We start from the raw sequence: 286152 nt of genomic DNA, 5'->3' as shown, positions 1-286152 counted from the left end.
TGGGGGGTTGTATATCTAATCAAGAGAACAGGTAAAAAGAGGGTTCTGTAGGCTGAAAATAACAGGCTCATTAGTTGACACCTTGAAAATTATGGCTCAATAACTTTATCTTGGTGGCATTTTTGCAGAACTGCACATCCAAGAGCATGAAATAAAATAACTGCAGTTGAGCAACTGGCTGTCATTCTGTCTCCACACCATTGCCAAGAGCCTCCTGAAGATTTTCCATCTTTCCTGTCTGTGGAGCTGAAACACCGGTGCTGGTTATTATGGTTCATTTTAGCAGTAATAATGATGTTTGCAGTACTAACAATCCTTTAAATGTATTGAATTATTTCAGCTTTCAAAGAGTCTCCCTCCTTGTCTTTTCACTTAATTCTACAATGACCCTGGGACTAGTCAGCCCAGGTAGGACTATACTTATTGTATTTTAGAGGAAACAGGCTCAGAGAGGGAGTCCGTGGGCACACCACTCCTTCTCTGTTTCCCAACTCTTTCTGACTGTGCTCTTTTGACATTTGAGAGGGGCCAATAAATAATTCCTCTTTCCATGCCTGAATTCACAGCCAGTTGAGAGACAGAGGCACAGAGTGGAGATAGAAATATCAGTTTAATTGCTGGAATGGACCAGAATCATGACTACAGGCAGCTCAGAGAACACCATCAAGTGTTCACTGACATTGGAAGGAGAGATGGAGATGCTGATCCTGGATTTCTTTTCTGAGCCAAACTCTCAATTGAGTTAGAGACTGTTTTGTTCCAGAGAGCAGAGTACTAGAGGCAAACCCTCTCTGGAAGAAAACTTTCTCACATTAGGCTCAAAGGACCCTAACAGATTATTATTATGAGCTCTTGAATAAAGATGACCAAATCCATTAGAAGCCAAGTTACCATTCCTGAGAGTCACAGAAACAATGGACAGCAATGAGCAGTAGATTTCAAGGACAGCAGATAATGGAAAGTCTAATACTCAATACAGACTAATTATATAGGAAATGCATTTAAAGAATTAAATGCATAAAAATGCAGTGCTTCAAAGAATATAATTACAAAGAGAAGCACACAATAAGAAATTATCAGGGACAAGCAGATTTGAAATAAAAAAAACAAATCCAGTCATTTTATTTAATACAACATTGTAAATGTCCTAAATGCCACTGAATTGTTCCTTTTAAAATGATTAATTTTATGTTCTATGAATGTAAACTCAAAAGGGACCACCTCAAAGTAAAAAACGTAGTTGTTGAAATGAGAACTCAATGGATGGGTTAAAAAAACACAGTTCAACAGAGTTGAAGAAAAAAGTAGTGAATAGAAAGATGTTTGAAGAAGGTATCCAGACGTCTGAAAGAGGAAAAGGAGATGGAGAATCTGAGAAGTTAAGAGAGACAAGCTAGTATGAGATGGTCTAATAAACATCTAATTAAAGTCAGAAGGAGAGAAGAGAAAGAAATAAGGACAGGCGACATCCAAAGAGATTCAAGTCATGTCTATCATTCATAGTACAATAAGGAACATGAACAAATCTTTCATTATAGTGGAAGATTCAATTAAACCTTTTGATCCTCTCAATAGACACAGAATTTTTTTTTTTTTTTGTAAAATTAAACACCTTTCGCTAAGAATCTAGTAAATAGACCAGAATTCCTAAACTAGGCAAAAGGACTTGACAAAAAACCTCCAATAAGCTCCATTCAAAGTGAGTAAATGTTACACACAGTTATTACAATGGCAAAACCCAGAATAAAACCCCAAGTACTGACAAGAATGCCGAGCAAGTGAAACTCTCATGTATTGCTGATGGGCATGCAAAAATGGTACAGCTACTTTTGAAAAGAAATTTGGCAATTTAATAAAGTTCAATATATACTTACTATATGACTTAGTAATTCACTCCTAGGTATTTAGGTATATGAAATTAAAAAGTTACATTTGGAACTTCCCTGGTGGTCCAGTGGCTAAGACTCTGTGTTCCCAAAGCTGGGGACCTGGATCCCATCCATGCTTAGGGAGCTAGATCCCACATGCTGCAATTAAGAGTTTGCATGCTGAAAGTCTCACATGCTAGTAAAGTAATGCTTAAAATTCTCCAAGCCAGGTTTCAGCAATACGTGAACTGTGAATTTCCAGATGTTCAAGCTGTTTTTAGAAGAGGCAGAGGAACCAGAGATCAAATTGCCAACATCTGATGGATCATTGAAAAAGCAAGAGAGTTCCAGAAAAACATCTATTTCTGCTTTATCGACTATGCCAAAGACTTTGACTGTGTGGGTCACAATAAACCGTAGAAAATTCTGAAAGAGATGGGCATACCAGACCACCTGACCTTCCTTTTGAGAAATCTGTATGCAGGTCAGGAAGCAACAATTAGAACTGGACATGGAACAACATTCTGGTTCCAAATAGGAAAAGGAATACGTCAAGGGTGTATATTGTCACCCTGCTTATCTAACTTATATGCAGAGTACATCATGAGAAACGCTGGGCTGGAGGAAGCACAAGCTGGAATCAAGATTGGCAGAGAAATATCAATAACCTCAGATATGCAGATGACACCACCCTTATGGCAGAACGTGAAGAACTAAAGAGCCTCTTGATGAAAGTGAAAGCAGAGAGTGAAAAAGTTGGCATAAAACTCAACATTCAGAAAACTAAGATCATGGCAGCTAGTCCCATCACTTCATGGCAGATAGATGGGGAAACAGTGGAAACAGTGTCAGACTTTATTTTTCTGGGCTCCAAAATCACTGCAGATGGTGATTGCAGCAATGAAATTAAAAAAAGACACTTACTCCTTGGAAGGAAAGTTATGACCAACCTAGATAGCATATTAAAAAGCAGAGACATTACTTTGCCAACAAAGGTCTGTCTAGTCAAGGCTATGGTTTTTCCAGTGGTCATGTATGGATGTGAGAGTTGGACTATAAAGAAGGCTGAGCCCCGAAGAATTGATGCTTTTGGGCTGTGGTGTTGGAGAAGACTTGAGAGTCCCTTGGACTGCAAGGAGATCCAACCGTCCATCCTAAAGGAGATCAGTCCTGGGTGTTCATTGGAAGGACTGATGTTGAAACTGAAACTCCAATGCTTTGGCTACCTGTTGTGAAGAGCTGACTCATTGGAAAAGACCCTGATGCTGGGAAAGATTGAGGGCAGGAGGAGAAGGGGACGATGGAGGATGAGATGGCTGGATGGCATCATCGACTCGATGGATGTGGGTTTGGGTGAACTCTGAGAGTTGGTGATGGACAGGGAGGCCTGGCGTGTTACAGTTCATGGGGTCATGAAGAGTTGGACACGACTGATCTATTGAACTGAACTGAACTGATGCTGAAAGTAAAACATCCCACGTGCTGCAACTAAAACCCTGAGCAGCCAAATAAATATTTTTTAAAAAAGAAAAAAAACCTTTATGTTTACCTAATGTAGACTATGGGCTTTGGGCGATTATGGTGTCAGTGTAGGTTCACCACTTGTAACAAAGGCACCGTGCTGATGGGTGGTGTTGATAATGGAGGAGACTGTGTATGTGTGTGGGCAGAAGGTATATGGGAAATCTCTGCATTTTCTGTTCAGTTTTGCTGTGAACCTAAAACTGCTCTTTAAAAAAGTTCTTAAAAAATATATTCATGTATGTGAATATTGATAGTGGCTTTATTTGTAATTGCCAAAAACTGGGAACAATCCAAATGTTCCTCAATTGAGAAAACAGTGTTGACAATGAATGTCATTGTGTGACAACTGTGGGCACATCCATACAATGGAATACTCCTTGGTAATAAAAAGGAAAGAATTGCTAATGTAGGCAAAACCGTGGGTTAATCTGAAATGAATCTGAAATGCTTTATGCTAAATGAAACCGCTCTCCTCAGATAGCCATGATTCCATTTATATGACTTTTGGAAAAGGCAAAACTCTTGACAGAGGACAGATGCGGATTGCAAGGGGTTTTCCAGGGAGGAAGTTTTTGGAGTGATAAAAATGCTCTGTCTTGGGACTTCCCTGGTGGTCCAGCGGCTAAGACTTGGATCTCCCAATGCAGGGGACTGGGGATCAATCCTTGGTCAGGGAACTGACCCCACATGCTGCAACTAAGACCTGATGCAACCAAATAAATAAAAATAAATATTAAAAGATGCTCTTTCTTGATTGTGGTATGACTGCATGTGTTTTCAGAATTTATAGACTGTTGTACCTAAAAAGAGTCAATGTAAATTATACCTCAATATATCTGACTTTAAAAATTGGAATATTTCTTCACCAAACACAAGGCAGGGGCTTCCGCGGTGGCTCAGTGGTAAAGAATCCACCTGTCAATGCAGGAGACACAGGTTTGATCCCTGGTTTGGGAAGACCCCACATGCCGTGAAACAACTAAGCCCATGTGCCGCGACTATGGAACCTGTGCTCCAAGGCCGAGAGCCGCACTACGGAGCACGTGTGATGTAACCGCTGCAACCCACACGTCCCAGAGCCCGTGCTCTACAGAGAAGCCACTGCAATGAGAAGCCTGTGCACCACAACTAGGGAGTAGCCCCAGCTCGCCACAACTAGAGAAAAGCCTTTACAGTCAAAAAATAAAAATAAAAAAGACAAGGCAATATACCCATGTTCATAGCAGCTGATTATTCACACCAGACAAAGAGTGGAAATAGAGTCCATCAACAGATGAATAGATAAATAAAATGTGGTCTCTCCATACAATGGAGTATTATCCAGTTTTAAAGGGGAAGGGAATTCTAACATATGCTACAACATGGATGAATCTTGAAGACATTATGCTAAGCAAAATGAGCCAGTCACAAAAGGACAAATATCATGCGATTCTAATTTATATGAGATGAGCTTTCCTGGTGGCTCAGTGGTAAAGAATCTGCCTGCAATGCAGGAGACGTGGCAGGAGCTACGGGTTTGATCCCTGGGTCGGGAAGGTCCCCGGAGAAGGAAATGGCAACCTACTCCAGTATTCTTGCCTGAAGAATCCCATGGACAGAGGAGCCTGGCAGGCTACAGTCCACGGGGTCACAAAGAGTCGGACATGACTGAGCATGCAGGCACAAGAAATGTCGATTTTGGGACCCGATGGACTGTGCGCACCAGGCCTCCCTGTCCTTCACTATCTCCCTGAGTTTGCTCAGACTCATGTCCATTGAGTCAGTAGTGCCATCCAACCACCTTGTCTTCTGTCATCCCCTTCTCCTCCTTCCCTCAATCTTTCCCAGCATCAGGGTCTTTTCCAATGAGTTGGCTCTTTGTATTAGATGGCCAAAGTATTGGAGCTTAAGCTTTACCATCAGTCCTTCCAACAAATATTCAGGGTTGGTTTCCTTTAGGATCAACTGGTTTGATCTGCTTGCAGTCCAAGGGACTCTAAACAGTCTTCTCCAGCACCACAATTTGAAAGCATCAATTTTTCAGTGCTCAGCCTTCTTTATGGTCCAACTCTCACATCCGTACATGACTATCTTCTCAGATATATCTGTTGCAAATATCTTCTCCCTTTCAATAAACTGCCTTTTTGTTTGGATGATAATTTCCTTCATTGTGCAAAATCTTTTTGGTTTGATTAGTCGCATTTATTTTTGCTTTGATTTCCCTTGTCTGAGGTGACATATCCAAAATATATTACTAAGATTGGTATCAAGGTGTGTACTACCTTAGTTTTCTTCTAGGAGTTTTATGGTTTCAGGTCTTACATTTAAGTCATTAATCCATTTTGAGAATGGTGTAGGAAAGTAATGTAGTTTGATTATTTTGCGTTTAGCTGTTCAGTTTTCTCAACACTGGAGGCTTTCTTTTCCTCATTGTATTAATATATTCTTACCTCCTTTGTCATAAATTAATTGACCATATAAGTGTGGGCTTATTTCTGGGCTTTCTATTCTGTTCCATTGATCTGTGTGTCTGTTTTTGTAACACGTATTTCGGCATATCTTTGTAACACATGTAATTTTAAATAAGGGCATGTGATACTTCCAACTTCATGCTTTCTCAAAGTGGTTTTGGGGCCTTTTGTGTTTCCATACAAATTTTATGATTATTTTTTCTAGTTCTGTAAAAAATATCATTGGTTTTTGATAGGGATTCCATTGAATCTGTAGATTGTCTTTCTCTGTCTGATTTATTTCATTTAGCATAATACCCTCCAGGTCCATCCATGTTGTTGCGTATGGCAAGATTTCATTCTTTTCTGTGGCTGAGTCTTTGTTTTAAAGTCAATTTTCTCTGATGTAAGTATTGCTGCCCCAGATTTCTTTTTGTTTTCATTTACATGGAACAACTTTTCCCGTCTCTTTACTTTCGGTCTGTGTGTGCTGTTAGGTTTGAAGTGAGTCTCTTCCAGCAGCATGTATTTGGGTCTTGCTTTCTGCTTTTGCTCTCTTTCTGTTTCATTCCTTTGTTTTTTGTGTGTATGTATCAATGATAGATTTATGGTTTGTGGTTTCCAAGAGGATATAGCTATTTTAAATTGATGATCTCTTAAATTTGAACACATTATAACAAGCCTGCATTTTATCCACCCCCCCCCCACATTCAGTATTTTAACATTATATTTCACATCTTTTTGCTTTGTGTATCTTTTTACTACTTATGAATATAGATCATTTTACTCCTTTTTTCTGTTTTCCTAGTAGGAAAACAGCTTTATAAATGGTTGATCTACTACCTTTACTGTATATTTGCCTTTACCAATGAGATATTTCCTCTTGTAACTCATATCGTCAGTTGCGATCTTTTCTTTTCCACTTTGAAAAGCCTCTTTTACATTTTCTGTGAAGCCTGTTTAGTTGTGCTGAACTGTTTGAGCTTTTGCTTGTCTGTAAAGCTTCTTTATCTCTCCTTGAGATCTGAATCATAGCCTTGCTGGGGAGAGTATTCTTGGTGTTTTCCTTTCATCACTTTAAATTTATCATGCTGCTTCCTTCTGGCCCGCATAGTTTCTGCTGAAAAGTCAACTGATAGTCTTACAGGAGCTCCCCTCTTCATAACTAGTTGCTTTTCCCTTTGCGGCTTTTAAGATTCTTTCTTTATCTTTAACTCTTGCCATTTTAATTATGATGTGTCCTGGTGTTTATCTCTTTGGGTTCTCTTATTTGGAACTCTCTGTACTTCCTGGACCTGGATATCCATTTTCATTCCAGGTTAGGAAAATTTTCAGCTGTTATTTTTTTTTAAGTAAAAAAGAAAGTTTCAAGAAAGTGTCAAGAAAGATTCCAGTAAGTTTTCTCTCTCTTCTTCTTCTTCTGGGACCCCTATAATGCAAATGTTAGTACTCTTGATGTTGTCTCAGAGGTCTCTTAAACTATCCTTTAAAAAAAAGAACAACTCTTTGGACTAACCTGGCAATTCAGTGGTTAAGACTCCATGTTTCTCCTGCAGGGGGTGCGTGTTCAATCCCAGGTTGGGGAACTAGGATCCTGCATGCCAGTTGGTGCAGCCAAAGGAAAAAAAAAAAAGCCCTCTCTTTTCTGTTCAACTTGGGTGATTGGAAGACACTTCTCTGTCTTTCAGTTCACTGATCTGTTCCTCTGTATCATCTAATCTGCTGTTGATTCCTTCTGGTGTATTTTTTTCTTTTAGTTATTGTATCCTTTGCTCTGTTTGGCTCTTCCTTATATTTTCTAACTCTTTTAGAAGCTTCTACCTTCTCACTGTCTTTTGCCAGTCTTTGCCCAAGTTCTCTGAGAATCTTTGTGATCATTGCCTTGAACTCTTTATTGAGTAGATCACTTATCTCCACCTTGCTTAGTTCTTCTTTTGGAGTTTTATCTTACTCCTTTATTTGGAACACATTTCTCTGTCACTTTATTTTGCCTGATTCTCTGTTTTTATTTCTGTGTATTAGGTGGGATGGTTATGTTTCCTGATCTGGAAGTGGCCTTATGTAGGAGGTGTCCTATGGGGGCTGGCAGCACACTGCCCCTCTGGTCAGTTGTATGCTCTAGGAGTGGTCTGTACATGGGTTACATGGGCCTTTCTGTCATTTGGGAGGTGACTGCTGTGGGTTCACTGCTGGGTAGGGCTGGCCCTGGCCCAGTTGGCTGCCAGGCTCTGCCTTCTGTGGAGGCTGCTTGCTGGCAGGCAGGTCTGGCCCTGGTGTGGCTGGCAGGGGAGCCTAGGGCTTTCCAGAGCTGGTGCAGGCTCGCTGGTGGGTGGGACTGGGTCACTGCAGATCTGGCTTCTTGGCCTGGGGCAGGGGGTCCTGAGACTGGTGCTAACCAGTTAGTGGGAAGGTAAGCCCCTGGTGTTAATAGGCTGGAGGGAGGAGTCCAACATGGAGCTTGCCAGCACCAGTGTCCTCTTGCTAGAATGAGCTTCCCAAATGATGCTGCCAGCATCTGTGTCCCCAGGGTGAGCTCCAGTTACCTCCTGCCTCTCTGGAAGGCTCCCTGAGATCAGCTAGTGGGTATGACCCAGGCCTCTGCACTGGGTCTCAGAGCATGTGAGATTTTGTGCGCTTCCTCTCTGATGGCTCAGTGGTAAAGAATCCACCTGCAGTGCAGGAGACGCAAGAGACACAGGTTTGATCCCTGGGTTGGGAAGATTTCCTGGAGGAGGAAATGGCAACCCACTCCAGTATTCTTGCCTGGGAAATCCCATGGATAGAGGAGTCTGGCAGGCTACAGTCTATGGGGTCGCAAAAGACTCAGACATGACTGAATGACTGAGCATGCACGCGTGCACCTTTAAGAACAGAGTCTCTTTCCCACAGTCCTCCAACTTTGCTGTGTACAAGCTCTTCTGACCTTCAAAGCCAGATATTCTGGGATTTCATCTACTTAGTGCAGGACTTCCAGGGCTGGGGAGCCCAAAATGGATCTCAGATCCCTTGCTCTTTGGGGAGAAGCTCTGCAATTATGATTGTCCTCCTGTCTGTGGGTTAGATACTTGTCAATTTTTTAAAAAAATTAATTATTACAAAATTTTTGTTGTTGTTGTGCTGGGTCTTTGTTACTGTGCGCAGGCTTTCTCTAGTTGTGGTGAGCAGGGGTTTCTCTTGTTGTGGAGCACAGGCTCTAGGCATGCAGGCTTTAGTAGCTGAGGCTCGTGGGGTCTAGAGTGTGGACTCAGTAGCTGTGGCACACAGGCTTAGTTGTTCTAAGGCATGTGGAATCTTTCCAGGCCAGGGATCGAACCCATGTCCCTTGCATTGGCAGGTGGATTCTTATCCACTGTGCTACCAGGAAAGTCCCCTGCTGAGTCTTATCTGCTTTTCCAGGAGGAGATATCCCCCTGTTACTGGGCTATGATTGCTAATATGTCTTAGTCATCTTTGCAACCTCAGTTCCTAGTACAGAGCAGAGAGACCTCTGCATGTTGGCTGAGAGCATGCTCAGTCATGTGACACTTGCATACATTGCTTGCAATCCAGAGAGTTGAGACTGGCACACCCTCTGTTCCTTAGAGGAGAATATTTGGGAAAGTGCCTTGCCCCCCCAGGAGTTCTCTTTATGCTGCAAAGGACAGGAAACCTGTCCCAACTTGGCTTAGGCAAGAGAGAGAATGAGTTGTTAACTGAATAGTCCAGGGATTATGTCAACTTCAAGTGAGGCTATACCCAGGGTTCTATTTAGTAGGGACCTGGTTTCTCTTTCTCTAACTCTGCCTCTTCTTTGTTGGTTCCATTCTCAGATAAAGATTCTCATAATGACCCCCAAATGGTGGTTAGCAACTTCCAGGGAATTTCTTTTCTAGAGGACCAGTGACTGCCTGCTCCAGAGTCTTTGACTTTGAATGCAGAAGAACCAGACCTGAGGGAATTCCGTGGCTTGGTTTAAGCCAACCAGCCTCTTCCCTCGCCTCTCACCTCTGGGAACAGAATGACCATCAACTCCAGGGAAAAGCCCACAGATGGACAATGGGGAAAAGGAACATTGAGAGATGATTACCAAAGCAGGGGAGAAAGGTGCTGGGCAACCAAAAAGTAGAAAATCCCTTACATGTGGACTTGACAGTAGAAAATAGGACTGTTGGAACTGCAAGTACAGTTACCTCGTCTCAGTGGGACCAGGGTACAGAGATTGGCAGGCAAGTTCTGGTCCAGGGAGAGCAGCCCAGGATAATGCTTTGAGTGGGGATGGAGGGTAGAGCTAATATGGCACTATAGCACAGTGGGACCAAATTCAAGGTAGTTGGGAAAATGAAAGCTTAATTAATTCACATATTCATGCATTCAATAAAATTTAAAAGACCCACCAAGCTACATACTAACCAAAAAACCAGTAGTACTGGGGTTCCTGTCCTGGCTCTGCTGATAACTTGTTGTGTGAACTTAGGTCATTTCTACTCTGGGCCTTAGCTTCCTCATCAGTAGAGTAAGGGTACTGGATTTGTGCAAATGGTTCACATACACTGGGGACCAAACAGACAGAAACTGTTAAATGAGTGAGGCAGGCAGAATGTACAGTAGAGCAGGATGGGGACTGCGGCAAAGTGGACAGTATACTTATGACTGACATTCACCACCATCCATCCATCCACCCACCCATCCACACACCATCCATCCATTGTGTAACCATTAATCTACAAATTTATTGAATGTTAATTTATGTTTCATACTCTGCTAGGTACCAGGGGCCCTTTATTCAGTTGATGGCCCTGGTTAAACCCTGGGGAGAAACATAATTTTTTTCTTGATGGCCTTGTTGTATGGCACGCGAGATCTTAGTTCCTTGACCAGGGATCAAACCTGCATTGGGAGTGTGGAAGCTTAGCCACTGGGCTTCCAGGTAAATCCCAAAGATAATTTTTTTCTATGGTACATTATCAGAGCTCTTTTTTTCTTTTTTTAAAAAAATTAATTTATTTTTAGCTGCCCGTAGTCTTTATTACTGTGTGTGGGCTTCTCATTGCGGTGGCTTCTTTTGTTGCATGAGCCCTAGGGCACGTGGGCTTCGTTAGTTGCAGCATGCGGGCTCAGTAGTTGTGGCATACAGGATTCGCTGCCCCGCAGCATGTGAAATCTTCCTGGACCAGGGATCGAGCCTGTGTCCCCTGCATTGGCAGGCAGAGTCTTAACCCTGGACCACCAGGAAGTCCCATCAGAGCTCTTCTGTTGATGCCCTGGATGCATCTTTCAATCAGGACTTAAGCACTCACAGAAGCATACAGGGCATCAACTCCTTATCTAAAGACTCAGTGACTTAAGGACCCTTCTGCTTGCGTCTCCTCAATACACTATAAAGGCAAATTCTCTACACTTCTTTGCCCTTCCACAAAGGTTCACAGATGAGTGTGGGGCCCACAGAGAATATGCTCTACTGGCAAATAGGGTGTTTAGAAGGCTGATTTCAGAGCTGCAGACACCCAGTTGATATGGCAACTCCTCCTTCCATTTATCCTATTAAATAATTCACTGACTAAGGAGATCCTGAAAGTACATGGTCACAGACTGCTTTTTCTCTGTTTCTTGATTTGTGGTTTTCTTTCCCCTGACAGTCTCTGGAGACTGAGCCAGGGTCTCCACGTTACAAGTACATCTTGTATATTTAATCTGGAGCCCTTAATAAGCTGGGGGGTGGGGTAGAGGCATAAAGAGAAGAATGGAATTAAAACCACATCCTGGGGTAATGAGAACTAAGCCTTGCTTACTTCTTTTCCCACTCCCAGAACTGCTCCTTTGCCCTCCTTTTTTGGAAAGAGACACATCTCTGTTTGCCTAGTGGGGGTCTAGGGAAAATCCAGCTCACAAACACAGTGACCTTGTTGATAGGCACCGTCCTGCCGTGGGAGAGCTGCCTGGAGGGAATGGGTTCACTCACCATCATGTTAGGGGGTCTGCAGGCTTGCTCTTCAGGCAGAGTGGAGTTGGGCTGAAGGAAAGATGGGATGATTTTACTACTAATGGAGAACATGGAGGGGGCAGGGCGTCTACCTGTACCTCCAGAAGTGTGGAGTGTAAGAAGGCTCTGCATGAAGTGACCCCTGGGGAGATCTCCTGGTGGGGGTAAGCCAGGGAGCAGATCTGAATGCCAGTAGATTTTCTGTATAGGGTGTGGCTGACTCAGAACAAATTCAAGTCCCAGTTCTCCAGGGTTAGCCATGTAGAGCGAAACTTCCACTTCCAGATCAAGAATGGCTTCTGAAGTCTCAATGTCCCCCTGGGATTCTGTTCCCTTTGGCTCTGTCACTAAACAGCCAAAGGCCACTCCCCTTTGGCTCTGGGTGGCTGATCCAGATCATTGCCTCAATTTCCCCAAACACAGCTGAGTCAAGATTGGGGCAGTTAACAAAACAAAACACAGAAAGTAACATGAAACCAATCCCTGTGCCAGCTTGAGGACCCCGTCCTGCCCAGAGCTCTATCCTGGCCCTTCACACCTGACAGGGGTCACCTATTTCCACCTTCTCTGTCCTCAGACATCACCTTACCTTGGGGGACGCGAGGGATAACTTCGTCAGACAAGAGCAAATAAACTCCTATAAGACATAAACACAGATGGTAGCAGGAAGCTCGATTTGTGATCCTCCTGCAGTTCTTTTCCTTTGGAGTGTTCTCTCTGGCAGCAGCCTAAGGTCATGAGGTCCTCCATGAGGACAAGGTCTCCACTGTTGCATTCTGCTAGGTTCTTTTATTATTATTGTTATTCTAATTTATTTCTCAAATTATTCAGAAACCAGACTATCCCTTCCTCTCACCACCAGAGACACCTATTTATTGAAGCTTCCCTCAAAGACACACCATTGGAATCAAGATACAAATGTGATGGAGAAAACCCTGAAACCATCATCCAAACAGAGTTTAATGCATTAAATGATTGTGTTTCTTGACTGGTCCTTGATTGAAGCTTCCTTCCTGGGTTTGTCTTCTCCATAAATCACGGTAAGGATGGTGTGGGGCTGAGGAAGCCTGGCCCATCCCCAGTACTCCTGGTGAGGATAGAGCAGGGCTTCCAGCAGTTCAGCTGTGGAGCCAGCTCCCCCAGGGAGTAAGAGAGGTCATGGTCTTTCTCTTTGGGCTTCCTGAAATCCTGTGATCGCAGGAGACGGCTGGCGTCGACCATGATTACTTCATTTCACATACCCACCACCCACCTCTCCCATCCACCTCCCAACTGGCACTCTTACCTACTTCTCTCCAAGCTTTTGCATCTTCAGTAAAACCTTTTAACTCCGCAGCCTCCTGCAGCTGCAGTCTTCCACAGAAATAATTTCACTGCTACCTTTAAAAGCTTACATCATCTCTCCTTTGGACGAATGCAGTCATAATAAGAGGAAATGACTTATAAAGCATTTGTTATGTGCTAGGCAAGGTCTGTGACAACCTAGAGGGGTAGGATGGGGTGGAGGGTGGGAGGGAGCCCAACTTGAGAAAATGAATAAGACCTTCACAGAAGCAGAGACTCCCAAAGCTCTCTTGACCCAATTCCCCTTTCAGCTACCTTCCCATCTCTCTTACATTTTCCAAACAGAGTTCACAAAAGAATGATCTCTTCTCTACTCCCTGGGGGGGGGGGGGGGGGGGGGGAAGAAAAGGAGGGCTTAGATAGTCACTGTCCTAAAAGAAGTTCTGTATAAAATAATTTTTAAAATGTAGTGCTGTGCCGTGCTCAGCCGTGTCTAACTCTCTGCGACCCCGTGGACTGTAGCCCCCCAGGCTCCTCTGTCCATGGGGCTCTCCAGGCAAGAATACTGGAGTGGGTTGCCATGCCCTCCTTCAGGGATCTTCCCTACCCAGGGGCTGAACCCACATCTCTTTTGTCTCCTGCATTTCAGGCAATTCTTTACTGCTAAGCCACCGGGAAACCCTAAAATGTAGTACCTATGCTTATAAAAATTTCTGAGCAGTTGCACTGCTCTCAGCTGGGTAGCCCAATCCAGAGGTTTAATAGGCGTCCTGTATGAAATAATTAAGAAAGACATATTAAAAGACTTTCAAAGTAAATGAATACAAAGTAAATTTTGTAGTTTGGAGACGTCATTTTTGTTTTGCAAGTGGAAATAGAGCAAACATTGAATTTTAAAAGTGGATGGGCTCCCCTGGTGGTCCAGGGAAGTGGTTAAGAATCTGCCTGCCAATGCAGGGGACTCGGGTTTGATCCCTAATTTGGGAAGATCCTACCTGCCACGGAATAACTAAGCCCAGCACCACAACTACTGAAGCCCGCACACCTAGAGCCTGTATTCCTCAACAAGAGAAGCCACAAAAATAAGCTTGAGCACCACAACAAAAAGTAACCCCCACTTGCCACAACTAGAGAAAGCCCAAGAGCAGCAGCCAAGACCCAGTGCAGCCAAAAATAGATAAATAAATAATTGAGGGAAAAAAGAAAAAAGCAACTTCATGATCTGGCCTGATTCAAGTCGACATGGGGTGCTTAACCCAGTGCTCTGTGACAACCTAGAGGGGTGGGCTGGGGTGGGAGATGGGAGGGAGGTTTAGGAGGGAGGGGACACATGTGCACCTGTAGCTGATTCATTCTGATCTATGGCAGAAACCAACACAATATTGTAAAGCAATTTTCTTCCAGTAAAAAGTTTTTTCAAAAATGGATGATTTTCCTCTCTCAAAAAGTAAAATAGTACGACTTACCGTATGCATAACTGGACTGGCACTGAAGTGAGAAAGTCCCGAATGGTCACAGACTGCTTCCTGGACGTGTTGTTCCCAAGGACGTAAGCTTGAGTATTCCCTTGTTTGCCAGGAGTGGTTGTTAGTGGGTAGCCAGGAGGCAAGAGGAAACCCCCGACTGCGCTATGTCTGAATGAACATTATGGCAGGATTTTCCTGTGATTAAAGCTTTATGAGAAATGCTCCAAGGATCTGAGACAGAATTTTCAGAGGGGCCCAGGTGAGGAGGACCTTTAGCGTAGCCACTCCCAGGAGGTGATGTTTGTGCAGAAGCGTGAAGGATGTATGGCAGGAGATCGAGGTCAGAAGGAGTTCGAGGTAGGAAGGAGGGGTAGGTGGGCTGCAGGGCTGAGGCTGGAGGAATCCTGGAGCAGGATGGAGGCAGCTGTCCTGAGACAGCGGCTGGGGCAGCCCAGCTCCCGGGCCAGGCGCGCTCTCCTCCAGCGAAACCCAAACCCAGCATCTGCAACTGGCTGCTTCTCTTCGGGTTCATTGTCTGTCTGCTGCCTTCTCCTGACCGGCGTCTTCTGACCTCTTCTAACTCCCCCTCAACCCTAGGAAGTGGATTCTGCCCTCATCCCCGTTTTACTGTGAGAAGACCGAGGCACAGCTTAGGGTGGCTGCCTGAGGTCACACAGAGGGTCGAATCCATCCGTTCTAGCTCAGAGCTGTGCTCTCAACCAACGCCACCATAAACTGTCCCTCACTGGGGCGCTGGCTCACAGCTCCCGATCCCACCTCCAGCCTTACCTGGGCTGGCCTTGTGGGCGGGTCTCTACCTCCCCCACTGCTGAGGCACCTCCATGTGCCCAGGCTTGGCTGGGGTGGTGCTGGGAGGAGCAGGATGGGGAGGCTGAGTGAATGCAGCCTTCCACCACCCTGGTCCTGCACCCCAGGGGAGCCCAAGGCATGGGGTGCACAGGCAGGGGCCTGTCTGAGACTTCTTACACCCGTTCTGGGTTCTGATCACCACCATCATCACCACCACGGAGCACCGACTCTGTGCTGGGCCCTGGGCTAACGCTTTCATTTCCAGATAACCCTGTGAGCAGGATACAATTTCCAGGATACAATTTCTGATCTTAGGGTGACAAAGGGTATTTGTTGCTTGGGTGCCCACAGGTTGGGTTTTGGGCTACGCAGAGATATCAAGCCAGCTCTAGCAATGGCCTTTTTGCTTTCTCTACTTCTCTCTGCATCCATTCCCCTCTCCTCCAGCCAGCCTGCTGGGCCCACATAGATTTCCGTTTCCCCTAAGTCATGTGGAATGAAGCCTGCCCTGGAAGCTTCAGCCCTCACACTGTGTGGCCTTTTACTCTCAGCCCTCATGAGCAGTAGGCTTCACTGGTGTCTCAGACAGTAACAAATCTGCCTGCAGTGGGGAACCCAGGTTCTATCCCTGGGTCAGGATGATCCCCTGGAGAAGGGAATGGCTACCCGCTCTGGTATTCTTGCCTGGAGAATCCCATGGACAGATGTATAAATTCCATGGGGTCACAAAGAGTTGGACACAACTGTATGCCTAACACACACACACTCTCATGAGCAGCTGCCATTTCCTGCCGTATCTGCTGGTTCAAAGCTCAGTGGAAAAGGGAGACCCCATCTAGGACACATGGTCACTTGAAGTGACTGTGGGACTGCCTTTGAACCTGGTGGGAGTTGGGGGCTGGACCCGCAGTGATAGTTATCCCTACTACCACATCACAATATCCATTTTATAGAAGGGGAAGCTAGGATCCAGAGAGGTTAAGTAACCTGCCTAAGGTCACACAGCAGGTTGGGGCCAGAAGTGCAATTAGGGAGAATTCAGAGCCACCAGATTCCATAGCCTCTTCCACCAGGCGTGGAGGTCCCCGGACCTAAATTCTAACTTGAGATGCTGCTTCTCATTTTTATTCACCTATGTACTGTTCCCCCAGGCTTCTTCACGCGCTGTGCTCCTTCTCTTGTTTCTGGAAGGGCAACTCCTCAACACCCTGCCTTCCAACCAGCTGGGCAGAAGAGGAAGACCTTGGGTCTTCCTTCAAGACTGAGAAGCACCCAGGTGAGGAGGGTGGTGGTCCTGGAGGGGAGAAGATGCTTCCTGGAAGAGACTTTCCTATCCCGGCCAGGTTGCTGCTCCTCCTCAGCCCCCAGGTCCCTCAGGGACTGTGCTGGTCTTTGATGAGCTGTTCCTGGCACTTCAGGTGGTTCTCCCTGACTTCCCGCCACACCTCCCTCCCACAGCTCTCATCCTGACCGTCTCCAGCCAGCTAGACCCTCAGTTTGCAGCACCAGGAGGCTGAACCAGAAAAAGTAGAGAAGTGGCCAGAAGTAGAGGGTTCAGTGGTATCAGTTAAGGGATTAAAGTTGTCTTTTACTCGACAGTCTTATATTGAGCACTTAGCTTCTGGCAGGATCTTTGCTAAGACACATGTGATAAACCAGAGTGATGGTGCCAACCCTCCAGGGCTGTTGCTTAATGCAATCAGTTCTACAGAAGTAAAATAATCATAATAGCCACTAGATACTTATTTGAATTTGTTTCCCAGGCACTGTGCTAAGTTGCTTTATGGGGAATTTCTTACTTGATTTTCATAATAATCTTATGAAATAGGTGCTATTAAAACCTTCCTGAGGGTGTAAGTACAGCATGGTGACTCTAGGTAATAACACCTCTTTGTATATTTCAAAATTGCTAAGAGAGTGCAAGTTAAAAGTTCCCATTCAAAGAAAAAACAACTTAGAACTTTGTGTGGTAATGGATGTTAACTAGACCTGTGGTGGTGACCACTTCACAATATATACAAATATGGAATCTTTACATTGTACACCTGAAACTAATATAAAGTTAGGGGTCAATTATAGCTCAAAAATTACAAAATAGGATAAACAAATTTGGGGGATCTAGTGTAGAGCATTGCATTAGATGGTCTTCCCAGTGGTCACATATAGATGTGACAGCTGGACCATAAAGAAGGCAGATGGCCAAAGAGTTGATGCCTTCGAACTGTGGTGTTAGAGAAGACTCCTGAGAGTCCCTTGGACAGCAAGGAGATCTTAAGGGAAATCAACCCAACTGCTCATTGGAAGGACTGATGCTGAAGCTGCAGCGCTAGTATTTTGGTCACCTGCCATGAACAGCCGACTCACTGGAAAAGCCCCTGATGCTGGGAAAGATTGAGGGCAGAGGAGAAGAGGGCATCAGAGGATGAGATGGCTGGATGGCATCACTGATACAATGGACGTGAACTTGGGCAAAGTTCGGGGGAACTTTGGAGAGATGGTGAGAGACAGGGAGGCCTGGCATGCTGCAGCCCATGGGGTCACTGAATCAGAACCGACAGGGCAACTAAACAACTGCAACAATGTACAGCATGGGGATTATAGCTAATACTGTATTAGATACTTAAATGCGCTGAGAAATAGATCTGAAATGTTCAGACCACAAAAAAGAAATGGAAATTATTTGACAGGAAAGCATGTTAGCTAAGCCACACTAGTCAATCTGGTGATATATAAGCATATAATCCACATGTTGTACACCTTAAACTTAAGCACTGTTCTATGTCAATTATATCTCAAGAAAGCTGCCTGGTGGTCCAGGGGTTAAGATTTTGCTGTCCATTGCAGGGGGTGCGGGTTCAAGCCCTGGTCTGGGAGTTAAGATCTCACATGCTTTGCAGCCAAAAAGCCAAGACATAAAATATTGTAACAAATTCAATAAAGACTAAATATGGTCCACATCAGAAAAATCTTAATTGGAAAAAAAAAAAAGAATAAAAACCAAAACAAATCCCCCCTCTCCATCTTACAGATGGGGAAACCGATACTTAGAGAAGTCAAGAAAGTTACTCAGGGTCCTCAACTAGTCAGTGAGGATTCCAGGATTCGAAGGCCACCTCTGGGCTCTGACTCCGGAGGTCACACCGTCAAACCACAACTGCACCACATCTTTACAAATTCAGCTAAGGCAGGGAAGTGGCACTCATAACTGGGCATTCCAAGAAGTCTTCCCAGATGGAAGGACATCAAAGCTGATGTTACTTGCAGAGGAGGTGATTAAGCAGGTGAGATGTGTGGGAGGGATGTGAGGGGGTGGGGAGGGGAGGGGAGGGTATTCTGAGCAAGGGGAATCGCTTGTGCAAAGACTGGGAGCACCCATGCTGTCTCCCACCTGGTTGGTGCCAGGTGAGAAGATGGAAGGCCTACCCTCCAGAACCGTGAGTATCTCAAGGACAAGGGCTGTTGTTTACTTGCTTGTGTACTCCCAGCACGGCGCCTGGTGTCAGGCACATGGCTGTTGTTCTGTCGCTAAGTCATGTCTGACTCTGCGATCCCATGGACTGCAGCATGCCAGGCTTCCCTGCCCTTCACTATCTCCCAGAGTTTGCTCAAACTCATGTCCACTGAGTCAGTGATGCTGCAAACAGTAGAGCTCACAAGTAATTCTGGACCAGGAGACTTTAAGGGGAGATGCTCAGTGACAGGGAAGAGGAATCAAGCTGGGAAACTTTGCCACACCCATTCCTGGCAGCACCTTCCCTTGGGCCTTGGCAGATGCAGCTGGAAGACAACCAAAGCCTCCCCACAGGCTCTAGATTGGACACAGTATCCAAATATTCAGTCAGTGGCTCCCAACATCTCTGAGGCTGCATATGCCTTTGCATGACTTGAGACAGCATTCCTGCAGAAACGGGCACCTGCTACCCACCTGGTTCATCCTGGAGGGTCCCTCCCCTGACACCCACCTGGGAGTCCCCATGTGGAGTTAGATCCCCACCTCCCATCCATGCCTGGCCCTTCGCTCTCCCGACTGTGTTAAGTGACCCAGCCCCTCCCTGGAAGAACTGACTAGTCTCTACCTCTGTCTCTCTCTTACCCACAGCTGGGTCTGCAACAGCCTGCTCCCGGACCAGACAGCCCAGCCCACTCCACTTCCTAACTCAGGCTCCTACGCCTGAACCTGAGGGGCTGTCATGATGCCAGAGGTCTCCAGTCCCCTGGGCCCCTCCCATCAGCCAGTTTTGCTCCATCCCGGCCCCTCCCTGTCTCTTCTGACTGGGGCAGCGGCCTGGGGAAGCCCAGAGCATCCAGGATCTCCAGTGAGAATGGGAACGGCCCCCATTCCTGCCCAGGCTCAACCAGCCCCGCCCTGCTCCCTCCCTCCCCCTCCACCCCTTTCTGTAGTAAGACTATGTGACCTTGCAGCTATCCCGTCCAGCCTGCTATCAACTCCTGCCACAAGAGGGTTTTTTTTTTTTTTTTTTTTTTTTTTAATGTCATTAGAACTTCTGTCTCCTCAATCCTCCCTTGGCTTCATTTTCCTTTCTCGTCTGCTTGGATGACATTATTTCCATCATCCTCTTGCTCACTGGGCGGGAGGAGAAGGGGACAACAGGATGAGATGGTTGGATGGCATCATTGACTCAATCAACATGAGTGTGAGCAAACTCCAGGAGATAGTGAAGAAAGGGGATCCTGGCATGCTGCAGACCATGGGGTTGCAGAGAATCGGACATGATTGAGCGGCTGAACAATAACTTGCTCACTGCAAATTCTCGTGCCACTTTGCCCTTTTTGGCTGCTCCTGCTGAGCCAAACCCCAGCCCTGGATGGCTGTGGGGAAGAATCGCTCCAACAAAGGGTCCAGTGTTTCCGTGTGCGTGCATTTCCTCCCCCTTCTCCTGCTTGTGCTTGAAATCCCCTTCCATCCCTCACTCGCAGGGCTGTTTTTCATTTCCCCAAAGATGAAGGGAAGAGAGACCATGGCGACCGAAGGAGGACCATGGGGTGGGAGGGGTGGAAGGAGGAGGAAAGAGACCGCAGTGCTCAGTGGTGCTCAGCATGCTCCAGCGGGAACCCCCCCACCCCCACAAGGCCTTGGCTGACCTGCAGACACCCTCTGCTGGCCCACTGAGGCGGGGGGACTTGGCTGCCCTGCAGGGCTGGACTCAGGAGGACAGACCACGAGGATCAGGAGTCAGCGTTGGGCACATAGAAGGTTAGGTCCCTGAAGACATCCAGGAGGAGATGAGGAAAAGGCCAGCAGATAGATTGATCTGAAATCTGGGAGAATGATCTTGGAACACAGTTTAACTTGAGAATAAAGTCTAGGTCATGGGATCAAATGTGACCACTCAGGAAATACGTATGTAGGAGAAGAGAGACCTGAAACAGAGCTTCGAGAAATACCACGCCTACAGGATAGTGGTGTAGTGGTAAAGAATCTGTCTGCTAGTGAAGGAGATGCACGAGTTGAGGGTTTGATCCCTGGGTTGGGAAGATCCCCTGGAGTAGGAAACGGCAACCACTCCAGTATTGCTGCCTGGAAAACTCCATGGACAGAGGAGCTTGGCGGGCTACAGTCCGTGGGGTTGCAAAGAGTCACACACGACTGAACACACACACACAGACACACACACACACACAGACACACAGACACACAGACACACACACACCAGTCATTGGAAGAAGAGCTTTTCTGAGTTTTCCTATCTGTAAAGTGGATACGATGATACTAGTTGCTGTAAAGATACAATAAACACTTAATATATCACTGCAAGGGGATCCAACCAGTCCATCCTAAAGGAGATCAGTCCTGGGTGTTCATTGGAAGGACTGATGTCGAAGCTGAAACTCCAATACTTTGGCCACCTGATGCAAAGAGCTGATTCACTGGAAAAGACCCTGATGCTGGGAAAGATTGAGGGCAGGAGGAGAAGGGGATGACGGAGGATGAGATGGTTGGATGGCATCACTGACTCAATGGACATGGGTTTGGGTGGACTCTGGGAGTTGGTGATGGACAGGGAGGCCTGGTGTGCTGCGGTTCATGGGGTCGCAAAGAGTCGGACACGACTGAGTGACTGAACAGAACTGAACTGAATATATCACTTAATATATAACACTTAATATATCAAGTGTTTGATATGGTGTTGGTGCTCCCTGATAGATCTTGAATGTGTAGCATGTTTCCACAGTGATCTTCCTCCTGGGTCACGCTGGTTTACTGACGTCCCTTCAAGAGAAGTGACCAGAGGCCTGGACTTCATCGCTGCTGACTGCTGTCCTCCACTGGACATTATGTTCTATTAATGTGGCCCAAGGTTGCAGCTGTGTTTTCAGCACTCCAGTCTGCTGGAAAGTGTGGGCTCAGCCAAGACCTCTGTGTTTTTGTGAGGGATGCTCTGAATCCAAGAGCCTTCAAGGGAAGATGTAAAGGAAGGGACCGGGTCCTGTGGCAGGATCCAAGGGCAGTCCTCAGACCTAGCGGCTGTCATGTCCTTTACAGAAAGGGTGGAGAAGTTGTCCAGCGTCTCCTGGCTCTGCCCTTCTATGCTCTGGGGCTGCAAGGCAGGAGACAGGAAAGGTAGAATGAGGCTGGTGATGCGGAATGTGCAGGGAAGGGGCAGGTCTGAGGAGATGCTGGGATGAGGCGGGGTCCCCAGGTCAGGTGTGGATGCTCTGGGTTCCCTCATCCGTATCTCTTACCCCTTCAGTGAGCCTGGGCCTCTCTGCTGCTTCTGATGGAAGCAGTCTGCCTTTGTCTTTGGGGAGGCCAGACTCCTGGCTGAGGGGCAGTGGCTGGAGCAACACCGCCCCCTCATGGTCTATTCTGCAAGTGCAGGCAGCGGACCCATCCCGGAGTTGGGAGCTGCCTTCCGACACCCCACCCAGCCTGTTCTGAGGTCCATAGGTTGCCTCCAGGTCAGCTGATCAGCTGACTTTGTAGTCCTTGGCTGTCTTTGGCAGCTTGTCCTGTGTACCTAAGAGTGTCCCTTTGTTTCTGGCTTATGTGAGCCGCCGCTGCCTGCTGTATCTCTCTCCTGTTACTGTCTCTCTTCCCGTCACTCTCTGTGCCCCAGTCTGCGTTTCTGCATCTTTTCCTGTCTCTAACTTGCTCCCTGCCCTCCTCCACTGTCTGTGTGTCCTGGAGCTGGGGTCACGGCTGCCCTCCCCCCAGAGCCAGACTGATTCTTGAGAAGACTGGGCTTTTTAGCTTTTTCCACGATGAGTCAGGAACTCCTGGAGGGATGAGGCCTGAGGCCCCACCCAGCAGTGGCCTCAGAGAGGGATGCCGGAGGTCAGAGGAGTCTCGGACTGGGCTGAAGACTGTGACAAGAGATTTTCCAAAATATGCTCGTGGGACCAGTGGGGAGGCTGGGTGCATTCCTGCGGATGTCTAAGAAGCAGAACAAACAAGCCGCCGGCTGCCAGTGTGGAGCGGGGCTGCTAAGGCAGCTAAAGTTGCCAGCTGTGTGCAGAGCCTTCCTGCTCTCCTCAATCCTCACCACAATGTCTACGGCCTCAGGGCCTTTGCACAAACTCTCTCCTTGGAGCAGTCTTTCCCACGAGGCGTTAGAAAGCACTTCCTTTAGGAAGTCCTCCTGGATTCACAGTGTCTTGGATGAGGCCCTCCTCTGTGCCAAGGTACCACCCTCTACTTGGTTGAGTGTAACCTGGATGCAGTTCTGCCTCCTTCACTTGTGTGTCTGTTCTGGGAAGGGGAGGGTAGGAGCTTTCATGTGCCTGGGCAGGGAAGCAGCAAGTGGCAGTGATAGGGCTGGGGGGGTCAGGGATGACCCACACGATACCACCCTCCTCCCCACAGCCCCCACTTGTTCTGCCTATTTCTATTCTGATCTTTCTTCCCCCAGGTTTCTCCGTATGTTGGTGCCGGAGGCCCCAGAAGTTCCAGGAAACCCTGTCTGGCTTCTGGCCCAGGAGCAGGCTCCAGGCAGGTGGTGGGGAAGGGCTGCTCGCCGTCAGGCGTCTGTTGAGTCCTCTGAGTTGGCACTGTGTGGTGGGGGCCACCTGTGGGCAGCCCAGGACTAGGGTGGACGGGTGGAGGCAGGGGCGCCAGGGGCACTTGTAGACCGAGTGGCCATGTTTCGGCGTGGTTGTGTGGCATGAGCGGGCCGGAGGGAGAGCTGACCTGGGGTTCTCAGCTTGGTTATGGGTCCGCCTGTAGCCTGGAGTTGTCCCTGGGCCCACAGACCTCCCTGGTACCTTGCGAGAGTGTCAGAAACCAGGTCTCCCCTGGAGAGCTCAAAAAGCTATCCCAGGGAAGGGAAAAGGAAACACTCAGAGAGTTACCTCTTGTGCATGGAGGAAGCAGAGCAACCCTCCTTCCCCAGTTTATTACATTAAAGAAAAAAGTTTATATATTTATTTTTGGCTGCCCTGGGTCTCCTTTGCTGCCTGGGCTTTCTCTAGTTGTGGAACAGGCTCTGGAGCACAGGCTCAGTAGTTGTGATGCACGGCCTTAGTCGCTCCGCAGCATGTGGCATCTCCCCGGACCAGGGATTGAACCTATGTCCCCTGCTTTGGCAGGTAGGTTCTTAACTACTGGACCACCAGGGAAGTCCCCTGTTTGTTTCTGATGGGCGACCTGGACCTCTTGTGAGGGCTGAGGCCTGTCGTTGTCTGGCTCTTTGACCCTGAGTGATGGGGCTGGGAGGCTCTGTTAAGAAGTACGGAGCAGTTACGAATGATGAGGGGCACTGGGGGTGGTTGGGGGATGTACTGGCTGGGGGCTCAGGTGCTGACAGTGAATCCACTGGTGGGATCTAGCCCAGGACCCATTGGATCACAGACCTGAGGACACTCAGTTTGAGGGTCGGTTCCAGGCTGAGGAAGGAAGCCCAGGGCTGGGTGGACAGGGCCGGTGGCTGCGTCTGAGACCCAGCTCAGGATCCTGGCTCACCCAGGAGTGACGGAAGGAGGAGGGGCATGGGGTGGGACCCGGGGGTTGACTTCAGTCCCAGCCAGTGATCCAGGCCCTGCCTCTGGCCTCTCTAGGGCTCAGGCTATGAGGCGGCCAGTTCCTGCGGGGCCCTGTGAGCAATGTGCCAACGTGCCTACACACAGCAGTGCCGGGCCCCCTCCCTCCTCCCTCCACGGGCTCTCTGTCCCCCAGGCTGTCGTCGTCCTGGCGCTTGCCGGCTGGATGCACAAGGACTGTAGGAGGGCGGCCCTGGGCTTCCACAGCCCCAGGAGACAGGAGAGTGACTCCAGACCGGCTCACCTGGCCAGAGGAGCCGCGTGCAGCCAGCACGTGCCGCGTGCTCTCCTCCACCTACAGCGGGCCGCCTGGGTGCCAGGATTTTCACTCGGGGACAGCAGCTCCTCACCTTCCATGAAGCTGGGCAGGGCGTCCCCTGCAGAGCCCATGGAGCAGGGTGTGGGCTGCCATTCTCTGGAGCCGTGTCAACTGGGCAACATCGGGTGAGGTGTCTGTGCCTGTGGGTGGGTGAGACCACATTCCCAGCTCCTGAAGGCCCAGGAGGGCAGGCGTCCAGGAAGCTCTCCTCCTTCCCACCCTGGCCCCCACGTCCCATCACTGACAGTCACCCCGCTGGGATGAGCACTGGCTTTACCTTAATTCCAGTCCTGAAGTGGTGGTCGGACGCTATTGAGTCCATCCCTTCACTTTACAGATGAGGAAACCAATGGTAAATATATCTGCCTGCAATGCAGGAGACTGGGTTTGATCCCTGTCTTGGGAAGATCCCCTGGAGGAGGGCATGGCAAGTCACTCCAGTATTCTTGCCTAGGAGATCCCATGGACAGAGGAGCCTGGTGGACTATAGTCTATGGGTTCACAGTCATATCCAACTGAGCAACTAACACATAGACACACACACACGGCCCAGAAGGAGAGGCCCAGCCCATGGGGCCAAGGTGGAGTGGGGGATGGGAGGACAGAGCAATTAATTTAAGAAACACTACGCGCCCTTCCTGTGTGCCAGATGTGTACAGGGCGGGGTTCTGGGAAGAGGAAACCCTAGCCTCACCCTGGAAGGTACACCGCCTGCTCAGAACATCATGGGACCTGCAGCTGTGGGGGAGGGAAGCCAGAGGAGGAGACTGGCCTGGACCATGGGTTCCTGCCAGGGAGCCTCTCTCTCTGGTCAGTGGGCCGTAGCACCTGGGGCAAGGGACTTGGTCTTTCGTGATTCTTCTGGTTTGTGTTTAAAAATCTGCTATGAAGTGAAAATAGTAATATCAGTGTATGGAAGCCGTGGGGTTGCTGGGAATTCATTTATGAAGTGTTTAGAACAGAGCCTGTGTACACAGTTGAGTGCTATGTAAGTGTCTGGTATTATCATTGTGGCGGCTTCTCCCATGGCCTTTTGTACCTAACCCCGGGAAGCAGCTGGAGGGGAACAGTTCTGTGAGGTGGGGAAGCAAGGGGAGTCTGGGAGCTGGAGGTGGGGGTGGCCGGGCAGAGGGAAGGCTGGCCCAGACCCGCTCTGCTCTGGCCAGGCCCGGGGTCTGCCTCCAGGGGCGAAAGGAGCATAGCTGACTAGACTGGGGGGACGCTGGTCTCACTCTCTGGCCCAGAGCGGGAATGGAGTCAGGGATAGTGGGGAGGGCACAGCTGTTCTTTCCTTTCTATTTTGACTTATTTTTAATATTTTAATTTATTTGTTTGGCTGTTCTGGGTCTTAGTTTCAGCACATGGGATCTTCAGTCTTTGTTGCGGCCTGAAGGATCCTTAGTTGTGGCCCGTGGGATCTAGTTCCCTGACCAGGAACTGAACCTGGGGCCCCCTGCATTGGGAGCCTGGAGTCTTGGCCATTGGACCACAGGGTAGTCCCAGATCTTTCCCTTTTAAATTACAAAAGCATCTATGCCCCCTCTAAAACCCTTTGATCCCTGAAACCTTCCTTAACACTTTTCCCAAAACCTACCCCTCAAGATTACTCACCATTAACAATGTAAATTGCATCCTTTCTAGATCTTTTATATCTTTTAATAACCTATGTATACACTTATAAATACCGCTTTTGTTTTTTTAAAAAGGGAGAAAATTACATAATATTACACTCATTGTTCTGTAACTGCTTCCCACCTAGTGATGCTGCCTCTTTGCATCCTTCCCTGTCAAATACACAGGCTCCGCCAGCGTCTACTGCTGCAGAGCTTTCATAGCACAGATGGACCAGAATGTATTTGACCATTTCCCCAGTAATGGACATTCGGGCTGTTTCCAATCTTTTACTATTACTAACAAAGCTGCTGCAGACATCCTGTACATATATCTTGTGTCCACGTGCGGGTGTCTGAGGCTAGATTTCCAAAGAGGGATGAGAGACGCGAGCGTGAGAGACGCGGATTGAAAATCATGAAGCCTGAAGGGTGGGCATCTTTAGGGTTTGATGGTGCAGACCTCCATGTGTGTACCGGTGTGTTCAGGGACCTGGAGAGCCGTGTTATGTGGGGAGCACGGGGCCCCGGACTCAGGTCCCCACACTCTCAAGGCTGCCGGGGCTCTCCCGTCTCCCCAGCGCTCCTCTGCCTCCCTCACCTGGACCTCAGCACCGCTGCAATGCCCTGGATGCAATGGATCCATCCATTTTCCCTCTCTCTTCATTTAACACTTTTGCTCTTCCTGGAACCCGCCTCCTCACTCTCAGCTGATGACCTCACCTCCTGTCTCACCGAGACACTAGAAGCCACCACAGGAGAATGTCCACTGTCACCCATCGCCACACCCATCTACCCGCCCGCACGAGTGCCTGAGTCCTCTGCCTCTTCACTGTGGCCACGGCAGCCCTTCTACTCTGCACAGCAAGACCTGTTTTTTAAAAAGCTACTATTGAAAAAAAAAATCACAAAGCATAACCTTCACCCTTTTAAAGTGTGAATTCAATGCTTATATATTTTTTTAGCATACCCACAGAGTGGATATGCAACCATCTGCTGCTGCTGCTGCTAAGTCACTTCAGTCGTGTCCAACTCTGTGTGACCCCATAGACGGCAGCCCACCATGCTCCCCATCCCTGGGATTCTCCAGGCAAGAACACTGGAGTGGGTTGCCATGTCCTTCTCCAATGGGTGAAAGTGAAAAGTGAAAGTGAAGTCACTCAGTCGTGTCTGACTCTTAGCGACCCCATGGACCACAGCCTACCAGGCTCCTCCATCCATGGGATTTTCCAGGCAAGAGCACTGGAGTGGGGTGCCATTGACTTCTCTGTATGCAGCCATCACCACTACCTAATTCCAGAATGTTTTCATCACCCCCAAATAAATCCCATGCCCATTAGCAGTCACTGCCCACTCTACCCTGCCCCACTCCACTCCCCTGGCAACCACTAATCTATTTTATGAAGTCTAGTGTCCATAAATTCACCTGTTATAGAGCCAGAATGATTATAGAGCCAGAAATAGACTGTTATAGAGCCAGAAATCATACAATCTATGGCTTTGACATCTGGCTTTTTTCACTGAGCATAAGGTTGTCAAGGTTCATCCGTGTTAGACATGTATCAGTACTTCATTCCTTTTTATGACTGAATAATATTCCACCAATGGATATACCATATTTTGTTTATTCACTCACTAGTTGATGGACATTTGGGTTTCCACTTTTTGGCTATTATGAACAATGCTGCTGTGAGCATTGGTGTATTCATTTTTGTGTGGCCATATGTCTATTTCTCTTGGTACACCTAGGGGAGATTGTTGGGTCATACGGTAGCTTTGTGTTTAACTTAAAATTTTTTAAAAATTGAGATATAATTGATATATACCATTATGTTAGTTTCAGGTGTATGACATAGTGATTCAATACTTGTACATATTGGGAAATATCACCACAAGTCTAGTTAACATCCATCACCAAGCACTGTTATGAAATTTCTTTTCTTATGATGAGAACTTTTATGATCAACTCTCTAAGCAGCTTCTGAATATACAATACAGTTTTATTAACTAGGATCACCCACGTGTAACTTTTTCAGGAATTGCCAAACTGTTTTCAAAGCAGCTGCACCACTTTATATTCCCACCAACCATGTACAAGAATTTTAATTTCTCCACATTATCAAGTTGGATCTGTTCTGTTGCTCACTGCTTACAAAATCAATACTCACAGATGAGAAAAAATTGCCTTTAATCAGAATGCCAGCGATCTGGGAAGATGGTGGACTGAACAACCCCCCAAAACCACCTTCAAGGATTCTGCTTGGCTGTGAAAGCTTTTAAAGGGAGATAGGGAAGTAATCTAGATAATCATCGATTTGGGGGGCAGAGTTGTCACCATTCCCCACTGTGTGGAGGCTTGTCAGCTCCTCGGGATCTTTCTCTAGATGTTATCGTGTTCACACAATTTTGTCCCACAGTTTGTTTGGGAGATCACTGAAGGGGAAGCTAGGAAACAGATCTTGTCATCTGTTAATTACTTATTCTTCATTTCTTCTTTGATCTACAGAAAGAACCAATAAGTTAGACAAGGCATAGAGTGACTAAGAGATCTGAAAGGTCTTCTTGGGTTGCAAATGAGTAGAGCGTAGGGGTGCTTGGTTTAAAAGTTAGTTATAGGGGCTTCCCAGTGGTCCAGTGGTTAAGACACAGCACTTCCAATGCAGAGGGCATGGGTTTGATCCCTCATTGGGGAACTAGGATTCCACATGCTGTGTAGTGCAGCCAAAAAAATTTTTTTAAAGTTAGTTACAATATAGTTTTGCTAAAATGACAAGACAAAGGACTTCCTGCTGAGGGAAGTTTCCCACAAAGAGCTGCTTACACACATCCTCACCGATACTCATTACTGTCTTTTGGGTCTTAGCCACCCTAGCTGGTGTGAAGTGGTACCTCACTGGGGTGAACAACCAGATATCATCCCTTCTCACCTGTTGGAAAGCAGTGCTCCCATATTTCTTCTCTATGTCTCCTGCAGCAGGCTTCTCTCTCTGTCTCCAGTTACCCCTGCTAGCTTCCAAGCGGTTCTTATTCTTTCCCACCTTAAAAAACCCCCAGACGTCTCTTGACCCAACCCTCCTCCAGCTACCTTCCCATCTCTCTTCTCCTTTTACAACAAAAGGCTACAAGAGAATGTTCTCCACTTGTCCCCAGTTTCTCTCCTATCACTTTTTCTTGCATTTACTCCTTTGCCTCCATCCGATTTCAGAGCCATTCTTCTCAAGGTCATGCCCTCTGCCTTTCTGAATCCAGTAGACCCTTCTCAGCCCTTTTGGGGATTAGCCCACTCCTTCCTCTCTCTTAGCCTTGGTTCCAGGATTCTAGAATTCAGGTTTCCTCTCTCTGTTGCCTTCTCCTCTTCATTTCCCTGCATCTTCCTGACCTCATTAGCCCAGGGCTTCGGGGCTCAAACCCTGGCCCCTCATTTTTCTCTCTGTTCTCTTGGATCTCATCCAGTCTTGTGACTTTAATGTCATGCAGGAGCTGATGACTCTGTTGTAGCTCCGGCAGGAACTCTTCCATGAGCTCAAGACATTTATCCAACTGCCCTCTGGATGTCTAACGGGCAGTTCTGACTGGGCAAGCTCCAAACAAAGCTCACAATCAAGCTGGCCAATCCCACATCTCAGTAAGGACAATACCACTCTTTCTGTAGTTTAGGCCAGAACGTTGGGATCAAGGATGGTGCTTCTCTCTCTCCCACCAGCAAATCCTGCCACTCCTCACACTGCCTCAGCTACCCCTGGGCCTCTTGCTATTGGAGGTTGCAGTGGCTTCCTCATCAGTGTCTCTGTTTCCACCCTTGACTCCACACAGGGCCAAGAGAGGTCCTTTTAAAATCGAAACTGGGTCGTGCCATTCCTAAGCTCAACACTTGCAATGAAGCCTACCTCGTGAGGTCAGCACCCTTTCAATGGCCTCCAAGCTCCTACAGGATCTGATCTCACCTCCTACCATTCTCCGCATACTCTATTTAATCCTCACTGGTCTTTTCTGTTCCCCAGACCCTACAAGCTCAGTGTGGCCTCTGCACTTGTCTGGAATGTTCATGCCCAGAAATCTACATGGCTCTTTCCTCATCTCCTTCCGGACTTTGATCAAAATGTTACTGCCTCAGAGGGGTCATGTCTGACCACCCTATCTAAAATTGTAATCTCCAGGGCACTCCCTACCTGCTTCTTAATTTGTTTTTCTCCTGGTGCTCACCCTTCTTGCATGCTGTATATTTTTACTGACTCAGTGAATGTAAGTTTGAGCAGACTCTGGGAGATAGTGATGGAGAGGGAAGCCTGGCATGCTGCAGTCCATGGGGTCGCAAAGAGTCGGACACGAGTGAGCGACTGAAGAACAATAAATATTTATGTGTTGGCCTTGTTTACTGTTTCCCCCACTAGAATGTAAGCACTGTAAGGCCAGGGAATTTAGTCTGCTTTATTCACTACTATTCACTCAGCCCCTGAAACAATGCCTGTCGCATGGTAGGTACTGAATAAATATCTGTGAATGAATGAAAAAATGCCAGTGATCTGGAAGTTATTCCTGAAGCACAGGAACAGCCCCTGCAAGCCAGGCCAGATGCTGCCAGCAGGTGGCACTGTGACCACAGAAATGGCAAGCTCCTGGCTTCCCAGCCACTTTTTTTCCCTCCAGAAAGAGATTCACTCCTTTAGATGCCCCTGTTTCCTTGGTAAAATGTGTGTGACAATGAATGTGCCTTCCAGGTCAGTCTTCTGCCAGTTTTTCGTCTCCTGTCAAGATTCCTGTGAACGTGTGATTATTTCTGGTGTGGTGAGGATCACCAGCCCTGGCCCGACCTCAGCTCCAGGCCCAGGTGGTGGTGAGGGGGGGGTCAGGATCTGGCAGCCAGGCTCTGGCAGCTGGGTGGATGTGGTTAGACCCTGGGGAATCTTTCACGGGGTCCTGGGAGAGGGGTGGGGTTTCTCCACCTGTCTCCTCTCTGCTTTCAGCCATGGGACCTGTCCAGCAGTTCCAGAGCCTTAACATTTGGGCTCCATCCAGCTCCCACCCTATTCGGCAGCTGCGGGGGCAGGAGGAGGGAAAGGGTGGGGGGCCCGCGGTGAAGCTAAGTCCCCTCTGCTCTGCGTTCCTGCTGCATCTCACCATCAGCATGTGGAGGCACTAGCAAGGACCCTAGGCTCAGATCAAGGCCCATTCCTGGCTCTGCCACTTGCCAGTGGGATGACTTTCCCAAGAACTGAGCCTCAGTTTCACCATCTGTCCAATGGGAGAGATGTGCCCTGCCTCGTGGTGGGGGAGGTTTGTTGCTTGGAAAACATCTGCCTGGTTCTGGGTTGACGTAGACAGGTGCCCTCAGTAAGGACTAGTTCCTGTCTTAAAGGGAGGTGTGTGAGGTCCAGGCATGGAAATCAGCCAGGTCGAGGGCAGATGGTTGGACCGTTATTGTTCATTCACTTACTCTGACATCGTGTGATGTGCCTGTGAGCCTGTGTAGAGCTTCGAGGCACTATGGGGATCAGAAGGATACAGGACTAAACCTAGGTGAAAAAAATTTAAATAACAAATATGAGACAGGGCACAGGAGGTGTCAGTGGGCAGCTCACGATGAATTGCCCAGGGAACAGTTCCAGGGACAGTCTTGTTGTCTGCAGACACAGAGGAGACCAGGGTGACGACCCCAGCAAGAGGCACCCCCTGGTTCCACTGAGGCTGGTGCGGGGGGAGGAAGAGCCACCGTCAGGTTGGGGAGCTCCTCCTGGGGGTGTCGTTAGGACAATTCAGATCCTGGAGGGAACGTTCTCCTGCAGGACCCTGGGGTGAGGACTGTAACGAAGGACATTTCCACCCTTCCCACAAAGTCCTGGTGTAACCTTTAGATAAACTTATCGAAAGCCACAAACAGGAAGACAAACACAAGTGGAGGTCGTGAGTGCCATCTCCTGGTCAAACCACCGCTGCCACCTCAGAGAAGGTGTAAGCCCCTCTCTCCATGAACACATTTTCCATGTTATGTTGAAGGCAAGAAGCCATGGGGATCTTGGGTTTAGCATTTCTGAGGGTGGTGACAGCTATAGCACCGTCCAACCCTTCCCCGGGCCTTAGACCTCATGGTCCTCCATCCCTGCCCAACTCTCTCGGAGCGATGCCAGCCTGGGCCCAACTTTCTCTGCCAAACCTTAGACCTCCTGCCTCTGACTTTTTCCCTCCCTTCCCCCCTCTTTTATCCAGGTTCTCACAGTTTCCCTGAGGGAGAAACTGAGGCAGCAGGAAAGGACCAAGGAGTCCCAGGTTATCCCCCACGACCAACCTCAGAGACCCCACACCTGCCCTGGAAGCTGCCTTCTCTCATGGTCCCCCGCGGGAGTGCGGCAGAGAGACCAGGTCAGTCCTGGATGGTCCAGCTGCCTCTGTCCCTCTCCCTGTCCATCTGGGCCTGGCGCTGATGCTCTGCTCTTGTCCTTGCTGTAACCAGCTGCCTGCCTGGCACAGAGGACTTCTGCTGGCCCCCCCGGGCCTGCAGTGCTGTTTACTCCGCCGCCCCCTCCCCCATGGCACAAGGCAGAGCACTCACTTAGATTAATTAATCTGCTGCCCGGCCCGCTCCTCCGGCCCATCTTTTATTCATGGACAAGCGGCGTTCTCTGCTTTATCAGGACACGAGCATCAATATTTCATCCTTGCTTTGCCTGCCAGCATCCCTCTCCCTCCTCCCTGCCTCTCACCCGTTCTAGGACCCGGAGAGCTGGGCCACACTGGCCTGGCCCAGGGCGTCATCACAGATGTCCACGCTGCCTTCAGCTTGCCCGCTGTGCCATCGTGGACTCCAGAGTCTGCGCAAGAAGCCCTTCTGAGTAAGTGAGCTGGAGAGGCGGCGCCGGCAGAGGGGCCAGGCCTGGTGGGAGCGTCTGGCTCAGGGCCCCATGGGGTTGAAGGAGACGTGTCCTGGGGTGTGAGTGTAGGGGGGTGCTGCAGCTGGCATGACAGTCTTGTCCCTGTGTGGCTGGGTGGTTGTCAGGATGGGGGGATGAGGGCCGTGCCTGGCACAGATCCTGGCACGTGGCAAGTGCTTCTATTTCTACCTTCATCTTTTCTTTCTTCATTTTCCTCCTAGACCAGGTGTCATTGTATTTTTTCCACCCCCCAAGCCTAGGCAGGTGGGTGAAGGAAGCAGCATGGGTGTTCAGGAGCACACATCTCTCCGGCCAGCACCCAGCCCGTCTCACCTCATCTCCTTGAGGTCACAGAGGAATGCGCTGCGCTCTGGAGGTCCTGGCAGAGTGTGGAGCCGGAATGGAAGCAGTACTCTCAGGAGGACTTTGGGCAGGCTGTGGTCCTTTCCCAGGCCGGTGGCCAGCTCTTCATTTCTGTGCTGGGACTGGGGTTGAGGGCGCCTGCTGAGGTGAGCGCCTGGGGGAATTGCTCTGTCTGGCACCAAACTCCCCCTCCCTCCGTGAGGGCCAGGTGGGGCGTCCCACTCCCCTCCTTTCCTCACTCCACATACCTGATCCTTCAGGAGAGCCTGCCCCCTAAGCCCCCAGTACTGCTGGAATCCAGCCTCTTTGACCGTCAACTGCCACCCTGCCCATGCCTCTCTGCCTGGTCTCCGCTCCCTCCCGTGTCCCCTGTGTTCTGTGAGCCTGCTCCGCTGTGCCAGCCGCCTGACCACACTCTGCCTTTTCTTTCCCACGGGTCCTCCGGCCTCACTCTGTCACCTTCAGGTCTCTGCCAAAGTGGCACTCAGCCCCACCCCTTAACAATGGACTTGAATTTCCCCAGTGTCTAACGTGCTGGTTACTCAGTTATCCACATTCACTGTATACCTTTGTCTCCTGCTCACACAGTGAAAACTCCCTGAGGGCAGGAAACACTAATATTTCGTTCACAGATTCATCCCAGAGCAGTGCTCACGAGGAAGGAGCTGTGGAGTCTCAATGAATGAATGTGTGAGTGGATGAATGATTTAAATGATTGGATGAATGAACAAATAAGTGGGTAAAAGAATGAGTGAGTGAGTGAATGAATGAATGAGTGAAGGAATGAATGAATTCCCCCCAAGAGTATTCCATGGCCCATTTAGGATGGCCCACAGATGATAATTTTTCCCTTAGACCTATGCACTGGGAAAACGTTAGCCTGCGTTGAGAAACTGATGCTCATTCATTCATTTATTCAGTGTATTTATGGAGAACCTACTGTGTGCCAGGCCTACGCGAGGTGTTGTGGGAACGGTAATGGACAAATTGGGTGGACATGTTTGTTTTCTAGTGCTGAGTATTTATCTTCTGGGTCTCCGGGGGCATTGTCACTGTTTTTCTTTCTGCTTTGGCTGCCCCCAAACCCAGAGCTAAGTTGGTGAATTTTCTGAGTACTAAAACTGCCCCTTTGATCTCTCTTTGTTATTCTACTTTTCTTCTCCCTGAATCTTGTTTCAGATTCAGAAAAGGGACATTCGTCACAGGTCTGTGTGCTGTCTGGCGGACTGGCTCAGGACACCAGGCAGGGCTGGCTGGGGGCCAGTGCCTCCTTTTGATCCCTCTTCTGCGCCTCTCTGGCTCTCTGTCTCTGGCATCTTCACCTCTAGCTCTGTGACTCTGCCGCCTGCTTCCTTCAGTCCCTTCTGGACCTGCCTTCTCACTGGCATGGCTGAAGATGGGGCCCCACTACTCTCTCGCTTTGATGAAATAATTCATTTATACGTTAAATCTTATTATACGCATTCTTGTAAACTACTTCAGAATCTTTTGGCAGCAAGATGTACATAGATTATTGCTTAGGGATGGGTGCACATATGTGTGTGTGTGTGTGGGGTGGGGTGGGGTGGGGCTGGCTCTCCCTGGAGAGAGGGGGCCAAGAGGAGACAGAGGATTCCCCACAGGGAGGAAGCTGAAGTGACAAACCTCTTGTGCTGGGGGAGGGTCCTGCCTGCCAGTCCTCCTGACAGGCCCTCTTTAAGAGTCAATCTGATCTGCTTAGCCACAGCCCAGCAGTCACTTGGCCCCGATGTATTTTGTCACCAGCCTACCGCCTGCTGATAAACTCTCCCCTCCCCAGCTCCACTGGCCAGTCTTGGGCTTCACAGTCTCATTCCGGGATCAAATCATGGACCATTTTGTCCTTGGCCCCCTCTTACCATCACCGGGGCTGGAGTGACCTCTGCACCTGAAGTTTGGGGACAGGAAAAGGGATAGATGGGTTTGAGCAATTGACACAGAGAGCCAGACATGGGGGACATTCAGGGGAAAATTAGGAGGCTTCGGCAGAGGGGATGGGGTGCTGGCCAATGGGTCACAGATGTGCCCGTGTCTCTCAATCTTGAACCACATCTTCCTTCCATCATCACTGCAGCTTTGAACAACTACACTTTTGGGGGTTGGGCAGGGATGTGACCAAGAGAGAAGGGGACTTTGGCCTGAAACCCAGAGGCAAAGGCACCCTCACTCTGGGTTCTTGTTTGAAAGGTCTCACCCTGACCCTTAGCCTCCTCCCCCTAACATACCCTGTGGTCTCAGAAGAGGAGCCTTAGTAGGGGTAGCAACTTCCTTGGTGCCATTGCTGAGGCTGTAAGAGGTCGCTGTTAATAGTCATGTACTTTTGAACAAGTTAAGTAACTTCTCTGTGCCTCAGTGTTAGCATCTGCACATGGGGGAAGGAATTTTAGGATATGCATCTAAGAAAGAGATATAGGGGTGGGAAGAACCTACTAGACTATCTCAAATGATAATAATAGTGGCTACCACTTATTGAGTACTTACTGTATTCGTCTTTCTTAGATGCATAGCCTAAAATTCCTTCTCTGCTTACTTTGAATGATAGTTCTTCCAAAGTCCCGATGAAGAAACACAAAATGGCACCAGACAACACCGTGTGAAGGTTAAGAACAGACACTTGAGATCTAATGCCTCACCTTGTCTGCTGTGTGGCCTTGGGCAGCTCCCGAGCCTCTCTGAGCCTTGATTCTTTTTGTTTTGATGAGATAACGGATCCAGGTGTGGGCTTTTTTTTTTTTTCCTTCCAATATTTATTTTTATTTATTTGGCTGCACTGGGTCTTAGTTGCTACATGCAGATTCTTTAGTTGTGGCTTGTGAACTCTTGGAGAAGGAAATGGCAACACACTCCAGTATTCTTGCCTAGAGAATCCCATGGAGGGAGGAGCCTGGTAGGCTACAGTCCATGGGGTCGCAAAGAGTCAGACGCGACTAAGCTACTTCACTTCACTTGACTTCTGTGAACTCTTAGTTGCAGATGTGGGATCTATTAATAGTTCCTGACCAGGAATTGAACCCGGGCCCCCTGCATTGGGAGTATGGAGTCTTAGCCTCTGGACCACCAGGGTAATCTCTCTAGGGTTCTTTTGAACACAAATCAAGACCAAGTGTTTAAGACACTCAGCGTGGTGTGCGGCGTGGCCTGTGTGGTCAGGAAACAGGAGGCTGTCACTTCACAAGGTGCTGGGGACACATCACTGCATCGATGCCGCCCTCAATTCTGAGCCGGCAGCGCAGGGTTCACCACGCCCCTTCTGCAGGAGAAGACTGAGGTCACGAGAGGGGAAGTGACTTTCCGAGCTGGGCTGGACCTTGGCCTCCTGGTTTGGAGACTGGCCTTCAGATTGGCCATCACTCTTGAAGTGATGTGAGGAATCAGATGCTTTTCTCCTGACCTGAGGCCTGGAGGGAGGGAAGGGGGCCGGCAGGGGTGGTGGTAGGTCGGAGTGTGAGGTTATGGATGGGGCTGGGGAGTGGGCTTCAGGAGTCACAGCGAACCTCCCCCTTCACAGCTTTGCCCCAACTCAGCCCACTCTCTGCTGGTGTGTGAACGCCCCCATGCACCCTCCTCCTGCAGCTCCCAGGGCTTGGCTCTGGGCTCAAGGGCAGTGGGTGGCTAGAATAGAGCCCATCCGCAGGACTGGAAGTGGTGTGCCTGCCCCCTGCCCCCTGGGACATGGCCTTCTCTGGTGCCTCCCAGGCTCAAGAGGTTTAGAGACTGGCCCCGACCCAGGGAAAAGCTTTAGACATAATTTCATTTTTTATTGAGATTGTAAGTGGTGGGGGGGAAAGACAAGTTAAAAAATAGCCCATCTGGGCTGAGCAGGGGAGAAAGCAATTTCCTTCTGAAATCTCCTTTTCTCTGATTCTCAAAATATGCAATTTAGAAATGTCTCGGTGCCTCTGGCTGGGGTGTGTGCCAGGCCACCTAAGAGTCAGCAGGGTGGGGCCCAGAGAGGTGGCCGGGGAGCGGTGGGAAGGGACAAAGGCCTTTTGAATTCCAGGCCAAGCCTCAGCACCAGGCTGGGGGGTGGGGTGGTGTGGTGTGCGTGGGGATCGTGGGGCAGAGGGAGCGCTGAGGATGGAGGGTGATAGGGACTGGCCGGGGTCGGAGGTTCTGGTGGGCAGAAGGGTGGAGGAAGAAACAGCAGAGACTCCCAGGCTGCTGGGGTTGGGAGTCATTCAGCTCCTAAAGAAGCCTGTGTTTGGGGTCAGTGTCTAGGGGATCTCAAGGGGCAGAAGCACAGATCCATTCTGAAGGACAGGGAGTTCTAATCCCTTTCCTGGAAGGGCCCATGGATGCTGGGTAGTCAGGTGGTCCCTCGGAGGCCTTGTCAGGGACTGCAGGGGCATGCGTGGTAAAGGCCCAGCCTGAGCTTGTCCTCTCGGGCCATTCTCCACGTTCCCCGGATGCCCCCTCCCAGCCTCCGCTTCTGTGTGCATACGTGGCCCAGTAGGCATGGCACAGCCGTGAGGATTCCAGCTTGGGGGGCAGGATGGGCCCTTGCAGGTGGGCAGAAATAGAGGCTGAGGTTCACTGTGGGGGCTTCCTCTGGTCTTGTCCTGTCCTATGACATGGTGCTAACCCCATGTCCTAAAGCACCAACCCTCCAGCTAACCCATCAGCCACCAGAGTCTGCCAACCTGCCAATCAAGCCATCACCTCACTAACCAATCCAGGAACCACCAACCAACACATTACCTACCACACGTGGTGCCATCATACCACCCCGGCAACCCTCTAAGCAGCTACCAACCAACCAACTAACCAGAAAGCCCACCAACCCGTCTGCCAACTAACCTGCTCTTCCACCAGTCTACCACCCCACTAACTAGCCTATCAACCAACTCACCAGTCAACCCATTACCTTACCGTCCAATCTGAAGACAGAAGCTACACAGTAATGTGAACAGGAAAAGTTTGATATAGAGAATTATTAACTGGAACAGGGGCTGACTTACTAAGGATTACCTACTGTCTTAATAGGAGACTGATTTGCTTACTCTAAGGAAACAAAAGAATAGCAGATGTGGGGAGTGGCCACTGCCTCTAGGGCTGAGGCAGAGGTTAAAGGAAGGAACAAACCTGGAAGAGCCTCCCCCACTTACACAAAACCAGGGCTGATGATGTCACCACTGGGCTAAGGGGAGTCACGGTGAGGCCCCTGGATGGCAGAAGACTTGGTGCGGTGCCATGCTGGCAGGACGCCCTGGGAAGCTGCCTTTGGGGTTGCTCAGGGAAGGTATGCTGTCGATGCCTCACTGCAGGGGCCTGGAAGGGAAGCCCCTTCTTCCTTCTGTGTCTTAGCCCTTGCTACTAACAAAGCTTAACAGAGGACATCCCTGGTGGTCCAGGGGTTGAGAATCCGCCTGCCAATGCAGGGTACATGGGATCAATCCCCGATCTGGGAAGATCCCACATGCTGTGGAGCAACCAAACCCATGAACCACAACTACGGAGCCCGCGCTCTAGAGTCTGTACTCCATAAGAGAAGCTGCTGCAGTGAGGAGGCTGTGCACCACGACTGGAGACTGGATCCCGCTCGCCACAGCTAGGAATGAAGACCCAGTGCTGTCAAAAATAAGTAAATAAAATTTTAAAATATTAAAAAAAATGTAATGGAAAGTCAGCTGGTAAAGGAGAAACATTCACAGAGTCCAACCATGATCACCATATAGGTGTTGAAGAGTCATCTGAAGCTAGGAGGCAGTTAGGTAATAACTGACATGCCCATTCTCCCACCTTCCCCTAACGCAGCAAATCAGTTCATTGGCCAATCAGCCATCAACGAACAAGACTGCTTTTCCAGCAACCCATTCCACACCCCACTAATTGGCAATCCTCTAACTTATGTACCAACCTACCGAACTACCTACCAGCCAGCCCCAGCAACCAGGTTTTCTCTCTTTTTTTTCCATTGGTGTGTATCTGTTAATTTCATACTCCTAATTTATCTTTCCCTGCCTTTCTCCTTTGGTAACTGTAAGACTGTTCATGGGGTTCTCCAGGCAAGACTATTGAAGTGGCTTGCCATTCCCTTCTCCAGTGGACCACGTTTTGTTATAACTCTCCACCATGACCCATCCGTCTTGGGTGGCCCTACATGGCATAGCTCATAGTTTCATTGAGTTAGACAAGGCTGTGGTCCATGTGATCAGTTCGATTAGTTTTCTATGATTGTGGTTTTCATTCACGAATAAGGATAAGAAGCTTACGGAAGCTTTCCAGTAGTCATGTATGGATGTGAGAGTTGTACTATAAAGAAAGCTGAGTGCCAAAGAATTGATGCTTTTGAATAGTGGTGTTGGAGAAGACTCTTGACCCTTGGCCTGCAAGGAAATCAAAGCAGTCAATCCTAAAGGAAATCAGTCCTGAATATTCATCGGAAGGACTGAGGCTGAAGATGAAACTCCAATACTTTGGCCACCTGATGCACAGAATTGACTCATTGGAAAAGACCCTGATGCTGGGAAAGATTGAGGGCTGGAGGAGGAGAAGGGGACGACAGAGGATGGTTGGATGGCATCACAGACTCGATGGACATGAGTTTGAGGAAGCTCTGGAAGTTGGTGATGGACAGAGAAGCTTGGTGTGCTGCAGTCCATGGGGTGCAGAGTCGGACATGACTGAGCAACTGAACTGAACTGAACTGAACCATAAGACTGGTATTTAGGTCTTTGAGTCTGTTTTATTGATGTTACTCTGTTCCAGGCACTATGCTCAGATCTGTGTAGACAATTTCCACCCTAAAGGAGAAGTACTTTGGAGTAATTTATCTAGATTGGGGAAACATATGACCAACTAAGGGTCAACAGGGACCCATCACATAGGTGACATCATTAAATGAACAAACTCTGAAGTCAGTGGTGAGAGAAATGGTATGGGACAGCTTTGTGGAGGAGGGGAAGTGATTTCTGTTTTGAAGACTGAGCAGAATGGAGGTTTAGATTGGAAAGGGGATTCAGAGGAGGGCAGGTAGGGACAAGCATCTCCCATATCCCTGGATGAAGGCCTTAGGCACATGAAGACTTCAGCGTGAAAGGTTCTCTATGCTCAGGGCGCCCCTCACCCGCAGCTGCGCTGACTCTGCCTGTGACGGGGAAGTGCCATCATGACCCTGGGCGGGGTGCTGATCATACCATCAGCTTATTCCTCAGGCAGTGGACAGGCTTTCTATCTAACAGGGCTCTTCCATTTTCATCATGGACAAAAATGAAAAGGAAAAAAGGTTCAGGCAGAATTCAGGAAGAACTTCTAGTTCAGACCAGCAGGAGTCTCAGGAATCACTTCTCTGTAGACCTTAAAGAAGAGAGACTCCTGTCTAGCTCGGCTGGCTGAGATATTAACCTGCTCAGAGGCAGGGGAATAACGGAGATGACCCTTCCTAACCTCGTTGTTAAAGAGTTCCCTCTGCCCCAGGTCCACCTGTTCCCAGGCTCCCAACAGCCCAAGTGCCATTAAGTCTCTCAGAATAAAAATCTGACTTCAGAATCAATTGATGGAGAAAGGTTCTCCAAACATTCGCCAGCGAAGGTAATTAAATTCCGATAGGAGAAGATGGAGCGGTGTGACGGGGCGGTGGGGGCAGCATGCTGGCGCCGGGCTGCTGAGCAGTGAAATCGCAGGCGTGCGCAGCCCAAAGCTGGCAGCAGCACAAAGGAAATTGGAGCAGTCAAATATTTCCCTCCTCGTTGAGTTCCATTTACATGTTTATAATAGAGGTTCTTAAGGCCCTAATGAGAAGGCTGCTCATTGCAGGGAAGAGGATGATTAAGGCTCTGCCAGACGCGATCAGGGACAGGAACAAAGGCCTGTTAATTACTACAGAAGGACAGGAGGGGAGCCAGGCTCGGCTCGCGGCTCCCCAGGGCCTCCCCAGGCTGGTACCTTCCTGTTCTCCAGGCACACCTTTGCCCCTAGTGCTTCCCCCGCATCCCCTCCTCCTCCTGCCTATGACCTCCAAGGGGTGGGGTGGATGGATCCCCAAGGCTCATAGGGGCTTGAAGATGCAGATGTTCCCATTTCCCCTCCTTAGGGATTATTTTCAGGCTCTACCCGTAGCCCTGAAGATGCCCTGCGGTGGGGGGAGGGTGGGGTGGGGAGTGGAGGGAAGGGAAGAGAAGAAACAACGCAGAACTGGTTGGCCATCCCACAGACCCACGGCCCTCCAGGAGGCAGCTGGCAGGAACTTCTGGGCCCTCGAGGGGGATAAGGACCCTCTTCCCAGCCTTTAGGACCCTGGGGGCACATGGCTATGTCTGTGGCGATCCAGGCCACAGTGACGTGGTGATGTCATCTGATATGAAGGCTGAGAGAGCCTCCCAAGTTGATTTCAAGGCCACTTTAATAACCAGAGTTCATGAGGTGGTGGAGAAAAGTATACACTTGGGCCCACAGACTCAGGGCAAGACAGACCTAGGCTCAAATCCCAGGTCTGCTATTTGCCAGTGAGCTTCAGTCTCTTCAGATGCTCCCTGGCTGCTCAGATGGTAAAGAATCTGTCTGCAATGCAGGAGACCTGGGTTCAATCCCTGGGTCAGGAAGATCCCCTGGAGAAGGAGATAGCAACCCACTCCAGTGTGCTTGCCTGGAGAATTCCATGGACAGAGGAGCCTGGCGGGCTACAGTCCATGGGGTCACAAAGAGCTGGACATGAGAGCTGGACAAAGAGCTAACACTTTCATTTTTCACTTTCCGTCTCTTGATGAGTAGAAAGGGGATGGTCACACCTACAAACCTACACTGGGTTCGTTTGATGACTGGGTGAGGTAATGTAGGCATAGTCTGGCATACAGTAGGTGCTCGGTGCATGTTGGTGACCTTCCACCTGTGCTGTGGGCTGAGTTGGTAGCCTGAGGGCAGACCTTGGAAGCCTTCTCTCAGACCTCCCAGGGCCTGGGGCTGAGCCTGTTCAGCACCAGTGTCCTTCAGCAGGCCCTGCTCTATCTATTCGGCTTGTGCTGGGTGTCTGGGGACAATCAGGGAAGAGCAGCTCTCAGTCCCCCAGGGAAGGGTTGGGTACTGTGTGTTTTCACCTGAGTACCATCCTGAAGGCCTCATCTGTGCCCCCCCCCCCCCCCCCCCGAGATCCTCCCCTGTGCTCCATCCTACTCCTCAGGGCTCAAGAGATGAGGGAAAGATGAGAGGAGAATGATGAGAGGAACAGGCCTGGGTGTCTCCCTGATTTCCCCCTGGGGAAGGAGAATCAGAGGAACAAGAGTTACGTCATACAAAGTAGAGTGAATCTGGCAGTCAAGAGTGGAATTTGAAAAACTTTGATTTTTAGGAAAATGATCATCTTGTAAAGGCCTCAACCAGAAATTTCTCAGTTAGAATCTGTAGGCCCAGGGGATATAGATGAGATGAGAATGATTCTGAAGGCAAGGCAAAGACCTTAAGATGAGAGGCCCAAACTCCCTGGAGGACATGGTGCTATCTTGGCCTTCTCAGGGGTCACTCGTGGGCCAACATCTCAGAGGCTGTGAGGTCACGGGAGGGATGGTGGGGGAAGGCAGCTAGGCTGTCTCAGGCGTCTTTGTGTCCCAAGATGCTTTCCTTGGAGCTGTCTATGGTGCTGGCCTCACATCTCATCTAGCACACGTGGCCTGGCTGGCCTCATCTCTCCAGCTGGTTGCTTGCCAGGTCTGTCATCTCCAGACCTCCTGGTCATAGATCTGACCCCTACTGCAAGTCCCAGAACTTTCAGGCATACCTAACTTTAAGATGAATTTTAGTTCATGTCTTACTGTTTACAATAGCCTAACCCGACAACAATAACCTGATCATAATGTACGGTTTAGAGTTCACCTTAACTAGGACTCTAACTGGAATGCAGACTGGAATCCAATACAAATCTGAAGTTCAGTTCCACTCTCATCCCTTCCTTGAGATGAATCTTAAACACTATCCTCACGTCTAACCTCAGCCTTAGTATTGGTCTGCACTTGACCTCTCACCCTCCTCTCACCTGAGCCCTAAAGTCTTGGGGTTGAGTGAAGACTGGCTCCTCCCTCCCTACTTTGCTACTCTCTCTCCTTGTCAACATGGCTGAGCACCTGCATTGGGGTAGAGAGTTGTGTCCTCCTATCCCTGTTCTCAGGGAACTTGGCCTTCAGTGCCCTCACTGGCAGAAAAGCCCAGGGGCTGATTAACTCATGCCAACCTCAGCACTGATGATGTTCTCCCAGAAGGAAAGTCTGTGGAGAAGATATTGTTATCATTTTCCAAAGGCAAATGACAGAGGTAGACCATGGAATGCTTTGGATTCTGCCCACCACCACCTGCTGTGTTTCTCTGCCTCTGGTCCATCAGGCCTTTAGTGTGAGTGGGGAGGGGATCGTGGGTACCTTTCATGGAGGAAAAACAAAGAACTGGTTTGTATGTAAATAGAGAGGGATGCTGAGTGGCACAGTAGAATCAGACATGATATCACCATCTATTAAGTCCCTCCTGTGCTCATCCCACTGAAACTTCGCAGTACTCTCTGAATGGGGATGTGGGGTCCCATTTTGAAGCCCAGAAAGTTGAGGTTCTGAGAGGTGAAATGACTTGTCTAGGCGAAGAAGCTGGGAGTTGTATACAAGTCTTCAGGCTATAAGGCCTTGAAGCTGGGGAAGGGATCCTAGAGGAGGAGGGGGGAGGGCTTCAGGGGTGGGGGGAAGGGGTTTTCCAGCCACAGGGATGCGATGTTGGGAGGGGCGAGTTGTGGGTTGAGGTGGGAGTTGAAGAAAAGAGGCTGATCAAAGCTGAGATGGGTGGATGGGCTGGGAAGGCCCCTGGAGGCTGGTCTGGACTTTGCCTTGACTCAAGGCTGGGCACTGGGGGAAGCTCAGAGGGTGAAGGGAACCCCGTAGCTGATTCTTCCTGTGAGGTCTTCCTGTGTGCCACGTGGAGAAGCCAAGGAGAGAGATGGAAAAGGGGAGTAGGGGAGAAGCCAGGAGAAGGCATGTGATGTTCCTGGGGTCCACGGCCTACTGACCCTCCCCTCCTCAGCAGCCTCCCCCTTCCATCCTTGGGGTCTTCTGCTCATAGCCTGAGGGACCTTCTGTGATGAGGACTCTGCTCTCCAAGAAGCTGGGCTGCTTCCTTTTTTCTGCTAAATTCCATCCAACTCTGTTTCTTGGCTTTCTGATCACTCGTAGTTGAGGTGAATATATAACACGTCTTCCAGACTGAGGCATTGTTGAGACTGAAAGGATCACTGATATCATGACTGTGTGGAGGCTGCAGGTGTGATAACGGGGTGTATGCCGTGGTCTCACCCCTCCAGCTCAGCCCCTGGGCGCCCCAACACTACCCCCAACTCCTAAGATCCTGCCAAGGTGTGGGCCTGCATCTTCCCGGGCCTGGAGGGCTCTTTACCGTGAGAGGAAAGGTCTGGCATGGGGGTCAGAAGCTGAGCCCTGCACCCAGCTCTCCATTCGTGGTGTTCAGATGGGGGTGGGGCACCCCTCCTCCTGGGCTTGTCTCCCTGTGTGCTGTGCTAAGTCACTCAGTCGTGTCCAGCTCTGTGTGACCCCATGGACTGCAGCCCGCCAGGCTCCTCTGTCCACGGGGATTCTCCAGGCAAGAATACTGGAGTGGGTTGCCATGCCCTCCTCCAGGGGATCTTCCTGACCCAGGGATTGAACCCAGGTCTCCTGGATTGTGGGTGGATTCTTTACTGTCTGAGCCACCTAGGAAGCCCAGATATTCACTCCTGCTCAACTTCTCTTCCAAGGAGATGGGGACTGTGACAGCACTCAGAAAATGGATGCTTGCTGGAGTTATTGTTCCTTTTCTTGCCCAGATTTTGGTCCCAATTATTATTTTTTATTTTTAATTATGGTAAAATACGCATAGCATAAAATTGCCACCTTAAGCATTTTTAAGTGTATGTTTCAGTAGTGTTCATTGTAATCGTATTATTGTGCAACACCTCTCCAGAATTTTTCATTTTGTGAGTCTGAAGCTCTGGACTCATGAAGCAACAATTCCCCATTCCCCACTCCCTCCAGTCCCTGGCAACAAGCATTCTATTTTGTGTTCCCATGGATTTTACTACTCTAGGAAACTTGTATAAGTGGAATGAGGAGTATTTGTCTTTTTGTAACTGGTTTATTTCACTTAGCATAATGTCCTCAGGGTTTAGTATCATATGATAGTTCTGTTTGTAACTTTTAGAGGAACTCCCACACTGTTTTTTAAAAAATTTATTTATTTGTATATTTTTGGCTGTTGCTAGGTCTTGGTTGCTGTGCCCGGGCATTCTCTAGTTGTGGTGTGTGGGCTTCTCATTGCAGTGGCTTTTCTTGTTGCAGAGCACAAGCTCTAGGCCCACAGGCTCAGTAGTTGTGGCACATGAGTTTAGTTACTCCTTGCATGTGGGATCTTCCCTAACCGGGGATTGAACCCATATCCCCTGCATTGTCAGGCAGATTCTTAACCACCGGATCACCAGGTAAGTCCGTCACACTGTTTTCTGTAGTGGCTACACCATTTTATATTCCCAGTAGCAGAATATAAGGGTTTCAATTTCACCATGTCCTTATCAATGTTTGCTTTTTTTGATAGTTGGCCTGCTAATGGGCATGAGGTGTGATATTTCATTGTGGTTTTGATTTTCATTTAGTTTCAATTTATTTATTTAGGCCCCTATTTAGTTTAATTTCCTTCCACCATGAAGCTTTCATTTCCTGCGGCATTCAGCTGCCCTGCTCTGCTTCTTCCAGGATTCTCAGGCTGGTCTTGCAGTGGGTACCTGATTATCACCCCACCCATCGATCACAGACTGCCAGCCCTGAGTGGGGGAGGTGGTATCTTTCCTCTCTGTCAGCTTTAGCACAGCTTTGGGTGCCCAGGGAGGTTCCATCATGTTGCCTGGATGTTGATTGAACCTGTCTTTAGTTCAATGTTTTTCAAACTTAAATCAGAACCAATGAATCAGAGTTGTCTGGTGGACTGGACAAACCTTAAATTGCTAAGCCCCATCCCCAATATGGGCTTCCCAGGCAGCACTGGTGATAAAGAATCTGCCTACCAATGCAGGAGATGCAAAAGACTCTGGTTTGATTCCTGGGTGGGGAAGATCTCCTGGAGTAGGAAATGGCAACCCATTCCGGTATTCCTGCCTGAGAAGTCCCATGGACAGAGGAGCCTGGTGGGCGACAGTCCATAGGGTTGCAAAGAGTCAGACAGGACAGAGCTACTGAGCAGAAACAACACATTCCCAATTTCTGATTCAATGGATCTGGGGTTGTTGTTCAGTGTCCGACTCTTTGTGACCCATGGACTACAACATGCCCGGCCTCTCTGTCCCTCACTATCTCCTGAAGTTTGCCCAAGTTCACGTCCATTGCATTGGTGATGCCATCCAGCCATGTCATCCTCTGACGCCCTCTTCTCCTTCTGCCTTCAATCTTTCTCAGCATGAGGGACTTTTCTAATGAGTCAGCTATTCCAATCAGGTGACCAAAATACTGGAGCTTCGGCTTCAGCATCAGTCCTTCCAACTGATGCAATTCAGGGTTGATTTCCCTTAATATTGATTGGTTGGATCTCCTTGCTGTCCAAGGGACTCTCAGGAGTCTCCTCCAGTACCACAGTTTGAGGCCTCAATTCTTTGGTAGGGACTGAGAATCTGCCTCAGGCGATGCTGATGCTGCTGGTCCAGGGACCACACTTTTGAGAACCACTGATGTTCTCAGCAAAAACCTTGCCTGTCTTCCAGGGAGCCTTCAGTCTAAGGGGGAACGGGCTGAGAGGAGATGTTCTCAGGGGGATTGTGTGTGTGTGGTGGGGAGGAGTAGCACCTTAGCCACCCAGGAGGCGAGCTCCTCTTGCCTAGAGGCAGCAGCAGCCTCCACTGTTTTTGGAGAATGTTCATTCATGTTGGATGTCCTCAGCCAGAGCTGCGCCATCCAAGTTTAATCTGCGCAGAGCAATTAGAGGGAGGGAGCTGAGCGGGGAGTGGGGGCTGGGGGAAGGCAGCTGCATATTTCATGCTGTTGCAGGCTTTGAAGGTCCCGGGAAGGCAGGCTCATGGCAGCCAGTGACAGCTTCATCGCGATGAGGGATGGGAGATACACCCTGCCGGGGGTGGGGTGCAGAGCCTGGGGCTCATCACGGGAGTGGAGGGACTGTGGAGCAGGCAGGGGAGGTAAGGGATTAGATGGAAGCAGGGGAGGAGACTCTCACCAACGCCCTCCTGTAGCCCAAGCCCTTCTCCTCCAGGATGTAGGGGTGGTCCTGGGTTTCCAGGAAGATTTTCAGCTGCAGCCTCTAAGGACTTGCCTCTGTCTCCAGAGACATATCTGGACCATTCTTCTACCTCCAAAGAGATATCTCAACAGTCGCGGAAACTTCTGGCAGAGTGAAACCCCAGGGTGCCTGAAATTGCCCCCAGCTGGTGGTATCAGGAGTCTCTGAATAGAAGAGAATGGGGCTTCCCTGGTGCCTCAAATGGTAAAGAATCTGCCTGCAATGCCGGAGACCCGGGTTTGATCCCTAGGTTGGGAATATCCCCTGGAGAAGGGAATGGCTACCCACTCCAGTATTCTTACCTGGAGAATCCCATGGACAGAGGAGCCTGGTGGGTTCGGACACAACTGAGCAGCTGTACTTTCACTTTATTTTTCACAGGGCTCATTACTGTTTGGTCTCAGATCCGCATCCTGTTTGCCCCTTCCTCCTCCATCCCTTGTCCCCAACCTCCCACCAGTAGAGGTCAATTTTTGAAAAGTTTGTAATTGAGGGCTTGGTAAGAATCTCTGAACATTCTAAAAATGCCCCCTTCTTTCTCTTAGTTAGGGCCATACTGCCCCGCACCCTTAGCACAGGCCTGATGTAGGAATTTAGATCTGCAATTCAGGGTGATACAAACTCAAAGGGCTGTTGGCACCCCAGAGTTGGCTGCATGGAAAAACATGCCCTCTCTGGGCTCAGCAGGACACCATGTGAGCCCCATAGAGTCTGTGACTGTGGTTTCTTTACTCACAGATATCCAGATGGTCATCAGAGATGGGATGGGATGGATACCTGGACAGGAGCCAGGAAGCCTCTGCTGCACTTCTGGACTGTCCCAGCCACGCCTCACTTCTAGGGCTCCTTGTCCTTCCAAAGGATTTTAGAGCCATGGGGTAGGACCGGTCTCTGGGAGGTGGGAAGGGATGAGGTCAATGTGGTACGTCTTTCAGTCAGATGGACCAGGGTTCAAATTCTGCCTTTGCTTCCTAATTTCTTGAGAGGTGAACTTGGGCAAGTCATGTGACTTTTCAGAGTCTCAATTTGCTCGTCTTAAAAGTGGGGATGTAATTTCAATTTTGCAGGGATGTTGTGAGGATATGATACGTGGAAAAACAGCACAGTGCCTGGCACCTGCGAGCTCCTGATGATGGGCACATGCAAGACCTTGGAAGGGGTGCACTGAGGCTGTTCAGGGCCTTACCTGGCCCTGGATAAGGTCCCTCCAGCCCAGACCAGGTGGAACCAGGAACCTGGCCTCCAACCCCCTCCCTCAGAGTGAGTTGGAGTGAGCATTCAATCCTGATTAGCTCCACCAGGCTCCCTCGTAACCTTTTCATTAGGAAATTATGTTTAATAGAAATTGTTCTGACATCTCTCAGCAGCGTTTCCCTGCAATTCATTACCACCTCGGGGGAGGGGGGCAGGTGGCTGAGCGGCTCTTGGGCCCGGATCCACGGGGAGGCCCCCCACCCCCTCCCCTTGTCCAGTTGTTGCCTGTGTGGACGCGGGATAGAGTCTTGGCTGTCCCACCGAGAGGCAGGCCAGCTGGTGGAGCAGAGACGGGAACGCTGCTCTCGGCACCCTCCCCGGGGTCCCATTTGGGACTACCCAGCTGCTGCCTGTGATGCTTGTGTGTCCACGGCGTCCCTTCTTTTCTGTTGTCGCACTGCCCCCAGAAGGGAGAGAACGCACTGGTCTCCGGCTGCAGTGGAGCGGGAAGCATGGGCGGTGTGTTCTGGCCTCTGCTGCCTCTCTGTCTGCAGACTCTCTCCCCTCTCCCCTGCTCCCTTCCTGCTGAAGCCTCCCGGGATGAGTCACCTCTGGGTGGGCTCTGCTGTCACTTTCCTCCTTCAGCACCTGGTCTGGGGAGGAGGCATCTACACCCCTTTCTCATTTCACTTGGGGAGTCTGGTCTGCATGCCCTGGACTGGCTGGGAATGGGGAATCAGAGACTTGATCAATCCTTGGTCTCATCCATCAGGGCCTCCCAGGCCTTCTAGAATCCTCCTGTTTCCGTCCTAGCTCCGACAGTTCTGCTTCTCACACGCAACCCTGGGGCGTGGAATTGATGCGGGAGGCTGAGGGAAGTTCTTCCATGTCCCTCCTCTTCCGGTCCAAGGCCCCAAGATACCTTGCCCCGCCTTGCTACCTTGGATTTCCCGCTCTGCGAAATGAAACAGGTTGCTCATCCTATTCTTCCCTGAATAAAAGAGAGAGCAAGGAAGCTTGGTGCTGAAATGGTCCTTGCTTCTCAGGGCTTGGAGATGCGAAGAGCCAGCTTGGATGCCCCCACATACTTTTCTGACCCAACGGCTGGTGAGACCCCCTTATTTCCCCACGAAGAATCTGAAATTAACCACAGCCTAATCTCTCTCTGCCATATCACTCAATGGTGTAATTGTGCAGAAAAAAATGTATTAAAATGCAAAACACTCAGTTGTACTTCTTTATGTTAAATCCCTTCTTTGCTCTATCTCCCTTTTAATTTTACAAGGTTTTTTTTTTCTCTTTCCCCCTTCTATAAAAGGGAAAGCTGGGCATGCAGGGAATCATTTCAACTTCCCAATAAATCTCCAAAATGAATACTTAAATTCGAGGAAAAAATACATTCTTACACCTTTAATTTCCCTGCTATGAAGTGTAATGAAAAAGCCTGATTATTTTTAATTCTTCCCTTTAATAATTCAGCGGCAGAGTGATTTAAGACTAGGATTCATAATTACCTTTCTGCTTTCTTGGCAAATGAAGTTTTAATAGAAATGAGAGCCCTGGCGACTGAAATGGATTTCAACAGGTGGCTGAGGGGTCAGGCCTGACCAACTAGTGTAGGAGCATCTCTAGGGCCCCTCGAGGGTGTGGGATCTGGACAGGACATGTGGGCCTAGGTGGATGGAGGGAGAAGTGAATTGCTTGTGTCCACTGGGGACCGTCTCTCATAACAGTAATGAATGGGCAGCATGCATGTGAATGATGGACCTGTTTATCCTGGAAGGGAGAAATGGGTGAAAAGTGGCCATCAAGAAAGTCTTCCTAATCAGCCATCATAAGCGAATAACCAAGAGGTTAATGACAGTAGCTACTATTATTGGAGGAAATACATGCGACAGGCACAGTGCTAAGTGCTTCAGGGACATCCTCTGTTTTACTCCTTATGGTAATTTTTTCTACACATGTGGAAACAGAGGCTCAGAGGGGAACTGATAAGCCAAAGTCGAGGTACATGGCAGAGCTTGGGTCGAGCCTCATTTCTGTCTGACTCTTAAGCCACCGCTCCCCTCTACTGGCTAATTGCCCAAGCACTGCCCAGAGTCCATCACCCAGACATGGAACCTGCCCCAAGGAGTTTGTAGATCGAACAAGACTCGGTGGTGGGCTGTGGTTCTGGAGACAGGAAAGGCTACTTGGATAGGGAGGAGTCAGAAACCCTGGGCACTTCTGCCAGTCCCACTGCCTCTGAGCTTGGAGACTCCAGGAAAATCGTTCAGCTTCTCTGAGCCTCTGTTTTCTCATCTATTAAATGGGGATAATAAAACCTGACTTGTCTAGTTCAGGGGACTGTAGTGAGAGGCAAATTAGAAAATACATGTGAAAAAGCCTTGTAAATCCTCAATTGCTTTGCCAGGATAAAATATGATTACCATTATTTGACAACAGAATACTTAAAACATTCATTTCTATTCTCCTCCCAAAGCCATTTTCCTGCTGCTTGCATGTCCAGCCTTGCTACCAAAATTCAGCTCAGACTTTACCTACTCTTCCAGGAAGCCTTCTGGATTGATGACTCTCAGGGCCCATTATTCTATGACTCTCCACCCACCTTTTCCTCTACTTTTTGCATTTGGTTATTTGAGTCCTTAAGTTCCTTGAGAGCACGTGTGTGTGTGTGTGTGTGTGTGTGTGTGTGTGTGTGTGTGTACTCTCGACTATCAAACTCCACTTCAAGGTTTTTTCGGTTCCTTTCTTTTATAACTTCAAAACTCTGCCTCTGCATTCAGGCTGTAGCACATCAATACAGTTGATTCACTGCCTGAATAGAGACATAGACGGTGAAAGCCCACAGACAATCCCAAACCATGAAATCCTGGTACCGAGTGCTGAGGCACGCAGTGAGACGCCAGTGCAGACACACACGCACACACTCACTCGTCTGCCATCACGCCTGCACCTGACTCATCTGAGCTTGCCCACGTTGTGATGATGATCCACTGGGGACAGCTGTATTCAGTCCTCGTTTTACTTTATCAAGTGCTTTCTTAAAGAATAAGATTCTCCCAATAGTCTTGTGCAAAGAGGCAGGGCAGGAATCATTGCCTTCTTTTTGGAGTAGGAGAAATTAGGTGGTTTGGCCAAGATCCCTCTGCAGACCTAGGAGAGCCTTAAAAGGCCTTCATGCACTCTCTGAGTAGGGCCGTCTGGCTGCAGAGAGAGGGTTCCGGTCTGTGTGCAAGGGGAGGAGCCTGGCTTTGGTCCTGGAGCACCAACTGAGGGAGGAGGGGGCTGCCCGGGGTGGGAACTCAGGACCCCCAGAGCCATGAGCCTTGGAGACAAAGCCCTTCTTGGGCCTGGCTGGAATTTCAGCTCGGAGCCAGACTCCTGCATACATCTCTTTGAACACCTCTGTGTCTTGTCTTTCCAAGGACTGAGGAGTCAATCTCCCCACCCTGGAGTCCTCCACTCTCCACACTCTGGCATGAGCTAGCTTGCCCCAAGGGGCCTTGGGAGGCAGGAAGGGAGCTGGAGTCAGAGGGGTGGGTCTGAGGGCCTCTGCCCAGACCTGCACCTCTCCGCCCCTTCGTTAATGCTCCCTGGAATGAGAAGGCAGCAGAGGGGCCCTCAGAGACACTTGAGCCCTGATTGGGAATAAGTGTCTGATAATGATTCCCATCAAATGTCAAGCGGCCTGCTCAGCTCCTCCGGGGCTGATTGCTTCCCCTGGGTGGTGGGTGGGGGGATGTCTGGTCCCAGAAGCTTCTCCACCATGGAGACCCCACCTCAGGGCTTTGTCTTTGGGGAGAGCTCCCTCTAGGTTGTGGACAGCCTTCACTCCCATCACAGCCCTCCCTGCACAGACTGTTTCTGGAGACTGCCAAGGGTGGGTATTATGGGTGCCAAGGTGGGTGGGAAGTGTAGGGCTGGAGCTAGACCTGACCTCACTGGTCCTGGATGGGCCAGGCCCAGCAGTTGGACATACTAGATAGAAGCTCAACCAGGCTCTTTGCAGAAAACGGTCCTGTTCCTTCAAGGCCCTACAGGAACACAGACCTCAACTTCTCTAGCACTACAACTTGGGATCTTTTCTTCAAGCCCAAAGTATCTGTTAGTTGGTGCTTTGTAAAAAACCACTCCAAAACTCAGTGACTTAATTATGTTTGTGATTTTTCGTGAGTCTACGGGTTATTCTGATCTTGGCTGGAATCACTTATGTATCTGTCGTTGGCTGTGGGCAGAGTAGGCACCTCTGTTGATCTAGGATGGTTTCTCATGTTTGGGGGTCAGCTGGCCACAGGCAGGTGAGGCGAGGCCTCAGATGGGACAAGCAGGCTCTTTTTAACTTGTCTCTCATCCTCCAACAGGTTTGCCCAGAGTTGCTCACATGGCGCCAGCTGGGTTCTAAGAGAGAGTGGAAGCTCACACGGTCTTTTGATGTCTCACCTTGAAGATGGGACACCATCACTTCTGTTGAATTTCTACTGGTCAAAGAGAGTTAAAAGGCAGCCCAGATTGAGTAAGAAGGAAAACAGACTCTACTTCTTGTTGGGAGAAGCTGCAAATCCACATTGCATGGATCCCAGTAGCGGAGGATCTGGGGACACTTTGTAATTAATCTACTATATCCAGCCTCAAAAACCTCTTGTCTCCCCTCCTCCAAGCTCTGAGTGGGAGAACTTGGCTTTGATTACCAGGACAGGATGGGCAGGGCCTTGACCACATGACCTTCTAGGATTCTTCTAGTTCTGACATTTTGGGATGAGCTTGTGCTCTTCTATTAGTGGATCCATTGCATCACCTTCCAGCTTTGTGACCGAGGGTTTCTCTCTACATCTCTTTCTGCCTCAGGTTCCCCATGGGTGAAATTTGGATTTTCCCATGGGTGAAATATGGATTTCCCCATGGGTGAAGTAGTTGGATTATATTTGACCATTAGATGATTGATTATTGGGAAAGTACTCTATGCTAGGCATTATGCCAGGTATTGAGCTAGAACACCAGTAGAGGTCTTCCAATGGCATAGGAGTACATGTGGGGGGAGGGCAGAGAGCCTGAGGGAGTGGAGGAGACTGGCTGTGGGTTCACATCCTTCTTTATCACTTTGGGGAAGTTGACTCCCCATTCAGAGCTAGTGTCCCCTTGGGCAAAACTGGTCTGTGAAAGTATTTGGTAAGATGCTACCCGAGAACAGTTTTGTTCACGGCTAAGTGTGGGGCACACGTCAGTTGCTACTCACCCGCCCTCTCCTGGACATTGGCTTTTCTATGCAAGACTGCAAGGATTTTACTTACTTCTGGTAAATTCTGGCATTGGCTTCTCACTTTTAAATAAGTGTTCCTTGGGACTTCCCTGGTGGTCCAGTGGTTAAGAATCTGCCTTACTATGCAGGGGACATGGATTGGCTCCCTCGTCGGGGAAACTAAGTTCCCACATGCAGTGGGGCAAGTAAATTTGAGTGCTGCAACTAGAGCACTCATGGGCTGCAAGGAAATATCCTGCATGATGTAAGAAGATCCTGCATGCTGCAACTAAGACCCAACACAACAACAACAACAAAATGTGATCCTCAGGCTGAAGAAACATGGAAGGATCTGCTGTGCTGGACATGAGGTGGGGAAGGTTGTAGAAACAGGGTCATTATATGTCTCAGATAGATGATCTGAGACATCTAGGTAGTCTCTCTTCGAGTGTATGTGCAGGCTCAGGTTCAACTAACATCCCTTGTCACCCACCATCTCTTAGATATTACTGCATCTGACCTCACCCTCATTGTGACTTTTGGAGGCCGTGTTCTTTTTCTACTGTACAAACAAGGATGCCATAACCTGTGGCCCCAAGAGCAGAATGACATCTGTCCACCCACACAGCTAGTAATTGTATATTTAGAATCTGTCTTACATTCATTGGCTATAAAGAGAACCACGGCTAACAGACATGAAGTGGATTTGAACTTAGCTCTTCATCTTCCAGCACCATTGTTTTTCCTACCTCATCACACTGGAGATGGCTGAGTTTCATGCCCATCAGGAAGAGAACGAGCTGCAATGACCTTAAAAGGCAGTGGGTAGGATTCAGGTTAGATGGATCAGGAACTTCCTAGTTACAGGGAGTCATAATAATAATAATAATAGTAATAATAACAATAGCTAAGATTATTGAGGATATACTATGTGCTCTTTGCAAAAAGCATCTCAATCTTCAGAAGTACCTGTAAGGTTGGTACAATTTAGGTAGCCTACCCAAGGTCACTCAGAGAGTGAGAAGTGGAACTAGGGTTTGGACCCAGGTGGCCAGGCTCTATCTGATCTGTGGCACTGCTAGCTAAGGTAACAGTTCAGGTGCTTTCTGCCTCCCAGGCCCCCAGCTGATGAAAGGCTGTATGCTGCCTGGGGAAGGGGGAAGTGCTTGTCTCGTCCACACCTGGGAAAGTGCAGTTGGGCCTGGTGTGAGTCTGCTCCAGGTGGAGTGATGCATGGAGGAAAGTTCTTGCTTTCTTTTTCAGGGGGTGGTTTATCACTCAGAGACCAAGGCCATTAGCTCTCTTGATGGGTGCTGCTATCTGCTTGGTTGTTTATCACGCTAAGGCATGAAATTGATTCCAGAAAGCCTGTCCATTTCCTCTGGCTCTTCCTGCAGAGGGGATAGAGAGAGAGAGAGAGAGAGAGAGAGAGAGTGTGTGTGTGTGTGTGTGTGTGTGTGTGTGGGCAAGTTTGCAGGGCTTGCCAGGATAAAGGACACCCTTGGATTTGGCAATGTAACCCATCTGGGTATATCTCTCCAGGGTCTTTTGGGAGGCCACCTCCATGCCAAGGATGGAGATCTTCCAAGGCTGTCCAGGGCAGTGCAGGAAGTAGGGGCAAGGCTGAGATGGAACCAGCGTGCTGGGAAGAGTAAATGCAAGGCTGCCAGGAGGGATTAGGGAATTGGGTAGGGGTCAGAGGGCAGCCCTTTGGTACTTTAAAGGGCTTCCCAGTGGGCACTGAAGTGCCTGGATGTGTACCTGATTGCTGACTGTGGAGAAGAGGAGGTCAAGATACGGGCCATTCTCTGTGTGTGTGGCTCAATCCAGAGCCTGCTCTTGGTGGGCTTTTTGATGTCACTAATGAAGACAGTGGCAATGATCACATCACAACAAATGCTTAGCGAGCACCCATTCTAACCCCGGTTCTAAACTAGACCGAGGGACATAGTGGTGCAAAAGGTGTGGTCCCAGGTCCCAGGGAGCTCAAAGTTTAGCGTGTGTTAGCGAGGGCGAACTGGAGACATGCAGAGGGGCTCGTGCCTCTGTTAAGGTTGCTGTCAGAGGCAGCAGCACAGTGCCTAGGCTCAGGGGGATTCTGGGAAGGGCCACCTGGGTGGGATCTTCACAATGAAGAACTCTCACCAAGGATGGGGCATGCTAGGGTTCATGGTCTTAGGCAATAGACACGACTCTGACTGATCGAAGAATATTAGAAGAATACAGGGTGTCTTGTCTAGTCACAGGCGGGGGGGCGGGGGGGGGGAGGCTAGAGCCAGACTGGAGGCTCAGATTCCAGGCCTGATGCCCTGCTGCGCCACCAGGCACCACGGAACCTTTGCTGTCATTCCCCACTGATCACACTTCTTGGACCAGGAGCTTAAACTTGTTGTCACTTCTACTCAAAGCTGGACACCTCCACTTCCACCCTTGCCAGCACTGTGGACTATGGGCATTGCCTCCTTACTCCAGTACCTCCCTTCTAGAGTGAATGAATGAATCTAATTGGGGGGATCTAGGTCACATGTCTGTGCTGGGGCTGCAAAGGAGGCTGGGTAACCAAGGTTCTGGTTTCTGAGAAGGTGTGACTTATGAGTCTAGAAACTCCCAAATTTGGCAAAACTTCACAGGCAGCCAAACCAACTGGCAACAAAAATGATAACATCCACTGTAGGGATGGTAAGTTTGCAAGAACAGGAAGCAGACTGTTTTGCCAGTGAATCTTCTATCCCTAGCTTGTGCCTGGCATAACGTAGGCAGTCCAGACATACTTGTAGAATGAGTGAGTAAATTGCCGTGAGGGGGTGATGCTGACTGTGGGGCTTGCACAAGCCATTCCTTCATTTAGGGGTAACTTGAGAAAGAGTTAAGGCATCTAGATGGCAATCCGTGCTTGATCTGGTCCAGTCTTGCCAACTGGTCTGCAATCTAGGTCATTGATCTGACTTTCTGCTCTTTGGAGGAGGGGCAACAGTCTGGTTCTTAGGATTAGGCAGAAAAGAATTGATTCAGTTAAAGTATGGGGGGTTGAAACAAACATGGTTATTGATTAAAACATGTATTGATTTCAATTATTCAAGTGTTACTTCAATGGGTACTGTCTACTAGCACCAATGCCCACTTCCTCCTCCCTCATAGGAGCTCATGTTTGTGTAGAGAAAAGGTCGCCCCATTCCCAGCTCCTGGTCACTCTGAGTGGTCTAAAGTAATCTCCGTCTCCTCACAGACATTAGGTTAGGATGGACCAATGAGATGCAAGGGGAGTTTTCTGAGAGGTGGGTGGGAGGAAGTCTTCTTCACACTTCTGGGAGAGTCTCTGAGAGTTGCCCTCTTCTGGTTTTCTCTGAGCATCATCATGGGTGGGTCTAAGGCTCTTAACTGCCCCCAGCCACCATGTCATCTAGTCTGAGGATGATGGATACACAAAAAGGAATCACAGGAAAACAGGACAAGGCTTCCAGATGACACCAGATCTACCCCTGCAGTTTGCACTGCCTCCAGGTTTCCAGGGCTAATAAATTTCCAGTCTCAGCTACTTTGATGTTCTGTCCTTTGCCCCTGAAAACCCTCTAATAGCTACTTGATCACTTGCTTGCATGTAAGGTGATCCAATCCCAGGAGATGGCAACACTGGCAACTGAGTGGTACTAAGTAGTGGGGGAGGGGGGGACTAAAGAACAGTCCCTCTCCTCACCCCCAGATGCCTTCCCACTGGCACACGGGACAGTGCCTGAGATGTACCAAGAAAGGGTTTCCTTTCGAGGCAGGCCTGTGTCTAGTAAACCCTGTTTAGGACAGAAATGCTCTAAGGAAAGGTGGCCCACAGCCAGCATCTCGGAACATGAAGGGCTTTTTCAGGGAGGTGTGAAGCCCACATCATTTGTGAGTCAGAGGAAAAGAAACCTCGGGTAGAAGCGGGGAGGGGCACAGAGTCCCTGTCCTGCTATCACTGCCCAGCAAGCAAAGTTGGATTGCTCTCTGCCCACATCCATGCCCCGGCCGGGTCACAGCAACCCCGGGTGGAGTGGGGTGATGCAGCCTTTGGTGAGCACCTGGTCAGTCCTGTGACCCCCGCTGGGACAGCAGCTGTCAGGACCATGTGTCTCCCAGTCTCCACTCCCAGGGGCCTGGGGGCGGCTCCCACATTATTTGAACAGCGGTGGAGGCCCTGGGCTGTAGAGCGATCCAAACCACTCCGTGTTTCCCTGGGAGGGGTTTGGGTGGAACATAAATAAGACAATTTATTCAGAGAAACCATCTCCCCTATTTACATTTAAATTGAATAATTTAAAACACCTTTACCCATTTCCATAAATTATCCCCTGTTGGACAGGCAGTTCAGCTGCGTGGAGGGGGTGCCGTCCTGGGGAAAAGCCTAATTACATTCACTGCTACAGGGCTGGGGTGGGAGGGGGAGCGTGGGAGGTGGGGAGGGGCCGCAGGCCCGAGGTGGGGGTGGGGGCGCTCCAGAGGAGGCAGACATTTGTCTTAGAATTGGCAGGAAGAAAGAGGGAGCTACTAAGAAGCTGTGGTCCCTTTAAGGGCTTTACAACTGTAAAATCCTGCTCTTATCACAGGGGCAAGGCATTGGAACCAATCCCTGGCCTCCTAGCCAAGAGCATCACCCAAGTTTGACCCGGTCAACAGCCCTATGTTTACATCTTCCAGAGACCTGATCTCTTGGTGCCAGGGAAGAAGGGGAAGAGAAAGAAAGAATAAGGCTTCTGTGATTCGTTACTTCTGGGTATTTCCCAGGCACCTGCTCTTTCCAGGCTCTGTGCGGAGGACACGGGGATGACCAGGCCAGCCCTGCCCTCCAGGGCTCCCGGAGTGGGTGAGAAGAACTCCTTTCACACAGGCTGTGTGTGCTCAGAGCAGATGAGAAGGTGTGGCGAGACCCACTGGAGGGGGAAGGGTGAGGAGTGGTCCCAGGCAGTCCCTGGGTTCACAGGAGAGGTGGCTCTTGATGACCCTCAAAGGCTGGGTTGACTCAGGGAGGTGCTGAGGATGAGAGAAGGCCTCACTAAGAAGGGACCAGTGTGAGAAAAGGCTCAGAGGTGACAAGGTCTCTCCAGCTTCTCTCCTCTCCCCCAGGGAGGGGGTACTCTGGACAGAGGGGAGCCCCAGAGCACTCAACCTGCTCCACAATTGGAGGCAAAATGACCAGTAAAGTGTTCGGAGCAGGGAATAGAGAGGGGTGGGCTTGGGGGAGGCTGGGGACAAGTACTTTGATGCTTATGACATCCCTAGGAGGCGGGCACAATTAGCTCTGTTTAAGAGGTGAGGAAACAGGAACTCTAAGCTCCAAGCTGGGGAAATCAGGATTTGAACTTTGTTCTGTCTGCCTTGAAAGCCCGAGTTTGCAGCCTATAGGTGGAGCTTCAGGGCTCACAGGGATGCGGACCAGTAGTCTCCAGTGAGCAGTCCTGTGCCAGGGGTTGTGTAAGCAGATGGGGCATAAACCTCTTTGGGAAAACAGATGAAAATGACTGTGGTCGTGTTTAAAAGCTGTGCAGTAACCTAGCATGTTAATGGAATCTTATCGATGTGTTCCTTTGCCATCTTCATGGACTCTCCTGGGGAGGAAGACAGATGCAGCAGTGAAAAAGGCCCTTGGGTCAGGGCACACCTGGCCCCTTCTCCTGCCTTTTCAGAGCCAAGGCTCTTAAAATAAGCTCCTCTCTTCTAGTGGTGGTCTCTGAGTGATTTCTTAGCCTCCCCACAAGCCCCCACTGTCCCCTTGGGTTAAGTTTCCTTGCATTTGGTCCTCTTCTACTGGAACCAGACAGATCTAGGTTCAGATCCTGAATTGATCATTTGCTCACTGTGTGACCTTGGGAAAATGACTTGCCCTCTCTGAACCTGACTTTAGGATCGTAAACCTGATGTCAGAAGGTTGTTGTGAGCCTCAGATGAGACTGGATAGTAAGCTGCATGGCATAGAGCAGCTGCTCAATAAATGTCACCTCTTTTTCCTGACAGTTCTGCCGCCGTTAATGAGATCCTTCCAGCTACTGCTCATGTTTCTCAAAAGTCCAGGGAACTTTGCCTGAGAGACCTTCCACAATTCACTCCCTGAAATGACCGTCATCCTCTCAGAATCCCCCTGGGGAATTAAGGGGTTCGTTTGCAGGTGCTGTTGTGTGGTTGGAGATGGAGTTGGGTTCCATCAATTTCTTGCTGTATGACTTCGGGCAATTGATTTAAGCCATTTGTGTCTCATGGTCCTCTCCTGTTAAAGAAGCAAGCTAATATCTACCTTACAATGATGCTGTGAGAAGTAAAGGAGAAATAACCTGTGTAAGCACCTTGCATGATGTGGAGCAGCCAGCAGTCACTTAGCAATGTACTGTAGTCTTTTCATGGGGGAGGGGTGTGTGTGGTATGGACTGCTCCTTATCAGGTTGAGTCCTTCTTGGCAAGGATTGCCTCCTCTGTCCTCTCTGTCCTCACTCCCTGAGCCCCAAGCAGAGTCAGTCCCCATCCTAGAGGGCTCTGCTATTGGAGAAGTGCCCCCTTCATTCTCCTCATAGGTTCTTAGGCCATTTCATCTCACAGACTTGGTAACTGTTGGTGCATGGGTGGCAGGTGTGGCCAGATTATCAGTGGAGCTACCTGGGGATGAATTTCATCCCTCTGTTGGGATTTCCCATTTGAGTTTAGGGTGTCAAAGATCTATTAATATAAAATACGGATCTCCTAGTTTTTTCCACGATGAGCTTTTTAAAAAAGATTTATTTTATTTATTACTTTATTTTTTGCCTCTGGTGGGTCTTTGTTGCTGCGCATGTGCTTTCTCTAGTTGGTGAGCGGGAGCTGCTCTTCATTTGTGGTGCTTGGGCTTCTCATTGTGGTGGCTTCTCTCGTGAAGCACAAGCCGTATGTATATGGGCTTCAGTAGTTGTGGTGCATGGGCTTAGTCGCCCCATGGCGTATGGGATCCTCTCAGACCAGAGATTGAACCGGTGTCCCTTGCATTGCAAGATGGATTCTTAACCACTGGACTACCCAAAGAACTTTTGAGACTCTAAATGATTGAGTACAACCATCCCTGAGTTGTATCCTGGTTAGCATTTGGTCACTGGAGACAACTCAAAATCTTAGCCACAAGTGCCCCTGAGGTACCGCCTTGTACATGCCAGTTCAGCCCCAAGGATGGTCAGTCAGCTGGGTTATAGAGCCCTGAGAGGGGGAGGCCAGCAGGGGCAGAGGCTGGTGTCAAGGGGGAGCATTTCCAGGAATGTCCTGGATTATGGCTTAGATGCAACTGGCGTTCGATTGTTTGAGTTTGTAATTTCTCTGGGCCTCAGATGTTCACAAAACAAGGAATTAGACTAGATGAACTCCAAGGTCATCCACAAGTTTTAAAATTTGATTTTCTAGGTCTAACCTGAGTCCCTCTTGCTATATTTGAAGTCAACAGAGATTATACACTTGGAAATAAGTGAGCAGTGGTGGGTAAACCCTAGAGGGCTGCGTTTTTCAACCTCTTATGGTGGGAGAGCTTTGGTGGGATTGTATTCTAATTAAATATTTAATGGGATGTGTCTGCCTTTAAAATCACTGCCAGCACCTTGGGGATGGTTCTCTTTTGTGTTCTTATTTGCAGCTTGCCTGTAAATTGCAGGGCTGAGCGCAGCTGGAAATCTGCCCCCTGAGACTGTGTGGGGTCTTGGGGTCTAAACAGAATGGCCAAAGTGCAGAGGAACATCTCAGAACTCTGAGGTTGACCTTCCTATCCCCCTTCCCAGAGCCTATGATGGTCTCCTAAGCAGGGTCCAGGAAACAGGATCAGCCCCCCTGTTTGGAGCTGCTCTTTATTCCGTCTGCTCTCTGAGAGCGGGGGAGAGTGTGTGCTTTTTCTCTACGTTAATAAAACCAGAAATGAGTCTTCATTAAGGGCTCCATTAAGAAGCCACTGTTATTCTTGGCACTCATTAGTGTTCTGCTCACCACTCAATTGCCACACCAGTATTTTCCCCGGGCTTTGCAGAGTTCCCTCCCAATGCTGAGAGCTGCTCATAAGACGGTCCTCAACATGCAGAACCTCAGAGATGGAAGAGTTAGAGCCTCACTAGTTCATCTCATCCATTCCCTTGTCTCTGAACAATTGCTTGTCCTGCTCCTAAGCCTCTCTCAGCAGCCTAAGGATCTAACCCACTAGATCCTTAGTTAGACAAGGTCTCCATCTCGTCTAACTGCCCTCTTTGGCTGCAATGTAAGTTGATTTGTCCATTTGAATCCTTCACTAGGATAATAAAGAAATCTTTCCAAGAACTCTTTGTTGTCTTTCATTTACTGAGTTTAGGTCCTAGATTCAATCTGAGGAGTGCTGAAACCCTGCTCCCTTCCTGTATCCCTGCGGTAGGACCTATCCTTAGACAAAATTATCATGTAGGTAAGTTTCTCTCTCAATTTCCTGCCCATCTCCCCCCATTCACACCTCTCTCCTCTCTCTCCTCAATGCCCATCTCCACCCTTCTTCTCTTCAGGCTTCAGGACAACTCTCAGGCACTTATCCAGGGCCTGTGGCTGCTTCCAAAGAATCAACTAACATAATAAATGCATATTACATGCCATGCTAAGCACTGTGCTGGATCCTCTATCTCACTTGGCCAGAATTACAATCCCTTTGAGGGGGCATTACTGGTACCATTTTGTAAAAGAAAAAATCCAGAGCTTCAAGCGGGTTCAGGTCTTTGGTCACACAGGGTATCAAAGATAAAGCCAGAATTGAGCCCAGACCTTCTTACTCCTAGTCACCAAACCATCCTTGTCTTCTCACCCCTTCAGGGCTCAAGGTAGTAATTAACTAACATGAGGAAGGATCAGAGGGACTTTCCTTGTGGTCCAGTGGGTAAGACTCTGTGCTTCCACTGCAGGGGGCATGGGTTCAATCCCTGTTTGGGGAACTAAAACTGCACATGCCACGCCACATGGCTGGAGAGAAAAAAAGGACTCAGATCCATTGCTAGTGGCTGCTGTGACAAGAAAAGTTAGATTCAGTTTGTCTTTCTCCCAAAGTCAGAACTTTTACATGGGGATTGTTCCCTTCAATGTAATCCACTTGGAAAGTTTGATATGTATTCCAATCATGTCCTACTGTCAACGCATCTTCACAACTCTCATTGGGAAGTCTGTGGCATATGGGTTTGAATGTTGGTGAGTATTTATTTTGGGGTGAACTAGATGTTTGGAAATACCCCAAAGTCATTTGAATTTAAGTCTGGAGAATAAGGTGAAGCACTAAAATAGGTGATGGTGCTTTAGGTCAAAAACCTCTGAAAACATTTCTCAGTGAACTGTAGTAGAAACACTGTTCCACAGACCCCAGCTTTTGGATGGTACAGAGCTTTCTCAAATGTTTCAGAATCTTGACATGTGAAATAAAACTTGATTGGCACTTTGATGGGAGAGGTGTGGGGGGAGGGAGGGCACTGATGTGGGAAACCAAATAATCCATGATCTTTTCACATCAGGCAGAGATTTTGGAGGCACTTTTTAGCCAGGGGAGCTGGAGTTTCCTTGGTTGATATTAATACATGGACTCTCTGGTCCCAGGTCAGCTGGTCCCAAGGCACTGGTGGTTCATTGAATATCATCTTGCTGTAAAAAGGGTTGCCAGTCCAACTTTATCTGGAAGTTACAATCATGGGAAAGCTCTCTTTTCTGTCCAGCATGAGTGTGGACAAAACTTTTACAAAGCTTTTTTTTTCTGAAAAAATTTCATTTTTGACTGTGCTGGGTCTTCATTGCTGCTCATGGACTTTCTCTAGCTGGGCAGGCGGGGGCTACTCTATAGTCGCAGTGCATGGGCTTAGTTGCTCCACAGCAGGTAGGATCTTCCTGGACCAAGAATCGAACCGGTGTCCCCTGCCTTGGCAGGCAGATTCTTCACCCCTTTGTTTTCTTGTGGGACTCTGGTTTGTTTGCTTGTTCGCTTTTTGCTTTAGCTGAAGTCTTTAGCCATGAGTTATTCCCATGTTAATCTTCTCTTGTAGTCAGCTGAATCTTCTACCATTTTCAACATTTTCAGTAGACACGGGGAGGGAGTGGAGTGGGTTGGACTCTTGTTTCTGGCAATGTCCTGCACATCCTCCTTTCTTTAAGCCTGATGAATCTGTCTAACATCCCACTGCCTTTGACCTTATCTCACTTCCACACACTTCTTTGAGCCTCTCAATTGTTGCCTTTGCAAGATTTTCATGGTTTTGGCTCTGTATGGTCTTGATTTTCAGGCTTCAAGAATCCCCACCCACTCTATGAGGAACCGACTCAGTACACTCCTCCTGTCTCCATCAGGATGGTACTGCAGTGGAGACAGGACATGTGTGCTGGTTGATGTGGGGAGTTTCTGCTGTGGGTTGATACATGTCCATCACTCCTCCTCTGCTTTCAAGGAAAACCCATCTGGTGAAGTTATTGTCATATAAAGTATGTACAGTTTAATAGGGACCCCTGGAGTTAGATGGCCTTTCCTCTTTTATTTTAGACAAGCTCAATGAAAACTATGGGAAATTACCCCACCTCTATGAGTTTCAGACTCTTGAGAGTCCCTTGGCTGCAAGGAAATCAAACCAGTCAGTCTTAAAGGAAACCAACCCTGAATATTCATTGGAAGGACTGATGCTGATGATGAAGCTCCAATACTCTGGCCACCTGATGTGAAGAGCTGACTCATTGGAAAAGACCCTGATAATGGGAAAGATTGAAGGCAGGAGGAGAAGGGACAGCAGAGGATGAGATGGTTGGATGGTGTCACAAACTCAGTGGGCATGAGTTTAAGCAAATTCTGGGAGATGGTGAAGGACAGAGAAGCCTGGCGGGATGCAGTTCATGGCGTCGCAAAGAGTCGGACATGACTTAGCAACTGACTGACAATATGAGCTTCAGTTTGGTCATCTGTAGAGTAGGAATAAACAATACATTCTGGAAGGTGGTGAGGACCAAGTGAGAGGATTCATACTAAGATCTTGTCTCATGAAAATACGAGCTCAAAAATGAAAGCCATTTTTATGATTACCAAAATGGTCATGGTCATTATTACTTCTGCAGGGGGCTCTGAGCTGGACCTGTTTTTGGTCAGGTGAACTAAATGATCACAGTGGGAGGGGAGAAGAGGACTGTGGGATCTGTCCATGGTCCTGATTCATTTGGCCAAGAAGCCATTTTGATAGATCTGAGTTCCCCAACCAGGGACTGAATCCTTGCCCTTAGCAGTGAAAGCATGGCGTTCTTCCTCTCTATCTCTTCAATGCCCATCTTCACCTTTGTCCTTTCCAGGTTTCAGGACAACTCTCAGGCTCTTATCCAGGACCTGCTGCTTGACCAGGGAAATCCTAGTGATCACCTTTTGTTGTGTCAGGTACTTCCCTAGGCACCAGATTGTTCAGACAAAGGGAATGTCTTATCTAGATTTTTCACACAGTTTCATGTGTGCATCAGTGAGAGTGTGTGTGACATGGCCCTGTCTCATGTGCATGTACTTAATGTAGATTTTTAAAAACACTTGAATGTGGAATGTGAGTGAATCTGTGTGTGCATGCATGTGTGTGTGTGTGTGTGTGTGTGTGTCTTGGGGGAAGGAAGAGCGGCTTGGAGCTGAAGCACAGGAGAGGTATTGCTGTCATGCTGCTCACCTGGGCAGATAGACAGAAAGAAGGCCCTAGCATGGCCACAAGGGGATGATGGTTTCCTAGAGCTTCCTGAAGAGATTGAAAGGCACAATGCCCCCTGCCCCACCCCACCCCTGCCTCCTGGCCACCAGAGCAGAGTAAATCTGAGACCAGAGTTGGGCTGCTCTCCTGCTGGGCACTCTAAACTAATTTTCTGGTGCATTATACACTTTGCCTTTTGAACAATCAATGGCCTTAAATGCTGTTTGGTTCCTGCGCCAAATCCAAGAGAAATAAGACATAATCCATTTGGTTGATGTGGCCAGAGCAGGGAGGAAAGGAGAGAGAAAGAGGAAGATTTGAGCTGCCTTGGGGATCTCTGCTTGGCTCAGGGAGGGCGGGGGAACTGGAGGGATCTGCCAGCTTTCGAGGGAATGGGCCTTTAAGAGATATTGATGGCTGGCTAATCACAGCCCCGTTTGTCTCAATATGTCCTTCCCATAGAGCTGTCACTCCTGCGTGAGCTGAGCTCTGTCGGGAAAGGCTGGGATATGGCTCAGGGTTCAAGGTACAGACTGAAGGCCCTGGCCTGGGTGGGAATGTCCCCTAATCCTAGATGAAAGGGTCTGGTGTGGGTTTCAGTCTGGAGTTTGATTTTGGACATAATCCCCTAGAAGTCCGGAGGTAGACCAAGGGAAGTCAACTTGGTCTTCCCCTTCAGGCCATTCCCTGCAGGAAGAGGGAAATCGAATCACCCGCTTTCAGAGCATCTGCTCCCACAGGTGAAACTGCTAGAAGGATAGACGTGAGCATCTCAGGCGTCCCTGCTGCTCTGACAGCCTGGCTGGGAGGACTGCCTCCCAGGGACCCCCCACATCTCATACTTCTCACCTACCCTCTGTCCTGTTCACTCAAAGGAATGACTTGCCCAGCCCAGGGCTCAGTTTCCCCATCTCTATCTAGAAATGTCAGCATCTAGAGACAGATAAGTGGAAGATAGACCTCTGCTGGACCCAGGGGATTGGGTCATCCCCTTTTCCCAAAAGGAAGGAAGAATGATATTCACAGTGTGAAATTGATCAGGCAGCCTCCTGATGAGATATGGGGGAGGAAGGAACACTTCTTCCCAAAGGACTGTTTGGGGTGTTTCCCTGGGGAAGGCATGCAGGGGGAGGGGGAAGGGAGGGAGGTGGCAGCTCTCCCAGCCTCCCTGCACCTGGCTCTGGGGAAGGGAGCCACCACAAGTGCCTGTCTGCATCTCCAAGCACTGCCTCATGCCTAGGTTGCTGCTGATGCCACACCTGAGACACAGCTGACCCCTCAGGATGGGGGAGGGCAGCAGGGCCAGTAAGGGGCCCACCCAGGTGCTGGCAGAGGTGCCACAGGCAGGGAACAGGGAGCCTGGGGTGAGCAAAGCCCCCATACACAGGGGGAGCCTCAAGATGGGCTGTTCGGGGCTCACTCAGAGGGTGATGGAGGGGAGCAGAGAAGCTGGGCTCTGAGTTTGCTTGGGCCACTGGAAATCCCCCAACTCTTCACAGCCAGAACCCGGGGCTCCCCGCTGAGGCCTGGCCATATCCGGCCCTGCTTAGCTAGAGAACCGCTCCTGCTTCTTCAGTCCAGGACAGCTCATTTCAGCTGCTGTAGCAGCGACGAACCAGCGGCGGCAGAGGCTCTCTGTCAGGGCGGGGCCCCTGAGCGTCTCCGCTGGGTAATTATGCTGAGAACGTGTTTTACGGAGATGCAGGGCTTGTCTGACAAGGCTCACGCTTGTTCCCGCTGCCGAGGCAGCTGGGAGCTGAGCGGAGAGGCCAGGGGCTGAAGGTGACGTTGCCGCTTGGGGAATCTGTCTTGGAGAATGAGATGCTAGATCCCAAGGGACACACATCCAGATGGGTCTCCTGTCCCTCTCCTGGCCAGGGAAGGAAAGAGGGGGCTAGACCAGAGAACCCCTCAAAACAGAGGGAGCTGGGGGAATGTCACACACTATGATAGCAGTTATTATAACAGTTTATTGCTAATTATTCCAATAGTAGACATATCTAACATTTATATACTGTTCTGTATATATCTATTTTTCACTGCACCACATGGCATGTGGAACCTCCCTGACCAGGGATCAAGTCCGTGTCCCCTGCAGTGAAAGCTCAGAGTCTTAACCACTGGACCACCAGGGAAGTCCACAGTGTTCTGTATTTTTCACATTTGATTCCCACCATGATCCTTTGATGTAGGGATAGACCTGTATGCCCATTTGGTTAATGAAAAAGGGAGACCCGAGAACATTAGGTGGCTCAGTCCAGATCACAGGGCAGAGCCAGGTCCAGAACCTGGCTTCCTGACTCACTCTTGGGGGTACCTTCTCTATCCCAAGCTGGGCAATCCCTCTGTTACACTGAGACCCCAGTCTTGTGTTGCTCCAGAGGCCCTGTGTGTGTGAAGCCCCTGAGAGGATAGAGAGGAGGGAGAAGGGGACTGGGCCCCTGCTTTGGGACGCTCTGGCAGTAGGACAGGCATTCACGGGAGATGCAGTGAGGTTGACCTAAAGGAACAGGTGATGAGAGAGTGAGGCAGCCCAGTGAGTGTATCCACAGGCGGCTGCAACACTGACTGCAGGCGGGTCCGCTTTAAAAGACACTGCAGCCCTTTCTGTGGACCACATCCGTGAAGATGGAGCCAATGAACTCCCTGTGGATTCAGCACTGAAAAATCTGAGAGCCCAGGAGAGGTGATAGGATTTTTCTGTGGGGCTGGGGTCAACCCAGGAAGGCTTCCTGATGGAGGCAGTTCTGAACAAAGCCTGGCAAGGAGAGGACAGGCATCACTAGAGGGGGAAATGGAGGACCTGGGACAAAGAGGTGAAAGCATGTTTGGGATGGTGAGCAAGTTAGCTTGGAAGACTGGGGTGAGGGGACTGAGGGTAGGTGAGGGGGCCTGGGGTTGCTGGTGATGGAGATGGCAGGCCAGATGTGAATTGGATACGCCAGAAACTAAGGGGCCCCTGAGGATGGTGAGAAGGGAAGAAATATGATCAAAACAACATGAAATGCTTTGCCAGGCTTTGTGTAGAACGAGGAGTGGATGGAGAGACTGAGGACAGGGTGGGAGGATAAACAGGCGGGAATTGGGAGTGGTCTGCTATGGCTTGAAGTCCAGGGGCTGGCTGTGGAACCTGGGCTTTTCAGGACGGCTGTGGGGCTCTAAGGACCCCCAGCGTTTCTGACCCAGCCCTGCTGCCAAGTTGGCAAGATGGAGGTCTCCCACAGCCCGTTGCCCCGCCCCACGACGCCTTCCTTCACCAAGCCAGGACCCAGTTTCTCTCTACAGGACGCCGGCTCAGTGCTGGATTCTGCCTCGGGCCCCAAGACAAATCTTGCTGCTCTGGGACGATGCCCTGCTGCTCCTTCTGCTCCGCTCCGGGGTGATGGATGGCTGCGGTAGGTGGGTGAGGAGTCTGCCTCCCCCAGCCCACTTCAGATGATAAGGGTGGCTGGGAAGCAGGGTTCCAGAGTTACCGAAGAAGTGTGGCAGAGAGGACAGGCTAGGGAGGTGACCAGGGATGCTCCAAAGAGCAGTTCTAGAAGGAGTGGCTGATGCCACGGGCCAGGAGATGGTTGCACAGTAGCATACAGTTAGCCTGATACCAGATTCTTCTGAGTAGAAAGCAAGTAACATTTTGCAGCCTCATTTCTTGGTTTCTCAAGGCCACCCTGCACTAAGGCCCTGAAAGACCCATAGTGGCTGGAGAGTGAGGGCCTGCTATTGTCTTCAAGGGCGAGCTGTGCTCAGGGAAGAAGGAGGTAGTTTGTCCTCTACAGGCTGGACCCGGTGCGTCCCACGGCAAAGTGGGAGCCCCAGCCTCTCAACCTTTGCCCTTCCCTCGGGGCTCCCACAGTGTGTTTCAGAGGAAGTTTCGTCTCTGTCTCTCTCTCTGCCAGGCCTTCCTGGGGAATTTTAAGGGGGTAAATCCTCTTCTTAAGATCGGGGTTTAGGGGAACCCAGGATCTATAGGCACCTGTAAAACCAATTTAAAAATCAGTCTAGCCAACCAGCCCCCAAAGGAACCAAGGGAGCTGTAGAGTAACTCAAAAGCAGACACTAATGGAGGAGAAAAGAAATGTAGTTACATATTCATCAGCTTTTAAATATTCATGAGGATTGTAAAGCAGATTAATTTTCATGCCTCATTTCTCCCGTGGTTCCCGCTGTCCATATTTCACCGCAGCAACAGAAGAGAAAGGAGCTGTGGATCACTTGGCCACTGCCCTCGCCATCACTTAAGGAGCAGGGTGCGTGTGCCTGTGTGTGATGGGCGGGGGACGGGAGGGGCGATCACTGCGGAGGTGAAGGTGTTCATCTCCTGGGGGGCAGGTGTCTTTGGCCAAGTCAGGATGATGTGAGGAGAGCAGGAACATAGCAAGGCAGCAGTCTAGGGAGGGCCAGGAAGTGGAAGGCCAGGAAGCGTCTGGGGGAGAGGGAGCCGTCTGGAGTGCTGGGGCTCTGGGGGCATTGAGATAATTGCCAGCATCCCCAGGGTGACGAGAGGAAAGGACCTTCACTGGACTCAGCAAGAGATTCTTCTCCACTCCCTTAAACTAACTGTCTGAGACGAATGATTGAGTGGGGTGAGAGAGCAGGGAAGAGGGCATGCAGACGGGGAGTGAGGAAGGTGCGGGCAAGCCTGAAGGACAAAGAGGAGAAGGGCGCCTGGGAGAGGAAGAAATGAGGGCAGGGAGAAGGAAGCCAGAGCACGACTGAGGGCCCCATCTGTTCTAGGGGAGAGCGTTAGAATAAAAGGACATCAGGCAAGAACAGTATGGATGGAGGTTAGATGTCTGGAAGGACTTTCAGATCCCAGGGCTCTCGGAGCTTCTTTCTATAGGGAGTGGGAGGAATGCTCCCCTGAGTCACACACCAGCTGTGAGGCAGAGGGAAGGCAGCCTGGGACCAGAGATGCGTTGATGATTGCTTGGGAAGCAAAGTCAACGAGAGCAAGGAGACTCAGTGTCAGATGCGGGTATCAGGGGGAGCCATCCTGGAGCCGAGGGGAGCAAACGTCATCGTGCAGAGTCATGAATGTGAGCCAGGGAGCCTACAAAATAGCGGGTGACAGGCCCTGGGGGACAGAGTGGCTATGCAGCTTCTTCTTGGAGGTCTTGGATCCTGGGCAGTGATCCGATCTGACAGCCCTTAGTGATTTGGGTCAATTTGGAATAAGAGGAGGGATGAGCTGGCCTCTGAAGGGGCATCCTGGTTCCCCGGCTCCTGCCCCTTCTGTGGGGGCAGAGGGCTGTCCTTGGAGGAGGCTCCTCGAGGGGCTCTTGGGTGACCCTGGAGGTCACCAGGCAAGACTTCACAGTGGGTTTCTTTCCCAGCTTCTTCCCCTCCATTCTGTCTTGGATCTTTCCACTGAACTCCTGACTAGTGTCCAGCTGCCCACTGGATCCCTCCACGTGGGTGTGTAGAAGACATCCCGTACCTGACAGGTCCACCATCAAACTGATCTCTCCTGCCACCCCACCTACAGACCCAGTTGGCCTGCAACCTTCCCTGTATTGGTAAATGGCATCTCCCCGCTTCTACCTGCTCAGACCAAAAACCTTAGGGGTCATCCTTGATGGTTCTCTCTTTCACTCTTTTGACATAACATTCGGAATCTTCTGAATTCACTTCTTATCATGTCTGTGGCCACCACCCAGGTCCAAACTTTTCTTGTCTCAATTGTTATAGTAACAGCTTTCCTTCTGTGGCCCCTAGGGCTCATCACAGTCCAGCGCCTCCCCTTGGTTTCTGATCATGTCTCTTATTCAAACCCTGCTGGCTACACTGGTCTCCCTGTTGTTCCCTGAGCAAGCCAGGCTTGCTCCCACTTCAGGGCCCTTGTACCTGTGGCTCATTCATTCCCTTCCTTCAGGGCTTGGCTCAGTTTTCTTTCACTGGAAGAAACTTTTGAGAGTCCCTTGGACAGCAAGGAGATCAAGCCAGTCAATCCTAAAGGAAATCAACCCTGAATATTCATTGGAAGGACTGATGCTGAAGCTGAAGCTTCAATACTTTGGCCACCTGATGTGAAGAGCTGACTCATAATAAAAGACCCTGATACTGGGAAGGATTGAGGGCAGGAGGAGAAGGAGGCGAAAGAGGATGAGATGGTTGGATGGCATCATCGACTTAATGGACATGAATTTGAGAAAACTCCGGGAGATGGTGAAGGAGAGAGAAGCCTGGTGTGCTGTAGTCCATGGGGTTGCAAAGAGTCTGAACAACAAGACTTTCACGGTGAGGTTTTCCATGAGTCCCTTGTTTAAAATGCTGCTCTGTTCCCCAGCTTCTCTCTCTCTCCCTGCTCTATTTGCCCCCCTACAGCACTGTTCACCTTCTAACATGCCGCGCAATTATTATGTTTATTACTGTTTATTGTATGCCTAACCCACTGGAATATCAGCTTCATGAGGTCACAAATTCTGTCCATTTAGTTCAATGCTTTATTCGCAGCACAGAAAGCAGGGCCTGGCATACTGAAATCTATCAGAGAATTCCCCGATAAATGTTTCTTGCGTAGGAATCCTCTCGTTCGGCCCATAGATTAACTGCTATGGTAACTGCCCACCTGCTGAAAACGACTGGAAACTGGACAGAAGGTATGAAACAGCCATGTTCAGAGAATGGGCAACAGTTAGCAGAGGATGGTTGAGAGAAAGGTAACAGCCCGACTACAGCATCAGTTTCCACGCTGCAGAAAGGCCCAGGAGGAGGAGGAGGAGAGGGGAATGTCCTGAAAAGAGGCTGAAGGTTGGATTGATAAGACATGGGTTGAGGCTGAGGAGGCTAGGATTTGTGCGGGAAGAATTCTGGAGAGAAGGGTGCTGCTCATGAAGATTTCTGGAAACCTGTAGAAGGGGCCTCGAAACTTTGGCCATTGATTTGCACACAACTGGGGGTGAAACACCACAAAGTGAGGGAAAGAACCGCCAGTAAGAAGACTGACCAATTTCTAGAGATCACACAGGGCTGGAGTGGTTCAGATTCCCACCAGTGATAGTGGAGGGAGCTTGTAGGAAGTGTTACATTGGATAGAGTCCTCAAGAGGATGTCTACCTTAGCCTGAGACCAAAAGCTGTCCTGGATCCATTCTCATAGCCCTTAAAGACAACACTTAAAAAGGTCACAGTGACTTCAAATAACGGTGAGGTGGATCCAAGTCCAGCACTCTTTAGAGGAATACAACAACAAATACAATTTTCCTAATGGAAAATTCACAATATTGGTCATCAAATAGAAAACTAACAGCCATGCAAAGAAGCAGAAAAATAGGACCTATAACCAGAAGAAAAATCAGTTCACAGAAAGAGACCCCCAAATGGGAAAGTTGACGGAATTAGCAGACAAGGATGCTAAAGCAGTGGTTATAAATATGCTCCATATGCTCAGAAGTGTAGAGGAAAACATGAACACGATGAGGAGAAAAATGGAAGGCTTTTAGAAAATGAACTTATAAAGATGAAAATAGATCATATGAAATGAAAAATACTGTTGGACAAATAAATGATTTTGTTTCTGCCGCCACCACTACCAGAAGCATGTGGAGAGTGGCGGCGTTTTTTTTCCCTTAATGCTTATTCCCCCGTAGCTAGCACTTACCCCTTCTGTGAGAGCACTGCGTTTGGTTTCTCAGTTGCCCAGGATTCTGTAGAAGTGGGCTTCCTTTGTATTCGGTCCTCAAATGCAACCTGGCTCATGTCCTAAGCAGCAGCTCTCCTGGGTCTTGTTTCAGCTAGTGTTTCCTGAACCCGCTACCCTCTGATGTGAGCACTCCGCCTCCTGCCCTGCTCCTTAGAGAACCCCTCCTCTCCAGCACCCTGGCCCCCGTTATCCAGCAGGGCAGTGTGGAGCTCTTGAGATGGGATGACGACTCTGCACTATGGAGCCCCACGTCTAGCCAGGGAGGTGCATTGCAAGGAGGAATGTGACAAGGCTCACAGATAAGTGTGGATAAAGTATTTAGAGAGGGAGAAAACCTCATTCGGAGGGGAGGGAAGGCTTCATGGAAGAGGTGGCCTTTCTGCTGGGCTTTGAAGGATGGCCAAGATTTAGGCTGCTGGGAATGAAGGGACAAGCCTTCTGAGGTGAAGCCGGGAGTTGCCTTGAACTCCCTCACTTTTGTGTTCCCTGTCTGAACTCACAAGCACTCCCCTTTAAGGGCTCTAGTCAGCTCTTGGATGGGGCTTTGCTGTTGGGAGTGAGCTCTGTGGGCTCCAGGTCCCCAGGATCTTCCCAGCAGACCAGCGACACCAGTGCGGGCAGCCTCAGGGCTCAATCACCCTTCACCTCCTTGGGCTGTAACCAGAGGGAACAGGGCCCCGGATATGCCTTTTGTGGTCAGAGTGTTTCCAGGACAGGTTCAAAGCCCAGCCTGGGGGAGCAGGTGTGAACCCAGACTGGATGACTCAGTCTCTTTGGCCCTCCGTCCCTTCCAGCTGCTCCCCAGTGTCCAGATCAGCCCTGATGCCGTGAGGTGCCCGGCCAGCGGCCAGCATGGCTTCTAGGCGCGCCTGCCTCTTTTGGGGCCTCTGAGCACCTCGTTTCTCATCTTCCTCTCATCTCAACTTTGCTCTCCCCTCCCCGACCTTCTCCCCACCCTCTGTGTTGGGTGCAATATGACCAGCTCCTAAAAAGGGCACAGTTTTTCACGGGCTGCTTCCCACATACAACCTGACCCCCAAGGTCGCTCCAGGGCATGGTGGGTGTGTGCAAACAAGCAGGGCTGGGGGGTTGTGCAGGCCCCCCCCCAGGCGTGTTCAGTATAGATTAGGGAGAGCTTGTTAGTCATGATGACGTTACCACAGAGAGCCCAAGGTGGGAGAACCAGGAGTGGGGGTTCCCCAAGGTGGGAGGATTGAGCAAGGTGGATGGGGAGCTTAGACACAGGCTTTGAGGTGACGCACGTGCCCCTCCTCACCTCCTACCTTCCCGTGTCTGCCACCTCCCCTGGAATGGCCTCCACTTGTCACCCAAGCCAGCTGTTCCTCCTCTTCCTCCCCCACACCAGGGAGGAGAGGTGTGTCCCCATGTGGCTGCCAGGGAGTCTGGGCGAGCTCTTCCCAACCTGAAGCCGCAAACCCCAGGCTGGGGCAGTGCTGCCTGTGGCCCTGGGCGGTGAGGCCCGTCTGGGGAACTCTCAGAAGAGGGCACTGCAGAGGGGTAGAGGGGGGCTCTGAGTCCTTACTTTGATGCCAGATGAAGCTGAGCCTGAATTCCATCCCCACTATCTGTGAGCCGCAGACAAGTTGCATAACCTCTGCTCCTCTGCTGTTTCCCTATCTTATCTGTAGAATGGAGATAATTGCACTCCCGCCTTCCAGTAGGGGGCCTGCTGGGCACTGAGTAAATGCAGGTGTTAATTACCTTTCTGTTGCTGACGGACTTGCTGCGAGGATGGAGGCTGCGCCCCCGCAGCCCGGTCCTGGCTCCCACTGCCCCTGCTTTCCGAAAGCTCCCAGCCTCCTGACTCTTGTTCTGGATCCTTGTCTGACAGCCCCCGGAGGGACCCACTGCATCCTTAATTGCAATTCTCTTGCTTGGCAAAGCCATCAGCACCTAATGTCCCATGTCATTGCTGGTTCTCTGCCTGCGGACACCTCGCTCCTGGGGGCTGCTCAGCCACCCAGGATAACGCCATCTGGCCATGGATAACGCCACGGATAACTCCATGGAATGGCCATGGCGGCGGGGATGGGGGCGGGGCCAGGACCTCCCAGTGATGCCTTGGTGACGGTTTGCCTACAAATAATTTAAGAGGATGATGACCTTTGTGACTCTGTCTCTGGTCCTTTCTACCACTTAGGACTTTCATCTCTTCCCCTTTTTAGAAACCACAGAGGTACCTCTGATCTCCTACACCAGAGCCTTATCCATCTCCTCACCTAAGGGCAGGCCCTTAGACCAGGAGAAACTGAGGTTCCCTCCACCCACAACTCCACCCCAACTTGGCTCTGATGCCCGTGTGGAGTTTTAAGAGAGAGTCCAGTCAGGGCTGGGGAGAATGAGATTGAAGGAAGATTCAGAACCCAGTGGAGACTCATATCAAGGGAGGGTTTATCCTAGGTGCCTAAGTTCTCATTCCAGGGTCTCAGGGGACCCAGGTCCCCTGGGCTAGCACCTATGGTGCGCCCCTGCCTGCCTCAGCACCCAAGGAGCACCCAGGGGCACAGGGAGCAGCCTCCTCAGGAGTTTACATGCAAGCCTGGCCTGAGGGCGGCTTCGGCCCCGTCCCCCTGGATGGGGCGACAGGGAAGGGGCAGCTCTGCAGACTTACTCAAAGGAAGCCGGGGGCCTCCCCACATTTGAGAAAGAGCTCGGAGAGAGACCAGGGTGTGGGTGGGGTGGGTGGGGAGGAGCCTCCCAGCTGCCATCCTTGCCCCCCCACCCGTCTTCCTGGCCACATTCCTGCCACCACCCCTCCCAGGCTCCGGGGGATGTGTCTCTTTTACCCTGAGCCCAGGAAGAGACACAAACACCTTGGCTGTTTCCTCTCCGCATTGCTGGGATCCGCTGGCAATTTCACAAAGGGCTTCCATAAATACTAAGGGAGAACAAAAGGGAAGTAATTACAGAAAATACAAACAGCATGAAAACAGTCAAGTTTCTAAAGTACAGGTTTTCCCCGCCTCAGATAACTACCCTGGAGCTCAAGACACTGGCCTGCCTTCCCCCAGGCCGGGGCAGACTCCAGCCCCTGCAGACTTGCCTCTTGGCTTCTGGGTGGTCAGGGCCCAGGCCACGCCCCTCCCCACCACTGCCCCTCAGTTTCCTGCTTGAGGATTTGCCTTGGCCATAGCTGTAGTGACTGACACTCTGGGTAACTCACCACCTGGCTTCAGGTGGAGGCTTCAACCCCCTCCAGGGCACCTGCTGAGACAGGTCAGGCCCTATCCACACCCCTGGGCCCATCTGTCGCACACCCACTACCCCAGCACATCTTTGCTGTGGAATTACTGTCCAACTCCCCATGACCCCTGAACTGACCTATTCACACATAGTAGAGGGCACACACAGCCTTTGTTCAGTGCAGCCGTATGCCCTGGCCTGAGGTTGAATGGACTAAAACTGGCACCTAAGCCAAGATGGGATGGTCAGCATTATGACTTTGAGGTTTTGGAATTGGGGCCCCCAGGCCATCTCTTCATGCTGTTCTTTATTGATCCCATGTGGGTTTGGGAGCCCCAAATCACCATCTTGAATCTGGGGGTCTTCCTGGGTATGCAAGGAGAAGCCGAGGATAAGATGGGGATGCAGATGCCAGGTGGGGAGCAGGAGGTGGGAGCTCCCGGGTCTGTCTGGCGTGCCTGTCCTCGATGTCCTTGACTGAGGCATGACTGCACTCCTGCGCTGGGGCTGTACACGACACTCCGGTGTCCCTTCTGTAAAGTCCTCTTATTTAAATGCTACTTTGGGTTGGTTCTGTAACTCGCAATATCCGAGTCTCAGCCAATACCACCAGACCTATAATGGGGACACACAGGGTAGCTGGGGCCGCGGAGGACTCAAGCTGGGCCCATTCAGAGACTCGCCTGAGAGTCCTGAGAAGTCCCCTTCTCAGGAAAGTGTGACAGCATCGTAGAGCATCCATCTTTTCCAAGTTGGGGTGGGGGGCCTCGGGAGCCCCTGAATGGTGCTGGGCTAGCAAAGGGGAGATGTGTTAGTGTATTGTCTGCCCTTATGATCAACATTGACAGGTCAGGGAGTGGCTTCCTCTTTCCTTCTAGTATTCCGCTTCTGGCCAGCCCCCTCCCAATCCCTCCTACCCCATGGGGATGCAATGCATGGGCTAGGAGTCTGAGGTCCAGCTCTGGAATGATGAGCCTTAGATGAGGGACTTCAACCCCCTGAGCCACGCTTCCCTCTCCCCAAGTGGTAACCATAACCCCTTTATACATTGCACGATTCCTTCAGATGTTCCCCTCCCTTCTTCCATCTTCCTCCTCCCCGTTTGTCTTCTCCTGCTCAGAGGTGTCTCCCCAGCAAACCTTCCCCTTCTGACTCCATCCGGTCCAGCACATTTCGACCCCCTTCCCAGAGTCCAGGCCATCACGGGCTGGGCACTGGTGTGTAGGGCTTCTCCGAGTCTTACTTTGGGTTTGCCCCATCAGACTGAGACTCCCCAAGGGTGGAATCTTCCTGTCTCCCCTTCCACCCCTTGTAGACCTTCCACCTGCTTGGCACAGGGCAGAGCAAGAGAGAGAGCCTGGAGGAAGCATGCTCTGCAGCCCCCCGCCCTCCATCCCTGCAGCTTGTTCCCCGCCTGACCTGTCTGTCTGCTCTTTCCTTCCCTCTCCCAGCAGAGAGGATGTTCCAGAATCTACTTTCTAATCTAAGCTGGAGTTAGAGACTCCCCTAGCCTCTCCAGAAGGAGGATGCATTCTGGTTAGTTCCTCCCTACATGCCCACCCTTTTGGCTCCTGCATCCTTCTCTCTGCAGGGGAGTGGGGGGCGGGCGGCGTGCACCACCTGAGCCAGCCACCGTGACCCCCTTGCAGCTGGCTTCCCCCCTTCCTCTCCCACTCCCTGGCACAGACGGGGAGAGTGCTCTCCCTCCCATTGCTGCCATCCATGGTACCCCCTCCTCCCTCTCTCAGCTCTTCTGTTCCCATCTTGGCTTGTCTCCCCTAGGCAGCTGAGAGCAGGGCGCCTTCGATTTCTCTATTCAGTCTGAGGCGTAGCAATTTTCTGCTCTCCCGTAATTAGGGGAATTTTAAGCAAACTCCCCGACGGATGATTACAGCAGGTTCAATCCCAGCTCCTTTGATCAGGGAAGAATGAAGACGTTGCTGGAATACTCCTCGACCTGCAGACCAGACAGATTGCGAGGCAGAAAAGCCTGGCTCTCTGGCGCTCCCTGGAGGGCTCTGGGCTTTCATCCTGGGGTCTTTGAGTGTCCTGGGCACTGGAGTGTCTTGACTGGGTTCGAATCCTGCTTCATTAAGGATTGTCCAAAACGTGACTTCTCTGGCTTAGGTCCAACATCTGGACTCAAAGCCAGGGTGGGAGCCGGAGACTTAAGTGCAAAAAGAAATTAGAGTTACCTAGGTAGATCTCCCAGAACTGCTGTGAATGGTTTTGCCGGGCTTGCGCTGTGTTCTAGAGGTGACGTCATTACCTTTGTAGCCTGTGTGAATGGAGATTCTGAGTATCCCACCTGCACGATACACTTGATAACGTGGACCTGCCTTCAGGAAACTTGAATCACTCTCTTTTTCTAAATGTCGGAGGGAATGGGACCTCCTTAGAGTTGAAGGGGCTTCTTTTCTTTATTTCATCCATTTCCTCAAGTTTTCTCTGACTACCAGAGGCAGTAAAAAAAATAACCGCAGAGTCTAGCCTTTGGAGCAGACTAACTAAAGAATGAATTCCAGTTTGGCTGTGTGACCTTGGGTTCATCAATGAACCTCTCTGAACTTTAATACCTATTGTAAAGGATTATTTTGAAGATTAAATAAGGAAGGGGTTTGAACACTGCTTGGCTCATAATAGGTGCTCAGTAAATATTATTCCCTTTTTCCTTTCCCTGTTCAGTTCGTATATTTTAAAATTATCACCCTGCAGGGCAAACTGTATTCTCCTCTGTCTGCTCCCCCAGGCCTGTGTACCCCCAAAGCTGTGCCAGAGAGTGGACCAGGTATATTAATAGACTATTATGTCTCCAACATTCCCTACCAGTGGCCCGACTTTTCCATAGGTTAATTAGGCCACATTTCAGGATAATTATGGTGGTATATTCCTACACTAATTAAGCGGCTTTAAACCATCTCCGCAACGCAGCTTCGTGAATCATAATTAAGCCTTACCGCCAGTGCTTCTGCCAGCCGCGGAGCCCCGCACGCGGCAGGCTCAGCCTGCGCTCAGGCACGGGAGAGGATGCGCTGGAAGCGTGGCTTTGAAAAGAACTTATTTTCCTGGGATCATGTCAGGATGATTCCCAGTGAATACTGGATGAGGCTTTGCACTATTCCTCTTCTTTTTTTCACAAAGAGAGAGACGAAGAGAAACACGGCGTTGATACGGGCTTATCGTCTTCTCCTGGCTGCTCTGTTGAGTAGATTTGAATAGATTCCCAGGGGAGGCAGGCGGGGGTGTGAAGGGGAACGCCGACGAGCTCGGCGCCTGGTTGCGCGTGCCAGTCTGTTGGGAGTGAGCGTGCGGATGCGTGTCACAGCTGTTGTTCAGTAGAGATCTGTGTCAAACATCAGCCTACTCAGCTCACGACTGCCTGCTGATTGCAGACAGCTACCCCAGGAGATGCCCGTTTGAGAAGGCTGGACAGACAGACCTCCTCCTTCCTGGCTTGTGTTTTTGACATGCCCTGTAAGGTGAGCGTCTCACACATCAACAGGGGCCATCATTTCAGCCACTATCAGGACTGGCTTGTGTCATGGGGGGAGGGCTGTTGCCATTGCCATAAGATTTAGCTTTGCGTCCTGGTTCCACCACTTGCTGACTGTTACCTTCAGAAAGTCATCTGGCTTCCTGAAGCTCAACTGTCTTATCTGGAAAATGAAAAGAATACCAGCTGTCTCATAGGACTGCTGAGAAAATTGAGGAAGACAAGAGGAAAGTGCCAATGATCTGGTGTGAGAAGACAGCAAATGCTCAGCTGTCCCTCCAGCCCTGGAGCAGAGTGGCCTGGACGGAGCTACTGCCTTCTGGGGCTCTGAGCACTTATTTGTCACATGGCTCTTGGGTCTTCAGACTATGTGTTCACGGAGGTCACAGAGTCCCCGGGCCGCTAGATCCATGGCCTCAGATCCAGTGGCTCTGTGTGTTCACCACTGGGGCCGCCAAGGCTCGAGTTTCCTCCTGCCCGAGGGAAAACGCCAAGTGTCTTATCAGCTCCTACCCTGGGAGCTTGGAGAAGCTTTCGTGGGACACAGAGGCAAGTGGAGGATGGACACGAGATGCCTGGAAAGGATCCTGGATCCGAGTTCTGGGAGCCTCCACTGTAGGCTCCCTGTCCTCCACAAGCTTGGCCTTTCTGATTCTCCTCTGCCGGCCTCCCTGACCTCGCATGGTGCCACCTCTCCATTCCGCTTCCTACGGTCCTGCCTCACCCACCCCAGCTGCCTTCCCAGGACCAGCTGCTCAGGCAGCAAAAGGCAAAAGGGAGGCTTGTCCTTGCTCTCTCTTCCTCTCTGTGGAGTGATGGCCCCAGGCATTTTGAGTAAGACACAAATCAAATAAAGACAGGTGACAATACACTAGCATCTTCTCTGGAAGCCAGGGAGACACTCAGCTGTCCTCAGCAAGAAGACAGGGAACTAGGGGGACGGGGAGGATGCAGCATTTATTTAACCTGGTTGTCACACACGCAGCCCCCGGCTCCTCTGACAAGAGAACACCATATGAAGACGCAGATAAGCTGAGCTGGAAAATTGACAGTCACATGGAGGCTCCGGCTCCCCGCTCACGGCTCTGTTAAGCAGAGGGAGGTGAGAGGCAAGTCAGGCTTCCCCCCAACACATCCTGCATATAGAGGGGGTCAGCCTTGCTCCCCTGATGACAGAAAGGCCCTCCTGGCCTTGCAGGACATGAGAGCCCTGGGCAGGCACCCATCAAATTGAAAGGAGAAGAAGGGCGGTTTTCTTGTAGACAGGCAGGTCAGATCCAAGGTGAATGTCCTACTATTTGCAACGAGAGGAGGAGGAGAGGGTGAGGCAGTGGGCAGGGGCCCAGCACAGCACAGTGGGAGTGAACTGGCGGCCACACAGTGCCCACACAGCTCTGCTGGCAGCAGGAACAAAGCCCTCTGGGGACCTCTGCCGAGGAGGAGGACCTCTGTGGGAGGGGGAGGCAGGGTAGGAGGTGGGGATGAGCAGTAAGCAGTCTGGAAGGAGAGAGGTAGTGGGGAGGGGAGGGGGTTGAGGGGGGAGGATGGTACTTTCTGGGAATAGAGTCTGGAGCCCTGGGGCCCAGCCTAAGGAGACAACCCCCAGCACATGACCCTCACACTGTTCTCATCAGGAAGACTTGCACAGACATTTAAACACTTCATGCATGTTCATGTGTGAACACACATCTGTGGACACACACCCAGGTGAGCATGTATACACATTAACACGAGGTAGCAGTGGACAGTCCTGGCTAGACCACCAATCCAAGGTCACAGTGTGACCTTTGGTATATAACTGTTCTTCCGTTAACCTCAGTCTCCTCATCGACACAACGGGAATGAACCATCCCTTCCCTGCTGATCTTCAAGAGCTGTCTTGGTGATGAGACAGAAGAAAGGGAGGAAAAGAGAGGGAGTGAAATCAAACAGGATAAAGCAGGGTGACCAGAGGCCTGACTACTTTAGAGAGTGGGCAGGGATGGTCTCTTTGAGGACGTAATGGTTGAATTGAGACTGGAATGATGAGAAAAGGTCATCAGCGTAAACATCAGTAAGGACAGAGAAGGTGGAGGAGGAGAAGGACACTTCAGGTGCGGAGGGGAAGAGGACGGCCTGTGAGGGGAGCACACCTGGCCTCCTTAAGGTGCTGGGAGGGGTCCAGAGTGGCTGGAGCAGCATTTTAAGCAAAGAGGACAGCAATGAGTATGTTAAAGGAGTCATCAGCGACCAAGAGCGTCCAGGACCCAGGAGAGGGCCTGGCACAGAGCAGATAGGAATAAATGCTCCTGAATGAGTGAATGAATGAATGGTCCCAAGAAATGAGATCCTAGAAATGGACTTTCATCATCTTCCTGACTTCCTCAGCCTCAGGAGCAGAGGGACCAGCTGGGATAGAGATTTGACTTTGGGAAACATTCTTTTCAACTAAACCCAACTCTGTGGAGCAAAAGAGGATAAATAGAGGTCAAAGACCTTTTCTAGGGACAGTGTGAGATAATAGAAAATGTATATATATTGGTCCCTGCCCCTGGTTCCTGGCGCAGCACTCCTAAAACCCTTATAATTCCCTAAATGGTGAGGGTGCCAGGAACACCCTTTCCCCTAATATTTGATCTTTGATCCAGTTTATGATTCCAGGCTGCCGAATCTCTTAAAATTTCCTGGGTGACAGGAGTGTCCTTTGTTCTAATGAGGTGATTGGGTGGGCTCCTGGATGACTCTTGGATGGGAGTGGTCCCCACAGTGACCAAGACATGATTAGAATCTTGGAAGTTTCAGTCCCATCCCCACTTCTCAAGAGAGGGGAGAGGAGCTAGAAATGGAGTTAATCGATCATGCTTATGTGGGGATGCGTCCATAAAAATCTCCATAGTGTGGGGCTTGAAGTGTTTCCAGATTGATGAACATATCCACATACCAGGAGGAAGATGCACTCCAACTCTACTGGGACAGAAACTCTTGCATTCAGGACCACCCCAGACCTTGCAGATGTATCTCTCCATCTGGCTGTTCATCTGTACCCTTTATCATATCCTTAAATAAACTAATAAATATGAGTAAGCATTTCCCTGAGTTCTATGACCTAGTCGAGCAAATTAATTGAACTTGGGGAGGGGGTGTGGGAACCTCTGATTTGTAGACAAGCTGGACAGAAGTTGTGGTAGGGACCTATGACTTCTGATTGACAGTAGGGTGCAGTCTTGTGGGACTGAGCCCTTAACCTGTGGGATGGGGCATTATCTCCATGTATGTTGTGTAAGAATTGGGTTAAACTTAAGACATCTAGCTGGTGTTGCAGAATTGCTAGGTGTGGGGAAAACCCACATCTGATGTCAGAAGTGTTGTGAGTGACGTAATAGTGTGAGAGTAAAGGAGAAACATTGGAAGAAAAACTGAGTTCCCCCCCTCCCCCACCAATTCAGATAGGGGGAAAGACTATGAGAAATTTGAGAAACAGGCTAGGAATACAATCACCAACAGGTGTCTGTCATGAGCCTCTGGAGAATATAAAGGAGCAAACAGAGGGAAGAAAATATTGAAAGAAACAATGACTTAACTTTTTGCAGAATTACAGGAATAAATTAACCTTCAGACAGAAAGAGTTAAGAGAGTGCTGAACAAGATGGAGAAGAAAAAAAGTCTCATACACAGATGCATTAAGGAGAAATCTAAAAGCATCAGAAACAGAAAACTTCCAAAGAGAAACAGAAAACTTCCAAAGAGAAAAAGCAGGTCATCTACAAATAAGGAGAATCAGAGTGACAATGGATGACAATCAAATTATATCTAGAAATTGTTGAATTTTATATACAGCAAAATATTTATTTAACTGTGAAGGCAAAATAAAGATATCCTTAGGCATAAAGATGTACACAGAATATATTTCAGCAATAAAAAAGAAAGTGAATCTTCCTTATGTAAGAAAAATAAAGTTGAAAAAGAATTTATTGCTTTATTGTTGCTTGAATAAATGATGAATATATATTAAATATGGAACTAAGATCCAGATAATGTCAACATGATGGCAGTCAGGAGAGACAAGAAGTGGGAAGAGACCAAAAGAGTAACCAAGATATCTTACATGTCTGAAAAATAAAAACATTACCAAATAACCTGTAGACTAAAGAGAAAATATTAAGGAAAATTATGAATTACTTAGAACTGAATACCAAGGAAAGCTCTGCATGTCAAAATTTATGTACTAAAAGTAGTGCCAAGAGGAAAATTTATAGCTTTAAACACATCCATCAGAAAGCAAGATTGAAAACAAATGAACTACGTATTCAGATCTGGAGGGGAAAAAAACAGTAGAGAAAATCCAAGTAAACAAGAGGGAAATGATAAAGATTAGAGGAGAAATCAATGAAATTAAGAACAATAGCAAGAGTAGTAAATGCAATGCATATGACTTAAAAAAAGCCCCCAAAATTTCTTTGAAAAGACTCATAAACACTATTTTTTATTTATTTTTTATTGAAGGATAATTGCTTTACAGAATTTTGTTGTTTTCTGTCAAACCTCAACATCAATCAGCCATAGATATACATATATCCCCTCCCTTTTGAACTTCCCTCCCATCTCCTGCCCCATCCCACTTCTCTAGGTGGATACAGAGCCCCTGTTTGAGTTTCCTGAGCCTTGCAGCAAATTCCCATTGGCTATCTATTTTACATATGGTAATGTAAGTTTCCATGTTACTCTTTCTACACATCTCACCCTCTCCTCCCCTCTCCCCATGTCCATAAGTCTATTCTCTATGTCTGTTTCTCCATTGTTGCCCTGTAAATAAATTCCTCAGTACCATTTTTCTAGATTCCGTATATATGCGTTAGAATATGATGTTTATCTTTCTCTTTGTGACTCACTTCACTCTGTATAATAGGTTCTAGGTTTATCCACCTCATCAGAACTGACTCAAATGCGTTCCTTTTAATGGCTGAGTAATAATCCACTATGTATATGTACCACAAGTTCTTTATCCTTTCATCTGTTGATCATCTAGGTTGCTTCCATATTCTAGCTATTGTAAATATTGCTGCAATGAACAATGGGATACATGTGCCTTTTTCAACCCTGGTTTCCTCAGGGTATATGCTTAGGAGTGGGATTGCTGGATCATATGGTGCTTTTATTCCTAGTTTTTTTTAAGAAATCTCCATACTGTCTTCCATAGTGGCTATATCAATTTACATTCTCACCAACAGTGCAAGAGTGTTCTCTTTTCTCCACACCCTCTCCACCATTTATTGTTTGTAGACTTTTTGATGATGGTCATTCTGACCATTGTGAGGTGATATCTCATTGCAGTTTTGATTTGCATTTCTCTAATAATGAGCACTGTTGAACATCTTTTCATGTGTTTGTTAGCCATGTCTAACATGTTGTTATCCATGTCTTCTTTGGAGAAATCTCTAAGTCTTTTTTCCCACTTTTTTATTGGGTTGTTTTTCTGGCATTGAGTTGTACGATCTGCTTATATATTTTGGAAATTAATCCTTTGTCAGTTGTTTCACCTGCTATTATTTTCTCCCATTCTGAGGGTTGTCTTTTCACCTTGCTTATAGTTTCCATTGCTGTGCAAAAGCTTTTAAGTTTAATCAGGTCCCACTTGTTTACTTTTGTTTTTATTTCCATTACTCTAGGAGGTGAGATAGAGGATCTTGCTTTGATTTATGTCATTGAGTGTTCTATGTTTTCCTCTAAGGATTTTATAGTATTTGGTCTTACATTTAGCTCTTTAATCCATTTTGAGTTTATCTTTGTGTATGATGTTAGAAAGTGTTCTAATTTCATTCTTTAACATGTAGCTGTCCAGTTTTCCCAACACCATTTATTGAAGAGACTGTCTTTGCCCCAGTGTATATTCTTGCCTCCTTTGTAAAAAATAAGGTACCCAAAGGTGCATGGGTTTATTTCTGGGCTTTCTATCTTGTTCCACTGGTCTATATTTCTGTTTCTGTGCCAGTACCATACTGTCATGATGACTGTAGCTTTGTACTATAATCTGAAGTCAGGAAGCTTGATTCCTCCAGCTCCATTCTTCTTTCTCAAGACTGCTTTTGTTATTTGGGGTCTTCTGTGTTTCCATGTGAATTGTGAAATTTTTTATTCTAGTTCTGTGAAAAATGTCATTGGTAGTTTGATAGGGATCACACTGAATCTGTAGATTGCATTTGGTAGTATAGTCATTTTCACAATATTGATTCTTTCTACTCTGGAACATGGACTATCTCTCCATCTGTTTATATCATCTTTGATTTCTTTCATCAGCATCTTATAATTTTCTATGTATAGTTCTTTTGTCTCCCTAGGTAAGTTTATTCCTAGATATTTAATTCTTTTTGTTGTCATGGTGAATGGGATTGATTCCTTAATTTCTCTTTCTGATTTTTCATTGTTAATATATAGAAATGCAAGTGGTTTCTGTGTATTGACTTTGTATCCTACAACTTTGCTAACTTCACTGATTAGCTCTAGTAATTTTCTGATACTATCTTTAGGGTTTTCTATGTATAGTATCATGTCATCTGCAAACAGTGAGAGCTTTACTTCTTTTCTGATCTGGATTCCTTTTATTTCTTTTTTCTCTCTGATTGCTGTAGCTAGAACTTCCAGAACTATGTGGAATAAGAGTGGTGAAAGTGGACACCCTTGTCTTATTCCTGATCTTAGGGGGAATGCTTTCAGTTTTTCACCATTGAGAATAAAGTTTGCTGTAGGCTTATCATGTATGGCCTTTACTATGTTGAGGTAGTTTCCTTCTATGCCCATTTTTTGAAGAGTTTTAATCATAAATGGGTGCTGAGTTTTGTCAAAGGCTTTTTCTGCCTCTATTGAGATTATCATATGGTTTTTATCTTTCACTTTGTTAATATGGTCTATCACATTGATTGATTTTCATATATTGAAGAATCTGCATTCCTGGAGGAAATCCAACTTGATCATGTTGTATGAGCTTTTTAATGTGTTGCTGAATTCTGTTTGCTAAAATTTTGTTGAGGATTTTTGCATGTATGTTCATCAGTAATATTGGTCTGTAGTTTTCTTTTCTGTGTGTTGTCTTTGTCTGATTTTGGTATCAGGATGATGGTGGCCTCATAGAAGGAGTTTGGAATTGTTCCTTCTGCAATTTTTTTTGAAAGAGCTTTAGAGGGATAGGCATTAGTTCTTCTCTAAATGTTTGATAGAATTCTCCTGTGAAGGCTTCTGGTCCCGGGCTTTTGTTTTTTGGGAGATTTTTGATCACAGCTTCAATTTCAGTGCTTGTAATTGGGTTGTTCATAATTTCTACTTCTTTCTGGTTCAGTCTTGGAGGATTGAACTTTTCTAAGAATCTGTCCATTTCTTCCAGGTTATCCAGTTTCTTGCCATATAGTTGTTCATAATAGTTTCTTATAATCCTTTGTATTTCTGCATTGTCTGTTGTAATCTCTCCTTTTTCATTTCTGATTTTGTTGATTTGATTCTTCTCTCTCTTTTTTTTCTTGATGAGTCTGGCTAAAGGCTTGTCAATTTTGTTTGTCTTCTCAAAGAACTGGCTTTAGTTTTATTAATCTTTACTATTGTTTCTTTCATTTCTTTTTCATTTATTTCTCCTCAGATCTTTATGATTTCTTTCCTTCTACTAATTTTTGGATTTTTTTGTTTTTCTTTTTACAGTTGTTTTAGGTATAAAGTTAGGTTGTCTATTCAATGTTTTTCTTGTTTCTTGAGGTAGGATTGTATTGCTATAAACTTCCCTCTGAGAGCTGCTTTTGCTGCATCCCATAGGTTTTGAGTTGTCATATTTTCATTGTCATTTGTTTCTAGAAAATTTTTTTCCCTTTTGATTTCTTCAGTAACCTATTGGTTATTTAGAAATGTGTTGTTTAATCTCCATGTGTTTGTGTTTCTTACAGTTTTTTTTTGTTGTAATTGATACCTAGTCTCATAGTGTTGTGGTTGGAGAAGAAGCTTGATATTATTTCAGCTTTCTTAAATTTATGGAGGTTTGATTTGTGACCCAAGACGTGGTCTATACTGGAGAATGTTCCATGTGCACTTGAGAAGAAGGTGTATTCTTCTGCATTTGGATGGAATGTCCTGAAGATATCAAAGAGCTGCATCTCATCTAATGCATCATTTAAGACTTGTGTTTCCTTATTAATTTTCTGTTTTGATGATCTGTCCATTGGTGTGAGTGGGGTGTTAAAGTCTCCTACTATTTTTGTGTTACTGTTAATTTCTCCTTTTATGTCTGTTAGTGTTTGTCTTATGTATTGAGGTGCTCCTATGTTTGGTGCATAGATATTTACAATTGTTATGTCTTCTTCTTGGGTTGATCCCTTGATCATTATGTAGTGTCCTTCCTTAACTCTTGTAATATTCTTTATTTTAAGGTCTATTTTGTCTGAAATGAGGATTGCTGCTCCAGCTTTCTTTTGCTTGCCATTTGCATGGAATATATTTTTCCATTCTCTCACTTTCAGTCTATATGTGTCTTGAAGTCTGAAGTGGGTTTCTTGTAGACAGCATATATATGGGTCTTGTTTTTGTATCCATTCAGCCAGTCTGTGTCATTTGGTTGGAGCATTTACATTTAAAGTAATTTTTTTTTCATTTATTTTTATTAGTTGGAGGCTAATTACTTTACAATATTGTAGTGGTTTCTGTCATACACTGACATGAATCAGCCATGGATTTACATGTATTCCCCATCCCGATCCCCCCTCCCACCTCCCTCTCCACCTCTGGGTCTTCCCAGTGCACCAGGCCCGAGCACTTGCCTCATGCATCCAGCCTGGGCTGGTGATCTGTTTCACCCTAGATAATATACATGTTTCGATGCTGTTCTCTTGAAACATCTCACCCTCGCCTTCTCCCATAGAGTCCAAAAGTCTGTTCTGCACATCTGTGTCTCTTTTTCTGTTTTGCATATGGGGTTATCGTTACCATCTTTCTAAATTCCATATATATGCGTTAGTATACTGTATTGGTCTTTATCTTTCTGGCTTACTTTACTCTGTATAATGGGCTCCAGTTTCATCCATCTCATTAGAACTGATTCAAATGAATTCTTTTTAACGGCTGAGTAATATTCCATGGTGTATATGTACCACAGCTTCCTTATCCATTCGTCTGCTGATGGGCATCTAGGTTGCTTCCATGTCCTGGCTATTATAAATAGTGCTGTGATGAACATTGGGGTGCACGTGTCTCTTTCAGATCTGGTTTCCTCAGTGTGTATGCCCAGGAGTGGGATTGCTGGGTCATATGGCAGTTCTGTTTCCAGTTTTTTAAGAAATCTCCACACTGTTCTCCATGGTGGCTGTACTAGTTTGCATTCCCACCAACAGTGTAAGGGGGTTCCCTTTTCTCCACACCCTCTCCAGCATTTATTGCTTGTAGACTTTTGGAAAGCAGCCATCCTGACTGGCGTGTAATGGTACCTCATTGTGGTTTTGATTTGCATTTCTCTGATAATGAGTGATGTTGAGCATCTTTTCATGTGTTTGTTAGCCATGTGTATGTCTTCTTTAGAGAAATGTCTGTTTAGTTCTTTGGCTAAAGTAATTATTTATATTTATGTTCCTATTGCCATTTTCTTAATTGTTTGGGGTTGATTTTGTAGATCTTTATTCTTCTCTTGTATTTCTTGACTATATAAGTCCCTTTAACATTTGCTGTAAAGTTGGTTTAGTGGTACTGAATTCTCTTAACTTTTGCTTGTCTGAAAATCTTTTTATTTCTCCATCAATTTTGAATGAGATCCTTGCTGGGTACTATAATCTTGCTTGTAAAATTTTCCCTTTGAATACTGTAAATATATCCTGCCATTCCCTTCTGGTCTGCAGAGTTTCTGCTGAAAGATCAGCTGTTAAGCATATGGGGTGTCCCTTGTATGTTACTTATTGCTTCTCCCTTTCTGCTTTTAATATTCTTTCTTTGTGTTTAGTCTTTGTTAGTTTGATTAGTATGTGTCTTGGCATGTTTTTCCTTGCATTTATCCTGTATGGAACTCTTTGTGCCTCTTGGACTTGATTGACTATTGCCTTTTCCATGTTGGGGAAATTTTCAACTATAGTCTCTTAAAAACTTTTCTCATACTCTTTCTTTTCCTCTTCTTCTGGGACTCCTATAATTCGAATGTTGGTGTGTTTGATATTGTCCCAGAGGTCTCTGAGACTATCCTCAGTTCTTTTCATTCTTTTTACTTTATTCTGCTCTTCAGAAGTTATTGCCACCATTTTATCTTCCAGCTCACTGATTTGTTCTTCTGGGTTAGATATTCTGCTGTTGGTTCCTTCTAGAGTATTTTTAATTTCAGTAATTGCATTGTTTGTCTCTGCATGTTTATTCTTTCATTCTTCTAGGTCATAGTTAATTGATTCTTGCATTTTCTCCATTTTATTTTCAAGGTTTTTGATCATTTTTACTATCATTATTCTGAATTCTTTTCCAGGTAGTTTGCCTATTTCTTCTTCATTTATTTGAACTTCTGTGTTTCTAGTTTGTTCCTTCATTTGTGTAGTACTTCTCTGCCTTTTCTTTCTTCCTTTTTAAAAAAATTTACTATGTTTGAGGTCTCCTTTCCCCAGGTTTCAAGGTTGAATTCTTTCTTCATTTTGGTTTCTAAGGTTGGTCCTCTTAAGGTTGGTCCAGTGGTTTGTGTAAGCTTCATATGGGGTGAGATTTGTGCTGAGTTTTTGTTTGTTTTCCCTCTGATGGGCAAGGCTGAGTGAGGTGGTAATCCTGTCCGCTGACGACTGGGTTTGTATTTTTTTTTTGTTTTTTGTTTAGATGAGGCATCCTGCACAGAGTGCTATTGGTGGTTGGGTAATGCTGGGTCTTGTATTCAAGTGGTTTCCTTTGTATTTCCTTGTATTCAAGTGTGAGTTCTCACTATCTGATACTCCCTAGGGTTAGTTCTCTGGTAGGCTAGGGTCTTGAAGTCAGTACTCCCATTCCAAAGGCTCAGGGCTTGACCTCTGGTCAGGAATGAAGATTCCACAAGTGGTTTGTTATTGCATTAAGTGAGATTAAAACAAATATCCAGAAATGGGAAACCAAAGATGAACCCCAGACAAATGGCAGTTACAAAATCAGGCAAATAATAATTAAAATCATGGTATATACACATATACATATACATCCATGAGCAAGGTGAAAACAGTCTAACAAAAATAAAGTACAGTAGATTGACTCAGCGAACAAAGTAAATAAAAAATTATATTTACCAGTTAAGAACAAAACTAACTAAAGCACAAACTGGAAAACAAAACTAAAGCAAGGTGCCAAGTGGGGAATAAAGCAATGAAAACAAAACTAACAAATATGTTGAGAAAGAAAAGAAAGAAAGAATAAATATGCAAAGTTAAATAGAGGAAGATGAAGATTTATCTACATTAAAGATTGACTGCAAGGGGAAAAGAACAGTAGGAAAGGGAAAGAAAGGGATAAATGTAGAAAAAATATGATAGGTTTAAAAAATTAAAAATTAAAATTATAAAAAAGAAAAAAAAAGAAGAAAGGAAAAAGGGATAAAAAAGAGGAAAACTGCAGAACAGCAAAAGCCCAATACAGAGGCAGAGGTTTATAGCAACAATAAAAAGTGTAAATGAATATACACATATACACATACACCCATAATAAGCAAAACCAAAACAGTCCAACAAAAATAAAGTACAGTAGATTGACCTGGTCAACAAAGGAAACCAAAAATTATATCTACCAGAACAAAAATAGCTAAAGTACAAACTGGAAAACAAAACTAAATGAAGGTGCCAATTGGGGAATAAAGCAATGAAAATAAGATTAACGAATATGTTGAGCGGAAAGGAAAGAAAAGAAAGAAAGAATAGATATGCAAAGTTAAATAGAGGTAGATGAAGAAGATTTATATACATTAAAGATTAACTGCATGTGGAAAAGAACAGTGGAAAAGCAAACAAAGGAATAAATGTAGAAAAAATAATAATAGGTTTTAAAAATTAATAATTGAAATTTAAAAAAGAGAGAGAAAAAAAAAAGGAAAACTCCACAGAACTGCAAAAGCCCAACATAGATGCAGAGGTTTATAGCAACAATAAAAAAAATGACTGAGAAAAAAAAAAGCTCAAAAACTTAATTAGCTTTCATAGTGCCAATAAAATTGACAACTACAACGGGGGGGGAGAGGAGAAAAAAGAAAAAAATCCATAAGAATCTACAGAACAAGTCAAAACATAAGAATAATAAATGCTTTTCTTGAGTCACTGCTGTCAGAGTCCTTTCTCTCGCTGGGAGCCAGCCCACCTCACTTCCCTAGGATGTCCTCCTGTGCTGATCTCTAGACCTGCAGTCGGGGCAGCTCAGATTCTAATCTGGTCCTGCTCCTGTGTGTTCTTGTCTCCAATGTCCACAGCTATCAGAATTAGTATGTTTTCTTTAGTGGGAGCGCTCAATGTCCTTTTATATATTCCAGAGACACAGAGTCTGCCTAGCTGATCGTGTGGATTTAATCTGCAGCTTGTACACCTGGTGGGAAGGTTTTGGGTCTTTTTCCTTAGCCACACTGCCCCTGGGTTTCAGTTGAGGTTTTATTTCCACCTCTGCATGTGGGTCGCCCACTGGGGTTGCCCCGAGGCTGCCCTGGAGGACTTGGGTTTGCCCCTGTGAGGGCCAGGGGTGGAGGCGGTGCAGCTGCTTGGGTTGCAGGGGTTCTGGCAGCACCAGGTACTCAGGGGAGTTGGCGGTTAGGGCAGCAGGAAATATAGTTCTCTGGAAGGGGATGGCAACCAGTATTGGCCAATACGCTCCAGTATTCTTGCCTGGAGAACCCTCCTCCCTGACAGAGAAGCCTGGCAGGCCACAGTCTACAGGGTCGCAAAGAGTTGGACACTACAGAAGTGACTCTGTGCGCATAGATGCAAGACTTTCATTGCCTGTGGCAGCTCTGCCCCAGTAAGAGCTGACTGTGGAGGTGGTGCAGCTGCATGGCTTGTGGGGACCCTGGCGGCGCCAAGTGTGCAGGGACACGGACTGCCTCCACCGCAGGAGTTGTGGCCCTATCAGCCTCTTGTAGCTGGCGATCAGAAGGCCTCTTTGGCCAGTCTTTCTCCATAGCTCCGCCCATGCAGGCACTTAGAAGGCTCCCTTGTCTGGGGTCCTTTTCTGTGGCTCCGTGCGTCAGGCACATAGAGGGGCACCCCTGGCTGGGGTCCTACTCTGTAGATCAGCGTGTCAGGTACTTAAAGGGGCACCCCTGGCTGGGGTCCTTCTCTGTAGATCGGTGCAACAGGCACTTAAAGGGGCGCCCTGGCTGGGGTCCTGCCCTGTAGTTCAGTGGGTCAGACGTTTGATGGGCCAGCCTCTCTATTGTTCAGCTGCTGATGCTGGCGTGGGGGGGCGGGGGGGGGGGGAGGCTATGGTAAGGACTCCACCCCCTATGCATGACTCAGCAGTATTGCCTTGCTCCCATGGCTGCCGGCTTCCACAGGCATTTCCCACCACAGTTTCCGTCCTCACCTCCTCTCCGTCCGTCTCTCCGCAGTCAACTGCAGCCCTCGCCCTGGGATCGCTCCACAATCCCTAAACTCCAGCTCCCAGCCACTGCACCTTCCAGAGGACCCGCGTACCTCTGCAGGGTATGTATGGCTTCAGCAAGGACTGTCTGAGTCTCATTCCATTTAGGCTGCCACAGATCAGCTGTTTCCCTCTCAGCCTTAAACGCTTCTCTTCTGACTCAGACAGTTGCCCCGATGTGAAGATCAGACCCCGGCTTCAGTTCCCCGACCTGTGGAGGGCAGGTTCAGTCCTACTAGCTCTCCTGTTTTCCCCTAGTTCCTTCATCCTACCGAGTTCTGAATGGTTCTATATATTCTTTTCCTCTGGTCAGGTACTCCTCTCAGCTCTCAGCTGGTGTTCCACACGCACTTCTGTGTCTGAAGGTGTATTCCTGACGTATCCGGGGAGAGAGATGTACTCCATGTTCACCTACTCCTCCACCATCTTGTTTTCCCTCAACTAAACATTTTTAAAGAGACTAATCAAATAAACATCAAGAAATAAAAGTTTTTCAAATAACCACACTACAGAAGTAAGCAGGAGATAGAACCAAGATTTTAAAATATAAACCGTTAGAACAGCTATATACATACATACAATAATATACATTTGAAATCCTTGATGAAATATACATATTTTTGGAAAATATATCATGTTGAAATTGACAAAGATAAATATAGTACTTGAAGACTAACAGCAAAATGACAAATTAAAATGGTAATTAGAAAAATCTCCTTGCTACCCCAAAAGCCCCGGGGTATTTTATAAGTATTTCTAGGTAAATTCTACTAAAATTTCAAGCAATAAGTAATTAGTAGCCAACACAAATTGTTGCAAAAATAAAAAAGAGGGAAAACTGTCCAGATCATTTCATGAACTTGATATAACAGTATAGACTTGACACCAAAAAGAAAAAGAAAAAAAAAAAAAAAGAACAACATAAGAAGAGGAAATTTAGGGAGTTCCCTAAGTGTTCTAGTGGTTAGGACTTTGCACTCTCACTGCCATGGCCCAGGTTCAACCCCTGGTTGGGGAACTGAAATCTTTGCAAGCCATATAGCACTGCCAAAATTAAAAATTTAAGAAAAAAAGAAAGTTTTTGGTCACTTTTCTTTAAGAATATATATATGTGTATATAAAAGAAACTTCAATAAAACAGTGAAATCTAATACTGTGTTAAAAATCAATGCATCTTATTCAGATAATAGAATATTAAATATTTTGTGGGCTTCCCTGGTAGCTCAGAAGGTAAAGAATCTGCCTGCAATGCAGGAGACGTGGGTTTGATCCCTGGGTCAGGAAGATCCCCTGGAGGAGGAAATGGCAACCCACTCCAATATTTTTGCCTGGAGAATTCCATGGACAGAGGAGCCTAGCAGGGGTTGTGAAGAGTTGGCACAACTATGAAACTAATACACAAATAATACTTAAAAAATCTATCTACTTCTATACACAGCAATCCACATTGTTGAGTGAAAAGCCAGACATATAAGACTATCTACTATATGATTCCATTTCTGAGAATTTCAAGACAGGCAAAATGAATCTATGGACAGAGAGTTCAGAAGAGCTCACCTTAGGGGTGAGAGGCTGGCAACATAGACCAGTTTAGGGAATTCAAGTGTCAACAGTGTGGAAATATTTAATATCTTGCTCTGAATGGTATTTAAGTGGATGTATAAGTATGTAAAAATTTATTAAGTGATACGTCTAAGATTACCATGCTTTATTGAAAGTAAGTTATACTGTGAAGAATTAAAGTACTTTGAATGGGAAAAATTTATCCTAGTAATGTAAAAACATAGTTCTTTAGAAAGTCTCTCAATATAATTTATCATTTTAAAGCAGATGTTGGCAAACTTTCTTACAAAGGATGAGATAATACATATTTTACATATTTTAGGCTTTCTGAGCTAGACAGTGTCTCTCTCAATTACTTAACTCTGTGACTGTAATGTAAAAGCAACCATAGACAGTATATAAATGAATGGACATGGCTGTGTTCCAATCAAATTTTATTTCACTAATAACTAATTTTTATAAAACTCTTAGGAAAACAGGAGCTTTTCTAACTTGATAAAGACTAGATAACCAAAGCCTTTGGCAAACATCATACTGAAAGAAGAAACTTTTGATATGTTTCTAGTAGTGTCCACTATTGCCATCAAACGCTTCAGCAGAATACTGAAGCTCTTGCCCAATGTAATAAGATAAGAAAAATAAATTTAAAAATGTTAAGTACTGGAAAGAAAGATACAAGTTACTATTAGCAGATAGAATGATAATTTAATGAGAAAATTCAAAGGAGTCAGCAGACAAATTTTCAGAACTAATAGAAGAGTTTACAAAGTTGTTGGATTCTAGATCAACACAGACATTTGAACATAGTAAACATCAATACCATTGTCAATACCTAGAGGACAAATCCAGTTTTGAGAGCAGAAGTTAATGCAATTTGAGGAGCCCTCTTTAAGAAAAATAAAACCAAATTACAGATAGAAAATTAGGTATAAAATAAATGTTTATTTAGAATAAGAAATCACAACTAATTATAACTAAAAAAGATTGAACAGCACAATGGATGTCGCAAAAGCAGCATGTTATTTTAAAAATTAATTATCCACTTGGCTTCCAAACATCTCGTCACCTTTATATCCAGATGTCTGATTAGTTAGGACGGTGATAGAAGGAATTCCATGAATTCTTGGAAGCCATTCTGATACTAGGACCCCTAGCAATGACTTAGCCATACATGGAAGTGATTGTGACCATGTGAACAAATCCCAAATTAGATGTAGCTTCAGCTCAAATTCCCTTTAGCTGGACCCTCCCCCTCAAATACCTGTGATCACTCCAGTACTGCTCAACAGTAAGGGAGATGTTGTGGAGGGGAGGTTGGAAGGGAAAAAGACAACAGACTTTACCACTTGTGACTGAAATACTCTGTGTCTCCAATTTTATAATCACATGGTCACATTTCTAGCCCTTCCGAGGATCCTGGAGATGACAGTAGATCAGCCTCTGATAATAGCAATGAAAAGCACAAAGGCCTTGGGGATTAACAACAAAGGCACAAGACCTCAAGGGGAAAAACACTGAACTTTTAAAACCAGTAAATGAAAGTCCTAAATAAAAAGAAGCACTATATCTGTGTTTGGAATGACTTAATCTTGGGAAGATGTCTATTAACCCCAAATCAATTTCTACATTCAATTAAATTCCAGCAGGAATTTTGGAGAATTAAACAAATTGATTGTAGAATTCTATAGAATAATTGATCTCCACAGATAATTAATCCAATTAAAAAAGAAGCAACAAAGAGCAACATTTGTTCTGCTGACAATCAAACTGATTACAATAAAAACAAAATAATACAAACACTGTGTTATTGGCATAGGAACAGACAAATAAACCAAAGGAATAGAGTAAGGAACAAGGAACAAACCTAGACATAAATAAACAAATTAAATAAGCAAAAACAAATCTAAATAAACAAAACCACAAGGCAACCCAGCATGTGATAGAGGTAGCATCACACATTAGTGAGGATGATGAATTATTTAGCAAAGAACATTGGTGAAAAGTGGCTCAGTGTTTGGGAATAAAGTTAGATACCTACTGAACACTATATTTTAAAAATCCAAATGAAGAAAGACCTAAATGTAAAAAAGTGAAAGTATAACCACAAACAGATGAAAATTTGTTAAAAATAAATATGAACTTCAAAGTCAGCATTTTTTGGAAAAGATTAAAAAAAACCCAAGGTACAAAAAAAAAAAAAAAATGGATTTCATCCCATCGATGTTAGAGATTTCTGTTTTTTAAAAAACAGTATAAACAAAGTTAACAGAGAGGTAACAGAGTGGGAGTAGATATTTTTAGAAGTTGAAAACTGTCAAAGGCTTAGTATGCAGCTTATGCTATAGACCCATAAGAAAAACACAAGGATCTAATAGAAAAAAAAGGAAAGAAGCTATAAATAGGCCTCTCAGAAGTGGCCCTTTGAAGAGCTAACAACTATATGAAAAATAGCTTAATCTCTTTAACACAAACTAAGGAACCCTTTTACCTACCCTCTTCTACTGGCAATAATGAGAAAACTGGAATCATATCAAATACTAGTGAGGGAGTAGGAAAGAGAGGCCCCCAGTCCCTGTTAGTGGGAAGAGGGAGTCGTGTGTGCTGCAGAGAAACCTTGCTGACCTAGTCCTGAGGGTCTGCACTCTCCCTGCACTCAGGGTTGTGTGTACAACTTCAGTCTTGGCCCAGGGAGACCTGTGAGAGGAAGTGCCAGTCACGATGATCAGATCTGAGCCTGCATGGTGTCCCTCACGGGGGATGGGTACTTAACACGGGGTGATGTGTAAGATGCGTTGCCAGTGAGCAGCCAGAAGTAATGGCCTGCGTCTGAGTTTAGCAACTTGGGAAGATCTCACAGCAACTCAAAGGGAAGAAATGGAGCAAGCAGAAGAAGAGATGGCCTGAAACACTTTATGTAGCTTCCAAAACACAGACAACACTATGTTTTTAAAGGGTGCCCATATGTCTAAATAAGCAAAACCCAGAAAGTTAGAATGGAAGGACATTTTAGCTCCTCAGGTTTGAACAGGTAGACATGCAGCTACATCAAAATGTAGCAGGTCTGTTACTTATTACCCATGAAAGCTTGTTGTAGGGTTCCTTGCCTCTTACCTCATTCCTGGGGTGGTGTTTGAGGAAGGGGTGAACAGTCTGCTTTGCATGTAACTTGGCAGTAGGAGCAAGCTAAGTTTGATGGCTGCTTTAAAGGCCACATCAAGTGTGTCTTCATGTCAGAACGGATCCATCAAAGTGTCACTTATGGGTTTCCCAGGTGGTCCAGTGGTTAAGAATCTACTTGCCAGTACAGGGGACATTGGTTCAATCCCTAGTCTTGGAAGATCCCGTGTGACACAGAGTAACTAAGCCCGTGGACCACAACTACTGAAGCCTGTGTGCTCTAGAGCCTGTGCTCTGCAACAAGAGAAACCACTGTGTGAGCAGTCCACTCACCACCACTGGAGAAAGCCCTCATGAAGCAACAAAAGCCCAGCACAGCCAAAAATAAAAACATAAATTAAAAAAAAAATTATTAAAAAAAAAAAGATGTCACTTATCCTCCCAGAAATAAGTTAAAATACCCTGTTGCCATGAGGGGTGGTTATCTCATCTTCTGCAAGGATAATTTACCCTGTGAATCTCCATGCTGCTCAACTGGGCCATTTTAAAATCAGTCTTTGCTGGGGATTTCTTTGGGGGCAAGGCTCATGGTTTGGGGCCCCAGGTCTCATTAGCTTCCTCTTGGCCTCACCTTGATGCTGCTGCTGCCTGTCTATTTGTATTTAAAAGCAAAAGAGAGAAAAAAAAAAAGTAAAATAAATAAGACCAGGAAAAAAACACTAAAGGATTATTTAATAAAACAGTAGAGATCAAAACAGTAAAAACAGACAGGTCTGGTAAAAAGACAAAAAACTCAACTGCCTGGAACCATAAAAGGCCAAGTGAAGTCTTTTGTCTAAATTAAAAATTATACCGTAAAGCAGTGTGTCTGAGGTTCGGGGAGTGAGGCTTCTGGAGGCTGCAGCCCAGAGTCAGGCACAGGAAGCCCTTGCTCCTGCTCTCGGAGCCTCTGGTCCCTGAGCCAGTGCTGAGATGCCTCCCACCCAATGGGGCAGAACTGATGGAGACTCTCTCCTGCTTGCAGTTCTGGCCTTCAAGTCACCCTCCCTGGCCTCTGCTTATTCTGTCCTCCTGGCCTTTGCCCTCCCCCGCAGCCTCTACTTTCCTCCTCACTGTGCCTGCCTGCCCAGCAGGGCGGGGAGGAATACCTGCGGTCCTGGTTCTGTCTGCTACTATACCCATAAATGAAAATGTTAGTCACTCGGTCATGTCTGTCTCTTTGGCATCCCATGGACTGTGCCTCTGTCCATGGAATTCTCTAGGCAAGAATACTGGCGTGGGTTGCCATTCCCTTTTCCATGGGATCTTCCCGACCCAGGGATCAAACCTGGGTCTCCTGCCTTGAAGGCAGATTCTTTACTGTCTGAGCTACCAGGGAAGCCCAACTACCCATAGGGCCTGGGCAAATAGTTGAGTCTCAAATTCCTTATCCCTCAAAAGAGGAGAATCATTACACTGGCACTACCTCCCAGGCATCCCTTGGGAACTTGCAACACCAAGAAAAGCTGAGGGGTTTTTCTGATGGAGGCTCAGCTCAGGACTCCCTCCCCCTTGTAGCCTTGTATATTTCCACTCTAACTTAGAAAATGCACCCAGTTATCCTTTAACCAAGATCTGTTAACACCCAAGATATTCCCTCCATGCCTGAAAAAGGGTGGAGTTATTAGCTGGTGCTTAATGGATTTTTGACAGATTGATTGATTAAAAGGTCTTGCATTCTTGAATTGCTGCCTCTCCAACCAGACTGTGAACTTTCTGAAAGACAAACCTCTTCTTTCTTTCTGCCCCACTTCCATTTATTCTCTCAATCAAATACTTGAGCATCTACTCTGTTCCAAGTCTGGTTCTAGATACCAGTGAGATGCAGTTGTGCCTTCAGGAAGCCTGTATTCTGGGTAGTGGAGGAGGGAGAAGGCTGTTAAAACACAAGGAAACAAACAAACAGCAAAAGCAACTGCAGACTCTTTTTTTTGTTGTTCGTTTGTTTGTCTTAAATTTTGGCTGCACTGAGTCCTCATTGCGGCAGGTGACTCTCTAGTTGTGGTGCCCGAGCTTAGTTGCCCTGATTATTGGGATCTTATTCCCTGATCAGGGATTGAACCTGCATCCCCTGCACTGGCAAGCAGATTCTTAACCACTAGAAAACCTGGGAAGTCCCTGACTACAGATTCTGAGAAGTGTAGTGGACACAAAACCAGAGGGGCCACAAGTAAGGAAGATTAGCCTGTGTAGAAGGGGCAGGGAGAAGGGAAGTGAAGTCTGAGAGGGAATCAGGAGTCATTCATAGGCAGGTCCCTGTGGGTCCAGAAGCGGGTGTGGATTTTCTTTTAGGGTGATGGGAAACCACAGAGGAGTTTGAAGTAGGAGAGTGATGTGATCTACGTTACAGTTTTGAAATGCTCTCAGGGATTGAAACAGATGTTAAACACACTATGAGGATGGGCTCAGCCAGTTAGAACGTGGGCTCTTCTGTAGAACAGAAAACCTGCCCAAAGATGATGGTGGAGGATGTTAACGACAGAGAGACCTCAACCAAGTGCCACAGGCAAGCCTTGTTTGCATCAAGATTTGAACAAATCAGCTTTAGAAAATAATTGTTGAGGCAACTGGGGAAATTTGCACATAGGATGCTTGATAATATTAAAGAGCCATGGCTAATTTTGTTAAGTGTGTTAATGGTATTGCAATTAGTTTAAAGGAAGCAAAGTCCTTATCTGTTAGAGATACATATGGAAGTATTTACAGGTGAAATGAGACGATGTCTGAGATTTGCTTTAAAATACTTCAGAAAGCAAAATGTGTGTGGGGAAAAAGAAATAAGATGAATAAAATGTTCATAAATTTTGAAGCTGGGTAATGGTACATGGGTTTTGTTTTAATACCAGCTTCTGAAATGTTCCGTAATAAAAGCATTAAAAACACTTTAAAGTTCCCTGACTGGTGTGGTGCATGGCCCAGCATGTGCAGCATCAGGGCACTGGCGCCCAGCAGCTGGGACTCTCTCCAAGAGCAGAGGACAGGGACCTGAAGATGACATACTTGGGGGCATTTCATGGGGTGATGGCGGAGGACTTCCCAGAGAACCATCTCTGGATGCTCTGCTCACTGATGCCGGTGTGGGCCAGCCTGCCCCCAAGCAGAGGGGTTTGACCCAGCGCTGTGGACTCCGAGCTGGGGCACGCCCTGTGGGCCAACTGCTTTCTGTCCCCTCGGGCAGAGCTACTCAGTTTTTCTTATCTGTAAAATGGGAATAGTGACAGTGCCTTTCCTATTGGGGTTGTTACAAGAATTAAATAAAATAGTTCACGTAAAGCCACAAACTCAGGGCCAGGCCACGGTCACTGTTCACTTCCTGGTAGCCCTTGTGGACATGTCACAGGCTGGGGTGAGCGTGGCTGGATTCTGGAACCTTCTTCTGGGGATTAGTCTCCAGCATGTAGAAAGTTGAGGCCAAATAAGAGTATCGAAGTATATAAGCCATCATGCACTTAGGCGCACCTCACCTCTGGCTTGCATTCACACACCTGCACACATACAGGCACTCCTCTATGGGGTCTCCTCCGGGTGTGGACTGAGCAGGCCCAGGCCTGACCTCCAGGAAGGCTGGGGATGGTCCTCCCTGGAGGACCCAGAGTGGAGGTGAAGGGGGTGTTGCTCAGAGGAGCCTTAGCTGTGTGGCCCACAGGGAAGCTGGGTACCTGCAAGTCCAGGTGGGAGAATGCAGCTGGGATGAAGGTACCATGGGGTGGGCAAGGGGTGGAGGGGGCAGGGTGGGAAGAAGCGGGCATGGGCTGTGGCCTGGGGCCCTGCAGGAGGGGCTAGAGAAAGGGCCTGGCTGAAAAGTCCATAAACACCAAGGAGATCGGCAAGGAAAGGTTTGCTACACCTACAAGCAGCAGGAAAACAGGGCCTATTATGGTCCTGGAGCTGCTATCCTCGACCACCAAGGGCTGGTCGGACCACATTCATGGACCCCTTGCTGTCCCCCAGCTCCTCCTTGGCTCCACGTGGCACCCAGTTCTCTCTTTGTGGTTGGGCCAGAGAAGTGCAAGCCAGAAGGCCTCCTGAGAACCTTCTTCTCCATCCTGGTTTTGATCTGAGAGCCATTTGGCCTCTGGGATCAAGGATGGAACTTGGATCAGGAGAGACAGGCTTGTATGGTGCCTGGGGGGCTTAGTCCCCACCTGCCCCAGGGTCAGTTCTCAGCCCCAAACCGTCAGAGAGACAGGGAAGCAGGGAGGGTCTGTGCTCACAGGATAGAGGAGTGAAAGGTGGAGGGGGACCTGGGGGCAGAAGAAGCTCCCAGAGTTCAGGTCTTGGGGAGGAGCAGGCCTGCAGAGCAAAGTTTAGTGTGCTTCCAGGAAGAAAGGCAAGGAGGCAGGTCAGAGAGGACTGAAGTCTCCTCCCTTCGCCCTCCTTTCCCACCATGGCAGACATAGAGACAGCAGGCCGCTTCTTCAATTCTGTCTTTATCACCGGGAAGGCACTTTTAATCAAATCCTAAGTTGAGTGGCAGGAGGGAGAGGGGCCTCCCCATTCTTCCTTCACTCAGTCTATTCCAGAGAGCAACTGGGGAGTCTTGAATCCTGCTTGCATCACATTAACACCAATAAAACACCCCCACGGCTCCCACTCTCCAAATGTCAACATTTATTAGCTCCAGAGCCCAGTGCCAACTTCCCAGCGGCCTCCCTCCGAGCCCAGGCCTGGCAGGAGGAGAAGAGGGAGGGGGCGCCGTCTGGTGGCCAGCACTGCCGCCCGCCCTTGGTTCCGTCCTGGGGGATCAGTCCTGGGGGACCCCTGGGGGATCAGTGCTGAGAGTGGGGCTCAGAGCCAGCAGAGTGTCAGGAACAGCACCCCAGCAGAGACTTGGGATACCTGTGTTGGAGAAGGGCCTTCTCTTGCTTCTCCTAACCTAGAGGGTCTTGTGCCCTCTGCCCACCCTGGGGAAAAACACTTTCCCTCATAACCCAGTCCCCCCGCCTCCCCCATTACTCTCCCCCACCGCCCCCCACAACCTCCCGGAAAGGAGCCTCCCTGCTGAGGTCTGATGGCACCTCAGGCTTCCTCAGACTACCCTTAGGGTTTGAGGCCCCTATGACACAGACCAGATGACCAGATACAGAAGGTTAAGGAGTGAGCTGGGGAGCTTGGTATCAGGACAGGAAGTCAGATGAACGCTCGCTTGTTCCGTCCTCGCCTCAGGGCACTCCTGAGAGCCTTTTCGTTCCAAGATGAGGAGCTGAGTCTCCTCGTGTGGTGTCTGAGGAATCACCTCCCGTCCCTGTGGATTTTCCTTCCGAGAAACCCCTCTCCCCTTGAGATGAGTCAGGATACCCCAAGGCAGGAGTGATCACAGGGGAGTCTAGGACACAACCCGCAAATAACCACCAGTTTTGCTCGAAGCTCCTTTCTCATCTGAAAAAAAAATTCAGGCACATTGGGCATTCTGCTCCACAAAGCACGTCTCTTTGCTTTAAATTACTTATCAGTTAAATCACTTGATTTTCTCCTCCGGTTCTTTGAGTGCATTCACATTTCAGGAAGCTGACTGTGTTTGACCAAGCTCTCCATGTGCTCACAGGACTTTGAGGGATTTTTGAATCCTGGTTTGGGACCAAGGCTTTGACTCCTCTGCATGCCTGTCTCACCCTCTTGTGGTTCTCACAGGCAGGAACACTTTTTATATGGGGTGTTCTTTTTTAAGGGGCTGTAACAATTTCCTAGAATGGCTGTAACAAAGGCCACACACTGCCTGGCTTAAAACAATGGAAACAAATTATCTCACGGTCAGAGGCTAGAGGTCTGAAATCAGAGTTGGCAGAGCCATGCTCCCTCCGAAGGTTCCAGGGGAGGATCCTTCCTGCCTCTTCCAGCTTCCAGGGCCCCAGGTGTTCCTTGGCTTGCGGCTGCATCTCTCTAGCCTCTGCCCCATCTTTACATCACCTTCTCCATTAGTCCAGAAGAGGAATGAACCTGACTTCTCGTTGGAGGACTTAGAGGAAAGCGGGCCCCACCCCTCAGAGATGCTGAACATCAGCTAGGCAGGGAGAAGGAGGCTCCAGGTTTTGGTGGTAAGGGGAACCCAGTCCTCCTTGGGACAGCTTGCCCCCGAGAAGTGGTTGGTGGGTGAACAGAGTGAGCTGAGGATGGCAGCATTAGTTCTTGGGACTCAGGCCTGGGAAGTCCACAGGGTTTTGCTTATCTGAGCACCACTCTGAGGAACTGCTTTTTCCTGAAGGGGCTCCTCCCTGGGGTGATGGCCTGGTCAGGCCCCTTCTGTCTTGGGTCTTTGGCCTTGGTTAATAAAGACCTTGCTTCTTGGTTCACGGTGCTCTTTCCTTCCACAAGCATGGTGTTGGTGGGGAGCAGCCACTCCGATATTGTCAGCTTCAGGGCACACTGCTGTGGGCACCTGTGGCTGCAACACAAAGAACAGACCTGGACACTTTTCCAGCTCTTACCCCCAACCTGGTCACCCCAGCAAGGCAGGTGGAGCCAGCTTCCAGGCTTCCTTTGAGACACTAGAAAGTACCACGAGACCCGGCATGTACCACGAAGGGGCTGGCTTCAGGGAGGCTTGAGTATCAGCTCTCTGGGGAGAGACCTGGGCATTTTACTTTCCCCTCACCCTGGGCACGGGACCTTCCCAAGTGGCCCAGTGGTAAAGAATCTGCTTGCCAATGCACGAGATGGGGGTTCAATCCCTAGGTTGGGAAGATCCCCTGGAAAAGGAAACGGCAACCCACTCCAGTATTCTTGGATGGGAAATCCCATGGATAAAGGAGCCTGGTGGGCTACAGTCCATGGGGTTGCAAAAGAGTCGAATACAACTTAGCAACTAAACAACAATAGTACCCTGGGCTGGGGCCCCCCTGCCCACAACATCCTCCTTGTTTGAATGAGTGTTGTGCCGAGAACAACGCCTACTTCTGAGGCAGCAACACCCTGAGGACTCAGGGCATCTCTTAAACCCTCTCTGGGTGCTGCCGTCACTCAGTTTACATCAGCCAGATGTCTTGCTTTCCAATCACTCCTCATCATTGACCTAAACAGCAACCCACAGCCTGATGATTCCCCGTGCGCCAGACTCAGCTCAGAATGCCTCCTATTTAAAAAGAACCAACAAACAAACGCATCTGGTACAGTCAATGGCCTAGAGCACACACTTCTGAGAATCCACAAAGGCGGCAGGTATCTGTTATCTGAGGATGAGTTTGGCTCGTGGAAATGGTGTGGCGGTACTCTGAGTCGAGGCTGGAGAATCGGGTAGCAGGGGATAGCTCTTTGAGTCAAAAATAAGGAGGCTCCAGAGGGGCTGGCAGGCTGCCCACTCTCATCTTCAGCTCTCAGCCCACTATTCTGTTACTCCCATACTCTTGGTTGTCGCGGCAGGAGTGGTCAGTCAGCGTCTGGCGTGTATTGCTCTCTGTTCAGTGTTTCTTTGCTATTGGAACCATTCCCCCCGCTCCCCTCTCCCACCACTCCGCCTCCACTGTGCGGGTGTGTTTTTCTTGGTTTGCAGGGTCTCCAGCAGGACTGAGCCTCAATTGTCCCCAGTGGTAACCGACTCAATTGAGATGGCTTGGGCTGGCCCTTCTCATCCCTACTCCACTCTTCCTGGGCCCCAGCCCTACATCGTTTTTCCCAGGATCGCTTCCCAAAGAAGCCACCTGCATGAAAGCTTCTGCGTTTGGGGGAACCCGGGCTGACAGCTGCCCTGTTGGATTTCTTGTGAGGCGTATGAATGAAATATTTCAGTGGACCCGGACATGTGAATCCTGGGGCAGGTGGTGGGCGGGCGGGAGGATAGTGAGATGTGTCCTCAGACATTGTCTTCTGGGTCATTTTTTACCTCTCCTTTCTTCTTCAAAAAATGAAAACCTGACTTTTGTGAAATATAACTCATAGAACACACAACTCACCCATTTAATGTGTGCAATTCAATGTCTTTAGGTATATCCACAGAGTTGTGCAACATTATCACGATCAATTTTAGAATATTTTCATCATTCTAAAAAGAAAGCTGGTGCCCACTAGCAGTTAATTATACCTATTTCTCCCTCAAACCTGACCCCAACCCAGGCAAATAAGAATCTACTTTCTGTTTCTATAGATTTGCCTAATTCTAAATATTTGCATTTAAGTGGAATCATACAATATGTGTTTTTTGTGTCTGGCTTCTTTTACTGAGCATAATGTTTTCAAGTTTCATCCATGTTGTAGCATGTATCAGTAATTAACTTCTTTTTCTGGCTGAATATTAATCCATTGTACGCATATACTACTATATTTTATTTATCCATTCATCAACTGATAGACATTTGGGTAGTTCCCATCTTTTGGCTATTATGAATATTTGTGTACAAGGTTTTGTATGAATGTCTGTTTATATTTTGAGGGTATATACCTAGGATTAAAACAGCTAGGTTAGCTGTCTTTTTAAAAAAATTTTATTATTATATTAAAGATATATTCCTATATTATTTCACAACTTAAAAGGTACAGAAGGAGAATTTCAATTCTCTCCTCAGAGGCAATGAATATTTCCCACTTTAAGTGTATTTTGGGAGGATACTTCTAGCATATATAAACAACTATGAATATGTATTTTTCCCTTTCTTACACAAACAGTGGCATACAATACACACTGTTCAGTAGCTTCCTTTATTCATTTAACATTAAATCTTAGAGACTGTTCCATATTGTTACCAGACAAAAAAATCCCTTCTCATTCTTTTTATATATGTATAGTATTCCCTTGGATAGTGGGAAATTATTTATGCAATTTAAATTATTTAATCAGTTCTGTATCAAAAGGCAGTAAGTTCTTCCCTAATCATTTGCTATTATAGACAATGCAATGAACAAGTTTGAACAAATATCATTTCCTTTATGAGTGAGCACATCCACAGGAGGCATGTCTCGTTTTTTCTTCTTCTTTTTAAAAATGTCTATTTATTCAACTGCACCAGGTGAGATCTTTAATTGTGGCATGTGAACACTTAGTTGGAACATATGGGATCTAGTTCCCTGACCAGGGATCAAACCTGGACTCCCTATATTGGGAACGTGGAGTCTTAGTCACTGGACCACCAAGGAACCACTTCTACAAGTGGAAGAACACATGCCAAATTGCCGTCCATAGAGGTTTTCCCAGTTTACAGCCCATCAGCAGTGTCTGAGCCTGACTGTTTGCCCACGCTCACCAATTTGATGGCTGAAAAATGATATCTCAATGTAATTTTCATTTGCAGTTTTCTTACTATGTGAGTTAAAGCATCTTTAATTCCTTCTTTCTGTAAAGTTTCTACATCTTTTGCCTGTTTTTCTACTGGGTGTTCTCATTTTCTTGATGATTTGTGGGTGCTTTTTACTTATCAGATATATTAGCTCTTTGTTTATAATAGGAAAGCCTAAAGCTGTTTCCAGTGATTAAGCCTGCTGCTTTTGTGTATTTCTGAACATGAATATCCAGTTTCTCTCCCTGAGAAGGTATTATATCTCCTACCTCCTTGACCAGGGGCAGTTGTGTGACGTGCTTTGGCCAATTAAATGTGAACAGAAGCGTATTTGTCACTTCTGGGCTGAAGCTCGAATTGCCGGCGCTTTGTGTTTTTTCTTTCCTCCTGCCATGGCAATGGGCATCAGCAGATGATGGCTATGCCTTCAGCTGGGGAGCCCAAAGTAAAGGTGACAAGAGTGACAACACGGAGGAGAGACCCAGCCAATCTGCAAGAGGACATGCAGTGTAGGCAAGAAGTAAACCTTTGCTGTTTTGTGCCACTAAGATTTTGACTTTTTTTCTTGCTGCAGCATAACCAGCCTATCTTGACAGATACAGGTGATTTTTTCCACAAAGCATATTTTTTATTTTGATGAGGCTAAAGTGATCAATTCTTTATTTTGTGACTTCTAACTGTATCAGAAATCTTCCCGACCTCTGGATTATTATTTTAAAAATTCTCCCATGGCATGGTTAGTTGAAAATCCATTATTTTTCTCTCAATTTGAAATGCCATCAGGTGCTATTACTCTGATTGTTGCTCCAAAGTTAAAGAAGCAGAGCCTGGGGCACTGGCTGCTGCAGTCACCATTAACCATTGTTAATGTGTTAGCACTTTGTGTTAGTCAGGGGAGGCAAGATTTATGCCTCGGTAACAAAAGACCCTTATCGAAGTGACTTAGTACATACATATTTGTTTCTTGTTCACAAAAATCCTCATAGCTGTCTAGGACAGCTGTCCCCACCGATCCAAGCAGCTTAGATTCTGGTGATGGCACCATCTCAACATAAGCTGCACTTGCCACCAACAGTGGCCAAACTGGCGGAATTCGAACCTGCTCTTTCCTGTTTCCGCTGGAAGTGACACTTGGACCTACAGTCCATTGGCCAGCACGAGGCAGATGGCACTGCCTGGCTGCAGGTAACACAGATCTGTGGTCAGGTCTCTGGGGCTAGCAGTGACATGTGCAAGAACTGCCTCTACCATAGCCTACAGGAACCTGCCACTAGTTTATGTCCAAGTGCCTGCCTGACCCTCAACAACTCCTGTGGTTTAGCCCCACCAGAATCCTCCCAGCACATCACCCACCTCTCCCTGGTTTTACTCCCTGCTCCAGAGTCATCACACCAAGTCCTCCCTCTGAGCCTTTTCTCATGACCTCCCTTTGTTTATCAATCTTTCACCTCTTCTTTCCTAAGTTCCTCAGAGCCTCAATCAAGGTCAGTCTCTTTCATGAAGCCTTTTTCTGGCTCAGCTCTTAATGTTCTCCCTTCTCAGAGCTCCTCCAGGGTTTACTTTTAAGCTCTCACTCAGCCCTGAGCACATGTTCCTTCTATGGCCTACCTAGATTGTAACCCTTGGAGGTCCGAGGGCTGGATCTTAACCCTCTTTGTGCTCTCAATGCCTTTCTCAGTAGGGTTCTCAATGATTTTAACTCATAAATGTTTGTTAAACATCTACTAAATGCCAGACACCAAGCGAGGCGTGGAGGATGCAAAGAGCAATGAAACACGGTTGTAGAAGGAAATTAACTAGCATTTATATGTTGCCTGATCTGTAGCATCTAATGATGAAAAGAGGCAACTCTGGAGTCTGCTTGGGGTTAAGCCCTGCCTCTGGTTAAATAAGCTGTAGGACCTCAGGCAAGTTACTTAACTTCTTTAGCCTGAGTTTTCTCATCTTCAACAATAATGATGATCATTATCTGCAGTATTAGCTTCCCGGGGCTGCTATAACAAATTACCACAAACTGGGTGGCTGAAGACAACAGAAATGCATTCTCTGACAGCTCTGGAAGCTAGAAATTTGAAATCAAGGGGTTGGCAAGGCTGTTCTCCCTCTAAAGGCTCTGGGATGAATTTTTTTCGTGCCTCTTCTAATTCTGATGGCTCCCAGCACTCCTCGGTGTTCCTTGGCTGGTTGCTGCATCCTTCCAATCTCTGCCTCCATCCTTACATGATATTCTTCTCTTTCTCTCCTCTCCCCCCATGTCTTTTCCTCTTCTCATAAAGACATCAGATATAGGATTTAGGACTCACCTAAATCCAGTATGACCACATCATAACTAATTTTGCAAAAAACACATCTGCAAAAACCTACTTTCATATAAGGTCACCTTGTGAGGTTCCAGGTTGACATAAATTTTTTGGAGGGATCATTTAGTCAACCTACCTTATAAGAGTGTTGCGAGGATTAAATAAGATGGTGACTGTAAATCATTTGGCACATTGCCTGGTGTATAGTAAAAACTCACTGAATGTTAGTCATTCTTAGAACAGTGTATTAGTGAGGATTATTTTATTTCAAAGTGTCAGAAACTCAACTCAGTCCTGGTATGGCTGGATCTGGGTGTTTAAATGAGGCCATTCAGAATCTTTCTCTTTTCCTCTCTTAGCTCTTTGTCACCTTTATTCTTACATACTCTCTCCCCGTGAAGTGGCAAAGACATCCTTCAACAGATCTAGGGCTCCATTTGACCAGCTAATCATCCTCAGTGGAAAAGAAGCACCTCTTTCCTCAATAGTTCCAGGAAAGTCCCAGGACTGATTCTCATGGAGCCGATCTGGACCATGAGTCCATTGAAGAAGCGTTCTCTGTGGGCAGAATGATGGAGTAACCTGAGCTGGGGGATGGAGTGGGAGTTGGCCATAGCTGAACTACTTCCATAGCAAGTGAGTGAGGGGTGGTTCCCAGAAGGGAAATCGGGATTTGCACTACTGGATGCTAAGCAGGCAAAAGGACAGCTGGTTCACCATAGATCACGGCACCGCTGTGTGCCAGCTTGTGGCCCAGTGCCTGGGACAGTGCAGGAGTTTCAGTCAATGTTCATTGAATGATCACAGGAATGATGTAAGAAAGAACGTGTTTAGTTTGAAGCAGGTTGCTCATGTTTTTTCATTATTTCCCACAATAGCACTATTTCCATTTTGTAGATGTAGAAATTGAGGTTTAGTTAGTTTAAATGATCTGTCCAAGATGACAGATTGAAAAATTGGTAGAGTTAGGATTCAAAGCCAGGTAGGTTTCATTGCGGAATCTATGTTATTTCTATTACACCACTTTACATTTTATCTACCAAAATCATAGTGAGAGAAGAGAGAATGAATACATACCACTTTTAGGTGCAAATGTAAAATTAATACATTTCTTGGTCACCTTCCCACAATTTACCACCCTACAAGTTCAAATCCCCCTTTTCTTTTTTTCTAGTCACATCTCCCAATTTATTCAGTTTCTTAAAATAGTACACAAGCCCCTTGATTTAACTACCTCTTTGGGTTTTCATTTCTTTTCTGTGATGCCCCATGCACATGTAACTATTAACACCAATGTAATTTTACGCCTTTTCTTCTGTTAATCTGTAGCTTGTTAGTTTAATTTGCAGGGCCCAGGTACATAACTAAAAGTATAGAGGAAAAATTTTCCCTCTCTCACAATATTTAAGTTGTTTCCAGTTTTGAGCTATTAGGGAGCAAGTCACTTTGAATGTTCTTATTCACGTCCTTTGACAGGCATACACCAAAAGCACTTGTTTTTGTTAGGTACACAGCTAGAAGTGAAACTGTCGGGTCATAGCTCCTACCAGCATTTGCTGCTCCCTGTCTCCCACCTTTTGAAGTTCCTCATATTGTGCAGAACCCCTGCCTGCTCAGACCTCTCTAAGCCTAGGGGCAGAGGATTGAACAAGATGACCCCTGAGGCCTCTCTCCTGTTTCCCAGAAGGACTTAACCATAGGTTTCTTCGGTCTTAAGCTCTTGCCAGCACCACTATTTGCTCATGAAAACGTTTCATGTGATTAGCCAAGTAATGACATCTTAAAACTGTAGAGCTAATATATTACGTAATAAAACACAGGAGCAAATCTCTTTGACACACAGTGGTGATTTACTCCACCAGCCATAAAGATAATTACATTTCAGGTTGATATATAAAAGGCGGCAGGCAGAGCTTATGAAGAATTAGCAAAGCTTTGTGTCGGACCTCTCCATCCATGTGGACCTATTTGTCATTCCTCTCGCTACCAGCCGGCAAACATTGACTCAGCTGGGCCTGCTCAGTGACCGGTCACTGCTGCCACTGGGAGGAACTGTTGGGCCCAATGAAGGAGCAGCTGGGAAGGCTCAGCCTTGGGATACAGGCATTCAGTCCCACAGGAAGCTCTGTAACATTGCTGGGGAGAGCTCTGGCCCACACACTGAGCGCTTGGTCTCTGGGCCTGCTATGCCCCTCCAGCCTTAAGCAAGTCACTGCCTCTCTTGGAATCAAGATATGCCCTGGGGCAAGATGATACCCAATTCCTTGTCCTATCACCCAGGAGAATATTGTGAATGCTCTGAACTTCGAGGACCAATTTTTCAAAATCAAAGTTGGGTGGCTCAGTATGACAACTTAGTGAACTTCTAAGGGCAAAGTGGCAGGGCGTATGTTCCCAGGGATGCCCTGGTGTCACTGATTTCCAGGACTCTGTTCCCCCATAGTCCTTGCTTTCCCAGACCAGAAGGCAAGGGCCCAGAGGGAGATCAGAAGAAAAGAATCTGGAAAGATCTTGAGGCATCCACATCTAAACTTTCAGTTTAGAAACAGGAAATTGAGGAAGGGAGAGGACGTGTAACGGTCCAGCTTCACAGAGAAGATCAGTGTCCGAGCAGAGAACAGAAACCAGGAGGAAAGACAAAGAGTCAGGAGATGTGAAGATTTTGCTGCAGTTTGGGTAAGGGAGCCCAGAATCCAATGCTATATCAGCTCCTTCTTTTACTTTGGCACAAAGCAAGATTTCAAAGGAAACCCAGCACCACACTGCTTCCCACTTCTCTCTTGCTTCTCCATTCCTTCTCTGTTGTTCCAGCTGGTGATGGCTTGTCTTGGGGAGTGTAGCTCTGGGTGCAGGGAGATGGCCAAGATGAACTCCGGAGAGCCTGGTTGGCTAATCCTTAGACTTGGGGCAAGATGGGACTTGGGAGGTGAGCTGTGGATGATTAAGGTTGAAGTAGCCATCAATCAATCCCAGTGAATCCTTGGGAAATGACAGTCAGCACTCCTGGAGTCTCCTTCTCCACCTCCTCTCCTTCTGATTTTCTAAAGTCAGCTTTGGTTTTCCACTAGGAAATGTCGTTTGGCCATGCCTGGGCAGAGTGCCTCCTGCTGGCCCAATGGGGATATTCTCCAGTGAGCCCTAGGATCTGAGTTTGGGAAGAAGCAAATCAGCCTGCAATGCAGGAGACCGGGGTTCGATCCCTGGGTTGGGAAGCTCCTCTGGAGAAGAGAATGGCAACTTACTCCAGTATTCTTGCCTGGAGAATTCCATGGACAGAGAATTCCATGGACAGGTTGCTGCTGCTGCTGCCGCCGCTAAGTCACTTCAGTTGTGTCCAACTCTGTGTGATCCCATAAACGGCAGCCCACCAGGATCCCCCGTCCCTGGGATTCTCCAGACAAAAACACTGGAGTGGGTTGCCATTTCCTTCTCCAATGTGTGAAAGTGAAAAGTGAAAGTGAAGTTGCTCTCAGTCTGTCCCACTCTTAGCCACCGCATGGACCGCAGCCTACCAGGGTCCTCCATCCATAGGATTTTCCAGGCAAGAGAACTGGAGTGGGGTGCCATTGACAGGCTGGGGGTGTCACTTGACCTGATTCAACAAAATGCCATTTGCAAGGGTTTGGGTATGCACCCCCAAGTCCCCCATCCTTGACCTGAATGTAGACATCGCAGGTGTGTGGCATAATTTGGTGGTGAGGCGGCAGGGCGGGGGTGGGGAGGGGGACGGCGGTTGGAGGAAACGTCCCAGCAAGCCCAGGAGAAACCCAGAGTCCCTTCCAGGTTCTGGAACGTGCACACTCAAGACCCACCGGCTCCCCTCAGCTGCGGGCCCCAGTTCCCTGTCACTGGGGCAGACAATGGGAGCTGGCAGGGGTCTTTCTGAGTCGGGTTGGACCGCCCGGGTCTCTAGAAACCCCCGAGCCCCTCCCCCTGGCCGTTGTCTCCTGCCCCGCTGACCGTCGCGTCCTTCTCCCGCCAGCAGCCTGGGAGGCACTTCGGCTGGCTGCGGAGCCTGGCTCTTTGAGTGACAGTGGGGCGGGGGGACCGCGGGGCGTCCATTTGTTCTCCTTGGAGGTGGAGACAGATAAACGGCGCCGCTAACGATCGCGTCTCCACGTCCGCAGGCTTCTGGGAGCCGTCCCAGCGGGGAGCCCGGGAGAAGATGAATCGCTTTGAATGACACAGGACATGGCAGATTGGATGTTTAATTTGGGTATCTATCTAGAACACCCCCACCCCCACCTCCTCGGCTCCCACTTAGCATCCTGCCGGGGAGAGAAAGCCTTGCTCCTCACAAATTGCCTTGTCTGGCGCAGAGAAATATCCCAACGTGACTGATGTCTAGTTGGGTCCCTCCGAGTGCGGGGAAGGGAACCAGCACGACTGCATAACGTTCCTTCCTACGAAGGCAAGGCGTTGTGCCAGAGCCGGAGATTTGAGTCAGACTTCAGAAGGAACGGCCTGCGGGGGAGGGCTCCGGGCTGGGGGTGCGGGTTTGCTGAGGAGTCTGTCGGAGGCAGAGGGAGGACCAGCGGACCTCGGCAGGGGTCTGGGAGCTGTGGGGGGCCTGCAGGGTCGGAAGATGAGGCCTGCACGGTGTCCTGGAGGGCGGCTGTAGGATGCGGGCCGCGGAGGCAGTGCGCGGGCCCCACAGCCAGCCTGTCTTCGCTAGACTCTGCTCTGGAGCAGAGGCTGATCACAACCTGTCAGTCCTGCTTTCTCTCCAGCCTCACCTGCCTCCACATCTTTCCAAACAAGGAAAGGAGCTGCAAATATGGCAATCACCTTCTCTGGCAGCGCCTGAGAGCTGTCAGGGCCCAGCAGGGGCCAGAGCCTCGCCCAGCCCAGGATGGGGCGCCCCGGGTAGGGGAGGAGGGTCGCGGCTGTGGCAGCCCTCCATGCCTATCTTGAACTCACCGGGAAGGCCTCTCAGTGCAGGGATTGTGGGGGTGGGGGTGGGGGGTGTCCACGGGCACCCCTGAGCCAGACCAGGATCGAGTTCAGGGCCCAGCATCCAGGAGCACAGCTGCTGAGACAGCAGTTAGGGAAGGAGCGTGAGGGGTGGAGCAGAGCCAGACACTGGCATCTCTGCTAACAATTGTGTGACCCTGAGGTGGCACTCGGTCCCTGACTGAGATTTGGAAGGGCCGTTTTGCAGAAAGTTTTGCTTTCTTTTTTTTTCTTTTTTCCATTTTGGGGGGTGGCTCAGATGGTAAAAATCTGCCTGCAATGTGGGAGAACTGGGTTCAATCCCTGGGTTGGGAAGATCCCCTGGAGAAGGGAATGGCTACTCTAGTATTCTTGCTTGGAAAATTCCATGGGCACAGGAGCCTGGTGGGCTACAGTCCATGGGGTCCCAAAGAGTTGGACAGGACTAAGAGACTAACAGTTTCATTTTAGGTTCAAAGGATTCATTAGCAAAAGAAACCACTTGTTATACACAAATAAACAATGTCAGTATTTAATAGAAGATTGTTTAACTTAATTTCAACATTCAGGCATTAAAAGAAAAGAAATAGAAACAATAGCCAGAAGTAACAGTGGTACATATCACCAAAGTGGGTGGAAGTCTACATCCAGACTTGAACAGTGCTGGGAAGTCCCAAGGAACAGCAAGTTGGAGTCCCAACTGGGAAAGGGACTGGGCAGTGCTTCCACCCTGGGGTGAGACTTCAAACTGCAGTTTTGGAGGCTCCCGCTGAAATCTTTTGGTGTTGTTTTGTCGGGGCTCTGGTACCATAGTCCTGTATGTCTATGCCGAAAGAATTCGGTGAGAGGCAAGGTGATAGATAAGAGGTGATTTATCAGAATAGGATGCTTATGAAATTTACAGGCAGGCAGGTGGGGGAGTGCCATGTCCCAAGACCTTACTGGGCTATATTTTTAAAATTAAAGGAAAAGTGAGGAGGAGAGATCTCCTTTGTCTTTCTTACAGTAGACATCATGCTTCCATCATCAGCTCCTCCTCTGGCTTGAGCAGGGGAGTTTCCTTATTTGTACATGGTCAAGCTAGGTCCACAAATTACTGTTTTCTATGTGTACAGAGAGCATGTCCTAGGGATCATTAACTTACTGAGGTCACTGGGCAGAATGTGGATCTCATGCCACCATTTTTTTTTATTGTTTTGAGGCAGGTCTTGTGCTTCTGTCACATTGTTTTCTTGCTAAACAAGCCTGCTTGGTTTTGTGGTTAAGCAAACCTGCTTTCTTGAATAATCATTAACTTACAAGGGTCTGCCGTATTTTTTTACTTACATTCCCCTAGTGGGATTAATTACTTAATCACCTACTTTGTCCCTTTATTCTGTCCCTATCGCCGCTTGCAATCCCAGGCTGCAAACTGATTCCATCATCAGTTCGTGTGCAAAAATGCAGCTCTGGTTTTTCTTTAACTTTTACAATGCTGTTTGTTCCACCTTGTGAATTATGAGATTCCTTAGACCCCAGGGAAGCAGCCAGGTCCCCAGGGGCTTAAGAAATTCCAAGACCCACTCCCTTTCTTATTTAAAGTGTCACTTTGGGGGGTTTTCTAGTGGTTAAGCATCTACCTTGCTGTGCAGGGGACACTGATTTGATCAGTTGGTGCGCTTGCAGGCAGGCATGTAGTCCAGGCAGGGTCCAGGCAAGGCCAGACATGGGTCAGAGGCATGCTTCCCGACTTCTGAAGTCTGAACAGGACTACCTCTATTTTAATTTCCCTAACAAGGACCTAGGCAATCACACTTTTTTGGCCCCTGTCCTCTCTTCACACTCCCAGAGGAGTGTTGAGGTGACTAATACAGGTTCTTTGAAATGAAGAGGCATGTGGATCAGACTCCTCAAGACTTTTCAAGCCCCCAGAAGTCTGGAACTAAGCGGCTGATCAATGGAGGTACATCTGGAAGTGTCTCATTTCCTTCCTGTCAGCCTTGGAGTATTTCTGCACATAGCTTCCCGCACATAGCACATCATTCCTCAGCTCTGGCTGCCTCTCCTGTTCCACGAGCTGTCTTTTTGAGGTTGCGTGTCTCCCTCTGAGTTCTTGAAAGCCTGGGGACAAAGAGAACAGAGGATGTTCTCAACATGAGTATGGGTAATTTGCTTCCAATAAGCCACAGTGTGGATAATTTACCTGGGCAAGTCAAGAGATGGATGCCTTTTCTGTCTGGCCACACTCTGATTTCTTCTCAAGTCAGAAAATATCTACTCTGTAGCTCCCAGCCCAGCTGATGCTGACTGCTCCTCCATAAGTCCCCTTCCCAGCTTCTTCCAGGGCAGTGATGATGGATCTCTGCTCCATCTTGGTCACCTGGGATGAGAAAGCTGAGAGATGGAGGAGCCTGGAGGAAACTGGAGAGAGAAGAGCCACTTAAAAATGTCCCTTTGGCTTAAAACTTGATGTAGGTGGGGAAGATACCATGATCACAGGATAGTTGGGGTGGCAAAGCCCATCCTGACACATCACAGCAAAGAAGCTGGGACCAGATGCTGAGGCGACCTTCAACAAGCAATGCCAGAAGAACTTTTTCTTAATACTCTTAGCTCCCCTTTCTGTGCCACGTGCTTTCCCCACCCCCTCCAGGGGCTTAACATCCTCATGTTTTCTGCTTCCACATAGTATCTCTATGTGTCATTTACACCTGCATTAGAAGATAAGTTATTGGGTGCCATCATGTGTAAATCCTAGGCCATCTTTTCTGAAGGTTTTCTATCTAAGTAGTCTAAGACCTAAAAAATCTCTAACACTGGGCTTTGTTCCCCCATCAAATAAGACCAACATCGATGGCACTTGGGGGCTTCAGTGCCTCTGTAAGTAGCAGTCAGGAAGCATTTGCTTTACCATCAGATGAAGTGACACTGCCAAGGTTCTGACAATGGGACAAGCTCATAGGAGGGCAAGGAAGCCAAGTGGCCTTTTCCCCTCCTACCCTTTGGTCCAGGTTGGTGAGCTGGACCCAAGGGCTAAACTCAGGCTAAGCTCAGAGATTCCCGAGGATTCCCTCCTAGTCCTTTTCCGGAAGAGACTGAAAATGGCCTCTCTTGGTTGGGGTGATTTAGGAGAACAAACGACAGAAGCAGAGCCTGGGCTGGGGGGAAGGAGGGAGAGTGTGGCCACAGCCCATTGCCAGCAGCTCTTTCCTGCCAGTTCCCAAGTCCATCCCTTGGCGGGGCTGCCGGTTAACGGGTGCACATGCTTTTGAGCCTCTCAGATGGACTGTGCATGGCAGAGGCACATTAGTGGGGTTGTGGGTTGGAGTGGGCGAGGGAGGAACTACAGCTCAAGGGACAGAAGGGTGACTAGACGGACTGAAGGGTGCTGCCTCTCCTTGCTGGCCGCTCACTGCAGCCCCCTCTATCCTCAGATGAACACAGCACGACGGGAGAGAAGCTCAAGAGGTATGCAGCCAGCAAACCTAAATCCTCTGCATTTGGTGCGTGTGTTAGCCACTCAGTCATGTCCACCTCTTTGCAACCCCATGGACTGTAGCCTGCCAGGCTTCTCCATCCATGGGAATTTTCTGCCAAGAATACTTTGGTAACTGCAACCAAAATTTCATTTTGGGACTTCTGTAGTGGTCCAATGGTTAAGAATTCGCCTTCTAATACAGGGGAGGCAGGTTTGATCCCTGGTCAGGAAACCAAGATCCCACATGCCGAGGGGCAACTAAGCTTGTGACCCCAACTACTAAGCGCAAGTGCTGTGGAGCCTGTGAGCTGCAACTAGAGAGTCTGTGTGCCATAACAAAAGATCCTGCGTGATGCAACAAAGATCTTGGATGCCACAACTGAGACCTGAAGAAGTCAAATAAATATTTAAAAAAACCAGCAAACTTCATTTAGCCTCCATTTTCTCATCCGTAAATGGTGGTAATGTGAGACCAACTCCCAATTTGAAGATTAAGAGAGATTTGGTATGCGAGACTTGCTAGTTTGCACAGTGGTGTGCTGATGTGAGTTATTATAGTTTTCCTTATGCAGGAAGCATGTGAGAGCCTGGCCAGGTCACTTTCCCTCATAGTGGCTCAGCAAGCCACTACCTACCCCCCCACCCCACCCCCGCTGCTCCAGACAGGTGCATGGTCCACAGTAAAAGGCAAAACAACCACTACAAACCACAGATGGGGGCGTGATGCTTACCCACAAGGGTCCCTCCTCATCTTCAGGAGACTTTGACTTGGAGAAGGGGCTCTAGGATCTAAGCTAGGTGAGGACCCTTTGAGCACTCATGGGAACTTTCATGGGCGCCTGCAGAAGAGGGGAAGGTTGGAAGAGAGGAAGTTTTCCTGAATACAAACCAAGCCTACCGTTTTCAACTGACACCGTTGAGCATTCCCTGGTTGCCCATCCTGAGTTGGAAACTGTATAGGACCTAAGAAAACTCTGAAGGGGCTTACAGTCCAATTGAGATAACCAGGGGACCCCTCAAACATGGGAAATCATAGTCAACCTGGACCACCATACCCACAGGTGTAGAAGGAAGGAAGCTGTTGACCCCACCAAGACCTCTCATCAAAGAGTGGTCTTCCTTGGGGAAATGGGGTCATCTTTAGCTGGGCAGGGAGCATGTGAGGCTGAGAGGGAGGGACATGGGGGTGCTAGGCATCACTGCAAGGTCATTTTCCATCCTCCAATTCCAGTTCTCCAACACCAGCTGGATGCCTTATGTGTGGGTGTGTGCCAAGTCGCTTCAGTTGTATCTGACACTTTGCAACCTCATGGACTGTAAAACCCACCAGACTACTCTGTCCGTGGGATTCTCCAGGCAAGAATACTGGGGTGGGTTGCCATGCCCTCCTCTGGAGGATCTTCCTGACCCTGAGGATTGAACCCTCATCTCGTGTGTCTCCCGCATTGTAGGATTCTTTACCCATTGAGCCACCTGGAAGCCTGATGTCCTATACTTCAATTCAGTTCAGATACTAGCTACACAGAGTTAGCACAGACCCCACTGGTCAAGGGGCTCATACCACAATATTGCTTCCCCTTCTAGTGTCAGCTCCGCTTCAGGTGCCTGCCCCACCTCAGAGCCAACAATTTCCTGGAATGGCTCCCAGAGCTCATGGAAAGCACTATACTTAATTTTTTAAAAGGCAATTTTGATTTACTTATTTGTTTATTTATTTTGTGACTCCAAATAGCATGTGGGAATCCTAGTTCCCTGAGCAGGGTTGGAACCTGTGCCCCCGGCATGGTGGAAGCACAGAGTTTTAACCGCTGGACCAGTGTGGAAGTCCCCACTCTACTTAGGATTATTGTTTTATTAGAAACAGCACAATGATTAACTAGAATAACAGGACTACTGAGCAAGGTGTAGTGGAATGGACTGAAGCATAAGGGCTTCCATCCTGTGGAGTCAGGGTGAATCTCTTTCCCAGTATATCTACAATGATTGTTCACCAACCCAGGAGGACTCATTGTTCAGAGTTTTTATGGAGGTTTCATTACGTAGGTGTGATTGATTAAATCATCTGCTTCGTGCCTGAGCTCAATCTCTAGCTCCCCTCTCCTCCCTGGAGGCCAAGGGTGGGGGCTGAAAGTGCCAACCCTCTATTCACCTGGTTGGTTTTCCAGACAAACAGCCCAGCCCTCGTTCTGAAACTACCCAGGGACCTGCCTTGAGTCACCTCGTTAGCATAAACTCAAGGTGTGGTTGAAAGAGGCACCTGATGACAAAGGATGTCATTCGGGAAATTCGAAGAGTTTTTGAAGCTCGGTGCCAAGAGGCTAGGGCAAAGACCAACTACATATATTTTTGTTTGATCCTACTCTTGGGAGGAGCTAGACCACGGCTGTGATGGGGAGAGACTCGGGGAGGGTGCTGAGAGCTGGTGGCTTTAGTTAACTGGAGATTTGTCCTGCAGAAGGGGCTTGCCAGGAGCAGTTCGGCCCACTGAACCGGAGTAAGAGGGAAGCAGGTTTTAGGCGGAGTTTCCTGGCAGCATGTGGGCTGCCTTGGGAGGTAGTGAGCTCACCACACTGGAGACATTTCAACAGAGCTGAGTGCAAGTTCATGTCTGCTTAGACCCAGTCAAGTATGAGCTCTGTTGGATACCTGGGGCTTGGATGTTACCTGGCACGGTAAATAGTTGGTAAATATTTATTTGTTGAATACCCATTTGTCAAGGCTAGGGAAGTTAGATTAAACAGCACAAAGGCACAAGTCCAGTTATAAATCTTTAGGCGCTATTACTGTATCCAGCTGGGCTTCCCAGGTGGCGCTAGTGGTAAAGAATCTGCCTGCCAATGTAGCAGACATAAGAGACTCAGGTTTGATCCCTAGGTCAGTAAGATCCCCTGAAGGGGGGCATGGAAACCCATTCCAGTATTCTTGCCTAGAGACTCCTATGGACAGAGGAGCCTGGTGGGCTATAGACTATAGGGTTGCAAGGAGTCAGACATGACTGAAGCGACCTGGCTTGTCAAGTGTGCTGTTTGCTGGGTTTTTGGTTTTTTTTTTTAATGGGGGCGGTGGCGGGGGTGGGGTGGGGGGAGGAATCTCTTAAAAGGCTCACAGTTAGTGGGGAAACAGTCATTTATGTTTAGAAAGGTCAATAAAGAACAAACCAGTTCCAGTTAAAGATGGCCAGTTGAAACCATCCATTGGTTTATATTCTCCTCAAACCCCTTAAAAATGACAGTAAAGGGATTTTATTAAAACCTCCATTAGTTCAAAGGTGAAATGAAGATGGAGACTTCCAGGTAAAGATGGTGAACTGAACACACACGGTTAATTTTTCTCTTCTTGATAAACCTACTAAAGAGGCCATCAAAGAATTTTTGAAAAACCAGAAACCCACAAAAGTGGAGAGAATGGAGAGGAAGCAATTGTAGCTAAAATTTGGAGGCTGGAAAGTAATGAATGAGTGGACTTTACCCACCCAGAAAAGCTAAAGCCTAAACCCAAAGAGGCGAAAACTAGAAATCCATCTTCACCCCAAATCCATCCAGAGTCTCAGGCACTGGTGATAGGAGGTATTGAAAATTGAGAATTTGGATCCCTGAGACCTTCCTCAAATCTGTGCAGGTAAATACCTGTCCCCTTTCCCACACCAGCAGAAAACTGAACTTTGTTCCCAGATATGGTAAATAGAGAACTTCCCTGGTGGCTCAGTGGGTAAAAAATCAGCCTGCCAAGCCCGAGATGTGGGTTTGATTCCTGGGTCAGGAAGATCCCCTGGAGAAGGAAATGGCACCCATTCCAGTATTCTTGCTTGGGAAATCCCATGGACAGAGGAGCCTGGTGGGCTACAGTCCACGGGGTCACAAAACAGTCAGACACAACTTAGCCACTGAGCATGCAGGCATGGTAAATAGAGGATCTTGACTGGGGATGTCAAGATGGATGCCATACTGAAAAAGGAGGGGAAATGAAATGGACTCATGTATATAAGATGCTAAGACCTCCACGACTCCCTTTCCAGAGTGCTGAGAGCCAGGTCAGGGCAGGAGACTGGAAGGGTTTCCTCTGGGGAATCTGACCAGCTCAAGAGGAAAGACTTAAGGAAACAGACATCAGTTTCCCTAGCTCAACAGCTAATCACCCAAAGGAATCTCACCATCAACAAGTCCCATCACCTACAAAAATCTTTCAGTCAAGAGTAGCATTTTGTCCCCTACTCCTACATAGTAGCTGACCCCCCAAGGATTACCACTTATATGAGGAAAGTCACTAACATGTAAGACAGAGACTAAAATAAACAGAAAGAAGTAATTTAGCAGAAATAAGTACTATGCAAGAAGAAGAAAACTTCAGAGAAATTATCGCTAATATCCTTAGAGAGATAAGTGAAGATAATTGCTTGAAATAAGAAATGGATGCTATAAAAAAGAACGAAAAAAATGTTCTTGGAAATTAAAAATATGATAGCAGAAATGAAAAATTCAACAGCAGCAGTAGAGGATAAAAATCTAGGAGACCTCCCAGAAAGTAGAACAAAGAGAGAGAGAAAATAGAAAAGATAAGAAAATGTGGGAGCTGTCCAGGGGGTCCCCTATGTGAAGCAAAGTGTTTCCAGAATGAGAAAGCAGGAGGGAGGAAGTTGTAAACTAACTCAAGAGATGTTCTGGGCCTGACCAATACAAGTTTCCACACTGAAGAGGCCCCCAGGTGTCCAGTAATGGAAAAATAGCCCACACCAAGACACAACATGGTGAAATTTCAGAACCCTGGGAATAGAGAAGCTTCCTACAAGGGATTAGACATTAGAATGGCATCTTCATAGTCATAATCATGTAACTACTGATCTAACAAAAACTACAATACAAATAAATTGTCAGGATGGGAGGTGGGTAAGAAGCGTGCACACGCGCATGCGCGCGCGTGTTTGTATGTGTGTATGACATGTGACAGGAGGGGAAAGAGGGCCAAGTCCTCATTTTGCACAGTGGAAAGTTAACAGATAATGCCCAAAATGGAAAAACAAAGAAGCAGCAATATAAGCACATATTAAAAAGATGTGCAGGTAAATATATATTGAAAAAGTTAGCTAAAAGCATTGAAAGCAGCTGCCTTAGGAGAGTGATTGCCTCCTCCTGATAGGATAGAAAGCAGGAGATTGTTGTGTTTTGTTCTTAATACCAAATCTGGGGGGCTCCCCTAGTGGTCCGTGGCTAAGCCTCTGTGGTCCCACTGCAGAGTACCTGGGTTCAATCTCTGGTCAGTGAACTAGATCCTACATGCCACAGTGAAGAGTTCTCATGCTTCAACTAAAGATTCCACATGCTGCAACTAAGACCCAGCACAGCCAAATAAATAAATAAATATTAAAAATAATACCAAACCTGGTAGAATTCTATAGCTCTTCAAGCTATGTGCATATATATAACATTGATAAAACACGTAAAACTAAAAAAAACTAAAAAAATTTGGGTGCATGCATTTTGTTACATTAGTATACGTTTTTGTATGTCTGTAAGCTTTTATAAAATGTTTTAAAGGCAAAACCCCAGGCCAGGGATTTCTGAAGATGGGAGCTGCCAGAGAAGGTTCTGGGGGGAGGGTTCCTTTAACTGAATATTGAGTGCGGAGAGGAGTTGGGGCAGCGGGGGAAGGAGGAAGGGAGGGAGAGGGTGGCCAGAGCAAAGGCTTGGCAGGGGAGGGTTCTGACATAGGTGTGTTTACTACATTCTTTGCTCTAATTGGGTGAAATGTCCACCTGTACTTGGTTCATAGGAGGAACATATATGGGTCGTGGGGGTTGATTAAAAGCCAAGCAGTGGGACATTACCTGGGGGGCTGGAGCCACTGGGTGCTGCTTCTGGTGCCTAAAGAGAGGTTCACCCACCTCCCAGTGGCTGTGAACAGGGCAAGGCCATAGGAAAAGCTGGAGGCAGGAAGCCAGCCAGTGACTTTGCAGAAACCCAAGTGGTGGCAGAGCAGGTGGAAAGAGGGGAAGGAAGAAAGAAAGTGAAGGCTGAAAGAGGGAAACATGGTGGTGACCAGAGGAAAGGGGGTGGAGGGAGAAGCCCAGGGAATGAAGGCAGGCTGTGAGAGGATGGAGTCACGGGGAGAAACATGGGCACAGGAGGGGAGCAGCATGGGTATCTAGGATGGGTTTCGGAAGTGTGCGGTGGCAGAGGGATAGGCCCGCGAGTGGGAGGGACTTATTGAGGGCTGAGAGGGGAGGAACTGTGGTTCAAATGATGGGACAAAGCCCACTGTGACATCTGAGGTGTTCTTAGAGCTTGCCAGTCTCAAAGAACTTTCTCAGGCTCAGCCTTGTTCAGCCCTGTGAGATGGGGAAGGCAGGCCTCATGATATTTTATCCAGGGGGACATCAAGTCTCTCAAGAAGTTAAATGACTTACCCCATGAGCAAAACTCTCATCTGTTGCCTCCAAATTCCATAGTTTTCCCCAAACTACCTGGTAGGTGATGGAAGTGAACGTTGCCTCTGAAGAAGTTGTGTGTGGGGATAGGAGGAGAGGGTCCAAGAGACAGAGCATCCCTGGGGAAGGGGCAAGAGAGGCAGAGGAAGTGAAGTCGGGCAAGGGGACAAGAGAAGGAAACACAAAATCCAGATGAGAAGAGCTCGGGCTCCAGGCTGGTGTTAGTGTCAAAAACAACTGCAAATAAGATGCCCTGGGCTCAGCTTTGTGTCAGGTACCACGCTCAGCTTCTCCTGTCATCCTGGTGCAGCTCTTGAAGCAGGGCACGTGCCATTGAGGACAGTGACATTAAGCCCTTGCCAAGGTCATTTCAGGCTTCCCTGGTGGCTCAGACAGTGAAGAATCTGCCTGCAATGGAGGAGACTCAGGTTTGATCTCTGGGTTGGGAAGATGCCCTGGAGAAGGAAATGGCTACCCACTCCAGTATTCTTGCCTAGAGTATTCCATGGACAGAGAAGCCTAGCGGGCTGTGGTCCATGGGGTAGCAAAGAGGCGGACATGAGTGAGTGACTAACACTTTCAAGGTCAATTCATCAGTGAGTGGTAGACCCAGGATTTGAATCCAAGCATCTGATTCAGATACTGAAAAACTCAACTCGGCCATGTGGAAGATCCTGTGCCTTCAGGTTTAACGAGTAGGGGGTAGGAGCAGTACTTTTAAACAATTAAAATGCTTTAAAAATATTTGTTTATTTTATTTGACTGCACTGGGTCTTAGTTGCTGCATGTGGGATCTAGTTTCCAGGCCAAGGATAGAACCTCCAGCTCCCAGCATTGGGAGCCCAGAGTCTTAGCCACTGGACCACTAGGGAAGTCCCAAAACACCTTTTTAGTATTAAAAGGATAGATTTTAAAAAATCATTTACCAAAAGCAGTGACAATCATCATTTTTTTAAAAAGTAAATTGTTCCTGAAAGATGATGAATGGGACTTCCTCCTTCCTCTCCTTCATCCACAGCCATTTATGTATTCATCCCGATAAGGGTAAGAACAGAATGACCTGGGACCCTCAGTTCATGGGACCTAAGCTGGGGACCCTGGGTGGGTTTCAGAAAGGATACAGGTCCTAGCATTGGTGTGCAAATGTTTTTGCATCTGTCTCTTTCTCTCTCTGGGGAGCAGCCAACCTGGGGACCCCTCAAAAGTTGAAAAGCTGCCTTGTAGCCTGGCCTTCGGGAGATGGTGAAGGACAGGGAAGCCTGGCGTGCTGCAGTCCATGGGGTTGCAAAGAGTCAGACATGACCGAGTGACTGAACAACGACAAGCCTGGCCTTCAGGTTGGGAGGGTGGGTGGGTGCCCTGCCCACACAGCGAGAGGGACATGTGTGAGGGAATGAGGAATGTGTGTATCTACGTGTGTTCATGCACACTGGAGTTTCATGGTGTGAATCCCATGTCTGTGAGCAGATAGCTGTGTACATAATGCCCAAAAATCAAGGTATGTGTTTGGACGTGTGTGTTCTTGTCTGCTGGCATGCTGTGGGTGGAGGTGTAAGGATGTCTACGGTAATGAATTGTGTGCTTGGGAGCAGGTACGTTTGTGTGTGTGTGTGCCTGTGTGTGTGTGTGCATGTATGTGCACTTTTTTGTGGATGGAAGCATTTTGTGACCATAATGAGTCATGTGTAAGAGCAGATGTATGTAAATGTGAGAAAATTATTTGAATATGTGGATGTGGCTGGAAGTGTGAGTGTGTGTGGGGGGTATTATGAGTCACACGTCTGGGCCAGGTAGATGAGTGTGAGCATGTGTGTGTACGGTTCTCTGGGTATGAATGAGCGCAAGGTGCTAGTATGTGCTCTGTGTGTTGGGCCCTGGGAAGGAGGGCCATCAGAAGTCCTGGTTTTTTCCCATCCCAGCCCCCAGCCCTCAGGTCCTGCTCTCATCTGAGCTTGACATCAAGTTGGAGAGAGATGTGAGCATCCTTTTAACTGCTAGTCGTCCTGCCTGGGGAACAGTGACAAGAAAATGTGCTTGTTTATATCCAAATACCTTAATAACCATCATTTTCACATGTGTTGATGGGTGGGAGAGGACAGGGACAGACAGCACTCAACTTGAAGGACACACAACTGCTTAACTCCATGTGAAAGTTAATTTGTGAGCTAGGTGATCGAGTGGGTGCTGGAGATGGACTTCCCTGGTCCCTAAGAGATCAGGAGCACCATTTTCTTTTTCACTTCCTTCTCTCATGCACGCCTTTCAGCAGAGCCTTGGAATAACATTAATTTATCTAATGTGTGCATGCCATAAGTTACTTTTTTAATTATTATGATCAAAATATTGCTTAAAATTGACGCCAGCTGCATGTGTTTCTGTCGGAAATCATAATTGCAATTGTAAATTGGGGAGCAGCTCAGAGCTGGGAGCTTCCCTGAGTAACAGGCCTGATACCATTATGGAGAGGTGGATAAAAATAAACCCGCAGATCTCGCAGCAAAAATACGCCAGCGCGAGTTAAAAGGATAATTAGCAGAGCAGAAAGGAAGCCGGGATGCTCACCCGCTCAGCAGCATGCGGGGGCAGGGACTGGGAACCTAGGGTGGGTGGTGGGGGGTGGGCATACGGAGGGCCCTGCAGAGGAGGGATGGGAAGGGACAGGCCAACAGGTCAGGTCCTTTCTGTGGATCCCAGTTTCTCCTTCTGTAGACTGGAGATAGTAAAGACATCTATGGATAATAAAACCAGGTGATGTATGTAGAAGCTTTTTGGAAATGCACAAATCTCATATTTAAGTAAAGGAATTATTATTAATGGGACTAGGGGAACTGGGTGTTTTTCGGTTTCTTCTTTTTCTGTATTTTTGCTGTTTTTTTTACCTTCTGTATCAGGAATTGTTTAGACTGAGTTTAAAAGGAGGCTGCGGGTCTTGGATCAGAAGGCTGCCTTAGAGCATGGTCATCAGGAACACAAACCTTGGAATTCATTCACTCACTTGACAACATTTATTGGGCACTCTGTTTTGGATTCAGTTCTAAGCGGTGAACAAAACAGAGATCTCTGCCTTTGTGGAGCTCACATTCTAGTTGGGGAGCCAATAAACACTGCACATAACAAGTAAGCAGTGGGATTATATAGAAGTGAATTATATAGCATATTAAAAGTAGATACATTTTAGTTGTACTACTTGGGGCAAGTTACTTAATCCAGCACTGTCCAACCTTTTGGACAAAGTGGCATTGCCATTATCATCATATTAAGAGTACTAATAGAAATAGCTAGTGTTTATGTCGGAGAAGGCAATAACTTTATTTTTATGTCAGCAACCCACTCCAGTACTCTTGCCTGGAAAATCCCATGGACGGAGGAGCCTGGTAGGCTGCCGTCTATGGGGTCGCACAGAGTCGGACAGGACTGAAGCGACTTCACAGCAGCAGCGGCAGCGGCAGTGTTTATGTAGCACCTATGATATGCCAGACACTGTTTTAAGCATGGTGTATATTAGGCTATTTAATCTCAGAATTGAATCTTTGAGGCAAGGAGAAAATGATGCTATTTTAAGGTTCGTGGGGGGTACCTAGGAGGCTGTCCTCCTGCGACTGAATTGTTCTGTCCCCACTCCTGCATTCTGCTTGCTACATGTGTCTCTGAAGTGTATTTCCATATTAGAGAAGTGGAGGCAATAACAGTACCCAACTTACAAGAGTCGAGAAAATGCCTGTGAAGTACTTAGCACAGTGGTCGGTATATAATCAACATCCAAGATACTCTTGCTTTCTTTACTATTTAGTAAGCCTTTGCCAAAGACTCCCGAAACTAGTTGGGAGCAGAAAGGGGAGTTCCTACCCATCAACCTTAACCATTTACCAGGTGACCCGAAGAGCAGAGAAGGCTCCAAAGTCTCGTGGAGGTAACTGGAGAGGCTTGCCTGAGAGGAAGGGGTCTTCGTTCCTGAGTGGACGCATGCTCAGTTGCTTCAGTCATGTCCAGCTCTTTGCACCCACCAGGCTCCTCGCCCATGGGATTCTCCAGGCAGGAATACTGGAATGGGTGGCCATGCCCTCTTCCAGGGGATCTTCCCAACCCAGGGATTGAACCCACGTCTCCTGCATTGTAGGCGGTTCTTTACCACTGGCACCACCTGGGAAGCAGGTTTACTTTGGCCTTTTCCTCCCAGCCCTTTCCCTGGCTCTGGCCTATGGCAAGAGTGCCACGAATCACCCTGCTTCTCATTCTGGGTGCGGGGTGCAGTGAAGCTGAGCTGCTGGTGTCCAGAGGCTGATTGAGGGGCACCCCGTTCGTCTGGAGTCTCAGGCGCTGGGCCGGCTGCCTCTCACAGCTTGTGCTGTGCCAATGTGCGCTGGTTTCTAGGTGAGATAGGTGCCTCCCCACAAGGAGAGGGCAGGAGAGAAGCCTCACCCGCCACTCTAGCTCCAGGGGTCTCTGCTCCACCCCAAGCTGGTCCTACCTTCTGCCGCCACTGCCTCCCATCTTCTGGGCCACTGGTGTACCACCCACCCGTCTCCCCATCGCTCAGACTGACTGACTCCCCAGTGACTACAGTCAGAGTGTGCAATGAGAGCGGAGGGGGCAGCAAATGGAGAGTGCCCCCCACCGGCCACATTAGTAGGGAGCAGCCTGTCACAGCCAGGGAGGCAGAGGGGGCCCTGGGGCCAGGCCCAGAGGACTGGGGGAGCGGTGCTGGGCAGGGAGCCTCTGTCTTCTCCACCCCTTCTTCTCTCCTCCAATCCAGAACTCCTGCTCACAGGCTCTGCTCTAATTATAAATGGTTTGACAACTTTAGGGGCCCTGCAATTAAAAATAAAGAGGAAGACAGGCAGCATTGTCTTCTAAGGACGCCTTTAATTGGTGGAGTTAATTTTAACGGGCTGAGCTGGTGCCTCCGAGGAGGGAATTCCAGAAATGGGGCTCTCGCCGCCTCCCCCTGTGACGCTCACCCAACCCTCTTAGCCGTGTGCCTCCCGTCGGAAAGGAGCTCCTCAGGGCTGGGGCTGTGTCTTTATTTATTTGTTCCCGTCCTGGTGCCGGCGCGCAGTGAGCACTTAATAGATATTTGGGGAATGAACAAAGCTCTAAGTGGCCTGCTGTGCGGAAGGCAGGATCAGGAACTTCTGAGTGTTTTTTCTTGTTGTTTTTTTCTCTCAGCGCAGAAGAATCCTCACTCTTAGAATCATGCCTTTGAGCTAAGATGTTCTTCGAGTCAGGGACTGTGACTGGCAAGTAACAGAAACAAAGCCTCTCAGACTGGCTCAACTGGAGAGGAGCTCAAGTGCAAGGAGGGGGTGCCCAGGGACCCCCCCCCCAGGGAAGGAAGGGAACAATAGCTGAACCGCTCAGCTGGGGGTACGGGACTCCAGGGGAACCTGGAGCCCAGGCTCTCTCCATCTCCAGAGGCCTCTCCAGTAGCTGAGCTTTCCCCCTAGGTCCTCATGTTCCCCTGGGGACCAGTCCCCTCCTCTCCATGTCCAAGAGAGAAGGGACAACTTTTCCATTTTAACTTCAGCTCAGGCTGAAATGAAATCCTTTCTTTGGGTCTCTGAACATTGCCAAAGACAGGCGGGTATTTTCAAATATCACTGTATCTGAAAGATAGAAAATAGGAATAGAAAACACAAATAGCAGAATCAGGGTCCACAGGGCAGGTTTTGAATGCTAGGAATCCTGGGGGAAATATAGGCTCATTTCTCAAAATTCCCAACCACACAGTAACCTCACTCTAACCTTTCAAGAGCTGGGACAACTCTATTCCCCGTCCCCTCTCACCCGCCCCAAGGCCCCCATGAGCTGCCTCAGGTGGAAGTCACAGAAGCAGAACCATCCCAGTCCTTGGGAGGGGGGCTCCCCTTCGAACGCGGAGTCTGGCACAGAGTAGATGCCTCAGTAAATATATGCCCTCCTACCTCTCACCAACTGCCTGCGATGCAGGAGACACAGGAGGCTTGGGTTTGATCCCTGGTTCGGGAAGATCCCCTGGAGAAGGGAATGGCAACCCACGCCAGTATTCTTGCCTGGAGAACTCCATGGACAGAGGGGCTTGGTGGGTTACAGTTCATGGAGTCGAAAAGAATCGGACACAACTGAGTGACTAACACTTTCACCTCTCACCAAGTGGAATCGTTTAGCAGGCTGTCTTATTCTCTCCTGGAAGGAACAAAAAGAATCCCCCCAAAGACAAACCTTTCTATAAATTAAGTCCCTTGGGTCTAAGCTCTCTCATCCCTTATCCAACCAAGCCTCATCCTTAAATCTTACCAGTTTCCTAAGGGACTGAATAATGGTTTTGAAATATTAGACCAATATGTCTTATTGCCGGGGCAGGGAAAGATTTTTTCTTCTACCCTTCTAGGTTTCTGGCTGGTTTAAGAATTAAATTGATGTGAGACAGATTAACAGGAGAAAATCAAGCAAAATTTTCATAACATGTATTCATGGAAGAGACCCAGAAAAACAGAGTGATTCGCCAAAATGGCTGAAAACTTCACCTTAAACACCGTCTTCAGCCAAAGACAAAAGAGGTTGTTGGGGCCAGTGGTTTGGGACTTCAAAAAGGAAGAAGGGAATTCACATGGAGATGGAAAAGCAAATGTTTGGTAAACAAATGTACTCTGGGCCTTGCAGAGACAATAGGATGCAGAATGGTCTCTGGTCTCTAAGTGCCCCACACCCCAGCCCAGATTTTTCTGGTGTTAATTCTATTCTTATAATGGGTCTTCTATCTAAATCTTCCAGGCAGTTAGGGAGAAGGTCAAGATTTCTGTTTGAGTCTTTTGGGCCTGGATTGTTTCCGTTCAAAATAATCCACAGGCCAGAGAGACACTTTGAGATGGCAAGTTTGGTTCCCCGACACAGGGTAGCCTGTACCTTCTGAGTCAGTGGCATCATCGCCTCTGGGGAGGGTGGCTCCAGCCTAGAACAAACACAGCAATTGAACTGCTGAATGGATTTTTCAGACACAGATAACAATAGTCTATGAGCAAAGCAATTTTGATTGGCAAGATCTAGCGCTTAAGAGAGAAACAGTTTAGCTTTAAATTCCGAAAAGGCTTAACTTAAACTCAGGACTGATCATTGAATTTTAAGAAGTGAACCGTAGAGTCTCTAGGGATGTTGCAGATGCTTAACTGTTGATTGAATTAACCTTCTCCATGTTCGAAAATCTATCTGTGCAACTAAACGTTTATTTTCATGCAATGCTTCTAAAGTTAGACTGAAGACTGAATGGGTAGTAGGGTTAACATTGTGCTTACACAGTCGCTTACTGTGACAGAGAAGCTCCGGTCAATTGCCTAATACTACTCTAATGGTTCAAGAGGGCTTCCCCAGTGGCTCAGCAGTGAAGAATACTGCAATGTGGGAGCCTCAGGAGATAACGGGTTCGATCCCTGGGTTGGAAAGATCCTCTGGAGGAGGGCATGGCAACCCACTCCAGTGTTCTAGCCTGGAGAATCCCATGGACAGAGGAGACTCTCGGGCTACAATCCATAGGGTGGCAGAGAGTTGGATACAACTGAAGCGACTGAGCACGCATGCAAGCCCTCTAATGTGCCTCTCTCTGTTTATATCGATCCTATTACTTCTATTTCCACTGCTGCTACTCATTCAAGTTCTCTGTCAGCTTTGGGGATCAAACCTCCCTTGTCCTGAGGCTTGTGGAGAGAGGCAATCACTTTCTCTTCCCTGCTATAACTAAGCCTGGACACACTTTGATTTTTGCACTTTATATACGAGACTTTAATTATTATAAATGTTATAATGTTATTGTGTCTTATCATTTGACCCACCAGTACTAGAACTTTTCTCTGTATCTCTAGAATCTGGCAAATCTTGGCATATAGTAGAGACTGAGGATTGACTGTGAAGTAAATGGCTGAATGAATGAATGAATGAAAAAACTAACCACAGATCAGGGGCTTGAGGGTAGTTGCTGTACCAGACAAGCAGGCACTCCTCCCTGGGAAGTCGAGGAGCCCAAAGAAACAGAGAGCTGGGGTTCTGATGGGTGCTCTCTGTCCTCCCCACCCTCAGTTTCACTTAGGGACCAGAACCCCAGGGCACGATGGAGACCACCCAGGGGGTCCACCCAGTCCAAGGCAGCTTGTGCCCTGTTTCTCTCTGGAACTCCTAGAATGCCCTGCACTAGCAGGGGTTGAACACTGCGGAGCAGAAGGGAGAAGGCCTGAGATACTGTCTCTGGTGGCAGCCTTCCTCTGCTACCCTTTTGGTTCCTGGCCTGTGGCTGGAATCCAGGAAATACAGAGTGGCCTCCAATCTGAGAGATGAGGGCTGGTGGGACAAGCCAGGCAGGGCTAGCAGGAGGTAAGCAATTGGATAATCAAGATAAATAATACTTTACTGCAGTACTTAAAAAAAAATCAAATTGGCAAGTCATGGCCTGGGGGTTGGCTGCCTGGTTTTATAAAGTTTTATTGGAACAAGGGCTGGGATTACAGTGAGGTGATTGAGACAGGGTCATGCAAGAAATGGGTTGGATCTTTTCTCTATTAAACTTTTGATATTTTGTTTCAATTTTCAGCATTCATTTGATTTTAAAAATACAATGGTAAAATATTATTGATCTTGATTGCTGAGTTTTGGGGACATTGCCTTAAATTTGTGCTTGAGGTGTGAGTGCCTTAGTTTCCTTACTCTTTGCTGTCCTGGGAGGTGGGGTCTCTGTTAGAGGGATGGGGTGGGGGAAGGCTGATGTCTGGACCTATGCCTTTCTGGGAATTTGCAAATAGGTGCCCCTTCTGGGAGGATGAATTACCCAAAGCACACTCTCCTCTGGACTGTCTCAGCTTGGTGAGCAGGGTACCGCTGGATTTAAGTTCCCATTCATCCCCTTGGTAGAACCCTCTGTACAAACACAATGTGTACAACTAACTATGAAACTCCAATACTTTGGCTACCTGATGCCAAGAGCTGACTCATTTGAAAAGACCCTGATGCTGGGGAAGATTGAAGGCAGGAAGAGAAGGGGATGACAGAGGATGAGTTGGTTGGATGGCATGACCGACTCGATGGATGTGGGTTTGGGTGGATTTCGGGAGTTGGTGATGGACAGGGAGGCCTGGCAGGCTGTGGTTCATGGGGTCGCAAAGAGTCAGACATGACTGAGCGACTGAACTGAACTGAACTGAACTATATAGAGTGGCCTTATCTGGGGAACAAGCTTTCCTGGTGGCTCAGCAGAGAAGAATCCACCGGCCAAGCAGGAGATACAGGTTCAATCCCTGGGTTGGGAAGATACCCTGGAGAAGGAAATGGCAACCCACGCCAGTATTCTTGTCTGGAAAATCCCATGGACAGAGGAGCATGGCGAGCTACAGTCCATGGGGTCACAAAATAGTTGGACACGACTTAGCGACTAAACAACAACAACTGAACACCGGGGAAACAGAAAACAGGTCACCTGGCCCAGAGCCACTGCAGTGGCAGATGCTGCAGAGGCAGAAACCAATGCCCAGGGGCCACAGAGGACAAGCCAGCCCTCAAGGGAAGGCAGGGGAGCCCTTGCTCAGGGCCGTGATGTTACATAAAACTCCCATGAATAAGACACCCTAGGGAGAGGGCAAGAGTAGAGAAAACCAGGAGCCCCAAAAGGGAGTCTGAACTCTGAGTTCAAATCAGTTTGAAGCTGAGTGTTGACCCCAAAGAGACTTAAGTTTTCAAAGAGAAGTGACTCCATTACCTTTACTTGGCAAGGCTAATTGTTCTCTGCTCTCAGTAGACAGAGGGCTTCAGCCCTGTATTTGTTATTTATTGCTGCATAACAAATGATCTCAAAACTTAGTGACTTAGCTCAGCAATCTCTTTTATTCTCTCTCACAATTTCAGTGGGTCAGGGACTCAGTGGAGACTGTGGCCACAGCTGGGAAACCCAAAGGCTCAGGGCTGGGATTTTATCTGAGGACTTCCCTGGGCAAATGAGGATCTGCTTCTGAGATGATACCCTCGGGTGGCTGGCAAGTTGGTGCCGGCTGGTGGTGGGAGGGCTCATTCTTGTCCATGTGGGGCTCTTCACAAGACTGCTTTAGTGTCCTCATGGCACGGCGCTGCCTTTGCCCAGAGCGGGCAGTAAGAAAGAGAGAGAGAGCCTTTTATTATGTAGCTTTGGAATTAATGTAGCCTTGCTTCTGCCACATTCTATTAGTTAGAAGTGAGTCACTAAATTTGGTCACATTCAAGGAGAGGGGAACTAGACTCCACCTTCTGAAGGAATGACTGTCAAAATATTTTGAGGACATTTTAAAAACCACCGCAAGAACGAAGTTGAATTCAATTATAAAGAAACTCGTATTTCTGCACATCTCAGTTTTGACTGTATGTTTAAATCTGCTACATCCATCCTAAGTGCTTCTCGGATTTGACCTTTCCTCTCCATCTGCACTATACTTCCTTTGTCTGGGTCACCATTATCTCTCATCAAGACTCTGTAACAGCCTCATAACTGTCAGGATTTCTCTGCTTCCAGTTTGTTTTCTACCCTGTGGCCAGAGCACATTCTTTCTAAAATGCAGATGAAAAATGTCACTTTCCAGCTTAAAACTATTTAATGGCTTACTTTTCTCCCCAAATTGACACATAATTCACATACCATAAAATTCACTATTTTAAAGTATACAATTCAGTGGTTTTTAGTAATTTCACAGAATTGTGGAGCCATCACCGCAATCAAGTTTAGAACATTTTTTATCACCCTCAAAAGAAAGAAACCTGGTATCCATTGGCAGCCACTCTATATCCCCCCAACACCCCTACTCCTAGGCAATCACTCATCAACATCTCATTTCTGTATATTTGCCCATTCTGCTTATTTTATTTAAATGTAAGTTGTGGCTTTTGTGTGCCTTCTTTCACTAAGCACAGTGTTTTCAAGGTTCATCTGTGTTGTATTGATAACATGTATCAGTACTTCTGTCCTTTTTATGGCTGAGTAATATTTCATTGTATAAATAAACCGCATTTGATTTTTTTGGCACAGAGCAGGCATTCAACATTGTTAGTTCCTTTCTCCTCCTATTAGAAAATTCTTAGACTGACCCTTAATCTGTTTCTCTGTGAATTTCAAATATCCGTTCTTGCAGCCACAGGAAATACATCTCTCTTATCCATGATATCTGTCTCATCTTTGGAGTCTGTGTCTTTAAAAACCTCTCTTCTGCAAACCCTGCATGTCCACCTCCTTCAGCTGCTCTGCTCCAATCACCCTCACTGATGGGAGCATCACCTAGACATCAAGCCAGATGCACCCATGGTAATGGCTGAACTATCCATGGGTTTAGCTTATTTCTGTCAGAATGGGAGCCCTGTCTGGTTCACTACACCTTGTACAGCCCTTCGCACCTGGCAAGTGGGCTTCCCTGGTGGTTCAGATGGTGAAGAATTCTTCTGTAATGCAGGAGACCCGGGTTCAATCCCTGGGTCGGGAAGATCCTCTGGAGGAGGGCATGGAAATCCACTTCATATTCTTGCCTGGAGAATTCCATGGACACAAGAGCCTGGTGGGCTACAGTCCATGGGGTCCAAAGAGTTGGAGACATCTGAGCAACTAATACTAAGTACTCAATAAAGATGTGTTGACTAAGCCTGCCTTCCTTGGTCAGAGTGAAACCTCTAGCCCTGAATCCCTCTTCCCTTCCTTTGCAGCTCCTTGAGACCAGAGAGTGAGGCAGACAGTAGTATTTGTAGGATCATCAATTCATTCTTTCTTTCTTTCGACATTTACTGACCACATGCTGGTGAACCAAACATCAGGCTAGGGACCCTAATAAGAAATCTGTTATTTCTCTAGGGCTGCAGTAACAAAGTACCACCAACTAGGTGGTTTCAAATAATAGAGATGTGGGACTTCCCTGGTGGTCGAGTGGTTAAGAATCCACCTTTCAATGAAAGGGACACGGGTTCAATTCCTGGTGGGGTAACTAAACCCTCACATGCTGTGGGGCAACTAAGCCTGTGCACCACAACTACTGAGTTCAAAACTAGAGAAGACTGCTTGCTGCAACAGAGATCCAGCGCAGTCAAAATAATAATAATAGTAATAATAATAATAAAATAGAAATGTACTCTTGAAAGTTCAAGTGGCTAAGACTCCATGCTCCCAATGTAGGGGACCCAGGTTTGATCCCTTGTCAGAGAAGTAGATCCCACATGCTGCAACTAAGACCCAGTGCAACAAAATAAATTAAAAAATAAAATATTAAAAGAAAAAAATAGTAATATGCTCTTTCACAGTTCTGGAGGTTACAAATCCAAAATCAAGGTGACAGCAGGGTCATGCTTCTTCTGAGGTTCAAGAGAAAAACAGTTCCATGTTTCTCTCTTAGCTTCTTGTGGTTCCCAACAACACATGCTAATCTTGGGTTTGCAGAGTCATCACTCCAGTCTTTCTCTGTCTTCACATAGCTTTCTCTTGGGTGTCCGTTTCCAAGTTTCCCTCTTCTTAAAAGGACACCAGTCACATTGCATTTAGAGGCTATCCTACTTCTGTATGACCTCATCTTAACTAATTGCATCTTCCAAAGACCCTATTTCCAAATAAGGTCACGTTCACAGTTTCTGAGTAGGCATGAATTTTGGGGGGAGACTAGCTCAGCACAAGAAACAATCCCTCCTTGCAAGAAATTCACTGTCTAGTAGAAGGGGAAGCAGACTAGCAGGAATGATAGGCGTGTTGGAGCAGAGAGCTCATGCCAAGGGGAAGGAGAATGGAAGGGGAAGAAAGGAGAACATGTGAACCAAGCCTCCAGGGGGAAAGGAGTTGGCAAGGGAAAGAATGTGAGAAGGACATTCTAGGCAGAGGAAACATCATGAGTAAGGGCATGGAGGAATGGCCTGGGGTGAGCAGAGAACTACTAGGAGTTGGTGATGCTGGAGCATATGGAGGAGGTCAGGAAGTGAGCAGGACTGGTTGTGGAGTGCTTCGTATATCAGTGACTTTATCCTACAGGTGATTGGAAGCCATCAAAAAGTTTTAGGCATGAAACTGATAAGGCCAAATATGTCTAGAAAGGTGACTCTGGCATTGGTGTAGGATGAGCTGGAGAGGTGAGACGGGAGGTCACTGCAATAGACTGAATCTTTGTGTCCCTCCGTGAATTCATACTTGAAATTCTAACATCCAATGTGATGGTGTTAGAAGGCTAGGTCTTTGAGAGGTGATTAGGTCATGAGGGTGAAGTCTTCATGAATGGGATTAGTGCCTTTAGAAATAAGACCCCAGGAGCATTCTCTTTTCCACCATGTGAAGATACAACAAGAAGCCTGTAACCTGGAAGAGGATCTCACCAGAATTCCACCATGCTAGTACCCTGATCTCAGACTTTTAGCTTCTAGAAATGTGACAATTAAATTTCTGTTGTTTATAAGTCACCCAATCTAAGATACACCATTACAACAGCTGGAGCCAACTAAGACATCAGCAAGCTGGTTGCAGGCTGTTGCTAGTCTAGGACAGAGATGTGAGGCTGTCAGATGCCGATGTGGACCTTGTCCAGTTTGCATGAACTATTCTAGTATTAAACACCATGTACTTGCACCACAAACTCAATTTTTGCAGATAGAACTTGACCTTTGTAAAAGGAAGGAAGAGAAAGGCATCAGAAATCGTTTGCCCAGAGCAAAGTTTAGATTTCTGGAGAATCTGAAGTCAAGGCTGAATTTCTCAATGAGCTAGAAGTGGGGCTCCAGTTGGCATTTAGACATCCCAGGGCTTGCTTTCCATTGATTTTCCCATGGAAGACTCCTCCACATCCCTGGTCTTCCTCTTACATTCTCAGTCCTCTGTCAGGTGCAGTTTCTGGCAAAACCTGAAGCTTTTCAAAGTGCCCAGCTGGTAAAGTTACCCTTGGAGCCTGAGTGACCTGGGGATGTCCCTTTCCTGTAGGACTGTGGCACCTCTTTTCTGGTCTATGGAGGTCTTCCATGAGCCAATGTCAATGTAAGTGGCTAGGGAATTCAGTCATGGCCAGACCCTCCTCTCCCCAGCCCACCTGTGCCCTTGATGTTGGCTATTTTACATGAGAGGCCCTCTGCCTTTTACATTGTGATGTAAAAAACCTACTTTCTCCAGCCTCAACAAAGGAACTATTCCCGAGGCAGCTGTAGATGTGAGTCCGGGATGTTAGTATCACTGTGAGTGGGAGTTGATTGGCAACTGAAAGGCCTAGAGGCCAGGCTGTGAGACCACTCCTTGTCTGGTGGAAATAGGGTGATAAAAAACATGTGCAAAAATGCAATCTGAGAGAGACAGAATTAGGGGATGGCTGGGGAGTGGACACTTCTTGCAGCAGACCAGACCACTGCTTTTACTGAGTTATTGATTCATTCTATATGGAAACACTGTGAGAGACTGAAATAGATGAAAAAGATAATTGAGTGTCCTGACTAGCACGTTCTTGATTTTTTTTCAACTTTTCATTGTCTTTGAGCTATTTTACAGTTCTGGAAGTGACAGAAAACTGATAATAATGCAAATGCTTGTTGTCTTTAAAAACATAATTTAATTGTGGTCAGTCAATTTATTATCGCTTGTGGACAGACCCATTTTACGTCTATTTGTAAATTCATCTCAGCATTCCTTATCTGCATGTTGTTAACAAGTGAATGTTTGTGTCCACCTTCCGTCCTCGCAATTCATATTTTGAAGCCCTAACCTCCAGTGTGACTGTATTTGGTGATGTAGACTCTAAGAAAGTAATTTAGGCTAAATGAGGTCATAGGGTGGGGCTCTGATCTATAGCAGTAGTTCCCAACGTTTTTGGCACCAGGGACCAGTTTTGTGGAAGACAATTTTTTCACGGACCACGGGAGGGGAGGGATGGTTTCAGGATGATTCAAGTGCATTACACTGATCATGCACTTTATCTCTATTTTGTGGCATTCTCAGGATATTTCACCTTGACTTTAGGGTTAGGGTTTGTGCTCCTATGAGAACCTAATGCTGCTGCTGATCTGATAGGAGGTGGAACTCAGGTGGTAAGTGAGTGATGGAGAGCGGCTGTAAATACAGAGGAAGTTTCGCTCGCTTGCCTGCCACTCACCTCCTGCTGTATGGCCCAGTTCCTAACAGATCACAGACCAGTACTGGTGTGTGACCCAGAGGTTGGGGCCCCCTGATCTATAGGATTATTGTCCTTATGAGAAGAGGTACCAGAGGCCTCACTCTCTCTGCCCCTCCCCTGCACAGGCACAGACCAAACCACGTAAGGGCACAGTGAGAAGGCAGCCTCCTACAAGACAGAAATCAGCTCTCACCGGAAAGGACCATGCTGGCATCTTGATCTTGGACTTCCAGCCTCCAAACTATGAAAAACGAATGTCTGTTTAAGCCACCCAACCTGTGGTATTTTGTTATGACAGTCCAAGTAGGCAAAGACATAAATATCTAAGGTTCTTTGACTTTTCCTTTGAACTGCTTGTAACATCTCACTGGTGTCCTCATTAATTAATGAGTTAAGTAGATTTTTGACACAGATTTTATATTTGTATGTGAGAGTCATGATTTTATCTTTAGGACAGAAATTATTCTTTGACCATCAACTGGTCAGCTTCTGCGTCCCAGGCAAACTGTGCTGACGGTTAGGAATATGAAAATGAGTTTAATTAACATAGTCTGTGTCCTCTCAGGGTTGGTTGTCTGGAACAGGGCAGGCAGGGAGGCAAATCAGAGGTTATCATAGAGTGACACTGCTGAAGCTGCAGTGGAGGAGGTGGCTCCAGCAGGGATGTCTGGCAGGGTTGGGTTTTTCTCAGTGGAAGAAGCATACGTTTGGGAATCAGGCTTAGGTCCAAGTCCTAAATGCACCACTTCAAAGCTTTGTAATTTCAGATTAATTAATGTTCTTATCTGTAGAGTAAAACTAGTAGTATTTCAGTCTTAAGGAGCTGGGAGAGAAATAGAGACGGTGCTGTGGACAAAGTGTTTAGCCCAGTGCCTGGTACGTAATAAACGCTTGATATGTGTTTGTCTTTCTATTCCTCCTTGTCTGGGATCTCAGAGGTGCGAGGCAGGCTCCACTTCCTTTTGCTCCATGTTAGATGACACCTGAAATTCCTTCAGAAGGGAAAAACCCTTTCATTACACAGCTCGCGAAGCACTTGCAGTGTAAACAGCCTGAGACAGGAAATACAGTGACTGCGATGCACCTTAATGAGTAATTTGCTGATCCCAGGGCTTCCGCTCAGAGAGGGTTTTGGTGAGAATAACCCCTTGCCTGTGAGTGCCTGCGAAAGCACTTTCACATCTCTGACCCCATTTAATCCTCCCAGTGCCTTCTGGAGAGGAAAGGGCCCACAAGATCATGCTCATTTCAAGGAGGAGGGGATGTGGGCCCTGAGTGGAGAAATTAACAACTTGCTCCAGGTTTGCCAGTTAGATCTGGGACTCAAACAACTCACCTTTCCCTCCAAGGAGCACGAGAAGGGAGAGAAGAAGGGAGGAAACAGAAGGAGCGGAAGATGTCAATTTAAAGAAGTGAACTGGGAGACTCCAAACACAGAGAACTTGGGATCAGCTCTGCTTGGAGAAGGCAGGGCCTCTGAAGATGGCAGATCAGGGTTCTGTGACCTACTTACTGTTTAATTTTTAATCACATTGGACCTCAGTTTCTTTCTTTTTTTTTTTTTTGGCTACACTGTGCAGCATGTGGGATGTTAGTTCCCCAACCACAGATTGGAAGTGCTGAGTCTTAACCACTGGATCGCCAGGGAAATCCCTCAGTTTCTTTTTTTGTAAAATGGAGGTAGTAATGTCTATTTTGCAGGGCTGCTATGAGAATAAATAGGATAAAGGAAGCCAAGTGTCAGGCACAATGTTAGGGAAGAGAGTTGCAAGCTGCACAAGGGCAGGGATGAATCTGTCTTGTTTTCGGTTGGATCCCCAGTGATCAGTGAAGCGTGGAGTACACAGTGGTGCTCCATGAGCATTAAGTGCATGAATAAATGAACAGCATGTGCTCAATAAAGTTACATTTTTCTACCAAGGTAACTGTGGAGAAACAGGGCTGCCTGGGAACTAACCAAGCCTGGGGACATGGAGGGGAGGCTGGAGAAGCTGGGGTGTCAGGCGCCTCCCAGGTGGCTGTAGGAAGGCAGACTCAAGGAAGGACTTGAATCCTTTGGGCACCAAGGCTCTGGGACACCACTGCTCTGAATCGAGGGCCAGGCGCTAGGATACTCTGCACCCAGGCAGAAGTTGTAGGCACACACGTAAGCCCCAGAGGGCAGAGGGATACAGAAGCCCAAGTCCGTGCAGACCAGCAGGGGCAGCTCAGGCAGGTGGTCCAAGGGCTGTGTAAACAGCCCCTGGCTGGGGGAGGTGAGTGGACTGAGAGAGCTTGGTTGAGGCTCCTGTGTTCAGGCCTGGGGGAAGTCACAGAGGGACCTGAAGGACCCAAGCCACAGCCGCATTCCCTGAGTACTGTGTCCCCTCCTCCAGTCTGGCCTCACAAGGGGCCAGGATGTCCCATCAGGGGCATCTCTGCCCCTTCCATCACACTCCTGCGACTGTGGATTCATGCCCAGATCTCTTACAGATTTCTGTGGATTCAGGTGCTTTTGACGGGGCCTGTTTTCAGGAGAGGTTAGTGGGACCCTCTGTCCATGAGCCTCAGAAGTCTCTGGTCTGTCCCCAACTGCATCTTCCCTTCTGCCGTATACAACCCCCTCCATCCAATGGCCGGCTCCTTCCCTTCATCATTTACCCTTGCTCACCACTCTCTTAACGCAAAACCAAGCAAAACCCTCTCTCCCTCGCCCCTACCGGTCTCTTCTGGTAGCATCTATTCCCTCCATATCTTGCCACCTTAGGTTCTCATCTCTCCTTCACTTATCAGATGCTATTTCTCTGAGGGGAATCACCAGTGGTCTCCGAAGACCACCCTCCCAATTCTCTGTACACTGATTACAGATCCATCCAATGAATGATGCTTCTGGAGCAGCACTGGACAACATGGACCTCTGCCTTCAGGAACCACCGCCCACCTCTCCCTACCTTGGATACCCTGACTCGGAGCTCTCCCCGTCCCTCTGGCTGCCCAGCCTCCCCTCTCCCGGTTTCCTCCTCTTGTTCTCCCCGGGCCCCACCCTTCCGTGGGACGCTCCTGTCCAAGGTCCTCGCCTCCTCTCTCTCACGTTCTCCCAAGGTGAGCTCATCTTCCCGTGGCTTTAATTACCATCTAGAGGCCCATGACCGCCTCTCCAGTGCGGGCTTGTCTGGAGCCAGAGGCCCATACGTGGAGCCGCTTGTGAACGCCTCCGGGCGGAAGCCTCACGTGCGCTTCCGCCTCCACGTGCGCTTCCGCCTCCACGTGCGCACACTTGACTGAACGCATTGTGCACACCGGCCACTCCCGGCCTTCCCACCGTGGTCACCACCTCAGTGAGCATCCAGAAATCCGGACGCGACCCTTGGCGCCTCTCTCTCCTTCACCCTCCAGACTCCCTCTTTCTGTTTGATTTGACCCCCTGCCATTAGCTCTGTCCCTCCTAATTAGCTTCTCCGGCTACTCCCTCGTCTCCTTTCCCGTGGCCCCCACCCTGGCATGGAGGCTGCCCTCTGTTCCAGCCCCCTCCTGGGCTCCCTGCCTCCAGGGAGCTCTGCCTGCTCCTCCCCTCAGCTCAGCAGGTCTCAGCTCAGGTGTTTGCCCGCTGGCAGCTCCTTCCCTCAAGGTTCCCTCAAGCCTCACCTCTTTAAGATTACCTTCATAGTTAGAAGCGGTGGTCCGGAACCTGCACAGCTGGCTCAAACCAGACCTCACCACTCACCAACTCTGTGACTTTGGACACATTTTTAACCACACCAAGCTCAGTTTGGATGGCATCACCGACTCAATGGGCATGAGTTTGAGTAAGCTCCGGGAGCTGGTGATGGACAGGGAGGCCTGGCGTGCCGCAGTCCATGGGGTCGCAAAGAGTCGGACACGACTGAGAGACTGAACTGACTGAACTGAACTGAGCTCAGTGTCCCCCTGTGTTAATGGTGGTCAGTGGTAGAGATAGGTGTCCTTGTTCAAAACAAAGATCCCTGTCTCTCTGCCAGCAATCACTACCTATCTCTAGAACGCAAAGCAGCTCAAGACGCTTGATTCACAGCCCTCTGAAATACACTGACCACTGTTAACACAGGGAAAGTGAGCTCAGTTCAGTGCGGTGCGACCGGCAAAGCTCTCCAGCCAGCCTTCTCCACTCAGAGTGAAATTGGGGGAGAAGGGGCCAAAGCCGGGCAGCTGTGGGGAGGGTCTGGCAGTGGGATGGAGGGCCGAGGCTGAAGGGAGGAGTTGGGGGATCTGCCTGGTGGAGGGGGAGCTTACAGGAGTAGAAGGTCTGGTTTGTTAATTTCCAGCTGTTTGCTGGGCTTTGAAAAGTCCCATCTTTCCCCCAGCTACTCCCAACTTTCAGTAAACTTCTCTTTATAAGTTTTGCCTTATGTTAGTAATGTTTATAGGAAATTAAGGAAAAGGCAGAGCCACCCCACCTTCCTTCCTAGGTTCTTCTCATCCCCACCCCAGGTTCTGGTTAAGTACCCCACTTCTGTAGATTGACAAGAAGACAAAAAAGGCATGAACTCCAGAACTGAGTCAGAACAGGATTGAGAGAGAAGAGCACATAGGAATGAGAGAGAATCATGAAAATGCTAAGTCCTGGCGACTCTCAGGGATCTCAGAGAACAGGGGGAGGGGAACCATATTTATCTGAAGGTTAAAGGAAAGGGTGAATCTCAAAGCCTTAAAAGGACTTCAAGAGAGCATTTGGATCATTGAGAATTAAATTAGATAATTTACTGAAAGCTTCCAGCACTGAGCCCAATACCTAGGATACTTTTAGAAATCTGGGAGTTATTTTTCAAACCCATGATAATGTCCTATTTCGTATTTGTCAAGGATACAAAAATCTCATCAGAAGTGAGGTGGGTATACATCTACAGAAGCAGGTGTGGCATGTCTCCTGTATCTTCCCTTGGCACCCAATCTCCCTGGTGGGCATGCGCAGCTGCTGGTGACAGTCCTCAAGCAAGGACAGTCTCATTGTATTTGGAAATGTCCATTGTGGTTGCTATCGTCAGCTACTATTATTTTTAATAACACTGCTCTTCTTCCCCTGAGTTCCCTGAGCATTTATTGTCTTGTCGCTGTCCTCTGTTGCTGAGTGCTAATCTTAGATTACTATTTTTCACCTTACATATAAGAAACCTGACTGGTTTTCACATGTGGTTTATGAACACAGAATGACTATTTTTTGGTCCCATCATGTATTCTATCTCCTGCCTCCAATTATACTATAAGCTCTGTGAATCTGAAATTGAATGGACAGTTTTCCTTTCATTCCTTTTGTCTTACACACAATAGTGGCTCCACAGGTGTCTGTTGCTTCTGTGGGTGTTAATTCCCTCCCTAAACCCTCTTACGCTGTTGGTGGGAATGTCAACTAGTACAGCCACCATGGAGAACAGTGTGGATATTCCTTTAAAAAACTGGAAATAGAACTGCCATATGACCTAGCAATCCCACTGCTGGGCATACACACCGAGGAAACTTGATCTGAAAGAGACACGTGCACCCCAATGTTCATCGCAGCACTGTTTATAATAGCCAGGACATGGAAGCAACCTAGATGCCCATCAGCAGATGAATAGATAAGGAACTCAGCCGTTAAAAAGAATTCATTTGAATCAGTTCTAATGAGATGGATGAAACTGGAGCCCATTATACAGAGTGAAGTAAGCCAGAAAGATAAAGACCAATACAGTATACAAATGCATATGTATGGAATTTTAAAAGATGGTAACAATAATCCTATATGCAAAACAGAAAAAGTGACACAGATGTACAGAACAGACTTTGGGACTCTGTGGGAGAAGGCAAGGGTGGGTTGTTCTGAGAGTACAGCATTGAAACAAGTATACTATCAAGGGTGAAACGGATCACTAGCCCAGGTTGGGTGCATGAGACAAGTGCTCAGGGCTGGTGCACTGGGAAGACCCAGAGGGATGGGATGAGGAGGGAGGCAGGAGTTGGGATGGGGATGGGGAATACATGTAAATCCATGGCTGATTCATGTCAATGTATGGCAAAAGCCACTACAATATTGTAAAGTAATTAGCCTCCAACTAATAAAAATAAATGAAAAAAAAATTCCCTCCCTAGCTGCAACTCAAAAGCCCACACCTGGGCAGAAGGTTGAGATTGGTGCCTGCTCTGTTTTCGCCTGTTTTTTCACTTCAGCCTTGAGATAGCCTGGGGTGCCCAGATGTGGTGATGGAGAGGAGACAAAGAAGAGGAGCTTGAGAAGGGTGAGCAGTGCAAAGTGAAGGACACCCCTGGGAAGTGGAGATTGCCTTCGGTCTACTTCATAGATCTCAACCAGAGACATGGGCCTTGATTGGGGAAACGTGTATACTTGTGAGCCATGTGGAATTATTGAATTATACAGGATTGACATCTTCTAGACAGGAAAGGACCTCGAGGTCATCACATCCAACTCTGACCCACTACCAGAAACTCCTCTAATATCTCTGGCAGATTTTATTCAGTTTTGAACATCTCTAATGATAGAAAGCTCATTGACATCAGAGCAGGAACTTTTGGTTACATTATCATATCTCTTCTCTCTGTCACCTCCTTTCTTCCTTCTGAACTCAGAATTTGTTTTTGATCAAGTATCTACCCTCCTCCTTGTGTCAAAGGGAGAATCATAACTGGTTCAAGGAGTTGTGGTGAGCCCATTTTCCTTCCGGGTGAGTGATTTTGACAAGGGCATGAAAATGTGACATAATTTTAGCTCATGAAGTGGAGGAGAAATTTGCTAAGGGTTTCCAGGAAAGGTTTCTTCCCTTAAAAAAAAGACACAAGATGACCTGGTCTTTTCTATTAGAAACTTGAGCCTAGATGTAATGCCTGGAACTGTGGCAGCTATCTTGTGACCATGAGGGGAGCTAACTTGAAGGTAGAGTGGAAAGACTGAGGCTAACAGAGCAAAAACATTTAAAAATAAAAGAAATTAAGTAAACCAAGCAAACAAGTAAACAAACAAACAGCGGAGGAATTGATATAGTCATTGAACAGCTCCATTAAATGGCATTGGGTTGTATCTACCTATTTAAGCAAACCTCAAAAGCTGGTAACTCATGTTAGACATGAGAAATAGTTTACATAAACTGCAAATAAACCATAGATCTCTCAACCTAAATGTACATGACTGAATTTTGAACCTAAATGAAGGAGTTTACATTTGTCTCTGTTAAATTTTTTTTTATTTCTGTTAAATTTTATTTTTTTGGCTTTGATTTAATTGATCTAACCTTTTATCTTTTACAAACCTTTTTGATTACCAATTTAACAATACAGACTATTTCTAATTCCTTTCAACTCTTTTACTCATAAAGTTTCAATAAGCACATTTTCTTCATTCAAAGAAATGATGCGAGCTGAAATAAAACCAAAGAGAGAGTCTATAAAACTATACTTGAACCTCAGGGCACCAATGTGCAGACATTCTGAGCCCACCAGTCAGCCCATATTTCTCTGTCTTGTCCACACTTGGAAAAAATTGCCTTGGTGAAATCAGGATGTAGTAACTATGATATACCAATACACTGACATCCTGGCCCAGTGATCTGGGGACTGGGACTGCCAGGCCCTGCTGCCCCCTCCCAGCTCTCCAGGGCCTGCTAGCCTGTGGGCAGATGTCAGTCGGGAGGGCAAATGGCAGCTCTTTAGGGCCCAGCCCAGATGTCTTCAGGGCCCTCCCAGTCAACATACTTCACACTCTGGAGGTGCATTCCTGCTCCAAGCCTGAGGACTTGAGGTTGCTGGAAGGCGGGAACCTCTCAGTGGCTTCCTGGGTTGGCTCTTTCCCAACTGGAGAAGAGCCAGGTTGGAACAGAAACTGCGTAGCTCCTACAGGAGCAGGATCTCATAATTTGGGAGCGCCCAGATTTCCTGGATCTCTTTGCCTGGAGGTGGGGGAGGGGACTTGGCCAGACAGACATCCCAAACTCTGTGTGGCCAGCAGAACCTGTGGTCTGATCTGGGTGAAACTGGGAATTCTGGGAGAGATTGATCCTATCCAGGAGAGGGGGGCTTTCCTGAGCTGCCCTGGGGGTGATCCACTCCTGTTCTCTGGCTTGGCATTCTTAGGTGTTGCTGTTCAGTTGCTGCCATGTCCGACTCTTTGCGACCCCATGGATAGCAGTACGCTAGGCTTTCCTGCCCTTCACAGTCTCCTGGAGCTTGCTTAAACTCATGTCCGTTGAGTCAGTGATGCCATCCAACCATCTCATCCTCTGTTGTCTCCTTCTCTTCCTGCCCTCAATCTTTCCCAGCATCAGGGTTTTTCTAATGAGTCAGCTCTTCATATCAGGTGGCCAAAGTATTGGCGTTTCAGCGTCAGCATCAATCCTTCTAATGAATATTCGGACTGATTTCCTTTAGGATTGACTGGTTTGATCTTGCAGTCCAAGGGACTCTCAAGAGTCTTCTCCAACACCAAGTTCAAAAGCATCAATTCTTTGGCGCTCAGTCTTCTTTACGGTCCAACTCTCACATCCATACATGACTACTGGAAAAACCATAGCTTTGACTAGACAGACTTTTGTCAGCAAAGTAATGTCTCTGTTTTTTAATACTCCATCTAGGTTGGTCATAGCTTTTTCCAAGGAGCAAGCGTCTTTTAATTTCACTTCTAGGTGACTTGCCTACAATGCCTGAATTGGTGAGGAGTGGGAAGAAGGAACTTGGTATTTGAGTTTGGGGGTAATTTAGTGGGTGCTGGGGAGCTGGGGGGGCCACCTCATGGGGTCGGCTCTGCTGTCCTTTCCTTTGACCCTAATAGTCAGTTCCCCAGCAGCTGAGGAAGGGTGGCTGTCTTGGGCCTGGCTTCATGGATGCTGAAGTGGGAGTCAGGGTTCAGGCTCTGTCTGGAAGCATCAGAGAGAAGGTGCGGAGTGTGTAGTGGAGGGGGAGGTACACACTCAGGCACGCCCACTCACCCAGACACCACAGTGCTCACCCAACTGTGTGCTGGAGGGAAGAAGAATCTGAGGGCTCTGTAGGTCTGGGTGATAGGGCCTGGGATGCAGGATGAGGCTCCTCTTTTGGGCTGGCCTAGAGCAGCATCTGGGGGTTGGGGTGAGTATGGGGTGGGGGGCAGCAGTGTCCTCTACATGGATGGTCATTAGAGGTAACAGACTCTGGGGAGGTCAGTGCAAAGAGGATGGGGGAAGTGGCCTGGGGGTGACAGATTGGCAGCCAGCTCCAGGTAGTGGTCCTCCCAGAGGTAAGGGTAGCTCTGGAGGGCCAGGGGCCTGACACGTCTCATCCTGGAGCTCCAGGAAAAGGGAGGAGGGGAAGAGGGAGGGCTGGGAAAAGAAAAGTTGGTAATGGGGCCCGCGGCCCACCGGGCACCTCCCAGCCCACCCGCTCCCCCCCTGCAATGGGGGAGGGGGTTGTTACTCTCCCCACAGCAGCACTGGAGTGAGTAGAGTTAACCCACTCACCCATGGCCACTGGCAAGTATTGGGTTGGCGAAAAAGTTCATTTGGGATTTTCCATAATATTTTGTGGAAAAATCCGAACAAACTTTTCAGCACGTGGCAGAGCAGGGTTTGAACTCAGGTCTGTCCGTGGCTGACCTCCCCTTGCTGCTGAGAAGAGTCTAGAGGAATGGTGGAGAGGAAGGAGAAGTGGAGGGGTCTCTCTGGGTAGCTGTAAGTAGCAGTGGGGTGACTGGATCCTGAACTGACCTTCACTCGGCTCCCCATGACCCTGAGCCCTGACCTGGATGTCTGGGGGTCCCCAGTCACTCCATCCGGTTCCCAGGCGCACCGGAAGCTCTCCAGGGGCTTCCCTGGGAGGGGCTCACCTTGGGGCAGAGGGCTCCCTGGCTGCAGGGCCTGAAGGCACAGGGCACGTTTCCAGGACTTCCCAGCAGGGGGAGCTCCTCCCCACGTGCCCACGTTCCTGGGTTTTCCTGGATTGGAGGGGCCAAGGCAGCAGCTTCCACACTGCCCTCTGAAGACCACTGAGGCCAATGAATGCAGGAGCCCGACCGGCCCTGGGAAGGGCTCCCTGGCCCTCTCCTCCCTGGTCTGTCTGGCTTCCACGACTCCTGACCTCCCGCAAGGTTGGACACAAGACTTGGGCCATTTGGCCCCCAAGCCCCTTCCAGGGGTCCTCCCACCTCCTCCAGACCTAGAAGGGAGGAAGAACATGTGAGATGGTGAGGGGTCCCAGGAGCAAAAGCCGTCCTCAGGAAGGGAAGGAAAAACTAATTAGGGCCTGGGAGGGTGCTCAGGCTGCACACCCCCTGCAGGGATTTGTGGGGGTGGGGGGTGGTGGGCATCACCCCACCCTCCACCTCCCACCCTGCCCACTCTGGGCGATGGCCACTCGGAGCTCAGCTGAGGAGGTTGGCCTAGCATGGGGAGCCCAGGTGCAGGAACTTCTCTTGGCCAGCTCGCCACCCCAAACGTCCCATGATCCCACCTTCACAGTCCCCACTGCTGAATGTGCCTGCGGAGAAGAGGGGCAGAGGCCAGGCATTTGGGTGGCGCCTCTGCCTGCGCCCTCCAGGATGGAAGCCCCTAGCCATGTGTATCTGTTTAAATTAAAATGAAAAATAAGAACACACTGATATCCCAGCGTGTGGCTGGTGGCTGTGCTGGAGAGTGCAGAAGCAGAGCTCTCCCTTCCATGCAACAGTCCCTAAAGGGGTGGGGGGGGGGGTGCTGCGGTGTGTGTATGTGGGGGGGACTGAGCCAGGGAGCAGGTAGCAGCAGGTTGCTTTGCTCACAGTATATTGGGGGCAGAGGGTGGGTGGGATGCTGTTACCCAGAGCCCTGAGGCTAGGGCGCCATCCAGGGACTTCGGAGGAAGGGGGACAGACATCCGAGGGAGGGTTCAGCGGGCCCCCGGGGGAGGGAGGGGAAGGCAGGCCAGCAGTGCTGAGCCCGGCCTGTATACCTTGGCTCTGAGTTTGTCAATGTGCTTGCTGACAACCTGGGATGGATAAGCCCCATCAGATGGTGTAGAGAGAGGGGCCTGAGAGAGGCCGGGGCTGGCTGTGTGGCCTGGGGGCAGGTCCCGCCACTTCCGGAGCCTCAGTCACTCCCAGTAAAGCAGGAGCAGCCGAGGCCCCAGTGAGTGGGCGCTCGGGCTGCTGGCTGCTGGAAGCAGTGCAGACTGGAGATCTGGGCCTGGTCTCCCCGTCCGGAGGGGCCTCAGAGGGCCTTGAGTTCTGCCTCCTAGGTTCTTTAAAATTATAATGTATGTGGAGTCTGCTGCCAAAGGAGGATTGGAAGCAGCTAACCCCTTATTTTACAAATGAGAAAACAAGCTTTGGGAGGTTTAGGGACTTACTCAAGTCACGTCTTCCTGAAGTTCCCTGATGTTCGGAGCCAAGAAAAGTTTCATAAATGCAGCCTGGACCTTCCAGCTCCACCTCCCACCCCATCGAGACGCCATCGTCCCCCTGAGGGATGGGGCGCTGGGCTGATGCTGAGGGTGAGGACTTGGGGGTCAGAGACACGGTTAAGAAAAGCCCGCAGGGGCAGGGGAGCCCAGGCTGGAGAGAGAGCTGAGTGTCTGGTGGGGGCTTTACATCCTGGTGAGGATCAGGTGCAGAGGTCTGGGTTCAGGTGGAGCCTGTGTGCCGAGTGACCCCTTGGCGTGTTAAGACTTCTGCCCTACAGGCAGCAGTAGGGCAGTTACCATGCTCCCCGAACACCTCTGCCCTCGTCTCTACACACTTCCAGTCCTGGGAGTAATATTACAATAGCAGTAATATTAAGAGCAACTACTTATTGCTCGCCAACTATAAGGCAGGCATAGTACTAGATATTTCACCCCCATTTTCTCCTTTAATACACTCAACAATCCTATAAAGTAGATTATAGTCCCATTTAACACGCAATGTGGCTATGGGTCAGAGAGGTTCAGTGACTTGCCCAAGGTCACACAGCCAGTGAGAGGCTGGCTGTATCGGTTTTCCAGCTTGTTCTTTGAACCCCAAGTTCTGGGAGCTTTCCATCAAACCGCGTGGCCTTTCCAGCACCAGGCTCTGGCAGAGAATGTACTTCCTGGGGTGCTGGGATGCGGGAATTTGGCCTGTCAGGGAGAGTTACAGTCTACACGGTGGGGGTGGGAGGGGGTTGTGGGGGGACGCTCCTGGCAGAGTCTGGTCTTTGATGGGGGAGCACAGCTTTGATCTCCTTTTGAAGTTCTGGCCTCTGGAACCGGCAACTTCAGTGGGGGAGGGCTCAGGGAAGGGGGGAGATGAAAGGGTAGAGGCAGCCAGGGTGGGAGAGAGAAGGGAGGGCGTGGGGACCCGTGAAGACACAGGAGAGAGAAACAGATGTGAACCAAGAACAGGGGGTGAGGCAGCTGGTGAAAGGGAGAGTGAGAGGCGGCTGAGGAAGACAGACTGGGGGACAGGAAATGCTGCGGGCAGACAGAGGGGCTGGCCGGGGCAGAGAAAGGGGACAGGGCTGCGAGGGGCAGGGAGGGAAGCGTGGGAGAGGGCGGCCTGGGGGCCCGGCAGTTTCTGGGGCCCCAGCTTCCAGCCTCCTCTGCCCGGGAGTCTGGGTTGTGTGCTGTGGGGCCCACGGGTCCCCCCTTCTAGTCATCCTCTCCCGTCCTCCCAGGGGAGGCATCTCTCTGGTTAGTTCTGCCGACGGTTGGTGTCTAATGGTCTGGAGGTTCCAACAAGTTTCTGGCCAAGGCTTCACTGAAGGCATCAAATGGCCCAAGGGATGGGGTCAGGGGGAGGCGAGCAGCTCCCATCCTGAAGTTTCTTGGAGTTTATGGCTCAGGCTTGTGCCCAGGCAAGGGGGCGGGGGGCGGTGAGGGGAGGGTCTGCCCACACCGACCCCGTGCACCTGCTCCTGTCAGATATCCTCCCTCCTGTGAGGCTGCTGAGAGCCGGGAAGTGAGAGCACGTGGTGGGAAGGGGCCAGTGGCTGGAAGCCAGCTAATTCCCTGCTCGGCAGGCAGACTCCTTCCGCTCCACCGAACCACCAGCTCGGAGCCCCCAGCCCCCAGCCCACCCCCACCCCGACCCCTAGCTATGCTCCCATCCCCCACACTGCCCAGCTTCCCTAGAAGCTGTCAATTCCTTGCAGCCTCTCCTCTGTCTTGGGCACCCTAGTCCAGCACCTTTCAGACACTGGGCCCAAACAGAGGGCCTCCCTGGGGCCTGGGATGGCGCCCTTAGCTCTACTGATGGTGGGAGTGTTGGACCAGGTTGGGGAGGGTGGGAAGGCACACAGTGAAAGCCTGCGGGCGGAGGGGGCTGAACTCCTCCCTTTCCTGGGTTTCCGCCAGCAGCGCCCAGGATTATACCCACCCCAACTCCTTGCACTTCAGAGAGGCCGGGAGGGCTTCCAAATTAGGATTTATGGGATTAATGGCTTTTTTTCTGCCTTTCCCCAGCCTGTCTCCCTCACTGCAAGCCTCAGGCCCTCCTCCCAGGGGGCCCCTCCCCGGGGCCCAGACCTCACAAGAAGGCTCTGCAATATCTGAGTTGCTTCCCTTGGTTGGGAGGGTAGGGAGGCCAGAAACCCCACCTGGTGCCCAGCCCCTTCTTCAGGCCCACAGCACCGCTTCCTTGGTGAGGGAGGAGGGCCTGTCGGAGTAGGAAGACAGCTGATTCCAGTGGCAGGCTCCCCAAGGGTGGCTGTGCAGGGCCTGGGGTCCTTGCATCCCTTTGGGTCTCCACTCCTCCATATTTGCAGCAGGGGCGGGGGTTGAGGCTCAGCTAAATTCTATCTGCAGAGGCGGCAGGGGGATGGCAGGTTGCAGGAGCACAGGGGTGGAGACCAGTGGGATGTGGGGGAGCAGAGTCCTGGCCCTTCTTGGGTCCCAGGATCTGACTGGCTCCTGGTTTGGGGGGACAGTCTGCAAAAGCCACCCACTGAGTCCCTCCTGGGTCCTCCCGCCTCGCCAGCCCTCATGGGTCTTGTCGGACTTTTCTCATGCTCAGCACTGCCCCGTCTCTCCTGGCTCATTCTTCCCTTCTCCATCCTGCCCCTTTCTCTATTCTCTCCCACCCTGCTCACCTCCAAATCAGCTCAAGTACATGCCCCGAGGTCCAGTTTCCTCATCTGTACCTCGTAGGGGTTGGGGGGAGGGGTGGACCCTTAACCAGAGTCTACAGCCCTATGAGTGTACCTTCTCAGATTGAGGGTGCTTCTGCTTCCTCTAACCCCTCAAGGAGGCTCACACATTTGTCGAAACCCCTCCGACCTCACCATCTCCCGAGTCAATATCTGAGTTCTCAGCCCTGTGGCTTCCACATGACTCAGGACCCATCCTGCGGAGAGATCCCTGCTCCCCACTCCCTGCAGCGCCTAGCTGTCCATTTTCAGCTCAGGGGCCCTGGGCTGTAACTCTGCTGGGAAGCTCTCAAGGGGCAGGAACTTTGCCTTGTCCCTCTCTGAACCCCGAGTCTCAGCACAGTGCCTGGCACAGAGCAGCTGCTCAGCGAAGTTGGTTGAATCAAACTTTAGCTGAGCCAAGGGAGGTCAAGGTCAGGAGGAAATGTGGGTGTACAGCCTTGACCTGTGGTGGGAAAATAAAGTGTGGCACCCAGGTGCCTGTGAGGGCTCAGGGCATCAGTGTTGCAGGGAGTGAGGCCCCTCCTGGGAGACACATGTGCCCGTCGGAGCCGTAGAATGGTAAGTGGGGACGATAGAAGGAGGAAAGAGCCCTAGAGATGATTTCTGACCTCCTTGTTTCATAGGAGGAGAGACTGTGGTTCTGAGAGGTGAAATGAAGGTAACATAGCACGCTGGTGGCAGCAGCAACTACATTCCAGACCTCTGGGCTCCTGGTTCCTTCGGGGTGTACCTGTGGTCCACAGGCAGGCTGCGCCACTAGGGGTCATGCTCTAGGGTGGGCTCAGCTGGATGGTGGCATATTCCACAACCTCTTCAGACCCCAACATGGTGCTCCGTGTCCCGGACGTGAGTTCCAGGGCTGATGTGTCCAGCTCTGCATAATAGATATCGGTGTCCTTAGGACCAGAGCTCTAGGAATGAGGCAGAAGGGAGACATGGTAGGAGGTGGTGAGGGAGGGGGAGTAAGGACCAGAGGAAGAATCCCAGGGTCAGGAATTGGGATGAGACGGGGAGGTGTGGGAGTGAGGTGCGTGAGTGAAGGAGAAAAGGGAACCAGGAAGGATTGTGTGGTATGGAGGGAGGGAGAGAGAGAACCAGAAGAAAAAAGTCAATCAGTGACAAAAGAGAAGACATGGGTTCAGAAAGGTGTTTACCAAATCGTCCACACGCATTTGTGTGCTCTGCTAAGCTGTATCCCCTTGCACTGCTGTGGGGATGGGCAGAGGAGCGTGGACCCTGCTCTAGGCCCACTGCACTTGGCTCTCAGAGACCATTTGGGCCAACCCTCTCCTTTTGCAGAGAGAAGAGACTGAGGCCAAGGAAGGGAACGTGATGTGGCCTTCCCAGGTCACATGGAATAGCTGGCAGGACGTAAAGTCGAACTTGGAGTCAGAAGACCTGACTTTGAATTTCAGCCAGGCCATGTGCTGCAATTGGTCAGATTATTCAACCCACCCAAGCCTAGTTTTTCATCTATAAGATGGGGGAAAAAAACAATCTGTTACATGAATGATCACTGTTAGAATGCAGGCTCCAACTTCTGCCCTGAGCTCTTTGGTGGCTCTGTATGACTTGTCTTGACTTGGAAATTACTAGATAAGAGTGCTCTGAGGGCAGGGGCTGCCATGAAGCTGAGAAGGCAGAGACACTCCCTGGCACATATGGGCATTAGCTCTGCTGATGACCCCTTCTGTGGCTGTGCCCAGCTCCCTCCCCTCAAGGGGCCTCAGTTTCCCTTTCAGCAGAGTGGTCCCTGATCTCTGAGGTGCTGCCAGCTCTCATCCCTGGACCATTCCTCATACACTTCTCCTCCTCAGCTCGCTGCCCATGATGGACCTGTCTGCAGAGCGGGGGCTGCTCCTTGCCATGGGAGGCATTCCCCTGTCTGCCCCTTGGTGGGGCTGCCCATGCAGTGGGAAGGTCGAATGTTCTGATTTTAGCAGCGTCTATCTGGTGCCCATCAGTGACCCTGAAGTCAGTGTGAAAATCGAATCAGACTCTTTGCGACACCATGGACTGTAGCTGGCCAGGCTCCTCTGTCCATGGGATTCTCCAGGCAAGAATACTGGAGTGGGTCGCCATTCCCTTCACCAGGGTATCTTTTCAACCCAGGGAAGAAACCCAGGTCTCCTGCATTGCAGGGAGATTCTTTGCCACCTGAGCCACCAGGGACACGTGGTCCTGGTAAGCTCAGCGCAGTTAGCTCCCGATTTCTCAGACATGAAAGTCACACCCCGAGGCCTTTCCTTCATCAGCCCCCTGTGCTTTCTGAGCCTGCCAGGAGAGTTTGGAGGAAGCACTTCTTCTCCAGGTGGAAGGGGCCCAGGGGAGGAGGTTGGAGGTACAGGAGGCCAGTGACAGAAGGAAGGGGAAGGGGGCTGAACAGACAGGTGGGGAGTAGTTCCTGGCTCCCTGGCCATGAGCTGGAGGGCCAGTGAAGGTGGTCAAGGGTCAGGGAGGTAGGCACAAGGCCAACAGGGCAGTGTGCAAGCAGGAGCTGTTGAGGGCAGAGGCCCAGACTCTCTTCATCCCTGTGGGGCCCTGGAGACAGGCAGAGTGTGGATTCCACAAGTCAGGTCTCCCGTAAGGTGGGAGGGTGGCTGGCACTCTGGGATGGGGTAAAGACCATCCTGTGGAGGCCAGCAAAGGATGCACTGACCATGTCTCCATTCCACACACCCAAGGTGTGGCAGGATGAATGGATTCCACCTCTTGACCTTCCCATCATCACAAGGATGTCTAGAGATAGGTGCGTCAGGTGGATGTGAGGCTGGGGGTGTCCTGGAGCTGCCAGACTCAGGCAGGGACCCCAGTGGAATTCCCACTGAGGCTCTCTGCTAAGAGACCACCAGGGTCCAGTAATTTTTCTACATGGTATCTTCCCAACTGAGTGCCCTCTGGATGGAGCAGGCTGGGCTCTGACCCCCACGGAGGGCTGGGAGATTGTGGGCTGATGGCAAAGTTGGTTTGGGACCATCTCATACAGTTGGGTGGAGGGGAGTTCTCCAAAACAGGTGGGGCTGCCCTGGAAGCCCTGGCACTTTGCCTTCTGTCTTAACGGAATCCATCACAGAGACAAAGGAGCAATGCTCTGAAACTCCTCCTTGGACTGGGGGAATCCTTGGCTAGAGACCAGGGAGCCAGCACCCCATAGGCCAGATGTGTTCCTGGCTCTGGGTACCAGCCTTACCAGCTGGTCCCCATCTCATCCCAGGAGGCTCACACCTCTTGGCCCAAGTTTGGTGAACAGGAAGAAGTCTCATCCCGGGCAAGCCATTAGCTCCATCCCAAGCTCATTTTTGCCCTGGACTTCCCATACTCCTTGCTTTGTCTTTCGCTGGAGCAGCCTTGGAAACGCACCACTCAGACCTGCCGTGGGGAGCGTGGCTGAATGACAACTGAGCTCCCGCCTGGCTGGATCCTCCAGGGCATTTGCAGAAGCTGCATGTCCCCGGGCTGCTCCTGCCAGGGACTGAGCACCACCAGTGCTAGTGGAGCTCCCTTCCTGGGGACAGGACTTCTCTAAGGCTGGCCTGAGGACTCCCCGTTGGCCCAGCACAGACTTTCCCAGAGCCACACTGCCATCTGAGGCTCCCCCTTCCTTCTTTCCCCTCTCCTTCTCAGGCCAGACCTGTGTCTGCCCCTGCCTTCTCCTGTCCCCTCCCCTTTATATGTCAGCGCTGGTTTTCCCCAGTGAAGCTCTTGGACATCAAATCTTGTCCTGTTGTCTCTTCTCGGAGGCCTTGAATGCACACAAGTGGTGCCGGACAGGTCTGAGAAAACAGGTGTAAAAGGGAAAGTGGACATTTGGGTCTGGCTTACTTATTGCCTGGGGGTAAGGAGGCCCCACCCTGAGCGGAAAGCAGGGCCCAGAGGGTCTCTGGCACGACTTGGCAGCCTAGTGGTGAAGCTTCCAACATCAGGGGCCTGGGAGGGCGTGCTGGTGGAGGGGATGCTCTTTCAGGAACAGCGACTCAGGCTTTGAGATGCCCAGGAAGTGAGGCTGGAGGGACAGCAGAGTTGGCTAGTTTTTATTTTAGTGATGTTGTCACTTATGGAGGGTTCATGAGGAACTAAGGGCCCCCAACAGGTAAAAGTTCAATATAAGAGCCAGAGACCCCTCAGGGAGCTTACACGGGGCTCCATCTCCTCCTACTGTGGAGGAGTGGACACAAGATTTGAGTGAGAATCATAGGCTTTGGAGAGGCTCAGCCACGCCAGCTTGGTTCTCCTAAGTGCAGGCTCAAGCTGAAAAACTCTGCAACTCTGAAACTGAGTTGGAGATAAATGGATAGAGGTCTGTTAGGGAAATTACAAGGGAGGAAATCCTGTTCAGGCTTCAGAAGCAGGAGAGCAGGCCTCTGACTGACTTCTGACCCTACCTGGACCACCTGCCTGCCTGCAAACACACCAGTTGTTTCCAGCAAGTGAAGCAGCACCTTAGACAAGAGAGGGAGTGGGTCTTGGAATTTGCTGAGCCCCTGTAGGCCTGGCCAGCTCCCTGGGGTCTGGAAAATCCTGTGACTCACAAGGTGAAAACCAATAGTATTCTAAAAATTAATGGAAAACCAGAACTGTATTTCTGTGTGCAAACTGATGATGATGTCTGTTTGTGGTCTGAGATTATAAGTGGTAGCCCCCAAAGCTGCAATTTGAAGTCTCACCCATGGGGTGAGCATACTGCCTGGAACCTTTTGCCAATCGGGACTCCAGATTGCTGTTACACGGGACTTCCCAGCGCTGTTCAAGTCTGGATGTGGGTTTTCAGCCCAATTTGGTGATGTATGAGCTGTTCCTTCTCTCTGTTGTCGCTATGTCTTTGCTTTTAATGACTGTATATTGAAATGAAGCTTAAAAATCCCCTATTAAAAATTGAAGTTGTTTATTGTGTGTGTAATGAGAGGTGTCTGTTGTTAATGAATCCTTCGAACCTAAAATGAAAGTAAAACTTTTGGCAAAACAAGGTCTCTGGACTTCCCTGGTGGCTCAGCGGTAAAGAATCTGCCTGCCAAGGCCGGAGACACGTGTGCCAGCCCTGGTCTGGGAGGATCCCACGTGCTGCGGAGCAACTGAGGTTGTGTGCTGCCACCGGGAGCTTGGCAACGGCAACTACTGAGCCCACACCTGAAGAGCCTGTTGCCCCACAACAAGGGAAGCCCCCGAAAAGCCTCCACCTCGCCACAACTAGAGAAGGGCGCATGGGTGGCAATGGAGACCTAGCAGAGCCAAAAAGAAATATATCAATAAAGGTATTTTTAAAAACACCCCCAACACAAAGCAAACAAACAAGGCTCTGAGGACGTGTCCCTCGGGGCACATGGAGGTGCCCAGCCTAAACCAGTAAGAGCTACCATCATCCCAGGCTCACCCCACAAGGCGAGAGACACACTCTTCGAGAGCTGCCCCCACCCGCATTCCTGGCTACCAGGCTGATAACTAAGTTTAAAGCCCAGCATGACCCAGCTGGGGCCAGCTGGACCTGCTGAGGGAGGAGAGATGACGTCCAAGGAGCAAGGAGTGGCAGGAATTCTCTAGGAATTCTCGCAGAAGCTGGGCGGGCATTTGTGGGTGGGATTTGGGAGAATAAGCAAGACCGCACTGACCTGGGGGCACTTTCTCAGGATGTGAGATTCAACAGCCTGGCAAGGACCCCAGAGAACAGGGCGAATTCACTGCTGGGGAACATGGAATTTCCCAGTGCGGGACTGGGATGGACATGCTGACGCCACAGTGAGCCCCTGGTCTGCCGGACACAGCTGAGTGGAGCCCTCCAAGACTGCCCCCACCCGCTAAAACAGTAAATCAAAACTGATACCCCACCTGAGGTCAGAGTCATCACAAAGCCCTAAAGGTCCCGCGGTGCGGGTTCCCATCTTATCTGCATTTAATTCCTCAATCTGGCCCCACAGGATGCTAGAGGAGGACTTCCAACCACCGCAGGCTCCATCAAGCAGCAGCCGGACAGCAGCTCCCGATGCCCTCCGTGCCAGCTCCGTGGCAATACTCCTGAGAATACTCTGTGTGGCGCTGTGCCCCCAACAGGAAGACGACACGGGATGAAAAGAGGAGTGGCCCCAGCGACCCGTGGGGGGATTTTGTGCTTGCCGTCCTGCCACTCTGGGCTCTGCAGGGTGCACTTGGGCTCCTGGGCATCTTGGAGGGTGTGACTGGCCCTGGCCCGAGGGAGGAGATCAGGCTGCTGCCACCCCTGTGGCAGGGAGGATGCTCTGGAGGACACGGGTGACTACCTGGGTCTCCTCTGCTCTAGGTGTGAGTGAACACATGCGGCAGCCCTGGCTTGCCAAGGGTGTGATTATCAAGGGCTCAGAGGCCTCAGGAATGAAGGCGGGGGACAGCTGAGAGAGAGGACTTAGAAGGGTTTTGGGAAGGAGAGGATGAGCACAGCTGTGGGTCTAAAATTTACTGGAGCAACAAGGGCTACACCCTCAGGAAGAGACCCCCGAATCACAGAGGTGCAGCATCCTGTGGTGCCAGGGTCACCCGTGGTGGCTTGTGGACACACATGGCTTAGATCTCTGCCCTGGGCAGCCCCTCTGGATCTACTGCAGCTTTTGTGCTATGCCCACCCTTCCCCAGGCTGCTCCCACCCACGGCTGGACGGGATGGGGTCCTAGTGCAGCTGGTCCCTGCGGAATGGGAGGCTCCTCTCATGGCAGCTGTGGCTCGAGGTCTGTGGCCCGCTTAGAGCTTCTGCAGAGTGTGTGGTCATTCAAGGCTCTTCCCACGCAGCCTTCCTTCCTCCCCCATCTGCCCATCCACTCTTCCATTTTTGGTCCTTCACCAGTACCCCTCCTGCCATGACTGTGTCTGATCCCATCTTGGTGTCTCCTTCTGGGGGGACCTGAATCAACACAAAAGCTTTGGAACTGCATCCCTCCCCGGGTCGTTGCATCTAGTCTTCTGCTTTTAGTATAGGCTGTCCATCCTCCCAAGACTGAGGAGATGGGAGCCCCTCTCCCTAAAGGCGAGGCAGTGCCTCCTCCTCCCACTTCTTCTAGGCAGCTACCTTGGAGCCTCTGGAAGTCCTCCCCAAGATCTAGCCCCAAGTCAGCTAGCCTTTCAAATGGTACCCGAGTGGACTCTTAGCCCAGAAACCTTGACAGAAATTGAGAAAAGTGTCACACCTTTGCTTAATGCCCTTGAGTGTGTGGGCAGCATGGGACCTGGCCCACGCAGACTGGGGCCAGTAGGCTTGGAAGGGGGAATCTCTACTTGTTGGTCCCTGGGGCCCCCTGCAGCTTTCCCTCCAGAGCCCCGCCTCCGTGAACGGGGCATGCTCTCTTCTTGGCTCCCTCTCACTACTTGTTGGGAAAGAGAATTGATGACAACGTCAATAATGTGACTTGTATACAAGCTACACCGCCAACAAACCCGAGTGCTGGGAATAAATCCTCTCCTGGCCCCGTAATTGCTCTGTAAGCCGAAAGGAATTACACCGCTCTTGGCAACACCGGCGCCTCCCTGGGATGCTGGAGGTGACCTCCGTGTACCAGCCCACAGGCCGTTCTCACAAGCGTCCAGCCACCCAGGAGCCCTCATCTCACGGCCTCTGGGTTCAAGACTTAGAGTGCGCCCATCACCTAACTCCTCCTGCCCACGGCTGGGTGGGAGAAAAGCGGCTCCCTCTGCTCTCCTTCCCGAGTGGTCTTGAGTCTTGAAGGCTTCAACTCATTTGAGGTTTCTGCCAATCTACTGCGAGCAAAGCCTGGGGAGGGAAGGCTGTCGCGGAGGGTACAGCATCGGAGCCACGTGCTTAGTCTGGGGTTTGTATGAGAGGAGAGACGAGAGGAGGGGGCCAGGAGGAGGGGGCTGTCCTCAAGCTGGAGCTGCCAGGTCTGGCCCCCCGGGAGGGCTGCGCCTGCCAGGCTGAGGGGGCAGCAGTCAGAGAGCGGGGCCCAGACGTTAGCGGGGATTAGGGCCAGATGCAGCTGTCCCATTACATCACGGCCATTATTACGCCGAGCCTGGGCCCACTCTTCAGGACAGCCCACAGGAGTCTTCCATGACTTTACAAATCGCTCCCTTCCATCATCTTCCCTCGCCCCCAGGCCTCAGGCCCCACTGCCCGCTCCACCCCTGCTTTTTTCTCCTCTCCGCCCCCGCCCCCCGTTCTCCTTCCGCCCAGGGCTTAGACAAGGTTACTGACTCCTGACTCGGGTCCACGCTGAGGGAGGAGGAGGCCGATTTGGAGGATCCTGAGCTTTCTCTCTTCTGGAAACATTGGCGTCTCCAATCGCCCTCCTTCCTTACCCACTTTCGGGCCTGGAGATACTGCGCTTCCTCATTGTCCTGAGGCAGGGGCAGGCAAGATGATGTGCTCCAGGTCGGGGATACCACCCGGCCAGCTGCTGGTTACGTGACCCAAAGTGACATCTGACTCAAGCCAAGCTCTTGGGGCTGGCTGCCTTGCAGTTCTCAAGGCCTCTGGAGCCGACAGGCAGCCAGGCGGCAGAGCTAGGCATTCCGCTGCATGCAGGAAGCCCAAGGCTGCAGATGCTCTGTATGAGCTGGTGGCCACCCTTCAAACCTCTTCAGGTAAACCCCCCACAGGTCTGGTCGTCACCGTGACTGCTGCGTGGTAGGACCTGGATTTGGGAGCTAGAGGACCAGGGGCTTGAATAATGCTCTCCCCTATTACCTGTTGAATGATCTCGGGCAAGCCCTTTTATTTCACTGAGCCTCAGTTTCCTCATCTATACAATGGGGGCAAGAATAAGACTTACCACGCTGATTGCTGTGAGGGTGAAACAGAGCTGTGTTTGAAAAGTCTCAGCAAAGTGCCGGGCACACAGTCGTGTTCAGCACTGTCCCTAGGCCCCCTTGGAACCGGCAGGCCCAGGCAGTGCAGCCTGGACACAGGGGTGTGGGCATTCTCATATGGGAAGAGGTTGTCCAGCCACTGTCTAAGGAACGGACTTTGTGTCCACCGTGAGTATTAGCTCACTTCGAAGCCTCTAGGTTGACTGAGACATGACAGATGGCTGGTGGTCTTCTTACCCCTGTGTGGAATTGGAAGGTGGGGGCTGGGTTGGTCCTCTGGGCTGAGCACCTTGGATAGGAACGCTGCCTCCCAGGGGCAAGATTTGGCATCTTGAGGTGGATTCTCTTTGGCCCTTTCAGTCGAGTGGGAGGATGCCAAGGCTGTGGAGACAAAGGCCTGTCTCTCCCCGCAGTGCCAGGAGAGGGTGTGTTATCTTTGGGCCCAGGCGGTCTGGCCTGGGTCTCTGGTCTGGCACTGTGATGGGTACTGCCCCAGCCCCAAGTCTGCTGAAAGGAGTGGGCTCTGGGCAGAGGTGGCAGGCATTCAAGTGGACGCTGGCCCTCGGAGCGGCTGGGAGCGGGGCCAGGAGGAGGGGCTGTGGCTGGCTTTCTGGTGGTCACTGGCAGGTCCAGGGACTGGGGTGAGGGGCACAGAGCTGGGGGGTGGGGGTGGGCAGGGCTGCAGGAGGGAGGGCTGGGCACCAGACTTGGGCTCTGTCCTCACTGGAAGTGTCACCATCTCACCCTGGTCCAGCACCCGCTTTGCCCTGAGATGCCTGCAGGGGTGTAACTGTGAGGGACCCCCTCTGTTCCCCTTCTGTCTCAGGCAGCTGGGCTCATGGCCGGGCTGAGTGGAGCTGAGCTGGGATCAGGATCCTCAAGGCTCAGGGGTCCTTACCAAGGGGTGGTAGGAGGGGGAGGCCCCCAGATCGTAGTAGGGGGGCTGTGGGGGCAGCTTCTGCGGTTCATCCTCTTCCTGCTGTAGCTGCTGCTTCTCCAGCTCCAGGCAAAGAATCTGGAAGAGAAGGTGGCTGAGTGGCTGCATAGACTCTAGCACAGCCCTGCTCCAGACGGCCCTCTTGGCCCTTAGTGGGTTGTAGATTTGCCTCCTAGATTCCCATGCACCCCCTGTCCTGCATTCAGTGCTTTGGTAGCATCCAGGAGGCATGTGGGCAGCCTGAGTCTTTTGCTTTGTGGGCTCCCTGTGGCCAGCCATGGGCCAGGCATCAGTTTTTTAAAAAAAAACTTTAAATTTTATATTGGAGTATAGCCGATTAACAATGTTGTGATGGTTTCAGGTGGACAGCAAAGGGACTCAACCGTAGCATCAATGGATATTTTTTAATGAATGATCTGAGAGGTAAAGAAAGAGGTTCCCCTGGAAAGCAGGGGTGTTGGGTAGAAAAAGCCCTAGCTTGTTATTTCTCAGGGTGGGAGAGGGAAAGACCCCGACCATGGTCTCTAGCCTGAACCTGGCCTTGTGGGAACTGGCCAGGACTAGTGGCACTCTGGGGACCGTTTAGGGCTTCGGGGAGTTGGGAGAGCCCTGCCTTCAGGTTGGGCCCCCTCCCTGAGGTTCATCTCCCATTTTTTCTCCCCATCCCCTCACTCTAGGGACCCAGGCCCACCTGGATGTCCTCAAGGGCAAGGTGGCTCTGCCTGCTGGGAGAAGGCTCTGGCTCCTGGGAGAGAGGCAGGGCAGTCCTGGGGAGAACAGAATTAGGCTCACGTGAGGTCTCTGTCCCAGTCAGGCCACTTGACCACTACTGGTCCCTGAGCCCCACTCACAAGGGTGGCCTGGGCTCTGCTCCCCGGTAGCCTCCTGAGTAGCCAGCGCGTGGTGGAGTGGAGGCTGAGAGAGACCCTCCCATCTTCCCAGGTGTCTCTGCCTCCAGTCCAGCCCAGTCCAGCCCAGGCTAGCCCTCCCTCCAGCCTGGGCCTAGGAACCAAGTAAGTCTCAGGTGCCCTGGCTTGAAGGACAGTGGGAAATTCACACGGGCCCTCAACTGGGAGGGGTCTGAAAACTCTGGTGCAAAGCCTCTGGGGGTATCATAAGTCTTAGTCATCACAATAAAGAATATTTCAATGTAACATTTAAAAAAATCAAACAGAATGCAAAAATCCATAATGAACAAAATATCAACATTTTAAGTAAAGATAAGATCAGTAAGAGGGCTATGCCAAGCTATATCAGAGCCTGAGGCAAAAAGAAAAATCAGTAATACTGAGCTTGTCTTTAAAGTGTTGATATTTTGTTCATTGTGGATTTTGGGCATTCACTTTGATTTTTAAGAACATTGCATTAAAAATTACTTCTCAGGATGATGCAGGTTTTTGGCGCCTCATTGAACTTGATATCAGAGGCAAGGACCCCACTCTGGTCCAGGTCATGAGAAGGTGAATTTGTATGTGGTATTTCGCCTCTTTGCCTCAGTTCACTCACTGTAAATGGTGGATTATAATCATATACGAACTTCTCAGAGTTGCTGAGAGGATAAAATGCATCTTTGTAACCCAGCGTGAATGTTGGGTGGTGCCTGCCCACAGCCAGCCCTCTAAAGGCTTAGCTCCAGTGCAGGAGGGTTAGGGCCCCCTCCCACCTCACAGGTGACTGTGTGTGTTGACTCTTTGCGTGTCTGACTCTTTGCAACCCCACGGACTGTAGCCCGCCAAGTGCCTCTGTCCATGAGGATTCTCCAGGCAAGAATTCTGGAGTGGGTTGCCATGCCCTTCTCCAGGGGATCTTCCCAACCCAGGGATCAAACCCAGGTCTCCCACACTGCAGGCAGATTCTTTACTGTTTGAACCACCAGGGAAGTCAGGAGGAGAGAATGGGGTCTTGGCGGGGGGGGGGGGGCAGTGAGGTAGCCCTGAGCCCCTTACAAAGTGCAGGGGCTTCAGCAGCAGCCCGTGGGGGTGGGGAGCGGGAGGGGGCAGTGTTGGGTGGGCAGAGGATGGGCTTGTTCACACTCACCCGCCCCCATCCATCTCTAGCTGGTTCGTCTGCTGCCGGTGATACAGAAAGAAGACAGTGACAGCCACGCTGAGGATGAGGACCACGGCCACGGCACACCCCAGGAGCCTCGCCATAATTCCTGGGTCCCCCTGGGGGAGGGGCTTTTCTGGAACCAAGAGACCAAAGTGGAGAATGAGAGAGTGGGGCACAGAGAGACAGAGCGAGAAGAGAGGGGGAGACAGAAAACTTCTGGAGGCAGAGAGGTAGGCAAGAAGTAGCATCAGAGCCGGAGGCAGGGTCCTGCCCTGACCCCTCTCCCCCGCATCTCCCCTCCACCACCATGCTCGAGTTCCAGGAGGTGCTGTCCCAGTTAGGGTAGGACAGACCTCATGTCTGGCTCTCCAGGGCCCTAGAATCCCAGACTCTGCTCTGGTCTTGGGATCTGGGGCATGGAGGTGGGGATGGGGGTGGGGAACATAGGGAAGGCCAAGGGGGTGCTCAAAGGTGGGGGTCCTCACCGCTCCTTCCACCTCTGGCCCTGCCGGGAAGACCCCTGTTGAGGAGTTTAATTTCCTTCCCCTTCCTACCCAATTAAACAAGCAAATGAACTAATTGGTGCTCTGCCTTCCCAGCTCTGGAGAAAGCATGAGGATTCGGAGAGGGAAGATGGGAGCTTGACGTTGATGGGGATCCTTGGGGGAAATCTAGTCTGTCCAGTACTGAGAAGGTGAAAAACCCACAGGGCCGGGGTCCAAGGTGAGGGGGATTAAGCCGCCCACTGTCTGGACCCACCTGGCCATTGCCCAGGGAGCGCTGGTCCCAGGGATGGGAGGTAGGGTTGGGGTAGGTTGCAGTCCCTCTCAACTCACTCAGTGATGACCTGGGCAAGTGACCAGCCTCTCTGAGTCTCCGAAAGAAAAGGGCCAGGGAGGTGGTGACGGTCTGTTGAAGGATTTCTCAGCCTGGGCGGGGGCCACTGTGGTCCCTAAAGATGAGGACACCATGAAGCTGTTGGGGCTAAGCCCGGAGCCAGGGGCACGTGCTGCTTTCTGGCTGGCCCTGCTGGCCCAGGCTTGGCATGGGAAGCCAAGCACAGTGCCAGGCCTTTCTCTTCCCTCCCTCCGCGGGGCTCCATTTCTCACCTCTGACCCTCCCAATGCCCAGGGAGGAGGGGACTGAGGAGAAAATCACACACACTTCCTTCCTTCCTTCCTCCCCGCACCGTCCTATATGTAATTAAACAGGAGAGCACCTGAACAGAGATGCTAAATTGCAGTTTGCAATAAACATCATGGAGCCAATTTCCTGAAGCGGGATTGACAAGCACCTGCCTCTCTGTCTCTCTGCTCCATCCCAATGCCCTGAAGGAGGAGGTGTCTGGCAGAGCCCTCAGTACCAGATTGGCTCCCAGTGAATCTGCAGCCCCTCTGGCCGTACTCCTGAAAGTAATTGGAAGGCAGACACTTTGCAAAAGCTCTGGCGCAGCATCCGTCCATCCACAGCTGGTGTGCTGTGGTCCTGTTGGGAGGGCAGTGTCTGCTTCTGTGTGTGTATTACAGGGACTCGGGAGCCCCAGACTCCTCCACAGACCCTTACGCTCCCCCAGCACTGCCTTCCCTCTCCTTTCTCAGACTCTTGGGCTGGGGCATTGCAATCTATTAAACAAACCTTGTCTCTTTTTCTCTTAGCCTTAGCTTCTTAGCACTCACCATCATCTCCTCCCTGGCCCCTCTTCTTTATCCTCAAGCCTTCCTGCCTTCATACTTGCACTTTCTGACTGTGCTTCTCTTTTGGTTTAGCAAGCATTTATTGAGCATCTACTGTGTTCCAAAGCACTGTTCTGACCCTGGGAAACAGAGATGCCTAAGTGCAGATACCCTGCCTGGCTCACCAAGTTCAGGTTTTTTTCTCCTGCCTCAGTCAGTGCAGCTGGGTGGGCCAGGCCTGTGTGGGATCCAGGCTGGAGGGAGAGACAGCTTCATGTCAGCCCTGGCCTCGCTCGCTGCTTCCCAAGTGCCTTCTCCCAGGGCCTCTCATCCATCACCTTCTCAGTGACTCTGGGGCCGCTTCAGCAAAGGAGGCAGCTGTCCTTCTAAGGGGCCTTATAACATGCTGACAGAGCAAACAATAACATAGGCGAATGAGTTTGTAAAGGCACGAAAGCTGGTCATTGCAGAAATTAAGGGCCCAAAAGGGTGGGATGCTGCAGAGAGGGGCCTCAAGGGTAGCAGGGCCAGAGTGGAAAACTGACTTTGTCTCTTCAAATTGCCCTCTGTCCATGTCCCACTCTCTCAAAATATAAGTGCAAGTTCTCTTGGAGCCCCTGGGCCCTGCCTGCTCTACCTGGAGGGCATCACCCTGGAAGGAGAAGTAATAGTGGAGGGAAAATGAGAGATGGGGATGGGAAAAAGAGTAGGCCAAGAGGAGAATTGACCTGAAGTCTCCAGCATGCCAGGCGCTGCCCGGTGCCTTGGCTGACTTGGGGTTCATTTGATCCTCACATCAAGCCTGCAAAATTAGATCATGCTGTTCCCAGTGAGCAAAATGAGGCTCAGAGAGGTTAAGTGCTTCTCCAAATGTCACCCAGCCAGTCAGTGGCAGAGTGGGCATCGGAACCTGCATCTGTGTAACGTTCTCCGATCAGTCCACGGGGTCTTCTCAGCCATCCTAGTCCCTCACACACATGGGGCCGCCATCCCCTCTCCCTCACCAGACGCCCTGTACCCCCTTGCCCCTAGGAGCTTTGCCTCTGGGTCTCCTCCCCTTGACAGCTGGGAGGTGGGGGCTGGTGCTGGCCCCAGCTGGAGCCCTGGCACTGTGCCCCCAGACACTCTCTGGTTTCACCGGGACAAATCCGTCCTCCTAGCCCCAGCCCCCAGCTCCACAGGCTTTAGGGCAGGACTGTCACCTGCAAACAACCGGGCTGGCCAGGGCTGGAGCTTAGGGGTTGGGAGAGTTGGGAATCAAGGTGTGAGAGAGGGGGACGAGAGGCCTCCAGAGAGCATCTCCTGTGAGCCAGGCTGGGTGCTGGGCCAGGGCTGGTTGTATAGGCTTTATTCTACTGAGAAGGCTCAGAGAGGTTAAGTCAGTTGTCCAGAGTCCCACAGCTAGGAACTGAAGGGCTGAAATTGGACCCAAGTCGACTTCTGAAGTCTTTTTCCTCCTGTGTCAGCATCACCATTTGAGCCACCATTTTCTTGGGCTCCAAAATCACTGCAGATGGTGACTTCAGCCATGAAATTAAAAGATGCTTGCTCCTTGGAAGAAAAACTATGACTAACCCAGACAGCGTATTAAAAACCAGTGATATCACTTGGTAACTAAGGTCCGAATAATCAAAGCTATGTTTTTTCCAGTAGTCATTTATGGGTGTGAGAGTTGGACCATAAAGAAGGCTGAGTGCTGAAGAATTGATGCTTTTGAACTGTGGTACTGGAGAAGACTCTTGAGAGTCCCTTGGATAGCAAGGAGATCAAATCAGTCAATACTAAAGGAAATCAGTCCTGAATATCCATTGGAAGGACTGATATTGAAGTTGAAGCTCTAAAACTTGGGCCACCTGATGAGAAGAGCCTGTTCATTGGAAAAGACCCTGATGTTGGGAAAGACTGAGGGTAGGACAAGACGGAGGCAACAGAAGATGAGATGGTTGGACCACATCACCAACTCAATGGATATGGATTTGCAAACCCTGGAAGATAGTGGAAAACAGGGGAGCCTGGTATGCTGCAGTCCATGGCATCACAAAGTTGGAACAAATTAGCAACTAAACAACAACAACAACAACTGTTTCAGCAAGGCCTGGCCACTGTATCCCAGAATCATCCCTCTCTAGGCAAAGTCAGCATCTATCCTGGCTCATGCCCCAAGAATGACCCCCAACCAGCTCCTCCTTACCTGTCTCTGGGGTTACACCAGTGACATCCTCTAAGCCTTAATGTTCTCACCTGTTGTTCCTGGTTTCTGGGTCTCAGACTGGGAAACTGAAATCCCCAGCCAGGAGATAAACACAGACCTAGGTTTAGTCAAGGGGCCTGCATGCCAAAGACAGTCCGGGACTTGGTTCTTCTTGGAACCAGATCTGCCTGCCTCACTGAGGCCCCACTGTGGGGTGTGGGAGGAGCTTTGGATCCCACCCAAGTGTCCAACAATCTCAGTCTGCTTCTCCCTGCCAACCCCTTCTCAGTCAGGCCTCAGTGGTCCTGAGCCCCAGCCTTTGCTTGGTGGTGGAAAGTGGACCCAGACATCTGCTTCACAGGATGCATTTGTCTGCCTGTTGCCCTTTGCTCAGTTCCATAAACACATCCTGACACCTTCTCTGTGCCATGGACTGTGTCAGCTGCCAGGGGGCAGGCCCCCTGGCTAATGGGGGAATCAGAACTGTACATTAAAAACCACTCTATTTTATGATTCATTCCTCAAGAGAAGTCTGTCCAAGGTCCAGGACAGGTGTAGGGAAGAGAATGATTAGCTCTGGGAATTCATGGCTTCACAGTTGAGGGACCTTCTGAATAGGGTTTTGAAAGTGCAATAGGAACTCTCCAGGAGAATAAAGCTAGAAGAACAAGGTAGGCAGGATATGGAGTGTTGCAGGGACATGTGTATCAGATGTCGGTATATAAAGAAAATTCCAAGCATTAGCTATGGCTTGGAAATGGGGTGCAAGAGGGGATAGACAGGGCAGGAGTCTGGGGAGAGGTACATAGCAGGTGGACCTGGCTCAGACAGAGGTCCATTCTCTCTCCTGCTGCCCCTGCCTCTGGACAGAGACACTGCTTTCTCAGGAGCTGGACTGACCTGGGCCCTCCTGTGGGCTGCTCTTCCAGGACTCCTTGGATAGAACTTGGCCACCCTGCCCATGAAGCTGTCCTGGGTCCGGCTGCAGAACAGGTGTTTCTGGGGGACCAGGAGCTCAAAGGCAATGGGTGTCTGGAATTGGTGTAGACGCTAGCAGGTAGGAATGACTGGGGGCGGGGCTGATAACACCGCCGAGGGCCCACCCACAGGGTCGGAGCGCCGCTGGCCCTTTCTCCAGCCCAAGGCTGCTGGAGTGGCTCCCAGAACTCTGTGTTCAGCTTGCTCTAGCTCTGTCTCCCTGTCTCTCTCTCTCATTTCAATGCTTTTTTTCCCAGGACCCCAAGCTGAGGCTGCTCTACCACCCCCGGGGGGTTGTGGGAATATCCTCTCTTCTTGCAAGGAGGGGGTCACATCTACCCCCTCCCACTCAGTCCATTAAGAAGGGAACCCTTTCAGGTGCTTGCCTTTGACCCAGGTGGTGAGGAAGTCCACTCAGAGACCTGGAACTGAGGGAATTACAGAGCTGTCTACTCTTACAGAGCCCCACACAGCCAGCATGACCACCTGGTCAGCATGACTCGAACTCAGCCAGGCCTCTGCTTTCTCCTTGCCTTGGGCTACAGATCTAGGAGGCTGACCTTAGGAGCTGCAGCTGCTGGGAGACCTGCCTGCCTCTTCCCTGGGGTGGGCTCCTGATCTCTCCCTCTGCCCTGGGCTTGGTTGTACTTCATCTTTGCCTCTGCCCTGGTGTGTTGGTTTTAGAGAAAAAGTCTTCTATAATTACCCACAGAATTTGCTGTGGTTCTGCACTCATGTGAAGATCAGTTTGCAGTCACCTTCTTTAGCGCCTCTGGGTGGAGGCTGGGGGCTCTGAGTTCTGCAACCTCATCTTCTTTTATCCCTTGTGTCTGACTCCCATGCTCTTTGTCTGGAGCACACATGAATTATGAAAAGTGTTTAGCACAGTGTCTGGCACATAGTCAATATGTAATAAATGGCTGCTATTTTGTTATTAGCTACTCAATAAGTGCATATTGATCGTAATGATGTTGGTGACGTTGGTGATAATGAGGCTGGTGGTGACGATGTTGGTGATGATGACGATGGTGGTGATGATGTTGGTAATTATGATGATGTTGCTTCTCCCCTCCCTGGAGTCCTGGCTTCTTCCCTAAACTAGCATGCTGGGCCAGACTACACTTGTGGCCACTGCAGTATGTTATATGTAATATGGAAGTGAAAGTGTTAGTCACTCAGTTGTGTCCAACTCTTTATGATTACATGGACTGTAGCCGGCCAGGCTTCTCTGTCCATGGGATTCTCCAGGCAAGAATACTGGAGTGGGTTGCCATTTCCTACTCCAGGGGATCTTCCCGACCCAGGGGTTGAAGCTGGGTCTCCCACATTGAAGGCAGATTCTTTATCATCTGAGCCACCAGGGAAGCATATATACATATGCTTTTACTTAAATTACCTCACTTGATGCCTTTGCCTCTGTTGACAGATGGCTAACTGGAGGCTCGAGAAGTTTAATAAAATGCCCAAGTTCACACATCTCACTGACAATGGAAGTGAGATAGGCACCCAGGGGTCCAGGTCCTCAGTACAGAGCTCTGAGTGGCCTTGATGAGGGTCTTCTGCAGGGGAAGACAGGCCAGCTCTCTTTTGAGTTTGTCATTTACATAGCAGAATCTTGGGCAAGTCACTCAAATTCTCTGAGCCTCAGTGTTCTCATCTGTAAAATGGGAGTCACATTAGGGTTGTTAGGCAGAGATGAGCTAATTCATGTCAGAGTCCTCAGCAGAGGGCCTGTGCCCACTCAGTACTTAATAAGCATTGGTTTCAGGAAGGCAGGGGATGTGTCTACTCCTTGGGCAGCTCCCAGGCAGCTGGGCTGGGAACCCTGCTTTAATCCTGCCTGTGGCCTCTCTCTTCCTTACCTTTAACTTTCCTTAGTCCCTTATTGGTCACGATCTGCAAATCCAACTTGTCTAGGTCTGTGAGGACCTTAGGACATCATGTGTTTGTGTGTGTGTGTGTGTGTGTGTGTGTGTGTATGTGTGTGGGTATATGTTTGTAAATGTGCATGTGTGCATGTGTATAGTGTGCATATGTATGGGTATATGTGTGTATATATATCAACATATGTGTAAGTGTGTGAGAGAGAGACTGACGCTCCTTGGGGAAGGTTGAGGACAGTCACTTCCCACATTGCACACAGGCTTCCAGTCATCTGGAATGTTATCCTCAGTGTCTGCAAGCTCCCAACCCCTCCCACCCAGCCCTGCACACCTTGAGTTTTCATTAGGAGGAGAAAGGAGCGGGGTGCGGGGGGGTGCAACTAACTTTCCCAGGAGCCCACCCCTTGCCACAGGGTTTGCTCTTGAAGCCCCCTCCAAAGTCAGGCCCAGCTGGAGAGAGTTACTGGGATTTCACACACATTCTTGTGGTGAGAGGAACCATCTCCCTGTTGGGGACCCTGCCAGGCAGGGCGCTGACCCTCAGCCCTCGAAGGGGGAGGAAGATGAGCACGGCTATTGCCCAGCCAGGTGGGGAGGGCTGAGGGGCACAGGGAAGCAATTTGTCTGTCACACACGCTTTATGCGGACACTCCCTCCTGACTCCCTGGTGCCTTCTCCCCTCACCCACCAGCTCCTAACTCCTCCCTCCCCTCCTCACAAAGCGCTGCTTTGAAGGAGAAAGAAGGGCCACATCTGAGAAGGCGCACCACGCAGGGGGGAAAATAGTGACCTGGATGCTCCGGTATTTCTAATGCTGTTCTGAGCCTCAGTTTTGTCCTCTGTGAAATGGGAAAATGGTGGAAACATGTAGATAGCGCACATTGAACTCCTGGCGTGGAGCGACCCATGCGAATCATAGTGTTGTGGCATCAGTGGTATCCTCAGTCTTCCAGCTCTGAAGCACAGTGTTGGTTCTCTCCTTTGTCTGAATGGCCCTGGAGGAACCAGCTGCCTGAGGTGAGCTCCGGATTCTTCCAGCCCCAGTAGATCCTCGCCCATCATCCCCCAATTGCTGTCCTCTGGAGCCCCGATCCAGCACCCAGCAGCAGAAGAGCTTGGCAGAATAAGGCCACCCCCACCCCAGGCTTTGTTCCCAGGGAAACCAAACCTCACTGGCTTGGGGTTGGGGTCACCTGAGGTCTCAGCCAGGCTCCCCAGCCACCTTCCCACTCTCAGCTGCTGGGCACTGCGCAGAGACTTCCTGCACTGATGGAGCCTCTGCCTCAGGTGGGGGGCGCTCCAGTGGGTCAGGGTGGCCCCGAGGGAGCCTCCTCTCTCCTCTAGTCTGCTTGCAGCCCTTGCATCTATGGCCTGCCTCCCTGGGGTTGGCGTGAGCTGGCGCCAGTGACAGCATTAAAGCAGTCAAGTCTGACCCTGCCCCACTGTGGGGAGGTGATATCAGCTCTCTGCATGGAATAGAAAAATGTGAGGTCAAGGGCCATTGAGACAATCCCTAGGGAACCGAGGGTTGGATTGAAGGCTGCAATAGACTGTGGATTCCAGAGCAGGCTGAGCCACAAGCCATGGTCGGGGTGCCAGTGGTGGGTGAAGCTGCAGCCTGGCTGCCCCTCCCCCACCCTAACATACACACTGCCCCAGGCCTCAGAGACAGCCACTTGTCCAGGCCTTTGCTCTCTGTTTTGGGGACCCATCTCTCCTCCCAGTCTTGGTGGGTGCCCAGAGGAACACTTGCATGTGTGCATGTTATGTCTCTTCAGTCATGGTCAATTCTTTGCCACACCATGGGCTGTAGCCCACCAGGCTCCTCTGTCCATGGGATTCTCCAGGCAAGAATACTGGCATGGGCTGCCATGCCCTTCTCCAGGGAAAAGGATCCTTACCTACCTACAAAGCCCAGGACTTTGCCTGCATGATTTGAGGGTTGGCTGGGGAAGGGCTTGCCCCTCCATCCCTTTCAGGTTCTTCCCCTCCTGGTCTCCCTCTTAACACGCTCTGGCTCTTTTCGGGGGAGGGGTCCTCACAGCCCAAACCCCCTTCCCAAAGCCTAAATTTTCTGCCACAACAGTCACTACCTATAGAGATAGACTCCTTCCACTCTATTTCATCTGGGACAGATGAGCAATTTCCAAAAGGTGTGCTACTAGGAAAATTAGAAGAACAGGAAATATAAAAACACAGGATGGTCAAGATCATGGAGGACCTACTTCCTTTCCTAGTGTAATTTACAGTCTAGCCACAGACCTGCTAGAAATCTCTGAAGGTCAGCACTGCTAGCAGGAAACTTGGGCTGCCCAGGGAGGAAGTAAGGTCTGTCACTGGAGGTATTCTAGCAGGGCCTTGATGCCTCCTCCGTGGGGAATGACCTTGAAAGCTCAATACATAATGGTGATCCTTCACTTCGGTCCAGAACTTCATGGTTTACAAAAGGGCTTTCGCTTGCATTTTCGTGTCTTTCATGTAATCTTAGGAAATAGAGCAGGGATGGACATCACAGTTTTATAGATGAGAAACTGAGGGGCTGGAGAGAAGTGGCTTTTCCCAAAGTCACAGGGAGGTGGTGACTGCATTTGCTGGGATCCACGTTTTGAGCCCCCCGGGCAGAGCTGATCTGCCTGTGGTTCCTTCTCGATTCAGTCTCTCAGAGATGCCTATCCTGCCCACCTGCATCTCCCTCCAGGTTGGACCACATTTTCAGGGTACATAGGAGATAGTTGGAGGTGATTCTGGAGTTCATGGGGACTCAGCAGGGCAAGCAGAAGCATCTTTACAGGGACACCTTAGCCAGATAGACTGGGGGTGCTGGAGGCTGCCAGGTGGGGCTGCAAGGGGAAGGGGACCTGAAAAGACTAGAATTCCGGAAGCAAAAGAATCAGAAACTAAAGGGCTATCTCTGTCTCCTTGTGAGTCGGGGCTGTTGATGGTCTAGCTGTCTGTCCATCCTGGGCAGGGGCCCTCTCCTTGTGGCAAATCCCCAAAATCAAGTGTGTATTGACAGTAATCCCAGCGCTGTCTGCAGTCATTGAAATCAGGGGATTTAGATATGGGAATTCTTATGCTAAAAATGCCATGAAACTCAATGGTGCTTCTCTGGGTCTCCTCCAAGGTGGAAGACACAATTGCACCTGCTCAGAGGGAGCTCAGGTTCTCAGAGGGTGTGCATTGAGCAGGGGAGAGGATGAGCTCCAGTGCCCTGGGGTTGGGAGTGGTAGTGCCGAAGACTTCAGAAATCTGGAGGGCATCGGGATCTCGACACATCTGCGGAGGGGCGAAGGAGTGCATGGGTGCGTGCAAAGTTGCTTTTCGTGTCTGACTCTGTTTGACCCTATAAACTGTAGCCCACCAGGCTCCTCTGTCCATGGGGATTCTCCAGGCAAGAACACTGGAGTGGGTTGCCATGCCCTCCTCCAGGGGATTGACTCAACCCAGAGACTGAACCTCCATCCCTTCGGTCTTCTGCTTTGGCAGGTGGGTTCTTTAGTACTAGTGTCACCTGGGAAGCCAGAGAAGGAGTGGGGTAGCTTAGTTCTGGCAAGTTCTCTGAGTAGCACTATGGGAAGACTCGGAGAGAAGATTTAATTTGTTCACATCTCTCAAGTTGAGGGGGAAACAATCTCGAGAAAAAAAAGTGGTTACACCTGCACTCTGGGTCCTCCTTGGGAGAAATATTGGAAGAAGTCAGACTTGGATGGGGTGTGGGCATCTGGTTGGGGGTATGGGGGGTGTGGGTTGGGGGCAGTGTGGGATGGGGTTTCCTGTGCATGGGCCACAGGCATCCTAGCACCTGCCCTCGTAGTAGGTCTTATTGTCTCCATTTCATTCCACTTGCCCCAAATCACCAAGCTCTTAAGAGACAGGTTTGGTGACTGAACATGGGCCTACATGACTCCCAAACTGGGCCCATCCACCTATGTTTGCATGCACCTAGGCTGGGCTTCAGGAATCCAGAGTAACCTCAAAGAGGACCATGTATTTCCAGTGTTTTGTAAGGTATAAGCCAGCGTAAAGCTATGACCCTAGTGGTATTTTTGTCTCCTCTCTCTCTTTATTTATTTATTTGGCCGGGTCAGGTCTTGGTTGTAGCATGTGGAATCTTTCATTGTGGCACGTGGACTCTTCTAGTGTGGCCTGCAGGCTCAGCAGCTGTGTCTCGCAGGCTTCTCTCTAGTTGTGCCTCATGGGCTTAGCTGCCCTGAGGTAGGTGGGATCTTGACTCCCTGACCAGGGATGGAACCCAAGTCCCTGCTTTGCGAAGCGGATTCTTAACCACTGGACCACCAGGGAAATCCTGATTTTGTTTCTTTTTAAGGGGAGGTTCAGTATAGAGCAAACAGCACTTGACTTGGAGTCAGAAGGCCTAGGTCCAAGTTATGAGTCTACTACCTACCACCTGTGTGACTGTGGGCCAGACATTTAGCCTCTCTGGGTGTCTGGTTAATCATTAGCTAATTGAAGCCACTTGTTTATCTCCCCAGCTGGCTGCAAGGATCCTGGGATGCAGACTTCCCTCCAGCTGCCCGAGGCTCTTGGTCTAGTCTAGTTGATTCTTGCTACAAACATTTATCTGGAGATCCTCCCTGTGCTGGATATTCTACAACTTTGCCAGGTCACTTCCATTTTTACAACATCATCTCTGATACCATCTTTTCTAGGAAATCTTTTCGCATGAGCCCTGCCTGCCTCTGATGACTCCATCTGCTACCAAGCATGGTTCCCGCAAGCTCAGAGGACCCCACCTGGGACACTTGCTGCTTTGTGTATTGAAATCTGTGTCAGGCCCACAATCGCCCCAGGAGTTAGGCTGGTGTGACCCCTTCTGCGCTCTGCTGTCAGGAAACGGTGCTGCCCTTTAGGAGAGACTGTGGGTAGGATAGTTCAGCGGTTGCAGCGTGGCCTCTGAGGCCAGACTGACTGGATGTTCCCCACCAGCAAGTTCTATGACTTTGGGTAACTCTCTTCATTTCCCTGGTAATAATGATAATAGTAATTCTAAATCTGAGGTAAGGATTTAATACCATAAAGTAACTTAAACAGTGCCTGGCACTCACTGAGAGATAAGTCTTAGCTATTATTAAAAGATCTCCATTCACTTTGTAATTTCCGAACATTATATAAATGTAAGGAACTCTTACTGTTGTTAACTTTCTGGGACTCAGTATAGCCATTTGTGGGTTGGGGCAAATGATCTTGAGGTTGCTCTGGTTCTCATGGCCTGCAATTCTCAAGCAGGTAGATGGATGTTTTGCTTGGAATCACCACATGTTGTGCTATAGGGGCAGTAGGATGGGGCACATGGCGGGGCACTCTGGGACCCAGGCTCAGGAGGGGAGAGGCTGATCCCTGGACGTGATGGCAGAAAACACCCAAGAGGAGGCAGCGAGTGTTGGAGGGTGAGCCTTCCCAGGCAGGGAGGCCCTGTGTGCCATTTTCCCCAGAGCCTGCAGGAGGAAGAGTCCCAACCAGCTTTGGACTCCAGTTCCCTTGCAAGCCTGTGATGTCTCCTGAAAGATTTGAATATAAGGGACTCACACTTATCATTGATCAAAACTCCAAAGATCAACTCTTCCTAGGGTGAACTTCATAGGAAAACCCTAGAGATAGAGATAGCAACTGGTACTCCCTAAGTGTGCTGCCAGAGGAGACACGGGGAGCCCACTCCCACCGTGGTATTCCCGGTGGGGACCCCTTCTCTGCTCAGCTCTTGTAGAGGCTTGGATCTCTGCTCTACTAGCAGAGCAGATCAGTCACTTCTCTGCAGAGGAGGGTGGCGGGGGGTATTCTCACCAATAAGGGGGCTACTGCCTACACTCCTCCATGTTCTCCCTGCCACAGCAAGCCACACTCCTCTGGAAGCTGCCCCTGCCCACTATCACCCCCAGACACTTGGCCTCAGGATCAGTTACAGTGGATAGAAGCAATGGAACGGGGCACAGTGATTCATCACTGTCGGGGCTGCCGGGGAGCTGTCACCCCAGCCCGGCTTTATCTGCAGGGATTGCCCAGGAGAGGCCACCAAGCTCCCATCTCCCCGGCTCCTTGTTCCATGTGTATAAAGTCATGGAATCAGAGAGGCGAAGGGTGTTGCTCAAGGTCACTCTGTGTGAAGCGGCAGAAAGAGGAAGCAGAGCTTCTCAACTCATTCAACTCATTCCCCCTGGCGTCATCATCATGATCCTTCAACAGCTCATTTCAGTCACAGGGCATTGCTTTGTGTCTTGTGTCCGAATTCCTGATTCCTGGCGCTTTCCCCCGCTGCTCTGGGACTTCTCCTTTCTTCCTCCTTCTCTGGTTCTACTCATCCTGTCCTCACTCCCCAATGCCCCCCAGGAACCCAAAACAGGGACCTGACCTCAGAGGACCACAGTGTGGCTGGATGGACTCTAACCTCTCCTCCAGGGAATGCATGACAATTTATTAAAACAATTTTTTTTAAGTCGAAGATCCTTACAAAACTCCAAACCTCTGATAGACATATGGAAGTGTCGACATCCTTAGTCTTCAGGGAAATTCAAATTAAAATCACAATGAGATACCACTATGCCCTTGGCAGATGACGAAATCTAGAAGGACAAGATGATATCAAGTGTGGGCAAGGAGGTGGGGACATCAGAACCCTCTTACACTGCACCATACATTGGCACAACTATTCTGGAAAGTTGGCTGTATCCGCTAATCCTAGTGGGCTTCCCTGATGGCTCAGGGGTAAAGAATCTGCCTGCCATGCAGGAGCCTCAGGAGACGCAAATTCACTCCTTGGGTTGGGAAGATCCCCTGGAGGAGGGCATGGCAACCCACTCCAGTATTCTTGCCCAGAGAATCCCATGGACAGAGGAGCCATGGGCTACAGACTTTTGGGTTGAAAAGAGTCAGACACGACTAACGTGACTTGGCACACATGCCCGCACTAATCCTAATTCTGCTCTTGCATACACACAAAACAGAAATGAGTAAGTGACCCAAAGTTACATGCAAGATTCTTTGTAGTAATTTTACTCATAATTGCCCCAAACTGGAAACCACATATATATCCACTAATATCAGAATAGAGGGCTACCTTGTGGCACATTCACACAATGGAATATTACACAGCCAAGAAAACACACCACACAGATAGATCTCACAGACACTGGATTGAGTGAAGGAACCCAGACACACAGTAAGTACACAGGCTGTATGATTCCATTTATGTGAAGTTCCAGAATGGAGGTGTTGCCTGGGAGGGAGTTAGAGCGAGCCTCTGTGACTTGATCTGGGGCTGATGACAAGGGTGTTTATATATGATATGTGTGCTTAGTCACTCAGTCACGTCTATCTCTTTGCAATGCCATGGCCTGCTGCCTGCCAGGCTCCTCTGTCCATGGGATTCTCTAGGCAAGAATACTGGAGTGGGTGGCCATGCCCTCCTCCAGGGAATCTTCTCAACACATGGATCAAACCCAGGCGTCCCGCATTGCAGGCAGATCCTTTACTGTCTGAACCACAAGGTAAGCCCATATGTGACATGAATGTATAAGTATAGAGTCGTTCCCTTAAGATTTGACACTTTGGGAATTCCCTGGTGGTTCAGTGGTTAGGACTCCATGCTTCCACTTCAGGGTTAGTGTCCAAAAATAAATAAATACATAAAATAATATGAAGAGCTCGAAGAAAATAGGACACACCCCAGACTCAACCCCAGACACCACCTTGCTGGCATCTTCCAGACCATGGCTTTAAAAAAAAAAAAAAAGATTTGACATTATACTATTTGTAATCTTCAATAAACATTTTTTAAAGCTAAGAATTTGTTTAGTCACTAAGTTGTCCCAGCTGTTTTGCAACCCCATCGACTATACCCTGCCAGCCTCCTCTGTTCATGGGATTTCCCAGACAAGAACACTGGAGTGGGTTGGTTGCCATGTCCTCCTCCAGGGAGTCTTCCTGACCTAGGGATCAGAGAGCCTGCTCTAGAGAAAGTGTGGCCTCATGTTCTTGCAGCTGGCCCCAGTCCCCCACCACCAAGAGATGTCTTAGCGCAGGGATCCCCACCAAGGCCATGGCCGTGAGGGACACATCACAGTCCCTCCACGCCTGTGCCCCTCCCACCAGCTAGTGGCTAGTCATGTAAGATGATGCGAATCAGGGAGGAAGAAACTCAGGGGATGGGGGTCACCCCACAGCCAGGAAGGCGTAAGAGCTGGGATTCCACTTGGACTTGGTGAGAATCCTAAAGCCTGACGTTTCCACCACAGGTTCTGTTTCCCGGCTGCAGTTTGCTGCTGCTTAGGGAAGAGGCACAGTAGTGAAAACAATAGTAAACGCTAATATTATCCTAGCTTAACTGAGCACTCACTCTGTTCCTGGCCTTGTGTTAAGTACTTTACAAAGGATGTGAAAGTGTTAGTTTAGTTGTGTCTGACTCTTTGCCACCCCATGGACCCCCCTGCAAGGCTCCTCTCCCCATGGAGTTCTCCAGGCAAGAATACTTGTCATGACCTTCTCCAGGGGATCTTCCCGACCCAGGGGTCAAACCTGGTCTCCTGCACTACAGGCAGATACTTTACTATCTGAGTCAACAGGCAAACCCAAAGGATGATTGTCCTTTAATCAGCAGCCCTCCGTGGTGGGTGCATCTGCTTTACAAATTTCTCTATATACAGCTATCTTTATTCATCCTAGAATTCTGTTTGCCTGGATTAAGAAATAAAGTCCAGGGAAGGCAAGCGACTTGCCCAAGGTCCACACAGCCCACAAGTGGTAGAACTAGGGATTGAATTGAGGTCAGCGGACCTTAAAGCCCTGCCTCTTTCCTTTCACCAGGTTTTTAATAAATGTCTGCTGTGAACTAAACTGATGATAGAACCAGCATCTGAAAGGATCACAACAGGCTGAAATGCTGCCTCTGTCATTAAGATAAAACACAGCAGAGATACATGAAAATCACCACATTTAGGGGGAAAAAAATAGACAGCGCAAGTACAGGGTGAGAGAGATCTGCTTAGAGGCAGCACACACGAAAAAGACTCCTAGGTTTACTCATCCATCTATCCGCCATCCATCCAGAGATTTAGGCACCAGAAGGAAGACCCTCTGTGTTCCAAGCCACCACCATGAGGTCAACTGGGTTGGCTGTGCCCACAGAGTAAGAGAGAGTAGACCAGGTTCATGGAAGACATGCAGATAACCCCCTACCCCTCCACCCCCACCCCCTGCTGGTCAGATCAGTTCCAGGAAACCGTATTTATTCCCTGGCCCTCGGAATGGGAGGGAGCCTGTAATGGTTTTTTTTTTTTTTTTTCTTTTCTTTTCTTTTTTTTTCAGGAACAGCTGGAGTGGCTGGGATTTTTTACTAAAGGCTATTTTTCAGAGCACTTTAAGGTTTCTGGCAAAATTGAGTGAAAGATACAGAGACTTTCCCTATATCCCCCTGCCCCTCAAATAGTCACATCCACTACTACCCAAATCCCACGCCAGAGTTGTGTATTTGTTACAATCAATTAACTTTTATAGATAGATATGCTCAGTTCAGTTCAGTTCAGTCGCTCAGTCGTGTCCGACTCTTTGCGACCCCATGAATCACAGCACGCCAGGGTTCCCTGTCCATCACCAACTCCTGGAGTTTACTCAAACTCATGTCCATTAAGTCAGTGATGCCATCCAGCCATCTCATCCTCTGTTGTCCCCTTCTCCTCCTGCCCCCAATCCGTCCCAGCATCAGGGTCTTTTCCAATGAGTCAGCTCTTCATATCAGGTGGCCAAAGTATTGGAGTTTCAGCTTCAGCATCAGTCCTTCCAATGAACACCCAGGACTGATCTCCTTTAGGATGGACTGGTTGGATCCCCTTGCAGTCCAAGGGACTCTCAAGAGTCTTCTTCAACACCACAGTTCAAAAGCATCAATTCTTTGGCACTCAGCTTTCTTCACAGTTCAACTTTCACATCCATACATGACCACTGGAAAAACCATAGCTTTGACTAGACGGATCTTTGTTTGCAAAGTAATGTGTCTGCTTTTTAATATGCTATCTAGGTTGGTCATAACTTTCCTTCCAAGGAGTAAGCATCTTTTAATTTTATGGCTGCAATCACCATCTGCAGTGATTTTGGAACCCCCCCAAAATAAAATCTGACACTGTTTCCACTGTTTCCCCATCTATTTCCCATGAAGTGATGGGACCAGATGCCATGATCATAGATATGCTATGACCACCCAAAGTTCAAAGATCGCAGGCATTTTTGATGCAGGTTTGAGACTTTCTCTGTGCTGGGAATTGTGATAATGCTTTCCCACAGCTGTTGGTCACTCAGCCAAGACTTGAACCCAAGTTTCCCTGACTCCTGAGTCTGGGTTCCTAACAGATGCGTTGCGAAGTGGCCTGATGACTAGAGCAGAGGAAGAAACCTACGAAAAAGATGTTTGGCCAGGAGTTGTTGTTGTTGTTTAATGGCTCAGTCGTGTCCAAATCTTTTTGACCCCATGGACTACAGCCCACCAAATTCCTCTGTCCAAGGGATTTCTCTGGCAAGAATACTGGAGTGGGTTGCCATGCCCTCCTCCAGGGGATGTTCCCAATCCAGGGGTCGAACCCGGGTCTCCTGCATCGGCAGGTGGGATCTTTACCTCTGAGACAACTGAGAAGTGAAGGACTGTCTTAGGAAGGCCAGGCTGTGTATCTTCTCCAGGAAATACCTAGACTAAAGGGTGAAACTTAGGGGAGGGAAATTTCGTCTGAATAGAGAAGTTGCCCTCTGATGGTGGGGCTTAGCTCCAGAGGTAGTGAGCTGCCCATCTTTAGAGGTACCAGGGATGCTTGGGGACAGCCCTGCCTTGGAGAGTCTGGGCCACGCCCCCTGCAAAGTCTCTTGACTCTCACTTGGATGAGTTCAGTTTGTTGAATGTTTATTGACCACCTGCTCTGCCCACCCTGAGATGGGTACTAGGGATGGATAAGTCAGGATGCCTGGCCCAAGGGCATGCAGCCTGGTGGGGAGGCAGCTGGTGTGGTTCCATCACTTGCTGACTCTTTTCTCATCCATGGAGGCTCTCTTGTGGCTGAAGGTCCCATGGAGATGAGCTGGCCACTAACTGAGGGGACAGTGGGTGTGAGGAGTTCGGGCTGAGGGCACCCCAGCCTGCAAGCCTCTGAGTCAGTCATCCCCCCAAGGTCTGTGTTCCCTACGGAATAGAACACCTTCCTCAGAGAAGGCTCTGTGTGGTCCTCCAGGCAGTCCTTGGGCAGAGAGGAAAGGGCTTCTGGGGTACAGGTGTGCCGCCTCCCCCCTCTACCTCTCTCGGAGGGTCCTCCCTCATCTGCCTCACAAGGCCCTAAAGCAGCTGTCACTTTTCTTCATAAACTTCATTCACTTCTTCTAAGGTGGTAACACTAAGGAGCAAGGTCTCCATTTGGGATGGATCTGCAGGAATGTCTGCCGAGGCTTTCAGGATCCCACTTTGCTTTCTGACAGGTGCCCAGAGGCCAAGGGCTCAGAAATGTTCTAAAACCAGAAAATCTGCTTGGTTAGCATTACAAGCACAGGTCCATCCTGGCTCCTCAGTTTCCTTCAGGGACTGGCCTCTATTGCAATCACTGTCACCTGGATCCATCTCAGGCGGGATGAGGATGATGATGATGAAGATGATTGATGGTGATGATGGTACATAGCATATTTGGTACCCAAACTCTTCTGTGCCTTAACACACTGAAGTGCCCAACTCCCCACCCTTCAGTTCCAGTTTCTCAAGATTTGCCTCTTCCTAATGATTGACACCTCAGATGACCTCTGCCTCTACACTAGGGGCTCTGAATCTGGCTGTCCATTGGACCTCCTGGGTGCTTGTTGAAAATATACCTGTCTGGGCTCCACTCCAGGGCTCTGATCCTACTGGCCTGGGATGGGGCCTGGATTTTTTAAATCCTTAGGTGATTTGGGTTGTATGTCCAGGGTTGAGTTTTCTGGCTCAATGGAGCCTGTGATATGTGTGTTGATGATGCTCTGGGGCTGATTCCTGAGCCAAGCAAGTCCATTCCTAGATGTTTCCCTGCTCAAGAGGAGCTTGGATGCAGCAGGGCCAGTGGAGCCAGCGTAGATGAGGCCCCAGGGAATGAAGGGAGGGTACTCTCCAGCTGGGGAAGGGGTGACTGGCAGAGAGGAGGGAAGGGGGAGGGTGGTGCCTGCAATTTCTCATCTGGGAGTTGCTGGTGGGGGGTGGGGGGAGTGGGATTTGACCAAGCGTCTGACATCAGGACTGTCAATCAATAGAGAAAGTAAGGTTCAGGGGTCCTTTAAGCCAGGACCAAGGTGGAGCCCAAGAACTGCTCCCCAGAAGCGTCTGGCTATGGGGACAGGGCAGAGGGGGTTGTTGAGGAGTCTGGCTGGGAAAGCTCTCCTCAAGTTTTTTAGAGTCCCTTTCTCCTCCACTTTCCCACCCAACTGTGTGCCTCTCTTTCCACAAAACCATCACAGATACCACCTGTGATATTATGACTTATAACAGGGAGTATATATTTGACCTTGATCCTGTTCCTGGTACAAATCCTAAAACTTTTGGAATTTCCTAAGAAATAGGAATTCTGAAAGAGATGGGCATACCAGACCACCTGACCTGCCTCTTGAGAAACCTGTTTGCAGGTCAGGAAGCAACAGTTAGAACTAGACATGGAACAACACACTGGTTCCAAACAGGAAAAGGAGTATGTCAAGGCTGTATGTTGTCACCCTGCTTTTTTAATTTATATGCAGAGTACATCATGAGAAATGCTGGTCTGGAAGAAGCACAAGCTGGAATCAAGATTGCCGGGAGAAATATCAATAACCTCAGATATGCAGATGACACCACCCTTATGGCAGAAATTGAAGAAAAACTGAAGAGCCTCTTGATGAAAGTGAAAGAGGAGAGTGAAAAAGTTGGCTTAAAGCTCAACATTCAGAAAACTAAGATCATGGCATCCAGTCCCATCACTTCATGGGAAATAGATGGGGAAACAGTGGAAACAGTGTCAGACTTTATTTTTGGGGGCTCCAAAATCACTGCAGATGGTGATTGCAGCCATGACATTAAAAGACGCTTACTCCTTGGAAGGAAAGTTATAACCAACCTAGACAGCATATTAAAAAGCAGAGACATTACTTTGTCAACAAAGGTCCGTCTAGTCAAGGCTGTGGTTTTTCCAGTGGTCATGTATGGATGTGAAAGTTGGACTGTGAAGAAAGCTGAGTGCCGAAAAATTGATGCTTTTGAACTATGATATTGGAGAAGACTCTTGAGAGTCCCTTGGACTGCAAGGGGATCCAACCAGTTCGTCCTAAAGGTGATCAGTCCTGGTGTTCATTGGAAGAACTGAAGCTGAAGCTGAAACTCCAATACTTTGGCCACCTGATGCGAAGAGCTGACTCATTAGAAAAGACCCTGATGCTGGGAGGGATTGGGGGCAGGAGGAGAAGGGGACGACAGAGGATGAGATGGTTGGATGGCATCACCGACTCGATGGACATGGGTTTGGGTGGACTCCGGGAGTTGGTGATGGACAGGGAGGCCTGGCGAGTTGCGGTTCATGGGGTCGCAAAGAGTCAGACACAACTGAGTGACTGAACTGAGCTGAACTGAAGAAATAGGAGTGATAGAATTGTCTTGATTTTCTTGAGACACCCCTTTCAACCACACTTGAGTCTATATTAGTGAGTTGACTTTGGGAAAGCACCTAGGATCCAGATTGGTTGCCAGGCGAACCAATCGTGTGATTAAAGGCTGGGAAATTTCAGCCCCATCCCTGACCTCTGGGGAGGGGAGAGGGGCTGGAAATTGAGTTCAGTCACCAATGGCCAATAAGTTAATTGATCATGCCTATGTGATGAAGCCTCCATAAAACCCCAAAAGGATGGGTTTGGAGGGACTTTTTGTGCTGGGAGAGGGTACTTCCTGGAGAAGGCATGGGAGACCCATGCCCCTTCCTGTATACCTTGCCCTCTGCATTTCTTCCATGTGGCTGTTCCTGGTTTGGATCCTTTTACACTAAATCTAGCGAGTAAACTGGTTTTGTAAATTCTATGAGCTGCTCTAGCAAATTAATCAAAGGTTGGGGGAGAGTCATGGGAACCTCTGATTTCTTAGCCAGTAGGTCAAAAGCACAGGAAACCATCTGGACTTGTGATTGGCACCTGAAGCAGAAGCAGTCTTCTGAGGCTGAGCCCTCAGCTTGTGAGATCTGATACCACCTCTGGGTAGGTTCTATTAGAATTGAGTTGCTTGTTCGGTGGTGTGGGAAAAGAATAACATCAGAATTGGGACCAGAGTCACTTTGCCTCTTCTAGGAAGTCATCCCCATGGGCTCTATCAGGCTTTGAGGGCTATACTCGACACCAAGCGTGGCTTCTGAAAGCCCTGTTTGTGCCCCGTGGGTGTTCACACTACACTGGCGGCAGGGAAATGAGACACTAGTGCCTGCTACTACCCCTTCCCCTGGGTCCTCCTGCTCCTACTGGACATGGTCTTGCCCTTTAGCATGCTCAGCACATGCTTTCTGACGGTCTGGGTGCCAAACCTTAGTTTCCTTTCTAGGCTTCAGGTCTCCATGTGCCAAATGAGCGTATTGAACTAGAACGATCTCTTTTAGAACAATTAATATAACAATTGATATAAGATGCTAAATTCCAAGTTAGCCTGGAATACTCTTAATACACCTCTGGTCCGGAGAACTCCTACACATCCATCAGGGCCCAGGGGACACGTGACCTAATCTACAAGCCTTTCAGACCTTCCCAGACAAAATTAAACATTCCTGTTCAGTGCAACCACGGCACTTTGCACATAGCTTTGCTTCAGTCCATGGCTAGCATGGCACTGTTTGGGGGTTTAAGACCCTGGAGGATCTGAATTCTTTGAAACCAGGGATTCTGGGTGGGACTATCACAGTGTGGCAGTGCCTGGCTCAGGGTGGCCAAATGAATGGATTTCATGAGGATAAATGAATCCTTCAATTTGCCAAGTTCATTCCTTTAACCATCTGCAGAGGGTAAGGTAAGGAGGATGGGAGAGAGGCTGCCATGATTTCCAGAGAGGAGTTCTGGCCACCCAGATATCTGTGTCCTAGTCCCATAGTTGAGGTAGGGCATACCCCAGGGGAACCTTAGCCTCTCAGATGAATCCTGTCTCCAAGCCATCCGGGGTCTGGTCCTCTGCTCTGCTGAGGGTGGGGATGGGGTAGGGGATGGGGGCAAGGGTTGAGGTTTGGGCAGAAGTAGCCTAACTACCTGGATATGCTTCCAAAGCCTAGTTCGACTGGAAAGCTAGGTATGTCCCCGCCTTCTGGTACCCTGGGGATGCGGCTGGGTCTGGCTTCTCCAACCTGGAGAGGCTGTGCCTGGGACTAATCGGCTTGCCCTCCTTCCACTGCCGGAGAAAGTCTTGGCTAATTTGCCGGAACGTTCTAGTTAAATGCCAATTAGGACATCCTGTCCATTGCTCTCTTACAATATATTAATAATGTAATTAAGCATTTATTGCCTACACAAATTAAAAATTAACTTAAACGGACAGCCTGGAAAACTGAGGAAGTGACCGCTTAAGCGACCAATTTGCATCTCATTCAAGTATCAATATCCAAACACAGCCTGGGGTGCGGGGTTTGGCCTTTGAGTGAGGGGCCCAGCCAGCTGCCAGCAGCTGCTGGCTTCTCCTACTCCCGTCCTCAACTCCTCCAGCCCCATTCCTAGGTGTGGAGGGCGTGGTCTTGCCCCAGAGGAGCTGGAGAGCTTGCTGCTGGGCCTCCGTGTAGGCTTCCAGCGTCCCCACCCGCTTTTCTCAGGGGGGGTATGGTGTGGATTTCACTGAAAGGAGATGCCGCTGGGGGGGCTGGCAGGGGGGCAGTCACTGAAGCCCCTGCCACTCCCACCCCAGGATCGATTTGTCCTGCATTCCAGCCCAGGAGATGGGAAGCAGATGGTACTGGATGGGGGTGGGGTGGGGGGAGGTAACCAAGGAACCAGGAGACCTTCCTCCAACCAGCCTCCTATGGGGGGTGGGAGGGATGCGGATGGGTCTCTGAGAACTCGAAGGGGATGCAGCCAGCAGGATCTTCCCCCGAAATGAAAGGATAAAGCGCTTGTCTCTGTCCTGTCCCTGGGGATCCAACACGACAGGTGTGACACTGCTGGTTCTCCTAACAGCCACGGGAGGGGACTCGGCAGGAAGGAGCAGGACAGTGGGGAGGTGGGGTGAGGAGGAATGTTAAAGGAACCTGAGTAGGAGCTCTGGGGCAGGAGGACAGCGGACTCCAGGCCCCTCTCTCTGCACGATTGGTCTCCCCAGTCTCTCAAGCTGCAGGTCCTCACTGCTCGTGCCTGATCAGCCAAGCCGTCCCGAGGCTGCGGGCCCCTTGCGTGCAAGATGGTTCAGCAGCAGCCTGTGAGCTGCGGTGAGGACCCAGGCGGGACTCGCATGTTCGCTCTTGGGGCTCCTGCCAGAAGGTAGGGGCGGGGGCTCCTCTGGCCTGTGTAGGGGGTCCTTCAGGGTACGAGTCACTGTCCCAGAACCACAGGACCCGGGGCATGGGGTGGGGGCTGCCTTCCTTGCTCTGGGGCTCCAGCCTCAACCCAGCTGTACCCTGCCCTCCCCCCAACAGCCGTGGGGAAGGGCCCAGCTCCTGAGTGACGCGAGGCAACCAGGGTTGTTTTAAAGACTTTATTTATAAAAAAGTACATTTTTTTTTTCCTCAGTACATTTTTCAACCCATCATTTTTTTTTTCTTATACAAGTAAAAGGGGGTGACGCAAACACCCCCTGGGTTAGAACCAGGAGAATCTGCTGGGCGGTCCCTGGACCAAAGACGAAAACAGTGACTAAGAAATTGAAGCCAAGGTAGTGCATCACACTTTGGGGGAGGGGAGGGGGCAGCTTCTCCTGGATTTTCTTTCCATTTATACAAAAAAAAAAAAAAAAAAGAAAACCACTTTTGTTTTCCTGGCCAAGAATCCCATTCCTCACAGCGGGAGTCGGAAGAGCAGCAGCACCGGTGGGATGGGGGCTCCTCTGGCCTCACAATTGGGGGGGTGGCAGCGGCGGCGGCAGCAGCAGCAGCAACGAGGTCCTGGAAGTGCCTCTCGGCACAGGGACCCCTGGCACATCTCCCCGTGGGCCTGGGGCCTGGGGGGCCCACCTGCAGGCTCCTGGGGGCAATCGGCCTAGGAGGTCTCTGTGTGGCCCCCGGGAGGCCTGGCAGCACCCCCCCCTCCTTCCAGGCGAGCTGCCCACATCACCTCACTCGATCCCCAATTCCTCTGCTCGGGAGGATGGCAGAAAATTTATTGCACCAGTGACTCGGGCACATGGCGGGGTTGGTGGGTGCGGGAGGCAGGGCGGGGGGCACGTGCCTGGGAGACAGAGCCCGGGTGAGTCTTTCTTATGGCCTGAGAGCTGGGACATCTGTTTTTCCTGAAGGGCTTTCAGCAGGGCCAGGCCAGCCCCCTGGTGTATCTGTGGGGTTGGGGGTGAGCTCCCGTGTGTGTGCCGGGCACCTGTGCAAACTCGTGCACACGTGGACCAGGCCTGACGTGGCTGCACGTGCATGCCTGCGTTCCCCAATTCTGTGCTGCTGCTCTTCAGATCCTTCTGATCAAAGGGGACTCGGAGGGTTGTTACACATTAGAACAATATCAAAATCTTAAGGAAAGGGGGGGTATCGGTGGAGTGGGGGAGGGGGCGGGCAAGGACCATGAGGGTCACAAGAGGCAGGATGACAAGTGGGGAGGCCTTGGCACAATAAAGACCAAGTTTATTTCATTTCCAGCAGAAGGCAGAAGCTCAGTTCATGCTGGGGGCATGGAGGAGAAGCAAGACGTCCTGGTCTCTGCCGGGCCAGACCCCCTCCTCCACTCCCCATGCCAGCTGCCTGCGGGACCAGCAGTAGTACCCACCTCCCCACAAACTTAGGGCACACAAACCGCATCTCTGCAGGCCCAAGTGCTGACCCCACGAGACCCCGGCCTCATGCCCGCTCTCGGCCCCAGGTAGCGGCACCCCGGCTGGGCATGCTGCTGCTGGGCCTCTGGCAAGTCTGGAGCCTCCCACGTGGCCCACACATGTGGCACAGACCCCCAAATTTGTGCTTTGCTGGAGGGGAGGGCTGGGAGGTGCCTTAAGGGGGACTCAGTGCTTTGGCTAGGCCTGGGGGCCTCCTAAGTCCATCACAGAAAGAGGGAGAGAGGGTGGGAGTGCAGGATAAGGGAGACACAAGAGGAGTCCTTTCGGTCTTATGATTTCAAGGGGGTGGAGAATGCCTCTATCAGGCAGGCCCCTGGGATTTCCTCCTGCTAGGGGGCAAGGAGGCCAAGCAGAGGGGCCAGAGTGGTATGAGGCGGGACGTGGCAGTGATGTAACATGGAAAAGCTCCTCTGCCCTGGGGTGAGGGGACACTAATACTGCTGGGAAATGCAGCCCAGCTCCTGTACCCTCTCTGCCCTATGACTAGAAAGACCCCAGAATTTTCTCCCAACTCCACCCCATCCAGTACCCCCAATGCCAAGAGAGGGGAGCGCCGCCCCAGGGCTGGCATGGCTTCAGACTTCTGCTACGTGGCTACTGGGTGGACTGGGCTGGGGCTAGGGCAGTGGGGGCTGGGCGAGAAGGGTGACCCAGCTGGTGGGTCCAGGGTTGCCAGGGCAGAGATGGAGCTGGCTAGGGGTTCAATAGCAGCACCAGGGAGGGGAGGAGGAGGACAGGGGGCTGGGGGCTCCCTTGGGAAGCCTATGGCAAGGGTAGGTTGGTGCCCGTGGGGCACAGAGTGGTCTGCCTCCCTCCCCCCAACACTTGCCATCCCACAGAGCCTCTGCACCCTGGGCTGAGTTCACCAGAATCCTTGCGGGCAGACACGAACCTGCCTCTCCCATCCCAGGGTCTCTCCCATCCAGAGTGCTGGGGGGGACGGGCTGGGCAGATGGAGGAACTGAGGCACTTTGAGCTGGGGGAACAGAGAGGGGGGCTGGAAGGGGCCTTCCTCCAGGAAGACCATCGGTCTTGGGTGATTGACAGGAACCCAGAGCCCCATTCAAGAAGGGAATCTACAACTCAAAGGGAAAGCATCTCCAGGGTTCCCTGCCACCCCGCCCGCCCGCCCGGTGGGGACCAGGGAGAGCTGAGCAGGACCGGGCGGGTGGTGAGCAGGAACAGGAACGGCTGACTCAGGATCCTTGACCCCGCCTCCCCTCACGCTGTCTGGCAGGTCCAGGGCTGCTACACTGGCCTTCTCGTGGGCGAGGAGCTCCCCGCACCCTACAGTCTCAACAGCCCGAGATCGCGGAGCTCCTACAGTGCTGGCTGCCTCCTCTAGTGCCCTCCGCGTGGATACGCCTCCACTCTCGGGGATCACTCCTTTCTGGGATCCCAGCTCTGACTCCCAAGAGAATCAAGAGTTGCTTGCACTTGATAGGCAGGGAGAAATTCAAGAAATTTCCATGCGGTTAAGAGCCGGCCTGAGATGCCAGGGTGGAGGCACCTGGGGGGCTTGTCTCAGCTCTCCCTGGAAGCTTCTGAAGGCCGTCTGCCCCCATCCTCCACTGGAAGGAAGGGGAGAGGTGGGGCAGAGAGGCGGGCCTTGGGCAGTGTCCAGCCTGGGTAAGGCATGTGACCCCAGGGGGAGCACAGGGGCAGACACGAACAGCGTGTGTGTGCATGTAGGTGTGGGTATGTGTTGGTAGAGGTGTATGGGAAGTGTGGACCAGAGTGACCTGGAGTCCTGCTATGTGGGGTGCAGACGGGCAAACAGGAACCACCGGAGCTGTGCCAACTTAACTCTCGGGAGGCCGATGAGGGGAAAAAAAGGAAAACCAGCCTTCAGGAAAACACACTGCCCAAGGCTCCAGGTAGAGACCTCAACTTGATTCAGGTAACGAACAAAGACAGCCCTGCGTGCTTTGGAAAAGCTGCCCCCACCCCCTACCTCTTGCGTGCCATGGCTGCTAGACCAGGGGTCCAAATGCCCACTGTGTCAGCTCGTGGTGGGATGGGGAGGTTGCTGGGTTCCCTCTCCCGGGGAAAAACGAGCAGCATCTGGGGTCCAGGGGAGGGGGCTCTTCCTCTTGGAGCCCCTTCAGCCGTCCACCAGCAAGGGGAAGGACACGAACAAATTCCAGTGTTGGGGGCAGGGGAGGGCTGGCTCCCCAAACCCTGGAGGGACGCCCAGGTACACAAGACGAGAACAGGGCTCCCTGCAGAGGGCGGCAGGGGGGGTGGTGTTGGGAAGGAAAGGTACAGCAACACCGAAGCCACAGTGAACACGACACCATGGGGCAGGGCAGGGGGCAGGGAGGAAATCAAAACCAAGCCAGGTCGTGTGTCCTGGGCTCCCGGGTTCCCGGGGCAGCTGCGTGAGTCTCTGGCGAGCTCCTGGAGGAGTGGCGGTGGGGGCGGGCAGGGGGCGTGCGGGTGGGGGCTGGGACGGAGGCTCTGGGCGGGGGTCTACACGTACCACTCCTTCTTGGAAATGAAAGACCCGTCGTTCTGAGAGACCATGTTCTCGGCCAAGTCCAGCTGCTCGGGGTCGTATTGGTAGCCCAGAGTCCGGTCCCCGTAGCCGTCCTGACGGGCCTCGGCCTCGTCCACCGTGAAGTAGGGCCGCTTGGCGTCCTCGTCGTACTTGGGGTGGGGGCCGCCCACCTTGCGCTCGCCCCCTCCGCCCTCCTCCTCCTCTTCCTCCTCGTAGCTGCTCCCGCCCAAGGGCCCGGCTTTCTTGTCGTCGTCCGAGTCCTCCGGGTACTGCAGGTTCTGGGCCATGGGCGGGTGGTGCTGGGGGATGCCCGCCTTGCTGTAGCCGTTGCCGTACACGTGCTTCTTGGTGCTGTAGTCGCCCTTGAAGGTGTGCCGGCGCCGGCGCAGGGCCACCACGATCCCGCCGACCACAATCAGCACCAGCAGGATGCTGCCCACCACGCCCCCAATGATGGCCGTGGGCACCGGCCCGGCGCGCCGCCCGTGTTCGGGAGGAGACGGGGTGTAGGGGAACTCTGGGTGAGGAAAAGAGAAGGAGGGGGACAGTGTCAGTGTCTGCTCCGGCGGCGGGGTCAGCAGGGGTGGCAGGGAAGGAAGGAGAGAGGGAGACGGGGAGGCGAAGGCAGGAAGTGAGCCCAAGGCCAGCTCTTGTTCCAGAGGCACCCCTGGCACCCCCCTCCCCATCCAGGAGACCAGCAAGCTGCGTTGGAGCTGGAGACAGAGGAAGAGACAGTCCCGTGGCCCCAGAGCCCCCACACTGACTTTCTCCTTGAACGTGGAGGCAGCCCAGTCACGACCCAGTGTCCACACCAGTTTCATGACATCCAGTGTTCCTGACACCCCGTAAAGTAGTATGCTATTCATTTCCATCCGGCACACGACGAGACAGGGCTTACAGAGGTTAAGTAATTTTCCCGAGGCCACCAGTCAATGACACATTGTTGGTTCTCTTGCACGGAAAGCCTGTGCGAAGGTCACCACTGCCCCTCTGCCTGACACCTGCTGGTCACTGTGCCCGAGCACCACACCTTGGCTTCTGAGACGCCGAGCCTGGAGCAGACGGGGTGCCCCACGCCTGACTTCATCTGCTCCCGGGGTACAGATAGGAGGATGGGCACCCCAGTGCTGGCCCTGTAGATGCCCTGTGTGTGCCAGAAACCTGGGCTGTGGTTCTTGGCTGAGGTCTGGCCCTGCAGGGCAAGGTGGGGGCCGGGGGTGTAGCCAACGCGGGCTACGAGCAGAAGACACTCAGCATGACCGTGCAGAAAGGGGGCGTGAGAGCACGTGAGTAGCAAAGATGACAAGTATACACAGGGGAGCACGTGTGCAGGCACATGCCCTAGCAGTCACACCAGCCCACATACCTGTGCTGCTGTGATGAACGTGTGTGTACAAACATGTGCATGCTAAGGATGGAGGAGAAACTAGAAGGCAGAAAAAGTGAAAAGAGAAAGGAAGAGGGTGGGTGGGAAGGGAAGGCCAGGTGGGTGCCCCTGGGGCTAGGCCAGAGGCCGAAGGGGTCCCCAGGTGAGGCTGAGGGAGGCGGTGCCCAGCACCACCACAGGGTGGCGCTGGAGACCGCAGCTGGCCTTGGACAGGAGGAGCCAGTGGGCAGGTCTGGGGCAGGCCTGGGCGGCTGACCTGGCTGCTCTCAGCCCTCCTCTCTTCAGGCTAAGGGAGAGGGTCAATGTGGGCCCATGTTTTGGCCTCTTGGAATCGGTTTCTGCCAGCTCACTCCCTGATTCAGCATCACTCACTCCGTGGGAATTCTGTTCCTCCTAGGAGGCCAGTCCCTCCTCCCAGAAGTGGAGCTGGTCTGGCGTGTGAGTGTGTGGTGTGCTGTCTGCAGCGGGCGGGAGCAGGGCAGGATTCTAGAAGAGAAGATGAAGGGCTGTCCAGGAGCTCATGCTACAAGGGCCAGTGAGAACATGGGGACCAAAGGAAGGGGTCCGTTTGCCTCAGTAAAGACGAAGCAAAGGGGGTGATTAAGTAGTTGATCCCACTAGGGGATCGTAAGTAGAAAAAAATGTGGGAGACCCTGTAAGCGAATGATTACTCAAGAGAGTAAGTTTGCTTAACCACAAAACCAAGCAGGCTTGCTTAGCAAAAAAAACCCCACGACAGAAGCATAAGACCTGCCCCCAGGCAATAAAACAATGGTGACACGAGACCCACATCCTGACCAGTGAACTCAGTAAATTAATGATCCCTAGAACAGGGTCTCTGCACACATAAAAAACAGCAATTGGTGGACCTAGCTTGACCATGTAGGGACAAGGAAACTTCCCTGCTCAACCTGGAGGAGGAGCTGATGATGGAAGCATGACGTCTACTTAAGAATGACAAAGACGTTTTCTCTCCCTTCCCACTTACTTATTTATTTTTTTGGATTATAAAACTGTAGCTCAGTAACTTCTTGGGGTGTGGCACCCCCTCGCCCACCTGCTTGTAAGCCTCACAAGCATCCTGTTCTAATAAATCACTTATCTATCACTTTGCTTCTCGCTGATTTCTTGCTGCACTGAGGCCTATAGTACCGGGACTCTTCAGAGCTCCCGAAATGCCACTCGATGGTTTCAGAGCCACCCAGAGGCTCCTGCGCCTGGCCTCTCACAGGGGGGAGTTGGTAGAAAGAAGTGCATCCACCGAAGACTCAGCAGCCCACTTGTCACTGTGTCCTCATTGCAGGTCACTGAGTGGCTGCCCAATAAATGTTTACGGAATATCTGTCCTCACCGCCCACTTCCAGAACAATCTCCCTGAAGCTCAAGCGTCTTCTCCTGGTTCTCCAGGTCCCATCTGTCTACCGCCTTGAAAAGGGCTGCACACCTGCTCCCTGCGAGGTGGGAGCTGCCGCCACAAGAAATGCCCAAGAGGCAGCTGGCAGGAACCTGACCGCCTCTGTACTTTCAACCTGCCAGCTCCCCCTTCAGTTCTTACCCCATACCTGCGTGCTCTCGCCTCTTGCCACCTGCCTCATCATCGCTCCACCCACCCATCGACTCACCCATCCACTCAGCAAACACGTACCGACCATCTATTTATTTCACTAGTCACAGGAAACAAAGAACTCAGGACCCAGCTGAGGAACCAAATGACACTCTTAGGCAAAGCAGCATGCAGACATCAAGGGTGCTGGTGGTGAGGGGCTTCAGGAGTGCAGGGCAAGACAGCACTATGGCCTGGCGCTTGGAAAGGCTTCTTGGAGGAGAGAAGACTGAGGCCAAGCCTTGGAAGACGATGAGGACTTGGAGAGGCCAGTAGAATAAGGAAGGCATCATGTAGAGACACCTACCCTTCCTTTCTGACATGTTTCCCTTGCCTTCCGATAAGTACAAGGAATCCTTGACTTTCTGTTTGGAGCATTCTGTGTGCAGACTGTACTGTGGGGCCTTCTCTCTGCTCCAGGAGCCTGGCTGGGGGCTCCATCCTCGGACCTTAGCCCCTGCTCTCTGTCCTCAGGGAAGACCTGGCCTCAGGGTCATGAGTTACCTCGATCCTGCAGGCTCTCCAAATTATCTTGGGTAGCTAGCTCTCCCCACAACTCTGAGGCTTTAACTGCAAAGGCCTCGCAGACCACAGTTCCCCAGCCATGGCCATGGAACCTTGAGCCATCGGCTCAGATGGTGGGCAAAAACACTGGGTCAAATGCTTTCGGAGATGTCGCTGCAGACAAAACTTCAGAGCCCATCTTCTCACGCACACTGTGAACTGTAAGAGGAACATGCAGTGCTTCCTAGCCTACTGGAACACAAACCCCACCCTTCCTGACTCAAGGACCATTCACGAGACAAGTATTTGGGGACATGCTTTGAACATTCTTCTGTTTAGCACATCCTCCTTTGGAATCCTCTCCACCCCCATCCTCCCGCAACGTGTCCACCATCTTTCCTCAAACCCCTTCCACTCACAACACCACAACTCCACCACCATCTGTCTACTCTTCTGGCTTGGAATTTCATTCACCTTTGACTATTCCTTCAGCATCTCTTGGGTCAAAATCTGCCATCAAATCTTGTTGACTCTTCCTATTGAACAGCTTCTCTTTTGACACCATGTTTTACTGTTATAGCAGATCCTTGAATCTCCCACCTTCATTTGGTCTCTGCCCCCCTTCAGTTACTCCATCCATAGTCACCAGGTTAATTTTCACTGTGTAGACACCATCACTCCCTTTCTCAAAGACTCACAATGACTTCCCCATTGCCTGTTGAGTCACGCCAGTCTGGTTTTCAACACTTCCATCACACGACTTCATCTTGGGTCTGGCCAACTTGGTGTCCACGTTGATTCTTTACTGCTGATCTTGTTCTTGCTGATTCCCCTGCCAGGAATTGCCCTGCCTCATCCCCTTCTGCCTATTTTAGTGCTTCTGTCTCTTCTTTGTTTTGCTTTCTAATCTCCAGCTCACACTTCTCTTTTTTCTTCAGAATTTTTATGTACCAGTGGTCTGTAGCTCTCATTCTGGTATAAACAATAGCTCATTCCATTTTGTTAATCATATACTAACATATTACAGTAAAGCCTGATAGAACAACCTGCAATAAATGCAAATTAGGATCTACCATGATTGGCTCTGGTCCTTCTGCCAGTTTTCAAGAGGCTAAAATTCTTCTCTTCTGCAGGAACAGGGAAGGGGGTGGAGGAGGTGGCAGCATCATGATAATTGGGGACTGACAATTCAATGTGTTACAGTTGTGTACAACATTAGTTCCACTGTATTTACTTTTATGCTTTCTATAGAAACAGAAACCCAAGAAAAGCAAATCCCTCCTACTTTTCACTTGACTACATAGAATTTTGGAGGGCCTACTCGTCATGGTATGGTAAAGTTGACTGTATTACCCATTTCATGAGTGGCTGGTGCCCCAAACTAGCTGTAAATCCAAATTCAAAGTAAATCTTGAACCTGACCTCTTCTCACCTTCTCCATCACTACTACCCTGATCCCAGCCACTGTCATCTTTCACCTAGATTGTTGCAATAGCTGCCTAACCGGCTTCCCCGATTCCCTTTCCTCCATAGACTATTCTCAACACGGCAACCACAGAGAGGCCATTAACTCTAAGAGCTGAAGACACTCTCCATGATCTGTGCCTCTGCCTTCATCTCTTGCTTTCCTCCCAGCTCGCTCTGCTCCCAGCTTCCTCAGGGTCTTTGCACTGGCAGCTCTGTACCCTGGAAGGCTCCTGCCCCAGAGGTCCTAGGCTCACTGCCTTGCCTCCTTCTCATCGAGGTCACCTCTCACAGAGACCTTCCTTAACTTATTGCAAATAACAGCCTGCCCCTAGCACTGTGAATGTCTTACCCTGCTTTTTTCTTTTTTCCACATCACCTTCAAAATGACCACATAATTTTTCAAATGTATTTTATCTGTTATTTGTTGTCAGTCCTCCTTAAGCTAAAGCATAAGCTCCACAGGGACGGTGGCTTTGGCTCACCGATGTACCCCGAGGCACATAGGCTGCTTGGCACATGGTCAGAGTTCAAGAACATTTGGTGAGTGAATACTACAAAGACAAGGTCATGTCTTAGAGGTGAGTCTCTAGGTCTCTTTCCCCTCTAGAGCCTTCATATAATTCCCCCTGCCCTAAGTCCTACTCCTTGCCTGGAGAATTCCATGGACAGAAGAGCCTGGCGGGCTACAGTCCATAGAGTCACAGAAAGTCGGACATGACTAAGGCGACTTAGTATGCATGAGTGCATATATGCAAGCATGCCCTAAATCCTAAGCCAGCTTATTATTCCCTGGAGATTTCTGGGACCACAGGGAACCTTGGCTATTTTGCCGACTTGAGGGTCAGCCTGCCTAGAGGCAGAGGACTGGTTAGGATGCCCTTCCAGTCTTGCAGGCTTCGACGTGAAGATGCCGAGTGAGGGTGTGGAAGGAGTGGATGGGGGGACCTAACTCATTTGTAAGCAGAGGTGGCTGTCTGGCGTGGAATGGAGAGCCCTCCCCTTCCACCCCTCCAGCTGTCACATTCAGCCAGTAGCTCCTGTCTTCGTGCCAGGAGCAGAGCCTCAAAGGCCGCAGCTGGCGGGAGAGAAGAGTTGGGCCGTGGGGGTCTTGTGCGCTTCCTGGTGGGGGCCTGCCGGCTCCCCTCACTTCCGCTAACAAAGGGGCAGCCGGGCCCCATTGCTGAAGGCCGGCAGCGTCCCCTCTGGGATCATAGGCTGGCTGGGACCCCCGGGGCAGTGGTGGATCCACATTTCCTTGGGGCCAGGGGTTTCCTGACTGAGGTGGGTGGGCTGGTACGTGGGGGCCTTGGATGGCTTGGAGGTGGAGTGAGGGTTAGGGTTTACTGTATGGTTCTAGGATTCAGAGGAGGTTTGGGGTCAAACAGAATGTCTGGGCTTCTCAACACCCGCTGCTTCTTCAGGAAGGCAGGCAGGCAGGCAGAGCGCGGGCCCCAGAAGCCTGGGCCGGGGAGGCTGCGAGAACTACACCTCCCAGCACGCAGCGCTGCTGGACCGGGGGCGGGGGTGGGGAGGCCTGAGGTCAAGCTCTGGGAAGCCCTTTTCCTGCAGCTGCAGCAGCTGCGCACGGCTCAGAGCAGCGGGCAGGGCCTCATCACGGCGGCGCTGGAGGAGAACTGAATCCTCCCAGGGGTGCGGACGCAGCTGCCCACCCCACAGGCTCCCCAGCGGGCTGCCATGTGTGGCCTGGAGCAGGGCACGAAGGCCCTCAGCCCTCTGCACACTCAGCACTCAGACAGCGCTTGCCTGCTTGCCCGTGCACGTTTACATGCTCAGAGGCACACGCCTACTCACAGGCTCACACAGCCCTCCCCTCCGGAGGGACCTCCAAGCCCCACCAACCCCTGGTCGGAAGGACTCCCAGCCTAAGGTGCAGACCCTGTTGCCTTCACCCCCTCTCCCCACCCCGATGGGTGAGTGGGCTCTGCATTGGAAATGGAAATTGGGGACCCCCTGCACTCCAGGGGCTTCTCTGCCAGCTCCTGGGAGGGCCCTGGACACTCTTCTCAGGACACCCGTGTCTCATGGACCAGACCGATGCCGCCTCCTTTGGCCTCTTTAGTCTGGTCAAGGCCGTACCCTGGGCTCCTTCTGCCCCCAGCATTGCCCCCAGAGGGTGGAGGAAGGAGAATTCACAGCTTTGTTTTATGGCTATGGGGCCAAACCCAAGAAACTGCTCCTGGGAAATGGGCTTCCCTGAGGGCCCCGTGAAGCATACCCGCAAACTCTGCTGTCTCCTTTGCTCTCAGCTGCACGGCCATTGCCTGGCCTGTGGTTTCCCTCTAGAAAAACCCTCATTGTGCACACAACCCCTAACTGGTTCCCAAGTGCCATCCACACAGCCCTGCAGGTGCTTGGTCTCAGTCACCCTCCTCACCTCACTGCTTCTCTGCTGAGCACCCACCCTTCAGGGGCTCCCCGTGGCCAAGAGAGAAGAAGCCCCACTCCTCTGTTCCTGCCCACTTGCTCAGCCATTGTCTTTCCACATGCTCCCACTGCCGGGGAACCCCCACTTTCCCCATCACTGCCCACCACTCATCCTTGGAGGAACAACTCAGAGACAACCTTTTCTAGGATCTGGGACTCCCCCAAGAAGTCAGAGATAAAGTGGGTCTGTACAGGCGATGTGGTGACCCTGCACACACATGTGTCTCTGGCACATACCCTGCTGCACACCTTTCCCTGCCCTGCTCTTCATTTCTCCCTCTCCAGATGAGCCCAGGGCAGAACTATTACCAGGATGGATGGCCAGAATGAAAAATTAAATTTCCACTTATCCATCTCGTTCATGCATTTCCTCCAGACCAGAGGGGCTTGGAGCACAGGGCAAGGCTGTGTTGCCCCCAAAGACTAGTCTACAGGGATGAAGGCGGGTGGGGTTAATGGCTGTACAGATATTGCCCTTGAGTATGAGAACAAACAGCTCTGAAAAGGCTCAGGCCGCCTGGTTGAGTCTTCCTGAGTGGCTGAGAGACCTTCCCTCAGGGACAGCTAGCCACACAGCTCCTGGGTCCATCAGTGATTCCGCGAGCATCACATCTCCCTGGCTCCTGCTTAAGTGGGTTGTCAACAACACAGTCCCCTATACAAGGCCCGTTTCACCCCCGACGTGTGAATCTTTGGTGACCACCCCCATCCTTCTCTGTACTCAGGGAGCACGAGCGGACACGCTGCATGCCTCTTTCAGCTGGAGCCCTGTGTGACCCCGGCCTCGTCCACCTTTCCCTGAAGACCACCTCGGCCTGACCATAGATCCCACAGAGGGTGCCATTGGCGCAATCAGGCCCTAGGAGATGGCTCACCTCCATGCTGGTTTCCCTTGCTTCCTTTCTGTTCCCAGTCTGAACCTGGGAAGTTGCCCTCTTTTCTTCCCCCTTGCTCCTGGACCTGATGACTCCCTCTGATGAGCAGCCCTGCCTTCATGGTTGTCCTGCGTCCCCCTGGGCTTTGGGAGAAGGGAGGCCCTGACTTTCCTGTCCTGGCCCTGTCTCTGGGATAGGGCACACCATTTGGCCCTGAGGCCTCTGGCCAGTCCGCTCAAGCTGGGGAATACGATCAATGAGATGTCATTGCTCTGGGGTTTCTTGGCCTCTACCCCTGATTTCCCAGTCAGCAATTTCCCCAGAAAGCCTGCCTGCTTGAGGGGGATGCAGTGATGCAGTGATTGTGTCAGTGGTCCTCTGCTGGGGGAAGGTATCCCCATGCAGGGTATCCACGCTGTGTGCTGGGACGTGGAAAGTGGACTTGGCGTGAGCACAAGAAGCCCAAGATAAATATGCTGATCTCCATATTACAGAATAGGAAGCTGAGGCTCAACAAGGTGAAGGCCACACAGAGCCAGGAAAAGCCTGTACACAAACATAGTCAGACCAAGTCTGTGCTGTCTCTCACACGACCTGCCTCCCCGCAGGGGAGCATGTTCCCTTATGACTAATGTTCACCCTTCTGTGACGCATGGCCCCAGGGCCAGAGCTGATGCCCCCAGGAGGCTCTTACTGAGCTTTTCTTTGCTCAGACTTTCTCCAGGGGGTAAGAAGTGTGTGACTCTAGCCTTTCCACCCTTGCCAACTTACGGGAACCCCCCAAATCCTAGATTGTCTCAGCTTTCCTCAGGCTCCACCTCTGACACCTCTTTTCTGGGGGAGGGGGTAAAGTAGAAAAGAATAGCTTTATTACTTTGCCAGGCAAGGAGGGACAGAGTGGGCTCATGCCCTTAAAAATTGTGTGTCCCTCTGGCACTTCTACCACCTTAATCAGTCCGAGAGCCAAAGGCAGGGAGTTGAAGAAAAGAGCAAGTGACAAGTGACCTTCCTCCTGACCCCTGGCTAGAGAGGTGACAGAGCAGCCCCAAAGACAGGTAGGTACAGCCCCTGGACAGTTTGGGAGGTTCTATCAGCAGCTGAGCCTTCTACGTACCCCTAGATGAGATCTCCTACTTCTGAGAAGTAGGAGAATGAATCCTCGGAACTTGCTCAAGCTCTGCGCCTGGAGCCCAGTAACCACCACCCAACTCCCTGTATCCCTGAGCCTGGCTCAGGTCTCCCTGAGGTCACTTCCTGTCCATCTCTGCAGCAGCATGACACTTTCACAGGTTACTTCCTGTCCTAAGAGTTTTTTCCTGTCACTTTTCTCAGCCTGCAGCTAGCTCAGGTACAGGTTAAAGACACCCTGGTTGCAAAGTTGTGATGGCAGTTTACCCCTCCATCAGCTTGTTTTGATCCTTCCATTAATAATGATAATGACAGAGCCAAGATAATAACCACAGAACACGGGCCATTTATTGACAGACTGGTCTGTGCTAGGTGCTGGGCGTACATATATAAATTCTGACAAGTCTTCCAAGCACGTCATATTATGCCCATTTTACAGATGAGGGCTTATGTGCAGCTGTCTGACAATGAAGCCCACACTCCTTTCACGTCCCATGTGAGTCTCCCCCAGAACATTCCAGCCCCTGTGTTCTCTTAGCCCTAAGAGGTCAGGAGGCTGAATCTCCCTCCCATCTGCCCTGACAGAGAAAAATGCAGGGAAAACAGCAATCCACTCGCAGCGCACACAGACCACCATGACTGTGGGCTCTCTCCTGGCCTTCCCCTCTGTATCCCTGCTTGAGGTAAGCCCCACCCTCCAGCCCACGAGGATTTTCTGAACTGCAGGAACAGAAATCAGAGGAGATACGGTCCTCCCTCCAGCCCACTCCACCAAGCCAGCATCAGAGGTGTGTGGTCGCAGATCCAGGAGAAGGCTCTTACCAGCCCCCACCACCCCCAGCACTGCAGTAAACAGTACTTCCTCCCTCCCTCCTGGAAACTCTGTCTTGGTCGCTCTGATTGAGGAGGGGTTACCCTGTTTCACACACAGCCTTCATAGAAGAAAGAGAAACTTAAAATGAGGTCAATGGCCACAGTTCAAAGGAGAACCAGAGAAGCAGGAACAGGAGAAGCAAACTTCCTCCGATGACCCAGCCCTAAGGTGGGGGACACTAGCAGCGGAGGAAGCAGTGGGTGGGGAGAGGCAGGGAAGCGTGCAACTTCCTACCTGTGATATTGACCTCCACCTGGCCTGAGCGGGTGCCGATGGGGTTGGTGGCCTCACAGACATAGGTTCCTGCCAGGCTGTAGTTGATGGGTCCCCTGAAGAAGAGAGTTCTGTTCTGGGCCTCCACGCCCTTGGGGAGGGAGCCATTCTGCCTGCAAGGGTTGGGAGACAAGGCAGAGGGTTATGATTTTCCAGCCCCACGAAGCTACCCCTGTGTCATCCTCCTGACTCCAACACCATCAGCCCTTCGGCTGAGTTAATAGGCAGCATCTGTCTTGGAAGGAGTAAAAACAATAAAAGCAACAGTAATCTCTTGCATGCGGCAGTTTTACATTATTTGGTGTCTCACATTTGCTCATCACAGCACTGAAATGCAGATGGTACAGGTAGATACTGGCCCCACAGTATCTAAGAGATACTACGTAAGAGGAACCAGGTTCAAGGCCAAGGAAACAGCTAGAAACTGACAACTGGGGATCTCACCAGATCTTTGGACCCTCAGCACAGTGCTCTTTTTACTACACTGGCTCTTGGTAGTTAGTTCGTGGTTCCCTAGGCAGTTGGTTAATAATCTAGAGTCCTAACACTGAACCTGGGTTAGGAAAGGCAACCCACTCCAGTACTTTTGCCTAGGAAATCACATGGACAGAGGAACCTGGTGGGCTACAGTTCATGGAGTTGTGGGGACTTGGACATGACTTAGCGACTAAACAACAATAACTTCAAATCTACTAAAGCTGGGGTCCTGGCCTAGAATTGTAACAGGCTACTCAGGTAACGAGATAGGACCCGTGTTTAGGAACTGTGTTCCATTTCACCATCTCCTTTCCTTGCTGGGCATGTCACAAGTCTTTTTTATGCCGAGAGTGTTCCAGAAGTTTCCTGGACCCAGAAGACCTTTTTCCTTCCTCTTGATCCTCAGTGCCACAAAACTGTTGGACCCAGAACTGAAACTGGCAGGGAGGCCCTGCCCATTCACACTTTCAGAGCCACTCCTGGTCCCAGGAAGTGGATGGTAATAAACAGCAAGGGTGTGCCAGTGCCCTCCACTTCTTGGAAAAAGAATGCAGACACAGTCTGGGCAGCCATCCTCTCTGGCCACCCAAGTCAACCTACTTCTTGGCTTCCCCATGCCCCTCTCCTTCTGTGTGTTCCATCCAGCTGTTCTCTGGGAAGAACCTTGGCTCAGGCTGTCACAATTGGCTGGAGGGGGAGACTAGACCCTGAGAGGTTTAAGCCCAAAAACCACGAAGCCAAGAATGGGATTGGCCTTGGGGCAAGCACTCCATGAACACAGGCATTCTGGGCTGACTGCTGCCTCTTCCTGAGAATCTGAGGGTGCTGGAGAGAAGGAAAAGGAACAAAGAGAGATCTGAGATGCTCCAGAAAGCCAACCTCCCTGGGGACACCTTGATAAAAATAAATACTGGGGGCTGGGATGGGAGTGACTCAGACTGAATCACCAAAGGAGAATGACAACGTTTTTGATTAGGGAGCAGAAAGGAGGCAGATCACGAGGCAAGGCCCCCTGGCAGAATGGTTTGTTCTGCTGACCCTAATGCAGTCAAACATGGGAGGGTGCCTGTGTGTGTGTCTCTCATGGCCTCTCTCCTCACTGAGAAACCTGAATCTAGACATTCATTTCCTTCCTGTCCAAGGCTCCTGGAGGTGGAGTGGGTGTAGCAAGGTTCCTTGCAAAGTGACCAGCCAGCCCCGCAGCACTTACGTGGTCCAGTGGTACTCAGTGGCTGGGGGGTTGGCATCGGCTTTGCACGTGAGCTTCACATCCATCCGCTGCAGGTACCAGTTGCCATCAAACCCCTCAATGGTCACCTCGGGCTCGTCTGTGAGACAAGGGGCGATGTGTGGAAAGGGTGAGGTCGGGAGAGCAGTACTGAGGGCGTGGAGGGGGGAGCCTCAGAGGGTGATGAGCCTCAGATGGGAAAAGACAAGGATAAAGCCAGAAGAGGGGGAGGAGTGACAGGGTTGGGAGGTCGCAGGCCCTCAGAGTAGGAGCAGCAGGGAACAAGGCCGGGGCGGGGGGAGACGGTGGACAAAGGGAGAAGGGGGGAAGAGAGGACAGAGTGCCCCCAGAAAGGGAGGAGGAAGCGAAGGAGGAAAAAGGAAGCACAAGCCAGCAAGCGAAGAGGCGGCGAAGGGAGGGCTGGTGAGAGTGGGAGTCGTGGGAGGGGACAGCACGCGCCCCGCCCCCGCCCGGAGGCCCCGCCCCCAACGGAGGGAGGGCTGGTGAGAGTGGGAATGGTGGGAGGGGACAGCACGCGCCCCGCCCCCGCCCGGAGGCCCCGCCCCCAACGCCCTGCCGCGCTCACACTGCACGTCGAGGGTGAGGCTTTCCCGGAAGCGGTCCATGTGGTAGTTGACTATGCAGGCCAGGGACTGCCGGTGGGCTTCCCGGCTGGGCACCAGGCGGTAGCGGCTGATGACGGTCACCGTGCCGTTGGGGTTCCGGATCTCCTGGTACTCCGCCTCGCCCTTCAGCCGCGTTTCCCAGGACACCACACTGGGAGGTTTCCCATTGGCTGACGTGCAGGTGGCCACCAGGACCTTGTCATCCTGCCCCTTCCTGGCTCGAAGCACTGTGTGGGTGCCCTCTATCCAATTGGTGGGTTTGGCTGCCGGGAACAAGAGAGCTCCATGGGTCTGGCTCTCCTGCCTCATCAAGGACACACAGGCCGGGAGGGCAGGCACCTGTCAGGCCTTGCTTCAGGTCGCCCTGGGCATCCTTGCCACTCAGCTGTGCTTCACCAAGGCCCCTCCCAGCACTTCTAACAGGGTCCTCCTTGGGCCTCACCCATGGTCTTCCTGCTCTGTTCTTTGTATGAGCTTTTTGTCTAGCACAAGTCTTCCTGGAGTCTCGGCAGGCTCTCTTACCATGGTGTCTTCCTGCTTCCTGGCCACCTGGAAAGTGCCCCACAATGGGGCTCCAACCTGAATACTGATCCTCAGCTCTGCTCACAACTAAAGCCAGCCCCCATCCCTAGTGAATGGGGACAGTGTGGCGAGAAGGGACTGAAAGTGCCACATCCAGAGCTTGGGAGCATGCCGACCCAAGGAGAACCTCTGCATCCACTGAAGATGGCCCAGCCCCCAGGCTGTGCCCAAGCAGAGAGGCGTGGTTAGGTCAGCTTACCCATCACAGTGAGATTGAGCTGGCTCTCTCGGTTGCCCGCAGGGAAGGTGGCAAACTCGCAGATGTAGACGCCCTCGTCCTTCAGCTCCAGGCGTGAGAGGCGGATGGTACCGTCTGTGAAGGAGGGCCGCAGGAACTCCACGCGCTCGCGGTAGGGGGCCAGCACCGAGACGCCCATGGCTGGGTTGTAGATGGCCACGTTCTGCTTGGAGCCATTGGTGGCCTTCTGCCATGTGACCTGGGTGATCTTCACGCCTGGCAGCGGGTTGGCGAAGCTGCAGTGAAGCACCACATCCGTGCCGATGAAACCATACATGGAGTCGTTCACCTGGACCATCTGTGGGTGGGCTCCTGGTAGAGAGAGAGGGCAGAGGGTGGTCAGGGTCAGCCAGAGCCCCCACCCCGACTCCCTGTGTGCTGATCTTTTATTTTCCAGCAGTCACATTTTAAAAATTCTGACAATAAAAATCATAATTGCTTGTTTTTAGAAGCACTGTGGGGGATATTGAAAAATACTGAGAAGAAAATGACAACCCATGATTCCACCACACAGACGTATCACTGATCACCTGATGGGAAGTAACCTTTTGTTCGGGCTTTTCAGGTGGCACTAGTGGTAAAAGAACCCACCTGTCAATGCAGGAGACAGAAGAGATTCGGGCTAGATCCTGGGTCGGGAAGATCCCCTGGAGAAGAGCATCGCAACCCACTCCAGTATGCTTGCCTGGAGAATCCCATAGACAGAGAAGCCTGGCAGGCTATAGTCCATAGTGTTGCAGAGTCAGATATGACTACAGTGACTTAGTATGCACGCACAACCTCTTTTACATTCTTCTCCATATATCTTGGTAACCATGTGTTTTTTTTTTATTTTTTTTTATTTATTATTTTTTTTTTTTAAATATTATTTTATTAGTTGGAGGCCAATCACTTTACAACATTTCAGTGGGTTTTATCATACATTGACATGAATCAGCCATATAGTTACACGTATTCCCCATCCCGATCCCCCCTCCCACCTCCCTCCCCACCCGACTCCTCAGGGTCCTCCCAGTGCACCAGGCAAGAGCACCTGATTCATGCATCCCACCAGGGCTGGTGGTCCGTTTCACCATAGATAGTATACATGCTGTTCTTTCAAAACATCCCACCCTCACGTTCTCCCCCAGAGTTCAAAAGTCTGTTCTGTACTTCTGTGTCTCTTTTTCTGTTTAGCATATAGGGTTATCGCCACCATCTATCTAAATTCCGTATATGTTTTTTTTTTAAAACGAAATCAGAGTCATACTGTACACACTATTCCTTAAGCTGTACTTTCACTTAGTGATATTATTATCAATGCTGCTCTATGGCAGTAAATATCCCTCTGCACCCTTATTTTTGATGAGGGTTGAATGTGCTGCTTTTTGGGCAGAGGCCCAGCTGGGGAAACACCAGCTTCTTCACCTTTCTGGGCCTTGGCTCCCTCGTCTGATAAATGGGGTGGATAATCCAGTCCTCTCTAGCTCACAGGTTGCTAAGAGAACCAAATGGTATGATGGATGAGGACGTGTCAGGAGGCAGGAAGCGCTAGGGGATTCCCGGGGGCCCCATCAGTAAGGCCACACCCCCTGTCTTCTCCCCGCAAAGGGTTGAGTGCCTGGGCCCTGGAGTGCACTGGCTCAGCCCCCCTACCCAACCAGGCTGAGAGATGCAGGCACTGCATGAGGCTCAGCCTCTCTGGCTCACGTTCGCTTTCACAGTCACGTCTGGCTGTCATAACTTGGCATTTGACGTCCTCATCATCTGGACCCTGCCTTTCTGTCCACATCACTCTGTACACGACGCCTTCCGACCAAATCCGACTGGACTGTTCCGAGGAATAGGCCACGTTTCTGTGTCTCCTTCCTCCCTCCTTCCCGTTTTTGTGCCACTTTTTGAGTCTGTTATCAGCACTGGAGTCACGTCAATGAGTGATTCAGTCCCAGCCTCCAAGGACCCCAGAGCTGTAGAAGCTACAAATCTAATTTTGGGGGGAGGGGGGCCACACAATGAGACTTGTGAGATCAAACTGGGGCCCTTGGCAGTGAGAACACAGAGTCCTAACCACTGGGCCCCCAGGGAATGCCTGATGCTACACGTCTAGACTCCCGTTCCTGCGGTTCCCTAGAAGGCCTAGGCCCTTTTCCACCTATGGCTGTCCGACTCAGGCCACCTCCTTTGGGAAGCTTCCCCGATCCTCTCACCCTATTGTGGCTCTTTTCTGCCTGGGAATGTGGTTGTTCACACCTCTGGCTTCTCCTCTGCCAGATGATGAGCTCCTCAGAGCAGCCTCTGAGTCTTTTCCATCCCTGTATCCCCGGTGCCGGGCCCAGCCTCCGGTCATAGTAAGTGCTCAGTCAACATTTGTGGCCAGACAGATGGCAGTGGAAGACAGAGACGAGAGACTTGCAGGCAGGATGGAGTGATCAGTGGCATGGAGTGATCGGTGGCATCGAGTGAATGAATGAACGCCCTCTAGTCTCCCTGCCGATTTTGCTTTATTCCCTCTCGATTGGCTTTTGTCTGAGTTTTTCCCTAACTCTGAACTTGGCTCAGCCCCCTGATCTACCTGGGCCTGCCATGCCCTTCAGTGGGCTCACTCCTGAGTCCTGTCATCAGCCATCCTTGCTTTCTTATTTCACTCTATTGAGCACCATCAGTTAAGATCAACCTCAGGCCCTGGACTGACCCCGAGGTAGGGGATGGCCTAAATGGGCCCCCAAGGGAGTCTGCTTTCCAGAGTGGGAACTCGGGGCTACACTTGCCTCTGCATGATGGAGGCGGGAGCAGAGCATATTCCTCTGAAGGCTCCTAAGACTATGGTCAGTGAAGTATGCTGCCCTTCACACCTCCCCTAAGAAGGTACCAGCCAGGTCTCTCTAGGTCAGAATGGTATCCCCATGTTTGGCACACAGCTGGCACTCAGGACATGCCTGCTGAATAAACATATCTTTGGCCCTCGAAGCCAGGCCCTTGCCACGTTCTGAAAGCTTCCCTATGCTCGCCTCCTCTGCATCCGGTCACATCCACACAGCCCTTCAAGGTCCACCTGGGGTACCGCCACCCCACCCCTCCAGCCATCCCCTTGGCCGGTCTCTGGGCTTCTGACTTGTCCCCAACAGAGAACACTGTGGGTGGTGGGGGAATCGTGGAGGTGGCCCTAAGCAGCAGGTCGGGGGTGCTGGCTTCTAGCCCGGCTCCATCTAGAGCTCGCCTTGGCACCTCGGCAGGTCACTTCCCCTTTCTGAGCCCTATTCTCCTCCCCTGGGAGGGAGCAGACTGGACTTCAGCATCTCCTTGGTCCTTTCTGGCCTCCACTGTCTGATTTCTCTGAACCACAGCCCAGCCCAGCTGTGCCCCACCCCAGACACCGTCCCACAGTGAGGTCAGTGGGCCAGTCAGCCCAGTTCTCCTGCTGACTGGCCAGTTGGTGAGGACCTAAGCCCTAGGCCCTCCCAGCAGAGTAAGTGGGTGCTCCCTCCCCCACCCCCCAGCCTCCACTCCTCAAGTCTGCTGGAGGCTGCCCAGCAGCTGAGATAATGTGGGTATAATTGGGGAACTTTCACCACACAAAGCCGGGAACAGGAAAAGCCAGTTGGGAGGGCTCGGGCCACTGGGGGGCAGGGGAGAGGGCGGGGTGGGGATGGCAGTGGTAGGACGGGTGTAGACACCAGGATCCTCCTTGGGATTGGTGCCAGGGCACGGTGGTGGGACCTACAGTAAGACACAGCCCATCAAGCCTGCAGCGACCCCATCTCCTTTCACCTACTGGGGTGTGGGGACAGGTGGTGTTCAGTGCCTGGAGCACAGATTGACATTCATTTTTCACATCTTCAGCAGTGACCTCACCCTGCAGAGTGCCAGCAGGGGGGAAGGCGGACAGTAGCCGGGGCGTGGGGCGGGGAGGCCGCTGCAAGGGGCTCCGGTGCCCCAGGGGCACTGCCTCTCACCCATTATCGCCTCACTAGGCTGGGGTGGCCCTGCCCGCCTTGCATGTGTTTTGGGATGAGGCTGCTGCCTCCCGTCCCGTGTGACTGCCCTAGAAGCAACCCCACGGCAGGCGGGGCAATGAGGAAGGTGCCTGAGTGCCCGCTCACTGGGCACTAAGTGGGTGGCCTGGGCCCCTGCTCCTCTGCCCCGTGATGAGCAGACAGGCAGGTGGGAGGACTTCCAAGGAGCAGGCAGGCGCATCCTGACCTGGGCCTCTGTGCCCACGGCCCACTGTTAGCTTTGTCCGCTATTTGCACCTTAAGCATCTTTGCTGTGTAACTAATTGTCCTTAAGGCAATTTTGCCGAAAAAGATAAAATAATAAAAAAGAAGAGGGACATTAAAAAGGATGTAGTGAAACAGGAGAAACAAAATTGTTGTTGTTTAGTTGCTAAGTTGGGTCTGACTCTTTTGCGCCCTCATGGACAGGCTCTTCTGTCCATGGGATTTCCTAGGCAAAAATACTAGAGTGGGGATCGAACCCACGTCTCCTGCATTGGCAGGTGGGTTCTTTACCACTGAGCCACCGGAGAAGGTGTGTGTGAATGCATGGCAATACTGTGCAGAGAACTGATTTTGTTTTGTGGGTTCTCCTTGTCTAAGCAGTAAGCACTTGCCTACCAAATCTTTCGTTCACAGTATTTTATACTTTTTTTTTCTTTGCTTGTTGATTCGTCTCCTCAGCTGGCATTGAACTTTTTCGTTTTTTACTGAAGTTTCTTCCTTTATTGAGAGAGGTATCAGTTTCCAAACATTAGGGTGCATGTTTGTAATTGACCCTTGAGTTGCACTGGGAAAGCCTCCACACTGTAGTGTGTTCTTAGCACATTGTCTCATGTCTGTTGATAGACTCAAAAAAGTTTTATGGGAAATGAGGGCTCAACTCTGTACTTCGGAAAAAAGTTTTATGGGAAATGAGGGCTCAACTCTGTACTTCGGAGGCCCTTGGCCTCTTTCTCCTCCAATGTAGTGTGTTTAAAAATATAAAACCAACTCTTAGGGCAAACTGTCATCTTCTGTCAGCTTAATAAAGCCATCAGTAATATCACTAACTGGAAGAAAAGCACCTCAACCAGATGAAACCAAACTGTCAGCCAGTTATTTCATCTTTCATGGCAAAATTGCCTCATAGCCAATTCATCATGTGGCCAAGTGTTTGCAGTAAAAATGCTTTCGGTGAAAGTACCTAGAACTGCTGTTGTTAGCAGGGTCGGGTAGGGCATAAGGGAACCCTTGGAGTTTGGGGCTTGGGGTCACTGAGAACAAGGATCCCAGAGGTGAAATTGGGAGGGTGTGGGGAGACTGATAAGGGTTGAAGACCCTCCCTTACCTTCCCCCCACTCCAGGCTCAGGGACTTAGAACCTAATCTCCCCATCTGCGGGATCCAGGTCGGGTAGAATGTCTCTCGTTCTTTAGATTGGGTGGATTGGGAGGTTTTCAGAGAGGGGGGCACACTCCATCCCAGCAACTCTGATAGCTGCAGGCACCACGAAAAAGGAGGAGAAAGGGCTAGATGGGGGTGCGGCCCAGGAACAGGGCCCTTCTCTGTGCAGAAGAGGTGGGTCGGAACCCTTTTCTGGGTTTCCTCACCATCACAATCATCATCATCACCATTGTCATCATTTCTCATTTATGAAGGAGGCCTCCCTTCCTGGAACTTCACTCAACAAATGCTTATTGGGCACCTACTGAGTACTAGGCATGGTGGGGGTTCTCCTAGTTCCCCTCTTCCAGGAAGCCCTTCTGGACACTCATCACCTCTTACTCAGCTGACACCTCTATTCTATTGCCCAACTGCATATTACTTGAGTCTGCACCCTTTTCTGTTTCCTGACATGTGTGTTTAGCATGTTTTCTATTGTATCCCCACTGTCTCTAAACAGACCACAGTTCCCTTGTGGGAGAGGGAAGGAGCCAGGTTTGGCTTTGGGTTGAGCTGATCGTGTCATGGCTGAGAACCCTACAGACTGTCTCTGGTTCCCTTAACAACTAGGGCTGTTCCATCAGCTATCTGGTGGACAGAAGGCACTATCTCTTCTTCCCCACAGGCTCCCTCTTTTCTTCTATGAACTTTTTATTTTGTGCTGGGATGCGGCCGATTAACAATGTTGTGATAGTTTCTGGTGAAGAGTGAAGGAATTCAGGCATACATATACATGTATCCATTCTTCCCGTGATTCCTCTCCCATCCATACTGTCACCTAACATTGAACAGTGTTCCCTGTGCTATACAGTAGGTCCTTGTTGGTTATCTGTTTTAAAGATAGTAGTGTGTACATGAGAAGCAGAGGGTGCCCCAGATGTGGGAATCAGGACCACGAAAAAGGTACCACAGTGGAGCTCAAAGGACCAGGCAACACATCATTTTACAAAGGAGATGAAGGTCCAGAGTGGTTGGGTCACTTGCTTGGAGATACAGAACAGTAGCACCCAGCCCAGTACTCTTGCCACCCTGCCATAAAAATATACCCAGGTTCTCCAGCTAACTCCCCAGGATCTCATTCTGGGTGGTGTCCCTCCTGGAATGTAACCTCAGCGTCTCAATTGGCACAGAAACACCTACAGTACTGCAATCACCGGGCCTGCGGGCTAGCCTACACTGGGCTTGGTGGGCAGGTAGGTCAAGGGACTGGGGGCAGGGATGGAGTCCATTGACTGGGTGTCAGGTGCTCGGTCAGGAACAGGGAATTTTAGGAACCCAGGTTGGGGGCACCTGCAGGGGGCCGCTATGTGCAGAGCAGGAAAAAGCCAGGGAGGTGGGGAGTGATGGGGGAGAGTGCCTGTGTCCTTGGCAGAGGGGTTCTTGCATCAAGGGGATATCAAAGAATGAGTCCGTTGCTTTTCCTGACCTTGAGCACTGCTTATTTTGTCCCTGATCATCCTATGAGCTCTAGGGTCTGGGATCCAGGTCTGCACCCGTGCCTCAGTTTCCCCACCGGGGCTGAGGTTGGGCAGTTTGGGCCTCCTGTACGGCTTCTCAGAAGTGCTGAGCCAAGAAGGCAGGCGTCGGGCCGGCCTCCGAGACGTCATGGACCTGCAAAAGCCCCAGCTCAGCAACAAAACACAAAGGCTCCTCAGTTGTGGCCGACAAACCTGCTCCCCAAGGCCCTGCCCTGCCTGCCATTGAGCTAATCCAAGGCTGGGGCCACAGGTTCCCACGCAGTTGGGTGTGTCTCAGAGTGTGTGTGTATGTGTGTGTTTGTGTGTGCGGGGGGGGGGGGGGGAAGGGGGGCGCTCTTCTCCCCACACCACCTGGATCAGTTTCTCCTCCTAACCTTTGAAACCTCAGACCCCACTTCTCCCTAGCTGAGCAGGTGGGACTGGGCCCATGTGGTGGGTGAAGGCCGGGGATGGGGCATTCAGAGAATTCGGATATGGGCTACGTCTTCTTCTATGCCCCACTCCTTTCCGGAGACTCTGCCCTGGTGCCCTCAGTCGGGTGGGCAGAAGTGGCAGGCCTGGGTGGGAGACGCTGGGCTTCCCAACAAGGCCTCTCTCAAACCGGCATCCTTTTGGATCCATCTCTAGGGCTTTCCAGGGATGCTCCCTTGCTCCCTGCCCTGGAACTGACAGAAAGGAACAGGACATCCGGGGAGAAACCAGCTAAGTGGTAAGTGGGGATGACTCACTCCCTGTGGCCGCCAGATGAAACCTTGCTGAGTCAGCACAGTGACCTAAAGGTTATAGGTCCCCTCCTCCCAGCCCTGCTACATTCTCCAAATGTCAGCTCCCAGGGCTGGCTGGCTGGCTCTTCTCTTTTTGGTGTCACGACCTAGCCTCCTAGGGGACAGGCTGGTGAGGCAGAAGGAGAGATGTGAAAGCAAGCCCCATTCTGGGGTCATCTTCTTTGGGAAAGTCTTGCCAATCAGTGTCACCTGGACCCAGCCGTTTCTGTCAGCAGGAACCCGCATGAGCAAGGCTCTCACTGAAGTCCTTTGAACTTGTCCTATCTCGTATCTACGCCCCGGGCATGTTTCCCTGTTGGTTCGGGAACTTTCCAAGAGCCTAGGCTACACCTCCAGCCTCCAGCCTCCTTGCTACGTCCAGGATGGGGTCCAGGGTGATGAGGGCAGAGGGCTTGGCAAGGAAAACAGAGAAGCAGAAGCTGGCCCAGCTCTTGTACCTACAACCCCTAGCACCTCTCACCTGGTCCGGGGGCGTGAGGGCCCGAGTCTGCCCCGAGCCCCTGTTAGCTCAGCATGAAGGTGTCCCTTGCCTCCTGCAGCACACGGCCTTTGCCTGGTGGGCTTCTCTCTGGGAGCAGTGCCTCCTGGGGTGGCCCCAGGCTGTCCTGGGTCCTTGAGTTCCCTCCACATCCACCTTGCCAGCAGAGGTGATAACTTCCCATGATCCCACAGTTGGCGGCTAATTGCTGCTGTCCGAATCCAGGCGCCTCTGCCCTCATTTGGGGTCACAGAAACTGCCGATGTTTTCCTCTTAGTTGATGCACCCCCACCCCCAACTCCCCACACGGGGCTGTTTAATGATGGGCTGTGGATGGCGCCCGGCGCCTTGGGCGGATCAGCATAGTGCGTGGGAGAGGAGGGGGCGCAGCAGCCTGGGAAAAGCCCCAGGAGGAGCCGGAGTGGGAGCCCAGGATCTTCCAGGCAGGCCTGGCCAGCCCTGCTCTCTGGCAGTCTGAAAGCCCCGGGGGATTGGTGGGGGGGGTGGGGTGCTCCGGCAGGTCCCATCTCTCCCTGAAACCCAGCAGGACGGGTTGGGGGACAGGGACGAGCCTGGGAATGAGCCTTTGCCTTCTCCCACTGAGGAGCAAGTGGCCAGGGGCGCCTGGACAGCTCTCCTACAGGCTGATTCATGCTGGCTGCCCATCCTCAAAGCCCAGGGCAGGCTGGTCCCGAGTGGCTGCTGACTCCCCTCAGCATCCCGGGAATAGGAGCCTCTCTCGGTTCTGCCCCCTCCCTCCATCGCCAGCCTCCAGGGTCCACCTCTCGGTCCTGTCTCTTCTGCTCATCGTGTACCTGCCACCTCTTCTCTGACCAGGTGGTGGGAAGAGAGTGCTCCTACTGGAGATTGGGAGAGGCGGGCTCTGGCCCCCATTACTTGGCCCTTTTTTTCTGTATGGCCTTAGGTATGGCAGTTTGCTTTTCTGACTTTAGTTTCCTTTTCTGTAAAATAAGAGTTGGACCCCCTGACCCTGGATGACTCGACTTTGGATGTCACCTGTCCAGCTCTCTCTCTGCCCCAGCTCTGCATTTGGCCTTGGATCAGCCTCTGGAACTTCTCAACCAAGCAGTTGCTCTACCTCTGTATACTGCCCAGCTCCTCCAGGAAGACCTCTCAGATTAAGTGGCAAGCCAGGAACACCCAGGCTGTGCAACAGCAGAGCTGGGGTGCACAGGGCTCTTCCAGGGACACGTAATCACCAAGCACAGCTGATACTGGCTCCTAAATGCCTTTGATTTCATCTTTGTTCTCCATCCCCTCTGGCCCCAATCTAGACTTCTAAGTCTCCTCCCCCCGGCTCAGCCCCTTCCCTGCCCCTCCACCTCCAGCAGAGTCTCACTTCCTTATTTTCTCAACATTCCTGGGCTGGGAAATCCCAGTTAAGTAAACCCCAACCCCTCTCCTTTGAACCTAGCACCTGCTATCTCATCCCAGGTGCCTTGACCCCTTCTCCCCAGGCCTTGCCCCTGGGGCAGGCCACAGTCATCTCTCACTGCTGCCTACTGTCCTACTGTGACAAAGATACATACCTGCCTCCAGGCTTGCCCCTTTAAAACATAAAATCATGATTTAAAATCCTTCCATGGCTTCCTGCAGTCCTGAGGATCAAGTCCAAAGTCCTTTTGGGCTTTGGATCTCATCCTGGGCATTCCAGTCTCCAGCAGCCTCCTCCTGCCTTTCTCTCCCACCACACAGGACAAGACCACCAGTTCCCTGCCATGTTCTTCCCTCTGTTAAACACTTGCCTAGGGAGTTCCCTGGTGGTCCAGTGGCTAAGACTCCCCGCTCCCAAGGCAGGGGGCCCGGGTTTGATCCCTGGCCAGGGAACTAGATCCCACATGCCTCAACCAAGAGTTTTCAAAAGTGAAAGTGGAAGTCACTCAGTGGTGTCTGACTCTTTGTAACCCCATGGACTACAGTCCATGGAATTCTCCAGGCCAGAATACTGGAGTGGGTAGCCTTTCCCCTTCTCCAGGAGATCTTTCCAACCCAGGGATTGAACCCAGGTCTCCTGCATTGCAGGAAGATTCTTTACCAGCTGAGCCACAAGGGAAGCCCAAGAATACTGGAGTGGGTAGTCCATCCCTTCTCTAGTGAATCTTCCTGGAAGTGAGCCGGGGTCTCCAGCATTGCAGAAGGATTCTTTACCAACTGAGCTATCAGAGAAACCCAAGAGTTTTTATGCCACAATTAAAGATAATGTAATGTGCAACTAAGATCTGATGCAGTCAAATAAATAAAAAACAAACAAAACACACGCCCTACTACCTGCCCACACCTCTTCATCCTTCCTGAAAGCCCTTAGCCATGACTTCTGGGGAAGCTTTCTCCCCCGGATCCCACGAGTGAGGTGTTCCTGCACCCTGAGGGCCCTAGGATCTCAGCTTTCACCGGTCATGGCATTTCCCCTACTGAGTGGAAAGACCAGGACTTCAGCCCTGTGCCTGGGGTCTAGAAAGCATAAGGGGCCTCAAGGGGTTGCTGGAGAAGACTGTGAGCCAGATGGGGTCCCGGGTCAGGCTTCACAGTTTCTCAGGTCTGAGTGCGGCTTCCTGCAAATTCTACTTTAGCTGAGGGGTGGGGCCTGTATGGGAGGACACAGTTTGGTGTGGCCAGTTAGGGCCAGAGGACAGAGGCAGAAGGTGAGGCCTCCCGTCTGCCCGGAAGGAAAGCAGGTGAGGGTGTGAATCTCCTCCTTCTAGAGGCAGCCAGGAAGCCACACCCTAAAGGGTGCAGGTCTGCCTGACCTCTCATAGGTCTCCCAGCCCCACGTCCCCTGCTTGCTCCCTGCTTGCCACTTCCAGATTCTTCCCTCTGTCCTCTGCCCCAGTTCCTAGCACCCAGCCCCACTTCCTTCCTCACTCCAGACCATAAGGTGAAAAATATTCTTCTCACCCCAGTGAGCTGTGGCCCTGAGGCCCTGAGGCTCTGCTCCCCAGGTCTCAGCCCTGCTAAGCCAGCACGCTCCCCAGCTTCACACCACCTCCTCCACAGTCTGGATTTGTCCCCACCTGGCCAGGCTTTTTCAGGGTCCAAGGACCTAGAACCACCTGGCTCTCAGGCCAGCATTAGGACAGGTCCCTTCTCTGCAGCTGACACCAGCTCTCTCCACCCCAGTTGCTGCAGATGACATGTCTCCCAGCAGACACGTGGCAGCCTGGATTCCCCTCGGCAAGTGTGTGTTTTTAACGACACATCTTGGGAAGTGTAGGCAGCAGCCTCCTTGGAAGGCTAGTGTGGGGGTGGGAGAAGCTGGGGGCTGCGAGAAAACACAGGGAGAATCCCCAGACGTCCCAAGGAGAACCTTCTAAAAGCTCAGGGGTGACAGATGCATTGGGTCAGCCCTTGAGCTCCGTGCCAATGGTCACCACCTGTATAGAAGTAGAGGTCTCTTGGTCTGCCTCTTACTGGGAGGGGCCTGTCAGACCACCCCAGGGCCCAGCTCTGCCTAGCTCTGCAGAATCCCCATCCAGCTCCAGGCAGCTGCCTGCTCCAATGGCTGGGGGCTGGGCCTGTGGGAGGAGGGAAGGTAGTCAGGTGGGTTTATAGTGCTAGCTTCAGGGAAGGTTCATTCTAAAAGGTCAGGGTTGGGGAGACTGATAGGGGAGAGGTTAAGAGGAAATGGGGGTGGAGTATGTAAGTAGTTCACCTAGAACCAGACATCCTGGAATGTGAAGTCAAGTGGGCCTTAGAAAGCATCACTATGAACAAAGCTAGTGAAGGTGATGGAATTCCAGTTGAGCTATTTCAAATCCTGAAAGATGATGCTGTGAAAGTGCTGCACTCAATATGCCAGCAAGTTTGGAAAACTCAGCAGTGGCCACATGACTGGAAAAGGTCCGTTTTCATTCCAATCCCTAAGAAAGGCAATCCCACAGAATGCTCAAACTACCGCACAATTGCACTCATCTCACATGCTAGTAAAGTAATGCTCAAAATTCTCCAAGCCAGGCTTCAGCAATACGTGAACTGAGAACTTCCAGATGTTCAAGCTGGTTTTAGAAAAGGCAGAGGAACCAGAGACCAAATTGCCAATATCCGCTGGATCATCGAAAAAGCAAGAGTTCCAGAAAAACATCTATTTCTGCTTTATTGACTACGCCAAAGCCTTCGACTGTGTGGATCACAATAAACTGTGGAATATTCTGAGGGAGATGGGAATACCAGATCACCTGACATGCCTCTTGAGAAACCTGTATGCAGGTCAGGAAGCAACAGTTAGAACTGGACATGGAACAACAGACTGGTTCCAAATAGGAAAAGGAGTACATCAAGGCTGTATATTGTCACCCTGCTTATTTAACTTATATGCAGAGTACATCATGAGAAACGCTGGTCTGGAAGAAGCACAAGCTGGAATCAGGATTGCCAGGAGAAATATCAGTAACCTCAGATATGCAGATGACACCACCCTTATGGCAGAAAGTGAAGAGGAACTAAAAAGCCTCTTGATGAAAGTGAAAGAGGAGAGTGAAAAAGTTGGCTTAAAGCTTAACATTCAGAAAACTAAGATCATGGCATCTGGTCCCATCACCTCATGGGAAATAGATGAGGAGACAGTGGAAACAGTGTCAGTCTTTATTTTTCTGGGCTCCAAAATCACTGCAGATGGTGACTGCAGCCATGACATTAAAAGACGCTTACTCCTTGGAAGGAAAGTTATGACCAACCTAGATGGCATATTAAAAAGTAGACATTACTTTGCAAACAAAGATCCGTCTGGTCAAGGCTATGGTTTTTCCAGTGGTCATGTATGGATGTGAGAGTTGGACTGTGAAGAAAGCTGAGCGCCGAAAGATTGATGCTTTTGAACTGTGGTGTTGGAGAAGACTCTTGAGAGTCCCTTGGACTGCAAGGAGGTCCAACCAGTCCACCCTAAAAGAGATCAGTCCTGGGTGTTCATTGGAAGGACTGATGCTGAAGCTGAGACTCCAGTACTTTGGCCACCTCATGGGAAGAGTTGACTCATTGGAAAAGACCCTGATGCTGGGAGGGATTGGGGGCAGGAGGGGAAGGGGACGACAGAGGATGAGATGGCTGGATGGCATCACCGACTCGATGAACTTGAGTTTGAGTAAACTCCGGGAGTTGGTGATGGACAGGGAGACCTGGCGTGCTGCGATTCATGGGGTCGCAAAGAGTCGAACGCGACTGAGCGACTGAACTGAACAGACTGATATAAGTAGTTCATTCATCCATGAGCACTGACTTTGGACTCAGATAGACCCAGGCTTCTATCTGCTCCTTATTTGCTGGGTGACCGAGCAAGCTGCTCAACATCTCTATGCTTCAGTTTTCTCACGCATAAACTCAGGACTTCCCTGGGGGTCCAGTGGTTAAGAATCTGCCTTCCATTGCAGTGGCTGTAGGTTCGATTCCTGGTTGAGGAACTAAGATCCCATACGTCGCAGGGCAACTAAGAAGATCCAGTGCAGCAAAAAAATAAATAACCCATAAATAAATAAAATAAAAATTTAAAAAAGGGGGGGAAGCATATAGGACTGTCTCATGGGATGTATTTGAAAATTAAATAGTTAACATCAGCCTTTAGCACAGTGCGTGGCATAGTTACACTACACGAATGGTTGTATTATTGTTAGTATTGTGGTCTTGGGGAGAGGTGCGCCGAGGAGTCGGGTAGGCTGGTTTGCATCCCAGCCCTACCAGCCCACCCCGTGATCCTGAGTGAGTCCCTGTCGTGGTAAGACCACTCGCCTTGGCACTGCTAACACTTGGGGGCTGATAATCCCTGGTGGTGCGGGCTGTCCTGTGCACCGTGAGGGCATTTAGCAGCGTCACTAGCCTCTACCTGCTCCATGCAGTAGCAGCTGCCCTCAGGTGTGACACGTTGCCAAGTGTTCCCTGGGGGGCAAACCTACCTCCAGTTAGGACCACTCGCCGAGGGGAAGGGGCATGGAGCTCAGGCAGGGGTGCTAGAATGTGGGGTGGATGTTCAGGGCAGAGCTACCTGGGCGAGGAGGTGGGGTGGGCACAGGGCTGGGGGCACTCTGGAGGGGATGTGTCCGCATCTGTCCAGGGCAGAGGACTTCAGGCTCCAGTCTGGGGAGGAGGTATATGTTTGGGGGGCAGGGCATAGGTGGAGAGAACCAGAGGCCCGGGGAGTTTGGATCCGACTGCTGTTTGCTGTCAGAACACAGGTGACGGAGGGGCACGCAGTCCTAAGAGGACAGGAAAGCATGGGGAAGGGAGAGCTGGGGAAAGAGATGCAGACAGGGGGACACGTGCTGCAGAGAGGCCACGAAGACGAGAGGGCTGTGTTTCTCAGAAAAGGAACGTGGTCGGCAGCATCCTCCTTCGGCTGGTAAACTGCTATCATTTCGGAAGGATTTTCACCTCATTTGGTTCCTGCTTAAGTGAAATCCACAACATGTGTTCTCTGCATTAGTGGAGTGTTTGTGCTTAATTAGTGGCAAATTCTTTCATATTAAAGTCATTACATTTTGCTGTTTGCTCTCCTCACCCCAGGCCTGGCTCGCCTCCGTCTTTCCTTTTAACGCAGGCGGCCTGAGGGCTGCCATACAGGTTGTTCAGCCTCGAGGCCTCAGGAGATGAGCTCGTGTACACACTTATGTACACACACATACACACACGTGCACACACACACACGTACATACACACACACACATACACACTCTCATCACCCCTCCCTGTGGCATTTAGACCCTCCAGCACCAGCCCTTGTGCCCGTCCCACCCTGGGCTGGCATTTGTGGCTCCCAGCATCTCTGTCCACACCCCAGGCTCCTCCACGTGGGCGGGCAGCTCTGAGTCCTACCTCACCCCCCAGCTCCCGCCTCTGGGGGCTCCTCCTAGGAAAGGCTTTAGGGTCAGAATTCTTCCTGCCGGGAGGGACTCTAGGGCTGGAGTGAGAGGGTTCACATGTCCAGGCTGCAGGGTGGGGGCTGGGGCACTGCTGCTCACGGGCCAGTGAGGAGGCAGTGGCCCTGTGACTCAGGCGGCCATGTCCACTTACTCCAGGGCCACAAGCCCAACAAGGGGGCAGGACTGTGCTGGTCTCACCCTGCCCGTGCAGCGGTGAGGGTCCTGGGAAGGATGCTGGGGTGGGGGTGGGGGAAGATGGGCTCTTGACCCTGCTCCGCAGGAAGTCCTGGATCTCAACTGTCTCTAGAGCTGAAATGCAGCAGTCTCCTGGAAGACGCTTTGTAACCAAGACACAGTGGTGACCCTGGACTCTTGGACAAGGTGTGAGGGTCAGAATTAGGGCCCAGGGCAACCTCTTCCCCTCCACCTGCTTCTGATGAGCCTTAAGAAGGAAAAGGGGCCTGAGAAGGGAAGGGTGGCTGCTGCAGGCACCACCAAACCTGCTATTTCATCTATGGGCAGGAAGTACTGGTCCGGACCAAATGAATGATGCTGCGGCCGCATTGCAGCCCGAGGTTTAGCTCAGACATAACATTCCCAGGCAGGGCAGGAGGGGCCAGGTCTCGGCTGGGCCCCCTCACTTCACACATGGTACAAGGACTGAGCTGAGCTCCTGGGACACTTTCTGCAGACCATGCGGCAGGGGATGGGAATAGGGTGTTCAGATGGGGCCTCCTCTGAACCTGGACTCGGGTTCAGGGAAAAAGTCTTGGGTGCAGCAGGAGGGCCCCTCCCTGGATAATCACTCCTGGATGTCTGGTTGCCGCAACCTAGCCCCAGACTCCAGCAGATCAGCGTCTCTCTTCACACGTCTTGGTTCAGGACTGTCTTCACCCCTCCAAGAGACTTTCCTGCCAGCCTATAAGATCTGCTCCCAGGCTTTGGGCAAAGGGAAGGGAGAGTCTTTTAAAGGTCCTTCCATTACATTCAGACACCCACCCTTTTTCATACCCCTACACTCAACCTACTCTGGTTCAGCCACCACCCTCAGCACTGCTCCTCTCCCCAGTCCAAGGCTCAAGTGAAAGTGACCATTTCTCCTTCAAACGTAAGCCATCGGTGCTGGATCCTCAGCGTCTCTGATAACACCGCTTAGCTGTGAAACCCCAAATTGACTGTACCCACCTCAGGGTTAACCCAGAATAGCATCCTCCTCAACCACCAATGTGAACCCCAAAACCAGCCCCAGCCAAGTCTCCACGTCGGTGCCAACCTAGACCACAAGACCTGGGTCACGACCCTAACACGCGTGCTAACCTCTTCCTGGTTTTAACCACAGAATGAAGCAGAATCCTACATGTGAATCTAACCTCAGGTCTGAACTCAGCCTCAGCTCTGCGGCGTCCGGCAAGGCAGGCAGTCACGGCTCATGGCTTTCTTCCTACCCAATAGTTCCCCCTTGGGGCAGCCAAAGAAAGGGGGCTCTTCTAAGGGTCCTGACAATCGAGTTTCAGGGAGAGGCCAGCTGAGCTTGAAGGCCTCCCTATGGGGTGGGTCTGTGTCTGACTGGTGGCTCATTCTGTTTTCTCCCCATGCCACCCCACAGCCCAGGACCTTGTGGATACACCTAGTCCCTGGGCTGTCCTTTCCCCAGCACTCAGGAGGCTGAAAGGGGTGGTACATGTTACCCAGTTTTTCCCACTGCAATTTCAGCATCATCGATCACTAGCATAGGGACCTACAATCGCGTCCCACAACCTTCCCAAAGCCCAGCCTCTCTCACCCATAAAATGGGCTTAAGCACATGTACCCCTTCGGCTGGAGTAAGGATGGAGTGAGGGCCTCTGTGTAAAACGACCTCTGTGGTCCCAGGGTCCTGCCTGCCCTGCAGTGCTCCCAGCACCGGGCTGCCATCTGCCCTCCCTTGCCCTTCTCTTTAGCTCCTTTTCCTGGCCGCACTGAAATCGTCTCCCCCTTCTTGGCAAAATGCTGAGAGGACAGGTCCCTGCCATTGTCATAGCCTATCCTCTTTCCACCCTAGCGGGCAGGTGGGGTGAGAGGGGACTCGAGAGGCAGGAGGAGAAAGCCCCAAGCCCTGTCATTGCCACCTCTCCAGCCCTGCGCGCCCTCCCCTGCCACTGGCAATGCCAGAGTGTGTGTGTGGGTCTTCTTTCCCATTCTCCCCACCTCTCTTCCCCGCCATCCCTCTGCCCAACATGAATCTATCAGGAACCTCGCCCAGTCCCACTTCCAGCTCAGACTTGTTGGGGTTTCAGGAGTTGCTGGGTAGGGGCTGGCATGCCGGGACCTGCTTCTCGTCCTGCCTGGTGGAGAGAGCGAGCACGTAGGCGGCAGGGCACAGTGCCCGGCTGCGAGGATGCAGCCCAGCCTCTGTGGCCACCTGCCTCCCTTCCCTTCCCCTCCCTCCCTCTCCTTCCCATTCCCATGCCCTCCTCGCCCTGCTCACCGCTCTGCCAGGCATGGTCCCTGAAAGTCCAGCAGGGGCCCCCAGAGGGAGCACGTATGCACATGGGGGAGGCGCAGGCCCCCATGTTCCACTAAGTCTGGGAAGTGTGTTGCCCCCTACCTGCTACCTCCCCAAGAGTGAGCCTCTCCCCTTAGAAGCTGAAGCCTGGGGTCCCGTGTGATCCCCACCTCCCGAGGACCGAAAGGACGAAAGTATGACATTCCCTGCCAGGGTCTGCCAATGGCAAGAGCAGGTAACACATGTATATTACCTGTCTGTGCCAGGCTCAGGTCTGAATGTTTACAGATATTAACTCACTTAATCCTCACAACAACTCCGGGAGCTCCATACCATTATTATCTTTTAGAGATGAGGAAACAGAGAGGTCAGGTAACCTGCTCAAGGTCACATGGTGGGTGAAGACTGTTTGGTGTGGCATTCTGGCTCCAGAGGCTCCTCACCACTACACCGGCTGCTCGTGGCCTCCTTCTCCCCGCTGCATGAAGTGACTAGCGGCCAGCACACATATACTGAGGCCCAGAATCATGGGTGAGGGTGCACGTGACGCTTGGGACCCTTGCCTGTTGGGGGCCACGGTGATGGGGCTGGGAGGACAGACGCCGTCCCCTGTCCTCCAGGCTCTGGGTGAGGCTGAGCCCCCTAATCCCACTGCTATCCAGACCACAGGGCCGGCTAGGCCCAGGGCAGCTCTGGCCAAAGGGATAATTCGAGACACCTCAAACTCATTCTTCCCCTGCACTCTTTTCCTCCCAGTCCGGGAGTTAAGAAACTTGACTTCCAGTCTGATCTCTGACTGTGGAGCTTCCTCTTTCTGTCCCTGGGACTCCCTACCTGTGAAAGGCTGGTGGCCACCTCTTCCCCCATTGCCTCTGTGGCTGTGGGGCTGGGAGGACCAGGCCTGCAAAGGGCTAATGCTGGTCACTATTAATTAAGCACCTGTGATGTGTCAGGCATTGACATATATAATCCCAATCTTCACAGTCATCCTGGGGCGGTGGTGGGGTCTCCCCAGCCTCGGGCCCAGAGAGGAGAGTGCTGACTTCTGCTTTTCCCAAGGCCCCAGAAACATAGAGTTTTTCTTTTTCTTCCCTTTTTTCATCCCTGTTTCTCCCATGTTTCCTGCACCACCCCCCAGCTGAGCCCCACCCACTCTGGGTTATTCTCCGCCCTGAAGCCCAAGAAGTGGGCAGCAGGTGCTAATGGAAAATGGGCAGACTCTTCATGTCCCTTCCCGAGCAGACATCTGGAGGGGGTGCTGGGGGGCCCAGCTCAGTCCCTAAGATGAGCAAGAAGCTTGGACACATCTCTCAGCCGGCTCCTCCTGCGGCTTCCCATCAGAGGCTGCTGGGTGGGATGGCAGGTCAAATTAGCTTAATGAGTGAGGCCCCAGTTTTAATTGGGGCCCTCTGCTCTGCCGCGCCATCTCAGGCTTTCATTTTTAATGCTGGGAAAGGGTGGATTTTCTTTCTCTCTCATTCCCATGCATTTTCACCCTGGCTAATGGCTCCTCACTCAGAAAGGCCCCTACACCAGCTAATTGGGTTTAATTACTGGGGTAATTAATGATGCTATTGGAAAACTGAAATGTTGTGGGTGAATTTTGTGTATAAATAGACAGGAAAGTCAAAGGGACAGAGAATTCAGACAGACACAGGGAGGAAGGACCAGTCTAAGAATCCTTCAGCTGTGGTGTGTCCCTTTGCTGGGGACCATCTGGCCTAACCTCCCTGGTTATAGGTGAGGAAAGAGAGGTGCAGAGAAGAGCAACTCATCTGAAGTGGCCAAGAAGTTGGTGGGAATGGGGGAAGGAGAAATTGGCAAAGCTGGGTCCTCAAGGAAGAGCAGTGGGAAGGTGTAACTTTAGCAATCTGAGCTCAATACTGTGACAATGAACATGAGAGCACCTGAGGACGGTTATCAGCCAGACACCAGCCCATAGCGATGTACTGTGGGTGTTTCTCTTGTTGTGGTTACAAGGGCCCTGCCTCTGGGTCCTTAGATAAGCAAACAGCTCATCAAGCCAGGAGGCAGTCAGGTGTAGAAAGAGTGGTGGGCGGTAGTGGAAGGCTACCACCCCTACACCTCCTCTAGCTGGGTTCTCTCTCCCCTCTGGTTCATATGAAAAGAGCTGGATGGCTGTCTCCTCAGCCATCTCTGAAGGCATCTCCTGTGTCTTTCCTACTTGGCTCACACTCACCAGCCTCATCTGGATGTGATGGGAGGATGATGAGGTGGAGAAGACACTTGCCCCTGGAACCTCACTGTGACCTAGATGTTTTGTACTACTATGGGGAGGGGAGAAGGCTGAAGGAAGGAGCATGAAGTGAAGAGGGGAGAGGCCAGCTGCCTGGCAGTGGATGTTCAGTCCACTCTAGGTGGGCCCACGTGCCTCTGTAGCCTTGGTGATGCCTCTATGTAGAGGGCCCCCAGCATCCACCTGCCAGATGAACTCTTCTCTCCAACTGCTCCACCCCTTCCAGGCCCCACCACATCAGTCACCTCATTACATCCACTTGACTTTCCTTCCTCTGCATTTCTAGAGTAGAGCCCTTGACCTTCTGATCCTCATGCTAAGTTGCTTCAGCAGTGTCTGACTCTTTGTGACCCCATGGACCGTAGCCCGCCAGGCTCCTCTGTCCATGGGATTTCCCAGGCAAGAATACTGGAGTGGGTTGCCATGCCCTCCTCCAAGGGATCTTTCTGACTCAGGGATCAAACCTGTCTCTTATGTCTCCTGCAATGGCAGGTGGGTTCTTTACCACCAGTGCCAATTGGGGAGCCCTTCTGATGCTTATTGAAGCTCAGTTGGGAATTTAGGCCTCTGCTATTTCTAATCTGGAGTTCTGGCACAGATTACACTAAAAACAGCTCACCTTTAGTGAGTGCTCACTACCTAAGAGGTAATGTTAGGTGGTGAATCTCATTTCATCCTCACAAAATTCCTCCCAGAGAAGTCTTCCCATTCATGTTGGGAAACTGAGGCTCAGGCTGGTGAAGGGATCCGTCTAATCCACAAGTGGATTTGAACACAAAGCAGATCTCGGCACACTGGTCCCGACCCCTGCTATCCACTACCTCGAGGGAAATCTAAAGCAAAACTGATCTGCTTATCAGCCTTCACAGTCTGTCCCTGCCTGTACTCCCAGCTCCTTCTCCAGCTCTCCCATGTCCCCACCCTCCACAACAGTCAGGTCCCCTGTGCTCCAGGGCCCGCAGCACCTGCTCTCCCTGGGGAGGGGGAGGCAGTACTGGTTGTCTCTGAGTCACTCTGAAACCCCCGCATCTGCATAAGGCAGGACCCCCATCCGCATTTGCTTCATGAGCTGTGAGCCCGGCTAGCATCAAATCTCAGACAACAGACTATGGGACGGGGTGCTCTGCTGACTACTCCGGTCACCAAGATCTTTTAATCAAGAATTCTTAGGGAGCTCACGATCAAAGGAGGAGCAGAATCCCTGGAAAATGCCATGATTATGTATAAAAAGGAAGAATTCTCTATAAGAGAAAGGCTGAGAGGCCCCGTATGTGAGAGATGCACCGAAATCCAGGTCCCAGTGGGAGGGTGGGAGGCCCCCTGGTAGGGACAGAGTAAAAGGACAAAGTAGATGATTAAATAGTTAATCCCACTAAGGGACTGTAAATAGAAAAAGTGTGGGAGACCCCTATAAGTTAATGATTACACAAGAGAGCAGGTTTGCTTAACCACAAAACCAAGTAGGCTTGCTTAGCACAACACCTGTCCCCCAAACAATAAAACAATGGTGACACAAGACCCACATCCTGCCAGTGAACTCAGTAAATTAATGATCCATAGGACAAGCTCTCTGCATACATTGTTGTTGTTGTTCAGCTGCTAAGTCATGTCCAACTCTGCGACCCCATGGTCTGCAACACACCAGGCTTCCCTGTCCCCTACTATCTCCCAGAGTTTGCTCAAATTCATGTCCTTTGAGTTAGTGATGCTGTGGAACCATCTCATCCTGTCTGCACACATAACAACAATTTGTGAACCCAGCTTGACCAGGTGAGGACAAGAAAACTCCCCTGCCCAGCCTGGAGGAGCCAATGCTGGAAGCATGACATCTACCCAAGAATGACAAAAGTTCTTCTCTCTCTCCCACTTTTCCTTTGATTATAAATCTGTAGTCCATGAAGTTTGCGAGTGAGGCATCCTCTTGCCTGCCTGCTTATGAGCCTTACAAGCATCCTATTCTAATGAATCACTCCTTATCTATCACTTTGCCTTTCACCGAATTCTTTCTTTGTGGAGACATAAAGGACTCTGGTACTGGAGCTCTTCAGAGCCCCTGTAAACAACACCAAACTGTATAACCAGTTTGCCCCCCATCCTTCCTTTGCAATCCAGTTCAGCCTGCCAAGGCTAATCCTATCACTTTGCTTTCAGACCCATTTACCCTGATGATCCTAGATTCTGGAATGATTCAGAGGAAGGTGCTGCCCATTTGGTAGACTTTGAAATTGAGACCCAGAAGGGTGAGGTGATTACTCAAGGCTATACAATAAATTGGGCTTCCCAGGTGGTGCTAGTGGTAAAGAACCTGCCTGCCAACGCAGGAGATGTAAGCGACTTGAGTTTGATCCCTGGGTCGGGAAGATCCCCTGGAGGAGGGCACGGCAACCCACTCCAGTATTCTTGCCTGGAGAATAACATGGACAGAGGAGACTGGTGGGCTATAGTCCATAGGGTCGCAAAGAGTCAGACATGACTGAAGCGACTTAGCATGCACATGCATGCATGCATACAATAAAATAACTGAGAGCAGAGAGTGAATCCAAGTCTCTTGATGCTCCTTTTATTATCCTGGTCCCAAAGGGATGAGGAAGAGAAATGGCGTAGACAGCACCTGGCTGAGTCAAGGCGTCTGGGTAGGAGTCCTTGGTGGGCAGGCTGGAGTCCCATGACCTGTTTTCAGAGACCCAGGCTGGCCCAGATCAAGGTGAGGGTGGGCATCTCCCCTATTCCCCTCGGTGGCTTTAGGCTGGGCCCCTTAAGGCTGCAGTCAGGAGGTGTTCTGGAGTTCACCCCCAGCTTGCCCCCTCGGGGTGGGGATGGAGGAGGGAGGAAGCCTGAAGAAGCAGGTCAAAGCAGATCCTCCCCACGTGCCCCACCCCCACTGAGAGCAGGCAGAGTAGGAGCCTGCAGGACCAGAACCCAGGTGCCCTGTCCCAACACGTCCCAGAGAACAGCTTGAGTGGGAAGTGAGGCGGTGAGTCAGGGCCAGGGGAAGGGGGAGGAGCCAGGGGAGGAGGGGAGACCCAAGGGGAAAAGAGAGGGACAGGCAGGGGCTGGGGGGTCTGCCCATCTCAGGAGGCATGGGGACTAGGAAGGGGCAGGAACCGGGGGAGGGTGGGTCTCCAGGGTGGTAGGGAAGCAGAGCTGGCTCAGCGGGCTTTGGCCCAATGTGCCTGCTTCCCCGGTTACAGGCTCGGGCAGGCCCGGGGAGGAGGGCTGCTGGCTGTGTGGCCAGGTAAGAGGCAACATCTAGCCGCTGTTGTCTGGGGAAGAATCTGGCGAGGCCCGACCGGAGTGAGATAGCTGTGCCACTTCACCTTGACAGTGAGCTACCATCAACAGGAGGCTAGCAGGCAGAGGTGGGAAAGCTGCCTTTATCTCCTATCTTCCATCTCCACCGTCCCCCACCCCCCGCCCCTTCTCCCATCAGGCCTGACAACTGGGTGCTGCCCTCCGCAGCGGGCAGGGGGTGGCCTGGGGAGGGGCAGTGCCCACGCTGCTCGGGGAAGGGCCTCCTCACCCACAGTAGTTGTAGGGGGTGGGGAGGTCGGGGTGAGGATTAGGGCGGGGAGACGCTTTGAACCCAAGACAGACTGGTGGGAACTGGTTCTTGACTCATGGCAGAGAAAGCGGGGGATGGCCAAGGCTTGTGATTTTTTTTTTTTCTTTTATGAGATGTGAACTTAAGCAATTAAAAATATGCATTTTATTTTACACAACCTGCCTTGCTGTGTCTCTTCATCTTTGCTTCAGCCCTCGTCCCATCAGAATGGTTGGCATTTCCCAGCAACTTTTCATTTTCCAAGTGATCAGACAGATTGTGTGTGTCCCTAAGTTTTCACTAGGCCCAGCCTCCCTGCTTTGTAGACTCCCTCACCCCTGAAAATAAGTACTGGTATTTGCTTCCTGCCTCCCAGAATTCTTGCAGCAAGTTATTTTATTTCCTCCAATACTGACTGAACCCCTCCTATGTACAGGGAAGTGTTTTCCACTGAGGATCTCATATCATTCTCACTTTCGTTCTTTGGAGCAAGTATTGACATACCCATTTTACAGAGGAGGAAACTGAGGTCCAGTGGTTGAGAAATTGCCAAGCTGCATTGCCAAATAGTGGTGTGTCCAGAACTGAGCTGCTGTTTGCTGGTTTCTGTGCACTTTCATAATGAGACTGCCCTCTGTTTTTCTGTCTGTTCAACTAGAACTTCTCCCAAGACTAGATTCCAGCTTTCTAGGAGGGCAGTGCTCAACTCGCTGGCTGACATTCGGAGGTTTTCTGCAGATTTGCTGAAATGAATACAATGGACTTTCCCAAAGGACAGGGCGGGCATCAGAGGCTGAAGCCCTTGGCAATGTGCCCAGTCTGTGTCTCCTGCCAGCCCAGTTCTGGGAGCAGGAGAGGGACAAGGAGCAGCGACCGGCGCTTTGGAGTGCCTGAGCTCTCCCCACGGAACTAAACGGTGCCTGGACAGATAGCTGAGAGCCACACCTACCCAGGCCCTACCCTGCCCATCCCCGCCTGCCGCCTCAGGCGCCAGCTGGCAAGGGCTCCAAGTGGACTTGGGCAAGAAAGCATGTCCTGGGAAAGGTGACATCCATGCCTGACCCTCTGGGCCAGGTGGCAGTGGCAGAGGGCAGTCAGCAGACAGAGGTGGAAGCCTGAACTTCTGAACTCCCCAACCAGAGGTCAGAGGTCAACTACCCTCTGCCGCTGACAAAACTTGACCCCCCAAAACTCTGCCCAGGTGACTGAATAAATTTCTTCCCATTCTTTTAAGGTCTTCATTGGAGGAGGTCCTACATTTTCCCTGGGAAACTGCTAAAATGTACTAGACACTTTGTTGACAGGGAGGATCTTTGTGAAGTCTGTCCTTAATCCCTCTAACTACAGAGGAAGTACACTCTGTCCCTCGGTGGCTGGGGCCTGGATCTGGGGCCAGAGCTGGAGATCAGGCAGGTCCTCCTCTTACGGAGAGAACATGAGAGGTAGGCAGGGGATGCGGGAAGCAGACAGACCTGGCCTGAGCTCTTCCACTCACTGGCGGTGAGGCCTCATGAACCTCAGTTTCCTTATCTGTAAAATGAACTTAATATCTTATCACAAAATGGGCTACAAGGATTCAATAAAATAATGTATGTTCATGGATAGTGTGACAAAGAGTAATTGCTCAGGAGGCGGCCGCTGGTCTGTAGGTACTTTAGGGTCACAGACAGAGCCAATAGGCTGAAACAGTCCCCTGGGGTTGCAGCAGGCTCTTTCTAGCACCCCAAAGTAGACTCTAGGTCCTCCCCAAAGACCAAGGTTACTCCTGTTTATCTGGATTCTAGAAGCTGCCCCGTGCCCTTCTGCAGAAAAATGGGCAGTCCTAATGTATGACAGATCTCAGATGACTCAATTATTCCCCCCCCTCCAAACTGGCATCTTCAGTCTGGTGGATAGCCTGGCCTTGGAGTCCTAGGGCGACTGGGCTGGGGACCCAGGAGAGCTTGGAGGATGCTCCCACAGAGGGTAAGGGGCCTCTGAGGGGGGGGAGTGCCAGCATAGACCAGTATTCACACTGTGGGCTCTCAAGATGCAGAAGAAAGCAGGACCAGAGGGGCCAGAGGTTCGACTTGGGCTCAGGGGCTTCTCCCAAACTCCATGCCGGGAAGTTCTGTGTCCTCACAGGAACTCTGGGACTCCTTCCCAGGTCCGGCCGGCCGACGCCAACTCCACCAGCCCCACCCTCTCCCCGCGTCCCTCTCCCACCACCCCAGGCAGGCCGCACCCAGCGCTGTCAGGGCCCAGCCCAAGTCCTGGAGAGCAGAGGCCCCTGTCCAGCTGCCCGCCACACCCCTGCACTCTGGCACCTCGGGCCTCGGGGCTGGAGTCACAGGAGGGCTGGGAGGGCCCTTTCTGACATCTCTCTGGGCTCCCTCGCCACTCACACGTGTGTGAGGGACAGTGGCAGGGCCGTGGCGTAAGGCCTTTGGAAAGACATTGGTGGACTCATGGGGCCTGGGCACTGCCTTCCAGAGCAGGTGTTGGGAGATAGGCAGGGAAACTGAGGCCCAGAGATGCTCGGACCATCAAAGTTGGTGGGCAGGGGGGTGTGGATGAAACCCCCTCCTCTCAAGGCAGAATGAAGACACTGCTTTTCAGGCTCACAAAGACGGGAAACCTAGCACCTCTCTGAATCTCTGTTCCCATCTGTACAGTGGGAATTCCAACCACCACAATGCCGGCACCTGTGGGTCAGCTGAGGGCATCAAATGGACAAGCTCTGTAGAGACCGGTGCTGCTGCAAGAGAGGTGTCTGGCTCCTGTGGGGCCATGATCTGAGGGCAGGGAGCATGGCCTTGTGCTCTGCAGGGTTGAGGCCGCTCCTGAGAGTTCTGCTAGGGGGCCTGGAGGGTGTAGAGGTCGTGACCTTGCCCTTGGACCTGGGCCTTGTGGTCTGCCTGCAGGGCGGATGTCCCCTCACCCCCCAACCTCAGACACGCTGCCCCGTCTTGCTGCCATCAGCCTCAGCCTGTTCTTGGCTCTGAGGGTCCCTGAGGTAATACATTCATCCTTTTGTGAAGCCATTTACCAAGCGCTAACACCTAGCTTCTGAAAGGGCCGGGGCTGGGGGTCGGGAGAAACCCAGGTGCAGACCCCGGTGCTGCCACGAGCCCATGAAACTTGTGACTTTCTCTTCGAGGCCTCAGTTTCCTCACTTCAAACACAGGAGCTGGATATTCTATGCTTCCTTCAGGTACACAACCCCCATGCCCCCATGCCGGCCCTGACCCTGGCCTGGGCAGTCAGGGAGTCTCTGCTTCTAGCCAGCCCCCACCCTGTTCCATGTGCAGAAGGCATCAAGCTCCGGGGCTGCAGGGGAGATGCTGCGGGTGGGAGGCTTTCACTTCACATGTTCCCAGGCCCCAGGGAGCTGCCGATTGGCAGAAACGGAACGTCTAGGACGCGACCACAGCATGGCAGGCGAGAGAACAGACTGGGTTTTGCAACCCAGGCGTGGCTGGTACTCAAGGGCTTCTCCTCTGCCTGGTTGTGGAGAGGTGTTTCTCAGAGCTGGTTATTCTCTGAAATGGAGGGGCTGGGGCCGGTTCTGGGATGGGGGTGGGAGGCGAGGGAAGGCACCAAACTCTGCCAGACAAATGCCAGCTCTCACCCAAGTCGAGGGCCAGCCTGAAGGAGCTCCCTGGCAGGAGTGGGGGGCTCCTGGGCTGAAGACCTTGAGCTCAAACCCAGGAAGTGAGGCAGCGATTAGTAAGTGAGACTCCGGCGGTGAGTCAGGTCTCTGCAGAGCCCAGGGGTGGGGGTGGGGGTGGGGTTAGACAGGTCGGGGAGCAGAGCAGGTGCCCAGCTGAGTTCTAGTCCTGTCTCCGCAGCAATTCACTGTGTGGTTTCCATAAAGTTTTTAACCACTCTGTGCTCCCTTTTGGACATTTGTGACATGGGAACACCAATTAACTGTTTCTTAACACCTCTTGAGGTTACTGTTAGGGTCAAACTAAAAATAACCTTGTGAAAATGAAGGAACTTGGAGACCCTTCCAGTGCTGTACTTAAGTTCCGTCTCCCAGAGTCACATGGAGAGCTGACTTTGCACCAGGAAGGTATTGGCTGCTTCATACCCTTCCAAGAGCCCTGAGGCACTGACTCAGTTTCTCAGATGAACTGGCAGAAGCTCAGAGAGGTGGAGTAGCTGAGACCTGGTGCTGGGGGTTTTCTGGGGCTCCACCTCTCGAGCTGTATCACCCACAGTGGGACTCAGGACTGCAGGTAAGGGGACCAGAGAACTTAGTGGGGTGCCTTTCAGCCTGCAGCCCCAGAATAGGACCCCGAAGCCCAGATCTGGCCTCTCCCAGACTCCTCCCTCCCTCCTGCTCAGGGGGGCAGCTGGAGAGGAGATGAATCTGGGGGAGACGTTAATTAGTTCTGACAAATTAATAAAGAAAGCCTCATTTATTCTCCAGATCTAATTTCCTTCCCCATGCTTTATTTTCCTGCCCAACAAGCTGCTGCTAGGGAAATGGAGGGGAAATGTGCTGGCTGGTGGGGTCAGTGTGAATGGACGCAGCCCCATCACCTTGCCGCCTCCTCGGGGCGGGCTGCCAGCGCCCACCCCACCCCGCCCCTTCAATGCTCCAGGAAGCCAACCCCAGACATTAAGCTGTCAAACCACTCCCAATTATCTCCCTCCGTGCCCGCCGGCTCCAGGGGCGACAGTTGTAGCAAGCTGGTGTTGACTCATTCTGTCACTGGCCTGCCCTGCTCTGGGAAAATGCAATTTAATGAAGTCGGATGGCAGGCCTGGGGCAGACAGGGTCCCCGGAAAGAGGGTGGCACCAGCTTGGGGACGGCAGAGAGACTCTTTCTGTGGGACAGCGCCTGCGACCTGTCTGACATCATCTCACCTTCCAGCCGAGCCGAGACCCAGCAGGAGGGGTCATCCCATACCTCCCCTGCCTCCACTCCCCTCTTCCGCAGCTCTGAGTGACCAAGACACTGACCTTCTCCACCAGGGGCCTCCACCTCCCTCGGCTGCCTGTTTTCATACTGTATGCTCATGACAGCTGGGAAATTCTTCCTGCTGTTTCCTCTTGATCCCTTTCACTAAACAGCAAGGGCATTTCCCCACGCCTTCTGATACAGAGCCTGGGAGAAGGTCAGCCCCTGCCAGACCTCATCCAGGCCAGTCCTGGGTTGGGGAAAGAGGCTGTCTGTAGACTGCTGAGCCAGCTCTGAGCTGCGAGAAAATGTGGCTTCCCTTTAGATTCTGGTTGGGCTGGGCCTGCCACTGGCCCCTGTCCTTGTCTTACCTCATCAGAGGCATCTGCTGGGGACCCCAGGTTCTCTTGAGTTGAATAGCAGAGAGGCTCTGGCTTCAGGCTCCTGGGTTCAAATCTCAGCCTTGCCACTGGCTGGCTGTGTGATTACATGCCTTCTGTATTGTACTTGTATCCATCTATGAAGATGGAGCTGCTGCTGCTCAGTCGCTAAGTCATGTCCGACTCTCTGCGACCAGATGGCCTGTAGCCCACTAGGCTTCTTGGTCCATGGGATTTTCCAGTCAAGAATGCTGGAGAGGATTGCCATTTCCTCCTCTAGGGGATCTTCCCCACCTAGGAATCGATCTCACGTCTCCTGAGTTAGTAGGTGGGTTTTTTCTTTTTTTTTTTTTTTTACCACTGAGCCACCTGGGAAGCCCCAAAGACACAACACTTGCAGTTAAAGGCTGGGGAGGGGGAACTCAGCAACTGACATGGGTATTTAGCTATGTGAGGTCAAAAAACATGGTAATATGTCCTCAGGGAGGTCATCCTCTGTATGGGTGTTTAACAAATCAGAAGACATTCATGTATGATCAGCATATCACACAAAGAGCAAATGCCACTGACTTCCTCACAGGCTGTTGGGAAGAGGAAATGGATTTCCGTAAGCAGAGCCCTGAGAGCAGAGCCTGGCGCAGTGCTGCTGCCCACCACGCCGACTGGCCCCCGAGGGCACCACACCTGCTCTAGATGCAGGGCCCCCCTGCTCTTTTTCCTCTCTCTTTGGTGCTCATCCTTCAGGTCCCCTCAGACTGGGGTAAGCCCCCTTTCTGTGTGCAGCCGGGCCATCCCGTTTGGCCACTTCCCCATCCACAGTGACCTGTTCGCTGTCTGTTTTCCACTAGACCATAAGCTCCATGAGAACACAGATGGCGCCCAACTGCTCAAGGCTGGACCTGCCAAGACCTGCCTGTGGGCCTTAGTGATTGGTCATCGAGAGTTGTCCAATGCCTGACATGACCCAAGGGAGCCAAGGCACTGAGCTTTCCCCACCCCGGTGGAAAGAGTCTGGGACCCAGCAGGTTTGAGAAATTCTGGCAGAGACAGAGGGGGCCTGGTCCTGCCTGGCTCCATTCTGAGGCCCAACAGTAGTCAGGAAGGGCCTTCACGCCAGCTGCCGAAGGGACAGAGAGACGTCTGATAGAAAGGGCATTTGGATATCTCCAGGGCTCAGGGACCAGCCGACCTATGGGAAGCCCCAGCGCCACACTCTCCTACACCCTTCTCGGTCTGAGGTCCATGGACTTCCTCAAGGGGTGAAGTCCGGTCACTGGTCGCACATACTGGATCACTGGCCACCAAGTATGGGCCAGCAGGGACTCACAGGGACACCTGGTCTAACCCTCTCACTGTGGTGGTCATGGGTTAGTCGTTAAGTCATCTCAGACTCTTTGTGACCCCATGGACTGTAGCCTACCAGGCTCCTTTGTGCATGAAATTCTCCAGGCAAGAATACTGGAGTGGGTCACTGTTTCCTTCTCTGGGGATCTTCTGAACCCAGGGATTGAAGCTGCATTTCCTGCATTAGCAGATGGGTTCTTTACCGCTGAGCCATTAGGGAAGCTCAACCCTCTTGTACAGATGGGGAAACTGAGGTCATAGAGTGCCCTGGGTGACTCAGCCAGCAAGTGGCTGAGCAGCACTCTTACACCAGAGGCTAGTGCTCTTTCCCTGAAAGCTCACAGCCCACGTCAGCAAAGCCACTTCCAGTGAGACTTCCATATTTGATTCCTGTCACCCTGCATTATTGCCAAAGTAACTCCCGCCTTTAACACTCCAAGTAAGATTCCCAATGGATCAATTACATATGATGCAAGGTAGCCTGCTGCCAGGTTAATCTAATGCATGCTTGGTACTTCCAGACCGTCCACTCAACTCCATCATGCCTCTTCTCCAGGACCAGTCACCACTCTTTTCAACCCTCTGGGCTCAGACACATCAGGAACCTGCTCCCACGAGCCCCTCAAGCTCCCAGCTCAGGGACCCACCTTAGCACCAGGGACATGGATCTGTGGTGGGAGGAGTACCTTACCCAAGGCCACACAGCGGGTGTCCCTGTGTCCCTGCTGGTGCAGGGCTGGCTGTCTCCCTCCCTCCTCCTCCTGGGTCTTTCCCAGGGCTCCCCCACTGTTTCTTGACATGCAGAGAGCCCAGAGCTGTGAGAGAAGGGCTTCTGGAGGCAGAGAGCTGACCTGAGCCCAGGAAGAGGTCCTCCTGAGGCCCTCCCAGCGTCCACCTCTCCGTCCATAACTTCGAGTACTAAGCGCTGTGAGGGCTCAGAGGGTGCCTGATTCTCCTCCCTGGGGTGGAGACAGGACTGCCCCCTCCAGGAAGGTCTCTCCAGCCAGGCAGAGAGGTGCAGAAAAATGGCTGAAAGACCATTTGGGCCTGTGCTCATGCCAGAGAGTAAGGGGAGGAGGCAGGAGGGAACCCAGATGAGCTGGGCCCTGGGGTAGCAGGCGCTGAGCCACTCCCAGGACAGACGGCCTGCCTCCTAGGCCACTTGTCAGGCCTGAGGCTGGGGGAGTGCTCGGACCTTCATCCACTCAGCCCAGCAGAAGCTTCTATGAAGAATGTGCATGGCTCTGGCTAAGAGCCTGCCACTCCCAAGTGGGGTTCTCCAGCGAGTCCTGGGCCTCTCAGAGCCCTCCTCAAGGATACATCGGGGTGCCCACCTTGACCCGCAGAAGATGCTGGGAGACTGAGGCGCGCGCACTCTGTAGATGCTCTAAAACCCTGCAGGAGGTTGGACACTCGGAGTGGCGGGGACGCACGGGTCAGGGACAGCTCCTGGAGCAGGTTGTGGCGAAAGGACTTTCAAGGCGACCATGTGGGTGTGTCTGTGTGGGTGTATGCGATGGCTGCTTCACTTGAGATCCACGGTGGCCAGCGAAGGCCTCACTGAGACAGGGGGCAGCTGAGGAAAGGACCAAGGAGGCAAGCTCGCCGATTGACCATGTGTCCAGCTGGGAGAAGAGCATTTCAGGCAGGAGGAGAGTTGCAAAGGCCCTGAGGTGGGCGTGGGTCTGGTAAGCTTGGCGGGCGAGTCTGGAGAGGTGAGGTGCAGGGGCCGGATGGTGGAGGACCCAGGCCTCCCCTCCGAGCGAGATGGGGGCCGCTGGGGAGTATGAGCGGGAGGGGCTGGAGAGACACATGAGTTAGGGTAAGGTTGCTGACAGTAGGGCATGCAGGCCGAGGCACTGGTTAGGAGGCTCCTGCAATCACCTTAGACATCTTAGCGGCCTCTGCAAAGATGGGGAGGGAGAGCTGAGGCCAGAGGCAATGTGGGGCGGGTGAGGGGTGCACTCAGGTGTTGGGAGTCCCCCTCCCACCTCTCCAGGTGAGACAGCTGGCAGCCCACTCCCTCTCCTTGCAGACAAGCTGTCTTTCCCTTCCTGGGCCTGAAATGGAGGCCGGGAGGGGCAGGGGTGAGGAAGAAGCCTGCACCAAACAATGGCCTTGAGCCAAGACAAGAGCGATGCTTGTTTCCCTTTATTTATGATTGTTATGGGGAGAAATAAAGCCTCAGGTCGGCCAGGAGCCAGGCCGTCGCTCCTCTTTCTCCTTACCTTCCCTTCTGTCCCACCTCTTCCCTGGGCACAGGCCTTCCTCTGACGCAGAGATCAAATAACTTCTCACTCAAAGGGAAAGATACTATCTCCCCTTACAATTCAGCACCGACACCAGCAGACCGACACCAGCAGACCGACATCCCTAGATTAAAAGGCAATTAGGCAGCTTTGTTTTTGTAGGGGCAGAAGGTCTGCCTGGCACCCTCCTTGGGAAGTGGATCCCACTGTGGGGAGGGCCAGCGGCTCTGCTGACTCCCCGTGGAGAAGGCTGTGAGCCTCGCTAGGTCCCAGCCCACCCCGGCTGCCAGCCCCTCATTGTTCCCCCAGCAGCAGGAAGGACCATCTTCCCTCAGTTGCTGGTGTCCAAGAAGAGGGAGGGATCCGGGACCCCCCCCCCCCCCACCCAGTCCAGCCCATTCTCTTTTTCCTACAAACCCAACTCTTGGAGTAGGGGTGGAGGCTTAATTTGCCTCTCTCATCACCCTCCCTTCAAGAAAATCCAATTCTGATTGCTTTCCAGCCTATTTCAAATAACAATAAACAGCATGGAACTGCTCCATCAAGGTTTCTAATCTCTTGGAAAGGACATAAAAGACAAGCAAAGAGAAGCGGCCTTAGTGATTCCTTCAAACCAGAGACCCTGGGCCTCCACTTCCTTCTCTCCGTTAATCTGTGCTGAAAACACCCTTGAGAATAAATAAATGTGCTCCCCCACCCCAGACCTTTCAGAGCATTTGTTTGCCCCCTCTCATTTAATCCTCAATTAAACTCTCGAAGATCCATATTATTATCATCCTGCTTTTATACTCACTTGACCAATATCTATAGGAGGGGAGGTCAGAGAGGCCCCTCAAGGGACTTCCCTGGTGATCCAGTGGTTAGGACTCTGTGCATCCACTGCAGTGGGCAAAGGTTCAGTCCCTGGCTGGGGAACTATAGACTCCCCATGCCCCGTGGTTTGGCAGAAAAAAAAAGAGAGGACTTTCAATTCTTTCCCATGACACTGGTAAAGAGCAAGAGAGTTTAGAATCCATCATTTGCCTTCCAGTAGTTTCCATCTACTGTAACAAACCTAGACAGCATATTAGAAAGCAGAGACATTCCTTAACTGACAAAGGTCTGCATGATCAAAGCTATGGTTTTTCCAGTAGTCAAGTATGGATGTGAGAGTTGGACCATAAAGAAAGCTGATCACTGAAGAACTGATGCTTTTGAACTGTGGTGTTGGAGAAGACCCTTGAGAGTCCCTTGGACTGCAAGGAGATCCAACCAGTCCATCCTAAAGGAAATCAGTCCTAAATATTCATTGGAAGGACTGATGTTGAAGCTGAAACTCCAATACTTTGGCCACCTGAAGTGAAGAACTGACTCCTTGGAAAAGACCCTGATGCTGAGAAAGATTGAAGCCAGGAGGAGAAGGGGATGACAAACGATAAGATGGTTGGATGGCATTACCAACTCAATGGACATGAGTTTTAGCAAGCGCCAGGAGTTGGTGAAGGACAGGGAAGCTTGGCACACTGCAATCCATGGGGTCACAAAGAGTTGGACATAATGATTGACTGAACTGAGTTTCTATCTAGTAGTTTCTGTCTGACCAGGACCATAGGACCACTGATTCCCCTGCAGGCTGAGGTAGTCAGGGAGAGTTCCTCCATCCTGAAGGGACCTTGAAGGATGGGGAGGTTTCCATCAGACACAGGTGTAAAGGCTACCATCCTTACCTTGTCATAAATATCCCTGGGCAATGGGGTTCCTGCTCACCCCACCAGCCTAAGCCTCATGCTGCCCTCCCTCTTCCTGCACTGGCTTCTCTCCTCTAGGATATTTTAGGCACTGGCCCTTATGTGCCTGTGAAGTGTTATGGGGCACATCGTGTGTGCCAAGCACTGTGTTAGTTGATTGGGTAGAGGCCATGGTGATAGCGGCAAGAGGCAGGAAGGTAGAGGGATAAGAGAGGAGAATAAGACACTTTCTTTTTCTGTGCAAGTTCAGTCTAGCAGCGGACCAGTTCAGTTCAGTTCAGTCACTCAGTTGTGTCCGACTCTTTGTGACCCCATGGACTGCAGCACTCCAAGCTTTCCTGTCCATCACCAGTTCCTGGAGCTTACTCAAACTCGTGTCTATTGAGTCAGTGATGCCATTCAACCATCTCATCCTCTGTCATCCCCTTCTCCTCTTGGCTTCAATCTTTCCCAGCATCAGGGTCTTTACCAAGGAGTCAGTTCTTCACATCAGGTGGCCAAAGTATTGGAGTTTCAGCTTCAACATCAGTCCTTCCAATGAATATTTAGGACTGATTTCCTTTAGGATGGACTGGTTGGATCTCCTTGCAGTCCAAGGGACTCTCAAGAGTCTTCTCCAACACCACAGTTCAAAAGCATCAATTCTTCGGCACTCAGCTTTCTTTATGGTTCAACTCTCACATCCATGCATGACTACTGGAAAAACCATAGCTTTGACTAGACTGACCTTTGTTGGCAAAGTAATGTCGCTGTTTTTCAATATGCTGTCTAGGTTGGTCATAACTTTCCTTCCAAGGAGCAAGCATCTTTTAATTTCATGGCTGTAGTCACCATCTGCAGTGATTTTGGAGCCCCAAAATATAGTCTCTCACTGTTTCCATTGTTTGCCTATCTATTTGCCATGAAGTGATGGGACCAGATGCCATGATCTTAGTTTCCTGAATGTTGAGTTTTAATCCAACATTTTCACTCTCCTCTTTCACTTTCATCAAGAGGCTCTTTAGTTCTCCTTCGCTTTCTGCCAAGCAGGAGACCAGACATGAAAACAAATAATTACTGAGTGATAAGCGCTATGTTTTGTTTGTTTGTTTTTTAAAGTATGAAGCAAAATCCACAGGAGCTCATACGAGGAGTGATTCTGAGGATGGTGGAGGATCATGGAAGCAGTGAGATTGTTTAGCTGGGTCTTACAATATAAGCAGGAGCCCCTCAGAGAGAGAGAAGAGGGAATGAGATGAGGGAAGAGGATCTTTAAAAGCCTGGCTGTGGGTGCTGGCTGTGTGCTGTGGAGGTGAAAGGAAAGGGAAGTGAGCACCAGTTTATAAACGGCTCTGTTCCAGACAAGGGTCTGCCCTTCAGTCGGCCGGCACCTGAGAGTTGCTGGTGCTGCTGAAGCAGGGGGGTGACATGGAAGGAGGCATGTAGGATGCTCGGTGCAGGGCACCACCACAAAGGCCACCCCGTGTGTGCTCCCACTGATGCTAGCTGTGGTGAACAGGCGAATCCAGACACAGAAGTAGACAGTGATCGCCACAGGTTGGGGGTGGCTGGGATCATGGGGAATGGCACAGGGGCACAGGGCTTCTTTTTGGGGTGACAAAATTGTTCTCTATTAGGGAGTGGTGATGGCTGCACAACTTTGTGAATATACTAACCTCACCGCATCATACACTTTAAGAGGGTGAACTTTATGGTAGGTGAATTACATCTCAATAATAAAAGAAGAGGCACATGAAGAATGATGCCTGGCAGGGAGCTAGACCCCACCCGGATAGAGGAAGGCTGGCCATTAGGAGACCTCTGCAGGACGGCAGCATCCCCCAAATGTGGGGGTCCCTGGCTCAGCCCTGCTTCTCTCAGCATCGACTTGCTGAGGTGTCTCTTCCTTCCTGGCCCTGGGCTGATTCTGCTGGGGTTGTGGGGCACTAGAGATCCTGGGACCCCCACCTCTGGACAGGCTTCCCACCCCGTCTCCCTGCCCCGCATCCAGGAGGTGTGGTGGCTCAGCACGTTACACCTGGGACCAGAGTGACAGACAGGTCACCTGACAAGCCACACCACTTATTTTTGAAGACAGGCGGGTCCCCTGGTAATAGAGCAAGCACGGAAGCAGCTTTGCCATAGACGGGGAAATTAGGGCAGAAAATAACACCATGAAAACAGAACTGTCTGTCCAGAAATAGGAGAGAAAAAAGCCTCACCCCCCCATCCCAGAGTGTCAGAGCCTGTCTGAGCTCCTGGGAACCCTGGGGCCATCCCCCCACCCCCATCCCCACTAGGCTCAGAGATTTTCCGTCTGAAATGCACTTGCTTGGGCAACCCTACTCATCAGGGTTGAGGGGTAGGGGGATGGGAGAGCCCTGGGCACAGAGGCTCTAACAGAGTCCTTTGTGTGGGGGCACTGAGTGTTTCTAAGGTGGCTGAGGAAGCACTCATCCCCTTGGGAGGGAAGTCCTGTCATCTGGAAGGTTCGTGGGGACTGAGGTTCCCTGGACAGGCCGGGGAGGGGAAATGTACTGGCCATCAAAGTGGGTTGAAAGTTCTGATGCTTGTAAATCGGCGGGGGTGTGTGCCTGTGTGTGATCCTTGGTTGTAGGACATTTTAAGATGCCTGGATGGGGTGAGGCAGCGGTTTGGAGGCAGGGGTGGCTGAGACTAAAAAGCGCAGGCAGAAGCTGCAGGCCTTCAAGCCCCCAGATTTCCCTCCCAGCCCCATATGTGGGTAAAAGGGCAGGGCTATCTCCCCAGCCCGAGCTTATGAATGGAAGCGGGAGGGAGCCGTGTGTGGGGAGCCCAGAGGAGCCTGGGAGAGAGTAGGGCCGGCAGGGCTGGCAGAGGGCTGCTGGGGGACTTCACGCCCTGGCAGGCAATCGCTTTATTTTTACTCTGGGCTTGGGGGCGAGGGCAGGGCAGAGAGGAGAAGGCGAGGTGGAGCCGAGCCGGTCTGAGGGGGAGGACCTTGCTGATTTTTCCCAGCATCCCCCAGGCCACTTCTCTAACCACAAACCTCAGTCTCAAGCCACTTGGTTGTCATGGAAACAGGACGGAATAGAACAGATGGTCTCCACTAGCCAAATTCCAATTAAACAGGGCAGAGATGGATCAGAAAGGGGGTGTGATGTGACTGGGCCACAGAAGGCTCTGCCCTCCAACCCCACCTGCCCAGGCTGGTCTGCCACAGGATGGACAGGAAGTCCCTGGTCACTTCCAGCAGACCAGGGGTGGGGTCAGAAGGGAATTCTGGAAGAAGCCTCTCAGAACGGGCGTAGAAACCTGCCTGGAGGGAGTCATCCCCAGTCTCCTGCACCCTCACTCTCTCAGTTCCCAAATGTGAGCGGCTTGGAGAAGGGCTGCACTGGAGGGGAACACACATTTAAACCTACAGAAACACTGAAATGAAACACATGCCTGCCTGCATATATGACCAAGTACACATGTGTAATTAAACAGTGCTGTATACATACACACGTGTGTTTGTGCACATTTGCAGGCACAGAAACACATAAGGGCACATACAAAAAGGTTAAGCAAAGTCATTAATCAGAGACACATTCTTACAACAGTACAAAGAAAATGCTTTAGGAGACGAAATAAGCAATTTATTTCAATTTACTTAATAAACATGTATTAAGAATCTATCAAGTGCCTGAAAGAAGGAATTAGATACACACACTCTTTCACACACACACACACACACACACACACACACACACGAGTAAAAGAGTGATATGGTCTTGGACTCAAGGGACGATGGACTAATATTGCGATCAGGTGCCATGGTAGAAATGTTTACAAGTGCCATGACAGTAACAGGGAGGAGATGATGAACTTGGGAGGGGTGTTCAGAAAAGAAAGGGCCTTGAAGGATGAGTGGGACTTTGCCAGGAAGCGAAGTAGGACCCCTCAGTAGAGAAGACAGTGCGATCCAAGTCCTGGAGGAATGAAAGGTGAGGGATGGGGAGTAGAGGGGACGAGCCCAAGGTGCAGCAGCTAGTGGAGGAGCAGACCCCCTACAAACTTGCACTCAAACACAAACGTGCCTAGTGATGCACCAGCGCACACACTGGGAAACCACATATCCCTGAACACCTTCACACACACACGAAAATCAGAGCCCCCTGCTCCCCAGGGCTCCATGCATGGGAGGTACTTAGTAAATGTTGACTAAGTGGGAAAAAGATGCTTTTGTTTGCTGCAAACAGCAAGAGGGGAGTATGGGAAGTGTCAGGAGAGAGGGAAACATCAGAAGTTTTAGCATCTTGGTTATGTTCTTGTTGTTCAGTCGCCAAGTCATGTCCAACTCTTTGCAACTCCATCGACTACAGCATGCCAGGCCTCCCTGTCTCTCACTATCTCCCAGAGTTTGCTTAAGTTCATGTCCATTGAATCAGTGTTTCTATCTAACCATCTCATCCTCTGTTGCCCTCTTCTCCTGCCTTGGTTTTAGAGTTAGACAAAGGGCCAGGAAAACAGAGAGGTATGCAGAGGAAGGAAATCTCTGAGCTTACTGGGCTTGAGAAGGAAGGCAAGCCAGCAGCTCCCATTGGCGTACTGCACATTTATGGAACACCTACTGTGTTCAGAGCACTGAGCTGGGGCCTGAAGACATTGTCAGGTTCAGTCCTCCCCTTCAAAGACCTCAGGGTCTAGGGTGAGGGGCGGAGAGAAAGTTCCAGACAACGCAGTCCCAGAGACTGGCGAAGAACTCAGGGGGTGGGGCCCTTTGGCAACCAAGCATTTCACAGCAGTTTTCACATGGGGGGCTTTGGACTGACCCAAAAGCAGGAGCCAAGGCCCAGGGGCAGGAGTGGAGGAGCTGAGAGAGAGCAGTTAATTCCTGCTGGAACCTTGAATGGGCTTCCCTGGTGGCTCAGAGGGTAAAGCATCTGCCTGCAATGCAGGAGACTTGGGTTCAATCCCTGGGTTAGGAAGATGGAAGACATGGAACCTTGAATGTGCCAATGGCAGGCCAGGGGAGATGGCTTTGGAAAAGTAGCTTCTGACTACCTCAAGAGCCTAGGCCAGTGGTTCCTAACTGGGGGTATCTTTGTCCCAGGAACATTTAGCAATGTCTGAAGGCATTTTTTATTGTCTCATGGAGGGGGGTGGTGGGAGGACGCCATTGACATCTACCTAGAAGGAAGCCAGAGATGGTGCTGAACATTCTACTATGCGTGGAATTACCTGGCCCAGGACGTCAGCAGTGCCAACTGTGGGTGAGAGCCCCAGCCTTGGTCACAGAGTCTGTGCTTAAGGAGCAGGCACTGGGCGGGGGGCAGGAGGGAGCCACGAGGGCTTCCAGTGGAGCAGGAGTGTGACGTGCCCCAGCATCTCCTTGCTCTGCGTGTGCAGGTCACACGGGAACAGGGAGAGCTCCCAGCACTCGCAAGTTTCAGAGGGTGGCAGTGTTGAGACTGGGGTGGGGATGGGGGTCCTGTAGAAATGGGACCAGTAAGAGTTGACAACAAACCAGATGCAGAGGACGGAGGAGAAAGGGCCCAGCTCCAGTGAAGGCAAAATTGGGGTTCCGAGCACAGAAGCGGGGAGAGCCCAGCGAGGGCTGTGTCCTGGGAAGAGAAGGCCTGCATGCAGGGCCTGAAGTGGGACTGTCCAGCCGGCAGTCCGAGGAGCTGAGCCAGGGCACAGGGCAGGCTGACATTGGACACAGCAGGTAGAGAAGACCATTCTCTGAGGCCCCAAATCCTCCACCCAGTCTTCCCAGCTCCTTCTGCGGTGCCCCCATCCTGAAGACACGCCAGAAGACTCCAGACTTCTTTCACGTGTGTCCACGGGTGGCTTCTCAGGCGGCCCTGGTCACTCTCCTGGTGCTTCCTCCACCCTCTGCCACTCCGACTCCAGGTCTCAGCATCAAGGTCACGTCCCCAGGGAAGCCTCCCTAGGTTAGGGCCTGGGTGTCTTCCTCACAACCCTGTGTGGACTTTAATCACTTAAGTAATGCTCAGAGCGGGCGAACACCTGTTTTCAGACAGTACCTCATGACTTGGCTCAGCCCCAGCTCTCGCCAAAGACTGAAACAGGCAGGAGAGGCTCCGAGGTCCCAGGCGTCAGCCCATTGCCTCCTTTCCCTTTTTCATATTCTGCTCTTCCCTCACGGTCTCCTGCTCCCCTGGCCACACAGCTTACAAGAGAAATGTTCTGATAGCCACCAGCATGGGCTGGCACCAAGGATCCAGGAAAAGGCTTGGAAATCTGGACAAAACACCAATGAGAAGTTTTCCAGCAATTACAAATCAAAAATGCCACCCAAAGGCCAAACCACAAGGACATGTGCCTCCTCTTCTCCCCATCCCATTCTGCCCCCTTTGAATAAAGCCTTTAACCTCAATTTAAATGGCTAAAATTACTTTTTCTTGCCAAGAGGTACCTGGTACCTAAAAGATGCTCAAAGAGCATCTGTGGACCAACTGACCTCACCTAAGGGAACAGGGAAGAGCTACCCACAGGATCACCCCAGGACCCCATCTGGCCAGCAGAACGGGCCCAACCAAGTGAGTCAGCGGGCACCAAGGAGAGTGATGAGTGATTACAGGGATGCTCTGGGGTGGTCTAAGGGCCTACCCTCCCAGGAGGAAATATCTAGGTGCATCCAAAGAGCCTGTGGGGCAGGCCTGCAGTCAGTCCCTAATCTCTCTTGGAGATTAAACACCCTGCTGGCTGAAGAGACCAGAAACCAGGCACAGGGGTGGGCGAGGTGGGGCTTCTTTTCAGAGGCCCAGGGAAGAGGCTAGAAAGAGCTCCAGGTTGGAGGTGGGGGAACTGAAAGTGGGAAGAAAACACTAATGATTTATTAACCCAAGTTACTAATTATTAACCAGCTAGACTCTTGGACTAGAGGGCCCAATTTCTGGCTTTCCCCCTTCGCCAGGGTTGAATCCCAAGCACCTCTGGGACTCCCCACCCCCACCCTGCCTGCTGCTCCACCCCATGTAGGCTATCTCCAGCCCAGCCTTGCTTTTTATCTCTCCCTGCCCTTCCTGGTGGCCGCTACCATTGAGTATCAACTCCTACTCGCTGCTCTGGTGGGGTGTCTGGAGAGAGAGGGATGACAGTGATTGAAACTATTATTTGGGGACATGACTGGGTGACCTAGGGAGCAGTCGGGGGGAGGAGCCATCCCCTCTCACTTCCCACCTCCTCACTCCCATCCTCCAAGGGTAGCTAAATGCCTTATCTCCCCCTGCTGAGCTGTAGTGTTTGGTGAGGGGAGCAGGGTCTCATGCAGGAGGGATGGGGGCAGTTGTCAAGGAGCAGTAAGCCTGTGAGATGGGGGAGAAGGAACTCCAAGCAATGCCTCCTGGGTTCCAGGGGTGGGGTACTGGAGATGAATAGGGGGGAGACTTGGGGGAGTGCATCCTGACTAACCTCCTCTAGGGGTTCAGGAAGGAGATTTCTGGTTTACTGTTAGGATAAAGGGAAGCTCAGACTCTCCAGTGGCCAAAGACTCATTTCACCACTGGCCCTGGGAATTCACCACCAAGAAACCCATAAGGGTCTGTCTGGTGGGGCGGTAGGGAGTAAATAGTGTCTGGTCCGTACTGATGGACTGCCTGTTTGGGGTGGTGGTGGTAGACTTGTGGCTGTAGAATCTGTATTGCAGACTGTAGATCACAAGGTCAGACGGTGAGGTGCCACACCCTGCCACATGCTGTGGCTTGCTCTCCCAGCCCCGGGACATGCCATAGAGCGGCTGCACCATGGCAGGAAGCGCCAGGCGACAGGAGAGGCTGCAGGGCGATCATCCCATTGGTGGCATCCTTGTGTGCACCAGCGACTGCACCCATTCCAACCGGTCCCTACCCATGCCCACTAGGACACAGGCTGCTGGGAGAATTTGGGGGGTGCCTGCACCGCCTCCTGGTGAAGTGACTGCAGGCAGAGGGTCCCCTGCCCTCCCCACTGTCCTCCTTATGCCCTGAATCTCTGCAATATGGTCCCTCTCTCAGGCCCCTCACCAGCTTAATTCCTTAATTCCCACAGGAGATAAACGGATCTCTCACTGCAATTTATTATTAATCCAAAGGAAAATAGGGGTTGGGAAGGGGTGAGGTGGAGGTGGGGAAGGGGTGGGGTGGAGGTGGGGAAGGGTGAAGGCAGTCAATCCACTCTTCCTCCTCTTGGCCCTGGGACAGTGGCTGTGACTGGGGACTCCTAGGCTGAAATTCCTGGGTCAGGAAGCCTGTGTTTGGAGCATCACACCTGTTATTGGGGATCTAGACAATTTGCTTCCCAGGAAAGCATCTGAGATGGAGGGGGTGTCAGACTTGGCTGGATGAACTCATGGGAAAGAAGACCCTGCATGCCAGAGGCTGTCTTTAAAGGCCTGAAAGACCCCCTGTGCAGAATCAGATGTATTCCACACAATTCCAATGGGGTAGAAACAGGAGTAACTGGTAGGAGTTTCAGGGAAACAGATTTCCGCTCAGTACAAGGAAGAATTTGGGGTAGTCACAGCTGTATCGGCTTCCATGTGGGGTGGTGAGCTCCCCGTCACTGCAGGTATCCATGCTGAAGTTGGATGATCAACCAACAGGTAGGATGTGGTTGAAGGGTTTTAAGAAGTGACTGGGTGTTACCTTATTTGACTCCCCTTCCAACGCCAAGACTCTGGGTGATCCGTGACCTACCCTTCTGGTCTTCCCTTCCCCTGCAGGGCAGAGGGTACCCTCAGCTGAGAGTCCGGCTGGAAGGCTCTTTCCAGACCTGGGGCTGGGAGGGAACAATCGGGCTCAGATGTGCAACCTGGCTTGAAGGGTGAAGGCGCACTCAACATCCTGCCAGTCACTTCTGTCCCTTCATGTCCCAGGAGGGAGAGTTTAGGGAGAGGACAGGCTTCGGTAATAACCTCGTGAGGCCCCAGCTCCTCCGCATCTCCCGGTCAGGCCCCTGCCCCATGGGCACGAAGAGGTGGCACCCTGGGGTGTCACCTGCTGTGTTGGGAGGTCAGAGGGTGGGTGCTGTCCCATGCTGGACTAGGAGCTCCAGGAGGCATGAGTGCATGCGAGGTCGAGTGGGTGTAGGGACGGGCCCACCATCCCTTTCCCCTTGCACACCAGGGCAGTGGGAGCCCCATAAGTGCTGGCACTGGGCTCTCAGGGTAGCTAGACTCCTACACCTGGGGTAGCTTGGTCGAGAGCATGTAACTCTTGCTTCTAACTACCATCTAACAAGAGCTTCCCTGGTGGCTCAGTGGTAAAGAACCTGAATGCCAATGCAGGAGAAGTGGGTTTGATCTTCGGGTTGAGAAGATCCCCTGGAGAAGGCAATGGCAACCTGCTCCAGTATTCTTGCCTGGGAGATCCCATGGACAGAGGAGCCTGGCGGGTGACAGTTCACTGGGTCACGAAGAGTCAGACATGACTTAGTGACTTAAACAACACCAACCCTTTGAGAAGGGAGCACAGGATGGCATGGGTCACCACATACCTTCCCAGGTGACCATGTGAGTGGTTTTCCAGGAGCCCAGGGGTCTGAGTACTTGACCCTTCCTGAGTTGATCACCCTAGAAAGGTCATGGAACCCTGCAAGGGTTCCCCTCCCCCTGCCAGCGTGCTGGGTCATGAACTGCTGGGAGGCTCCTGGGCCTGGCTTCCAGCCCTGGGGAAGGGCCCCCCCTCTAGACCCAGGGTCCTTGGGCAGGCGGCAGCTAATAATAGCTAAGTGGTGTAAAGACTCGCTCTGTACCAGGCACTGTGCTAATCATGTTACAGGCATTGTTTAGCTCTTCTAAACCTCCCAGTATTGCATCCCCATTTTCCAGTGAAGAAAACTCAAGTTTAGAGAAGACAAGACGCAGATATATACTTGGCCACATGTGAGCAATAAAAGGCAGAGACTACTTGGCTCCAGAACAACCAGTGGGTTCAGTCAATTTGCTGGAAAAAAATAGTCAAACCAGTTGTTTGTGATCCTATAGACAAAACAATTATCTAAGATTGACCTTCTGCATTCTCCAACTGGCGGCTGGGGGGCAGTGCAAAACCCTGCCTCAACAGTCATCATCTCTGACTGCCCGCCCTTTCCCCCTTCTTCCCCTCATCCCAGGATGCAGATTCTGCCCTTCTCCCAACAGGGAGCTGGGTGAGAGCCCCCCCACCTCCACGGGGGAGAAGATGGCTATCAGAGGCTGATCAGGAGCAGACACACACACACACACACACACACAGAGCACATGACCTCATGTGCGGACACACACATACACACACAAGCCATAAACCTCTCTCATACACACACAGAGGACATAAAAACACTTGTAAAGAAACACATAAACCAGCACAAATTATCATCACAGTGCTAACTGTGTACACAAGTGCCGAGGGGGTAGGAGTAATGGAGTGATGGAGACAGGAGAGGATAATGGAGCTCTTTCCTGTTAAGGGTGTTTCTACGCGGCGCTGGGGTCTATGTGTGTGTGTGGGGGGTGACCTGCAGAGAAGCTCCTGGTGGCACTGTCTGTGGCCTGTCCCGAGCTCCCAGGAGGGAAAGGGGAGCCACCAACACCCTGCCCGGTTACCCCACAAGCAGTGCTGAGAGGTGGGGGCTAAAGAGTGTTGCCTTCCCTCCTCCCACGACCAACACCCCGCCCCACCCTGACCCCCGTCCCCGCCCCCTGCTTCAGATTCAATCTGGAGGCCCATTATCTGACTCCTGGGAGGTGAGGAGGGTTGAGAAGGGTGCTAAGGCCCAGGCAGGGGCAGGCACAGGGGAGCAGGGGCCGGGGGCTGTCATCCAAGTTCCCCAAAGGCTCATCCATCAACTGAGCAGAGATAATCAGAGTGTGCAGCCGGTCCAGGATGCTGATTACTCTGTGGGCACCGCAAACACAGGGAATAAATCTGGGAAGGGGCTGGGGAGGAGGTGTCTCGGTAGCAGGGCCGACCACCCTGCCTGGGAAGCGAGAGGTGGCCCATCCATCATTCTGAGAGATGCAGCAATCTAGGCCAATGAGATCAGGTTGTTTGGGGGCGGGGGAGGTGGGCAATCATCATAAAATAATCTACAGTGCAGTGTGGCTGCTCCACTCTGGTCTCATTTATACTCGAGGAGAATCCTGTCCCTGCCCCTGCTCCAATTTTTCACTTGGGAGCCACTGCAGAAGCTTCTGCCACTGACTTAAAGCCCTTGAAGGAGGCCTGGCCCAGAGGGGACACAAGAGGAGCATCCAAGTGGCTTGACTCAAAAGCACCTGTGGGCATCGCAGGCCCTAGGGCAGGCAGGTGCGGGGCAGAGCTGGCCCCTCTGTGCTGACAAGGCAAGCCTTAGGTCTGCATGGAGGTCATACAGGTGTTAAGGCCTCCTTGCCCCTCTCACTTCTAAGAGCTTCCCAGGGAGGGTAGGGGGGCAGATCCCAGCCCCAGGAATCATCCCGCAGCGCTGGCCTGGGTCTGGGCCACAGAGGCCACTTGTAATTCAAGCTAACGGAGCATGGATAATCTAGAACAGCGGAGAGTCTGGGAGGAATTTCTCTTTGGCGTCGAAACATTATCAGATGACTGTTTGCAGCCGAGTTACCTTCCTAATTAAGCAAGGGAGTTTGTGAGGCCTGAGCGCACGTGGTGACTGCAGAGTCAGGGTGTGGGGCAGGGTGTGGCCACAGGTGACCCTCGGGAGGACAATCCACAGCTGGGCCATCTGGACTCCCCTCTTGGTCCTTGCCCACAACACTGGGAAAGGGTGTTGATTTTTCTGCTCCCACGATTGTCCTTCCCGGGAAGTTCGCTACCCCAGCTGTGAGGTGGCCAATGCCTCTGTCCCCTGGTTCCCCATCTTGAACCTGCCTGGGCATAGGAAGCACCAGGCCCTTTCATGCCAGGAGATCAAAGCATCTGGCACAGGTGAACACCCTAAATCCTCTCCCTGCCCCACTCCCCAGGTAGGGGCCCCTCCCTTGCCATCTTTTCAGATCTCTGGGTGAGGGCAAGAAAGAGTGGAACCTTCTAGAAACTTAGGATAGACCCTGGCATAGGAGCAGTTTGCTGAGCCATGGACCCACCTGGGATGTGGAACCAGCCTGGGAACACCTACTGGGGGCAATTCCAGGCAGATTCTCCAAGGGGCGCTATTATACCTGCCTCTGGTCTCACAGGGAAACGTGGTGGGAGGCCCTCAGATGGCATCAGTGATTCGCAAAGGCTCAGGGGATGAAAGAGCAATAATGTCAAGACATCTCCCTCCAGCAGAGGCACATCAACACTCCCAAGACACAATAGAGACAGTGGCAGGATACACCAGGAGTGTAACAACTGTACTTCTAGTACTTACATGGTATCCAAGAGATAAAGTAGTAACAACCGCTGAAAATTTCTGATGATAAGCATTAATAAGCCCCCAATGCTCCAGGAAGGCCCCAGGTCATTCCTGCATCATCAAAGGGAGCAGGTGGGTAGGCTCTACGATGCTACACAGGGGTGATAGGCATTCTGGAGGCAAGGTCCTATGTTACCCCAGGCTTAGTAAGGATCATGGACACTGGGCCTGATTTCCTGGATCCGGATCCTGGCTCTGTCACTAAATAGCTTTGTGACCGGAGGCCAGTTATCTAACCTCTGCTCAGGCCTCATTTGTTCATATGTTAAAAATGAGAAGAATCCTCCACTAGAAGTAAGTATTGTTATGGAGATTGAATAAGTTATTACCGGTAAGATGTTCATAATAGTGTCTGAGTGTCTAAAAACTCTTGATAACAGTTTGCTGTTTTTATTATCATCACTGTCCAAACAAACAAAGATGTATCCACCTAGTAGGTACTATGCAATGATGTATCCACCTAACATTGGACTATGTGACGATGTATCCGCCTACCGTGTTATCAGCCCACAGAGTGGCAAACCCTGTGCAATGCCCTGGGGAGCCTAAGCCCCCTCAGCAATGGACCCTGTCCTTTTGGAGCTCTGAGTCTTATGAAGATAAACCTCAGGCCCAAATAACTAATAGCAAGATGTAGAGTGGCTATTGCCATGGGCGGCATGGATGAGGTGCTGCAACAAGGGGGTGGATCTCTGAGTGAAAGAGATCATTTCCGACTGGGGGCTTCCTGATAGAAATACTCTCGGCTTCAGTTTTTGGATATGGGAAATAGGGGAGGGTTGGTGGGAATGGCACATGCAAAGGCCCTGAGGTGGGAAAATGCACAGGGTGTGTGGCTGGCTGCGAGGGGTGGTTGGAGCTGAGCCAGGTGGGGAGCAGTCATCAAATGCTTGTGTGCTTGTGAGCATCCTTTTCAGGCTTGGATTAAGTATATTCATCCAAGAGGCAGTGCAGGCAATTTGGAGCTGGAGAGCCAGGAGTCAGGGACAGAGGTGAGCCAGGGGCTGCTTCAGTGGTCTCCCGAGTGAGGACACCACTGCCAGCTTCTCCTGCAGTGGGACCCTCATCAAGTGGCAGCAAGGCCAGCTTGGCTCTGAGGCACCTTGTCTGCTCGCTTTGTTCCAGCAGCTGACAGCATTTGCCCAAGAGAGACCAGGACTAAGGGAGGGGATACCTGGGGTGCTGCTCAGGGGCCAGAGAATGGACCCCACGGGGGCAGCCGACCAACCTCACTTGGGGCTCAAATTCCAAACAAGCTGCAGGGTCTTACAGGGGAGCATCCATCAGGGGCTGGTACAAGTCTCCAGCCCCCTTTTCTCCAGAGCAGGGCTGACTTGCCAACATCTGCCCAAACAGATCAGCGCTCCCATCTCCACTGACTCATTTGGCGGGTGCTCCTGACCTGAAGTGTGGGCTGGCCTGCGTGACCCCTGCATGGAGCACTAAGAACCAGTTACTCCGGCCCAGACTCTCTTTCCTCTAGAAGACCGAGGCACTAAGACGGGGCAAGGTTTTCTTTGCCCTCATCTTGTTTGTCATGGCTACATCCACTGAGCCCTGGTGATGTTTTGGTGATGGGCTGGTCTGCAGGTGGGAAGAGAGATAAAGCAGAAGGGGAGGGAAGGGCAGAGAAGCTGGCTGTCAACAGGCACCAGAATTTGCTAAGAATGGAATAATCCTGTCTTTGGTGGGAAGAACCCCAAGATGCAACCAGTGCTCCATCACAGCCATTGTGGGCAAATTAATCTACCTCAGGGAGAGGAGTAGGGCCAGGAGCCTCCCCCCTCCCACCACCCCAAGGCCACCTGATGGTGAAACTGCATCTATAAGGGATGAAAAATGCTTCTAACACAGGACCCCAGGTCTCTATCCCCATCTTTTGGACAGAAAAGTGGGCAGCGATTCAGACGTGTCTCTTTAGTGTCCCCAGACCTGTGGCTGTGAGTAGGCTTGCTGTCCCTGTCCCCAAAGGCCCTCCTCCATGGAATGACAGTGTTTTACTGAGCTTCTCAGAAGGTGGACTCCCCTGCCCAGTTCTGGAAGGAGCTGTGTCCTTATCTCCTGAAGGGAGGGAGCTGTGGGGGGTGGGGTGGGGTGGGTAGAACCGAGGGTCCAAGTGGGCAGGAGGGACCTCATGTTTCCAGCTTTGGGGAACATGCATTTCAAGAATGCATGGATGGAGGTGGGGAGGGAGGACCCTACTCAAGCCCATAGATCAAACTCAACTCCCAACGGGACATTCCTGTGCCCGTGGCCACTGGCCTGTTTTGCTGCCTGGGCCACGCCTGCAGCTGTGTCCCAATGGGGCCACCAAGCCAGCGGAACTAATGTCCTCTAATGAGATCCGGGCCAGAGTGGCCGGGCGGGTTTTATTGTCTGTGGCTTGGTAATGAGACTCCTCATAAACTGGGAATGAAACTGGGATCTGCGTGGACCAGAGAGGGGTGGGGGTAGCCCAGGAGAGGTACTCAACTCTGCCTACCAAATCTCAGCCCCTCCCACTCTCCATTGCTCCGGTCAAGTCCACAAAGCTTTCTGAGCATTGCCAGCACATTGGCTGTGTGCCTGCCTGTGTCCTGGAGCTCTGTGCTCACACCTTGGGGCCATGCCCACATTTCGGGTCAGATCCTGGGAGTGATGCTTTAGCATTTGGAAGGACATGCTCCCCTTCACCCATTCTGTTATTGGGCATCTGTGCTTTGTGTCAACCTGAACTGTGGGTCAGCTCTAGCAGGTCCACCCTCTAACCTATATCTCCATGTATACCTCACTTCACCCGGCGGGGGACATTATAAGCTGGTGGTTGCCAGCAAAGCAAATGACTGCCCCACTGGACACATTCTACTGTGGTCTGGCTCAGCCTCTTCTGCGTCTGTCCATCCCAGTCCATCTCATCTTTCTTCATCTACTGGATTTGGAGCAGAAAGCCTGGCGTCTAATCTGGTTGCACTGGCATGAGATGGGCAGCAAGGTACTAGACCTACATCTCACTTTTCCCGTTTGTAAGATGGGAGAACTACCGATACCCTTTACATGGGGTTATTGAGAGGATCAGCTGGAATTATGAGCTGAAAAGAGGATCACAAACATCTTTATTATTATTGGTGAAAGCATCAATCTGCAGCAGGAGAAACTGAGAAGGGCATGACCCCGGGAGGGATCTCTACCTCTCTGGCTGTACCATCTTGCCTGAAGAGCAGGTACATGGACTGCTGGGAGAGGGGCCTGTGGCCCGCCCCCATGCCAAATGTAGAAGTTTGCAGGGGCTGAGTCCCGGATTCTCCACGCCAGCCTCAGGCTGCCATCCCAGCCAGTGTTCCAGATGAGCCGCAGTGCCCAGCTGGGTTGCAGCCAAGGGGCGAGGTGGGTGCTGGGGAGAGCCCTTGGCAACAGACTGGAGAACAAAGGCCACACAGCACCTGCTGCTTGGGCAGCACACGACCACCAGGCCTGGGCTCAGGCAGGTGCCTGCAGCCAACCAGGCCACCTGAGTCCCCACAGCCGCTGCAGCCCTTGCCGTCATTTCCAGGTGGGGAAGTGAGGTCAGCAGTGGGCAGGCAACTGAGTGGCTCTTTCTCAAGAGAGTGTGCAGTTGGCAGTGTCCAGCTGGCAGATACAGAGGGAGCCAGGACCACTCAGAGGAAAGGCATAGAACACAGGAGTAGCTGCCACTATTGCACATTTATCACGAGCTGGGCAATGCACTGAGCACTTTTCATATTGCCCTAATCTTCACAAACCTTTGAAAGTATAGTAGCAGAAACCCATTTTACAGATGGGAAAACTGAGGCCTACAAAGCTATTTAACCAGGCCCACCCAGCTAGCAATTGGTAGAGCTGGGATTCAAATACAGTACAGCTGGCCTTGCTTTGCTGTCTCACTCTGCTGGGCAGTCAAAATGGGGGTGATCTCCAGGTTGAGGGGAGAGGGACTGAGCTCTCTGCTGCTCCCTCTGGACTGGGCCCTGGCACCATAGCTGCTTTGCCCCTAGAAGACGGTGAAAGGCACAGATCTCATGAGCCTCTGAGAATACATATCTACTGCCCCTCCCCCACTTCAGGATAACCCTTGGGATTACCCCTTGCTCGGAACAGCCTACATACCGTCTGTGATCAGGAAGGCTTTCTTTGTGTCCTTAGGTTTCTCCTGTGGCACTGAGTTAATCTCTCCTTGTCAGGGTTCAGATATTAGGTCCGACGTGTTTTCTCCTATCTTTCCCCTCTCCCTATTTCCCAGTTCCAAACAGCACAGGAGAATCCAGAGCTTAAAGGGTTAACTGGGCTAAGGAGTGTTATCTCCAGCTCAGGGCTTTCCCTGTGCAAGGTGATCCCTGCTCAGATCTTAAGTTACCTCTAGCCCCAGCCAGCACATCTGCTGCTGGCTCTACAGACGAGGTTTCTATGGAGAGGGGCGGACACCACGGGGCAGAAACACTTGCCAGCCTGACTTGGGCATCGGGACCTGGGCTCCCAGGACTGCCCTCTTCCCCACTGCTTGCCCTTCATTCCCACTCGCCTTTCCAACAAGGAGGCTACCGTCTTCTGCTCTGTGAACTGGGGCGCTCCAGGCACATGTGTGCTGCTGAACTGGGCACACATATGGTTCGACAGGGTTTTTCAAAGCCTATGACTCAGAGCTCCTTTAAATGCCCAGAGTACATCACCTTTCCCCAGATGACCCTTTTCCTCAAGTATTCATGCAGGAAGCAGAGATGCCAAAGTAGTAGCTGAAAACCTATTTCCTGTGGCCCCTCCCGGCTGCTCAGGAACCCTGAGAAGCAGAGGAAAATCTCTCCAGGTGAGCATCTCCCTGTGAGGATGCAGAGGCCCAGCCTGAGGTCAAGGACAGAGCAGAAAAAGAAAGGGGTGTCCAGGCTTCCTACCCCCAAAGCATGTGGCAGCTCAGTCTTAGAAGGAGCTGGCTAAGGGCAAATCCTAGGTCTCCTCCAAAGTTACCCTCACTGACACTCTAATATAAACACAGGCTTCTCACAAAATCTCAGTCAGAAAGCCATAAGAAATCAATTGCATGTGATTATGCATTTGATGTATACTTATGCCTCTGTCCCACGGTGACCCACAATCCCAGTGCACATACTTCCTTGCCCTACTCCCGGTGGGTCTGTATGTGCATAGTGAATTGTAGATGGCCAACACAAGCACACAGTCTTGCACACATGTGTGTGTACCCACTCTACACTGATGGTGAGGCTGTAAGCAAATTATCAGAAATGTTATAGCCTAAGTCCCATAGCTGGCTATTACCCCTTCCAGCCTGGCCCACAGCCTGACATTCAACATTAGGAAAAAAAAAAAAAATCAGCAAAACAGGTAAATATACATAAACACCCTTTCTGCCCCCACAGCAGGTAGCAGACATTCGATTTAGCAGGTTAACCAGGAAAGATACAATCAGGAAAATTGAAGGTAAATTTATACCTCCCTTGGGTATTTTCTGTTTGTGCTGAACAATGAACATTAGTCAGCTGCTAAACAATGGCAGTTATCAAGGCACAGCAACTGGGGCTCCCCTGGTCCCCCACCCTCCCCAGCCTGGCCCACTTGCTCAGTCGTCAGCACTAGGGTTCTGGCCCGAGACCATCCTGGCAGCGTACAACTGGGTCCTGGATCAGGCCAATGAGGTGGATTCATTGTGCAAAATTGAGCAGCCGAGAAGGGAATGGACATCATAGCCTCAGCCAGCATCAGGCGACCAGGGGTTGCCTGTCCCATAAACACAGAGAGTCAGGCTCAGAGACACCTTCTAGACCACTCAGCCCAGGTGCTGGGCCCAGGCACTGCAATATCTTCTCCTCCCTTCCAGCCTTGACTATTTGGCCTTGAATCTGATTCGGAGACAGTCCTCTGACATGGGCACTGGGATTCTTGCTTATATTCGCTTGCAAACCTCAGGCCAGCGGAATCGGTTTTGCCATAACGTCCTGCCCAGCAAGCCTGGACACACCACTGTCTGTGAGTGATGGGGAGACAGGAAGATAACTCAACAGTCCTGACTCCCTGGGTTTCAAAGGAAACCATCATGACGGCGAGCTCTGCATAGGCTGCAGAGAAGAGGGTGCTGCTGTGGCCCGACAGGTCCTCCGACAGGTCCTCTGAGGGTGTGCACGACACCTGGGGTGTGTGTTCTCTCCCCAGACAAAAGGTTTGGGGAAGCCAATTAGGGAGGGTGTGGTGTAGGTGGGACACCAGCGCAGCGCACCTGCTTCTAAGGCAGTTCCTCTGCTTCCTCTCCTGGGCTTCCCCTGCTCCTCTGGGATGCAGCCCCCGGGTCCCACTGGCTCTCTCCTCTGAGTGATCAGGCAGAAACCCCAGACTCATCTCAGAGGCTGATGGGGCTTCACCACCCTGCCTGGTCAAGTCTGTGTTGTTGAAAACACACTTCTGTGTTTACACACTAAGCCAGATTTGGAGTGTTTTGAAGTCAGGAGGCCACCACACTCACCCGGGGTGGGGGGGTCCCCTCTCCCACCTCATCGGGCTCCTCTCCTCATCCCTCTATACTCCCTGCCACAGGGAACCCAGAAAAGAGCATCAGCCTGACAGGTCCCCAGGGAGGAGGAGATTGCCTGAGAATGACGGTAGATGGGGTTTGGAAGGCGACTTGCCCCAGCCTCTGTCCAAGTGTCATGTGGGCACCACCACATCCACCTGTCTTTTCACAGAGGCACAGGTAGAAGAGCTTGGCTGGTCAGGGAACTCCGGCCGCCCCTCTGATGCTACTCAGCCATGACAATTAGTATCAATCAAGGAGTGCTTATTAAGTGCCCATCTGAGCTGTGATTCCTTATCTGCACCCCACTCCCTCAATCTGGAGTTTTGGTTGGGGGGGCAGGTGTCTACACTTGAACCAGGTGAGAGCATCACCTCCCTGCCCCCACTCCCCGAGTGGGATGGAGCAGCGCAGGCCTCCAGCCCCTCCAAAGATGGAATTAACTACCAGGGACAGCACCACAAAGCTGGGAGAGAAACAAAAGGAGGGGGGTGAGTTCACTCCCCCTCCCCAAACCTTCCCGCTCTTTGTCTGACCCAGGATTAGATTAACCCCTAGTACGCTGGACTAGTCAGGTCCCAGGAAAGCTGATCTTATGCTGGGTTCTGAGTGTGGGCAATATGGAATTGAAGGGTTCCAGAACCCCGGTGGTCAGACAAATGCTAGAACTGGGGCTTCCAGCATCTCCTGTTGGCTTCCCAGGAGGTCCAGTGTAAGGTGAAGACCTTTCATTCTTACCGGAACCACCCTTGTTGTGAGGGACTCAATCATGCACCTTTGAAATGGGCAGTGACCCCTGTGTGCCCTGGAATTTACCCCCACCGACCTAGCAGGGAGCACCCCCACACCCCCACCAGAGGCTGCAGGGCTGGGGGCACCCTGGTGCGCCTTTCACAAACCACTTTGGAGCCATGGGCCACTCCAAGACATTTGCGGAGCCCTGGCCGGGAGCAGGCGGCAGACGGGGTATAGAAGTGAATGAGGCCAGGCTCCCAGGAGCGCACCCCAGCCCCACGTCTAGGCAACAAACTGCCGTTTGTGTCTGCGGCATCGAACGTATCTCCACATCTCCTTCGCTAGCAGCGAGCGGAGCCCAGACCCAACATTCTGGCCCCACGCAGAGCTGGTCTCTGCACTTTCACCCCTTCTTTTACCACCTAAGGCCAGGGCCACGTGCTTCAACCGAGCCCCCACTGTACCCCGCCTTCCCAAACTCCCCGCCTAGCTAGGGCGGGAGGTCGTCTCAGGTTTCTTCCATGAAGGCTGGAGGAACTCCCCCAGTTTCTGCCCCACCTGCGCCGGTGTCCCCAGCCACCGTGGGAGCCGGGCAGCTTCCCCAGGGACACAAAGGGTTAAATTCAGCCGCGGGGACTCGCTCGGATTTGCCTCCTAAACGCATTTTCCAGTTCATTCCCCAGCACAATACGCCCGGACCGGTCCCAGCCTCCGCCCCTACCCCATCCGTCAGAGGGGCCACCGGGGGCCACCCCGGGGGTCGGGCGTCGGGTTAACCCCTCGGCCGCCAGCATCTCGAGGAAGGACACGCGGGGCATCCTCGGGAAAGTGGGTCACGCAGCCACTTGGCTGGCACGAAGCCCGCGGCGCCTCCTGCGGGAGAGCCCCCCAAACTGGGACCGGAGTTCCAAGGCAAAGCCTCGCTCCGCGCTAGGCGGGGAGGTTGCGATAGCGCGCCGCCGGGCCTCACCCTCCCGGAAAGAGAACCGCAGGTGAGCGAGAAGCCGCCTCTGCCGCAGGAGCCTGCTCCCCGCGCGGGTGGTGGGGCGACGTGGTGCGGGAGGGGGCCCGAGCGCCCGAAACCTCTTGGCAAAGGGGCTGGAGGAAAAAAAACGAAGCCCCCCTTCCATCCGCTAAGCCCACAGCCCACCAGTTCCGAGACTGACGCCCTCCCCCTGGGGCTGTTGTCTCCTACCCTGAGACGGTGATTACGGTGATTATTTTGCGTTTATGTAACATGCAGTGTTTCCAAACTGCTTCCCGAGCTGAGAGCTGGTTATTAAATAAATAGAACGCTATTATATATTATTATTTTTTTGTGTGAAAAACTGCGCGGAGAAAGTGCTTTCTTGCCACACAGAAACGTGCATCCGATTGCTTTCCTGCAGGGCAGGCTGTTGGGCTCCTCAGCCTCTCTCTCCGCCGAACCACCCGCACCCCCCTTACCTAAGCCGTGACCCAACTTTTCTGGCTCCTTTCACTCACTACAACCCAGACGTGCCCGCCATCCAGCTCCCAGCCCCGGGGAGGCATTGGATGGGGGGGTTGGGGTTGGGGGGGGGGGAGGCAGGGGGCGGAACGCGCTCACCTGGGAGGAAGAAGGCGGTCAAGCCGAGAGCGAGTCCCCACCAGCGTCCAGCGGCGCCCGCAAGCCCCATCCGAGCCATCGGGGGCCGGGGGTCCAGCGAGAGGAGCTGCGAGGAGAGCGCTCCTCGCGCTCCAGAAAGCAGCCCGGAAGACGAAGGCGATCCCTGCCGGCCGGCGGGCGCTCCGAGGATCCAGGTCAGCTTCAGCCGTCGGCCGGGGCGGGGTGGGCTGGGTGGGATCCGCGCGGCCGCAATCCGGGCCCCGGGCCGCCGCCGACTCAGAGGCTCGGCAGATGCCCGCCGCAAGTTGCACGAGTCATGCCCCTTCTCCTCCTCCGCTCTCCTCCCGGTGCCGGTCCCCGCCCTCTTCTTCTTCCACGCAGAGCCGGGCAGGGGAGAGGGACCCACCCCCGGCGCGCCCGGCTGCCCGGCGCGGGCTCCCGGCCCCCGGCGCGCTCACACCCTCCCGCTGGGCTCCAACTTGCAGGCGTCCATGGCCGGCCGTCCTCCGAGGGCGGCGGGACGATCGAGGGCGGCGGGCTGGCGGCGCGGTGGGCTCGGGGCCCAGGCGGCGGGGCGCGCGACTCGGCAAGCCGGGGCGTTCGGGCGGCGCGGCTCCGCGCCAGGCGAGCGATCGGGGGGGGGGGCGCCGCGTCCCCTGCCGCGCCGCGGCCGCTCGCTCCGCCGGGTCCCGGCGATCCGCAACAATGTGGAGCTGCCCGGGCGCCGAGTCGAGCCGCGCTCGCTCCTCTCCCTCTCTTTCTCTCACTCGCCGAGCTCCAGCCTCTCAGCCGCTCTCCCCGTGATGTCAGCCCGAGGGGGAGGGGTTAGCGTTAACCCACTCCTGGCTGCCCACGCGCGGCCCGCGCCCGGCCCCGGCCTCCGCCCCGCCCCGCCCCGTACACCCTCCCGCCCCGGGCAGAGGCGTGATCCCCGGCGAGGGCCGTGGGGGTCGCGCTCAGGCCCACTGGCTCGGGAGATGCCCCTCGGTCGCCTTTCCGCCGGGGAGAGGGCCGGAGGGCTAGCCGCCCTCCTCCGTCGCTGACAAAGGGAGGCAGTGACCCCTAGCGGCCGGCGTCGGGGGAGAAGCCGCTCGGTGGGGGTGGAGTTAAGACGGGGTGGATGGGCGGAGTGGGGTTGGGGGAGGCTGTGGAGGAGCGGGCGTGCAGTATGGAGAATCCGGGATCCCGCAGTGTCCGAGCCGAATAGGGCTTCTCCAGGCCGTCTCCTCCAGCCATAGCCCCGTTTTACAGATGAGGAAACAAAGACCCGGGGGGGGGGGCGATTTCCCCAGGGGCAGGAGCAGAAAAGTGACAGGCCTCGGACTCGAACTCAGTAACCAGAGCTCTCACGCCTCTCCATATTGTGAACACTCAACGGGGAGGCAGCTATGCGAGGACCTTCCGGGAATCGGTGGTGGGCATTCGCGAGTGAGATGGGGCCGCTGAGGATTCTGATCTTTTCTAACCCGCTCTCCCTTCAGGAGTTCCTTTTCCAAACACTGAGGCCCTCTCCCCTCCCTAAATACAGCAAGAAGTAGAACTGTGCCCTCTTGGGGGAAACCTCTGTTTTGAACTATTTGCAGAGTACCCGAGAAAGGGACCAGTCCGTGTCCACGCGAAGCAGGGACTCTCCGCCTGATCCCGTTGGCCACCCACCACATCCGGGTGCGGTTGGCTTCCAGCCAAGGCAGCTGAGCCCTCCGGTCCTTGGCAGCCCCAGGCCTGCCCTCTGCTCCTTCTCTCTGAACCCCATCCTCACCCCCGGAGGAGACAGTGTCCCACTAAGGAGAAGCAGTTTCTCCCCAGATGCCTGACCAGACAACGCGCCCTTTGCCCATTGCTGCCCTTTGCCCAGCAGGCAGAAGCAGAGGGGACGTGGCCCACTCCTGATAAAATGTAAATTCTAGTTCCTGGGAATAGGAGGAGCAGGAGGATGGGCAATAAGGGCACCACTTTCCCGCTATTTGGAATCTGGCCCTGGAGTGTCTCTGGGTTTCTTGCTGAGGTCCGTAGAATAAAGCACTCCTATGAGCATTCACACTCCTCAACACATCTTTTACACTGAATGAATGTAATTGGGCTTTCTTGTAACAAACATCACATTAGGCTTGGGGGTACAGAGACTTGGTCATTGCCCTAAGAGCACTCAATCTAGTTAGGGGACAGAGGGGGAAGACCGGCAGAAACAGATGTTATAAACAAGCTTTTAATGTGTGTGGTGTGTCCCAGAGATGTGCACACACGATTTAATGGGCCTCAGAGAAAGTACCCTATTCAGCCTGGGGTGGGGATCAGGGAAGGCTTCTCTGTGGAAGGGACACAGGGACTGAGTGAGTCATCTATCAGACAGAACCATGTGCTGGAGGAGAGTGGCATTAAGCTGCAGCCTGAGACCAAGACTTGGGGAAAGGAGAGACCTGCAGTGAGCCCTCAGTAGCCACCAGGAGGGTTTTAGCTGAGGAATGTCATATCAACTTGGCTTGTTGTAGTCCAGTCTGGCCCTAAGTACTTTGAGGAACAGGGCTGTATTGAGTTCGTTGCAATGGTTTCAGGCTCTGCCTCGGAATACTTGATTCACTCACCATTGGACTGTCAGCTCCTCCAGGACAGGACCACGTTATAGGAGCTGGACCCCATAGGTTAAAGGGGCAATTCCAGATGGACCAATGCCCACTAGTTTCCGGCTTGTATTCTTCCATCTCTCCATTCTTGGGTGAGCCTCTTTTTTATTTCCTGCGCTTAAATGGGCTTCCAGAGAGTGTGTGTCTGGGGGTTGGCATGGCTGCCTAGGGATGGGTTGGGTGAAGAAGATGGAGGTGGATTAAACCAGCCCCTGAAACATTCAAAGCGCCAACATGAAATAGTCAAAGCACCAACAGCAGGATGTGTGTGTGTGTGTGTGTGTGTGTGTGTGTGTGGTAGGTTGCAGTAGATAGAAAATGGAGTCAGGAAGGGGTGAAGGGAAATAAGATAGAACTTGTTTACTCAGATAGATGATTCACTGAACAGATATCTTTTTGAGCACCTACTATACTGTGAAGTGAGGATACCAAAGTGAGCAAGAGCCAAGACCCTACCCAAATAACTATATTACAGGATGGAGGTTGCATGCTGCCAAAGAGAACCAAAGGAAAAAAATGTCGGCATCCAGAGGAGAGTCTGAATGCTTCTCATTGTGGAGAGCAGGGAAGGCTTCCTGGAAGAGGTGGCCCTGAAGGGTGGATCAGATTTGGACCCAGGGAGATAGAGGAGAGAATTTTGGTGGAGGAAACAGCTTGTACAAGCACATGGAGGTGGGAGAGGTCAGGGCCTGTTTGGGAGCAGCAGGTGGTCCAGTTTGCTTTGTATTTTGAAGATAATAAGAGAAAGCGACAGGTAGGTTGTCCCTACACACATTCTGTGAAAGGTCTGGAGTGTATCCCTCAGTGGTGGGAAGAAACACAGGACCGAGTTTCTGGTCCTTACTGTTAAACTGGAAGGAAGCCCAGGAGCCATTCTTGCTTCTTCCGTTTTCGCCAACTGTGAGTGCCGGCATGTGTGTGTGCTAAGTCACTTTACTCCGTGTCCAACTCTTTGTGAGCCCGTGGACTGTAGCCTACCAGGCTCCTCAGTCCATGGGATTCTCCAGGCAAGAATACTGGAGTGGGTTGCCATGCCCTTCTCCAGGGGATCTTACCAACTCAGGGATCGAACCCATGTCTCTTACATCTCCTACACTGGCAGGCACGTTCTTTACCACTAGCGCCATGTGGGAAGCCCCTCTTCAACTACCATATTCCAGTTCAAAAGCAGAAGCTGAGTGTGCCTCCAATATATGTCTTAAGTCTGGTGATGTGGCTCCATTTCTCCTGTTATCACCCTAGTCGTCATGCTCATGGTTTCTCCCTGCTCCTTGCAGTATCCTCAGCGGCACAGCTGGTGGACCCTGAGGGATGGGGTACAAGGTAATGGTCAAGCAGATGGGGCTCTGCAGCTAGGCTGCCTGGATTTGAATCCTTAAACTCCCAGCTTTGCCACTCAGTGGCTGTGTGTCCTTGGGCCACTGACTTAACCTGTCTGTTCTCAGCTTCATCATGTGTAAAATGAAGGGAAATAAAGTACTTACCTCATGGAGTTGGGAGGATTAAATGAGTTAAACACATTAAGTGCTGGGAACAATGCCTAGTGAACAGGAAGGACTGTTTTAGTGTTAGTCATCATTAGTACTATAACCTCTCTCCCTACATCCAGTTTTGCTGCTCTCTGCCATGGTGCCAGAGGGATATATGTATTTTTAAGACTTTTTTTAAAGATAGTTTTGGATTTACAGAAGAGTTGCAAAAATGGTACAGGGCTCTCATATGTCCTTCATCCAGCTTCCTCTAATATAAACATTTTACATAACCAGGGTACATTTGTCAAAACTAAGGAAGAAGCTTTGGTATAATACTACTAATTCAACTACAGATGTCTTGTTCCTCCACTAATGTCTGTTTTACATTCCAGGATCCAATCAGCAACACCTTGTTGCATTTAGCATCAGATTGTCCTCTAATACAGATTATTGGGTCCCAATACCTGAGAACACTTCCTTGGCCAGTCAGCCTCTGAGATTAGTGTCAAGTCCCCAGGAGGCTGGAGGGGCTGCACTCTCACCACTGTCATTCTGCTCCAGGGTGTTGAGTCAGAGCTGCTGGGCTTGCCTGAGATTCTGGCCACCTAACTGGCTTCCCCAGTCTTCACCTGCGCTGTTCCATCTGCTCCAAGGCTCTTCCACTTCTTCTGACCAGCCGCTTATATGTCCTTTAGGGCTCACTTTACACGTGCTCCATCCCCAGGTTGGTCCTCTCTGCCCTTCAGACCAGGCGGGTCCCTTCCTAGAAGCTCCCTCACTTTCCTTTGCATACTTGTGCCCACTTCAAGAGTTCATAATACTCGGTTCACACCCCTCTGGGCTGTCAGCCCCTCCAGGGCAGGACTACTTGGGTCTTGTCCCCGCTTAATTGTTGGCACCTAGAATGTACCTGGCACTCAGGAGGCACCTAGTGAAAATGTGTTGATTGACTAACATACTGTGCCACTTTCTACCAATCACTTCTCCTCTCTGGGCCTGTTTTGTCAGATGCAGACTGAGGAACTTTATTTTCTCAGTGACTTTCCAACTGTGACTTGAAAGCCCTAGAATTTCCCGGAATCCCCATCCCCTGCTTCAATAGGAACCATGTTTAAAGAGCATACTGTTTCATGTCATTCTTTCTTTCTATACATCATGACATTTATTTATTTATTATTGGGTATTAGTTGTGGCATGCGGGTTTCTTTGGTTGCAGCTTGCAAGCTTCTCTCTAGTTGTGGCACTCAGGCTTAGTTGCCGCACAGCACATGAGATCTTAGTTCCCCGACCAGGGATTGAGCTCATGTCCCCTGCATTGGAAGGCAGATTCTTAACCACTGGACCACCAGGGAAGTCCCAGCATACTGTTATCATGCTCTTCAAATATTAGGCTTCTGAGAAAACTTCTTCTTAATGGATTCTGCTGCTTAAGAAGTTTGAGCCCTAGACATATTATTACCTTGTATATTATGTGTTGCATAGAGCTGTCGGAACTGTGCTTCCAGGAGATGAATCTGGCAATAACGTGGGTAGGACAGACAGATGAGGATTGGTCAGTGAGGGAGGAGGGGAGCAAGGAGAGAGGGTTGTCATGGAAGCCAAGTGAGGAGAGAATTTAACAGGGGAGGTTGCCAACAGCGTCTGTCGCTGCAGAGAGCAGGTGGGAATCAGAGGAGGTCACTGGATACAGTGACAAAAAGACCAGTGACCTTTGGGAGAGTGGTGTTGGGGGCAGAGCAGAACCCAGATCAAAGTGGGAGGAGAAGGGGGTGGAAGGTGAAAAAGCAGAGGCTGCTGGTGTCCACCCTGCTCTTGACAAGTTTGGTGGTGAACGGAATGAGCGAAATGGATCAGAAGCTTGGAGAAGATTAGCACAACAGAGACCAAGGGGCTTGTTTCCTCCTTGGTGATGGGAAATCAAAAGTTCCTGAGCATCTTGAGGCAGGAGGAAGAGAGCTAGTGGATGGCGAGGATTGGCAAAACAAGTGTGAGAAGCAAAAGGAGGTGTGCTTCCGTGGGCAGGTCCTGCAAGAGGCGTGTGTGGTGGGACTAAGGTGGAGAAGGGTCAGCCTTGCGAAGGAGAGGACTCATCTTTCTCTAACCCTGGAGGGAAGGTGAAGAGAGCAGTGAAGATGGAAGTTTTGAGAGTAGAAAACAGGGAAGTTAATAATAAGGTCATGGCAGTAAAGTAGGCGTTGGAGTTCACCACAGAGAGAGGCTGGAAGGTGGCCTCGGATCTCATAAAGGAGAAGGAGGTGGAAGGGAGGTGTGACTAGCAAGCTTCCAAAACACTGGAGGGGAAGGGAGCAACCTATCCTGTGTGCTTTCACTGAGAAGAATCATGGCCAGTGGGCGCATGTGGTCAGGGAAGTAGACTTCAACTCAGTCTAAGGAAGACTGTTTAGGGAACCCCATCAATGGAACATGGAACCAACACCCCATCCCTTTTCAGACTGAAGCCCCAGGTCCATTTATCCGGGGTGCCCTGGATGGGACTGTTGCCCTGGGTGGGGAGGGATTGGATGAATTCCACCTTCTGTCCTGACTCTGAGACTCAGTGACTACTGGAATGCCAACCCCTGAAAGAACCGGCCCTCGGGCTCACCTTTCTCACCTTCTCCACGGCTGAAGGCAACGACTAGACAGAGACAAGAGGAAGCTGCCCTCCCCAGGAAACTGTCCCTTCTGCCCTCCCTCGGCTTCCACGGGCTCTTGCAGAGAGACAGCTGTGGGGCTTGGGAGAGGCCCAAAGTCAATACAATAAAGACTTGCCCTCCTATTCATCTCCCAGGCCCCTGTCCATCTTTCAGTAATTGACTAATAAAGCTCACTTTGATGTGAGGGGAGTCCCATTAAGAAGTCCCTAAGATCCCCCAACCACCTGAAATCTGTTGATATGACAAGATGAACCTACATTAGAGTGATATGCTGAATGGGAGTACCCCTCTCCTGTGACCCAGGTCCCCAATCTGGGGTCATTTGAGGCTGAGGGCAGGGGTAGAGAAGAGGAGGAGGAATCTCATGGAGGAAGTGTGTGGCCCAAGACCCAGCCAGCTTCAGAGAGGAGCCTCTGGCATGGGTGCCCCCTTCCCTAACCTGACAGGCCAGCCTCACCCCAGGCAGTGCTCCCAGGGGGGTGGTTGGTAAAACCACAGCATTTAATTACTGTTATCATCACCCTGGTAGCTGTGGTGATTATGATGGTGCCTCTGTATCCCACAGTGCTTAGCAACATCTAATTATTGTTATTCTTACAGAGATCCCTGCAGAGCCTCTCTATTGCCACAGCCGCCATTGCTCTGGAAGACGACAGATCAGCTGAATGCAGCTGCCCCCCGCCCTGGGTTCGATGATCTACTGTGTCAAAGTGGTACCTCAATGGCTAACAGGCAGCTGGCCTTTTGGACCATGGTTTCCCGAGGATTTCCATGGCTCTGGGCCCTGGAGCTCTGAGTGATGACTGAAAGACCCCAGTTCCCTCTTGAACCACCCAATTCTCTAGAAAGACGGAGGTCACGAAGGCAAATCCAGGCGTTCCTGTGAATCAGCACATCCAAAATCCTAAGGAATTCTGGGCGTGACAGCAGGATCATTCCTGATTTGGGGTGGGAATACTTCAAACTCCATTGCGGTGCTGAGAAGAGAGCTTCGGTGAGGATCTGCATGGACTAAGAGATGGGAAGAGGATGGGTGAACTCCAGCCTGGAGCATTCTTGATGCAGAAAGAGGTGAAAGGGAAAAAGACTTATGGAAAGGAAGAAGGCACTCAACCTCCCACCCATAGTCTTTTCCCTTTCGACAGTGCCTTTAGATCTGAAAAAAGAAAGTGTTAGTTGCTCAGTTGGAGAAGGCAATGGCAACCCACTCCAGTACTCTTGCCTGGAAAATCCCATGGATGGAGGAGCCTGATAGGCTGCAATTCATGGGGTCATGAAGAGTCAGACACGACTGAGCAACTTCACTTTTACTTTTCACTTTCATGCATTGGAGAAGAAAATGGTAACCCACTCCAGTGTTCTTTCTTGGAGAATCCCAGGGACGGCGGAGCCTGGTGGGCTGCCGTCTATGGGGTCGCACAGAGTCGGACACAACTGAAGCGACTTAGCAGCAGCAGTTGCTCAGTCATGTCCGACTTTTTGCGACCCCATGGACTGTAGCCTGCCAGGCTCCTCTGTTCATAGTATTCTCTAGGCCCCTTTAGATCTGGGGTCAGGATAATTATCAGGATAGACTACTCATTGAGAGGAACCTGTTTTTATTTTTTTCTTGAGAGCCATATGGAAGCCAAGAAATGGAACAGAGGGAGGAGCAGAGTTCCTGGGTCAGTCTAAGCCCTGCAGAGAAAGTGCATGGTGGATGCTTGCCCTGGGAGTGGATGTGAGTCTGAGTGTTCTCAAGGGTGCTGATCTTTTCAGGATCAGATGAAAGCTGTGTCCCTCTGCCCTGCAAACAGCACACATGCACAAAGACGGTGTTTACATGGCAACCTGCAGAAGCCCAGCTGGGGCCCAGAGTTAGCAAGCCCTACTGAGAAAGATGTTTTTCAGGAAGGAGGCAGCCCTGAGCCCAGACTCGCTGTGATCTAGGCTAATGGGTGTTGGTGACACGGAAGACTCAGAATGAAGCAAATCTAAACGAGAGTTCTGTAATGTGAAGTGAAAAAAGGAACAAACATGATGCTTGCACTTCATTTCAGTTCTGTAAAAAATACACACCGAGAAAGAGAAAAATGCAAAGGCAATATGGAGAAATGAAAACTTTTTGAGTAAAGTTTTTTTTATTCTAAAAATTTGCTTTAATATCATTATGAAGTTATTTTAATAATAGATTTAATTTTTTCTATGTTACATAAAGTGCTTTTCCTCCAGAAATGAGCCTCTCTCTCAGTTGTATTTGATTTAGGTTAATATTAATGCCCTGCACTCCTTGAGCACCTGCTTCTGAGAAGAGGTGCTCTAGGACAGTGCCAAGTGGCTTGGAGGGGACATCCAAAGGGCAGGTCATTGAATTCTAAGGACCCTCAGGAGGCAGGCAGGGAACAGTCACGTGATTTGGAGTCAGGAGTCCTAGGTTTACATCCTAGACAAGAAGTGTGACCAGCTGTCATGTTCTGTCTATGACTGGGGGTTCCCCAGGACACTGTCAGTGCTAAAACTAGGAAAGTTCTGGGCAAACCAGGGTGAGCTGGTCCCCTGTGAATGAGACACTTTAATCTCTCTGTGCCCAGTTTCTTCATATGTAAAAGGATGCTGATGACTGCCAAGACCTTTGTAAAAACACTTTGTGAACTCTACCATCTTAAACCCAACTGGGGATGATGGTGACGATGCTGATTGGTGGGGTGGGATGGGGGGAGGCCATAGGGGAAGGGATGAATCTCCCCAGCCTTTAGATCTGAAAGCCCAGGAGCATGTTTATACACACATTATATACACATTGTGATGTATGTACATGGAGCGCTTGAGGCAAGCACTCTCTCTCAACAGGCTTTTAACAATAATCCATTCACTAAGTATTTATGCACCACCTATGACCAGGTACCATGCTAGGCATTGGAATAAAGCCATGTACATGTTCACACTCCTGTTGAGGCTGGGGCCAAAGTCTAATGCAGAAGAAAGGCTCTACTAGGAAGTGGGATGATAAGGAAATCTAGGGGCCCAGGGGAGTGTCCAGTAAATGGGAACCCTTCCCTAATCTAAGGGCTCAGGGAGAGTCAGGGAAGCTTTCCTGTGGAGGTGAGGACAAGCTAGCCAGAGATACCCTGTGGAGAAATCAGACAGAAGGAAAGGCAGTTAGATGGCCCAGGAGGCTGGGTGCATTCAGGACTGAGAGTTCAGTCTGGTGGGTGCAGTGCAAGGGGAGGAGGGCCAGGGGGTGGTGGTGCAGCTGGGAGGTGTGTGCCCAAGTGGTGTGGGCCTTGAACGCTAAAGTTTGGACTTAATCCTGAGGTCAGTGAGGAGCCATGGTGGATGCAACAGAGAAAGCAAGGATGTTTCACACCTGCTCACCTAGCTGTGCTTAGACACACGGTCGTGTCTGACTCTTTGCAACCCCATGGACTGTAGCCCACCAGGCTCCTCTGTCCATGGGGATTCTCCAGGCAAGAATACTGGAGTGGGTTACCCTACCCTCCTCCAGGGGATCTTCCCAACCCAGGGATCTAACCCAGGTCTCTTGCAGCAGGTGGATTCTTTACTGTCTGAGCTACCAGGGAAGCCCAAGAGTACTGGAGTGGGTGGCCTATCCCTTCCCCAGGGATCTTCCTGACCCAGGAATCGAACGGGGGTCTCCTGCATGGCAGGTGGATTCTTTATCAGCTGAGCTACCAGGGAACCCCATTCAGCATCCCACCCCTATTATGGTAAGATGTTGTTCTGGGCCAGGCACTGGGTCTGGCCTGTTATAGCCATGACCTCTGGACCTACCATCTCAGCTGTCTTATGCTCCCACGCCCCTCCAAGTCTGGTCCATCTGCTGAGTGCTCCTGTGGCTTCAAGCCTGGTATAGTCAATCTGTACCTTCTGCTGGCAGGGGCCCTCCTGCCTGGCATGGACCTGGGCTCCAGAGAGTAGCATGGTGGCCCCCTCCCAGGCACAGCGGGAGTGTGTGGGTTTGATGACTGCACGTCAATGAGCTCAGGGTGTGTGGGGGGCTCCTGCAGCCCAGGCACCTGATAAATCACGAACAGTTAACACCATCGACCCAGGAACAGGGAGGTGTGCCTGGGTGTGCAAGAATGGCTGTGTACCCATAAGCATGTACGTGCACACCCATACTTGTGTGCACACACTGATTCACTGAAACTCACCCAAGCACACAGAGAGATTCCCCGCTGTGTGCATGAGACGAATAGGTACACATTACATGACGCGCCGACGTCACAGTTGCTCCATACCCAGCCTCACATCGATGCCTGTACACCTACCTACACGGGCCCAAGCCCCACATCACGTGTTCAGTGAGATGCCTGGCACATAGGATTGTTACATTGCTACATTTGATGTGATATTACACCAAGACACTTGAATGTATGGTCCCCTGTGTTCTAATACACTTACAGCCACATACTTTGCCCGTAGGCATCTTTAAAGGCAGATGCTGACACAAGAACTCCATCTTTCCACGAACCTGGTACATAATACCCCTGTGCCCACAAACAAGCTCCCTCTCAGAGACACACAGGTTGCCATAATCGACTTTCCCAGCTGCACCTACTCACAATCACAACAGCAATAATAATAATAGCCAAACCAGGCTGGGTGATTGCTTTATATTTTTCAAAGGCCTTTCAGGGCTATAATCTCATATGATCCTCACAGCGGCCCGGTGAGGTAGGTGGGTGGAACAGGTATTATTACCCCAGGTTTACGGCTGAAGAAGCAGAAGCCAGAGAGGTTAAATACACCATCTGGGAGGCAGCCTGGAACCCAGCTCTGACTTCTCCGTCGAGGTGAGCTTCCCATGGCCCCCGAGGCCTGTTTGACAGCTTCTAGCTGTGGCTGTGGAAAGCAGTACTCAGGGTGGGGGCTTGGGGGGGAGTGGGGGGCCTGGTGCTAGATGCTGGATTCCTGGTCGGAACACTTCCCGGAGTTGACCCAGGCTGAGGAGTGGGAATTGGAGGCTGATAAAGGGAAACCGTCTTCATTAGAAGTCCCATAAAATGTCGTTTACGACTCCTGTCAGATGAAAGGAGCATCTGTAAGAGCTGTGTTGGAGGGAAAAGCAAATGCCGATTTCCTGTAGGATTGTCCCGCCACGGACAGCTGATCCCGGAAGGCCCAGAGGTCCTGGGTGGGGTGGGGGTGCTGTCCCATCTGGGCGGTCCCCAGCTCCATGCACTGCCTCTCATCTCTGTCTGAGCTGGCCCTTGGTCCTTGAGCTCTGGTTCTATGAGAAAGGGAGAGAAAAAGGGCAAAGAAGCCACCTCGGCCTCCCTCAGACCCCTCTCTCCTGCCACGCTGCAGCCCAAGCCTGTCTCTTTTGCCCTGTCCTAAGCCTTTAGGACCCGTTCAGCATCCTCCCCAACCTGGCTGGGACAGAAATGCAGAACAGACCGCCAGCCCGACACCTGGCCTGTCAAGTCCATGGAAGCCAGGCCCTGAGGCCTCGGATCCAAGGACTTTGAAAGTGATGAGACAGCTTTCTTCAAAGGCCCGTGCTCCACAGGGGAGGTGGCCTCCTGGTGAAGGAACAGGCAGTGTGATCCTCCCTTCTTGTGCTTCCAATGGTGCTATTGCTTCACTTCGGCTTCATCATTTTAGTTTCTGCTTTAGTTTTTGCATCTGTAAAATGGGCACCATAAGACCACCCGTAAGGTGCTGCCATGAGGATGAGATGAGATGAGGCGTGTGAGCCCCTGGCACCATGCCCCACTGTGGAAGGAGGTCCTCCCTTGCCGGGGCTGGAGGGGTGGCGTGCCCAGAGGCGTTCCCCAGCCTCCTGGGTGTGCCGGCTCTGGCTGGGAGGGAGGGAGGGAGGGACAGGGCGGGGACATCTGTTTGACACTCTTGTCAGCATCCATTACCTGGTGTGTATTTTCCCAGGAGCTGATTACATTACAGCATGTGTTGATAAACATTTGGAATCGGAACAGAATGGAGACTGAGCGGAATGTTAAGCGGGTGGTGGTTTGGTCAGGATGCTGAAAAAGGGCTGGCTATGTGAACAGGAGGTGATGACAGGAGCCCTGATCTGGTGACTTCCTAGCCTGCCAGGCTCCTTTTTCTTTCTCTCTCTCTCCCCTCCCCGGTACTCTTTTTGTTGGCCCCTAGCAGGGCATCCAGACATGGCCCCAGAGGCAGCGTGTTACAGCAGAAGAAGAGTGGGATTAGGACCCGGGTAGTTATGGATTTCAATCCTAGCTCCTCAGACTGGCTTTTGGCAAATTGGGCCAGTTCCTTAACCTTCCTGAGCCTCAGTCTCTTTTTCTTTAAAGTGGGCTTAACATCCACTCCACAGAGTGAAGTGAAGACTAAATGAGAAGACATCAAGCAGGCTGGTGCCTGGAACTAAGCCCTCAGTAACACTGGTTCTCTTCCCCGTTTACCCAGAGGGAAAGCGTTCTAGCCTTGATTGTGCTTTGGATGTTAGGCAGCTGTTTCCCCTGTCTGCTAAGAGGGAGTGGCCTCATGTTCTTTATAATGTAAACTTTCTGCTTACAACCCTGGTTGGGACTGGAGCAGGCAACCCAGGGTGAGAGTGGAACCTTCCCCCCCTAAATCTCTATACACTTGTGTGCATGCCAAGTAGCTTCCGTCGTTTCTGACTCTGTGCGACGTTATGGACCGGAGCCCGCCAAGCTCCTCTGTCCATGGGGATTCTCCAGGCAAGAGTACTGGGGTGGGTTGCCCTGCCCTTCTCCAGGGGATCTTCCTGACGATGCAGGGATCAAACCCACGTCTCTTACATCTCCTGCATTGGCAGGCAAATTCTTTACCACTAGCGCTACCTGGGACGTGCGCACCTGATCATGTATGACAGTTAATTATTTGTGTGGTTATCTTTCTGGTGTTTCTTTCCCTCACACATCTGCACACTTTCTGAGGACAGGGACTGTGTTACCCGGTCACAATCAAATGCTCAGGGTCTAGTGCCATGCTTGGCCCTGGAAGGGATGTATAACTCTCACCCATCTGATTGGTCCAGAGCAGAATGGTCAAGATAACCCCTACCAGAGCTCTGTTCTGTCTCATCCCACAGCTGTTTCTGAACTCAGAGCACTGGCTGTACTTCCACTTGGCCTTTGGCACAGATTACCTCGGATTCACATTTCCTGGATCTCTTGTCTCTCTGACATTGTGGGCTTCTGGAGGAGTGGGACATTTAGAACTTCAAGAGCAGGACATGCACCATTGACAGATGAATGGACAAAGATGTGGAATACATATATATGCACACATACAATGGAATATTATTCAGCCATAAAATAATGAAATTATATTATTTTCAGCAACATGAATGGACCTAGAGATTATCATACTAAGTCTGAAATAAATCAAAGACAAATATCACATGTCACAAATATCACTTATATGTGGAATCTTAAAAAAATGATACAATGGAAATTTATTTACAAAACAGAAACTCACTCACAGACATAGAGGACAAACTCATAGTTACCAAAAGGGAAAGGGTGGGGAGGGATAAATTCGGAATGGGGGGTTAACAGATACACACTACTATGTATAAACTTGATAAACAACAAGGACTTACTGTATAGCACAGGGAACTATATTCAATACCTTGTAATAACCTATTACAAGAATCTGAAAAAGAATATATATATATTCTTCCCAGGTGGTGCAGTGGTAAAGAGTCTGCCTGCCAAGGCCCAAGAGACTTGAGTTTGATCCCTGCGTCGGAAAGTCCCCTGGAGGAGGAAATGGCAACCCACTCCAGTATTCTTGCCTGGGAAACCCCATGGACAGAGGAGCCTGGTAGGCTACAGTCGATGGAGTCACAAAGTCAGACATGACTGAGCCACTGAGCAGGCAGGCATATATATGTGTATAACTGAATCTCTTGTTTGTATACCTGAAACTAGCACCATATTGTAAATCAGCTATGCTTCAATTTAAAAAAGAGAGAAGGGCATCCTCAGTTCCTGAATACTGAGGCCTTATGAATTCCTTGGACATGAATAAATGAGAGAGGGAATGGGGCCCCTCTCTCCCTGACCCACCTCGATGCACCAGCCATCCCTGCTCACCTCCAGGCGTCCTGGGGCCTCCAAAGTTGCTGGGGCGGCTGGGGGGATGGGAGGAGCACGACTGCCCAGCGCCACCTAGCGGGCGTGGGCTCAGGGAGAGCTCGTCTTCCCGGGGCTGTGGGACAGAGGACTGCCTCCAGAAGTCAGGAAAACTCCAGCCACTGGCCCTGGCTGCCCTATCTTGTAAGTCCAGAGGTGTGGAGACCCTTATTGGGAGCCCTGGACCCGAGGGTAGCAAGCTAGCGACGTGTGCTCCCAGGTGCATATAATGTGGCTTCCCCCCACCCACACCCTCCCCATACCTTCTCAGCCACAAAGAGGCCATTGATTGGGAAGGGTAGCAGGGTTGTGGCAGAGAAGCTGGAGGGGACGTGCAGCAGACACACACACACACACACACACACACACACACACACACACGCACACACACCGCCTCCTGCAGAGTGGAGAATGGTGCTCTGGTCCTCAGGGAAAGCTCTCTGCATCCTTGGAAGGCTCCTTGTCCCCCTCCTGTTCTGCCTTCTACTCCCTCCCTTCCCCCACCTAATTTTTGCATCCACCTTTGGACCAGTGCAGGAGCAAAAGGTTCATCCCAGGCTGACCCAGTTCCCCATTCCCCCCAGTGTGTGGTCTCCTCTCCTAGCAAAGTGTTCCTGGCACTTAGGGGCCCTTTTTAATACCAAGCGAAGCCAGTATTGTTTGGAAGGAAGAACTGCTGTTGCAGCTGCTGCAGACAAATAATATACAGCAGTGCATCCGGGGCTGATAGGAAGGTTTGAATGTGCTGCTGCGCTGATTTATCTGTACTTGGCCCTCTGCACAGAATGGCTAATGGATGGCACATAGTACCCAGGGGAAGTGTTGGGGAACTGTGTGAGGTGGGGTGCTAGTCAGAACAAGGCAGGGGGAGGAATAGGTTTGGCTGGAAGGGGGGTTGCTAATCTGTTGTTGTTTAGTCACTCCGTCGTGTTTGACTCTTTGCCACCCATGGACTGCAGTACACCAGTCTTCTCTCTCCTTTACTGTCTCCTGGAGTTTGCTCAAGCTTATGTCCACTGATGCCATCCAACCATCTCATCCTCTGTTGCCCCCTTCTCCTCCTGCCCTCAAACTTTCCTAGCATCAGGGTCTTTTCCAATTCTAATCTGACCCTCCTACAAATTCTTTCTTCATTCCTTCTGCAATAGGGAAGTCCTTACATCTTGTAGCATCTGAATTTTGTGGTGTTGGAGAAGACTTGAGAGTCCCTTGGATTGCAAGGAGATCCAACCAGTGCATCCTAAAGGAAGTCAGTCCTGAATATTCATTGGAAGGACTGATGTTGAAGCTGAAACTCCAATACTTTGGCCACCTGATGTGAAGAACTGACTTATTTGAAAAGACCCTGATGCTGGGAAAGATTGAAGGTGAGAGGAGAAGGGGACAACAGAGGATGAGATGGTTGGATGGTATCACCGACTCAGTGGACATGAGTTTGAGTAAACTCCAGGAGTTGGTGATGGACAGAGAGGCCTGGCGTGCTGCAGTCCATGGGGTCACAAAGAGTTGGACACGGCTGAGTGATTGAACTAAACTAACCTCTTGTAGCATCCAAATTCTGTACACTCTGGTGCTTCAGAGGCCAGAGTTCCCAGGACTGCCCTAGGTTCCAAATCAATCCAGCTACATCAGAGGTAAAACCAACACCCAGTTACCTTGTCCCATGCCTGGTCACCTGCTCCCACGCGCTGTCTTGGAGCTGGCCTGCTGTGGGGGCGTGGAGCTTGGCAGTGGGTGCCTGTAAAAAGATAACTGGGAGTGGCAGAAAACAGGTTTGTTGAGATCCCACTCCGCACCTCCCTGAAAGGTCCTGCCTGCCACCTGGCTGTTGTGTGTACACAGGAATAGGTCAGGTGCCAGGGGAGGGGCTGGCTGGAGATGCTGCCTTGCCTGGTGTGAAATACTTCCTTCTGGTCCCCAAAGTCAGTGTGGAGAGTGCACCCTTGAATGTATGCCCTCATTTGTAGGCAAGGCTGTGCCCATGTGGGTGACAGGAGATGCACATTTATTCATATATTCATAGTCTACTGGGTTCTGCCACATCCACACCAAGTATTCATCTGGATTCCACTTGATTTTTCCTGGTGACAGGGAGCTCACTACTTCTTAAGGAAGTCCATCTCTGCTTAGACAATTGGAATACTGAGTTGGGAATTGTTCCAGGCAGCCTGAACAATCCCCTCCTACCCCTGCCCACCTAACACTGTAGGAAAGCAGGGCCAAGACAAGGTGTCAAGAAACAGCACCCCAATATAGATGTTACAGCCAGTGTTTACTGCGTACCTGCTGTCAATGAGGCACTCATTAAGTGTTGCCCATCGATTCACCCTTACAATCTTCAGAAAATTCTTTGAGGTCAGGTTTGTCATTAGCCCATTTTACCGAGGAAGAAACTGACACACAGGAAAATTAAGTCCTCTGCCTGACATTTCACAGCCGGGTAGTGGCAAAGCCAGGCCTCAGAACCAGGAAGTCTGGCTCCACCTGAGGTCAATCACCGCATTATACTGCAGGGAGCAGCCAGAGAATGAGAGCAAGCGGGAGTGCGCTCTGCACACACACAGGTGTGTATCTTTACCACCAATTCCCTGAGGCACAGCTCAGTCGTATTACAGGCAACTGGGGTCCCAGGACAGGGAACTAATGCATTAGGAACTGCTCTTCATCTTTTTCTTTCTCTTCTTCTCCCAACCCTCTTCCTCCTTTCCTCCTCCATCACCACTGCCTTCATCTTGGTCTAAATTAAAAGTCATCTTCTGAGCCCTTGTATGTATACAGGAGTTCTCCGGAAGCAAGAAATTTATTTGGGAGTTCCCATGCCAAGACAGATGTACTAGCCTAGACAGACATTCGGGGACATCCGGACAGTGAAGTAGCCTAGGATAGATGAGGTTGTAGACAGGGAATAACTGGAGAAGAGCTATATTCACGTTGCACACCAGCCAAGGGTTAGGTGGTGCATGGTTCAGAGAGTTTTATGTTCAATTTTATGTCTAGACAGAGTTTGGGATGAGGTTATCACTTCTCCTCTAATTAGTGCAAGAAGGCTTCCCCAGGCGCTGCTTTCAGGAGCTCTCCTGCTGTCTCGGCTCTGCCATCTGTCCCCAAGAGTGAGAATTGGATAGAGTAGGGGGAGGGAGAAGCCCTAGATTGGGAGTTGGGAAGCCTTGATCTTTGCTCTTGGGTCTGCCTCCAGCCTGGTGTGTGACCTTGGCTATATGACCCTTGCTTCCTGGGTCTGTACTTGCTCACTTGTGAAATGAGGGGTTGAGACTTGTCTATTAGGCTCCTTCAGTGGGTGTACTCCCTGAAGTCTAATAGCTCTGTGCAGGTGGGCAGGTTGTATACTGTGCAAGGATACTCAGTTAAGAGGTGGACAGGGGCTGAAATCCAGCTTATGCTCTTCTCACGGGTCTTAGACCGGGGCGGGGCCTGCGTCCATTTGGAGAAAGAGACATCTTTTTTCACATTTGTGCAGAGGCATCATACAGATCAGCAGGAACCCAGCAAGAGTGGGCTCAGGTGAAGGACTGGGTTGTCCTGCACCCCGAAGGACTCTGCTGTACTGGCCCAGAGCCCCTGGGAGCCAGCTCACCAGGCCGACTATTCCTGCCATCCATCATGGTGGGGAATGGGCCCTTGGTGAGCCTGGGACCTGCAAATCATGGAAATTAAGATCAATTAGAGGGGAACCAGCAGCCCCTTGGCAGGGCTTGGGGCCTCAGAGGCGGCTTGGGTACTTTATGGATGTTTCCTCCTATTTTGTGGTCCAGCTGGGAGGTAGAAACATGCCAGCTCAGCGCAAGGCCTCATCTAGATGTTTCTAAGCCACTTGGAGGGAGGGCATGCCCTCAATAGGATCTGCAGCTCCCACCCCAACCCACACAGGCCCTGCTTTCCTGTCCATGGGGACCACTCAAGTCAGTAGCTAGTCCATGGAGTCCTCTCTGCCTCACGCAGCGGCTCCTTCCTCTTCATCTCTGCTCTGTCCTCCACATAAGACCTCTGGAAACTCAAGCCCGGGGGCCGGAGGAGGGAGAAACAACAGCAAGTCACCTTGCAGGGCCGTGGGCAGCTCACCGCCCTGCCCCTGCTCCTCTCCCTTTGTGCTCCCACATCACCCGGCCCTCCTGCTGACAGGGCTCCCCTTTTCCCACTGGGGTAACCCCTGATCGAACCCTTCCGTCTTCAGGAGGCTGAGCTCTCAGAAGCCATGCAGAGCCAAGTAGGAGGGCCCTGCGGCCCTCGGGGTGTTGGCAGGATGGTGCCACAGGTGCAAGGACAAAAGTGAAATGAATTCTCCAGCTCCCCAGGTCCTTGGCACCTTTAATCCATGCCCTGGTTCATCACCCCATGCTCTTCCTGTGATGAGGATGGAGGAGAGCCTGTTCCCCGGGGGAGGGCTGGCCCTGAAGGGCCTTAGAAGGTCAGAGATTTAGCTGGAATGGGAGGGAGGGGTACCCAGGAACAGGAAAGCTGGTTGTCTGAAATTACTCAGGCTGGGAGCTGTGACATTGCAGGGGCCACCCTTTGCAACTGCTCTGCCTGGGGTTTGGTTTCTTAGGATAGGCCCACTGCACTGGGTTGAGGTCACCTTCTGGAGGAAGAGACCAGAGTGGTGTGGAGAGGCCGTCCTGCCTTGAGGCCTCTGAGCCGGCCATCAGCTGACTGGCTCTGTTTGCTTCTTCCATCACTGTGGGCGGAGCAGCCCTGGAATCTCAGCCTCACTGGACTCAGCTGCTGATAGAGCTCTGTGACGGGGGCCTGGGGCCAGGTGGTGTGTCCCGTGCACAGAGGGAGATAGAGTTGGATGGGGTGGTGACCATGCCCTGGCTCACACGGGTGAACCAAGGAGAGGGGAGGAGACAGCTGGGTCCCAGGGGAAGCCTAGACATGTATCCCTGGAGGCAGGTGTGTGAGAGAGGCTGCAGGGGGCAGAGATGCAGGCTCTGCCCAGGTACCAGCGGCTCCACCACAGCCATGAGCTCATCCCTTCCTCCCTCAGGCTCCACGTAAGGCTGCTAAGCTTGTTACACTCTACCATTCTGCGACCCTAATCATGATTGACTTGACCTTATGACTCATCTAAATGGACCTGGACACACAGCTTCACCTCTTTGTGCCTTTGTTTCCTCACCTGTAAAATGAGAATAACCATAGCATCTTCCTCATAGGATTATTGTGAGGGTTAAGTGATTTAATGACATTAAGTGTATAAGAGGGTACCTACCACATAGGAAGTGTTATATAAGTGTTAGCTATTGTATTATTACTCATGCTATTGAAAAGATCATACTGTGCTTTTTTAAGACTTCAGATCTGGAGTCAAGTAGACTTAGGTCAGGGTCCTAGCTGTTCCAATGAATAAGCTGTGTGACCTTGAGAAAGTGATTTAACCTTTCAGAGCCTCAGTTTCCTTTTCTGTAAAATAGATCTAATAATAATAATACCAACTTCATGGAGGTGTTGTGATGATTAAAAGAGACAACTGAAATACGCTTGCTAAATGGATTGTAATGTACCTAGCACAATATTTTGCTTCATTTTCCTGGCTATATATTAGATTTAGGACAGTTTCTAAGGGAGCAGGTGTTGTTTTCAGTGGCTAAGTCCTGTTTGACTCTTTGCGACCCCCATGGACTGCAGCATGCCAGGCCTTCCTGTCCCTCACTATCTCCCGGAGTTTGCCCAAGTTCATGGCCATTAAATCGGTGATGCTATCCAACCATCTCATCCTCTGCCGCCCTCTTCTCCTTTTGTCTTCAATCTTTCCCAGCATCAGGGTCTTTTCCAATGAGTTGGCTCTTCACATCAGGTGACCAAAATACTGGAGCTTCAGCTTCAGCATCAGTCCTCCCAATAAATATTCAGGGTTTATTTCCTTTAGAACTGACTGGTTTGATCTCCTTGCTGCCCAAGGGACTCTCGAGAGTCTTCTCCAGCAGGTAGGACCCCTGACTGATAGTCATGACCTTCTGAGCAATTGATCTTGATTGGACACTGTGAGCACCCAGAGCAGAACTTTGGCTCTGTTCAAAAGCAGGTCCAGAAATGGGGTGGTGGTGGTGGCAGGGAAGATGATGGGGACTCAACCTACTTGGGTTTCTCTTGCAGAGAATGAGTGGTGGGCATGGTTGTGGCCAGAACCGTGAAGGGCTCAGATGAGCTTTGTCCTTAATGGGGGCCTGCCGACGGCGATGGCAGCCCCACAAGATGGTCAGAATGAGCAGGGAAGAATGAGAGAAACATCAGACCCCAAATAGCAAATTTGTTAGGTCCCATGTTATATGCTCTCATAGCTCTCTATCTTTGTCTTTAACATCTCTTATTGCAATTTGTAAATATGTAAAGTTTATTAGTGATTATTGAATGTTTGTCTTTACTGCTAAAATGTAATCTCCTGAGTGTAGGGACGACATCTGGTTGGCTCATCATAGGATTCCAGATTTCGGACCAGCATCTAGTACACAGTCAGTGCTCAATGACTTTTTGATGCTTGAATAAATCATGCTTTGTACTAAATACACTTGTACTAAATAAGTACAGTTAGTACTTATTTAGTTTTTCTTATGTATTGGCCGTTATCCTAAGCTCTTGATATTTGTTGACCTGCTTAAACCTCCCAATGTTCCTATGAGGTAGTTATTAATATCCTTACTTTGCAGGTGAGGAAACGAAGGTACAAGGAGGTTGAGTTACTTGCCCAAGATCACACAGCCATCACCTGATCAAGCCAGGCAGTTTGGCTCCAGAGTCCTTGCTTTCAAGGACTACTTACTACTTTCTTCTCTAAAGAAATGAATGAATGAAACACATTAGATGTTTTTCACGTGTATTATACTTGGACAAATGAGTTTTGGAGAAGGGAGGGAATGGTGTGACCCTGAAGATTAGGCTGCATGGTCCTGATGAGTAGGACACAAATGGCCTGTAAAGACTCCTTGGAGGAAGTCTGCTTTCCATTGCTCAACCTCTCCCCAGCAGCAGCCGGTGACTGTGCACTCAGAAGTCTCTAACTTGCCCTGGTTCCTGGCCGCCTCTCTCTAGGACTAAGGAAGTGCAAGAACAGACCTGGGCTCAGGAACCTGAATTTCCGGTCCTGAACTCCACCTCCTCCCAGGGCTCTGGTGTCCCTCCTGCTGTTGGGTAGGGGTGGGGGTCTGCTTTGTCACTGCAGGAGGGGGTGAGGAAGGTGAATCTGGCAATGCTTCTACTTTTTGGTTCCAAGTTCCTGCCACATGGATTCCCCAGCTGTACCCCTTTCCTGGTTCCTGCCACATCCGTCCCCCACCCTGCACCTCCTTCAGCATTTCTCTCCCCCTTTGCTTAGTTTCCAGCATGCCCTGCTCTTTCTGTGGACAGAACTCACCTTGCTGCACTCACCTCCTGCCCATGCACTAGCCTCTCCCAGGAGCCTTCCTGTCCTGGGTGATGAGCAAACACAAGGAGCATGACTGCTGCTGTCCTCTTGGGAACCAGCCTTCAGCTCCTCCCCTGGGATTCCTGTCCTCCAGGGAGGGGGTGTGTTTCAGCGTAATCCTATCTCCTCAGCTCTGGGGGTCCTTATCATGAGAAGGACACAGAGCCAGATAAAGAGACAGATGTTGGGCTATTTTGTGGAAAGTTTCACTTTTGTTTCAGGTTCAAAGGATTCGTTAACAAAAGAAACCACCCGTCACAGACAATAAACAGTTTCAATATTTAATAGAGGATTAATTGACCTAACTTCAATATACAGTCATTAAAAGAAGAAAAATATAGAAACAATAGTGAAAAGTAACAGCACACACATTACCAAATTGGGCCAACCAACATCCAGACTTAAACAGTGTCCTGGGAAGTCCCTCATTAACAGCGATCTGGAGTCCCAGTTGGGACGAGGTCCCAGGTGGTGTGTCCACCCCATGGATGAGACTTCAAATTGCAGTTTTGGGGGCTCCCTGCTTATAATCTCAGGCTACAAAGTGATAACATCATCAGTTTGTGTGCAAAAATGTAGCTCTGGTTTTACTTTAACCTTCTTACAATGATGCTGTGTATTTTACCTTATAAATCATAGGGTTTCATTAGACCCCAGGAGCTTGGTCAGACCCTCAGTGGCTCAAGAGTTCTAAGATCCACTCCCACCTGTCAATGCAGGAGACATAAGAGACACAGGTTTGATCCCTGGGCAGGGAAGACCCCCTGGAGAAAGGCATGGCAACTCACTCCAGTATTCTTGCCTGGAGAATCCCATGGACAGAGGAGCCTGGCGGGCTACTGTCCATGCGGTCGAACAGAGATGGACACGACTGAAGTGACTTAGCATATACACATTCCCTTTCTTATCTAAAGTGTTGCCTAACTTGCTGCACTTGCAGGCAGGCATGGAATCCAGATAGTGTCCAGGCAGGTCAGAATCAGGTCAGAGGCCTGCTCTCTGACAAGTCTTCTTCCACTTTAATTTTCCTAACAGGGGTCTGGAGAGACAGGCAGCTGCCTGGCATTGTGGGTCTGTGCTACAGAAATATTAAGAAGTGGAGAAGCCTGCCATGACCTTTCAAGGAGGTGTAGATGGAAGAAATCCTTTGATTACTTACAATGGATAGGGGGCAGTTAACCCCCCAAGGGACCACATGAGATAGATCATGAAAGCTTCTTCTAAGGGCAGTGAGGGAAGTGCTGAGGGGATCCAATACTTTCTAGAGCTTTGGCTTTGCTACTGGGGATTGCAACTTTGGAGCCAGAGCTGTATTGCTCAGGACTCGAGGGGGACATGGCCCTGTCCTGCGGAGCCATCTCTCTCCACCCTCTGCCCCAGCTCACACCTCAGGGCTCAGGCTCACCTCCAAACCAAGGGGGTGGAAACCTTCCAAGAATATCACTGTGAATTTCCTCTGCTCTGGCTGAAGGGAGAAAGCTGAAAGTTGGTGGTTGTCAAGCAGAGGATCTGTGTTCTGGTCTCAGTTCCATTATTAATGTAAGTTACATGTCTTCAAGCCTCCTGTTTTCACTTACAACAAGGGAGGAGGTGCTTAGACCACAGACTTCTAAGGTCACTTCCAGCTTTAGGGTTTCAAGGCGTTGGGGCTGCTTGGGAAGACCCTGTGGCTTTGAAACAAACCCCTTGACCCTGGGAGCATGCATTAAGAAGCTAGAAAAGGAAGATACTTTTTGGTTGGCACAAGGCAAGGGGCTTCACACGCATTATCTCTTGTAATCCTCACAAGAGCACGATTCTTTTTTTTTCCTCTTCTAAACAGAAGAAACTAGAACTTAGAAAGGCCTAAGTATTGCTCAAGGTCACACACAGTGTAAGAGGCAGAGATAAGATCTGAAGTCGAGGTTGTGTAACTGGAGGTCTGTGCTGGTTGCCCTGCTGGGAGACAGAAGTGGGTGGGAGTGGGGGGTGGGTTAGGTGCGTGCAGGGATTTCATGGTTGCTGGCAGAGAGCAGAGGCTTGTCCCAGACTGGAGACTATCATTTTCCAGGGACATTAACTCCTGGGGCGGAAGGAGGAAACTCCCCAGCCAAGGGGTGGGGTGCAAGCATGGGAGGAAAGGCGGGAGAGGACATTTACAGCAGCTGAGGGGGGCCATCAGCAGGGTCCCAGGGAAGGGGACCCGGTGCGGAGGCTGCCTGGCCCCCAGAAGTATGAGCGCACGTGTGTGCAGGGCGTTGGGTGCTGTGGGCTGCCCGCCCTCCCCTCTCCCTCTCCGGGTCCCTGGGGCGGGC

The 286152-nt window shown here is 50.6% G+C and overlaps 1 protein-coding gene across 2 annotated transcripts; it reads right to left on the bottom strand.

Moving 5' to 3' along the window:
• Positions 1–163545: 163545 nt before the first annotated feature.
• Positions 163546–262362, bottom strand: NECTIN1 (nectin cell adhesion molecule 1). Of its 2 annotated transcripts, XM_065944818.1 has the most exons (8): positions 261596–262362; positions 206525–206875; positions 205704–206006; positions 205100–205217; positions 203374–203525; positions 165643–165790; positions 164297–164372; positions 163546–163683 (listed from the first exon to the last, which is right to left on the bottom strand). In XM_065944818.1, the coding sequence occupies exons 1-8, from the start codon at positions 261672–261674 to the stop codon at positions 163546–163548; spliced, it is 1365 nt and encodes a 454-aa protein (XP_065800890.1). In that variant the 5' UTR covers positions 261675–262362. The 2 variants fall into 2 exon arrangements, with proteins under 2 accessions (XP_065800890.1, XP_065800889.1); XM_065944817.1 differs by lacking the exons at positions 163546–163683; positions 164297–164372; positions 165643–165790 and adding an exon at positions 189043–193373 and having other exon boundaries at positions 261596–262351.
• Positions 262363–286152: the final 23790 nt, after the last annotated feature.

The sequence above is a fragment of the Muntiacus reevesi genome, chromosome 9 (assembly GCF_963930625.1).
Source record: "Muntiacus reevesi chromosome 9, mMunRee1.1, whole genome shotgun sequence".
In the NCBI taxonomy this organism is placed as follows: Eukaryota; Metazoa; Chordata; class Mammalia; order Artiodactyla; family Cervidae; genus Muntiacus; species Muntiacus reevesi.
The sequence above is the reverse complement of the archived record's forward strand: the minus strand, read 5'-3'. Positions and strand labels throughout refer to the sequence as shown.

Coding starts and splice junctions, on each gene's coding strand:
- NECTIN1 (XM_065944817.1), bottom strand. CDS start 261,674: ATGGCTCGGATGGGGCTTGCGGGCGCCGCTGGACGCTGGTGGGGACTC. Junction 203,526..205,099: donor ACTGAGTACCACTGGACCAC/GTAAGTGCTGCG, acceptor CAACCCTTGCAG/GCAGAATGGCTCCCTCCCCA. Junction 193,374..203,373: donor GGTGGAGGTCAATATCACAG/GTAGGAAGTTGC, acceptor TTCCTCACCCAG/AGTTCCCCTACACCCCGTCT.